Source organism: Suillus bovinus (assembly GCF_016758785.1).
Source record: "Suillus bovinus strain UH-Sbo-P2 chromosome Unknown EDB93scaffold_9, whole genome shotgun sequence".
NCBI lineage: Eukaryota > Fungi > Basidiomycota > Agaricomycetes > Boletales > Suillaceae > Suillus > Suillus bovinus.
In genome coordinates this window covers 1-244,776 of record NW_024542065.1, presented here as the reverse complement: position 1 = coordinate 244,776, position 244,776 = coordinate 1, and the positions used below count along the sequence as shown (strand labels likewise).

The 244,776-nt window shown below is 47.3% G+C and overlaps 85 protein-coding genes and 2 non-coding genes across 87 annotated transcripts; 39 read left to right on the top strand and 48 right to left on the bottom strand.

The window, feature by feature from the left end:
• Window positions 1–1,397: 1,397 nt before the first annotated feature.
• EDB93DRAFT_1326271 (WD40-repeat-containing domain protein) lies at window positions 1,398–3,408 on the bottom strand. The gene is made up of 3 exons (XM_041455056.1): window positions 3,206–3,408; window positions 2,872–3,088; window positions 1,398–2,809 (listed from the first exon to the last, which is right to left on the bottom strand). The coding sequence occupies exons 1-3, from the start codon at window positions 3,372–3,374 to the stop codon at window positions 1,675–1,677; spliced, it is 1,521 nt and encodes a 506-aa protein (XP_041310863.1). The 5' UTR covers window positions 3,375–3,408; the 3' UTR covers window positions 1,398–1,674.
• Window positions 3,409–3,472: 64 nt separating this feature from the next.
• EDB93DRAFT_1310425 (putative stress-induced protein STI1) lies at window positions 3,473–5,018 on the top strand (the record flags this gene model as incomplete). Its single annotated transcript, XM_041454811.1, has 6 exons — window positions 3,473–3,581; window positions 3,649–4,060; window positions 4,114–4,208; window positions 4,244–4,509; window positions 4,562–4,635; window positions 4,692–5,018. The coding sequence occupies 6 exons, from the start codon at window positions 3,473–3,475 to the stop codon at window positions 4,717–4,719; spliced, it is 984 nt and encodes a 327-aa protein (XP_041310862.1). The 3' UTR covers window positions 4,720–5,018.
• A 142-nt stretch (window positions 5,019–5,160) lies between these two features.
• EDB93DRAFT_1079460 (uncharacterized protein) lies at window positions 5,161–8,025 on the bottom strand (the record flags this gene model as incomplete). Its single annotated transcript, XM_041445460.1, has 8 exons — window positions 5,161–5,340; window positions 5,394–5,586; window positions 5,637–5,668; window positions 5,707–5,911; window positions 5,968–6,141; window positions 6,751–7,461; window positions 7,522–7,826; window positions 7,876–8,025. The coding sequence occupies 8 exons, from the start codon at window positions 8,023–8,025 to the stop codon at window positions 5,161–5,163; spliced, it is 1,950 nt and encodes a 649-aa protein (XP_041310861.1).
• A 123-nt stretch (window positions 8,026–8,148) lies between these two features.
• EDB93DRAFT_1127192 (pre-mRNA splicing factor) lies at window positions 8,149–10,455 on the top strand. The gene is made up of 7 exons (XM_041448777.1): window positions 8,149–8,390; window positions 8,447–9,235; window positions 9,294–9,557; window positions 9,608–9,818; window positions 9,867–10,135; window positions 10,185–10,229; window positions 10,285–10,455. The coding sequence occupies exons 1-7, from the start codon at window positions 8,256–8,258 to the stop codon at window positions 10,288–10,290; spliced, it is 1,719 nt and encodes a 572-aa protein (XP_041310860.1). The 5' UTR covers window positions 8,149–8,255; the 3' UTR covers window positions 10,291–10,455.
• A 923-nt stretch (window positions 10,456–11,378) lies between these two features.
• Window positions 11,379–14,176, top strand: EDB93DRAFT_1238843 (MCM2/3/5 family-domain-containing protein; the record flags this gene model as incomplete). Its single annotated transcript, XM_041451572.1, has 4 exons — window positions 11,379–12,154; window positions 12,210–12,822; window positions 12,882–13,376; window positions 13,433–14,176. 4 exons carry the CDS (start codon window positions 11,379–11,381, stop codon window positions 14,174–14,176), a joined length of 2,628 nt encoding a protein of 875 aa, XP_041310859.1.
• Window positions 14,177–14,202: 26 nt separating this feature from the next.
• Window positions 14,203–17,523, bottom strand: EDB93DRAFT_1310405 (RINT-1 family protein; the record flags this gene model as incomplete). Its single annotated transcript, XM_041454810.1, has 12 exons — window positions 14,203–15,005; window positions 15,060–15,307; window positions 15,364–15,650; window positions 15,699–15,857; window positions 15,916–16,186; window positions 16,228–16,341; window positions 16,390–16,522; window positions 16,571–16,693; window positions 16,750–16,965; window positions 17,026–17,111; window positions 17,164–17,304; window positions 17,356–17,523. The coding sequence occupies 12 exons, from the start codon at window positions 17,521–17,523 to the stop codon at window positions 14,480–14,482; spliced, it is 2,472 nt and encodes an 823-aa protein (XP_041310858.1). The 3' UTR covers window positions 14,203–14,479.
• Window positions 17,524–17,698: 175 nt separating this feature from the next.
• Window positions 17,699–18,373, top strand: EDB93DRAFT_1247225 (carbonic anhydrase; the record flags this gene model as incomplete). Its single annotated transcript, XM_041452562.1, has 4 exons — window positions 17,699–17,798; window positions 17,848–17,872; window positions 17,929–17,994; window positions 18,055–18,373. 4 exons carry the CDS (start codon window positions 17,699–17,701, stop codon window positions 18,371–18,373), a joined length of 510 nt encoding a protein of 169 aa, XP_041310857.1.
• A 20-nt stretch (window positions 18,374–18,393) lies between these two features.
• On the bottom strand, window positions 18,394–19,711 carry EDB93DRAFT_917213 (uncharacterized protein). Its single transcript, XM_041457937.1, has 5 exons — window positions 19,418–19,711; window positions 19,311–19,358; window positions 19,243–19,259; window positions 18,484–19,180; window positions 18,394–18,422 (listed from the first exon to the last, which is right to left on the bottom strand). The coding sequence occupies exons 1-4, from the start codon at window positions 19,593–19,595 to the stop codon at window positions 18,503–18,505; spliced, it is 921 nt and encodes a 306-aa protein (XP_041310856.1). The 5' UTR covers window positions 19,596–19,711; the 3' UTR covers window positions 18,394–18,422; window positions 18,484–18,502.
• A 42-nt stretch (window positions 19,712–19,753) lies between these two features.
• On the top strand, window positions 19,754–22,858 carry EDB93DRAFT_1127177 (adrenoleukodystrophy protein). The gene is made up of 17 exons (XM_041448776.1): window positions 19,754–20,080; window positions 20,132–20,283; window positions 20,339–20,559; window positions 20,613–20,646; window positions 20,696–20,865; window positions 20,915–21,171; window positions 21,220–21,295; window positions 21,344–21,382; window positions 21,431–21,589; window positions 21,640–21,758; window positions 21,814–21,841; window positions 21,891–21,944; window positions 21,998–22,120; window positions 22,171–22,337; window positions 22,391–22,560; window positions 22,615–22,689; window positions 22,744–22,858. Exons 1-17 carry the CDS (start codon window positions 19,862–19,864, stop codon window positions 22,805–22,807), a joined length of 2,127 nt encoding a protein of 708 aa, XP_041310855.1. The 5' UTR covers window positions 19,754–19,861; the 3' UTR covers window positions 22,808–22,858.
• A 185-nt stretch (window positions 22,859–23,043) lies between these two features.
• EDB93DRAFT_1079699 (MSF1-domain-containing protein) lies at window positions 23,044–23,699 on the top strand (the record flags this gene model as incomplete). The annotated part of the gene is made up of 3 exons (XM_041445478.1): window positions 23,044–23,075; window positions 23,131–23,302; window positions 23,364–23,699. 3 exons carry the CDS (start codon window positions 23,044–23,046, stop codon window positions 23,697–23,699), a joined length of 540 nt encoding a protein of 179 aa, XP_041310854.1.
• Window positions 23,693–26,223, bottom strand: EDB93DRAFT_916874 (BRF1-domain-containing protein). The gene is made up of 7 exons (XM_041457936.1): window positions 26,119–26,223; window positions 25,891–26,068; window positions 25,765–25,836; window positions 25,507–25,715; window positions 24,459–25,458; window positions 24,365–24,408; window positions 23,693–24,283 (listed from the first exon to the last, which is right to left on the bottom strand). Exons 1-7 carry the CDS (start codon window positions 26,119–26,121, stop codon window positions 23,903–23,905), a joined length of 1,887 nt encoding a protein of 628 aa, XP_041310853.1. The 5' UTR covers window positions 26,122–26,223; the 3' UTR covers window positions 23,693–23,902.
• A 692-nt stretch (window positions 26,224–26,915) lies between these two features.
• EDB93DRAFT_1247221 (uncharacterized protein) lies at window positions 26,916–29,351 on the top strand (the record flags this gene model as incomplete). The annotated part of the gene is made up of 10 exons (XM_041452561.1): window positions 26,916–26,975; window positions 27,095–27,649; window positions 27,697–27,842; window positions 27,892–27,967; window positions 28,019–28,044; window positions 28,095–28,326; window positions 28,383–28,595; window positions 28,652–28,675; window positions 28,726–28,960; window positions 29,014–29,351. The coding sequence occupies 10 exons, from the start codon at window positions 26,916–26,918 to the stop codon at window positions 29,349–29,351; spliced, it is 1,905 nt and encodes a 634-aa protein (XP_041310852.1).
• A 9-nt stretch (window positions 29,352–29,360) lies between these two features.
• Window positions 29,361–30,478, bottom strand: EDB93DRAFT_1127164 (uncharacterized protein). The gene is made up of 6 exons (XM_041448775.1): window positions 30,458–30,478; window positions 30,343–30,416; window positions 30,106–30,268; window positions 29,969–30,039; window positions 29,771–29,917; window positions 29,361–29,715 (listed from the first exon to the last, which is right to left on the bottom strand). Exons 4-6 carry the CDS (start codon window positions 29,991–29,993, stop codon window positions 29,534–29,536), a joined length of 354 nt encoding a protein of 117 aa, XP_041310851.1. The 5' UTR covers window positions 29,994–30,039; window positions 30,106–30,268; window positions 30,343–30,416; window positions 30,458–30,478; the 3' UTR covers window positions 29,361–29,533.
• A 765-nt stretch (window positions 30,479–31,243) lies between these two features.
• On the bottom strand, window positions 31,244–35,664 carry EDB93DRAFT_1238837 (uncharacterized protein; the record flags this gene model as incomplete). The annotated part of the gene is made up of 6 exons (XM_041451571.1): window positions 31,244–31,616; window positions 31,673–31,979; window positions 32,028–33,712; window positions 33,773–34,006; window positions 34,057–34,142; window positions 34,171–35,664. 6 exons carry the CDS (start codon window positions 35,662–35,664, stop codon window positions 31,244–31,246), a joined length of 4,179 nt encoding a protein of 1,392 aa, XP_041310850.1.
• Window positions 35,665–35,933: 269 nt separating this feature from the next.
• On the top strand, window positions 35,934–38,092 carry EDB93DRAFT_1238836 (developmentally regulated GTP-binding protein; the record flags this gene model as incomplete). Its single annotated transcript, XM_041451570.1, has 16 exons — window positions 35,934–35,951; window positions 36,016–36,031; window positions 36,239–36,393; window positions 36,443–36,511; window positions 36,571–36,652; window positions 36,776–36,927; window positions 37,034–37,097; window positions 37,146–37,183; window positions 37,234–37,267; window positions 37,324–37,350; window positions 37,403–37,440; window positions 37,497–37,555; window positions 37,616–37,739; window positions 37,787–37,840; window positions 37,947–38,025; window positions 38,079–38,092. The coding sequence occupies 16 exons, from the start codon at window positions 35,934–35,936 to the stop codon at window positions 38,090–38,092; spliced, it is 1,023 nt and encodes a 340-aa protein (XP_041310849.1).
• A 603-nt stretch (window positions 38,093–38,695) lies between these two features.
• Window positions 38,696–40,126, top strand: EDB93DRAFT_1079418 (beta-lactamase-like protein; the record flags this gene model as incomplete). Its single annotated transcript, XM_041445455.1, has 6 exons — window positions 38,696–38,916; window positions 38,969–39,081; window positions 39,131–39,157; window positions 39,211–39,335; window positions 39,395–39,479; window positions 39,531–40,126. The coding sequence occupies 6 exons, from the start codon at window positions 38,696–38,698 to the stop codon at window positions 40,124–40,126; spliced, it is 1,167 nt and encodes a 388-aa protein (XP_041310848.1).
• Window positions 40,127–40,219: 93 nt separating this feature from the next.
• EDB93DRAFT_916070 (PRELI-like family-domain-containing protein) lies at window positions 40,220–41,321 on the top strand. Its single transcript, XM_041457935.1, has 4 exons — window positions 40,220–40,344; window positions 40,403–40,720; window positions 40,773–40,881; window positions 40,932–41,321. The coding sequence occupies exons 1-4, from the start codon at window positions 40,313–40,315 to the stop codon at window positions 41,154–41,156; spliced, it is 684 nt and encodes a 227-aa protein (XP_041310847.1). The 5' UTR covers window positions 40,220–40,312; the 3' UTR covers window positions 41,157–41,321.
• A 165-nt stretch (window positions 41,322–41,486) lies between these two features.
• On the top strand, window positions 41,487–45,359 carry EDB93DRAFT_1238833 (RIC1-domain-containing protein; the record flags this gene model as incomplete). The annotated part of the gene is made up of 17 exons (XM_041451569.1): window positions 41,487–41,639; window positions 41,698–41,805; window positions 41,858–42,042; window positions 42,095–42,276; window positions 42,326–42,419; window positions 42,526–42,763; window positions 42,847–43,040; window positions 43,090–43,126; window positions 43,175–43,230; window positions 43,384–43,507; window positions 43,557–43,790; window positions 43,844–44,108; window positions 44,158–44,243; window positions 44,295–44,523; window positions 44,580–44,674; window positions 44,722–45,057; window positions 45,111–45,359. 17 exons carry the CDS (start codon window positions 41,487–41,489, stop codon window positions 45,357–45,359), a joined length of 2,865 nt encoding a protein of 954 aa, XP_041310846.1.
• Window positions 45,360–45,444: 85 nt separating this feature from the next.
• Window positions 45,445–47,139, top strand: EDB93DRAFT_1310295 (Clavaminate synthase-like protein; the record flags this gene model as incomplete). The annotated part of the gene is made up of 9 exons (XM_041454809.1): window positions 45,445–45,659; window positions 45,711–45,795; window positions 45,855–46,020; window positions 46,075–46,096; window positions 46,161–46,182; window positions 46,240–46,341; window positions 46,393–46,507; window positions 46,549–46,738; window positions 46,798–47,139. Coding segments are annotated over exons 1-9 (1,047 nt in total), but the record flags the coding sequence as incomplete, so codon positions are not given.
• A 104-nt stretch (window positions 47,140–47,243) lies between these two features.
• Window positions 47,244–51,934, bottom strand: EDB93DRAFT_1238831 (glycosyltransferase family 1 protein; the record flags this gene model as incomplete). Its single annotated transcript, XM_041451568.1, has 16 exons — window positions 47,244–47,630; window positions 47,679–47,869; window positions 47,921–48,298; window positions 48,351–48,543; window positions 48,597–48,620; window positions 48,673–48,870; window positions 48,917–49,024; window positions 49,073–49,579; window positions 49,632–49,738; window positions 49,787–50,708; window positions 50,766–50,957; window positions 51,004–51,117; window positions 51,167–51,234; window positions 51,286–51,315; window positions 51,365–51,748; window positions 51,799–51,934. 16 exons carry the CDS (start codon window positions 51,932–51,934, stop codon window positions 47,244–47,246), a joined length of 3,939 nt encoding a protein of 1,312 aa, XP_041310844.1.
• A 719-nt stretch (window positions 51,935–52,653) lies between these two features.
• Window positions 52,654–54,090, top strand: EDB93DRAFT_1221589 (actin cortical patch SUR7/pH-response regulator pali). Its single transcript, XM_041451152.1, has 7 exons — window positions 52,654–52,819; window positions 52,872–52,905; window positions 52,962–53,006; window positions 53,064–53,089; window positions 53,139–53,489; window positions 53,541–53,792; window positions 53,851–54,090. The coding sequence occupies exons 1-7, from the start codon at window positions 52,779–52,781 to the stop codon at window positions 53,870–53,872; spliced, it is 771 nt and encodes a 256-aa protein (XP_041310843.1). The 5' UTR covers window positions 52,654–52,778; the 3' UTR covers window positions 53,873–54,090.
• Window positions 54,091–54,107: 17 nt separating this feature from the next.
• EDB93DRAFT_t32 lies at window positions 54,108–54,191 on the bottom strand. The gene has a single exon. It is a non-coding gene; the product is annotated as a tRNA-Lys (tRNA).
• A 146-nt stretch (window positions 54,192–54,337) lies between these two features.
• On the bottom strand, window positions 54,338–54,703 carry EDB93DRAFT_1127121 (uncharacterized protein). The gene is made up of 2 exons (XM_041448774.1): window positions 54,649–54,703; window positions 54,338–54,594 (listed from the first exon to the last, which is right to left on the bottom strand). The coding sequence occupies exon 2, from the start codon at window positions 54,555–54,557 to the stop codon at window positions 54,345–54,347; it is 213 nt and encodes a 70-aa protein (XP_041310842.1). The 5' UTR covers window positions 54,558–54,594; window positions 54,649–54,703; the 3' UTR covers window positions 54,338–54,344.
• A 100-nt stretch (window positions 54,704–54,803) lies between these two features.
• EDB93DRAFT_1310261 (uncharacterized protein) lies at window positions 54,804–56,377 on the top strand (the record flags this gene model as incomplete). Its single annotated transcript, XM_041454808.1, has 2 exons — window positions 54,804–55,599; window positions 55,653–56,377. Coding segments are annotated over 2 exons (1,080 nt in total), but the record flags the coding sequence as incomplete, so codon positions are not given.
• A 113-nt stretch (window positions 56,378–56,490) lies between these two features.
• EDB93DRAFT_1127115 (catalase-like domain-containing protein) lies at window positions 56,491–59,361 on the top strand. The gene is made up of 7 exons (XM_041448773.1): window positions 56,491–56,888; window positions 56,944–57,211; window positions 57,271–57,487; window positions 57,540–58,081; window positions 58,134–58,282; window positions 58,330–58,985; window positions 59,043–59,361. The coding sequence occupies exons 1-7, from the start codon at window positions 56,737–56,739 to the stop codon at window positions 59,294–59,296; spliced, it is 2,238 nt and encodes a 745-aa protein (XP_041310840.1). The 5' UTR covers window positions 56,491–56,736; the 3' UTR covers window positions 59,297–59,361.
• EDB93DRAFT_1127102 (natural resistance-associated macrophage protein-domain-containing protein) lies at window positions 59,362–62,051 on the bottom strand. Its single transcript, XM_041448772.1, has 10 exons — window positions 61,986–62,051; window positions 61,568–61,923; window positions 61,467–61,535; window positions 61,310–61,413; window positions 60,877–61,166; window positions 60,700–60,826; window positions 60,326–60,650; window positions 60,176–60,276; window positions 60,013–60,125; window positions 59,362–59,956 (listed from the first exon to the last, which is right to left on the bottom strand). The coding sequence occupies exons 2-10, from the start codon at window positions 61,642–61,644 to the stop codon at window positions 59,456–59,458; spliced, it is 1,707 nt and encodes a 568-aa protein (XP_041310839.1). The 5' UTR covers window positions 61,645–61,923; window positions 61,986–62,051; the 3' UTR covers window positions 59,362–59,455.
• Window positions 62,052–62,225: 174 nt separating this feature from the next.
• EDB93DRAFT_1079639 (MED6-domain-containing protein) lies at window positions 62,226–63,356 on the top strand (the record flags this gene model as incomplete). Its single annotated transcript, XM_041445473.1, has 5 exons — window positions 62,226–62,297; window positions 62,354–62,496; window positions 62,553–62,644; window positions 62,693–62,775; window positions 62,835–63,356. 5 exons carry the CDS (start codon window positions 62,226–62,228, stop codon window positions 63,354–63,356), a joined length of 912 nt encoding a protein of 303 aa, XP_041310838.1.
• A 287-nt stretch (window positions 63,357–63,643) lies between these two features.
• Window positions 63,644–64,477, bottom strand: EDB93DRAFT_1079706 (clathrin adaptor complex small chain-domain-containing protein; the record flags this gene model as incomplete). Its single annotated transcript, XM_041445479.1, has 5 exons — window positions 63,644–63,792; window positions 63,869–63,944; window positions 64,006–64,077; window positions 64,128–64,399; window positions 64,456–64,477. 5 exons carry the CDS (start codon window positions 64,475–64,477, stop codon window positions 63,644–63,646), a joined length of 591 nt encoding a protein of 196 aa, XP_041310837.1.
• Window positions 64,478–64,576: 99 nt separating this feature from the next.
• Window positions 64,577–68,045, bottom strand: EDB93DRAFT_1127082 (SGT1-domain-containing protein). Its single transcript, XM_041448771.1, is given in 12 exon segments — window positions 64,577–65,360; window positions 65,412–65,983; window positions 66,035–66,346; window positions 66,399–66,562; window positions 66,616–66,699; window positions 66,758–66,867; window positions 66,887–66,938; window positions 66,988–67,129; window positions 67,184–67,194; window positions 67,217–67,426; window positions 67,499–67,586; window positions 67,639–68,045. The coding sequence occupies 12 exon segments, from the start codon at window positions 67,965–67,967 to the stop codon at window positions 64,813–64,815; spliced, it is 2,622 nt and encodes an 873-aa protein (XP_041310836.1). The 5' UTR covers window positions 67,968–68,045; the 3' UTR covers window positions 64,577–64,812.
• A 61-nt stretch (window positions 68,046–68,106) lies between these two features.
• On the top strand, window positions 68,107–68,688 carry EDB93DRAFT_1079510 (ATPase, V1 complex, subunit F; the record flags this gene model as incomplete). Its single annotated transcript, XM_041445465.1, has 5 exons — window positions 68,107–68,163; window positions 68,217–68,298; window positions 68,350–68,432; window positions 68,491–68,578; window positions 68,636–68,688. 5 exons carry the CDS (start codon window positions 68,107–68,109, stop codon window positions 68,686–68,688), a joined length of 363 nt encoding a protein of 120 aa, XP_041310835.1.
• Window positions 68,689–68,846: 158 nt separating this feature from the next.
• EDB93DRAFT_1238822 (TIM21-domain-containing protein) lies at window positions 68,847–70,103 on the bottom strand (the record flags this gene model as incomplete). Its single annotated transcript, XM_041451567.1, has 6 exons — window positions 68,847–68,938; window positions 68,995–69,043; window positions 69,091–69,600; window positions 69,653–69,813; window positions 69,885–70,046; window positions 70,067–70,103. 6 exons carry the CDS (start codon window positions 70,101–70,103, stop codon window positions 68,847–68,849), a joined length of 1,011 nt encoding a protein of 336 aa, XP_041310834.1.
• Window positions 70,104–70,380: 277 nt separating this feature from the next.
• On the bottom strand, window positions 70,381–71,120 carry EDB93DRAFT_1127077 (histone H3). The gene is made up of 4 exons (XM_041448770.1): window positions 71,020–71,120; window positions 70,911–70,963; window positions 70,701–70,850; window positions 70,381–70,649 (listed from the first exon to the last, which is right to left on the bottom strand). The coding sequence occupies exons 1-4, from the start codon at window positions 71,057–71,059 to the stop codon at window positions 70,479–70,481; spliced, it is 414 nt and encodes a 137-aa protein (XP_041310833.1). The 5' UTR covers window positions 71,060–71,120; the 3' UTR covers window positions 70,381–70,478.
• A 564-nt stretch (window positions 71,121–71,684) lies between these two features.
• EDB93DRAFT_1201022 (nucleotide cyclase) lies at window positions 71,685–73,365 on the top strand. The gene is made up of 2 exons (XM_041450944.1): window positions 71,685–71,967; window positions 72,019–73,365. Exons 1-2 carry the CDS (start codon window positions 71,906–71,908, stop codon window positions 73,208–73,210), a joined length of 1,254 nt encoding a protein of 417 aa, XP_041310832.1. The 5' UTR covers window positions 71,685–71,905; the 3' UTR covers window positions 73,211–73,365.
• A 111-nt stretch (window positions 73,366–73,476) lies between these two features.
• EDB93DRAFT_1127071 (chalcone-flavanone isomerase-domain-containing protein) lies at window positions 73,477–74,825 on the bottom strand. The gene is made up of 6 exons (XM_041448769.1): window positions 74,786–74,825; window positions 74,479–74,725; window positions 74,260–74,426; window positions 74,134–74,206; window positions 73,749–74,074; window positions 73,477–73,696 (listed from the first exon to the last, which is right to left on the bottom strand). Exons 2-6 carry the CDS (start codon window positions 74,681–74,683, stop codon window positions 73,652–73,654), a joined length of 816 nt encoding a protein of 271 aa, XP_041310831.1. The 5' UTR covers window positions 74,684–74,725; window positions 74,786–74,825; the 3' UTR covers window positions 73,477–73,651.
• Window positions 73,487–73,559, bottom strand: EDB93DRAFT_t31. Its single transcript has one exon. It is a non-coding gene; the product is annotated as a tRNA-Thr (tRNA).
• On the top strand, window positions 74,746–83,278 carry EDB93DRAFT_1127069 (armadillo-type protein). The gene is made up of 40 exons (XM_041448768.1): window positions 74,746–74,829; window positions 74,981–75,289; window positions 75,338–75,589; window positions 75,644–75,761; window positions 75,811–76,085; window positions 76,221–76,294; window positions 76,348–76,547; window positions 76,596–76,679; window positions 76,728–77,060; window positions 77,116–77,362; window positions 77,411–77,809; window positions 77,861–77,904; window positions 77,963–78,137; window positions 78,186–78,257; window positions 78,316–78,448; window positions 78,499–78,873; window positions 78,920–79,105; window positions 79,156–79,189; window positions 79,238–79,352; window positions 79,406–79,423; window positions 79,470–79,528; window positions 79,580–79,810; window positions 79,861–79,902; window positions 79,950–80,086; window positions 80,148–80,309; window positions 80,361–80,608; window positions 80,662–80,781; window positions 80,835–80,956; window positions 81,010–81,106; window positions 81,155–81,273; window positions 81,327–81,448; window positions 81,505–81,605; window positions 81,714–81,795; window positions 81,842–81,995; window positions 82,047–82,218; window positions 82,269–82,273; window positions 82,309–82,471; window positions 82,563–82,636; window positions 82,694–82,842; window positions 82,897–83,278. The coding sequence occupies exons 2-39, from the start codon at window positions 75,036–75,038 to the stop codon at window positions 82,790–82,792; spliced, it is 5,697 nt and encodes a 1,898-aa protein (XP_041310830.1). The 5' UTR covers window positions 74,746–74,829; window positions 74,981–75,035; the 3' UTR covers window positions 82,793–82,842; window positions 82,897–83,278.
• A 2,058-nt stretch (window positions 83,279–85,336) lies between these two features.
• EDB93DRAFT_1247201 (uncharacterized protein) lies at window positions 85,337–88,037 on the top strand (the record flags this gene model as incomplete). The annotated part of the gene is made up of 5 exons (XM_041452560.1): window positions 85,337–85,471; window positions 85,523–87,070; window positions 87,124–87,144; window positions 87,197–87,655; window positions 87,708–88,037. The coding sequence occupies 5 exons, from the start codon at window positions 85,337–85,339 to the stop codon at window positions 88,035–88,037; spliced, it is 2,493 nt and encodes an 830-aa protein (XP_041310829.1).
• Window positions 88,038–89,612: 1,575 nt separating this feature from the next.
• Window positions 89,613–91,138, bottom strand: EDB93DRAFT_1326243 (choline kinase cytoplasm; the record flags this gene model as incomplete). The annotated part of the gene is made up of 3 exons (XM_041455055.1): window positions 89,613–90,110; window positions 90,164–90,896; window positions 90,948–91,138. The coding sequence occupies 3 exons, from the start codon at window positions 91,136–91,138 to the stop codon at window positions 89,688–89,690; spliced, it is 1,347 nt and encodes a 448-aa protein (XP_041310828.1). The 3' UTR covers window positions 89,613–89,687.
• A 2,100-nt stretch (window positions 91,139–93,238) lies between these two features.
• EDB93DRAFT_1079402 (major facilitator superfamily domain-containing protein) lies at window positions 93,239–95,556 on the bottom strand (the record flags this gene model as incomplete). Its single annotated transcript, XM_041445452.1, has 13 exons — window positions 93,239–93,313; window positions 93,364–93,522; window positions 93,572–93,765; window positions 93,817–93,997; window positions 94,055–94,131; window positions 94,186–94,314; window positions 94,363–94,427; window positions 94,477–94,666; window positions 94,735–94,930; window positions 94,983–95,045; window positions 95,106–95,252; window positions 95,304–95,340; window positions 95,399–95,556. 13 exons carry the CDS (start codon window positions 95,554–95,556, stop codon window positions 93,239–93,241), a joined length of 1,671 nt encoding a protein of 556 aa, XP_041310827.1.
• A 973-nt stretch (window positions 95,557–96,529) lies between these two features.
• On the bottom strand, window positions 96,530–98,308 carry EDB93DRAFT_1079463 (uncharacterized protein; the record flags this gene model as incomplete). The annotated part of the gene is made up of 6 exons (XM_041445461.1): window positions 96,530–96,788; window positions 96,839–97,178; window positions 97,228–97,795; window positions 97,858–97,938; window positions 97,990–98,100; window positions 98,156–98,308. The coding sequence occupies 6 exons, from the start codon at window positions 98,306–98,308 to the stop codon at window positions 96,530–96,532; spliced, it is 1,512 nt and encodes a 503-aa protein (XP_041310826.1).
• Window positions 98,309–98,521: 213 nt separating this feature from the next.
• Window positions 98,522–99,562, bottom strand: EDB93DRAFT_1127031 (SET domain protein). The gene has a single exon (XM_041448767.1). It carries the CDS (start codon window positions 99,480–99,482, stop codon window positions 98,895–98,897), a length of 588 nt encoding a protein of 195 aa, XP_041310825.1. The 5' UTR covers window positions 99,483–99,562; the 3' UTR covers window positions 98,522–98,894.
• A 149-nt stretch (window positions 99,563–99,711) lies between these two features.
• EDB93DRAFT_1247197 (Pkinase-domain-containing protein) lies at window positions 99,712–101,126 on the top strand (the record flags this gene model as incomplete). Its single annotated transcript, XM_041452559.1, has 8 exons — window positions 99,712–99,793; window positions 99,848–99,924; window positions 99,976–100,245; window positions 100,294–100,377; window positions 100,431–100,595; window positions 100,653–100,801; window positions 100,850–100,998; window positions 101,053–101,126. 8 exons carry the CDS (start codon window positions 99,712–99,714, stop codon window positions 101,124–101,126), a joined length of 1,050 nt encoding a protein of 349 aa, XP_041310824.1.
• Window positions 101,127–103,195: 2,069 nt separating this feature from the next.
• On the bottom strand, window positions 103,196–104,566 carry EDB93DRAFT_1335385 (ribonuclease H-like domain-containing protein; the record flags this gene model as incomplete). The annotated part of the gene is made up of 4 exons (XM_041455308.1): window positions 104,114–104,566; window positions 104,004–104,072; window positions 103,726–103,947; window positions 103,196–103,668 (listed from the first exon to the last, which is right to left on the bottom strand). Exons 1-4 carry the CDS (start codon window positions 104,415–104,417, stop codon window positions 103,196–103,198), a joined length of 1,068 nt encoding a protein of 355 aa, XP_041310823.1. The 5' UTR covers window positions 104,418–104,566.
• A 697-nt stretch (window positions 104,567–105,263) lies between these two features.
• Window positions 105,264–105,500, top strand: EDB93DRAFT_1079490 (uncharacterized protein; the record flags this gene model as incomplete). Its single annotated transcript, XM_041445463.1, has 1 exon — window positions 105,264–105,500. A coding segment is annotated over one exon (237 nt), but the record flags the coding sequence as incomplete, so codon positions are not given.
• Window positions 105,501–114,550: 9,050 nt separating this feature from the next.
• On the bottom strand, window positions 114,551–115,227 carry EDB93DRAFT_1247194 (uncharacterized protein; the record flags this gene model as incomplete). Its single annotated transcript, XM_041452558.1, has 2 exons — window positions 114,551–115,144; window positions 115,219–115,227. 2 exons carry the CDS (start codon window positions 115,225–115,227, stop codon window positions 114,551–114,553), a joined length of 603 nt encoding a protein of 200 aa, XP_041310821.1.
• A 9,145-nt stretch (window positions 115,228–124,372) lies between these two features.
• On the bottom strand, window positions 124,373–125,944 carry EDB93DRAFT_1127023 (uncharacterized protein). Its single transcript, XM_041448766.1, has 4 exons — window positions 125,488–125,944; window positions 125,330–125,437; window positions 124,795–125,280; window positions 124,373–124,721 (listed from the first exon to the last, which is right to left on the bottom strand). Exons 1-3 carry the CDS (start codon window positions 125,596–125,598, stop codon window positions 124,819–124,821), a joined length of 681 nt encoding a protein of 226 aa, XP_041310820.1. The 5' UTR covers window positions 125,599–125,944; the 3' UTR covers window positions 124,373–124,721; window positions 124,795–124,818.
• Window positions 125,945–126,288: 344 nt separating this feature from the next.
• On the top strand, window positions 126,289–127,929 carry EDB93DRAFT_1310181 (uncharacterized protein; the record flags this gene model as incomplete). Its single annotated transcript, XM_041454807.1, has 7 exons — window positions 126,289–126,571; window positions 126,627–126,725; window positions 126,877–127,024; window positions 127,080–127,094; window positions 127,152–127,227; window positions 127,278–127,453; window positions 127,513–127,929. 7 exons carry the CDS (start codon window positions 126,289–126,291, stop codon window positions 127,694–127,696), a joined length of 981 nt encoding a protein of 326 aa, XP_041310819.1. The 3' UTR covers window positions 127,697–127,929.
• A 1,949-nt stretch (window positions 127,930–129,878) lies between these two features.
• Window positions 129,879–130,185, bottom strand: EDB93DRAFT_1079591 (uncharacterized protein; the record flags this gene model as incomplete). Its single annotated transcript, XM_041445470.1, has 2 exons — window positions 129,879–130,045; window positions 130,101–130,185. Coding segments are annotated over 2 exons (252 nt in total), but the record flags the coding sequence as incomplete, so codon positions are not given.
• A 7,966-nt stretch (window positions 130,186–138,151) lies between these two features.
• On the bottom strand, window positions 138,152–138,854 carry EDB93DRAFT_1050737 (Translin; the record flags this gene model as incomplete). The annotated part of the gene is made up of 4 exons (XM_041444677.1): window positions 138,152–138,298; window positions 138,364–138,463; window positions 138,520–138,740; window positions 138,795–138,854. Coding segments are annotated over 4 exons (528 nt in total), but the record flags the coding sequence as incomplete, so codon positions are not given.
• Window positions 138,855–139,108: 254 nt separating this feature from the next.
• On the top strand, window positions 139,109–140,250 carry EDB93DRAFT_1126986 (uncharacterized protein). Its single transcript, XM_041448765.1, has 4 exons — window positions 139,109–139,368; window positions 139,430–139,457; window positions 139,508–139,818; window positions 139,875–140,250. The coding sequence occupies exons 1-4, from the start codon at window positions 139,163–139,165 to the stop codon at window positions 140,101–140,103; spliced, it is 774 nt and encodes a 257-aa protein (XP_041310816.1). The 5' UTR covers window positions 139,109–139,162; the 3' UTR covers window positions 140,104–140,250.
• Window positions 140,251–140,281: 31 nt separating this feature from the next.
• EDB93DRAFT_1079366 (uncharacterized protein) lies at window positions 140,282–148,787 on the bottom strand (the record flags this gene model as incomplete). Its single annotated transcript, XM_041445450.1, has 43 exons — window positions 140,282–140,491; window positions 140,544–140,735; window positions 140,787–140,841; window positions 140,888–140,943; window positions 140,992–141,050; window positions 141,101–141,140; window positions 141,188–141,315; window positions 141,366–141,390; window positions 141,444–141,531; window positions 141,580–141,773; window positions 141,828–141,875; window positions 141,935–142,156; window positions 142,208–142,332; window positions 142,378–142,497; window positions 142,545–142,818; window positions 142,871–143,041; window positions 143,161–143,322; window positions 143,375–143,559; window positions 143,608–143,647; window positions 143,696–143,754; window positions 143,874–143,988; window positions 144,184–144,313; window positions 144,373–144,474; window positions 144,525–144,574; window positions 144,623–144,812; window positions 144,865–144,969; window positions 145,101–145,210; window positions 145,260–145,318; window positions 145,363–145,537; window positions 145,645–145,679; window positions 145,738–146,040; window positions 146,092–146,389; window positions 146,439–146,456; window positions 146,509–146,640; window positions 146,688–146,888; window positions 146,941–146,981; window positions 147,040–147,082; window positions 147,162–147,439; window positions 147,488–147,589; window positions 147,654–148,005; window positions 148,056–148,182; window positions 148,230–148,466; window positions 148,522–148,787. 43 exons carry the CDS (start codon window positions 148,785–148,787, stop codon window positions 140,282–140,284), a joined length of 5,922 nt encoding a protein of 1,973 aa, XP_041310815.1.
• A 284-nt stretch (window positions 148,788–149,071) lies between these two features.
• EDB93DRAFT_1238808 (uncharacterized protein) lies at window positions 149,072–150,073 on the bottom strand (the record flags this gene model as incomplete). The annotated part of the gene is made up of 4 exons (XM_041451566.1): window positions 149,072–149,272; window positions 149,307–149,762; window positions 149,807–149,987; window positions 150,036–150,073. 4 exons carry the CDS (start codon window positions 150,071–150,073, stop codon window positions 149,072–149,074), a joined length of 876 nt encoding a protein of 291 aa, XP_041310814.1.
• A 395-nt stretch (window positions 150,074–150,468) lies between these two features.
• On the bottom strand, window positions 150,469–152,186 carry EDB93DRAFT_913942 (biotin synthase). The gene is made up of 9 exons (XM_041457934.1): window positions 151,862–152,186; window positions 151,785–151,805; window positions 151,457–151,727; window positions 151,349–151,403; window positions 151,156–151,298; window positions 151,020–151,095; window positions 150,796–150,970; window positions 150,730–150,746; window positions 150,469–150,672 (listed from the first exon to the last, which is right to left on the bottom strand). Exons 1-9 carry the CDS (start codon window positions 152,091–152,093, stop codon window positions 150,550–150,552), a joined length of 1,113 nt encoding a protein of 370 aa, XP_041310813.1. The 5' UTR covers window positions 152,094–152,186; the 3' UTR covers window positions 150,469–150,549.
• Window positions 152,187–152,477: 291 nt separating this feature from the next.
• Window positions 152,478–154,649, bottom strand: EDB93DRAFT_1238806 (uncharacterized protein; the record flags this gene model as incomplete). Its single annotated transcript, XM_041451565.1, has 4 exons — window positions 152,478–152,533; window positions 152,585–152,611; window positions 153,417–154,213; window positions 154,642–154,649. The coding sequence occupies 4 exons, from the start codon at window positions 154,647–154,649 to the stop codon at window positions 152,478–152,480; spliced, it is 888 nt and encodes a 295-aa protein (XP_041310812.1).
• A 266-nt stretch (window positions 154,650–154,915) lies between these two features.
• Window positions 154,916–155,487, top strand: EDB93DRAFT_1238805 (ribosomal protein S27-domain-containing protein; the record flags this gene model as incomplete). Its single annotated transcript, XM_041451564.1, has 4 exons — window positions 154,916–154,955; window positions 155,123–155,245; window positions 155,301–155,411; window positions 155,462–155,487. 4 exons carry the CDS (start codon window positions 154,916–154,918, stop codon window positions 155,485–155,487), a joined length of 300 nt encoding a protein of 99 aa, XP_041310811.1.
• An 817-nt stretch (window positions 155,488–156,304) lies between these two features.
• On the top strand, window positions 156,305–158,039 carry EDB93DRAFT_913028 (uncharacterized protein). Its single transcript, XM_041457931.1, has 12 exons — window positions 156,305–156,707; window positions 156,772–156,804; window positions 156,868–156,887; window positions 156,945–156,959; window positions 157,008–157,046; window positions 157,106–157,134; window positions 157,192–157,205; window positions 157,258–157,293; window positions 157,461–157,520; window positions 157,580–157,626; window positions 157,674–157,714; window positions 157,772–158,039. Exons 1-11 carry the CDS (start codon window positions 156,431–156,433, stop codon window positions 157,704–157,706), a joined length of 603 nt encoding a protein of 200 aa, XP_041310810.1. The 5' UTR covers window positions 156,305–156,430; the 3' UTR covers window positions 157,707–157,714; window positions 157,772–158,039.
• Window positions 158,040–158,596: 557 nt separating this feature from the next.
• Window positions 158,597–161,626, bottom strand: EDB93DRAFT_1079586 (uncharacterized protein; the record flags this gene model as incomplete). The annotated part of the gene is made up of 12 exons (XM_041445469.1): window positions 158,597–158,695; window positions 158,751–158,798; window positions 158,856–158,892; window positions 159,148–159,179; window positions 159,230–159,358; window positions 159,411–159,707; window positions 159,828–160,033; window positions 160,509–160,841; window positions 160,887–160,905; window positions 160,955–161,115; window positions 161,169–161,456; window positions 161,527–161,626. 12 exons carry the CDS (start codon window positions 161,624–161,626, stop codon window positions 158,597–158,599), a joined length of 1,749 nt encoding a protein of 582 aa, XP_041310809.1.
• EDB93DRAFT_1126939 (histone deacetylase complex, catalytic component RPD3) lies at window positions 161,527–164,289 on the bottom strand. The gene is made up of 14 exons (XM_041448764.1): window positions 164,150–164,289; window positions 164,036–164,088; window positions 163,901–163,976; window positions 163,726–163,843; window positions 163,591–163,665; window positions 163,434–163,541; window positions 163,350–163,380; window positions 163,148–163,289; window positions 163,007–163,099; window positions 162,849–162,957; window positions 162,662–162,802; window positions 162,444–162,611; window positions 161,775–162,387; window positions 161,527–161,720 (listed from the first exon to the last, which is right to left on the bottom strand). Exons 1-13 carry the CDS (start codon window positions 164,198–164,200, stop codon window positions 161,897–161,899), a joined length of 1,656 nt encoding a protein of 551 aa, XP_041310808.1. The 5' UTR covers window positions 164,201–164,289; the 3' UTR covers window positions 161,527–161,720; window positions 161,775–161,896.
• Window positions 164,290–164,389: 100 nt separating this feature from the next.
• Window positions 164,390–165,213, bottom strand: EDB93DRAFT_1079602 (uncharacterized protein; the record flags this gene model as incomplete). Its single annotated transcript, XM_041445472.1, has 5 exons — window positions 164,390–164,479; window positions 164,529–164,552; window positions 164,609–164,650; window positions 164,705–164,964; window positions 165,027–165,213. The coding sequence occupies 5 exons, from the start codon at window positions 165,211–165,213 to the stop codon at window positions 164,390–164,392; spliced, it is 603 nt and encodes a 200-aa protein (XP_041310807.1).
• Window positions 165,214–165,263: 50 nt separating this feature from the next.
• On the top strand, window positions 165,264–167,425 carry EDB93DRAFT_913020 (succinyl-CoA synthetase beta chain SSC-beta). The gene is made up of 9 exons (XM_041457930.1): window positions 165,264–165,697; window positions 165,748–165,819; window positions 165,882–165,954; window positions 166,012–166,111; window positions 166,167–166,257; window positions 166,306–166,652; window positions 166,701–166,940; window positions 166,992–167,195; window positions 167,257–167,425. The coding sequence occupies exons 1-9, from the start codon at window positions 165,659–165,661 to the stop codon at window positions 167,339–167,341; spliced, it is 1,251 nt and encodes a 416-aa protein (XP_041310806.1). The 5' UTR covers window positions 165,264–165,658; the 3' UTR covers window positions 167,342–167,425.
• EDB93DRAFT_913624 (uncharacterized protein) lies at window positions 167,298–173,011 on the bottom strand. The gene is made up of 7 exons (XM_041457932.1): window positions 172,845–173,011; window positions 172,354–172,743; window positions 171,891–172,301; window positions 171,708–171,838; window positions 170,537–171,661; window positions 168,590–170,485; window positions 167,298–168,534 (listed from the first exon to the last, which is right to left on the bottom strand). The coding sequence occupies exons 2-7, from the start codon at window positions 172,703–172,705 to the stop codon at window positions 167,509–167,511; spliced, it is 4,941 nt and encodes a 1,646-aa protein (XP_041310805.1). The 5' UTR covers window positions 172,706–172,743; window positions 172,845–173,011; the 3' UTR covers window positions 167,298–167,508.
• On the bottom strand, window positions 172,923–173,834 carry EDB93DRAFT_1326225 (breast carcinoma amplified sequence 2). The gene is made up of 4 exons (XM_041455054.1): window positions 173,607–173,834; window positions 173,386–173,558; window positions 173,182–173,335; window positions 172,923–173,131 (listed from the first exon to the last, which is right to left on the bottom strand). Exons 1-4 carry the CDS (start codon window positions 173,787–173,789, stop codon window positions 172,985–172,987), a joined length of 657 nt encoding a protein of 218 aa, XP_041310804.1. The 5' UTR covers window positions 173,790–173,834; the 3' UTR covers window positions 172,923–172,984.
• On the top strand, window positions 173,834–175,019 carry EDB93DRAFT_1200961 (NADH or F420H2 dehydrogenase). Its single transcript, XM_041450943.1, has 6 exons — window positions 173,834–174,005; window positions 174,056–174,506; window positions 174,560–174,582; window positions 174,633–174,673; window positions 174,728–174,804; window positions 174,862–175,019. Exons 1-6 carry the CDS (start codon window positions 173,888–173,890, stop codon window positions 174,974–174,976), a joined length of 825 nt encoding a protein of 274 aa, XP_041310803.1. The 5' UTR covers window positions 173,834–173,887; the 3' UTR covers window positions 174,977–175,019.
• A 1-nt stretch (window position 175,020) lies between these two features.
• On the bottom strand, window positions 175,021–176,595 carry EDB93DRAFT_1126927 (maintenance of telomere capping protein 1). The gene is made up of 4 exons (XM_041448763.1): window positions 175,964–176,595; window positions 175,753–175,910; window positions 175,568–175,702; window positions 175,021–175,515 (listed from the first exon to the last, which is right to left on the bottom strand). Exons 1-4 carry the CDS (start codon window positions 176,493–176,495, stop codon window positions 175,087–175,089), a joined length of 1,254 nt encoding a protein of 417 aa, XP_041310802.1. The 5' UTR covers window positions 176,496–176,595; the 3' UTR covers window positions 175,021–175,086.
• A 24-nt stretch (window positions 176,596–176,619) lies between these two features.
• EDB93DRAFT_1079686 (uncharacterized protein) lies at window positions 176,620–177,263 on the top strand (the record flags this gene model as incomplete). Its single annotated transcript, XM_041445477.1, has 6 exons — window positions 176,620–176,662; window positions 176,713–176,753; window positions 176,809–176,823; window positions 176,869–176,897; window positions 176,954–177,078; window positions 177,130–177,263. 6 exons carry the CDS (start codon window positions 176,620–176,622, stop codon window positions 177,261–177,263), a joined length of 387 nt encoding a protein of 128 aa, XP_041310801.1.
• A 1,107-nt stretch (window positions 177,264–178,370) lies between these two features.
• EDB93DRAFT_913740 (uncharacterized protein) lies at window positions 178,371–180,479 on the top strand. The gene is made up of 6 exons (XM_041457933.1): window positions 178,371–178,485; window positions 178,538–178,624; window positions 178,674–178,977; window positions 179,025–179,652; window positions 179,702–179,876; window positions 179,925–180,479. Exons 1-6 carry the CDS (start codon window positions 178,463–178,465, stop codon window positions 180,379–180,381), a joined length of 1,674 nt encoding a protein of 557 aa, XP_041310800.1. The 5' UTR covers window positions 178,371–178,462; the 3' UTR covers window positions 180,382–180,479.
• Window positions 180,480–180,541: 62 nt separating this feature from the next.
• EDB93DRAFT_1079721 (Tim17/Tim22/Tim23/Pmp24 family-domain-containing protein) lies at window positions 180,542–181,294 on the top strand (the record flags this gene model as incomplete). Its single annotated transcript, XM_041445481.1, has 3 exons — window positions 180,542–180,687; window positions 180,744–180,945; window positions 181,010–181,294. The coding sequence occupies 3 exons, from the start codon at window positions 180,542–180,544 to the stop codon at window positions 181,292–181,294; spliced, it is 633 nt and encodes a 210-aa protein (XP_041310799.1).
• A 31-nt stretch (window positions 181,295–181,325) lies between these two features.
• On the bottom strand, window positions 181,326–182,684 carry EDB93DRAFT_912814 (uncharacterized protein). Its single transcript, XM_041457929.1, has 4 exons — window positions 182,298–182,684; window positions 181,627–182,247; window positions 181,480–181,577; window positions 181,326–181,422 (listed from the first exon to the last, which is right to left on the bottom strand). Exons 1-4 carry the CDS (start codon window positions 182,431–182,433, stop codon window positions 181,357–181,359), a joined length of 921 nt encoding a protein of 306 aa, XP_041310798.1. The 5' UTR covers window positions 182,434–182,684; the 3' UTR covers window positions 181,326–181,356.
• A 139-nt stretch (window positions 182,685–182,823) lies between these two features.
• Window positions 182,824–183,693, bottom strand: EDB93DRAFT_1238796 (small GTPase superfamily; the record flags this gene model as incomplete). Its single annotated transcript, XM_041451563.1, has 5 exons — window positions 182,824–183,196; window positions 183,253–183,286; window positions 183,335–183,428; window positions 183,557–183,574; window positions 183,628–183,693. The coding sequence occupies 5 exons, from the start codon at window positions 183,691–183,693 to the stop codon at window positions 182,824–182,826; spliced, it is 585 nt and encodes a 194-aa protein (XP_041310797.1).
• Window positions 183,694–188,265: 4,572 nt separating this feature from the next.
• On the bottom strand, window positions 188,266–188,834 carry EDB93DRAFT_1247168 (uncharacterized protein; the record flags this gene model as incomplete). The annotated part of the gene is made up of 3 exons (XM_041452557.1): window positions 188,266–188,558; window positions 188,613–188,706; window positions 188,775–188,834. The coding sequence occupies 3 exons, from the start codon at window positions 188,832–188,834 to the stop codon at window positions 188,266–188,268; spliced, it is 447 nt and encodes a 148-aa protein (XP_041310796.1).
• Window positions 188,835–190,240: 1,406 nt separating this feature from the next.
• On the bottom strand, window positions 190,241–190,754 carry EDB93DRAFT_1079278 (Yippee/Mis18; the record flags this gene model as incomplete). The annotated part of the gene is made up of 4 exons (XM_041445446.1): window positions 190,241–190,321; window positions 190,387–190,495; window positions 190,552–190,595; window positions 190,656–190,754. 4 exons carry the CDS (start codon window positions 190,752–190,754, stop codon window positions 190,241–190,243), a joined length of 333 nt encoding a protein of 110 aa, XP_041310795.1.
• A 562-nt stretch (window positions 190,755–191,316) lies between these two features.
• On the top strand, window positions 191,317–193,228 carry EDB93DRAFT_912159 (uncharacterized protein). Its single transcript, XM_041457927.1, has 6 exons — window positions 191,317–191,422; window positions 191,475–191,564; window positions 191,620–191,937; window positions 191,993–192,785; window positions 192,836–192,913; window positions 192,966–193,228. The coding sequence occupies exons 1-6, from the start codon at window positions 191,413–191,415 to the stop codon at window positions 193,096–193,098; spliced, it is 1,422 nt and encodes a 473-aa protein (XP_041310794.1). The 5' UTR covers window positions 191,317–191,412; the 3' UTR covers window positions 193,099–193,228.
• EDB93DRAFT_912386 (NPL4 family-domain-containing protein) lies at window positions 193,080–196,069 on the bottom strand. The gene is made up of 8 exons (XM_041457928.1): window positions 195,817–196,069; window positions 195,659–195,766; window positions 195,530–195,610; window positions 195,357–195,475; window positions 194,122–195,307; window positions 193,805–194,056; window positions 193,627–193,753; window positions 193,080–193,572 (listed from the first exon to the last, which is right to left on the bottom strand). Exons 2-8 carry the CDS (start codon window positions 195,659–195,661, stop codon window positions 193,358–193,360), a joined length of 1,983 nt encoding a protein of 660 aa, XP_041310793.1. The 5' UTR covers window positions 195,662–195,766; window positions 195,817–196,069; the 3' UTR covers window positions 193,080–193,357.
• Window positions 196,070–196,097: 28 nt separating this feature from the next.
• EDB93DRAFT_1247164 (uncharacterized protein) lies at window positions 196,098–197,103 on the top strand (the record flags this gene model as incomplete). The annotated part of the gene is made up of 3 exons (XM_041452556.1): window positions 196,098–196,298; window positions 196,348–196,759; window positions 196,817–197,103. 3 exons carry the CDS (start codon window positions 196,098–196,100, stop codon window positions 197,101–197,103), a joined length of 900 nt encoding a protein of 299 aa, XP_041310792.1.
• A 1,079-nt stretch (window positions 197,104–198,182) lies between these two features.
• Window positions 198,183–199,379, top strand: EDB93DRAFT_1247163 (uncharacterized protein; the record flags this gene model as incomplete). The annotated part of the gene is made up of 5 exons (XM_041452555.1): window positions 198,183–198,423; window positions 198,559–198,686; window positions 198,909–199,078; window positions 199,129–199,275; window positions 199,328–199,379. The coding sequence occupies 5 exons, from the start codon at window positions 198,183–198,185 to the stop codon at window positions 199,377–199,379; spliced, it is 738 nt and encodes a 245-aa protein (XP_041310791.1).
• Window positions 199,380–207,149: 7,770 nt separating this feature from the next.
• EDB93DRAFT_1079435 (uncharacterized protein) lies at window positions 207,150–207,564 on the bottom strand (the record flags this gene model as incomplete). The annotated part of the gene is made up of 2 exons (XM_041445458.1): window positions 207,150–207,428; window positions 207,481–207,564. Coding segments are annotated over 2 exons (363 nt in total), but the record flags the coding sequence as incomplete, so codon positions are not given.
• A 1,118-nt stretch (window positions 207,565–208,682) lies between these two features.
• On the bottom strand, window positions 208,683–211,999 carry EDB93DRAFT_1247160 (uncharacterized protein; the record flags this gene model as incomplete). The annotated part of the gene is made up of 9 exons (XM_041452554.1): window positions 208,683–208,868; window positions 208,915–209,193; window positions 209,246–209,281; window positions 210,470–210,564; window positions 210,623–210,754; window positions 210,861–211,107; window positions 211,169–211,668; window positions 211,728–211,856; window positions 211,915–211,999. The coding sequence occupies 9 exons, from the start codon at window positions 211,997–211,999 to the stop codon at window positions 208,683–208,685; spliced, it is 1,689 nt and encodes a 562-aa protein (XP_041310789.1).
• A 1,032-nt stretch (window positions 212,000–213,031) lies between these two features.
• Window positions 213,032–213,694, bottom strand: EDB93DRAFT_1310003 (FAD dependent oxidoreductase; the record flags this gene model as incomplete). Its single annotated transcript, XM_041454806.1, has 2 exons — window positions 213,032–213,603; window positions 213,664–213,694. Coding segments are annotated over 2 exons (603 nt in total), but the record flags the coding sequence as incomplete, so codon positions are not given.
• Window positions 213,695–215,797: 2,103 nt separating this feature from the next.
• On the bottom strand, window positions 215,798–217,470 carry EDB93DRAFT_1079417 (uncharacterized protein; the record flags this gene model as incomplete). The annotated part of the gene is made up of 4 exons (XM_041445454.1): window positions 215,798–216,074; window positions 216,126–216,778; window positions 216,828–217,082; window positions 217,141–217,470. Coding segments are annotated over 4 exons (1,515 nt in total), but the record flags the coding sequence as incomplete, so codon positions are not given.
• An 835-nt stretch (window positions 217,471–218,305) lies between these two features.
• On the bottom strand, window positions 218,306–219,595 carry EDB93DRAFT_1079519 (uncharacterized protein; the record flags this gene model as incomplete). The annotated part of the gene is made up of 2 exons (XM_041445467.1): window positions 218,306–218,539; window positions 218,597–219,595. Coding segments are annotated over 2 exons (1,233 nt in total), but the record flags the coding sequence as incomplete, so codon positions are not given.
• Window positions 219,596–220,129, bottom strand: EDB93DRAFT_1247157 (uncharacterized protein; the record flags this gene model as incomplete). Its single annotated transcript, XM_041452553.1, has 2 exons — window positions 219,596–219,682; window positions 219,749–220,129. 2 exons carry the CDS (start codon window positions 220,127–220,129, stop codon window positions 219,596–219,598), a joined length of 468 nt encoding a protein of 155 aa, XP_041310785.1.
• A 415-nt stretch (window positions 220,130–220,544) lies between these two features.
• On the top strand, window positions 220,545–221,467 carry EDB93DRAFT_1247156 (uncharacterized protein; the record flags this gene model as incomplete). The annotated part of the gene is made up of 6 exons (XM_041452552.1): window positions 220,545–220,678; window positions 220,733–220,944; window positions 221,003–221,062; window positions 221,122–221,169; window positions 221,228–221,347; window positions 221,394–221,467. The coding sequence occupies 6 exons, from the start codon at window positions 220,545–220,547 to the stop codon at window positions 221,465–221,467; spliced, it is 648 nt and encodes a 215-aa protein (XP_041310784.1).
• A 197-nt stretch (window positions 221,468–221,664) lies between these two features.
• On the bottom strand, window positions 221,665–222,171 carry EDB93DRAFT_1247155 (uncharacterized protein; the record flags this gene model as incomplete). The annotated part of the gene is made up of 2 exons (XM_041452551.1): window positions 221,665–221,985; window positions 222,040–222,171. The coding sequence occupies 2 exons, from the start codon at window positions 222,169–222,171 to the stop codon at window positions 221,665–221,667; spliced, it is 453 nt and encodes a 150-aa protein (XP_041310783.1).
• A 1,331-nt stretch (window positions 222,172–223,502) lies between these two features.
• EDB93DRAFT_1247154 (uncharacterized protein) lies at window positions 223,503–226,784 on the top strand (the record flags this gene model as incomplete). The annotated part of the gene is made up of 11 exons (XM_041452550.1): window positions 223,503–223,598; window positions 223,662–223,772; window positions 223,832–223,858; window positions 223,919–224,002; window positions 224,055–224,532; window positions 224,583–224,650; window positions 224,699–224,902; window positions 224,952–225,104; window positions 225,158–225,348; window positions 226,381–226,474; window positions 226,536–226,784. 11 exons carry the CDS (start codon window positions 223,503–223,505, stop codon window positions 226,782–226,784), a joined length of 1,755 nt encoding a protein of 584 aa, XP_041310782.1.
• A 7,685-nt stretch (window positions 226,785–234,469) lies between these two features.
• Window positions 234,470–235,929, top strand: EDB93DRAFT_1238791 (uncharacterized protein; the record flags this gene model as incomplete). Its single annotated transcript, XM_041451562.1, has 8 exons — window positions 234,470–234,540; window positions 234,605–234,748; window positions 234,823–234,922; window positions 234,983–235,176; window positions 235,230–235,362; window positions 235,469–235,546; window positions 235,598–235,743; window positions 235,797–235,929. The coding sequence occupies 8 exons, from the start codon at window positions 234,470–234,472 to the stop codon at window positions 235,927–235,929; spliced, it is 999 nt and encodes a 332-aa protein (XP_041310781.1).
• Window positions 235,930–239,157: 3,228 nt separating this feature from the next.
• Window positions 239,158–244,111, top strand: EDB93DRAFT_1309996 (TPR-like protein; the record flags this gene model as incomplete). Its single annotated transcript, XM_041454805.1, has 6 exons — window positions 239,158–239,740; window positions 239,793–239,943; window positions 239,999–240,138; window positions 240,192–240,310; window positions 240,364–243,282; window positions 243,326–244,111. The coding sequence occupies exons 1-6, from the start codon at window positions 239,644–239,646 to the stop codon at window positions 244,109–244,111; spliced, it is 4,212 nt and encodes a 1,403-aa protein (XP_041310780.1). The 5' UTR covers window positions 239,158–239,643.
• On the top strand, window positions 243,887–244,723 carry EDB93DRAFT_1126857 (uncharacterized protein). Its single transcript, XM_041448762.1, has 4 exons — window positions 243,887–244,097; window positions 244,149–244,284; window positions 244,348–244,470; window positions 244,527–244,723. Exons 2-3 carry the CDS (start codon window positions 244,165–244,167, stop codon window positions 244,468–244,470), a joined length of 243 nt encoding a protein of 80 aa, XP_041310779.1. The 5' UTR covers window positions 243,887–244,097; window positions 244,149–244,164; the 3' UTR covers window positions 244,527–244,723.
• The last annotated feature ends 53 nt before the right edge of the window (window positions 244,724–244,776 follow it).

Sequence of the window (244,776 nt, the reverse complement as noted above, 5' to 3'; positions counted from 1 at the left end):
GCATCTTTGGCATTGTCTGCAGCATTGAGTGCATCTTCCCCCCAGCAAGATTTTACATGTTTGCGCATGTTCCCCATCAATCACGCATCCTTTTTGTCCAGGAATCGTCGGATCGTCGCCTTGCATCCTTTTGCACAGCACTTGAATTCATGTGCACGTCGACCACCAACTTCAGTGATGCGGGGAGTTGGGTCAAAGAATGCATAAACAGGTGATACCCATTCTTTCATGAGCCTCGCTGTTGCTAATTAGTGGTGCTATGTTTGTATAGCAGGAACATACTTCGCTCGTCCTCAGCACTTTCTGGACCTGAAGCCTCGCTACCAGCCTCGTCTCCACTTTTCTCACTCATGTCATCAATGACAATGGCATTGTTATACAATGCTTCTTCCTCTTCCTCGGTGCGAACAATGACACGGTGAATCTTACGAGGCTCTGCTGCTGTTCTCACATCAGATGGAGGTGGAGAGGCCTCGGCTACCGGTCTATCTTTGGATATATCTGCAGGAGGATTTTGTTTTGCCTTCTTTGACTTGTTGGAGACTGCACTTGCACCATTTGCATCAATCATGCGCTTCTTTGACGGTCTGGAAGCTTCAAGTCTCTCTTCAAGTGCCGCTTTAGCCTTGTCCGTGAGTTTTGTGACTCGTTTTGCAGCTGCAGTAAATATGTTTGGTTGCATGGCTGGATGTGAGGTAGCAGTCTAGGACAGGTATGCTTAGGATGACAGGACCAAAAGATTTTTTCAACAGTTGTGGCTTCTTTAAAGTTTGGTTTGGTTTGACGTAGGTACTATATCTTGATTAGGTAGCAATATATTGTGTTTCGATGGTCTAACCCGTGTGCGGGTATGGGTATAGGTACGGGTGCCATAAAAGGCAACCCCCACCCATACCCCAGGTGTACCCCTACCCATGACCTGTATGGGTTACCCATACCCACGCAGTTGCCTAATATGCTTTGTCCGAGAAAGGGTCTGGCCAGATGTACTGGCTTTGCTGGAGTGAAAGGTAGAGAGCGAACAGGAATGTGAGGATGACAAGGATGACAAGAACAAGGTTGAGGTAAGGATGTGACAAGAGGGCTGAGATGAGTAAGATGAGGAGAAAAATGGTAGGGGCCCAAGCATGTAGATGTTCTTGTAACAGGATTGGCTATTCAAGGAATCGAGAGGTGGTTGACAATACTCTTGTTGATGGTCCATAATGTCCTGCTAGTACTGTGCAGCACTTAGTCGAGGCATTCTACAAAAACTTTTGCAGGGATGGCACAATGGATTCTCGAGGAGTGGCCCGAGCGCTGCACCAAGCGGTCCAGTCATTGGCTTGTGATGCGGACATACCCTTGGACCAGCGCATTAGTAGGCATATGATCAATTCCATGCATCCTCCCACCTCATTGATTAAAGCATTCTCTAATGATTTTGCATGTAGCATTCAGTCATGGCCACACCCAACCTGTTTCCAAGCACCATAATATTCTAGACTTTGAAGCTGCTTCCTATGCCGAAGGCACAACGAGTGTGCGCTAGATGAATATAAAAGCACACTTCGACCACAAGAGAAATATTGCACTGAAGATTGCAGACAGTCACGGACAGTATGAAAAGCCAACACAACGGCACAATGGAACACAGCACGAATAATATTGATGAGAACAAGAAAAGTCATACATTTAAGCAGGTAAACCCCAGATCCTGACTTCCCTTCCGCTCGTAGCCCAGATCTCCTTGCCCTGCTCTCCAAACATCATATCGGACACATCTCCCGCCTCCTCGAAACGTACAAGCTCATCCCACGACTTATGAGCAAACACACAGATGCCTTCGCTGCCTGCGACTCCTAGGTACTGTGCGCTGTAGTCGTACAATACCTTGTTGACCTTGAACCCTTCCCCGAGCGGAATGGTGTGTGCAGTTTTCATCTTCCTCAGGTCCCAGATGGCGACGGAAGAGGGGCTGTCGGGAGCGAGGAGATGGTAACCATTCTCTGAGAATGAGAGTGAATTGACGGTGAAAGGCGAGGCATCTGGTGGTGTGATAGATGCAGCTATGTTACCGGAGCGGACGTCAGATATTTGGATCTTGGATGAGGGAGTACCCAGTGCAAGGAGAGCGCCGTCAGGATGGATTGCAAGTGATGTGAAAGCATCTTCTCCGGGGGCTGACCGGTACACCTGGGTAAAGTTGGAGAGTTCATGGAGCGAATATGTTTTGTCGAGGGAAGACAATGCAAAGATAGAGTTCGTAGGATGCACGACGAGGCCAGTGAGTTCTCCCTTGTGCGTCCGAATGGTTGCTTTTGGTATGTACTCGCTAGAGGCGCTATCATGCGCCCAGATTTTGGCGATTTTGTCTGCACCGGCAGACAAAATCAAAGTCGGTTCACCCTCGTGCTCGCGGAAAGCGACGTGGTTGACTTTCTTCGTGTGACCTTTGAGGGAGGCCAATACCTTGTCTGTACTTCTATCGTACAGCTGGACAATCTTGTCGTTACCACCCGTAAGGAACTGCGACGGGTTAAGACGAGATACGGCAAGAGAAGTCATTCCAGCAGGAGAGGCTGAGTGTAACGACGGGACGGTATGTGTTGCAACGAATGTCTTCACTTCTGCAGTACTTGTGTAACCGGCTGGAGCTTTGCGCTTTTTGCGGGTAGCAGAAAGATTTTGCTGAGTCTCGTCAATCTGGTCGACGATCTCTTTGGGGAGAGCACCCTCTTGAGTACCATTTTCCTCAGCCATTTCTACGTCTTCAGCCGCACCGCTTGCTGGAGCGATTCCCATAGTCGCCTGGACATTAGCCAGAGCTCTGAAATAAGGACAGAACGCGTCAGCGTGATGTAATTAAGAGCATGCTTAGAAAGCGCGTACTCTCTGGCAGCATCGCGTTCTCTTATGAGACGCGCGATGACGCGACTGGCAGCATCCTGTGCATATAGAGCATAACTTAGCTCCTGGCGAGTGGAGTTATACTGTTGCTTCAAGGCAAACATCTCCAATACCAAAGCGTCCCACTCATTTTGAAGCATATGCAATAGAGCAGGGGTAGAAGTTGCGGCAGGAGGTCGTGGTGGCGCTGTTTTGGGGTCTGGTAGACATGGATTAGCAAGTTTGAATTGAATCTTCAGATTGTAACATTAAAGAAAAAAAAAAGAACGGTACATGCTGCTAGGAGAAAAAGCGAAAAATGAGAAAAAAAACTCACTGGCTTTGATGGTCAACAAGTCGGATTCCTCGAGTTTCTCCCCCGTCAACGGATCGGTGCCATTGTCATTGATGTATTTCAGAATCAACCGACGTTCGTAGACTTGGCCAGATTTTGTAGAAATGACCGGGTCCTGAGGAGGTTCGCCAGAGATACTACAAAAAAACATGGCTGCCTATATCAACGAAGACCTAAGTAAGTCTTCATGAGTTGCAAGCATTTGTTGATCCTTATTTGCGACATACTAGATCTTCGGATACCACTAACATGGCGGACAAGAAGCAGCAGCTCGTCCTGTCCATAATCGACTTTTTGAACCAATCCATAGATGATGGCACTGTTAAGCAAGACGACAGGGAAGGTCTTGAAGTCGCCAGTACGTTCTATGTCTTTGTTCATCTCTTTTACGTGCCGTGGCTCATCGAGTACGCGTATTCACGCAGTTCAATGCATCGGCGAGGCATTTGGTGTCGATCCGCTGGACGACAAGCAGCGGCAACGCCTGGACATTAAACCAGCGAAGCTACAGACCATATTCGATGTATTCTTGAAAACAAGAGATAAAATAACATCTTCGCCAGCATCTGCATCTACACCCTCTGCCCCTTCAGCAGAAGCAAAGGCCAAGGCTGAGAAACATAAGCAAACGGGGAATACCCATATGTCAAGTAAGAAGTATGACGAAGCCATTGACGCGTACACCAAAGCTATCGCGCTCGACTCTGCCAATCCCGTCTACTACTCTAACAGAGCAGCCGCATACGCTAGCAAAGGCGATCATGCATCCGCAATCCTCGATTCTGAAAAAGCCATCGAAGTCGATCCTAAATTCGTCAAGGCTTACTCTCGTTTAGGGTGTGTATCTACTATTGATTTCCACGTCATTCGATCTCATTCCACTCCGCTAGGCACGCGCAATACACTTTGGGAGACTACAAAGCTGCCGCTGCCGCATTCAAGAAGGGAGTCGAGCTCGACCCCACAAACGCCAACCTGAAATCTGGTTACAAAATGCTCTGGACCACATTCCTTCTGAAGAAGAAGATGATGACGATGGCCCCCCACCACTCGTACCTGAAGGAGATATTCCATCAGATGCGCCTGCTGGTTTTGGTGCGGGTGGTGCAGGCGGACTGGGTGGTATGGCAAACATGTTCCGCAACATGGGAGGAATGGGTGGGGCAGGCGGCATGCCCGATCTTGCTAGCCTCATGAACAACCCCATGATGATGCAAATGGCACAACAAATGATGGCCAACGGCGGAATGGAAAGGCTTATGTCGAATCCAAATGTTGCTAACATGGTAGGCGTTTTTCCCTCTCTTGTATACACCATTCCGACCTTTTTTTTATTAGATGAATCGTATGCAATCTGGCGGGGCCGCGCCGTCTATGGAAGAACTTATGGCAGATCCAGAGTTGAGGAATCTGTAAGTCGATCTCTACCCGTTCGTCATGTAAATTTGATCTTACCTGTATACTACAGCGCTGGCCAATTTGGAGCTGGAAGGTGATTAAACGGGGTTTTGAGATAGCGAGCTTATGCTGAACATTAATGTACGGATAATCGCTACTGAATGGATTCATGCCTTTGTTACACTCTCGCAAATGTACATGTTGCCAGCTCGAACTGTGTATAGATACAATTAGGGACGATGGGATCACCATCAAATATTACATATAGCCATTATACAAGTACGCGGTAAATATCTGCGATGCAAACGAATGGCGGGCTGATAGGAAAAAAGCCATAAAAAACCGAGCGATGTGAGGAAGAGCACAGACGAAAAGCAACTGAAAGCAATAAAGATACACCTAATAATTCAACAAGGCGAAAGATAATACCAAATCGATCAACAGGGCCAACGTATGTTGGGGGTCAGGTGGCAATTACGAGACCAGTAAAATATCGACGCGATTCAGGTCCACACTGATTTTAGTCAGGGACCCACGCATTATGCGGATTCATGTCCAGGAGAGCAGCTCTGCGAGGGGGTGGAAGCCGGAAGAGGTTTGTGCGCATGTGTTTCAGGGGGTTGTGAGCCAGTGCCATCTTTCCGCATCTTCTCAGCCAATTTGCGACTCAGGGCAGGAGGTACCAAATCCAGCTGAACCGGAAGATCCGTAGGGTGGCCCTGACATATTTAGTTAGACTTAGGTTCAGGATATTGCATAAAGTCAACCTTACATGGGTTAGATGATAACGGAGTCCACTGAGCTGCTTGTACCGATTCGGGCAGCCTTGATGCGGACAAGAATATTGCTTTTTAGTTTTACCATCACTTTCGCCAGTAGATGCCTCCACATGAGGCACAGTGAGGCCATCAATGTAAGAGGTGACGAAAGTTGACACAATAGCGTGTTGGAAATGAGCCTTTGATCTGGGTCATGGTTAGTATTTTCGGCGATGAGAGCATGCATAAGTTCGTACATTTGTAAATGGTACTGTAACCCATTAATACTCTGCCGAACAAAGCCATATTAGAACAAGCTCCCAGCACTTCGGAACCGAAATGACGTGCCTTCCAAGTTTTTCCGCAACCGTCTAAGCCACATCTATACGGTCTCTCCCCGCCAGAGTCTTCTGGATGAGAACTCTTGTTATGGTCTGAAAGACCTCGCGAAGTAGTGTAACAAGCAAGGGAACTCGGTGCGGTCACCGGCCAGCAGCTTTCATGACCGCACGCATATGGCTTTATAGAGGGGCTAAGAAATGACATCGCGTTAGTCAATTGCGTCACTTCCATGAGAAGATGACCTACTCATTTGTGGCGGGCAAGTCGGAGGATAGCCTCAGAGGAGCATTAATGTCAGCACGCTTCCGTACAAATGACTGCCGTGGCCGTGCAGTCGGGCGAGGATTTGGGTCGTCAGGGTTGGGTGACAAAGTATCCTGGGGAGGGCCGCGTTTGGCACCCAATCCGATGGTCTTAGGACTGGTAGTATTTAGATGCGCGTACGCGGATGGGTTGATAGATGCTGAAGGCAGGGCGGATGGTGCAGGATGGAAGTTGGGTGAGATGGTGGTTGGTGAACCTGTATTAGCAACAGGCATAGGAGCCCGATGCCCGTTGAGCTCGAGTTCGTTTGATAATGAATGAAATTGAGGCTGCAATTGTCCTTTGAGTTGTGGCTGATAATAGTCTCCACGAGCTTCAGGTGCTGTTGTCGTGGGTCGCGAAATTGAGCTGATGTCTTGGTGTCCAGGCACCACGTGTTCAGAGGATGGATAGTACTGGTTGCAGGGCGTCAGGTGTAATGCACTATCGATAGGTGAAACGGGGGAACAATTGTCTGATGAGGATGAAGACGAGAAATACTCGTGGGGAACGCTGCAGACGGAGGATGAATCGGGTGATGGCATCACAACATGCTCAAGCTGTTGGCGATGATGAGCCACGTAGTAGCTGTCAGTTGCCTCGTGGGTTAGGCCTAGCGCCGTAGGGACTAATGCAGCGGAAGGACCCTGAGAAGTAGTCGGATAACACGAATCTTGAGACAATTGTGGAGAAGTTTCTCCATCACGGATCAATTGATGGTGGCACTCGTTATGACGAGGCACGGGCGAATAGTATTCCGAAGCACGTTGTGGGGGAACGGGTGTATGAGATGGCACAGGTGTGGGAGCGAGGCTTCGTTGGATCTCATTATATTGATGTTTAGCAACGTGGTCCTCATACACAGGGCGATGTCCAACAGCATAGTCCGTGACTCGAGTGGCGTTGACAAGAGATGGATCGAGGACTACCCCATAGTCAAAAACCGCGGTCGCATTATCGGCCGGCGGAACGGAGGTAATAGGGTGTGGGACGGCGTGAGTTTCCCCCATTTGGTAAGAGCCGCTAGGGGCCGCGGTACTTTTATCATACCTCATTGCAAGAGTGTGCGGAGAAGACAAGGCCGAACTTAATGATGAAGACGAATAATGAAATGGGGGCGGAAGATTGTCAACGTGCTGTATCGACTGTGGATGGGAAACTGAGGTTTCTACACTGCCCAACAATCCCACGTCATTGTGAGACCTTACGTGGCTATGTTGCTGTCCAGATGCTAGGGATGGGCCTCCGTCAAACTGAGATAGATTTTCACCCCAATATTGCCTGGGATTGAGCATGGGTGGTGGTGGCCAAGGTGTGGGATCGGGGTACGTTAATATAGGGCTTGATAGGTCTGAAGACATAGTCGATGACAATTTTGAAACTGCGACACCCTGAGGCTCGGTTAAGTTGTGTCTTTTTCGCTCCAGAAGCCTCCACCTAAGGAAAAGCGGACGTGAGTTACGTGAGGGCTATCTATACGTGCGGAAGAAACAGCACCTGTTACGGCAGGCTAATCCGCTGCGCTGTAACTCCTGGCCGACTTGGCCCCATCGTCCAGCCAAACGTGAGTACGCGTCAAAGAGTTTGTCGTCCTCTTCCTTGGACCATTCGTCGCGTCTGAGGGAGGGGTCGAGTGCCTCACGATAACGTTTTGAACAAGCGTCGTCAGTGCGACCAGGAATATGCCTCGCAATCACAGACCACTTTGTTGAATGAACTTCGTAGAGTTCCAAAAGTAGATGGTCTTCCTCTGGCGTCCAGGCAGATTTCTTCACATTCGGTGATAGGGAATGGAGCCATCGCTGTTTTTGAACGTATTGGGAGAACTGAATTGGGATTTATGAGATCAACACTTGCCTTCCTGCAGGCCTTATTGGTCCTTTCCGGGACACAGTGGGCGACGGCCTTCCAGTTGTCTGACTCTCCATGAATGGCAACGGCATTGGCGAGAAGACGGTCCTCTTCAGCAGTCCATGGCCGACCGACGATGCGCTCGGTCATGATAAAGCTTAAGTAAGATAATAGGAAGAAGTTTAGAAAAAAATGAGGGGTTTAGTGCTAGGCCTCGAGGAAAGAAGGCTGCAACCCATCATCAATTAGAAAACAAATGAAAATCTCCCATCACACGGAATTACATAAAGGTTTCACTTTCGTTTTGGAAATTATTTACCACGCCTTCCTTTGCTAACTGGCACCAACTACTGACCAAGACTGTCGGTAAACGTTCAATCATGTCTGCTGCTTATTCTTCAGACGAGGACAATTTAAATGATGCATTTGGCCTGTCAAAACTTCCTATCGGCAAAAAACCGCGTACGGGCCAGGACAAACTTGGGTCTCAGGCCGCTCCACATGTCCTCGCTGAAGTGAGTCTTTAGAACTTCACTTCATTCATGCACCATGTCACTCACTATGCTTTTAGGATCCTCTGAATCAAACCTCACTAGTGACCCGGCCGACAGACACGCAGATGAATGTCAACATTCCCTACAATGAGATGATGCTGCCGCTGCAGGGTCCCGATAATCCATTTGGTGATTCAAATCGGTTTGTCAACCAGAATGCACTTGCTGGCCATGTGGAAGAACAGTCCATGTCAGACCACGCGTTCAAGGCCCAGCATTTAACACATTCCATTCTTGGCTACTCGGTCAATCCGTCGATCGATCCAAATGCACCGTCTATTCTCGGCTCACTCGAAAAGGCCCAAGAAAATGGCTTTGCGACAATCGATACTTTACGAGCTACCAGCTCTCAAAAAAAGGAATTGAAAAGAAAGAGAAAAAATAAAGGAGATCTTGATGTCGTTGAGGGTGAAGGCGCGTATGTCGGACCTTGGGCTGCATGGGATGGAGAAGAGGAGATTGGATTCTTGGATGGTGTTGAAGACACTGGTGATGAGCCGCAGGAAGAAGAGGAGCCCGAGCCCGTAATTCCGAAGAAGAAAGCGAAACCAAAGCCTGGCGCCTATGGCCAAGAAACTTCCGTCTTCCATGGAAAATCGATGACCGACTACCAAGGCCGAACATATATGCATCCGCCATTGGCGGAAGCGCCTCATCTTGTGAGTGAGGCAGGCTCGCAAGAAACGTTTATTCCAAAGACGTGCATCCATACTTGGACGGGTCATACGCAAGGTGTTTCGGTAATCCGATTATTCCCTGAAACTGGGCACCTTCTTCTTAGCGGATCTATGGACACCAAAATCAAGGTACGTTAATTGTTTTAACCTATTCGGATCTAAACCGACTCATTACCATTACCGTCAGCTGTGGGACGTGTATACTCATGGCAACTGTCTCAGGACTTTTCATGGCCACGTGCAAGCCGTTAAGGACGTCACGTTCTCTAATGATGGCCGGAAGTTCCTGTCATGTGGATACGACCGCCAGATGAAACTATGGGATACAGAGACTGGGCAGTGTCTAAAGCGGTTCAGTAACGGCAAGACTCCCTACGTTGTGCGCTTCCATCCGGATGAAGACAAACAACACATATTCCTCGCTGGTATGTCGGACAAGAAAATTATTCAGGTACGTTCTGGTGCGATGCTCGTCTCGGGCTAGATTGACCGATGATATAGTATGACATGAATTCTGGGGAGATAACTCAAGAGTATGACCAACACTTGGGTCCTGTGAATACTATTACATTCGTGGACGAGAACCGACGGTTTGTGACGACGTCTGACGACAAGACGATCCGTGCTTGGGATTACGATATCCCAGTTGTGATAAAATACATTGCAGAGCCTCACATGCACTCTATGCCGGCGGTTACGCTTCACCCATCCAGTGCGTATTTAATTTTTTATAGATATGGTTTGCTTACTGTGTTTGTAGAGAAATACTTTGCCGCACAATCATTAGACAATCAAATTCTCATCTACAGTACGGATAATTTCCGGCAGAACCGGAAGAAGAGGTTCGCGGGACATTCTGTGGCTGGGTATGCTTGCCAGGTTGGGTTTTCTCCGGATGGGAAGTGGATAAGTAGCGGGGACGGGGAGGGGAATGTTGTATTCTGGGACTGGAAAACGGGGCGAATTAAATCGAGGCTCCAGGCTCATTCTAAAGTTGTGATTGCACATGAGTGGCTACCACACGAGTCGGTAAGTTGAGTATGATTATTTTTGAATTGACTGATGAGTATGTGTACAGTCGAAAGTTGTTACGGCGTCGTGGGATGGGTTGATAAAGTTATGGGTAAGTCCTTTGTGTTTTTTTTATTCTTGTGATTGTATTGTGATGCTTGATATAGGATTGAATTGGAAGATTTGTTGGTTAAGATTTTGTAGTTAACGGGCATTAGCATTTGCAATAAGATGGAATCTCAGATTCTGTTCGCCTTAGAATTTTTGTTCCTGGTCTAAATGGGTTCGGCGGCCATAGAAGGGTCGGTTCCTGGTACCGGAAGAATCTTGACCGCGTGGATCATACACATAAAAGCAAACTCGTCACTCCTTTAAACAAATCTATACCCTCACATCATGTTCCCCTCAAAGTCTTACATCGCTATCATTCTCACTTGTCTCCTACATCTCTCTCAAGCCCTACCAGTCAGTCTTCCACTCATTCTTCTTTTTAGCGCCCGAACTGACAACAACTCGACAGATGGCTAGAAATCCTGAAGCTGTGAGAAAAATCCCATATAACGCTTAACCTGCTATAATAACCTCCACACACAGGCTGTCGCTCCAGTTCCAGATCAATTCGGTGGTGGTGGAGGCGGTGATGGTGCTGACTGGTGAACAAAGACTCTCCTGTAAGTTCCTATATCACTCTCCCTCACCGGTTTTAAATATTATTCTTCAGCATCCACGACTAACGTTTTATGTGATTAAAAGTGGGGCGTCCCATCAATCTACCGCGTAACATTACCATCTCCCGTCTGAGTTTACTCCTTCCCTACTTCTTTTTTTTGCGTTTTACACCAGTGTCCCCATTATAATCTCACACTCCTTTTATACCTAACTTGCATACTTTGATCAATAGGTGAGCGACATCATCACGCACGCCTGCCTTGTATTCAAACATGTACTCCATCTGTTTTCCTTTTTACCCTTAGTCTGTTTTAGGCTACCTACTCCACTTTGCTGATTTCTCTCTTGATTCAATGGGTTTTTCTTTCTCTTTCAATGTACACAACAAGCTTGTGTACGGACGAACATCATACGACTCTGATGAATGAACGTTCTTTGCTTGACCCTAAGCCTCTTGTGTACTCTAAGCCGATCATCATCAATGGACTCATTGTAGCCTCAAGGTACATGACCACGTGAAGGTTAAGGGCAGGCCTAGTCGCGTCAATATTCACCGTCACGCGTCAACTTTTACTTCGAATCTTTGCCTACCATGTCAATGCTCGACGAGCCCGTTCCTCAAGATGATCTTATGCGCGACAGAACCCGTAAATTCGAGGAATTCCTCATTTCAGATTCCCCAATTTATAATTACAGAGATGACATCGCTCGCATGCTTCGTACAGATCAGACCCGTCTAATAGTAAACATCGATGATCTCCGCGACTATAACAGAGAGTACGCAGATGGCTTGCTCAAGCAACCTATCGATTTCCTTCCTGCCTTTGACGATGCTCTCCTCGGTGTCGTCACTCAAGTCCATGACACAGACAAACACGAGCTCGAGGGAAAGAACTATCGCGTCGGCTTCAGTGGCTCCTTTGGTGATCATCATGTCAGCCCACGTACCCTCAAATCAGAACATCTTGGAAAGATGATCTCTCTAGAGGGCATCATCACCCGTTGCTCACTCGTCCGCCCCAAAATGCTCAAATCCGTTCACTATTGCCCCGACACCAAACTCTTTCACGCTCGCGAATACCGCGACGCGACTACGTCAACATCAAATTTACCACCGACCACCACCGTCACACCTCAGCAAGATGACGATGGTCATCCCCTCCAGATGGAATATGGTCGCTGTGTCTTCCGAGATCACCAGCGTATCAGCATCCAGGAAATGCCCGAACGCGCTCCCGCTGGACAGCTACCCCGTAGTACAGATATTATCCTTGATGATGACCTAGTAGATAAATGCAAACCCGGTGATCGTGTTCAACTGGTTGGCTTCTATCGAAGTGTGGGAGGTGGCTCGAGTGGTGCCTTCAAGTTTGTTTTTGTTTTCCCCTTGAAAACTATTACTCATCCCTCGATTGCCTTACAGATCACTCATTCTCGCAAACAACATCAATCTCCTTTCCTCCAAGATCGGAGGCGGTATTGCACAGACACCGTTAACTGATACCGATATTCGGCAAATCAACCAGCTTTCTAGACGACGCGACATCTTTAGCCTTCTTTCACAGTCTCTTGCTCCATCTATTTATGGTCATGATAAAATCAAGGAAGCTATCCTTTTACTTCTGCTAGGTGGTGGAGAAAAGAACCTACCTAATGGCACCCATATCCGTGGTGACATCAACATGCTTATGGTTGGCGACCCGTCAACCGCGAAGTCCCAACTACTTCGCTTCGTGTTGGGCACTGCCCCGCTCGCTATTGCTACCACCGGACGGGGAAGTTCTGGTGTCGGTTTAACAGCGGCTGTTACCACGGATCGCGATACCGGCGAGCGAAGGCTCGAGGCAGGTGCTATGGTTCTTGCCGATCGTGGTGTTGTTTGCATCGATGAATTTGACAAGATGTCAGATATCGATCGCGTGGCGATCCACGAAGTCATGGAACAACAGACGGTCACCATTGCCAAAGCTGGTATCCATACCAGTCTGAATGCCCGTTGCAGTGTCGTTGCCGCTGCCAACCCAATTTATGGCCAAGTGCGTGAATCTACATGCATTGTTATTAGATTTTGTAGTCTGACTACGTTATTTGCTAGTATGATATCCATAAAGATCCTCATAAGAATATTGCACTACCCGATTCCCTTCTTTCGCGTTTTGATCTTCTCTTCATTGTTACCGATGATGTCGATGAAGAACGAGACCGCAGAATTGCAGATCACGTACTGCGTATGCACCGTTATATGCCACCCGGAGTTGAAGATGGTACTCCCGTGCATGACAACCTGTCACAGCCCCTTGCCATCGACGGACCGGGCGTACAATCAGCGGAGGTAGATGGTGGGATAGAGTCCAGCCCCTTCGAGAAATACGATCCCCTGCTCCATGTCGGCTTAACGGCCGCAAAATCACGAACACGGAGAGGCAAGCAGGTGAAAACAGAAGTGTTAAGCATCGCCTTCGTCAAAAAATATATTCAGTACTCAAAGAGCAAACCTGCTCCAGTCCTTACGAAAGGCGCGGCTAACCATATTGTGAATGTTTACGCCAACCTTCGCAATGAGGACGAGGGTCAAACCAATCGGAAGAAGGTAATTGTCTTCCCGGCATCTTGATCTATGCTCCATTTTTGATGGATCATATCCAGACAGCTCCTCTAACAGCACGTACACTAGAAACTCTCATCCGTCTGTCTACCGCCCACGCTAAGGCACGTCTCTCTGTAAAAGTGGAGTCTGAGGATGCTCGTGCAGCAGAGGAGATCATGCGGTATGCACTTTACAAGGAAGTTGCCAAGCGGCAAAAAAAGAAGAAACGCAAGCTTAACCGCGTGGGAGCAGCTGGCGGGATGGATGAAGATGACTCTCAAGATAGTTCCGATGAAGACGAAAATGTTCAGGGCGAGGATGATCAACCTGAACGCATGAGTATGCCTCCTCAAGCGCCGGCCGATAAACAGCCTGCGAATGATCAAAGTAGTCAAGACACGTTGTGGAATGACAGCAGCCAAGATCTCGCGATGGAATACGTTACCAACGGCTGCCACAGGATCATCACAGGAGGGCAGTGTGCCTCCGGAAAGGTTAGCGTCTCTTCCTCACCATTTTCTCACGCCTCCGGTGCATTACTGGAGGCCTTGAAGAATGTAATTCTAACTCCCACGTGTTTTTGGTTTCATAGGTTACAACTTTTCCGTGCACGGCTAGCGAATCTTTTCTCTACACGCCTCCAAGACGAGGAACAGGTGTTCTTGGCGGAACTTGTGGAAATGGTAAATGAAGGTCTACCCACGAGTGCATTATTTGGGACTGCGGAGGCTACCGCAGCGTGTCAGGTCATGTCAGACGCTGATGAGCTCATGATTAGTGAAGGGATCGTCTACAAGGTCTAATACCCCTGATCGTGGGTTGTGTTTTCGCTTGCTTATCGTCTTATTGTTGTATTACATTCCCTCCTAGTTGTAATAATAACTCTAAAATCGGGATATATCTTTGATTAGAATGATCTCTACATACCCATCACCGGTTATGACTTGAAGTCGAAACACGTGGTGATCATAAGGTCTGAAACTGATGATCAACGTTGGAATGATATTATTATCCCGGCAAAGCAATGATCCGAACGCTAAATTCCACATGCTCCTCACCATATCTCCTCTCACGAGCGCTCGGCCCTGCAGTCGGCAACTAAACCTTTACAGATCATCTCGCAGCCGGAGTACTGTCTTTACCTCCTCTTTCCCTAACCCCCCTGATCCGAGGCTCGTTGCGGCATCTAAAGTATCCTCCCAGCCATCTCCTTGACCTCCAAGGACTTCCTTCACGGCCCTATCCACGTCCTGTCTGCCAGCGCCGAGAAGCCTGCCTGCGACTAGTAATCGTGCCCAAGGACCCTCAGCCCTGGCCCGCGAAGTTCTCAAGGCGACCTGACAAGTTTCCGCCCACAATTCGCTCTCCGCGTGAACAGAACGCGCCTGTTCCCGTGAAAGACCCGTCCGGAATTGTCCCCGGGTTAGCCCTGGCCGATAAAGGACTTCGCGCTGGAGAATGTGCTCTGAGATACGTGTTGCTATCCGCCTATATACGTGCGTCGTCACTGCAGTCGGAAGCGTATTGCGGAGGAAGGTGAGGTGAGAAGACAAGAGTGCAATAGATGGGAGAAGACTTGGGGGAACGGCGATACCATCATCTGCATTGTGGGCGCCACTTTCATCCTTGGGACTATGTGATAGTAGTCATTACGATGGACGGCTGAGTAGAAAACGAGCGACTTACGATGTGATAGCCACGAAATGTGGTTTCAAGGCAGTTTCAGTTTCACCACAAATTTGACTCACGAGCATGTCCTCCGCCCTTGACGCGAGCTTCGTGTACTGTGTAATTAGTTCCTCAAAGATAGTGCAGTCAGGGGCATCGCTCTTGCTCGACTGGTGATCTGCAGAGTGCGGCAGCGAGGGATGCATTTCCGCCCGAGAACGTAGGGCTGCCCGATGGTTAATTTCTGTCCACAGCTCCAAAAAGAACTGTCCATAACAAGTTGATTAGCTTCAATGAGGTCACGAAACACCAGCTGCCTCACCTCTTCCTCTCCCCATCGTTGCATTGCAAACTCCACATACCGCGCACTGAGCAACGCCTTGCACAACCGTTGACTGCCCTCAACACCTCCGGTCAACTTACGTGAGTCTGTCTTTGCCCCTTCAACACCTAGTGCGCCAGGGACCGCCCGCACCAGGGCAGATGAAAGTGTCTCGAAAGCATCCAAGGAAGAAGACACACGAGAATAATACTGCTCGAGAATAGGAAGCTGAACATGAATGAGGAAACGGGTGCGATGGGCGAAAGAGGGAAGGGGAAAGTAGCGATCTGTTTCACCTTCAATAAGGAACACAGCAAGGGAAATTCATAATGTACCAGTAACTTGTTCAACAAGAGCCTTTATTCGACGAGCTGAGTTCGTAGCCTTCAATTCGGAGCGGGATAACTTGTGTTCTTCAGTGTCGTTTGAATCATCGTCAACAATAATCCATGCATCTGGAGAACTGATGATTTCATGGTACTGGTCTTCAGCAACTGTTGATCAACCGGCTTAGTCTTCCTGACAGACGGACGAATGTAAAAATCAACCTACATTTTTTCTCGCCTTCTAACCATGCATCAAACCACTCCTTCTGGCCAAGGATGACAGAGCTGACGCCTCCTTTCTCCTCAGTCTTCTTTGCCTCTGTGTTAACCACAAATTCATAACCTAATTCACGCATATTGGAATCGAAAATTAATGTTTGATAAACTGTATGCGCCAACAGGGCAGGGTGAGAGAGCAAAGTCGGGACGGTGCGCCGCAGCTTGCGCTCCAGGATTGGGACAAGGAGAGTGATGTAATTTTGCTGATATATGGTCTGCTATCAGGTTGAAAAGGTTGTGTTTAAAAGTATCAGCTTACCCATGCATTAACAGATTGGTATTTTGTGCCCAAAAGTAAACGTTGTATGACGTTGTCCATGAAGGGTCGATGGTCAAGAACCACGTTCATTATATGTGAGAGATACCATTCTGGCTGTCACGAGTAATCAATACAGGTAGTTGAATACGACGAGAACCACACCTTGTCGAGGCGATTAGTGTCTCGTTCAGTTTCGAAATGGTATTTGAAACGAAGGGATATTGCATGCGCGAGTGTTTCTAGTGGGTATAAGCCCTGGGAACCTTGTTTTGTTGAACTCTCGATATCCTCGCCGCTGTGTGATTTCAGTATGGCCAGTAATGCATAATTCAGCTTCACTGACATTTCTTGCAGCAATATTAGGTCTTTGAATGCAGATTCGAAGGATTTGCGGTCATGCACGCTCGCAGCAGGGTAATCCACAGCCATTGGCCATTGGAGATTTTCCAGCGCGTCATTCAGTTTGCTTAATGAAAAGACGGTAAATTATCAGACTGTTCCAGGGTATAAATCCAGACTTACGTAGAAAACAACCCTTTTATATCTGACCATGTTTTGTCACGAATACGCCGTACAAATGTAACAAGATGCAGAGACTGCTCGGCACTCCCGATATCTTGCACACTGTCGCATTTCCGACTAACATCACTAACGAAGGCACTTAGCCTGCTGTATTCTGACGTCGTCGATTTGGAAAGTGGGGATGGTGTACCGCGCAACTGCGTCAATGCTCCTTCGCTGGAAAGAATTGTTTGTATCCATCGACAAGGGCAAATAAAATTGATAGATGGTGCACACCTCAAAGTCAATGTGCGTTCTATGACTGCTACATACACACGCACACTTTCAAGTTCCTTCAGTATGCGATGCATGGTCTCAATGTCCTCAAGGAGAGTAGGATTTGCTTTCAGATTTTGACGGAGAAAGAGATGAGACAAGCTCGTGTGAGAGGTAAGTCATCTCGTTTTCTATCGACTCTCTGTCCTCCGCTAGCCCACGAGCAGTGTCAAGGTAATCAAGTGCCGCCACGCGAGTCTTCGCTACGAGTAAGTCAATTGATTGTTGAGATGCAGAGAGCTAGCTGACAACGAATAAACTACCATGAATCATTCAAATTGAGCGACCCACCTGACGCTGGAGTTCTGAACTCCGTGTTTTTGTTTCTGAAAGAACTTTGTCAATCCCATCGAGGTCGTCGATGTGAGCAAAGTTGGAGTTAAAGAACTCTAGTGCAAAACGATGCGCAGAGGATACGTCAGGCGGTTCAAGCAGGCGCTGTATCTTTTGCGAGGACATTGCGAGGGTTTGAGCTAAACTGAATCGTAGTCACCACGAGGCGGACCACTTGAATTTCAAATTTGGATTATACCCACGTGGTTATCTAATCTAACTTGAATTCTTCCCGTAGTAAAGACACTAGGAGATTCACACTGTGAGCCTATTCAACCCGAAACTTTGTTCTTGAACTCCCATGGCCGAAGTTGACTTTAAGCAAGCAAACGAGAACTACGCTGCCAGCTTTGGTGACAATGGTAAATTAAGCATTCCACCATCCAAGCACCTTGCTGTCGGTAAGTACTTGCCAGTATATCTGTGAGAGCTCAGCTGACTCGCTGGTAGTGACGTGTATGGATGCTCGCCTTAAGTGAGTTGCAATTTATAAGGGGGCATGTCTACAAATAATATTTGATTGTCCGACAGTCCTGAGCAATTCCTCGGCTTGAACCTAGGGGAAGCCCACGTTATTCGTAATGCTGGGGGCCTTGCGTACGTCTCAAGTGTCCTGTAATTCCTATGTTATGTTGAACGAGTTCCCGCTATGTTTAGCAAAGAATCTCTTCGCTCCATCATCATTTCACAAAGACTCCTTGGAACTAGAGATGTGATCGTCATTCACCATTCCGATTGTGGAATGCTCACTTTTTCCGACGAGCAACTTCGATCCAAGATCATCAACGCACATCCAGGAGATTCCGATGTGTCCGAGGCAGTAAATGACCTGCAGTTTGGACCATTCCCTGATTTAGATAAGAGTGTGAAAGATGATGTCGCATTCTTGAAGAATCACCCGCTTGTTTTGAAAGAAGGAAAAATCACCGGATGGGTGTACGAGGTTGAGACGGGAAAGATCAGACAAGTCGCGTGATAAGACGGTGGTACAAAGATTGACATATATGTAATCTAGTACTTCATGCCTGAAAAACGAGTAGGACCTCTATCAGCGGCAGCCGATCTTAAAAATGGATGAATACCCACTGAGCTAGTGTTCATGAAGCTACAAACGGCTGCCCTTCAATTCCGTGACATATCGCACGACTTCACTCCAGTCTCTAGCCCGGCGCACCGAAAGATGTGTGTTCGCTTGCTCCAGTATTTCGTCCCCTCGCTTCGCATCCTCTTCTAAAAACTTTCCCCCTTCTCTTTTCAGACGAACTTCATAGACCATATCGTTGCACTCATCAGAAGCCGTTGATAGCCGCTTGTTCCACTCATATGAGCCGAAAAGGAGCACCGGGGGAGGCTTTGTTACTCCATCTAACGGGATATGATAGGCGCAAGCCAACGCATTTTCCATCGAGTCGTCGATTAGTAATTTAGCTCCGATGTCAATACAGACCTCTGCTTTGCTCAACTTCGTCACGAGCTCATGGTCCTTTCTTGCACCCGTCGAGGTGTCTCCACCATCTGTCGCATCCTTTCCAACATTCGCAAACTGGCCAGTGCATATCATGCTATCAAAGCATCCAGGGAACCAACGTTCGACCCAAGCCCAGCTGTCAGCGTGGGAATCTTTGCCTCTAGCCGTGACGATGATCAAGCGATAGCCCAGCGCACACAAGGCCTCTACGCCCTCGCGTGCACCAGGTACAGGATGTGCCTGCGCCATCCGACCGCTGGAATAGAATTCTCTGACCTTCGTGCGCGTGATGTAAGGCGTTCCCCAAAATGGGTTCTGGAGGAACGGGCAAATTCGGCATGAACAAACATTGCATTAGTAAAATACGCCTTTCTTGCCTTCCAGTAGTAGTAGTCTGCAGAACGTGACTATGATGGACCGAGGGAGATGTCAATTCATGACTTACAGTAAAAATCATCGGTGGTCATCTGGGTACCGTAAGTCTCATTGTGCCCTTGACATAAATGAGCTTGCACGCAGTGATTCTCATGCAGATGGGTGAAATACACGTACATTGCGCTACGATAGCATTGGTACAGCTCAACACGTCATCAAGATCAATCGCGATGATAGGTGCAGAGGAAGGGGGTATAGATTCCTTGAGCTCTGCAATTTGCTCGGCAGTAGTTTCTGCAGTGAGCTCTGGCTCATGCTCTGGGCTGGATGCTCGGTAGGTATCGTTCGCAGACATTGCGGTATCGATGGTTGCTCTAGTGATATCTAGTCAGAGAAGACGAAATTGAAGAGTCAGAGTTATTTCAATTCGCTGTCCATGGTCATGAAATTAGCCGAATAAACTCGTTATAGAAAGAACTGTTTTAGCAGGAGGCAAAAGTATATTAATACAATATCACATGCCACGGTGTAATACCCTCACTTCTTTGTAGGCGCGCTTGAAGCTTTTTATCATTGTCATTTAATTCGCAGGGTGCTAATCGCCTGCTAACTCAAAGGTTTATGGTGACCTCGAAGCTTCGCCCGTTGGATCAGCGAGTAAAACAACTCGCGCAGGTGTATGCCTCGCACCGGCCTCTGGTACAACGAGGGCTCACAGTTGGTTTCGTTCTGTACGTGCTAGTGGCTGCATATCATGGTCTTGCTGCCCGCCCGACAACAAGGATTGACAAGGAGAAGGACGCGGCAGATCGAAAGAACGGAAAGCCAGCCCGTGTTGCCGTACGCTTCTTTTGCCTTTCCCCAGACCATTCACTCATAGTAGCCCACAAGGTTGATGCCATATTTTATCAAAGGTTGGGCATCATCTTGCGTATCGTCATACCAAACATACGCTCCAAAGAGGCCCTGTTACTTTTCATGCATTCAAGTCTCCTTATTTTTCGCACTGCCATCTCGTTGTATGTTGCTACTCTAGACGGAAAGTACGTTCTCCAGACAAATTAGCATGTTTTGAAGCATCATGCATGATCCTCATAGAATTGTTGCATCTCTCGTGCGCGGACAGTCTCTCAAGTTTCTCCTCAACATAATACGATGGTTGCTGGTTGCAATTCCGGCTACTTGGACGAATAGTTGGCTTAGCTATGTCCAGAATAAGCTCGCTCTCGCATATCGTACTCGATTGACCAAGGAAGTGCTCAAGATGTATCTTGGCGATGAGGCAGATGGCCCAGAGGGCAAAGTTTATTATAAACTTTGTTAGTTTTGTCTATTCTCTCGGTGGAACATCTCACTGACCCTTGTCATCCAGGTAATCTTGACGACAGGATAAAGAACGCCGACCAGTAAGCGAACTACCGGATCAAATAATACATCGATCTCAGTTCCCAACAGGATGATAACTCACGATATACAACGGTTCTCCACCCACCTTGCCGTAATTTACGCGAACCTCGCGAAGCCAATCCTTGACGTGATACTTTACAACTACCAATTGTCACGGAATGTAGGGGCGGAGGGTCTTGTGCTTCTCACTGTTTTAGTTCAGGCATCTGCTGCGCTACGTAAGTTCAATTTCTATCGAGCGCATACAATTTGCTAACATAAATGCAGTACGTGCTCTAACTCCCTCCTTTGGGACATACACAGCTCGATCAGCTGCGTTGGCCGGCTCACTTCGGCATACACATTCTCGTCTCTCCGAGTTCGCAGAGGAGATTGCCTTTTTTGGTGGCGAAGAGACGGAGAAGCAGTTAATTGAACGTGAATATGCCGCGCTCGTTCAACATGAACAAGGAGTAATGAGTAAGAGATGGTGGTACGGGTGCGCGGAGGAAGGTATCGTCAAATGGCTGTGGGGCAGCTTTGGGGTATGTGTTCTTCAAGCATGAATTGTAACAACGTGACATTTGTTTTAGCTTGTCGTCTGTGCAATTCCTGTTTTCTTCAAGCTGCCTGGAATATCAAATCTTGACCTAGGTAGTCGCACAGAAGGTGAGTTTTAACAGTTGTCCCAATATCAAGTCGCTCGACGTTCTACAGGTTTCGTGACAAACCGAAGACTACTTCTTTCTTCATCAGGTGAAATCATTCCATACTTGATATTTTACTGCTAACATGCATTCATAGATGCCATAGGTCGCGTAATGTACTCGTATAAAGACCTGGCAGAACTTGCAGGCTACACCTCACGAGTGTCCCTTTTGCTCGACACTATGTCAGACATGCGAAAGGGTAAGTTCGAGAAGAGTCTTGTAAGTGGTGCAACTGAGGGAGAGAATGGAGAGAGTACGTGACTAGTTCACCCGTAACGCAAGTACTGACTGCAACACCCTTAGTTTTGCGGAGTCGCGGACAAGTTCTCCTTTCGGACGATATTCAATTTGAGAGTGTCCCAATCGTTACGCCAAACGGTGACATTCTTTTGAGAAGTTTAACCTTTCATGTAAAACCTGGGGTAAGATTATCTGCAACGCACATGTATGGTATTTTATACTAAATAAAATTTGAAGGAACACCTGTTGATTGTTGGTCCAAATGGTAGGCATAACTGTTTTCATGATTAATGTCACCTCACTATAGCATGTAGGTTCTGGCAAGTCTTCGTTATTCCGAATCCTGGGCGGACTTTGGCCTGTTTATGGTGAGCCCGATATACTCGGCTCAGGGAATGCATTAGTTTCATCATGACTCTAGGCGGCATTGTTCGGAAGCCCCCCGCGTCAGATTTCATGCTCATTCCCCAACGGCCCTATCTTTCGCTCGGAACCCTCCGGGACCAAGTTATTTATCCACACTCGCAACAAGATATGGAGGCCCGTGGGTGAATGGTATCGCGTTTGTAAATTTAATTTTAAGACATGTTCTAGGTGGAGTGACAGACGCGGACCTCCTTGCGGTACTTGAAAGGGTACAGATGGGGAGCATCGTTGAGCGAGAAGGGGGTTGGGATGTTACGCACGAGTGGAGAGACGCGCTTAGCGGAGGCGACAAGCAGAAGATTGCTTGGGCACGACTCTTCTATCACAGACCCAAGGTAATATTCACGCACCTCATTCTAATCACTGAATATTAATCAGCTGGCTGCAGTATGCCATTCTTGATGAAGCAACTTCACTCGTCCCTCCTGACATGGAGGGCACGATGATGGAGCAGGCAACTGCCCTCGGAATTACTCTACTCACTGTATCTCATCGTCCATCACTATGGAAGTATCACTCGACGATCTTACAACTGGATGGTCAGGGCGGATATATATTGTGTGTCTCGTTGTTCATCTCTTACCGTAAATACCCATTTGACCGTCGTCGTAGCACGCAACTGGATGCAGATAAACGTTTGGCCATTCAAGAAGAGAAGCAGGATCTGGAGACGAAATTGCTTGAAATGTGAGTGCCCTGCTTAGCCGCCAGGCTGAAAATTCTTTTGACATCCTGTCGTAGACCGAGGATGAAACTACGTCTCGCTGAACTGCGGCTTATCGTGGATGCAAATAGAATTATGTAGTAATTTTGACTGTAGAATATTATTATTATGATAAGTCCGTGCACGTGCCTATCTAATCAGTCCCTGGGAATGGACCAGATAGAGATTTTGTTCGGACGCGGAGAAGGGTGCCGAGATGCCGCGGCGTGCCGGAACCAATCGCAAATTTATCACACTAGGCTAGTGGAGGTGCACTGCCGGCAATATTGTCCTGTTTCTTCCGCACGACCACTCGACCACCCACTTCTTACCCCGTCATGCACATCTTCTCCCAGTCTTTCAAGTATGAGTGAGTATATTCCTCGTCGTCATTTTCTACAGTGTGTTCACAATATAATTTCCAGTCACTCATGGTCTCACGTCGTCATCGGAATGTGGCACAAATACCCGAATCCACATTGTACTCACGTCGTCAACGTCGATGTCCTCGATCGTACGATTGATCCAATGACTGGAATAATACGAACGGAGCGTGTTCTTGGGTGCAAGCAGAAGGCGCCCTCATGGATAGTCAAGGTCAGCCGCTCTCACATCGGCACACGACATGAGACTTATTCTTATATTCGATCGTTTTTAGCTTTTTGGAGGTTCAGAGGATGCCTTTGTTCGCGAAATATCCTTCATAGATCCCGCAACGCAAACCGCAACAATAACATCCGTCAACCTCTCGCTGTCCCAATTCGCTACTTGCTATGAGCGAATACAGTATAGACCGATATCCTCCACCCAGACATCATTCGTGCAGACAGCAGAGATACAGACGCGGATGGCCATGTGGAGGAGTATGACAGACAAGTTCGAGGGTTGGTTAGTTCAGCGCTTCGAGCAGAACGCTATTTCAGGTAAAGCTGGATTCTCGGACGTGCTCAGAACAATGTGGGAGGCCAAGGAACAGCAGACTGCACCATCATAGAGCAGTAGGATATCTGGTCCGTTTCTTCTTTTTGCGTCACTTGGAGCATGTTAGATGCGTTCCATGGAACCTCCCTAGATCACATTCAAAACGTCTGCTACTTAGACGACTTACGTTTATTTTACAATACAGAGGCACATGCATTATTCGGATTCTTGCTCGCATCTACGAACATCCAGATCCTTGACACCAGGTGAAGGATATTAGACTTCTTGTTCGTACACTTCTTCCCATCCCACATCGGTGACATGATCGTCGCCCTTTTCACTCTCATCATCCTCTCCTTCCTCACCTTGCTCTTCCCGATGTAGCCGGGGCGCTGGTCGTTGACTTCCGATGCCTCCTCCGTCTTCCTCAAGAACTATCATGCCTTCTCCGTCACTCTTATCATCCATAGTATACAAATTGTCTTTCTCATCAAAGGATGGAGTGTGTGGTCCATCAACAAAAAGGTCCTTGAGCGCATCGTAATTGATCCGTTTACTGTACTTGTAATTTTTCTTGATGAGATTCCGCACTGACTCAGCTGCTGTATTTCCAGACGGAATTGAGTCGTCGCGCGGTTTAGTGCTTGTTTTGCGACGCTGAATAATATGGAACGCATCAGCATTGAGATATAAATGGAAAGCTCACGAGAAAAACATCGAGTATGGCGTGATACGAACCTTGCGACTCTTAGGTTGATTGACATCCGCTTGTTCGCCCTTGGCTACAAACAAAGGGATCAGACATAGGGAACAAATGATCAAGAGACCATACCAGCTAATGCCTCCAAATAATCCCGATTTATCTCCACCCAGATGCGTTCCTTGATTTTTACCTCTTCTTCACTGAGAAGAAATCTGTCAAGTTCGTCTTCATCCAATCCTAGCAATTCGTCGACTTCAGCAAACTGGGCTTGTCGGCGCTGCTCAGCTTCGTCCAGGGCTTCAAGAAGAAGTGAGCCCTGAGTATTTTGCAAGAAACTAGCAACTTCATCAGCGAGGGCCTGATCAACGGTTTCATCGATGGCGGCCGCTGTTGATAAATCAAGTTCAGGGGATATCATATTTGAGGCCGGTCGTAGAGCAGGATCAATATTGGCATAAACTTCCTCGTTTTCGTCCGGGTAAAACAGCGGCGCCGGCTCAGACGTGCCAGAAAGGATACCCTGATTGAACAGAGCTGGGTCGATTATGGGTATCCGAGGTGGAATCTCCTGTGAAGGTGGTGCGAATTCCACCTGTTCCCCTTCAGATTCGCTACCTCTCCTTTTTCGTTTGCCTTTCCGTTTCTGTGTCTTGGGTTTGACTTTCGGCCGACCGAGAGCCTCTTGTCGTTCTTTCTCTTCTTTCTCCTTTCCTTTTGTGAAGGCAGGAGGGTCCATCTCTTCATCTAGCCACACCGACCTGAAGTCAGCAAGCGTGAGGCCCCCACTAGGAGTTTTCTTGAATTCATCTAATCGTTTCTTCACTGTGGTATCAGCGATCTTCACCACTTGTACAATTTCCTCGACTGAACGCCGGAAGTTATTCATGCGTGCGGCAAGGAGGAGGGCTGCACCACAGATTCCTGCTGGGCGGCGACCCCGAGTAACCCAATCACGGTCAAAACGTTGTACAAGTCGAACGGCATCGGTCGCAACCTTATGAGTTTCATCGCCAAACTCGAGCAACGCAGCAAAGCGGGAGATGTAATGAGAAGGGTCAACGAGAGGGAGTTTCAAATTTAAAGTTTGAACAAGTTGGAGGTATATGTGACCCAGCTCGAAGACATTGACCTAGAAAGAGGAGTCAGATCTAGTATCGAGAAATACACAGTTCCTTACCTGTAAAAGATCTGAGAAGTCTATGAGCATATAATTACGCGTCTCTTTTTGTCGACAGGCAACATATAGACAGACAGCCGCGACATTGTTGCTTCTGCGACCCTTGGTAAACTTGTGTTCGACGGCAAGGGTGTAAAGACGTGTTGCTGCGAGGCAAACAACTTCAGATAGATGCAAAGCGCCGGCAAAGTTCTGAATCTTTCTGCTAGCTAGAGAACCATAAGGTCTGTTGTGACTATGGTAAAAACGACGACTGACCATTTGCGATAGTTTGCTCGCGGGATTCGTTATTTCCTCTGTTACCGAATGGACCTGACATGCGAGCATGCGCTAGCAGAGGTAGACTGAGGCTTTGTCGGCAGAATATATATGACAGAGACTTACTTGAACCCTGACCGACGTATGATCCCTGGACCATCGCCGCGCCAGCAGAGGTTTCTCCAAAAGTGACCTCTGAAACTATGGTGTTCTCCTCTACCACTGTTCCGCATTTGACACAAAAGCCATTGCCGGCAGCGGCATCATACTCGATGACGGTGCCTCCGCAATCCGTGCATACAGTCTAAGTGGGGATTGATGTCAAACATCAAATATAGTGATGCGAGAACCTACCATGATGTGAATACAATGCGATATGTTATTATGAACTTCAAATTTAGGGCGGTCGAGTCTTGCTCTAGGTCAATCAAGAGTTGAAAATGTTGTCCGGATCTTAATAAAAAATGATAATGATAAGGGAATTGTCCAGCTGGCAGATTTAATGTACCATGATGCGGTTGAACGGAGGATTGAGGTAAACCGCAAGTCCGTGACCGGACTTTCAAATCAACTCTAAACTGAAATTGCTCAGAGACATACTTAAGATGTAAAACCCTGGGACTCCTTTCTTCTCCCGCACCGCAGCTTGCATCACAGGAGAGGCGTCAACGCAGACCGTTTGTGAGCACGCCAGCTAGCCCACTCTGGACAGCCTTTACTCACCCCCCCCCCCCCCCCCCCCAAGATTTCCTATGCATGCTATATTTGTCCAAGTCATAGTGTTGTCAAGGTCCTACTAATGACATCCATGAGAGCTATCATTGGCGCTTTGAGTCGTAGAAATGCTGTGTGACGGTTGTCCAACTTGGATGTCCTGCCTCTTGGCAGTGGGTCACAAAGTACTTCAAGTACCGGTTGTGAGAATATCTCTCTTTCTGACTTTCATTCTTCTTGACTCTTTGCGCCCCGGCAGGACCGTTGTAGCAGCTCGGTCAACCTTCTCTTGATTTTCTATCTTTTGCTTGTTGAACAGTTCTTCCTAATCATAACGTCCAAGTAACATCGTCGTTCATTTATCCGTGATTTCGGTATGCATTATCCAGGTTGGGAACAAAGTATCTGAAAGCAGTTTAGTTCTACAGTTGGTTGTCATGATGCGCATTAAGCAGCTATGGAAGATTATCCCTATCCCATCCAAAATAAAATTGCTGGTGAGTTGTTGTAGTGACTTCATGGTCTAAATTATCAGAGGCAGCCTGCCACTGCATGATGTGTTTTGAAGCACTATGCAAATGCTGTCTATACAACTAAACTGACTTTTCGAAAACAGTGGGATCGAATAACTCTTTCACGCACAACCACTTTTTACTTCGTATTTTCCATCCTTCATTGTGTTCTCCAGATCATCTTTCAAGGGCAGGCCTTTCGGATCAATGTTGAAGCTGCTAAATTCTTGGCTTCGATTACCACACAAGGAGACACCATCGATCCGGACGCATTCTATGTTTTGGGGAGTGACCTTCGTCTTTGCGACAGTATCCCAGCAGACTTCAGCACTAGCTCTTGCCAAGTAATCTGGAATGGTACGACAGTTGGGGACAATTCAATGATATCCGCAGATGCATTGGCTCCCGTGACTATTACTTCATATTCAACGGGAACGCCAAGTTCCACGATCTCGACCCTTGTCGCGTCCTCGGGGTCGAAGGTGCCCACTACTTCAACGAGCTCGAGCTACTCTGCGACGTCAAACTTTATCACATCTACCACAACTGTCAGTTTAACAGCAATTACGAGCCTTGTGTCTTCATCGCATACCACTACCTCATCGGCGGTGGCTTCAAGCACCACTGTTAAGCAACGTAGAGAGAGTGTTACTGAAACGGTCAGCAATCCATTCAGGGTCGAAGTCAGCTAACACGCCATTAACAGCCAAATCGATGCAACCTCGTTCGAGATATCCAAGCCGTCGCGGTCAATGGCACCGTGCAAGTCATTGTGAACGGATTTGGCTGGAACAATCAAGCAGCTGTTTTAGACCGGCAGTGCCTTTGGGCTCTGAATTATCCAGTTCAAATGTATGAAGCGTTTCTCCATAATCTTTCGCTGTATGTAACGTCATCGAAGCCTTCAGCAGACCGAGCGAGAGGATTTGACCTTCATTGCTTTTCAAATATGGGTTCTCGGAATGTCCATCGTCGCTGTAAGCAAAATATTGTTCGTTCGTCATCCATTTGTCACATCATTATACTAGGTCCTGAACGAATCTGTCCCTCACACGTGAGTGCTGCACTTTTTCTCCGTCGTGAGAGGTACTCAGAGGACCATAGCATCGCAACTCTTTTGACACATATGCTGGCTACTGGATGGGCAGGTTATCAGATATTCAACACTGCTCAATTTCATGGTGACTTTTCGAGGCTGTCCACGAATGGAGCTTGCAATCCGATCAATCTTTTACCATCATATTGGCAAAGTCGCTTTGTTGCCGAAATCGCAAGTTTGGTGCTGAATGGTGTTGCGCTGTTGGTTTCTTCTTTTTTGTCGTGGAGGCTTGCCAAGGTGATGCAGTCTCAATCTTTGTTTGCAAGTTCACAGCACTCATGTGTTCTACCTAGCTCTTTGGTTGGCAGACTTTCAAGCGCGTCGGGGCTTCAATCGTTATCAGTCGTGTCTACAAACTTGTGCTCGTGCTCTCGATCACTATCCAGTTATCGCTCTTTTTCATGGTAGTCGCTATCTCACTTTGGCTTGATCAACTTTTCAATGGCAACATCGGGCGTCTTAACTCCTCATCTGTATATAAACCATTGCTGATCATCACTCTCATCGTGAGTGAAAAAATTACGTGCCGTCAGAACTATTCACCGACTACGTTCTTGTGTAGCTCTTACTTCCGTGGTTGACTGCGGTCAGATCTCACTTTGTAATTACTTGTACAGTAACTTACACCTCTCGCAGGGTTGGCACGGTGTGCGCCGAGAACTCAAAATACCTACGCTCGTATTTCTTGCGCTCAGTGCCGGATACCTTGCAGGCTGGGCAGCAATGTTCAATTCCACTGCATTCCAGTGGACGTACATGACCTGGACATTCTTCGGAGTGATGACCTCTACTTCCGTCTTCCTGACTCTCGTCGCGTTCATTTTGGGTATCATATGTCGTATTAACTTTGGCAAGGGGCTTATACGCTATCGTGAGTCCTTACCATCTGTTGTTTTCGCCTGTGAGCTTATGCATTTGGTACAGTCAATGCAGAAGAGCCAATCCCAGATGACTTTGAACCTGTGAACTACGGAAATGACCTAGAGAAGATCGCGTTCCAAACGGATGGTAAGAGAATGTCCACTTTCTCAGGCTCCGCCACGTTCGGCGCGGGACAAGAGGTTCATCCCTCCCAAATGCTTGCACCTCCTGTATGGGAGAAGTTCTCCGTACCTGAAGCATTCTCGGCCCCGGGAACCACTCACAACGCCGTTGAGCGGCAAGTGTCCAACAGTAGCACCTATAGTTCAAGGAGTACTACTTCAAGCCGCCTCGGGAGTGACTCTGCAGCTGGACATTCTAAACGCTGGATCATCGAGTAAATGTCACTAGCGATTTGCACAGGCTCCCGGTGTATTCGATTTGTAATTGTAGAGTATTTTGGTCGCAATTCATACGGACATTCACTCTACTTTCGGCGAAAGCCACCCCAAGCACCTTCAAGCGCAACGGAGTGTCTTGGAATTGGTCGTCAATGCTCCTACGGTCTCACCAACATATCAAATCACGTCAAAAGGCCAGCGATGGGTGTCATGTTGGAAAACCAATCAAACAAAGCCCGCGCTGATGGACACACCAATGAAAACAAGAAGGAAGAAAGCGGGGGAGAAGAGGACAGCAACGTAAAGCAACCTATCGTATGTGATTTGAAGGAAGAACTTGGAAGCATTTCCTGAGGCTGCAAATCTATTTACGAATTACGTTAATTTCGAGGGGTAGGCTGACAGATAAGTATACGCACAAATCACACGAGAGGCGGTGTGTAGGGAACGAGATGATGCGAACCATGCTGATGTTAATAAACACTGGCAAGCATTGATGATTTGTTTTCGATAGCAATAAAAGATCACGTCTCGATAGCAATTCCGAATGGAGACTGGCGGTTCCACTGTCCAATGGGTTGTTAGATGGCGCAAGCAGACAAGTATATACAGCATACATGCCAGTTCTCCCGAACTGATCATAATGCAATAGGAACTTTAGTCATTGCATAGTTTGCCCCGCCATGCACTGGTTCATGATTGATCAAAGTTACACCGTACACGGCCATAGCAAGGCCCAGTTCGCTTTCCGCACCATCGACACAAATAATTCAAGAGTCGCGTGATTTCGGTAGACAACCCGCCATCTCTCGTCCGAGTCACCCTTTTGGATCCGACGAGAATTGCCGTGCCAGCTCCTCCGTTGCATCTATAAAGTTGCACAGTCCAGCAAGGGGGAATGATACAGCGGAAAATATCTGAGAAGATGAGTGATTGATATAGATGGGTGAATAACGATTCTGTAGTCGTGCCCCCGGGTATGATGACCTACTATTATAGGTCCTTGTGGAGCCCTCGACCAACACCTTGAAAATGTCTACGCAATCAACAGAAGCCTTGCATGACCTAAATGTTAAGTTGATATTCTGATGGATCAGCAGCCCTACTCAATAACAGTGTATTTCGCCAGTCTATTTTTGAGCGCTCAGGGCGAAAAGAAAACTGACAACTTTGTGTGTTGTGCTAGGCTGCTAGCACGGAGATTGAAACGTGAGTAGCCGAACGATTTGCCAACACTTTGGAGTAAAGGAACACCCACTGATACACTCATCATGGCGCGTGATAACTCAGTGCATCGACAACATCAACGCCGACGGAGCAGCAAGAGAGAATTCACAGCGAACCTCTTGCAGCTGTACCCCTCGCCGAGCCAAAAGACTCTGGGGATTAGCTCATATGTTATTTTATTCGTATTGGTGGCCTTGGAACGATGACGACGAGACGGACGCAGTGGTAGGTACGGTAGAAAATAACCTGAGGATTTCTTGGTAGAATGAGAGCTTCTGCTGTCTGATGATCTTCGTTCGGTTCAAATTTCAAAACAAAGAATGAAATAATTGAAGGAGTCATGTGATCACGTTCTTTCAGCAGGTTTACCAGTCCTTCTCATCAGTTACTATGGCTCGATTCTTTATTGAGTCCATTTCTGGATCTTGCGGTTGCCATTCATACTACATAGTATTCGGAATGGTCATTCTATTATAGTGAAACTGGCATCGAAGGTCAGAAGAAACTGCGGGAAACACTAATAGTTCGTGTGTGCATGTGGCTAGCTAGACAAATTACGAAAACAATTTGAATGAAGATGTACAAGTATGGGTAAGGCTACATTGCTAAGTGTGAATTGGAACGTTGCAGAGATTAAATGAATCACCAGCATGCGTGAGTTATCGTCATTCATATTCATATTCAGCTTCGGGTGTGGGCGTTCCTGTTGACGACAGGGTAGGCGAAGGTATCTGGATGGCCTCGACTTCTTTCTCCTGGATGATTGCAGCCTGCCTTGCGACTGTAGCCATCTCATAGTTTTCTTCTGTCGGCAGCTCTACAGGCGGACTAGTCACCAACTCAGTCTCCTCATATCCGAGGAGCGTCTCGCCGAATTGGAGCATCCAGGGGTGGTCCAGTAGTTCGACAGCCGTCGGCCTTCTCATGGCATCAATGATGAGACACTGCTTGATGAAGTTGATGCCTAGATCGCTCAGCTGTCCGGGTTCCGGTAGGGGTGGATGCTGCGTAGCTACTCCAATGTGGAACATGACAGCCCTGTTGCCCCATTCCTATCAGATCAATCTTTACATCAGAGACGAAGATGGCAGTACCATTCATTATCCAAATTACTCCATGGTTTCTTGCCAGTAGCAAACTCTAGAACCACGCATCCGAGCGACCAGACATCCATTGCCCCGTGACGACCTCTCTTATCATTCTTGATAACTTCTGGTGACATATACATGGGTGTTCCGGTCAGGCTGTTCATGCCTAAGCCTCCACCAAAGCCACCAGCTTTCGCAGGATTCCCGCCGAAGTCTCCTCTACGTGTACGTTGCATGGTGCGGTTCTTCACGAGGATTTTGGATGCTCCAAAATCGACATATTTGATGACACCACGATGATCAAGGAGAATGTCTGTTGAACGATTCAAATGATGTATAAACGCAGAATACTCAGACTTACTGTCAGGTTTGATATCTCGATGGACTATTCCTTTCGAATGCAGATATGCAAGTCCCTCCAGCATTTGCATGGTATAGAGCTGTATGATACTCTCGTCCTCGATTCGCCCATGTTCTAGAAGAGAAGCCAGGCTTCCGCCTTGGCAATACTCTTCAAAAATGTATACCTTGTCGCGGTGCACTTCGATCCCGTAATATTCTACGACGTTGGGATGATGAAGCATTTCCATGACGCTTAGCTCGTCCCTGATTTGCGAGTAGAGGTTCGGAAGCCCGGAAAGCTCTTGAAATTTGATTTCCTTGACAGCCATGAGGGAACCGGAGTCGAGGTTGACTGCGAGATAAACTGAACCGAATGCCCCAGCCCCAATGAACCTCCTTTGCTGCCATCGAATGGAGATATTGGAACTTGAAGATGCAAGGAAAACGAGAGACCGATCTTCGGGTTTCTCGTTGTCAAGAACCCGACCTACAACCCTTTGGTCTGTACCAGTCTGTGCTCGACTGCTTTCAAGTGCATGTAACGCCCTTGCCGTCTTTTCCCAATACAGACGCACGTTAGCATCTGTGTATGAGTACGTGTTCATGTTGAGGAGGTCATCATTAGAAGGCGATGAAGACCTTGGGAATCCAGGCTCTTCATCGTCAATTATCGAAGCTTGCTCGCGTAAAAGTCCCTCTTGTCTTTCCTTCTCCTTCCGTGCTTCCAAAGTGGAACGGGCACCAAGAATGTCGAAATGGCTGATGAGGAGTGTCATGCAGCTGGCAACTTTCTGCCGCAGCATTTCAAATTGATCATCTGGCATCTGCAATATATTGTTCCGTCGAGTGCGATGTAGTGCGAACTCCAATGCGTTCACGGCCCATCGAAAGGTTTTACGATCTGATGGATCGCAGTCATCGCAGATGAATGACACCCAAGAGATGGCGAGGCGTATTAGCAGACGGTTAAATTTGCTGAGAGGCGAACGTTCCATGTACTTTTGAGCATGTTGCCCGTGCTCGGAAGCAAATAGATACCAATTCTCCAGGAGTTCCTGGTATCCAACTGCATTGCGCAGTGAATATCGAACGTGGTGCACAGAATCTACTATTGATTCTGCTAATTTGTTGGTCGCACGAGCTATCTTCCGCAGCTCGCGGTTGACTGTGGGTAGATGCGCTTGTTGTTCGACGATACACTGCAGGGGAGTAAGCATCGTCTCTAAAGGCTCATCTTCCTCATCCACGAAGATCTCCGAGAATTGTTCCTTGGCTAGCACAAGCCGCCGATCGGGACCATCTGCAACAAGACGCAAGCGGTTGTCCTTCATATCAAGATCCATCCTTGGAAGTTCGAGCATGAGCACCAGACCATTCCACAGAAATTGACTTAGAGGAGATAAGAGGAGAAGATATTCGGCCTCATCATCATCCTCACTATCTATCATCTCCATGTTATCAACCCCAGGGACACCTTCGTCATTCATAGACTCGTTGGCATGGAAAGACTCAAAAAGAATGCGTCGTATGGCTTCTGGACGGTCGCGCAAAGCACTGGATGCAATGACGTAGATTCCTTCTTCTTCAAACGATTGCGTGTAGACCAAAAAATGATCTGTCGCCACAAGTGCTGCAATGACCTGTTCGATGGGGACGCCCTCCAAGTTGTACTCGGCCGAATTGCAAAATCTTTGAGTCAAGACCCTAAATATGCCCAATACCATCAGTAACAATTCCGTTCCTTCGCATGAAGGTTCAACGTACCGAGCAAAACGTTGCAGCTTTCGGTAGCGCAACCGGACGTTGTCCAAGATCTTACTATACCAGTTGACCTTCTGCTCGTCAGTCATTTGACCTGACGCATTGTTCGTGATGATATCGGTGTCGAAGATATTCGCGGACCCTCGACGTTGAGGTGGCTTTTTGTCTGCAGAAGGCAGTCGGACCTGGGTATCAAAGTAATTTGCAACCCGGACCATAAGCTTGTTTGTCAATGAGCTACAAATATGCCTTTAGTAAGAGGGAACGCGGCAGGAATACAAACTGACCAGACTTGTTCAGCGACAAGCTGCGGGCCGCCAGCAACAGTCATGCTGACATCATTGAAAGTCGCCCACTGAGACTCGATAAAATCCTGTCTCTTTAAAGTAAATCCCTTTGACTCCGCTCTTGAGCTTCCAATGTATAAGTCTGAAGAATATGGAGAGCGCTTCAAGTATCGTGGAATCATAGTCATCGCTGATGCATTGGGGCAAATTCCAATTTCCACCTGGATCGGGAGCGAGGAAGGCCTCGTATTGCCGCTTGAGCGTGCAGGCAAGACCCAGACTTATCTTTACATCTTCCGCGACTTGGTCGATGATAAGGACTTCCGGATCTTTAAGTTTCTGGACATAGTCCAACCGAAGGCGGAGACATGCCTGGGCAAGTTTGGTCGGGAAGGAAATGAGTGGGACGAGTTCGTTCTCGAAAGTGGGGAGGTTCATTTCTTCAAAAAGGGAGGATAAGTTGACTTGCGCATCTCTAGCAGTACCGATGAAAGAGTGTACAGTGGTGAGGAAGCCTCTCTCGAAGGTTTTTTGGATAGAATCTTCTTTGAGAACTCGCTCTACGAAAGTGGTCCCATCAGTCATATCCGTAGGCCCGTTAGCGTAAGAGTACAGGTTGGCAAGAGGGATGTCCGCGCTCGTCTTAGTCACGTCGAGCGTCTCGCTCTCGGTCCACTGTTGTAGTAGTGCAATATGACGCTTTAACGACAAAAGCACAGTCGACCAAGTATTAAGCGTATCGCATCGAGCCTGGAAGGATGGCTCGGATGCAACGACGTTATCAGCAATGAAAGCTTTGATGGTAGGGTAAAGGGAGTGCGCTGCATTCAATCGCAACAGTACAGCGTTGACACGCTTGAGTGCAGTAATTGCATCGCGCTCGTCATCTGCAAGCTTGAAATTATTGATCTCGTCAATGACAAGATCTACCGTGCGCAATCTCCTCTCCTCGAGACGCTTGCGCTCTTCTTCAACAGAACGACCGCTGAATTTGGCACGTAGCCCAAGCCATATACTGAGATGAATGTTGTTATGTTCCTCCGACGAAGATTCGAGTGCTACAGCAATCCGAGTCTTCTCTGATTTGAGGACATCACCGTCTAAGACGGACGCTAGCATAGTCTGCCACTCCAATCGCTGTCTATCCTCCACAGTCGCTGGATGGATTTGCTCCGATTCGAGCATCAAAGCCGTGATGCGGTCTGCACCGTCACCTCCCATGAGTGAGGTGCGCCCCAGATCTTCATCATCACTATCTCCTGCGTCTACGAGCTGCCCTAAACCTCTCTGAAAGTAGTTACTGTCTGGATCATGGCGAGGATCCTCATCAAGACCTGGTTCGGACCTGTAGCGCTTCACGAATTGAGTGTAGATATCCGAGTACTTAGAGGTGTGAGACAATGTGTTGTGATTGAAATGGGAAGATGCTGAGCCCGACGAGAATGCATTCCTTGGCCTATTCTTTCCTCTGCTACGCAGAGACGCACTTGAGGAGGAGTGCATGCTGACTGATGATGCAGGGTGTCTAGATCCGATTGGGGGTTGGGGCCAATCCGCGTCCTCGGCATCGTTTGAGTCTTGCTCTTGCAGAGCAAGCAGCGATGGCATATGCTTTCTCATAACCGGAACTGGTAGTCTAAAAGAAAGAAAGCCGCTGCCGCCAGCCGAGCTGAGAGTGGTCAGGATAGAAGCCTATACTATATATAATATATTTCCGACAATATAAATGAGGTGAAATTCAATGTAGTATAAGTATATGGCATTCACGTGACCCCTTGAAAATCAAAGATGATCATCTGAACGTTGTGGAGAACTTGTCACCGTCTTCATACTGACACGAACACTTCGTAGATCATTGTCGTAAATATCAGCTAAAAATGGGTATCGTCGAAAAGGTGAGCTACAACGTAGCGCTTTCTGGACGATGCTGACAGCCTGACACGACACATCATTATCTAGATTAAGGAGATCGAGGGTGAGCAACATACTAGACTTTGATAGCCAACTGCTGGGTTTAATCTAACGTGATAATGCAGAGGAGATGGCTAGGAGTGAGTACTTCTTTGCCCTGTCTGCTGTGTTGCACCTGAACAACATGCATCAGCCCAGAAGAACAAGGTACATATCGAAAAGACAGTACACTAGCTGCGATTGGCACACGTTCATCCCAAGTAGGCTACAGAATATCATCTGGGTCTTCTGAAAGCAAAGTTAGCTCGGTATCGGGCCCAGCTTCTTGAACCTGCCTCAAAGTCTGGCCCAGCCGGTGTCGGGTTTGATGTACAGAAATCAGGAGATGCCCGAGTTGCATTGATAGGATTTCCGTCAGTAGGGAAGGTGAGTTAATCCATAACATGCACGAATATTAGCTGAAGGCAAACTTTAGTCCACCCTCCTCAGTAAATGCACTCACACCGCGTCCGAAACAGCAGCATATGAATTCACAACCCTTACTGTCAGCAACTCTCACCCAACACGCCCATCTGATGACTGACTCGTCTTGAACACATTTAGGCTATACCTGGAGTGATCGAGTACCAAGGGGCACGTATACAATTGCTCGATCTTCCTGGAATTGTCGAAGGCGCTAGCCAAGGTTTGCTTCCAGTCCTTTCAAAATAAAATATTTCATTATTCTGTAGGCCGCGGTCGAGGACGACAGGTTGTTGCCAGTAAGTACCTTAATCTGTTAAAATGAAAAATAATAAGTATGGCGCAGCGGCCAAGACGGCCGATCTCATTCTCATCATGCTCGATGCAACGAAGTCCGAAGAGCAACGACGGCTTCTTGAGATCGAACTTGATTCAGTTGGCATCCGCCTTAACAAACGCAGACCTGATGTAGTATTCAAACGGCGGACAACTGGTGGTGTGAGTAGTGAATTCATGTATCCTGTCACATTCTCATTATACTTGCAGATAACCGTACGCTGCAGCTGCATCCATGCGCCAGTCAAACCTTTAATGCATTATTCAGTTGAATACCACCGTAAAACTCACCAAGACAGACGAGAAGACTATTCGTACCATTCTGGCAGGATGTACGCGCCCTGAGTTTGGCTTACATGTACCTTGCTGACCAGACACAGATAAATTACACAACTGCGATGTGATGATCCGAGAAGATGTATGTCAATAAATCTATTATTCGGCTATCACTTACGATGTCGTTGGAAGATTACAACCGACGAGTTCATCGATGTTCTTATTGGTATGACACCTGTGTATGTTGTGACAAATTGCTCGTTTGACTCGTAAATCCTACAGGAACTCGAAAATATATACCTTGTTTATGTATGCTCTGTTTGCTTGGTATGAGGTGCTGCTTAGATCTGACTTCGGATAGATGTTTACAACAAGATTGATGCGATTAGCCTGGAGTTGGTCCGTACAAACCGACCGACTTGATGCTGACATCTTGACGGACCCATGATGATCAGGTAGATAAACTTGCAAGAACAGAGAATACAGTCGTGATCAGTTGCGAGATGGACCTCAAGTGAGTCGACTATTTCCACATAGATCCGTTCTCGAGTCGAGTCTCACGACCAATAACTAGTCTAGACTACCTTATTGAGCGGATATGGGAAAGTTTAGAGCTTGTCAAAGTCTACACCAAGAAAAGGGGTGCACGACCTGACTTGTCGGATCCTGTGTGTTTGAGAAAAGGCGCTACTATCGAAGTGTGAATTTCAATATCATTCCAAAGACTTTTTTGACATCGCTATAGGACGTCTGTTTGGGTATTCATAAGTCACTCGTTTCGAACTTCCGCAATGGGCTTGTCTGGTGAGTAAACCGTTCGCCGGTCCACACATACACTTAGCTCTCGATAGGGTATATGTCATTTCGCTTGCATAGCGGATTGTGACCACTGACTACTCGCACAGGGTCGTTCATCCAAGTTCTCGCCCCACGCACAGAAGGTCAGTTTGAACCATCAGTTACAGGATGAAGATGTTGTTTCAAGTATGTTTCCTTCTTTGACAGTATCGCTGTTGTTGACATTTTGACCTGCATAGTTTTCACGAAATAGTCGTTGGTCCGTTACGACTGGTTTGTGCTTATAGGCACACAGAAACAAGAACAATATATTTGCTCTGTCTGCTGCCCATAAGTTGTCGCTTGCCAAATATAAGTTTGACGACCCCCGTCCAAAATTTTTGCCTGCGCATACGTGGGCTAATTGCCTATAATGTAGTACAAGACGCTATCATGTGTAGCCGGCTTGGAAGAGCTTGGAAGGTATTTGTATTGTGGATCGAGGCCACCTATTCCGCGGACTTATGAGTGATTCCACGAGGTACTACCGGTACGCGTCGATGGGGCTCCCGAGGGCAAATGGCCCCATCGGCCGATTAAAAAACCTGTTTCAAGGGGCCGATGCTTAGCTGCGCTAAACTTTGAAAAGTAAAAAATCATCACCCGTAACGCTTTTGCTAGATCCGTTATGAATTGTACATTGTACTAGGTCCGCATGCGCCTTATCAGCGGTTACACGTGCCGCCGTAAAGGACGGAAATGGGCGTCCACATACTCGACGACGGCTCATCCGGATAAGCTGAAACCGTTCGGAAATTAGGTTGAAAAACAGCTTGCCTCCCCCTCCTTTCAACTTCTCACTACGGTCCTACATTTCATGGGTTCCCTTGTCTCTCCTTCTGATACTCCTCTAGTTGAGCTTTTATTTCTTGGAACAGGCACTTCCTCCTCGATCCCTCACTTGGACTGTCTGACTGCTCCGCCCAATAGAAAGCCCTGTTTGACCTGCCTCTCTACCCTAACTCCAGAGGGAAAGAAGAATATCAGGCGGAATACATCCGCGGCTCTCCGCATATCAGGCAAGGACGGCAAGACAACGTAGGTCCACATTACTTCTCTTCCTCACCCACGAATTATGGACTTGAACTAGAACCGTGGTCATCGATGTAGGCAAAAACTTTCAAGCTGCGGCGGTGGAATGGTTCCCAAAATATGGATTGAGGGAGATTGATGCTGTTATCATCACCCATGCACATGCTGATGGTTGGATTTGGCTATTTGAGATGGATGATGGTGCTGATTGTCTTGATAGCCATGAACGGTTTGGATGATCTCCGAGGTAAGGATATGAACGACTCTGACATAGCATTGCATGTTCACCATTATGGCTAGGATGGACGCTCGGAGGTGCCGTACAAACTCACATCGATATCTATGTTTCCCAGTCCACGTTTCACGAAGTCCAAAGATCTTTCCCTTATTTGGTCTCGAGAGAATTCGCATCTGGGGGAGGTGATGTGAATTTTTCTTTTGCTAACTTGGTCATCTATTTGATATGCAATGCCCCGGAAAACAGGTGCCGGATTTTGAATGGCACATCATAGAAGAAAAAGTCCCGTTTGAAATCAAGGACACGGGTGTCCAGATTACCCCATTCATAGGTTGGTGTATGCTGCGATAGAGGTCTATTCTCGATTGACTATTCTGGTTAGTTCATCATGGCAGGTTATTTACCACGAATCCTCCGCCAGCCTTTTCACCGACACCATGCGCAATTCAGCCAATAACTCCCAACTTGTCAGGAAGGTCAACCCCCGTAAGACCCTTGTCAGGTACCTGCTGCAGCAATGCGGCGCCCAAGATTAATCCGTACTTGTGCTTTGGGTTTTTGATTCAAGACAGCATCATCTACATTTCTGACGTATCTTTGATACCCGATGATACTTGGGATCTCCTAGAGTCAGCCAAACGACCGATGCCAGTGTTGGTACTCGACTGCTTGCGACTGAGGTCCCACATGTCACATATGGGTGTTCGGGAAGCAGTAGATACGGTGCGAAGGTTGAATCCCAGCCGAACCTATTTGACTGGATTCAGTCATGACATCTCTCATGATGAATATGTAACCATTGGCAAGGCTGCGGGGGAAGACGGGCCCAACTTAGATACGACTCACATGAGCGTCATGGAGCGTCGGGGAACGGAAATGATTCGAGAAGGGAAGCCTGTGTGGATTCGGCCAGCCCATGATGGATTGAGGGTATTTGTATCTAGTGATGATTTAGTCATTGACGAGACATACGACTGAAGATTCTAGGTCCATAGCGGCCGTTGACGGAATAGGATTTACTTACGTGATGAATGAATTTACTGTCCGTTGGACCTTTACCCACACATCATCCAGCCCTGCACTAAACTGTGTTGTCCGCTCTCTCGTTCTGCCCTTCTACTGTTGTGACTTGAATTGAAACTAGCCATACCGGGATCGTTGACAATGAAGTTCTTTTCGCAATCCTTCTTGTACGAGTCAGTAGTTTTTCATCACAGTCAAGTTTGCCGCTCATATGCTCAAACAAACACACAGCGATCCCTGGTCCATTGTCTCTCTTGCTTTCTTTTTACGCTATCCTAATCCATACGCTGCCCATGTCATCTCGTGCGATGTCATCGACAGGCACCAAACAGAGTCAGGCTCCTTATTGACAACCAGACTTATCTTGAAAAGGGGAGCTTTGCCAAGATGGGCTCCTCAAGGCATTATCTCAAGGGCCGAGTCGTGGGTCATCGAGGAGAGCGAAGTGGATCCATTCGGAAAGTTTGTTCGGTGCAGGACTAAAAACCTTGATCACGTCAAGGTTATGCAAATCGAGGAAACCCAACTGTTTGAGCAAAATGAAGACGGGTACGTGTCGCTCATCTTACACATACGAGCCACCCTAACAGCTATCGAGCAGCCATACTATGCAGACAACGGAGGCATATATCACTTCCAAGTTCGGCTGGGGAATGACAAAACGGATTGAGAGTCATGGACTTGCTCGTTTCAAGGCTCACGTTCAAAGAGTTGGTTTATTTTACTCTTTTTCTTCATCACTGGACTGATCTCCTTGTAGTCTCGGCAGGGTGTCTCCCTCATTCTTGACCTAATTCGCCAGGCTCGATTGCAGCCTATGGCGTTAAGCTCGTATATAACACATCACCACTCAGAACGTTCTTTTGCTTCTACGGATACTCCGACTTCATCCCACAGCTCAGACAACACTGGCCATGCGCCAGAGGAGTATTCTTCACCCACGACTGAAAACACTTGGTTGAGCAAAATATGGAGCAGTAGGTGATCAGTCTGAAGTCCTTTCCTACTTACTTGCTTCTTGACATAATTTGGTTTTACTCTTATGTGTTGCACTCATTGTATCATTAGTGACATCTAGTACCCTCACAAACGGTTTTCACGGATATGTACGTGCTGCGTAAGCATATGTGAGTTGTGTATGTGAGGCATATATATACTTAAGGGACCGACTGTTTTTCGCATCGGCGGCAATGATGTCGTTTCAGCTTTCCGCTCGCCTAAATCATTGATCCCCTCTCTGTCCGTGTACATTTATTGATATCGTCATTCACCCACTTGGGTCAAACTTTGCGTTCGGTGATACGAGTAGAAACCAATGTACTTTCCTACCTCGGCGGCAAGGCAGTTGTTGACAGTTCCTGCCCTACCTGATGTCACCCCCGAACCTGTGCTCTGCTTCGAAGCTAGCCCGCGCAAGACCCTCTTCTGCTTACTCACAAGGAGTTCTTTGACCGTTTGGCGCGTCCGAGTATGTAGGTTTCAGTGGTCATCATATTCTGCAACTCAACGCTATCCATGTCTTGTAGCCTTCTGCTCCACTGGCCCACATCTCGAGGTCAGAAACTTCTCTTACAGAACATGGTGATAATACGGCGGTGACTTGGTCGCCAGACGGGAGTAGGATTGTTGTTCAGGTCTGCTCTTATTTTCTTACTGAGCGGTCAGACATTGACCTCGTAGATATAGACTGTGATGTCGTATTTGATCCTGGTCACGGTCGATTATGTTCCAGATGCGTCGGTGTACCGGTCATCACACCTGGGTTCGAATGTGCAGCGCAACTTCCTGCCGGGTCCAGGAGAGGGTATACCACTACAATCACTAAGCCTCTCACTGGAAGGTGTGATATGTACCGAGGGGCAGGTTCTCAGGTAAGCCGCTCGAGCAATTCACATTGGTGCTTTTGACTGAGGGTTCCTTCAGTGTTTCACCACGTAAAGACTATATCATCTTTTCAACTACTTCTCCGCCTTCTGTACAACGCATACCGTGGCCAGTATACGACGACTCGGACATTGAGGAGCAGGCAGCGCGCAGGTCGCTTATGGGTCATGACACTTGGATTTTGAATGACCTTGAGTTGCCTTGGCTGTTAGATCCCGATGGCAGGTCCCTTGTTTTCTGATGTCCTTACGTTACTTACCAAAGCTGAAGTTACCGTCACGAAGATTTTTCACTCGATGTCAGGGGTGGAAGCCTGGATCACTTCTGACGGGAGAGCATATTTTGTCCGTTTGCAAGAAAGTGGGTATTCAGACAACGTTTCAGAGCCTGACGAGGAGGATACCGACAAAGTGGGTTGGTTGTCCTGATCTATCACCATTCAATTTCTTAACATAGCTGTTGCGCCAGAGTTCAACATCGAACCTACCTAACGGAACATCAGCTGACGGTTCCAGCTCGCAGTCGCACTACCATTGGGGCGGCACATGTATCCATAACTTTGACGTGCCGCGTTGGGTGCAAAAGCAACGCAGTACTGATGACGGCAGCGGTCGATCGTCATCAACCTATGTTGAACCTCGTCGGGCGGTGGCAATAGCTGTTAACTCGAGATTTTCATTCGTTGCAGTTGGCACTCAAAGGCTTGCAGTATCCCTCTTATTTGATTCTTCCAACTAATTCTTTGGATTAGTGGTTTCATCGAATTTACAAATTTTCCGACTCCGGATGAGCCTACACCCACTCCAAAAATTGTCGAGATACCAAACCCGTATAACCGTTCGAGTGGTTCTGTGACTGCGATGGAGTGGAGTTCAGATGGATATGTGCTAGCTGTTGGGTGGACACATGGCTGGGCAATATTCAGCGTGGGCGGGCGATGTCTTGCATCCAGTCTTGGTGTCGAAGATCGCATTGATGGCGACAAGTGAGTTCGTGGTTTGACGAGATGCCAGGGCACTTACGCTTTATCATAGGTTTCAAGATACCTTCATGCATGCGGTCGAGAACCTTGTCAGCATGATCCGTCATCCACTTTGCACTGATTTTAATACTCAACAGTTCTGGGCACCAGGAAACTTCGAGCTAATTGTCCTAACTCCCTCTGGAACAAGTGAGTTTGTTCTGTCTGTGATACCAAAATCTCATGCAATAATCATAGAACCGGACGGCCAAGTTTTTGTTCTGCCATTTGCTAAAAGCGCAACGACGTGTCAACATTCTCCAGTAAGTTCACATTACTACTCGAGGATACAAGGTTGATCATATAGTGAGCAGGATAACACTCGTTACGCGTTTCTGCAAATGGATGATCGAGCGCTGGTGTACCGAGGCGCTGAGCAGCCTGATATGAGCATCATCAATCCAGAGTCAGATGTGTGGCAGCACATCAAAGTCAGTATCACGACTATCACATACATCCCATTAAAATCAGGTATGACAGATACCTCAATCATACCTGGCAACGAATTGGCCCATCAGATACTCGGCACTCAGCAGCGATGGGCGACTGATCGCCATTGCCGGGAGACGAGGTCTGGTACATTACAGCTCCACCTCCGGCAGATGGAAAATATTCTCGAACGTCGCTCAAGAGCAGGTATTTACAGTGAAAGGAGGACTTCTATGGTTCCACCATGTCCTGATTGCTGCAGTGGAAATTTCCAAGTCGTATCAGGTTTGTGCAAGTGCTCGCTTCCATGTGAAATCCAACTTACTGTACCTCATCAGATACGGCTCTACTCCAGAGACATGGAACTCAGCAACCAAAATGTGCTTCACCGCGAAGTCCTAATGTCCCCAGTAATCATCTTGTCGTTGGTTGACAATTCACTATTGGTCTATACTGCCGACAACATGCTCAACCACTATTTGATTGTACCAACTGCTGATACTATTAAGCTGCATCTGTGCGGAAGTATCACATTTGACGGAATCATTGCCTCACCTAGCGCAGTGAGGGCATTGAGCTGGATGATCCCGAATACTCAAAAACGTACGTTCATAGGTTTTCAAAGCACTGCTTACTCATGTATCGCATCCAGGACTCGGCGACCCTGTGGATGACCTCGCAGTTGCCACTGTACTAATGGTGGTTGGTGGTCAGTTAGTATTATTGCGTCCCAGAACGGTGCGCTTTGTTGAGACATCAGCGCAGCAGATTATTAACTTTGCCTTCAAGTCTGGTACCGAGGAGGTGAATTACGACATGCAAATTTTCGCAGAACGCATCGAATTTTGTTGGATACATCTCCGTGGTATTGGTGCACTCGAGAACTCGCTCTGGGGTTACGATGGACAAAACATGCGAGTTTGGCTGAATGCGCTTGCCATTAAGTCGTCCGAATCTACCGATGAACCTTCAAGCGTCAAGGAAAGTGTGAGCATACCATTAGACTTCTACCCCTTGTGTGCGTGTATATTCCTCGCATTGTTGGGGTCTTGTGGGATGCTGATGGGCAAGCAGCTGTTCTTATGGACAAAGGAATCATCATCGGCGTGGAGCATGAGGCCGCAACGAGAATGAACCTCTCATTTGTAATGTTCAGACATGCCACGAGTGTGCGTTTCTTCTCTGACAACTCATGTTTATGCTTATCTGTTTCAAGTCCCATCTTTTTCTGCATCACGTCCTCCGTTATCACTTGGAATCAGGGCAAGTGAAGGAAGCAGTGACGCTTGCCAAACACTATCAGCATCTGGTCTTCTTCGCACACGCATTAGAAATACTGCTACATACAGTCGTGGAGTCTGAGTGCACCGAAGACTCAGAAGATCTTTCGACAAGCGTGTCGCCTGAGTCTGGTACACTCGCGGCAGTGATACAGTTTCTTGATCACTTCGATGCCTCCTTAGACGTCGTCGTCGGATGCGCTCGGAAAACTGAAATGACTAGATGGAAGCGTCTCTTTAGCATTGTCGGAAACCCACACGCACTCTTTGAGGTGAGATACAGTTGAGTTTCGTAGAACGGAAGCCCGCTAACTTATCGTAACAGACGTGTTTAGCGTTCAAACGGCTGAAGACAGCAGGTTCATATTTATTGGTGCTGCATAATCTCGAGCAGCTCGATGAAAATAATAAGGATGCCGTCCGCTTGCTGAACTGTGCTGTGAAAGCGCAGGATTGGCAACTATGCCGGGAACTTTTACGCTTCTTGCATTCAATCGATGACACTGGAAAGGCACTCAGGCATGCCTTGTCGGAGACATCTCTTGTGGTCCAGAAAGGCATCATGGTACCTTAGGTTGTGATTTTCAATAGTCATGTGTAGGTCGTTCCGTAGTACCCGTGTAGCGTGTACAACCGCAGACGTTTTCAGGGATCGCACTGAAGGGTCGCAATTAGGCTACACATCATATACCCTCTGCGATTGTATCAGGCGCCGGCACCATTCCTATGGTAGTCCAAGTTAATCACGGTCTAGAATGTATACATATGGTAAAAACCGCTTCGTGATCAAGCAGTTCGGCCGCCAGCCCCATAACGGTACTTTGCTGCTGACTCAAGGCTTGAAACTCAGTGAGCGTTCTGACTTCGTTCGATGGCGAGAAGGGTACTTCTTCGCTCTATGACATCCCTGACCCATGCTTTGCAGGGATCGCGTGCCATGTCCACAGATGTCGTGTCGATCTCTTACCGAACACTTGTATCTTCACCCTTGTCCTTAGAGACATCCATCGGTGAGTCATATATATCATCGTATGCCGCTATACCAATGTCGATCCTTTTCTCTTACAAGAGGAAGCGTTTGGATCGCATCCTCAGGCTCTCGGCCTTATACTGGTGAAAGATCTTCCGCCTGTCTACTCTGCCTACAGGGAAAGATTACTCAAGCTTGCATACAATTTCGCTCATCTGGATGAGGATGTAAGGGAGAGATATGTGGACCCTGGGAGCATATACAGGTAAGTCAAGTCTGCGCTCGCTCAGGTAGCAAGGATTTTGACTCCGGCCTGAAGCTACGGATGGTCGCACGGGAAAGTCAGTGTTACGAAAGCTGAAGGGTGTTAATCAATAAACTGGACTAACTGATGTCGCTTCTCAGGAAATCATGAATGGACGACCAGGTACGAATGATCATGTATACCGCCTATTTGCTGGATACCTGCTTAACTTAAAACTAGACACGCTGAAAGGGTCTTACTACGCTAACCCCGTGGTAGATGTTCCCGACGTCAGCCCCGCTGTAAAAGCTGCGTATCCACCGATCTACGGCGATAACATTTGTATGTGTCATTCTGTTTACTACGGTATATTGAACACTGAACGTTACCAAGGGCCCGACAAGAACGAAATCGGCGTAGAAGGTTTTGAAGAAGCCTTTAAGAATCTGGGAGAGTTCGTTTTCGATGTTGGGTGTCAACTTGCGGGCGCCTGCCAGCCCTTCGGTCAGTATATGCAACAAAACGCCGCTGCGAACAGTTACTGATGAGGATCCCAGTCTCCAAATATTTGACAGACGTGTCTTTATCCGTTCCAGAACTCGTCAGCACACAAACCGCTAAAGCTCGCCTTCTGCACTACTTCCCTCCTTCAGCAAATAGCCTCACTACTGAGGATGAACCCATTGATAGCTGGTGCGGCTTTCATAAAGACCATTCACTCTTGACAGGGTTGTGTTCGGTAAGTACATGCTCGAATGCATAAACATCATGTGTGAAGTTTTGAATGCCCTGCTTTAGGCTATATTCCTCCGTGAAGAAACAGGAATGGAACCTACTATTGTTCCTTCACCTTGTCCGACGTCCGGTTTGTATATCCGAACTCGAGGTGGAGATCTGACAAAGGTTTCAATTCCTCCCGACTGCCTTGCCTTCCAAACAGGCGAGACCCTGGAGCTAGTTACTGCTGGAAAGTTACGCGCGACACCTCACTGCGTCAGGGTTGGGCAAACACAAAGTGGGGCCAAGATATCACGAGAGACGTTTGCTCTCTTCATGCAGCCCGATACCCATCAACGTATTTCTGAAAGCGATACCTTTGGGTCATTTAGCAAGAAGGTGCTGGAAGAACATTATGAAGAAGCCAGATAATACGATCCATGTATCATATCTAAATATCTAACAGCCTGAGTGTACGTTATTCAATGAGACGAGTGATACAGTAAACTAGATGAATTACAATCAGCTTAAAGTTGTGGCCCTGTAGATTGGCGATGAGGGGTGAGCGCATCTGGCAGTACAGACATAACAGCAGCCGCAAGACTGCTACGTTTGAAGGTCGAGGACCGGTCAAGCTTGCAATCGCTCACTTTGCTTGAACCGGAGGCGCGCTTGTCGTCACCATCAGAAATTACACTCCAGTCCTCGCTGACCCGGCGTGAATCCACTGAACACCGGGAACCAGAACCAGAACGCTCCAGAGTAGATTGCGATGATACGATAGTCTGCTCATTGCGGACGGCGCCTTCGACATCATGCGCAGCCTCTGATTCATTGGGGGTTCGTTTGATCAATGAGCGAGCATATTCAAGATCACGGTAAATGGCCTCGATTGCGGTTAAAACACCATTCTCCTATTTCTGGGTTAAAAACGCCGGTAAGTCTTAATCAAATCGACTTACAGCCCGTATCTGTTCTCCAACTAATTTCGCCCTCTCAATTTGTTTGATATCTGTAGTCGCAGAGACAAGCGCCTCAGTCAAGTTCTCCACAGTCAACTTGCGGACACCCGTTCCTATGCCAAGGGCTTCAACACGATCAGCGGAGAAAAACTGATCTCCAAAGAAAGGTTTGACGATGGTAGGTATACCAGCTGCAGGAAATGGATCAGACTGGCAACAACAAAGTTTTATTGCGTACGAACCCCTTAAACTTGCGCCAGTGGTTCCAGCACCACCATGATGACATGCTGCATCAATGCGCTGGAACAACCAATCATGAGGGATGGAATTAATCGGATAGATTTGTTTGGGTAATGGTTCCTCAGGTTCAGATGCATCCGAAGACTTCGTTTGCAATCTATCGGACCAGCCCTTGGAGAGAATGGCATATACGCCACTCCGCAAAACAGCCTGTATCACGGAATGGGTCATTGCCACCGGGTCTGAGACAACGATGCTGCCAAAGCCAATATAAACGACTTTCTTTCCAGCTTCATGAGCAGAATCGATAAACGAAAGGAGATCGGGTGGTGGAGTCCATTTTTTGGCACCCACTTCTGCGTCGTCGAGGAACCAATATCCTAATGGGAATTTGAGATAAACAGTTGTCATACTAGATGGACTCGAGCGTACCAGTGATGCGGATCCACTCAGGCCAATCTAAAGGAGGAGGTACAAGCGTAGGACTGAAATTGTACAGAAATGGTATCTTGTGAGTCTGCATGCGATCAAGGCTAGTATTGCCTATATGCAGAGTATTACGTCGCCAACGGTTTACTTGCCCTGAGATAGCACGCCAAAATACTTGATCGAACATAACGTAAGTCTGGCATCGCTATCGTCAGTTCAAGTGATGCAACGAATACCGTTTCAACGAACCATATAGTTATACCCACCACCCATCTGGGAGGATTATCATGAGCTCCAGCCTAGTGCAGTGGCATGTCTCACCAACCTTGTGTTCTGGAACAGCGAAAGCATGTGGGTATGCCCTGGTACGGGTCCAAGTCATCGTGAAAGCTCTAAAATAGGGTATCTTGAGTGCCTCTGCAATGTGAATTCCGGCCATGGCACTGGGACTTTCAATCAAGATGTCTGTGCCTTGACATGCTTCCCATGCAGTCTTCAAAAGGTCATCGATCCACCCGCGGAACTGGAAGGATGTAAGATTAGCGAGTACCCATACGGCATAAACACACCTTTGACAAGCCTTCCTTGAGGAATGCCACAGTAAATGTACCATTCTCAACACAGATACGCATAAGTTCTGCTGGATCTCCACCGACATAGCCAAACTCGATTCCATACTGCCAGATGTGTCAATGATGTGCCACTCGAAGAGGTGGGCGACTAACGGCTTCTATCCATTCACGGAATTCACCATGTGTTGCAATTTTTACTCGATGACCATCTTCTATGAGGCCTTTCGCTAGAGCTATGTAAGGTTGTACATCTCCTCTCGAGCCGATCGTCAGGAAAGTGAAATGTAAGGATTCTTTGGGCTTGAAGGTCAGGAATGTCGACGAGGAAGAGGTGAACATAACCGCTGGGAGTGATTCAGACATGCTTTCGGGTGGAAGAGCGGGATCTGAGTCTGAGGAATTGCCAGGCTCGAACTCCTCCAATATGAGTGCATCCTTTTTCCCCTGACTGAGAATCGGGACATCTCCTGCACTCGCGCGCTTCCTGACCTCTTCCATTTGCTGTTCCAGAATACCGATGAATGCTTTCCGGCGGTCATCGAAGCCAAATTCAAAGAATAGTTCCTCGTGGCCTTTGATAACGACTGTAAGACCGTAGTGGCCGAACCGAGTACCCTTGGTCTGCTCAACGCTCAAGATATCTCGAATAGGAAGAATCATCTAGAAAAGCGTGTTGTAAGGGGTAGACCCGGAACATTCAAGAATTGCGTACCCGTGTCTTGGAAGAAAGAGGTCCAGTTGACTTGAAACAGAAATAGTTGGTGGAGACATACAGCCGGCCAGGTACTGGTAAAAGGCGGAATATGTATCCAGCAAAATCTAAAAGCTGTTTAAGAGTGAAACATGAGATCAAAACAATAAACATACAGCCCAACAAAATCTCTTTCTCGTCAAAAGCAAATGCAGTCCTGAATTTCTCAGTAGCTTCCGGATCGACAGAAGCTTCTGGTGTCTCAAGAATACTGTATCCAAGATCACCTTGGGCACTTCCCGAGCTCCGCCGAGTTGCTGATTCTGCATTTGATGGGACAGAATATACTTCGCGTATGCCGCCTCCACTGGGAGAAGCACTGAGCGAAGACGTATTCGAGGTAGAGGTGCCGAGGCGGCCACGCGGGACCTTGAACCACGAGGGTACTCCCACGTTCCATGGAACACTTGATGGGATGGACTTCGCGGATGAACTAGAAGCCAGATCACTCACAGACGTGGAAGGAGGATAAGTGTGGTCCGTAGGACTGGCAATTGTGTGTGCCTTCGAAAGGGCGTAAAGCGCCTTACTTGAGTCTTGGGAAGGTATCGAATCAGGTGAAGACGTCACGGGCACAAGCGAAGAACCTGATCTCTTAGTTATGTGAGTGTAGCCATCAGACGCGTCGGTAGGTTCGGGAGCCCCTGGTGCACAGTTCGTGCGCCCCAAAGACATGGGAAGCGAGTCATGGAATGGTCGCAGAAGAGACGATAATCTGAAAGAGGAACCAAAACGCGTGTCGGGTGTTGGGAGACTCTTAGCGCGATCCATACCATGAGTGGCGGAAGGCTGTGGCGGGCGGGTAGAGGTGGTGTCCAAGAGCGCTAGAGGCGACCTGGTAACCAATGAACGATACGAACGCACAGCATCGCGAATATGTTCCAACGCGACCGGCAAGTCCTGGAAGTAAGCGAAAAAATACGAGTCCACTGTATAATGCTCCTGGTCCTTGTCGAAAACTTTGACTTCAATAGTCTCGCTGAAGTCTATCGCTGATGACTTCTCGACCTCCAGGACAGAGGAGTAAGGGATTGCGATCTGCGAGGGGCAACATGTTAATATGCAAACAAATGGATATTATCAACCTGCCTTGACAGTGTCACCCATATTTTGTGCCTTAAAGATGACTTTCTTTATGGCCTTTACCCATTCCTCTCGACTAGGAACTGAGTCGGCTGACATGAGAATATTCTTCTGATTGGTTCGGAGACGTATCTCCTTCTCTCCGGATGGTTCACAAGATATCGCATAACGAAGGTCCACTATACCATTTACGAAATATGGGTCCTGATGAGGTATAAGATAGCGATGTCTCAGATTTTGTTTCACCCACCGAGGAAGAGTGATACCAGGAGAGAGCATCATTCTTGAGCACGAACCAGTGCTTTGTCCACCGCTTAGTATGGTTGGCCTTCTTGCTGAGTGTCCCTGATTTGAGTATTTGATCCTACAGAGATTATCAAATCAGGTCCCAAGTGTTAGGATAGATTTCCTACCTCCCGTGTAGGCATATGTGCAAAGAAGCACAAATGAGAGTTCGTGAGGTACATATATCCCTGTAACACTGTGCGCGGTGTTAAGATCACACATTGTTGTGTAAAACAAATTGCCTTACAGACAGAGCGAAGCAACCAGCAAGGCATTTCTGAGATTGGTTGAACATCGTGAGTAGCATGAATAAATGAGATACTCACCGGCTAGAACTTCTTCGACGGCATTCAACTCAAATATCTCCTTTAATTTCTCGGCTAGGCGCGCCCTCCGGCTGACTTTGACGGTCGTGATACTCCCAGTATAACTAGCCCTGCGTCTCATGTGCATCCCAGGTCGGAAGACCGTCGGCAGTTCTGGCATAGCATGTTCTAGCTTTGGTACATCTGCGGGGCGTGGGGTAGCAGCTTCAAAGTCTTCGGTATCAGCATCCTCTTCGGAGAGTCCAGTCGCGTCCAGATCTCCGTCGGATGATTCATGTTCTTCCTCTGGCGATGGTAACGCAGTGCGTGATGATAAGGATGCTTCTGTTCTCCTCGAACGCGCCACGGGACGATAAATAGCATGAATAGAAGAAGCCATGGGCACTGCTGGAACGAAGTGTCAGAGAAAGAAGTCGATGTAGGAGATCACAAACCTCCAGAATCTTCGTCACTATCCTCACCCCCATGTGACGTTATAACGTTAGTATGATCATATGCGTCCTGATCAGAGACATCTGCCCATGGAATAGCTTGTAAAGCTTGAATCAAAGTTTGAGTTCCAGCACGCATCTGAGACACGTGATTTGTCAGTTGAATTACGCGTCACAGGAGATGGTCGTACTGAGCCTGTTCCTCGGAACGCCTGTAATGAGGGCCTATGATGGAGTGGAGAGGGTGAACGAGGTCTGATAAAAGGCGAGTCTTCTTGTGCAGCATCTAACAATTGGGCTTCTGTGTCGGTGTTTCCATCGAGAAGTACTTGTTTAGGCATCTGCGAGGTACTAGATGCAACGACTACTGGGCAGCGTCTGTCAATTTCTTTACGAGGATAGGGAACACCGATTGTTACCTTCAGTTTGATCCAACTGCTCTTTGGCCTTGCCTTTGCGACTCAGACTGAACACACGCCTGTGCTCTCCGTTGGATTTAGGCGAACTTGGTGACTGAGCTATACTACTAATGCTCTTGCCAAAATCCTTGGTTCTGAGCGCCAGACGTTTCGCGCGACTTTGTGGAGATGATGGAGAGTCCTCATCTTGCTCAACCTGGTCTAGCAAACGGGGATCTTGAGGCGGAAATTCACTTTCGTGAGGACTTGGTACTGCTGCATTACGAGCAGGGGGCTTCCAAGGGGACAATTTGGACATGGTGACTGGCTCTGCTCAAAGCGAAATAGTGAAGTGAGCTGAACGTAGATATCAGCGCCAGACCTGGCGGTCATTCCCTATTCGGATAAACAGCAGTAGTGCTCAGCTGTTCGTGGGAAAATAGAATGTAGACTTCAAGATATTAAAGTCGCGTGTATTCAATGCTGCAAGCGAAACCTGGTTCAGTGAGCCCGTCTTCGAAGTTTTACGCCCTGTTATACCTTATTTCATTCATCTCTATATAAAAGCTATTGGAACATTGAAAAATGAGAGGAGAATATTGCATTGGAGGTGCATCCTTCCTTTCGTGAGCATATTATTTCCTTCCGTTTCCGTCTTCCGACTTACCTTCAAAACAGGTTCGTTGCACTATTGCTACTAATCTTTGTTCATGCGAGTATATCTAAATCGTCGTCCTTTTCCATTTTAATCTTGCCACCTTCCGTCAGGTTGGGCAAATAAACACCTCACTTGTTCCACATGGAATTGCAATGGTGATTAATTCGCGGTCATAACTGTGGGTTCGACACCTTTCTGATCAGACCGTCCAGGCAAAAGTCAACACTTCAGGGTTCGGGTTAGCGCCCCAAATAATTTATTTGGCCAACATACTAATAAGACCACAGCCAGGCGTTTAGTAATACCACTCACGATCCGGATCAAGGCCTATACACCACCAATTATACCTCACCGCTCGGCCAGCGGAATGGCCTGAGGCAAATCTACGAGTTCGGCCTCTATTCCTATTGCGCATACGTTAACGGCTCTGCTGGAACATGCACCAATCACACTATTGCCGACAAGTTTGAGCCTTATATTGCACTAACGTCCGATATGCTTTCAAACTATTCAGGATATTGTGATGCATTGTTTGCTAACACGACGTTCATCAACTCATCCTACCTGGGTTACAATTCTCGCGTTGCATACTATTTCATGCTCATTGGGACAATACTTGCAACTGTGGCATTGTTCACGTAAGGTCCACTTTAATTCTCATATGCACCACACTGAAGGCCTGCCTACAGTGGTGTAATAAGAAACGCGCTGTTCTTCTTCATTTCAACGGCTTCATCGATAGTTGCTGCGCTGTGCATTCTCATCGGTGCTGCCATCTGGACATCGATCGTCAAAAAGTGCGAAGGTATCAATACCCTGGAACTCACTCCCCTCAATGGCGGCGTTATATCAGGGATGATTGTGTCCTACGGGAATGGAATATACCTTGCGTGGGCGGCCTTTGCCTGTTTGGCCGCAGCTGCAGTGCCGTACATGGTTAGGTATGGTTTTATTGTGCAACTGATTCGTTCAAAATGGCGTAACTCATCACTCGACCAGCTGTTGCACGTTCCGAGGATGAGTATTTGATGCTGGCCATCGCTCGCAGACGATTTTCATGATAAGCGATAATCTATCACGATCAGCGATGTGACTCCCTCGTGAGACTCATCAATGAGGACATTTAGACTACGAGTATGTATTACTATTCGATTTATGATGAAATGAAAGTGCCGAAGTTGTTCATACTCCTTTGCCTCGAGTAATGTCAATTGTAAAAGCAAATCACCTTGACGGGGCATACTGACAAAAACATTAGCCCACCGCGAGGGTCGAACTCGCAGCCTTCAGATCGCCTAGTCATAAGAGTCTGACGCTCTATCCGATTGAGCTAGGCGGGCGGTGTTATCTTTTACAAACCCATCGCCTTGAGCAGCATGCGAGCTATGCCGACGGAGGGGACAAAGATGACCACCGGGCAGCCGACAGCAACGGACTAGAGGTAAGCTGCTGTCAGGGGCAACTCAAGCTGTGCACACTGACTCGACCCGGCGTCAACTCCCACATACCTTCGGAACTTTTCGGTAGTAAACTGTGAGCCTTGAACATACCATACAACCTCCTAAAGCTTTAAAGACGCAAGTGTCCGCTTCTTCTATGAAGCAAGCGAAGGGATTCACGTAAATATAGGCTGTGCGTCCCGACGTGGCTGCGATCGTTGGTTGCATTGTCTGCACGGAGATCAAGATGCGGGCGCAAGCGCACATACTAGTGGTACTAGTCACGGTTGCGCTCCGACGGCTTGTGAGACAATTGTTTGTCATTCCTGATAGAAATTTCCTCAAATGGGCTGTGAAGGGTGAGAATGAGGCTGATGTAATGATGGGTTATAAGCCGTCGTGCTTGCGTGGTCCGCAGCAAGAATTTGCCCCCTCTTGTTTAACCTGACTCGATTGCAACTCTCGACGACTTCGCAATAAAATATTTGCGCAGTATTAGATTCTCAAATGGCAGCAGACTCACAAGCCGACGATTTCTATTCTTCCTTTGAGCCCTATGGTTCTGAATTCACAAAGCAAGGTGGTGGCCTTGACTTCGCTTCATTTCACTCGCCTTCAGACATCCTCGCACCCCATCCCGATCTATTCGAATTAGAACTTGATTCAAGCCTTGCGGCTTTCAACGAAGTCCAGCTGCAGCTCCTCACCGTAGATTCCAACGACGCTTACTCCTTTTTGAGATCCGATACTCCAACGTGTGGTCCTCCTTCCACGATCACCGTTTCCTCCGAGTCTGCATACGACACTCTCTCCACTCACTCAGAATCCCTCTATAACTACCCGGACTCTCCTTCCTTTTCTGCCAATTGCTCCTTTCCTTTAGACCTAGAGATGGATTTCCAGCGCGTTCGTGTCGGTGGTAGCGCTTGCTCAGACTATGGTATTAATTCCGCTGCGCAGTCCAACAATAATTCTCTTCCCATGACTGTCGACCCCAGCACTTTTGGGGCCTTGCCCCTTAGCCCCCGCAGTCCTTCTGTGACTGCGCCTGCCGTAGACAATTCCTATAAGCGTACAAGCTTCTCAGACTACGGTGGTGCAACTCGCATTCCTGCGGTACCAAAGTCCTCGACCGCAGAATATTTCCTCAGCTATATTTCCAACGCTGACTCCGCTGTCGCGCCATCTAACATGTCGCAATTATCCGCATCCTCCTCTCCCCCACCTCTTGCACGGTCACTCAGGGGTGTCGACGATCAATCCAAAGACGATCCCCGTAAGAGATACCAATGTCCTTCATGCCCCCGAGGTTGGTACCATATGTGCTGTCCCGGCATATTGCTGATCACTGTTATCCTCTAGCATTTGCACGGGCTTACAACTTGAAGACGCACATGGCAACCCATGACCCAAACCGTCTCAAACCCCATGTATGCCCTCACCGCTCGTGCGGGCGGTCTTTTAGCCGCAAACATGATCTTGGCCGTCATTTGGTCAGTATTCATCGTGATGAATCCGTGGCTTCCACGCCATCTGCGGCAGTGAAGTCTATAGGTGTCGACAGCGGTCACAGGAGTTGGTGTGAGAGTTGCGGGAAAGGAACTGTCGGTGCCTCGTCCCAGTGCTTGTGCGCCGACATCAAATAGTCGCAGATTCTGTTGTCCTGTTTAACACTATGCGTACGTATTGTTTCGGATTACGTTTCCATGTACTGATGCATACGCCGTTCACAGCATGGGCGAGTATTTTTCGCCACTCGCTTCGTCATAGTCGATGGTCGATTCGTCCACTGCGCGCTTCTGAAGACGTATCATTCCGCTATCTACGCTATTTCTGTTCCCGACGTGTTGCGTATCGTACCGTTCAGCCATAGTTGCTGAGCCCAGTGATGAACGTGATCTCGGGCTACCTCATTTATGCCTACCTTTGTCCACGATGGACTGGTAATATTCTATCTCATTCGGATATTTTATTTGTGTTAACTCCTATACGACGCTGTTCTGGTTCTTCTGTAACGTAAACAAACTTATATGTTGAATGACGCGTTGGCGTTGTTCAGTCACCTTCGTTATTTATGTGCCCAGTGCAGCGGAAATACTATCATATATGCATTTGTGAGCGTCTCGCTCATCATTTTCTCTAGTTCGAGAATTTATTCCGGGGCCCAGCAGTTCTCGCCCACCACAATCTTCAACCGCAACGAATGAACGTGAACTGTTACTCTGACGCTAGTGCAACTCCATACGACAAGATCAATGACCACCAAATAACTGTTAAGCGAGCTCAAGGCTTGTTTTGAAATTCAAATGGACGCGCGGTCACGTGAACCGATCGTCTTTTCGTCACCGGTGATCTCATTCAGTCTTGCCATCCGCGTCGGCGGGAAAGACTCAGGAGTATAAAAGATGGGATGGAACGTCCGACTCCTCTCTTTCCATAATCCGCCATGTCGTCTATCGCGAAATCGGTCGAAAAAGCTTTCACTACTACTATGTCCTCTAAGAAAGTCGTGGACTTGCAGCGAGACATTCAGGAACCGCAAGCCAACCAGCCTTTGACAACGGATCATGGTGTCAAGGTGGCTGACACGGACAATTGGTGAGCACGAGTGTGTGTATCTAGCAGGCGGTGTTGATCTTTAATTTCTCGTTAGGCTCAAGATCATCGGCTCCGACGAGTCAAAGAAGAATGGTCCTTCGCTCCTTGAGGATCAAATTGGGCGAGAGAAGATACACCGCTTTGACCACGAACGGATCCCAGAACGTGTAGTGCATGCCCGCGGTACCGGTGCTCATGGCCATTTCAAAGTATTTGACGATCGCGCTTCGAAATACACATTCGCCCCTGTCCTGACGGATTCCTCGAGGACGACTCCTGTCTTCGTCCGTTTCAGCACTGTTCAGGGTTCGCGTGGCAGCGCTGTACGTATATGCTTCTTTTTTCGCGCGTATAATCGGTTAAAATCTCCCGTCGCGTGCAGGACACCGTTCGCGATGTCAGAGGGTTTGCAGTCAAGTTTTATACTGAAGAAGGCAACTGGGACATCGTCGGAAATGACATTCCCGTTTTCTTCATTCAGGATGCCATTAAATTCCCTGACTTCGTCCACGCCGTGAAGCCAGAGCCACACAATGATGTGCCTCAAGGCCAAAGTGCCCATAACAACTTTTGGGACTTTGTAGGCCTGCAACCTGAGTGTTCGTCAAATTGGGCGTTCCGGGATACTTTTTGACTTTTTTTTTTTTGCAGCTGCGCATATGGTAATGTGGGTCATGTCTGATCGCGGCGTTCCACGGTCCTTCCGCATGATGCAAGGATTCGGGGTGAACACCTTCACGCTGATGAACGCAAAAGGTGAACGCCACTTTGTGAAGTTTCACTTCATCCCAGAGTTGGGGGTCCACAGCCTTCTTTGGGACGAAGCCCTCAAGATCAACGGTCAAGATCCCGATTTTCACCGTAAGGACTTGAGCGAGGCCATCGAAAGCGGTGCATACCCAAAGTGGAAGTTTGCCATTCAGACAATCCCTGAGTCCCAAGAGCACCAATTCGATTTTGACATCTTGGACGCCACCAAGCTCTGGCCGCAGGAACTTGTACCTCTTGAGGAGATTGGCGAACTAGTTCTCGACCGCGTCGTCGACGAGTTCTTCCCAGAAACTGAGCAAGTCGCATTTTGCACCAGCCATGTCGTTCCAGGAATAGGATTTAGCGATGATCCTCTTTTGCAAGGTCGAAACTTCTCGTACTTTGATACCCAGATTTCTCGTTTGGGTGTCAACTGGGAGGAGGTGAATTTTATCCGTTTTCTAAGTCTGTTGCTGCTCATTGTTACGACCGTAGCTTCCAATTAATAGACCTGTATGTCCTGTGCTCAGCCACAATCGTGACGGAAAGAGCAGGCATCGCATTGTTAAAAGCGAAGTCAACTATTGGCCGAACCGCAAGCAGATTGGATGCCCAGTTCCCGGGAAGGATGGTGGATACGTCGAGTAGGTCTACTTCATATATTTTCGCCTTCTCAGTCTCAGTGTCATAGATATGCAGAGCGTCTTGAAGGTATCAAACAGAGGGCGCGCGGGCCGAAGTTCCAGGAGCACTTCGACCAGGCTCGACTTTTCTATAACTCGCTTGCCGCGTATGAAAGAGCCCACCTCATCAGCGCTATTGGCTTCGAACTTAGTCATTGCGAGGACCCGGTCGTGTACGAGTCCTATATCGACGTTCTGAACAACATTGATTTCGAGCTGGCAAAGGCGGTCGCCATTAAGGTAAATGACAAGGTGCCGACCAAGCCCGGTTGTACCAATGATGGGAAGAAGAGCACGGGTCTTTCACAAGTCGATTTCTTGCCCAAGGAGCCTACCATCCTCTCAAGGCGCATTGCCATCCTGATCTCGGATGGTTTCAACGCCGTTGAGATGCAAGCTGTGCGGGCTGCTCTCACGAGCGCAAAGGCTATTTGCTACCTTATCGGTCCTCGTCGTAACCACATTCGTCCAATGGCCGGTCAGGATTTCGGCCTAGGAGTATTCGCCGATCACCACTTTGACAGCCAGCGTTCAACGTTATTTGATGCGCTCTATATCCCTTCCGGCGAGGAGCATGTAAAGACCCTTGCAAATAACGGTCGTGTAGTTCACTGGGTAAGGGAGGCATTTGGTCACTGCAAAGCTATCGCTGCCGTTGGTGAAGGTGTGTCCATGAGGCTGATAAGTTATCACATGACCCTTGACACATGAGATTTTTTAGGTGTTGATTTCCTCCGTGACGTTGTTAGACTCCCTGGTATTGATTTATTCACCCCCGGTCAAGGCAGCGATGAAGTTGTCACATCTTATGGCGTCGTGACTACAGGGAAGTACAGCATCTCTTCGGCTGTCACAGACACGTTCAACATCGTGCCTGACACTAGAGGCTTTGCTTCTAACTTCGCATTCCAAATTAGCCAGCACAGGTGTTATGAGCGAGAACTGGAAGGGTTGACTCATCAGGTGGCGTTCTGAGATTTGATGGGATTTCTTATCGCGTACGTAATGACACCTGTCAACGTGTATGTATCATCTCCGTAGGCCCGTTTTCAAACGAAGCTAAGATTTGGAAATAAAACACCACAATGTACAAAGTCCACAATAAAAACTACAACATATACTATTCAAACATTCTTACGTTTGTCCCATTCCAAGCATGACCACAGCATAGACGTTGGCAAGCAATATCACAACCCAGATGGCCCATGCAAGAGTTGTTACAATATATCCATTACTGAAGTCGATAATGCTGTATTCCTGTGTTTCGCATGCCTGTGTTGACGAATGCTTGATCGAACCATCATGACTTTCAATGTCTCGCTCAGCAACAGTGATGATAGTGGCTAAAGGTGAGGGGGGCCGGTGTGCGTCAGAAACAGGGGATACCGTATGTGTGGAAGGTGTCGGCGGGGTCTTGATGAGTTTTTCCTGAATCACGTTCGGCGTTCTGACAGACATCACCTTTTTTGACGACGTGAGGTAGATGAGGGGAAATGCGACGAAGGGGAGGACAACGGACAGGGCAACTTGTGATGCAATGAGGAGAGTGTTAATTCCTGCCCCCCCAGATGAAATAGCCACGATCATAGAGGGTATTAGACTGATCAGGCGTGTGAGAAGACGGCGGATAAACGGCTGTGAATAACGGGCGTTAAGGCGAACATGAACCTATCGAAATGAAATATGCGTACAGAAATGTTCCACAATATGAATCCTTCGGAGACAATCTGGCCTGCAAGCGTTGCCGTAATGCTGGCAGTTTGGCCTGAGCAGACGAGGGCGAGTGCAAAGATTAATGCCGCGGCTATTTAATAATGAGTCTAGTATTGTCGTAACATGAGCATCTCTGCTTACCTGACCCAAGGCTTTGTGATATCAAGGTATGCATAGTTTCCAGTCCGATTGAGTCGTTGTTATCGGACGAGTAGAACATAGCAGCAGCCAAAATCAATATCCTGGACCTTCTACGTCAAGTAATGAAAGCAGCAGTGTAGAAGGACGTACGCCGAATTGATTGGCACCGCAAGTCCCAATAAACTAAATACGAGATCGACAGTTCCGTGACCAAGATGAGCGCGAATAAATTCTATCGAGTTGTTCTGACGAAACTCGTGTCGAGTGGCATAGTCTTTCCCGTCATCATGTTCTGATCGTGAAAAGAACAAAATTTTCCTCCAAAACCGTTTAAATCTTTCGAAAAATGACAGTCGCCTTGCATCCGCAGGTGTGGGAAGTGGCTTGGGCGGTTGTGAAACACGATCCTGGGCTGCAAGATTCGAACCCAGAAACAGCGCATGGGGCATGACTGTAGCACCAATAATTCCAATAGCTATACTATTTTGTTCGTCATCTGGGCTACCGTTAAATATGGGTCATACCTGCATAGACTGCGTTAGGCTGTGTCTGGAGAAGACCCGCAGATGGCACAAAGCCTAAGAACACCTGTGGCCAGTCCGGGTGGACTTTGACTAGCAGCAAGATGAAACATATGAAGACCATTGCAACCTAAAATTTGAATCAGCAACTGATTGATTTCTGTTAGTATCAACACAAACCAATATTATAATCACAAGTTCAAAAAATCGCACTCGACGTCCTGTCCGCGAGGGGTCGCCTATGATGAGGAAGATGAAAACGTCGACACCGGTAAGGAGCACGGCAGACCACAAGGGGAGTTTTGGAAAAAGCAGGCAAATACCGATTGCCGAACCAAGTAATTCTGCAAGGTCCGTACTGATGATGGCTATTTCGCATAGTGCATAGAGAGGATACAGGACAAGTCGCCGGACCAACCGTGGATGCCTTGGATGGTCATGAAGAAGTAGTCTACAGTGATGAGCCAAATCTAGCAACATCGTATAAGAAGACACAGCGGCGAGATGTAAGATATTTCACCTAGACCAGTTACGCAGCCGAGTCTAGCTGCCAATACCTGTGGTGTGGTGGTGTCAGAGGTTGTACAAATGATATCAGATATACATGAACGACGTGCCTGCAAAATGATTGCAATGATTCCGGCGAGCAAAATGACGAATAGCATAGGTCGATACCCAAAGCTGACACCTGCTTGAATGTCGACGCTCCAATTACCGCTGATTAAAATCAAATATATAAGGTATACATCAAAAGCAATCATATGGCGTACGGATCGAAATAGCCCACTGCGCATATGATACCGACACCTACGTGTTTTTTGAAGTGGTGCAGTATGGTCCTTGAACGCAGAACTGACTGTAGACATCTTACTTTGCTGACCTCTGTTGCGAAGTCTGTGTAGAGGAATCATTATGCAATGACGGTGATGAGGAGGAGTTTGAATCCATCCCAGAGCTTACTTGGGACTTGGGAATTGGCTGGGAGAAACCGGCTGGTACTTATAGTATGATCTTGACGCGATATAGAGGATCACTGATAGGTCAAAGATTTCTGGTGTTGTTTTTCGGCTCGCCCATCAAATTCGATGGACAATATCTAGAAAGATATTTTTGATTTTGATTTAGTACTCCTAACATAGAGTGGGGTGCTATTGGATGAATAAGATCCGATACGAGCAGAGGTACCTCGGCGTCCCCTGGTGGCCAAGGAGTCCCACACTGTCAGGCCTGGCGTGCAGCATCAAGCGTAAGTATCATCTCGTCGTTCAATATTGACAATGGACACGTACTCTCAAGCACTCCAAGAAGATTGGCCCATCACTAAGGTTAAAGTTCGTCAAACAAATGGTTGCAAGTAGTGTGAGTCGGACTACTCCGAATCGGCTGCCGAGAGACAACGTTTCTCACGGTTCCTAAACTTGGATTAACCCTTATAGTAACTCCGTCAAGGTCACCGTGTTTCGGGTAATGTTCACCGCTGATTGAATTTATCAGAAGACCTCACTCAGCTATCAGGTCTTCAGGTTTTGATGGACTTCAACGATCTTCATCCCTCAGATGATTACAGTCACAGGTTTTTTATCTGGCACGAATGGATCCAGGTATTCAACTCGAACGCCACAAAGGTGTCAGCATGCTCACAATTAAACACTGTCAGGCGAACGGTCCTCTCACTTCGGAGAACGTATTTGATTATTTCGCTACGTCAATGTTCTATGACAAGCAGAGCAATAATCAAGTTTTGCGCATGCAGACCATGCACACGGGCGTACCCATAGCAAATGAATCCGAAGAACTCAAGTGAGTTCTATTGAAATTCAGGGCTCCTTTTGCATATTTTGTCTTGTAATCTATAGACGTTTTACGGGCATTGAATTTGCTCTTGTGCATGCTCAGCCACCTTCGCTATTCATTATTCACAAAAGAGAGCGATTATCCCCTCAGGAAGGTGCGTTGGGATTTTCCCGGTAACTCCTAAATTTGAGCATCGGACTAGTTCGCCCTCTTGCTGCTTATTTTATCATGAACAACCGAATCTATCGGTCGCCAGACGTCTACGAGGTTCTCTCCAACCGTTTGGTATATTCCCACAGATTCCCACTCCTACTTCCTACTCATTTTGGCTTATCTTCTTTTAGCTTACTTCCCTATACGCTTTGCAGTCCTCTCTAGATATACTGCGTATCAACCGACCTGACTATACCCCTCGCACGGGATTTATCTGGCCAATCACGGAACAGGCCATTTCTGACGATACTAGCAAAAAATGGGGCGCAGAGGATTCTGCAACTGCTGCAGGCGAGACGGAGATCTCTCAGACGTCACAGTCGGAGAGTCAAAAACCCACTTCAAACGCCAGTGGACCAAAAAAGCAACAGAACAATATGTTGATGTATAACGCAATGAGGTCTACTGCGTTTCACTCAAAAATTTCCTTTTCTTCCTCTGCTTCTGTCAGAGATAGGGAGAGTGTTCCCCCCGAGTCCCTGGGAATACGCTCCTCAGCTACACCTGCACCTACGGCGACCAGGGCCGCGACCCCAGCCAGCGGTCCCGTACCACAAGATACACTTCCACCGAAAGGTGCGCCTGGTGCGGGTAAAAAGAAGAAAAAACGTACGTGTCAATCGAGATCGATGTTGTTCCTCGCGCGTTTATAAACGGATGTGGTGTGATAAACTAGGTACCTTGTTAGCTGCCGGAGCAAGTTAATGGCTTCTACAAACCAGCCGCAGTCCCTGTGCCACATCTCCATGCAGGCGACAGGCTTCATTACTACTAGGTGTCATGTTGTGCCATCGTACCATGTATCTTTTAGCAAGAATAGGACTTATTAGCGCCACCATCGACGTTGGAGTTGGATTGGGAGTCGTGAAATCCTACTATCTTTATGTAACACTGTAAACCTAACATCACCCTACTACATGCGAAACCTGTTCCCAGCAGCTTATCGAGTGGCAACACCTGCCAGCCTATCAGTCAACCATCCTAGTGGAGTCTGTAGAGATCCGCTTCTCGGACCCCCGGCTCCGCCGCCTAGAGATAAAGGGTTTGAGGATGCAAATGAATTCCTTCTGGCCTTCGAAGCTAGCTTCACTATCGAGTATTCATTGTGTCAGAAAATCAGGCCATCCTTGCATATGACCGTTCCAAATGGAAAAATTATACAGACCTGAGTTGCTAATTTCATCTCCATTGGTCTCCAAGACAAGACCGCCTTGTATGATTTCCGCAAGAATATGATGGGCCTGCGCATCCGCAACCATCGGTCATCGGAGGGCATCCGTGTAAAAAGTCCACGTAACTCACTTCGTCGAAATGAAACACCAAGTCCAGCTCACAGACATTCTCAAAGTGCCGATCGAGCCCTTCCACAAAAACCTATAATAGTTCGTCAAAAACGTGGGTATGACTACAGAAGCGACGTTCACCTGTATCAAGTCTAGTATGCCCAGTTCGCTTTCTGCACCATCGACGACGAAGACAAAGTACAGAGTGGCGTAGTTTCGGTAGACGACACGCCATCTCTCGTCCGAGCCATCTTTGGGGCCAAGGAACGCCTCGAGCTCTGGTGCATCTAGAAAGTTGCAGAGTCCTGCAGGTCGAATGGATATGAGAGAGAATATTTTCTGTATCAATGTCTGAGAAGATTGGTGGAGGGGCGTGTAAAACTTTGTCAGCCTTGGAATTCCAGATGTGTTGACTGCAAAAGCAGGGTATGTCAGTGCAGAACGACACGAGACTAGAGGTCTCACGGACAGATGAGCACAGCATGGATCATGGTCACTGTTGAGTGGTCCTCTTAGTACTCGGCGTATAGCAGAAAAGCAGCCGCCGGGCCACAACAACTTGAACTTTCGGGAAGTGGCTTGGTCACTACTAGGGGTTCAGTTTTACATAGATAAGATTAGATTGGTAATAATAACTGTGGCACATGTACGAGCAGTTCAGCTACACACAACTAAATAGTACACAGTAGTGACAGTACGGGTTTCTCACAAGGTACGAAGAATAGACAGCTCAGTCGCCGTTACAACTGCTGGAAAATGCCATTGACACTTCCATAGATTTCCCTATCTCAGTTCCCAACAGTCTGCATGTAGGCGGTGCAATAAATTATGAATCATCCCTTGGAAATGTCCATCCTGGCTGCAACCGGCCAGCAAGATTTCCCACAGGTCCAGAAAGACCCCCTTGACTCTTGAAACTTTCCAAGAAATTCTTGATAAGGTTGTAGTCCATCGGCACCTCCTCCTCGCCAGAGTCAGGTTCCTCCATATCTACGCCTCCGTATTCGAGCATGGCCTTGAGCTCAGCCTCCATTTGAGCTTCGACATCTAGATCCTCCTCACCGTCTTCATCCATTAGATTCGATTTGGAGATGCCTTTTTTGCCGGGGATTTCAGGGTCGCCTGTAGGGAGGGTTGGAACCCTCTCCTTCCCTTTCTTCTTTTTCAGGGCTGTCTGGCGAGACTGATTCAATTCAGCATCCATAACTTGCATAACAGCTTCAAAGGAATCCAGATTTGGATTCACATTCGGCCTCGGGCCAGGGACGGGTTGCCGTCCCTGTGCTGGTGGCGCGAAGGAATCAGATTCATTGTTCGATGATCTTGTTGAGGTAGACATTGTGTTTTCCACCATGATGCTAGCGGGAACAAAAGCTGTGATAGTGCTCATTAGCAAGATCTTTCGGCAGATCAATTAGTAATTACCTCCTCGTCCTTTCCTATCCTTGATGATGTCTCCCCACTGTTGGTCAGATATACCCAAAGCTTGCCTTGAAAACTCCAGGAACTCCGCTTCTTCCTCATCCATGTCAACTTCGATATCGCCGACGACCTGCGGGCGGTCCTCCTCTGACTCCACATCTTCCTCATCTCCACCAGCAAGTGGATCAGAGCTAGATGATTCATCATCAGAATCTACACCCTCATACTTGTCGCGGGGCAGAATGGGTGGTCGTATAAACCGAGTGCGAGCTGGCGATGCGATTTCTAAAGCGGGTTCGCAGGCCGGAATTTGTGTTATAGCTGAATTGTCCTCGACTGTTTCAGTCTCGATAGTAACTTTGGAAACACGCTGAGTGTTGAATGAAGCGGGCATCTGTCCATACTCGGCTTCTGAAAGGGCAGGCACGAGCTTTGCCATCGCTTCTTGACGTGCAGCTTCGTCAGCAACTGGCTCATCTTCATCGTCCGAGTCTGAAAATTTCTCGTCACTGAAATTCTGTTCGTCTTCTTCGTCTGCACTACCTCCATCGTCTTCGTCGTCTGAGAAAGCCTCACTAGAAACAGAAGGATTAGTCTCTGAAAGGCTCTGGTGCATGGAAGCTTACTCTTCAAACCTAGCACCCTCTACATCACCCTCTCCTTCAACAAACTTCTGCACCTTGGTTGCAAGGTCCTGCAGTTTGTTTGCCTGTTCCTTAGCTATCCTTTCCTGTACCTCATCGCACGTGGAATCGACATCCATCTCTTGAGACTGCGGTTGGGAACGTGTCCGCTCCAGCATGTCATCAAAGTTGGCTGCATCTACGTTCATCCAGTCATCCGAGTCTTCAGTCTCGTCAGGCATCTCAGTGAGGTATTCCGGGGCGATGGACAATGCTGAGTTAAACAGTGCTGCGAATGAAGGACGAGTAGCGTCGCTGGTATGACATCAATCAGTATGGAGGCCAAAAGTGAAATTGAATAACCTACTCTTCTTGCCGAACCTGAATGAACGCATCAGCGGCTTTATTTTCCAGTTCATTCCAAAGCTGCGAGTCTTCGACTTCACCCCGGAAGTAGCCGCTTGAGAGTAGATTTGTGATATAGGCCTTATAGTCGGATGATCGGCGAAGTGCTTCTTTGCGTGCTTCTGCCTAAAGCCACGCGATTAGTATGGAAACGGGGGACTAAGTCAGGGCATACATACCGATGACTCGAGCACCTCACTGGTCTTACTTGTGATGTTAGCACGACTCTTCGATTCTTGGTAGATCATTTCGAAACCGCAAGCCTGTCACAGGATCTTTATCAATAGACATATTCCGGAATGATGAAAATTTTCAACTTGCCAGCTTCATACCTATGTCTCTCCAACGCCAGACATCGCTGCCCTCACGTTCCTTAAATTGACCGAATATCTTTGGAGGATAAAATTTTTGTCCAACAAGTTGTGCATATGCTGGTCTTGTCAACTTGACCTGTGGTGAGTACGGCAGAGTGAGGAGGGAACCGCATCATGCGATGAGCAGCCTGCAGAATAATCATCAGAACGATGTCGCGAATGGTCAATTATACTGACTCGTAGTTGGACGGCATCACGTGTGTAGAATGTCTCCACAGGCTTTTGTACCAAGGAAGGGTCTACGGATAAAGCGCGAGCGATGTCGAGCGGAATGTACGCTTTGGTGATATGCACATGACTTTTGGCAGCTGCAGGATACCTTTCCCGAAGATCATGAATTATTCCCTCGCGCACAACCAAAAGATTTGCTTACCTCGAAGTACGCTGCCATACCAGTATTCTCAACTGTGCGGGGTGCACGAGTTTCGAGAGTTGCATCGCGGACCAACTTCAGTGCGTCATCGATGGCCAAATATTCCTCGAGGTCATCACCAACAATGTCATCTTCATCATCACAGTCTTTTGACCCAGGGAATATGCGTCTTCTTTTCGGTTTACTTGGAGCAGATATGTGTTGGAGAGGTATGAGGTGCAAAATTCCACTATATATCCAGACCTATAATGTAAGAGCATCAAGCAGAAATTCAGTAAACTGTCTTACCATCTAAAGTACGGGGAGAGGGCGCACCCTATTCTCGGAGTTGGAAGGTTTGACCCATGAGGGCAGGGCTTCGGCTGCCTCAATGAGGAGAAACTCCCCGTCAGAATCTATCACACTAATACGCGCTGTTAGCCTCGAGATAAATGGCGGCGAGATCGAAATCTGACCTGATAGCAAAATCCCACTTCTTGCTGATCTCCCGTAGGATCCAGACGACGCACCACTCGTCATCGACGGAGTCCCCGACGCGCATACGCCCTTCAAGCATCCACTTGTTGTCCCTAGCTGGAGCAGAATTCACGTCCTTCACAACTTTTACCTCGAAAGGGTCTCTGTGCCAGATAAAATCTGGCAAAAGCTCGGAGACATATGCTTGTACGCATGCTGCGAGTGTCGTCACAGATGACTTTTCGCCCAATGCCGGAGGGGGATAAAGGGTGTACTGAATTGTGTCCTCTGAGATCGAAGGTGGGCGATTGAAAATATCCATCGCCATAGATAAACCCTTGTTTAAGATCGTCGTTTATTTTATGGAACCACTGACTAGGGGAGACTGAAGATTGTCAGGACTGTGTTTGTCAGCGAAAGTCGCGAACCCCGACTCATATCCTTTCTTGGTTCGCCGGAGAACACCAATGGCGTCAACCACGGCCTTCAAGGACAGAAACCTCATTGCTGTCATAGGAGATGAGGTGTGTTTGCTTCTCCTAGTTAACGTTGCTCAAAACCGGATTTGCGTCGGCAGGACTCGATAACAGGACTGCTTCTTGCAGGCATTGGTCACATTAATGAACACCAGAGGAAGAACTTCCTCGTCGTAGACTCTAGTAAGGTCTTTGGCATAATCCACATAATCTCACACTTACAAATGAGTTCAGAAACACAAATATCGGGGATTGAAGCTGCATTCCAGGAGTTCACCCAACGGAAGGACATTGCAATCATACTCATCAACCAGCATGTGAGTTCAAATATCCTATTGATAATATATTTGGCCTGAATATGACCTGTACCCTTAGATAGCAGAGAAGATACGACCGACAGTGGACCGCTATCAAGAAGCATTCCCTACGTTGCTCGAGATACCCTCCAAGGACCATCCATATGGTGAGCACCGGACACGGACACCGTCTCCATGTACGATGTACTAACATGTGAATGCAGACCCGTCGAAAGATTCGGTATTGAAGCGCGTTCAGAAGCTTTTCGGCGAATAGAGAGCGTATGCATTGCTACATCATCACTCGCATTGCTAGGGGTTGAATGTCCCTATGTACCATATAGTACAGATGTACATGACAAACAAAGTTTACTATGCCTAGAAAATGGATGATCTTCACCCCTACCTTCGAATGAGGTATTAGGGTGCAGCAATTTATGCAGAAGTGAACCGCATGATGGGCTCATTCTCCCGGACACCTGGTGCTCGTTCGACGAACACCCTCACTGGATTCCGGGCTTCTGAATCTAAAGTTGAAACATTGGCGTTAGTGGGAAATAATGGGAATCAAGAAATGGCATACGTGGTATGTCGATCAGGAGGTACCGAAAGACGAAGTAGCCGTCGTCGTTCTGTGTTTCATGAGCAGTTGCGAAATATTCTTTGAAGAATTACATACCCGGACAAGATCAGCATGTACTTCCCCCTCTGTCCACGAAACGCCTGAGTCTCCTGCACTCTCAGCTACGCCTTTCCGCCCCTTCAAACCTGAGAACAGTCCAGCAACGCTCCATATGCCCTTCTCCTGTTTTCTTTCATTCTCCCGGCTATCATTAGTCGACAGTTGCGGATGAGGTGCGGGCAATGGAGCGGCATCGCCACTCAAGTATCTAAATGCACGTTTTGCAGATTGCCTAATCGATTGCGATTTCTCCGTCGCAAGCGCTATGGTTTCATCTAGAGTCAGGGAGCTCAGGGATTCGATGTATGAAGGGCCCGCTTCTTCATCGGCTTGCTGAGCTGATTTAGCGGAGGACGACCCTTGTACGTAGAAGTTGAGAAGCATGTGTTCTCGCCCTGAAGAATCTACCGCAATCTGTGATGAAACGTGCCTATGTCTGTGCCTCGGTCGTGTAGAGGAGGGCGGGTTGTTGTGGAATATTAGAGGTGCTCGCAGGTATTTTGCAACCTGTGTATAGCAAAATCAAATATCATTTTAAACCCAAACTTGTAGGACATACCCGAGGAGATGCATTAATGCGGTCGCAGGCATCATTAAAAAGGACGGTAGGCGAGTTCCTTGAGAACAACTCTGATGTAAGGGCATATATGAGCACGGCGGAAAGCCCGGCACCCAAAAAAATAACGACAAGGTTTGAAGTGCGCTGTGTTGTTCGAATCACTATGAATAAACAAGATCAATCACAGTCTATCATTATGAATCTGCAAGAAAATATGAGAATTCATGCGCACCCTTCCCACCGGTGCTCAGCTCGGACCACTGTTTTACTTTCTTTCCTTTGAGGGATTCTTGGGATATTCCAAGTGTAAACGGGCCTACTGAGTCTTCCCGGTTAAGACGTGTCCCGCGCTGTTTCTGGTCTAGCGCGGAAGAAAGTAATGAAGACGAAGCATCTTGATGAGTCACAAGTGACCTGCGACATAATCCAAATGCATGGATTTGATGACCATGCGAGAATAAGATGTCGGTCGATGGCCGCGAACGAGTACAAAGCATATTAACTTGACGTGCAAGCCTCGCCATGGAGGTCATGGAAAGGTTAACGTTCTTGACTGCATCCGAAAGCGCATTACCCAAAATAGCCAGCGATCGGTCACCTGACATCACCTTATTTTGGCTCAAGGCTGAGCAAACTGCTCAAATTCTTGTGGACATCCGACATGCATGCTGATACCTGTCTGCATCCGCTGTATGTTTCTCACAGACGTCTGAGGTTAACAGATGTAGTCTTGGGCAGAAGAAAGATGGTATCATTCATACAGAAGCTCGCAGAACCCGATTACAAGACAAATACAACACTTTAAAATTATTACTCAGTCACTAACTTATGATCGCTCTCCACGCAGGCGTCTAGCAAGCGCAAGGTCTTTAGGTTGAATGGTGACACGCTTGGCGTGAATAGCTGCGAGATTGGTATCTTCGAACAGCGAGACGAGGTAAGCCTCAGCGGCTTCCTGGAGTGCCATGACAGCAGAGGATTGGAAACGGAGATCGGTCTGAATTGCTCGGTTAATATATGGATAAACATTCAAGAAGACGGTACTGACCTTGAAATCCTGTGCGATCTCACGCACAAGACGTTGGAATGGGAGCTTGCGGATGAGGAGCTCCGTGGATTTCTGATAACGACGAATTTCACGGAGAGCAACGGTACCAGGACGGAAGCGATGAGGTTTCTTGACACCTCCGGCGGGAACCTGTCAAGGAATCGAATTAGCGAGTCAGACATGGTAGAAAGCATGGAAGGGTTGACTAACAGCAGCGGTCTTGCGAGCTGCCTTGGATGCGAGTTGTTTACGTGGAGCTTTGCCTGTTCAACACAATTAGGAAAAGGTTTGGAAGTTGAATAGGAGAAAATATTATTACCTCCAGTCGACTTGCGGGCGGTCTGCTTGGTACGGGCCATTGGAAAATTCGGAAGGTATGCGAGGCTTAAACTTGAGGTAAGTTGATAATGGAGATGGACGTTGTCTACAAGCCACAAACTGAACAGAATTCCTTCTTATATATCTGTCCATTGCGGCACGTGCACTTACCAGTGGATCAATCAACAATGATGATGAGGTTATATTTAGCCACAAGCGCGTCGCGCATACCCACGTGATCTCTGTGGACACGATCAACGTTTACTATTTAGGACCAGAGACCCGTGGTGTAAAGTCGCCCTTTCAAAGAACTAACGATCCTGTTCAACCCTTCCTTCATGACACAATATTTTATGTTTCACTTGCCCTTGCACTCAGGCTACTCTTGTAGTGAATGCATGGCTGTTTCTTTTTCTTGTTTGCTGAGCCATCGTTAGGTTCACACCTGAGGTGCCTTTCATGAATCATCTTGGGAGTAAGCATATAGCACAGAGTCACAGACGTCCTTTACACCTATTGAAATCATATATTAACAAGCTGGATCGTGGGCTGCCAAACAGTGCATCACATCGTATGTGCGTGGCTTGACACGTTCAGCGACAATTTGCATCCCATTCTGACTGTTCGATGCGAGACGCTACGATTGGGATGCACTCCTATGTGATTAATCAAGTGAAGGACACAAGCTAAGAAAAGTCATGTGATCTACATGTACATGATTGACGTATTGTCTTGGTCAGCAGCTTTAAATACCTGGCTCGTTCTGAAACATCCGTCATCGTCACATCCGAGAATGCCGCCACACCTACATAATAGCGGGCTTGAGTCTATCATGCCTCCTGATCAAATATTATCCAATATTCTTCCAAACCACCATCGAAATCACCATGCATTCCACTGCAAGCCTCTGCTCGTCAAGGTACGCCCAACGTTGGGGGTTCGCAAATAGGTATGTTTGACTTTTAGAACATATACGTATATTTTTTCATGGCAGCCCCAGCAATTTCAACTGTAACTTGAACTCCCTCCACATTTTCGGAAACCAAAATTTGGATTTCTTGCGGAACAACTGTGAAATACGCGAAGGGAATGAAGGCGGCAGGGTGCTTTCCAACCTTTCTTGGCTGTCTCATCATACTGCTCCTGATTCGACGACCCCTTCTACCCATAATGACCCAGAAAAGACAGCCCAACATCATGTTCGTGCTTCCCGGATAGACGTGAATGGAATGTCGGATGGCATCACCGACACTACTGGGAAGAATGGATCCCTGGCTACACTCATGCCTGATGTTAGAGCTCGCCAAAAGGACAAGGCGCCGTCTGCCATATCTGGGCAAGAGAAGGTTTCTCTGGTCGAGACTATTGCTCGCTTGGAAAGGGAGGTGCCACCACCCACAGGACGTGTGTGTTTAGTATTCACGGACATACGGAATTCGACCAAACTCTGGGACAAAAATCCTGCCATGTCTACGGCGATACATTTGCACAACAATCTCCTTTTGCAACATCTTCTATATTGCGGTGGTTATATTGTCAAGACGGAAGGCGATGCATTTATATGCGCCTTTCCAACAACCATTGCCGCAGTATGGTGGAGCGTCACTGCCCAGATCCAACTTCTTCACGTACCCTGGCCTCAAGAAATACTGGATTGTGAAGAAGGCAAAGAGGTCTACGATGAACAGGGGAACCTTCTTGCACGCGGCCTTTCCGTCCGCATGGGCATCCACTCTGGAACCCCAGCGTGCGAACTAGATCCTATCACTCTCCGCATGGATTATTTCGGGTCTATGGTTAACCGATGCGCCCGTATCAGTGCCAGTGCGTTAGGTGGACAAATTATGTGCAGCGCCGATGTTGTTCGCGAAGTCAATGCGATTTTGTCCGATTCCGGTCCACCCTCGAAACCTCAGATAGCGCGGGCTATCGAGGAGATTCGGCAACTGCAGACGGTTTTCCTCCCTGTCGGTGAAATCAAATTGAAGGGACTGGAGGTTCCGGAGATAGCTTCCCTTGTCTACCCTGCAGCGCTCTTAGGACGCCAGCGCTTACTTGTGCCTGGGTCGAATCTGAGCACATTCCCGTCTTTATCCACCTCCGGGTCACAAGTATATCCTTCTGCTCATGGCACTGCTGCCCCAGTCAGCTCGGACCAAACTCCATCCGATGACGCCTGTCTAGAGACATGAACTTTGCGTCTTCCTACCTACTAGACCTGTCTATTTCCATAGCTTTGATAATCGTATTTGTGCCCTTTTGTCAGGAGCAGGATTGTATATTGCGTCGTGTCAGCGCCCGGCAAACGTTTCATATAATAAACAATCATTAAATACGATTTTCAGACGAACATAAAAAATGATGAAGCAGTTAGTAAATCATATCTCAAGAAATTTCTTTCTGAAGGCTGAAAGAGCATTGCGGGCCCTCCATCACATAGGGGCTTTAAAAATGACCCCTTACTAATTTTCCCATTAGCCGACTTGAACGACTGACCTCGTCATTACTAGTGACGCGCTCTACCAACTGAGCTAAACGGGATGCATTTTCGGGCTAATAGCAAGTGACGTTAATGTTGTCATCATTGCATTTGGTCGAAGGTATGTCTTTAATGAACTAGTATCACATACATGCTACTTCCCGAACGTTTGCATGCGCTCCGTGACAGCTTTCTTCAACTGTACAAGAAGTTGACAACCAGATCATAGAATCCAAAAAAAATAAACTTACTGGAGGGCTAATTCCGTCACCTTCGAAATATGCCAGGACAAATTCCTCTGCTACCCAATCATTTTCCACCGAACCCATATCTTTGAGTACCAGAGTACGTGGATGAGATGGGCCGCGTGATGGCGCGAGGAGTACTATGTCAAATGGTTTGCCCTTTGACATTGATGTATTTGGGAAAAGCGATTTCAATATCCTCAAAGAAGACTGGGCTGCAGGTTCCTCTGCCGGAGTGATTGTAGCACGTGTATGTGCGAGCTGCATACGCGCAGTGAGGGCACGCATGAAGCCATCACGGAGATGTGAGTAAGATGTGCCGCGAGTGGGTACTGAGTAGAAGTGAAGTTCAAAGCAACAGCGGCGTGTGCTCAATACAGTAGGGACTTGCCTATTCGGATGGCGCAAGCGGTGTTGCGGACAATGTGCTCAATTTTCTCGTCAGGAGTTGCAGTCATGGGAATCTATTGAACGTCTATCAGGAATAAGGATACGAGAGGGAAAGGAGCGATGTTACACTCAGATTTGGATTGGCCAGGTCCGCGTAAAAACCGACAGAGTACACCTTTATGCCGAGGAATGACACGGTTCTCACCCCAACGCCAACGAGTGAGAACTGAGGCAAAGAGAACTTTGATGGTATACGAAGGGTCTTAGGAAAAGCAATTGATGTTGCGGGATCAACTATACGAGGTTTTGAGTTCTCGGACTAGCTCAGTCAGGCTGCAAAACATACTCTCGAATTCAGAGTCGGGCAGAGATGGCTCGGCATCGAGATGGATGGCTGTGTTCTGAACTGCATATGCAGCTGCAAAGATGGAAACAGTAGCACCCCATAGTAATGGTTTTACGAGTGACCTAGACTGTTTGGAAGTTCTTGTTATGCATGAACGAGACCATGATGAGCTGAAAATCGCCAGTGGTCGTAAGAATTGAGACATGAAACCACGTGGGAGTATTATTATGACGCGTCAGGCGTTTAGGTACGTACCTGTTCTCATTCCGGGGACAAACGCAATCCTCCTAAACAAGTCAATCCGCAGATAGACGACGCGTCAGCTGGAAATTCATTCCAATATAAAAACACGTACGTTTTCAATCAAATCCGTTTCTTTCAGCACTTCTATCCTTCAGATATCGCTCTACCGCGGAAACTGATTGATTCTCATCATCTTTAAATTCTCTCATAACTGCTTTCTATCATAATCAGCGTCTTACTTCATGTCACTTGATATCAGTAGTCTCATTAGCGAGTTTGCAGAAGAGTATTCTTCAGGTGGTCTTTCTGTTTACATGGACGAAGAAGATACATCCGTGGACGTCCTCGAGTCACCCTCCGATGACATTGCTGCGGAACTTGTCTCTGATCGCTCAGCATACGAGAAACAAAAGGCTACTCTCCAGACCTATCTTGATTCCCTTCCTTACGAATGCGAGTCCATCGATGTCATGCAAGCTAAGCTTGAGTACATAGTCAGCAAGTTGATAGTCTGCGCTAAATCCAAGAATTGGTTGGTCCTCACCACCTGGGATGCCATCCTGCAATGGTATGTCATTGTCCTACACAATCCAAAATTACTCACCCCCGCTTCCAGCTGGCTGCAGATGCGCTATCCCATGACGACCTCCACCCGTGCTACATTGGTCCGTTTCTATTACGAACTATGCCTTCTGCCTGGCATAGAAGTGAGGGTCATCCGTAGCTGGGCAGATATGCTGTACCGCCTCTTAGGAACCAAGACCGTTAAGCGCAAACTTGAGGCCACTGACCTCCAACTCCCCTGGAAACCCCTATGGGATGCATTGTACAAAGAGTTGTTCCCCAAGAGCCGCCTCGCAGAATTTCAGTAAGTGCACCACAACCATGTCTATATGCCAGTGTCTTGATTCAATGTGGACAGTGGAAATCGTAACTTAAACAATCTATTACTGTATGTTGCGGAGAGCTGTAAGCGCTATTTCCCTGCGACTGATATTCCCGATATGCTCGAGACGTTCTTGCCTATCCTCACACCTGATGTAAGTCCTAGATCTCTTGGGATTAATTACTTGGGTTAATGCTACCCAGACTACATTGACAATGATTCCCGTTCTGACATCGTTCCTTCCGCCGACCCACACACACATCTACCTTCCTGTGATATTCAGGATTTGGGAAGCTTTCAATTCGCATATCATGGACGATAGGTTTCTCGAATTTGCTGGTATCCTCGCGGAGGAACATGTCGCTGGTAAGGAAGGACTTGCGGGAGAGGAAGGAGGTGCCGCATGGAAAGATATTGGTATCTGGACGCAAGAAGAGTGGTTGATGCTTATCAGTAAAGGAATTGAGTCGTTGTGTAGGTTTTTTTTGTACCCTTGGTCAAAGACCTACTGACTTCTTGTTACAATAGATGTTCCCGTGGGCACTTCGAACGTGAGACATTTCTTTTTCTATCTTTGTACAGCGAATCCAATTAAATTATAGCAGAATATTAGTGCTACGGCTGTTCAGGCAGACGCTTCAGCGGCACGCCAAGGATCCAAAGTCAAGAAAACAATTAGTAGGATTAGTAAGTGTCTCCGGATCTTCTGCGCCAAACTCGAGTAATCCTGATTTCTGTAGGTTTCCTGGCTAAGTTGTTTGTATACTCGATGGCCATCGACGGTTCAATACGTGGAGAGTCTGCATCCACTCCTGGGTCTCCCAATAACCAGCCGATAGGATACTTGGCTGGTTCGAAGGCGCTCGACTCGTTGGACAAACTGATTACAAGCACAGAATCCTTCTTTCATCCATCAAACTCGGGTCACTGGACGTTTACGGTACATATTGCGCTGAAATAGGCGGACTACTGCTGATATTTCCTCTAGCTCACGAATTTGCTGCAACGTCTTACCGTCGAATTTGCCGACAGATGGCTTGAAGAGCAGCAGCCATCGTGCAAAACTCCCGTTGTACGTATGACACTAGAGCTCGTTGCAGTAAACTCATATGCACAATAGGCACATCGTCTCACTCCTTCTCTTCGGCGAGCGTTCGTTGATGTTTTACGCACGCCTGCGCTCCTTGCCATGTTTTCCAAAGATTCCTTCTCTATTAGCATGGCACAAGGTGCACTGCGCACTATGGCATTGCTTGAGCCGACGCTCATCATGCCTGAGCTCCTCGAGCGTGCCTATGGTGGTCTGGAAGTGGTAAACGAGACCCACCGCACCACCGCAGTGTTGAAGATGCTGTCAGGCATATCACTTCCGCTTGTCTCAGAGATGATATGGAGGCCGGGACAAAAGCACCTGCTTCCTCTTCTTGAACTCTGCCTTCCTGGCATTGATCTGGTAAGATACTTTACATCCTCCTAGCATGTGCTGTTATTCATCATGCGATGTTTAGAACGACCCCAATAAGACTATCTGTGCTACTTTATTCATTGTCAGCGCCATGCAGCACGTGAAGGTTGGAGATCTCTCGATGCACCACTCTGGTTTCGCGTTGTCTGGAGATGCGCCAGGCGAAGAGCTGATGGAGGTTGATACCGAGGACACCTATATCCCTGAAGGTGTCGAAATGAGCCCATTCGTTTCGCTAGGCAGGCGAGAAGAGAGGACTCTTGTCCGAGAGAGCACGGCAGGCTTCGCAGGTGTGATTGTTCCCTTTCAGTAAAGGAAAGTGACTCACTCCCCAGTAGATTGGGTGACGTCCCTCTTTCGCAGAGTTTTAGCTTTATACGAGAATCTCCCTGAGGAGGGTGGGAAGAAGAAGACTACCGGCGGGAAAACGGAAGAGACCGTTTTGAAATCGATAAAGAGCATGCTTGACGTGGTCACCCTGCACCTCTCAGATCAACTATTTGATCTCGTGTTGAATCTCGTTTTCGACTACGCTGCAACAAACGCGAAGTCTAACGCCATCCGAGCGTTCGGGCAGCTCGTAGCATGCCTTGCACGCGCACAACCTCAGAAGACGTTGGATAAGTTTTTGCCGTCTTGTATCTCACGCATACAAGAAGAACTCAGGTACGGAGCTTCAAGCATTAGGACAACATCAGCACACGATCTTGTTCCGTCTGACACAACGCTACATTGGAGTGAGTTGCTAGCCTATCATTTGTCGGGCATGTAAACGATTGTCTTAACAGACATGTCGATATTACGTGGGTGTCTTGCATACGGCGCACATGCTGTGAGTGCTATCTCATTCCGTAGCATTTTTGGATTTCCGAATGTGTCATCAACTCTAGCTCCTCAAGCACAAGGAAGACATCATCAACCTTCTATTGTTACTGTTGGATAAGACGAAGAATGAGCGTGGGTACACGGGTACTGCCGCGATTGTCACCAGAGTGATGCATGCGCTGTCTGGTGTCTACCCATCTGACAACCGTTTCGTGAATGAAGACGTATGGAATCAGCCTGGTCGGTCGCATCGACGTTACTCCGCTTCTGTATCTGATTATGATTTAGAGTTTGCCGAGTCACACAACACTCAATGGGGTCACCTGTACGAAGCAAAGGATGTGAAGGTGAAATGGCACGGTGAATATGATATTGATATTGATATGTCTGACGCAATTGCTGACCATGGAACATGAAGTTCCAAGCACCGAGGAAGTGCAATTCATTCTGGACATCTTGGATCGTGTAGCAGCTCCTGCGCTCGATAAGATAGAGACCTTGGCGCGGTCGACTCGGCATTGGGATGAAGTCGTCAGGAATGATTTCTGCAGGCAAGTTGCAACGCGGCGATGATGGGACTCCATTAACATAGTTTTCACAGGTACCTCTTGTTCGTGAGGTCTGTCTGGAGCGGCCTACCGTCATTCCTGAAGGAAGGACCCAAAGACGCAGTGCACCCATGCCTCGATCTAGAAACAGAACTGGAAGGACTTATTGTTGATCATCTTGACGTCACAGCTGGATTTATTCTCACTGATCTCAACGATCCCCGTTACCAACAAGCCTTGCAGCATCGCATCCGTTTTGGCTGTGTCACGCACTTGGCCGCAATTGCCTTGCGCCAAATTCAAGGAGGTGAAGATCATTTGGATGCTGTCGTCGCCGTCGTGAAGGCCATCGACACTTACTTCTTGGATTACGGGATGAGTCGGGCAGACTTTATCACATTGCAAAAGAATTTTGCACAGTCGAGAGAGTGAGTTGTCTAGATGCAAGGGTTTTCCTCGTCTAATGCAAACCAGGGTGAACCGAGTGTCGGCAAGGCAAAAAGAGAACTCGCGAATTGCGTGGGTAAAAAGAGCACACGTCTACCACTGTGGCCGGCTCTATATCCACGCTTTGTATCGCCGAAGATCGTCCCTGGACGACACGTTACTGAAGGAAGACCTTGCGGAGCTCTGTTTGTCACCATACACGCGAGTGCGACGGTGAGTTCCCTGATGATATTATTCGTTCTTTGTCATAACCAATCTTTCAGCCTCGCTCAGAATGTGCTGCACAGCGCATGTGGTGTGAGTACAAATATATTCTGGTTTGACTGCATGGTGACCTCGGTTCAGTCGTATGTCCGCGCGACAAGATACATCCTGCCATCTATTTTCAACGCGCTGTCGAAAGGCAATGATCCTGATAGGATCAAGGGCGCTTTGTACGTCCTTGGTAATAAAGGCACAGGTATGTGGTTTTACTGTATCTTTCAGCATGATCTGATTTGAGATCCGCAAAAGCCGCGTTGACTATGTCTGGTATGTTTCAGCAGTAGTAAGTATAACTGATTTTAATCCCGCGCAGAGCCGCCGCTACGACGACAATACCTGGTTGCTTTGTTAGAATGCCAGCACGAAGAGAAAGTGAGTCAAGTCGCAATCTGTGGCTCTGAAACCTGTCTAATTCCACAATAGCCCTCGATACAGAAGCTTGTCACCACTTTCTCCACGGAGTGTTTGATACACCTCGGTGAAGAAGTCATAAGGACTTCTTCGTACACAGCCCCTACTCCTGGGGTTGAATCTGCTATTCGCACTCTTGAAGAAGTGTTCTCGCCTGCCGTCGTTGATAGCAAGCTAACAAAGGCGGCGGTAGAATGTGTTGCTAAGCGTGCACAGCGATGCCTGGAGGAGACCGACAAGACTGTGCGTATTACGCTATCGATGTGTAGGCTGATATTGATATTTTGTGGTAGGTCCGCTCTATTCTCGAGATTGCCTCTCGGCCTACCACACATGTACGTCATTTTTCATTGTCGTCCAACAAATCTGAGCAAGACTTTAGTGGAGATATGTACACATGGCCATGAAGTTTTTGACGGGCTTCCTCAGACGCGACGCAGTAGCTCCTCCGGAGTTGGTTCGCTTCTTCATGGAACAAACTCTTAGCCCACAACCAGGGATAAGGACTAGTGCTGAGCAGTACGTGCTTTTAGTAAAACATGTACCACGTCAATCCATTTACTTATTTGTTTCTTTACAGGGCAATCGTGAAGACCGCCGTTCTCATGAAGATACGAGCATACGCCAAGACTGATGATGAGCTCTGGCTCTGCAAATGGCAAAGTCCCTTTGCGAGGACTATTTCCATCGACGACCCGCCTGCTTTCCTTGCACAACTATACCAACCCGTTAATGAAGCCGAGTAAGTTGAGTTATCTATCGTGCAGAATTTGTTGCTCATACGCTCTATTAGCGGCTTTTACGTCGACCTGCTAGACACTGGCTTTTTGGCTTGGACGAAGACCATCAAATGCTATCCTGTGAATCTGACCAACTCAGTGTCATGGGACTCGGCGTCAAGGCAGTGCTTGCAGGCCATGCGTAGCTGTATCGGAAAAGGATACTTCACTCAGCTCGCAACATTATGGAGCCAAGAGTCCAGCAAGGCATCTGGCTCGCCACATCTTCACGCAGAGAACGTGATTTTTATGATTACTCTAGGTCTTCGTCGTCCACTTTTCCATCCATGAACCCGCTTGCTGACCCTGCCGTAGCGAAGTTGTTCAACGGCGAACACATGCATCTAATCCTTTCAATTGTCGAGCCATTGATGACCGATGCGGACAAGTTCAAGCAGGCGGCTGCGGCTGAGATGTTGACTGGACTGTTGCGCGGTATTCTTCCTGTTTCATACCGTTGTTTTCACATCTGATGTGCTTCATCATAGGGTCCAAACACTGGCCCAAGCAAACACGAGAAGAACTTTGGTCCTGGCTCACGCCACGTTTCGACCTTATTTTCGCTCAGGCGAAGCCGGATACTGTTTCATACTGGACTTCGTTCCTAGAGGTACATCGTTCCGCGGTTGTATCGAGAAACGTCACTTATTGACGGCCCCAAAGCATACACTACTGAACCTTGACCCACGTCGCTTCCAGCCCTTAGTCAATTGGATATTATCGCTCCATCTTGACTTCCAGGGCGACTCTGCATTTTCCAGCAAGTTTCTTTCTTGTCATCAACCCTGTTGTGCTCATTATCTTGCAGTGACGAAGGCTCTTAACGTTATCGTTGTGTTCATTGATTCTGTCGGCGTCCGGTTTAATGCAGTATCTGAGAAATATGCCTCGATTTTCTTCGACAACGCGGACTCCAACTATGCAGAGGTATTTGCTTGATACGGACATGCGGTATCAGTGTATCTCATCTTTTGATGTAGATAAGGACTTCGATATCCAATGCCCTGTGTCTGATAGCTAAGTATCAATGGAGACCAGCGTATCCCTCTGTGGATGCCCTTCTCGTGGCATGCGCAGAGAGTCCAGATCCACTCCGAATCAGGTATTTCCCCTCAAGTAGTTCTTCGGATATGGCACTCAGTTTCTATTCCTTTTCAGACAAGGGTTTTTCTCTCATCATGTACAATCGATTATCGGTAATCTGCCTAATTGGAAGGATGAACGTTTTTCTCCACCTAGAGTTTCACAGTCCCGGGTGGGTAATGATACATTTACCGGAATTCTCTTTCTTACGTTCATCTTCAGTATGACAAGGTCGGCTTGACCAGTAGGCTTCGCAATTCTTTTCATCTGAAGTCTTAACTGAGACCTGACAGTGCTACTCTGGTTATGGGTATCTCTTTATAGCCCTGAAGCTTGTCTTGTTCGTCCTCATGCCATGGCTCTGTTGTCTGTGACCCATTCATTTTACTGTATTTTGCTAAAATATTTTTAGACCTGAACTCTTGAGCATGTCAGAATTGAGCGACAATCCGGAACTCCAAAAGTACAGCAGCGCTGTGCTTCGTGTGTTTTCCTCGGTTCATCTGCCGCCTTCGCTTACGCACGTCGTCCTGGAGAACCTAGTCTCGGCCATTCAGTCATCTGAGGTATATTTGTTTTACCTAAATAAATAAAGTATTTATCTGAAATTTTTCTAGTCGTGGCGAATTCGATTGCATGCATTGCCTGCCCTGGTCACTTTCTTCTATCGAAACCTCTTGACGATTTCATCTAACGGCGTGCTCAAAATCATGGATGTATTACTCGATTGTTTATCAGATGAGAACGTCGAAGTTCGAGAAATGTCGTCCAAGACCCTGCTCTGGAGTTGTAAGATGTTCACAGCGGCAGAACATAATCCCATTGAAGGTATGTGATAGCCTCCGTAAATTTCCACTAATTAAGCTCCGTTCAATTCAGAATCGCTTCATATCATTGGCGCGCAACGTAAAGCTCCCTTCACGTACACACCATGATTATGGAGAGTCACTTCGGAAGTTACATTCTGCTATCCTTGGTCTATGTGCCCTTATTGAGAGTTTCCCGTACTCTGTCGAGCCCTGGATGCCGTCCCTCACAGAAGGTCAGTGTGGATGTTGTGAACTTTCTTGTCTGAAACTCATGTCCGCTCGCTATAACTCTCTTACTATTTTGGATCATCTTCGTCAATACAGTCCTGGCGAGACACGCAACAGATCCACCGCCGATCTCGACGACGATTCGTCACTGTGCTTCTGAGTTCAAGAAAGTAAGATCTTTTCCTATTGTATACTGATATGACCTCACGAGTATGATTTCTATCTAGACTCACCAGGTAAATTGCTTCCGCGATCAATGGCAATCTTCGTTGCGCCTTATCGTCGATTTTACAGGATACGTGGCACAAGGATCAACTAGCTTTTGACGAAGATCAATTACAGAGCCTCTCTACGATGCTTGTTGGTACTTCATATTGTGGGTTGACTGTGTTTGTTATTAGGGCTTTGGCTGATCAAGGGCCATATCTAGACGCCTAGATAATGTTTCATAAATTGGCATCGATCCGCGCCTCCGTCAGGACTCAGCATCAGCAGGACGTTTGTATTACATCGCCGTGTCAACTATGTATAAATTAGGGCACATACTTGATGTATCAGGTCTTCTTCCAAGAATATGTGTTATCGATGATTAATTCCGCCTATATCTGCGACGGTTTGGGCTGTTCAATATTGGTATTGTCCCTACTCCCGCTCGGATGCTCCTGCCGAACAGGAGCAAGGTTTGTGTACCATTAAATGTAGCTTTATCATTGTGGCTCATTGAAAAAAAAAAGAAGTTCCAAGGGATGTTGGCTTGCAATTCATCGGCTCGGAACCACATGATGGGCTAGTATATGTGACTCCTGGAGACGACCCATCAGCGCGTGTGTTGCACGTGTTCCGGTCATTTGAATTGGTGCCTTGAAATATATATCAAGTCGGCCGACGATATAATCGATGACCGAGCCCATAGTATAATCATTGAAGCCGTCAGAGATGCGCGTGCTTTGTTCATATAGCATTATACGTTTCACGACTCTGACCTGAGGGTCTTCAAACGCGACGCATAAATTATGCGGTCATAGGAAGGAGCAGCCTAGAAAGCGCTTCCCGTAACTTCTAAATATTAGCGGCATTATGTTCATATCGTGATGGAGTTATCTCTGAGCCTGGTCATCATCGATGAAAACTGATTTGAAAAGATAAATCGATAATGGTTCGACTTGACACATACTGTGCGCTTCGTGCGCACGTCTTCTAAGGCGCCACGGTGATTATCTAGCCGGATTATAGCGCTGTCAACGAGTCAGAGGAAGGTTCTGATGGGCACGGTAGGAAGTGCGTCTGATTCATTGTTGAAAGTTCTCGTGACTCGTGCCCCAGAATCTGGAGCTGATAGTATGCGAAGAGTTCGAGTGTTAGCCCCTAATAGTGAATACTACGCCTGCCTTTTTGGTGCTAAAGCTTCCGGCAGTTCCGTTGCATGCAGGTCTTGCTTTCTGACTCCAGTTCTCCAGATTTTATGTGTCGGAACGGTGGTTGTTGGGGCAGTTTAAGTGGATTTAACGGAAAACAAATAGCACCCGGTATATCGACTCACTGTCTCTGACTCGGACGCCGACACGAGAAATGGAAGTTTGAGCCCAATTCAAAGAAACACCGAGTGATATTGTGGATGGGCGCAAAGACGCAAAGGATGCAGCGATCACGGACGGTGCTTGCTTGCTGTTCGGTGAGTGCTAAAGGCGGTCCTTGGGACTATTTCACAGAGCGGCGAACCATGGAGGTGCTGCGGCTGCATGGCACGCTCGTGGGACGGCATCAACACGTGTTGGGTAAAGTGTGTTACTTTGGGGTTAGTAACCCTTGATATTTTTTACGCAAAGATTGATTTTTGGAAGGTGTTCCGAGTAATGGGTTTGCTTCGATAGAGTCTTGTCGTCGTAGGAGACGATCTGCAGCTTGATCATCGTATGATTTTCGGGTCATCAATCACGATGCACGTGTACTAGTACCCAAGATTAAATTTGAAATTTGGAGTCAAAGACTCGCCTTGAGGAACGATTTAGCGCCTTATGAGGAGCAGAGAGGAGCACAGGGATGTTGTTGTAGCTGTACTAGTAGTAGTACGGCCGCGTTGTTAGGCTTAAGCCGATAGTTACGACATCAACGATATAAACCAGTGCTTTGTGAATTATAGGCCCTTGGTCTAGTGTTCGCTTCCACCTTTTTTGCTTTTGACCACGACCGTCCACGATCCAGGTTGTTGTCTTCCACAAAGACTTACTGTTACTAACTAAATTTTGACTTATACAGTATCTAATAGTTCTCGTTTTTGAGAAAAGGGAGCGCCCAGTCACATCTCCAAACCTCATTGCACAGGGCTCATTATAATTATTGGCAATCGCCGCCGCAAGAAGGGCACGTTGCGATCAAAACCCCTTCGCAAGGTCTGTCAGGGCTCCTCCCCTTTGCCTCATTTCATTACCATAACCTCCAAGAAGATCTAAAACCCTCGACCTCCACCCACTTTGCCTCTTCAAACTCTTGACCTGGGTCCTGATCTTCAACACGCGACCCCGGTCCTCACGACCTCCTCACGCCTCGTTTTATTTCATCTCACTTTTTATACCTATCTTGTGCTTTCTCTTTAGATCTTTACTGCTTGTCTTCTTGCATCCTATCCAGCAAAACGTCGACGGCGGTCTCTATCTATCAACTCACTTAGCAAATCGTGCTCTCAACATCGCATCACCTATATCCTATACTCCATCGCATCTTTGATTATTCTCTCATACCGCAACGCACGACAAATTTTTTATCCAAGCAATCATCGGTCGCTCATCAGCTTGTTAATTAACTGGTGAGTAAATTCCCTTGCAGCGTGTTCTTGCTTCGCTGACAATTCCCATTATTTAAATCAGATTTAAATGCAAAAGGTGGTCACCGCTACTACTGCACCCACACACAATTTGTACCTTGCACGCGAATCAGGCTCAAGAAAACCCATTCCAGCTCGAAGTCCTCTTGAACATCACAACTTGAACTCAGACTTCACAGCCGAAGTAAGCCATGCGCCATCTCTCGCTAGACAGCCTTCTTACGTGTTTTCGTAGACTTGGAACGTTTCATCTGCGCAAGGCTCACCACCGTCTCTTTCATCGTACATCCCACGTCCAGCTTTGGTTCAAAAACCTTTAGCGATGCCTGTTCGTACAAACCTCGTAGACATGTCAAAGACCGAACCATCTGGTCATCCGTCTGAGCGTATCCCAAACAACGCTCAACGATGGCGGCTAAATGGTTCAGGACAGCTTATCGATCCAGACGCATCGCTCGACTGGGATCTTGCCCAGGATATTGCCAGGCTGAAGCTCGGCGTTGTAGGCGACATTGGGGACGACATACAAGGTCGACTGGGGACTTCTCCTCAGTCCAAGCTAGGTGCTGCGAACGTAGCACCATTCAACGAAGCAAGTCCGCTGGAAACGGCTTCTGACGTCAGTCTCGACTCCTCCCCCAATACCTCTGATCATCAAATTTCGCCATCCCATTCTCGCGTGTCGTCCACTGATACACTGGAATCTCACGAATCTGCCAATTCTTCGGCTAGTCATACCATGCGCGGGCACCCCCAGCTGAAGATAGCAACGGGGAATGAGGGGAAGGAGCGCCCTCACTCCTTCAGCGGTGGACTATCGACTGCTGATTTGCGTCGCCTAAAGCAAGCAGGGGAGGAGCATTTACATGCAATGCCTACTCACCCTTGGTCGTCTGCTACTTACCGGGACCGCGTTGGTGGCGGAGAAAAGCCTTTTTCGCCTGAGCAGCCCCAGTACCCATCGCTGACCAACGCATCATTTGGTCGCGGACAACAGCAATATGACTACCGTTCCGCACAAGGTAATGGGGACTTGCAGGGCGAATATGGCGCTCAGCGCGGCTATTTCCCGCAACCTTCTGCCCCTAGTGCCGCCGCACCACCTCACTTTCTTCAAGGTCGCCCAGCGAATGGGGTTCAATCTACCTATCGCCAGCCTCAGCGAGGTTACCCACAACCGTTGGTCCCAAGCCCAACGGGACTTGCTTATGGTCCAGCACACGTTCCTCACTTGTCGCTCGGTAACACTCAACAACTCTATGACATGGTTCTCCCTACTGGAGACAGCCATCACCCGGCCGTTAGTCGTGTGCAGCAACAACACAACGCGTTCCGTGGTGCTCATCAGCACTCCGCCTCGGACCCCTCTGCTCTGCGAGATGTTGCTACGCTAGCGCTCCTCAGCAACCAAGCAGTTTTCGCACAGGCGGCTCATGGAATGTATCCCCCCATCCACCCTGGCCTCTACAATCAATTTTACGGTACTCCAGAATCATACCCCTCGGATCTAGCTGTCGCGGCCATGGCCAGCCGTCTGCAAACCCATTTCACTAGTCCGTATGGAGCGTTACCAGCTCAAGGCCTGGGAGTGGACCATTCCAATTCAGGATCTGATAGTCCTTCGCAAAACACCGGTGGACCAAGTGCTAACAACCGCAAGCTCGGCTTGTACAAGACCGAGTTGTGCAGGTCATGGGAAGAGAAGGGCTCATGTCGATACGGAGCGAAGTGCCAGTTTGCCCATGGAGAAGATGAACTTCGGAATGTTGCTCGTCACCCCAAGGTAAGCACTCATCGATGCTTGCAATACAGAGTATTGATATCATCGCATCTCAGTACAAAACGGAAATCTGCAGGGTAAATTTCTTTGGGTTTTCTTTGAGAGTTTTTTTCTGATCATGGTGAATAGACGTTCTGGGTGTCAGGTGCATGTCCATACGGGAAACGTTGTTGCTTCATCCATACCGAGCTGCCTGTCTCGGGCATCGCACCGGGAGCCGAGGGTATTCCTCCGCCTTCGGTAACTGCAAGCAACCGTGAGCGCTCGAATAGCGACCCCAACGAATCATCGATATCCCTTCTTCAGCGCATCCAGCGTAAGGGTGATGCAACACCAGTGGATGCATCCCCTCCTTCGGGTAACTTCTTTAATTCTCGACCTCCTACCGGCTCGCTTCGCGTCGACACCTCTGCTCTCAATAATATTACGAAGCAGAACAAGTCAGCATACCCTACCTTTGCCAGCAATGCGTTGATGCTTTCAAGCTCCGAGCAGACGCCTATGAAGTCTCCGGTTGTTCCTCTTACAGCGGGTCCTGATTTGGGGCGGCACAACAACGCACGCCTGGATATCGTAGGATACAGCCAGGTGAGTATGTCGTGGCTGTGTAGAACCTATTTTAATTCAAGGACACTGTTAGCAACGTCTTAACAGGACGAGCGCTACGACGCCTAACGCCAGACACTCTTTCAATGGAACGGATGTAGACCTAGATTTTTCCTCGCCGTCCACACCTTCTGCTGCAACTCCCACGACGTCCTTTGCACTTACGCAAGCCGATAGGGTATCGAACAATAATGCTGTTCCACGTGCGCACGTTAGATCTGGGAGTGCTGGAAACTGGGGCAATGTTACTCGTAGTAGCAACCTAGCTGGTGCGCCCTCATACCCACAGGCCTCCGGGGCCGGGGAATCTAATTCTCCGTGGACATCAGGTAACCTCACCAGACTCGGAGATAATTGGATGTAAATGCATTGGGTGTCGTGTTCGAGAACTTCGCCGCTTGGTCGGACGCTCTTATGTGATGTTTGTCTTCATTCCCTCCCGTAGCCACAGTGGAGTTTACGAGACATTTCCTCATCTTCTACCTTACTTTGTACAAAAAGCTTTTGTATACCTCATCTTACGTCTTGTTTTCATGTGCCCCTTGTCACGCTTCTGATGATGATATGTTTCATGACTATCTCCGTGCGAACGTACACCCTCTCCATCTCCTCTGCTCATCAAATCTGCCTTTGGCTTCTCTTGCAGCGCATCGTCGATTGGTGAACTCTGCTGTCGTCTGAAAGAATTACGTGCTGAGCTAGAAGTCATCTTGCGCACGAACTAGAAGTCACATCGTCCACCAAATGGCAAAGGCAAGCTCGAAGGCACGTTGATTATGATAAGCCTAACTCCGTTGCGATCAAGCCGCATATCAGGCAGGACAACAATTGCAACACCTGAACCGTCCAACTCAGAACTTTGTAGTCAATTCAAATTCACCAAGCTTCCCCTGACACTGCAGCACTTTTCCTTATTACTTCATAAAGTTCCCCAGTCGTTGCGAAGATACCCATTTGGACGGGGAACTTCTCATCGGAATTGTATAGCAGACATGTCTTCTCTCGACCGATTCACGGTGTTCTTGTAATCGTACCCGATAGCGCGGTGTCAACATCTCTTCACGGGAATGTGAAAGTGCATCGATGCTATCCAAATATTTTTGAGAGGGTTACTTTGGTATGGTTTTTGTTGCAGAGAAATCGGTTCGTGCTCTTGCTCATCTGTTCGGCCTAGGGTCACGCGCCCATTCGGCACGTGCTTCCGAGTCCGCCGTAACTATTCTTGACCAGCTCACATCCACCCTCGACAACTTGAACGTCTGCGCCGGATCTCGATGTGACCAGTCTCTTCCTTTTAATCTATCTAGGAGGAGACTGCTCAGGCATACCACTCTACCAGCATGATGACGTGAGGACCGTCAGGGTCACAGAATCAAACGATAGCTGAATTTATTGACACGCACTTAGTCTTTCGGATTGAAATAACACCCATGGAACGGATCATACGTCTTCCAACTATTCCTGCCTACAAACCGTAAGGATATACCTTCGATCCTCAAAAGGCATGCACTAAATTTCAACGCCTAACTGTGAATAACCTAGATGCTCAGGTTCGTGAACCAAGTGAATATCACCGTCATATCGTCTAACCGTTGACCCTGTTCAGAGTCAGCGATTGAGCACAAAAAATTACAAGAAGATCCCCAAGACAAAAGATCAAACCTTGGTGAACAGAATTTCCACCGACGCGATATCGTAAACCCGGGGATGGCGCTCGCGTGAATTTTGAAGCTGGTCCCAGGCTCATGATTCTCCCAACAAGATCAGACCATTTTTGCGAGAAAGGCTCAGAAAGCTCTCTCGAAAGGTTGACGGTCACAAACATTCAGAAGGCTGTTAAAAATAAATATTCCGAGGGCCTGCAGGGGTCCTTGAAAATGGATGTGCGACTCGGAGGAATGTTGTACAAATAGCGTCTGAATAAAGACTTGATTAGCGCAGGGGTCTCGTGATCAGTGCAAAATTTCTCGAATAACAGGTGCTATGATATAGGTGCCAACAAGGGACTAAAGCCCTAGAGGACACCAAGTTCCGTCAACTCTCTAATAAATCCTTCCATGCGACATGTCGCGTAAGCTAAGTAGTCAAACTCTGGTTTCAATTCTCCTCTTTCCAGACTGTCCTGCGCTTGTACGATACCCCACACAGTCCACATCCCGTGTGATGCAGGACTCCAAATACGAACTTGACGTTCTAGCTGGAAAACTTCTGCTTCAGAGCGCGATGTCGGAAGCGAGGAAGCGCATGTGTCAATGGGACGCGAGTGTGCAATATACGCCCGATAAAAATTTCGACGTTCTTCCATTGTCGGATATCGGATTGGATCCAGAAGATGCGGCGTTGATGAATGATAGTCAGCTGTCCACTCGTGGAAGTGATTAGCAATGTCGAATGCAACTGGATTAGGCGATGCGTATTCAAAATCAACTACGACAATCTACGTCTCAAGTTTGGTAAGGTCCTCTGTGCCCCAGAATGATTGTTGCTCACCTGGTGGTGCTCGGGAGCATCGTGACGAAGTGGGCTAGTTAACCTCAGTATATTGCCACACTGCGTATCATTGTGCGCGAAAACACGTCGGCAACCCCCTTCTACCTTCTCGACATGAGAAACCCAGCGTAAGTAACGCATCCAAAGTTCATAAAAGCGGTCCATGTTAAGTGCTTGACGAGTGGCCTCAGATACACAGGGAAGACCTAAAACCTCTCGTGCAGCTGGCATCCATGCCTTAACATTTTTCTTGACCCCGATCTCCCAACTCTTCCCCTCAAGAGCACTGACGGTAAGTGGACCCTCTACAACACTAACGTCCACAGAATGGAGTTCAGCCATTCGCGAAGCTATCCATTGGCTGGTCTTCCTGTCACGAAGGTCTGATGAAACTAGCGTGACAGACTCGAAGTACTCTTCAATACGACCGTTTGTAAATGTACCATACACACGAGGACCAAAATGGCATCGAGACGATAGAATGTGAAGCATGCGCAGCTCGCGAGAGCGAGAGACGAGAGAACCGGATGATGGACCATAGATGCGCAACAAGAGGGTAGGAACGAGAGCAACGGTAGGGCAAGAGACAAAAAAGATGGCATTGGTGAGCGCACCAGAGACCCTGCGAATGGATAGTAACTCGGGGGTTACCTGCGTCTTGTGCCAACCAGGGACCCGCAAAGCCACCAAAATAGCAAGAAGGTCTCTTGCGAAATCGATGGACTTGTAAGATCTATATGAAAAAAACGGGACGTAAGCTCAAAATGCAATTTGAATAACAAACCCTGCCAAAAGGATAATAAAGAAGCCTGCAGAAAAGAGACAACTAGTATACCTGGCATGTAATTTGGCCTTAGCGTGTGTCAAACCGTCGACAAACTCAACACCAATAGCGACCTTTGGTTGAGATAAGGACACATTTGGAGTTTTCGACGGACTGAGAACTAATCCGCGCAAAGACGAGGATGACGACATGTGTGAAGAAGGAGAAACGGCAACGCTGTCTGCAATCATGCCAGTTGTTTCACATGTAATAGTGTAGTATGATTGTTTGACTGTTCGTCTAGGTCTAGAGAAACGTTAAGTACCGGTAGACGGAGGCCACGGTTACAAGCACACGACCGTTAATTTATGTTTGTGGTCGGACCCCGAACTCCTTCGGAGATTAATTACTAACACATTTATTTAATTATGAAAATGAAAATTTACATACCCCACAAAGATTCAACACTTGAAGCACACGGTTGATCATTAGCAGGCGACTTTGTTGACCTTTGCTCTAGATGTCAACTCTGTTCTTCAGCAAAAGTCAGATCAAGTACCGCAATGCTTTCATAAATTCAACTCCGAGTCGAAGCCTGCAAGGCCGCAAGACTCCTACCATTCAAGACATCAATTCGAATGTCCGGTTTGAGTTCTACTAACTTCTCACTTCCAAAGTGACTTTCTATCAACAGTTGTGGGTCCACCCTGCAAATAAATCCGCGGGGGGAATGCCCGGATCATGATGACGCTGAGTTGCACGAACACTATGTATCAGGCTCAATACCCCTATAATCGCATTCTGCATTGCGGCCTGGAGACTACGCGGTATCGTGTTTAAACAAACCTAACATCTTGATTTTTGCGTTATGTATATGACCTCATTCTGGGTATCATATATGGCGAGAAAAATCATCGATTCACTGAGGAACAAAATGTATGTGTCTGAAATATTTGCATCGTTTTCTTGCTTGTCCGCTCAATTCGGTCACCGCTCAGTTCCCTGAGGGGGACCCTGGAAGCTGTGGGTATTAATGCTCTTTTTGAGTGAATCATCTTTTAAGGTTGGTTGGTCGTGCTTTATCAGACGCTCATAGTTCTGATTTTCCTTAGTGAACAAGTCATGTGTGCTGTGATTCCGCGGGTCGACACTGTCGAGGAAGCGTTTCATTACTAGCTCATCGACATGCAATCAAGTCAGCTAACGCTAGATCACTGCGTCGGCAACGGTCTGAAACTCACCCGACGCTATCCCCCTTTCACACCAGCAGACGACCCTGGATTGTTTGCGCGAGCAAGGCCCGTTAATCCTGGGCTAACTAATCAACTCTAACTAACCTCGGTTGAGGCAGTGGCGAGAGCTAACTAGCTAACATTCGTATCGACACCTTATCCATTAAGTTCTGATCATATGAATACGATAGGCAATCCGAAACTTTGTTTTGAAGTCTACGAATCACGCCCAAACATCTCTTGTGTCGTAAACATTGTCGCGGCCCGCTTGTTAGGACTCGCATCCTTGTAGCCGCGGGTTTACGCGCAGCCAACATATCGCAGTTAGGCTTGTTGGGGAACATGCGTTAGTCTCATAGTAAGCCACGAGGTGCACTGATGTCTTCTGCGCGACCCCACTATATCTCGTCTACATCATGTTGTAGACGAGAGAAGTTGCCGGCATGATCGTTCAGGTCCGGACGTTCTTGCAACTTTTGTAATTCCATTTCTAAGCTGTACAATGTTACCGTCTGAATTCTTTTTCCAGATCAAGTGCTACCCGTGCCAGGCCGTCTAAACCACTTTAACTAACATGGAGGAATACTTAATCATGTGCATGCCGCATTGTATCCATTTGTTAGACGGCATACTCGGCATTGAAAGGTTATGAAGACTGTACCCCAAACCTGATCTCGACTACGTATCGGCCTATCTGCAGCATGGTAGGTTTGCATGCCATAAAGCGTTCAAACACATGCTTCTAATGTACTACGTGACATCAGAACCCCTGATAAAGCCGCTAGATGTGCACACTAAGATGTACACTACTGACTCCTGGCTAGCATCTTTACTCATGTGTGCAAGGAATATTATAACACATAAAACCCTTTAATTTGTAAGAACAACAGAATACTCGTCTAGCAAGTCTATCTATGTACAATAAGAATAGCAATGTTGATCCTCTAAACTTTATTAGGCGGTGAGCTGATACATGACTTTTGGTGTGAAGCTTTTTCGTGGATAGCGTCATGTTGGTTCGCAGTTTCTACCGAAAAGCACTTCACAAACAGCGAGATCTGATTATGCAGATTGGTAAAATCATAGCATCACTTGTAGGAAATCACATACCACCATGGCCAGGCCTAGCAGAGGGGCAGAAACGATCCAGATGTTCTATGATATCATTAGTCGAGAACGGGTAGAACGGAATGACCTAAACTCACCTGAATGGCCAGAGTCACAGCACCCAGGACCTCATTTCTCAATGAGAGCGGCTCAATGAGACTCAGTAATCTCCAATTAATGGAAGATGATCCCTGGATTTGGTAACCAACAGGTAATGCGTGAGATAATCGTCTATCAAAGACCATCCCAGCAACCGCCTTGAAGACATTTAACTTAATGATGCGCAAACGAGGCAGACGGACTTACTAGGCCAATAGTAGCTCCTGTAAATCTTACCAGAAAGAACGCGCTAGTCCCTGTAGCGAGTTCCGAAGGATGCAATGCCTTCACAAAGACCTGATAAGGTGCGTGGAAAAGGAACCCGATTCCAATACCGGCGATAAGGGGGAAAGAAATTTGCGCGAAGTGCGAGGAGGCATCCTTGAGTGTTATCAAGAGACCTGTTACACAACATCAGTGACCGCCCTCAGTATATGTATGTCCGACCTCACTGAAACCCAATGTGGAGATGAGTAATCCACTGACAATCGTCCATTTTTGTCCGCTGGTGTCATTTTTATGCCTCTGGCAGAATCCAATAAACCAGGCAGCTGGCATCGAAGCCAATGATGACCCGAGTGAATATGGCAGCATCTGCACACCTGCTTGCAGTGGGGTCATGCCATTCACAGCCTATGCGAATCATGGAGTCAGAATCAGGTCCACAGACAAGGCACGGGTCGACCTTACTTGGAAGTAGAGTGCAAGGTAAAATGTGCCTGAAGTGAATGCGAAGTTGTGAAGGAATGTGACAGTTAGAATGATCACTACATGATTCATATGAGATATCGAAGAGCCTTCCACGCGATGAATCTTCTTACCAACAGTGAGACTTTTGAATACGGCAGGCGGGAACAATGCCTCGCGTGTGGTGTGCACTTCATAAAACCCACCACAGGCTAGTATCACAGGGCCTAGAGTAACTAGCAAGAGCGTTGAGGGCGATGTCCCTGCATAATGGTGAGTAGAATGTTTGCGTTGAATATGACAGAACCTACATCCATTACTCATAGCAAAACTGAAACCAATGACCAAACAGCAGGTACCCAGCATGAAAAGAAGACTGTATAATAATATGAGCATGACACAAGAAAGCAAAAAACATATCGTACAGTCCGATAAAATCAAACTTCTCGGTGAAGTTTTTCCAGGACGCGTGCTTAGCTTGTCCGAGCGTAACATTCCGCAATGACAATGACAGCAACAAGAATGCGAAAAGGCATACAGGCAAATTCATGTAAACTAGTGACCCGCAATTTGAGATTGGAGCACAGAAAGGAGGCAAATGACATACAAGCCCATCTCCAGTTGATTGTCGTGGAGAAGCCAGCTGCGGGAGTGAAATGAGATTTGGATCTAAGATTCGTTACAGCACTTACTGCTGAATAAGCCTCCGAGTATTGGGCCCGCGATCGCAGAACAGCTCCAAGTGATACTAAGAGCCTGAGACCACTTTGCTCTGTGTTGTGGTTCGACGATTTCTGATGTGATAACCCAAACGGAACTGACAATACCACCGCCACCGAGACCAGCCAATCCACGGAAGACTATCAGTAATATGATGCTCTAGAGATAAAAATCAGGAAATCAAATGCAGAATAATACAAATTCAAACAACCTTTGCGGCCCCGCACAGCAAGGATCCGAGGGCGAAAATCATCATGCTGACATATAAAACGTTCTAGTAATATGGCAAGATGTAAATCCACTCAGCCTACTCCAAGTTTGAAAAAGAACAAACCTTCCGTCCTACCAAATCGGATAGTCTTCCATACAGGGGTTGCCCGGCCGTCTGGGTCAGCATATATGCAACCCCGACCCAGGTATATTGACTCTGGGAGGCCCCGAGTTCGCTAACGATTGTCGGCAGAGAGGTTGATACAATAGTCTATATGCTGGCTTAATGCTTGGCACTCGAAGTTAAAAAGAGGATACGCACAGAATCTGTTGTGGCGAGAAACAGTGTCATCGCGGCCCTGAAATTCGATCACATACTGATAAGCTAACAGCCATTCGAGCAGCGTGAAAGATTACCCGATGTGTACGAAAAGCAGTCGGGACATCGAATGATTCGGGACTTTCTGGATCTCGTCACGAGAATCAAGAGAGGCACAATCGCTGGCGTGTGCTCTGTCCGATGACGCGGACGCATCATCCGAGCACGACGAGCATGAAGGAGGATGAGTAGGCATAGGATGAGCTGCATTGTCTAAAGACATTTGGAACTTGCAATAAGAGAGAGCACAGTAAGAAAGGCTGCTCGAGGTGTAACGTTCTCCTTGTCTTCGTTGCCATTTTATACATACAAGGACCCTTTGGCTAGGTGGTGGCTTCGATGAGATCTGGCATAACCAGACTTCGATAAAAGGACTTCTTTGACCTTGGGACTATCACCCTTTGACTTGCGGTCCGCAGACAGAGCGGTCAATATGCGCTGGCATTAGGCTTTACCAATGATGATATTAAAATTGACCGCATTGTGAAGTCTTTGTAGTAAGAGTCCAGCCCGCATAAAGAAGAGAAGGGGTCTTTGACAGCATGCATTACTGCAGTCAATAGGGTTGAATTTGGAAAAAGATGATGAACCCGGTGTGGGGGAGTCAGTTGGCAAGCACGCTCGAGCCGCCTCGTTGCGCATGCCTTGATGGCATCTATACTTCAGAACTCCCTTGCAAGAAGATCGCTGCGAGATCGCCGTGCGCTAGGTTAATTCTCTTCAGATTCGAAGAGACGAATCGAGAAGTTACCATTAAGTACTTACATTAACTTGAAAGCTCGATTAATGTTAAGTGTTGGCACCGCGGCACCTGCCTACTACAGCCACAAACACGTTTAGACAAAATTACCATTAGGTACAAAGTTACGGCCTCCATGCATTCTCAGGGCAAACACTAAGTTACTCTCTGTTAAGTTCACAGGGCTTGTTCCACGCAAACATCGTATGGTAGTTGCAGGGGAAATTATCCCATTAAAGTGTGTAGTTCACTATGCTTCTATGGATCTTCTCTAAGCCGTAGCCCTCCTCCTGTGCTCACCCTCCGCGTTCTCCGATAGCCCACTACTTTTTGCCATATCCCCAGCATTCAGTTCGTCTGCTGATTGAATTGAGAAGCGACAGGTGGTAGATAACGAAATGTCGTCAGGACGGACCAAAATATGGATAAATCAAGACCCAGTAAGCCCTCGTATCCTGTTCCATATCCGAGACACCCAGCCACCCACGGAAGCCGGTGACGGATGAGAAAATGAAGTCGTACCATTGTTATCACCCGTTAGACTGGTATCCTTCGCATCTCGTGTACTTGACTGAGCACCAGCTGAGGTGCCGGTAGGCGGAACTGGGTCATGTCTTGGACTGTTATGCCGACCCTCGACGTCGTCCGCATATTGCTGCAAAATCTCGCGTTGTCGTTTCGTTAAAGATCTATGGAAAAGTAGATTACGTAGGTGCTAATGAACATCAATTTCGCTCACCTTGGAAGTTGCACGGAGAAAGAAACATAAAGATCCCCTTTATCACCACCGAAAACTGACGGGACACCATGGCTTCTTAGCACCATCTCCTCGCCATGTTGAGTACCATTGGGAACACGAACGTCCACATTCCCATCGAGTGTCGGCACACGAACACGGCCGCCCAAGAGTGCAGTATGCAAAGGTATCCGCACTTCGTGGTGAAGGTTTGCACCTTGCCTACGGAAAACTTTGGAAGGAGCGACATTGACCCTGACAAGCAGGTCGCCGTGACTGCCCTTGCCTGATAATGGCGCATCGCCTGCATTCGGGATGCGGATAGTCATTCCGTCTTCCACCCCTGTACAATATATTAGTTACCGGAGCGAAATCGATGTCCAACTCCTGACCTGGTGGGATATCAACCTTGATTTTTTCCTTCGTTCGCACATGACCCTGGCCACCGCAATCTACACATTGACTTCCACGGGGAATGGTGGAACCAGAGCCAAGGCATGTTCCACAAGTACTTGCCATCTGGAATCCACTATCTATCACAAAAGTTTTTGTACCAGTGCCGTTGCATGACCCGCAAGGTGCACGCTTGGCTCCATGTCTCAAGCCTGTACCAGCACATGTTGAACATGTTGACAGAGCGTTGACATTTACACTTAAAGTGGTTCCTTTGCAGGCATCCAAAAACGAGACGTTGACGCGTGCCTCAATGTCTGCTCCTCTAGTACTTTGGCTGAACCCGGAGCGAGCTCGGCCCCCGAAGGCACCGCCAAACAACTGCGAGAATAGATCGCCTTGACCTGAACTTCCGCCAAATGCCTCGCTGAAATCTTTAAAACCACCATACCCGCTTGCACCTCCTGCAAATGGGTTTCGAGCAAAAGCATTAGGGTCAAAGCCTGGTTGTTGTGACGCAGCGCCATATTGGTCGTATGCAGCCTTCTTTTTCTCGTCTTTCAAAATCTTGCGTTACAATGTAAGACACCAGTACGTATAAATCAATGAAAAGGTAGTAAATGACGTACGTCGTATGCTTCTTGTATCTCCACAAACTTTTCCTGCGCTCCTTTATCAGGATTTGTATCTGGATGATATTTTCGGGCGAGCTGCAGAGAGTTTCGTGATTAGAGCATCAATTGAATAGTTCGGATGCGCACAGAAAAGTACGTTTTCTTGATTTCTGCTGGAGATGCATCTTTCTTGACACCTAAAACCTGATAAGGGTCCTTGGGAGGAGCAGGCAGCGATGCAGACGCATGAAAGGCGCGCTAAAAGATAACAGTCAGTATGACGTGATGACTATAGATCAGACCTTGTGGCAACATAGTGACGAACCCTCTGGTTTCGTGCACAGTGGCCATTGCGGCCAGCTCGGTAAGTTGAGAATGTCCGGGTATTCGGCCTACTTTGTTGTCCAGCACAACCGTAAAAAGAAATGAACGACGAAGCTCCAAGCGACCGCAAGTAAGGGATCATTTACAATTGTGCCTTTCGACCCAAATAGCAGCGAAGCAACACGAGTAAGTTGAAGAGAACACAATATTGTGTTTGCGCCCAATAGAAACGTGACGAATTTTGAATGTACGACTATTTGCCCTGCTGACTAAGATCACTCTGGATGAATGTCTTACTTCCGAACACCGTAGAACAATCGTAGAATCCATATTTGATTCTACTAGTATTATGACAGTCGGAATTTACGCGTCAAGTGAGAGATCGAGGGTCAGAATTTATGAGGCTAGCACGTTGAGGAGAAGCGCGCATACCGAATCAGTATGTGTACACGGGTAGCCTATTCCTGCTTAGAGCTAAAAAATAGCTTAGCAGTCCGATTCACGATTTATAGGTCCAACCTGTTGATCAAATTACAGAAGCACACGTAAATCGCTTGCAAGGAAGGTCATTTCTAACCGTGCTCGGATCCTCTATCAAATCTACCGTTCAAGCTTAGACCATCCAACAATCTGGGCTCCTCTGGACGTATTACCGTTGTTTAGTATCAGTATTCGACCGGAAACAAGGATACGGATGATACGGACCGTGGTTAGCCTGATGTTTTTGATCAAGCGAAATCGGGTAACGCGTCCGTTTGGGTTATTCGGGAGCGCCACCAACTTTTTCCATAGGACACCAAGATCTCATCGCCCTTTTGTATTAGATCTTTGGAACTCCAAATGCTCATCCGTAGTTCGCCTTGCGACGTACGGCGCTCCACAAAAAGAGCATTGGGTTTGCTTCGAATACCACGGTAATCGTTGACAAACCTAGCCTCATTGCCCATAACACTGGCATCCACACCTACATTATCTCCATCCGCTGACCGAAAAAGTGAAAGATCGTAGTCGGAGCTAGCTCTATCCTGGCAATGGACTTCTCCAATATAGTCAATGATATGTGACCCAGGAGGTATCTTTCGAACAGCAAAAAGGCCGTGCTGTCCTCGTGCAGGGTGAGAAGGTTCTGTGATGCACCTCACGCGAACTAGAGATGTCGAAGGAAATTTAATCGGTGTTTGCTGGGGGGCGGGATTAGTGCCACTGATCAGAAGAGAACGCACGGGGCCTGGCACAGAAGAATGATAACGCGGGGCGTTGATGTACTGGATATGAGAGGGCCATGATGGAGGCTGACGCCGAGAGCTGGAAGACATGATATTTTGTTGATGAGGAGTGTCGAATATTTAAGTACTTCAAGCTTCACTGAGGTCTTGTGTCCACTATCAGATCTTAGGCAGAGGGAATAAAGTCATATTCCTTATGGGTCAGCGTCTAAGGAAAACAACACCGTGGGTAAACACGAAAGACTCGCGCCAAACACTGGTGCCAGCCCTCACAAGGGCTTTCAATCATCCATTGGACTGCTGATTCTATTCTCATTCCATGGTGCGACCTCCAACAAAATCTGTGGCACGCATCTATCGCGATGTCAATGCTACCTTTGGTCCTGCATGGCATGAATACGGTCAAAGACCTCAAATCACTTGGCCTTTGTAATGTACTGACGATTTCTGCTCAGACAACCTTCAAGTGCAGTGGGGAACACAAGATCATTACGAGATAGTGCGCAAAGTTGGCAGAGGGAAATATTCAGAAGTAAGATGGTCGTCCTTAGATCGATATAGAAAGTTTGATCACTCCATACAGGTTTTTGAAGGTGTCAATGTAGTTAATGATGAGAAGTGCATCATCAAAGTGCTCAAGCCTGTGAAAAAGAAGAAAATTAAGAGAGAGATCAAGATCCTGCAAAACCTTGCAGGTGGTCCGAACGTCGTGGCCCTCCTCGATGTCGTCCGAGATCCCGCGTCGAAGATCCCCAGCCTAATAACGGAATACGTTGACAACGTCGACTTCAAGGTTTTATATCCTCGTTTCACTGATTACGATGTCCGCTTTTATATGTTCGAGCTTCTCAAGGTATGTGTAAACTGATTTCGAGTAAAATTTTCTACCATAGTCTTTTAGGCATTGGACTTCTGCCACTCAAGAGGAATAATGCATAGAGATGTCAAACCTCATAATGTCATGATTGATCATGAACAGCGCAAAGTATGCATCCTTATCAACCCGCGTAATGGACTGAGCTGGACTTCATAGTGCAGTTGCGGCTGATAGACTGGGGCTTGGCTGAATTCTACCACCCGAAGGTTGAATACAACGTCCGTGTGGCTTCGCGTTACTTTAAAGGACCGGAGCTGTTGGTGGACTTTCAAGAATACGACTACAGCTTGGATATGTGGAGTTATGGTTGTATGTTTGCATCTATGGTATGATTTCTTAGTTTTCCATGGATCATGATTCGACTTGACGCAATCTGCTACAAGATTTTCCGCAAAGAACCGTTTTTTCATGGTCACGACAACTACGACCAGCTGGTCAAAATAGCGAAAGTCCTTGGCACGGACGAGCTCTATACATATATCGACAAGTATGGCATACGGCTGGATCCCCAGTATGATGAACTCCTTGGAAGGTGAGCCTTTCAAATGCGACCGCTGATCATCCAGTAACTCGCTATTAGGTACCCTCGGAAGCCTTGGACTCGGTTCATCACATCCGAAAACCAGCGTTATATATCAAATGAAGCGATCGATTTCTTAGATAAGCTATTGCGATATGATCACCAAGAGAGATTGACTGCTCGTGAAGCCCAAGCACACCCCTACTTCGGTTTGTGAAACTCTTTCTCGGCCACTTGTCAATATTTACCTACCTCACTTACAGAACCCGTCCGCAACCCCGTATCTGGCACTTCTGCTGACGGTGAAAGCGAGGACTCGGGAACATCATCGGCCTGATCTATATCTCACTTCTTTTCATCTCTGACTGCGAAAGTTTTGTACTACTTCCTTTGCATATGATCCTGCCAAAACAACCTTTCCAACCCGATAAGCGTGTCCTCTGGTGCAAAGAAACTGTGTGTCTTCAAGAAATATAGCTTTGCTGAACTCAAACCATTACCAACATTATCGATGCCATGTCTTGACATGTGACAGGTTCGCTTTGCTTTCTCGATCACTCGTGAGTGCGGCAATCGGTCCTTTTCAGGCGCCTCATAGTACCCATCACCCCTTAGTTCCATGATCGACGGTCGCGGCTTTGACGGCATCTGTTCCATTTTATCAGTATATCTTATACTTAAGCTTCATCTGTCACAGGCGACATTAGACGACGTTCTGCCATGGAACCACACGTGCGTAGCGGAACAAGGGTCAGTCATCGGAAATGGAGATCTATGAGTGAGCCAGACAGGTCCGCACTCCGATGTACGTCAAAAAAAAACAAATGTAGTTTTAATCTCAAGAATCACTTTAGGTCGAGATTTACATCGGTATGCCAGCTTCCAGTACAGCCGCGGGATCGGTGACCGTCGCTAATCTGAGTGGCGCTATTGCCGTGCATATGTTTCAAAGCTTCCTATTATTTGGTGGTGTGATGATGCATCTCAAGCATAAGGTGAAGTCGATCCAGACTTCGTCTGGTGCCCCTCTGGCCAAGTTCAAGTAATGACCGTATTCACTTGGCGCATGAGGACACTACCGCCACTGGGTTCACATAATTTCCTATGCTCTGGACCTGACCGGATAAAGTTACCTCTCGGTATCTTATGAGGGTATCTATGTGATATCAGAAGCATCTCTCCAAATACTGACTGCTTGTTAAGGTTGAGCATTGGACAAATTCTGCCCCTAGCAGTGCAAGCCCCCTAGCGGTGCAAGCAATAATGGTAAAGCGAAGTAAATTTAACGCTTGCTACAGTAATGGTATTTGACACGATTGATCTGCAACCCTTTCACTTCAGGGGAGAGTACTGCGCCAATCAGCAATTAATCTTTCGTGCAGTACCCGTTTCCAGCACTACTGCCACCGTGTTCGGTAACCTACAGCGTATTGGCTGCTTGACAAAGCTAGCGTACGCCAAGGACGATCAGCGAGAACGCAGGATGCGCTATACTTACGAGGCCAGGGATGTATGATAGTCCTCTAGCAGTCATCTCTGCACTGCCGTACGGACGGAGGATAAGAATTCAGAAGGCAGGCACGCCCACTGCACGTGTAAAACTTTGTGCAATGCTTCTTGCACTGCAGAGGGTCCTTCGGCACCTGGGCTAATGATGTCCCATGCACAACGTTAACGACTCTCGCAGCTCCGTATGATCACGATCGGGCACGTTGTTCGTCATGCGGTGTGTAAGGTTCGTTTGCCGTGCCTTGGATATATTGTAAATGTTTAACTCGTTATGATATTCTCTTAAGTTGGGGCACAAACCAATATTAAATGCACGGGAAGAAATGTTAATGAGTGTAAGTCGACTATGGGCGCTATCAATACGTTTTCCAAAGTCATCTATGATAGGGTCCGATGTTGCCCGTGATTAAGAAGGGACAATCTATCTTCCTTCCTTCTAATTAGTTCTAGCTGTGAAAGACTATGTACTGCCAACGGGCAGACATCGTCACTTGATAAGTATTTAAAATTTCAGGGTGAGGCATTTCATTCTTCGGGACGCCGTATTCATATAAGTAACATTTGAGAATTTGAAACACAGTATATACATCTAGCATGCCAGAAGGGCAAGTATACCCCAGCTTACTCAACTGTAATGGAAGTAGATAAATGTTTTGTGACATGACCATTCGAGAAGTGAATCTGTTACGGTTATGAAACCAGATATTTCACGAGGATCGCCATTATCACATGTGGGACCAAAAGAACCAACAGCTCACGCCCTAGCCAGACTGAGCAACAGCCCGTACTATTTTGCAACGTTCGCAAAAACCGTAATCCGAAGACCATGATGGGAAGAATAGTTCCTTTCCTGGCATTCTGGTGTGAACCATGTCGTGCTCCTGCCTGGTGCCCATGTTACTGGATGCGCATAGTAACAGAATATTGTGCAGGGTCATAACCACGATTCTTAGGCCGTTGGGTGGAAGTAGGGCGATTACGAGGAGTCCGATGGAAAGCTTCTGCTCGTGAGTTCACGGCAGGTGTAACGGGGACACCGGAAAGTAGAGGACCCTGTGAGTCATTTCTCATACCGATTCTGTCCTGCAAAGAGGATCCAGAAGAGGTTGTGGCTTGACTGACGACACTTGACGTCGGTGCTCTGGGTGTTTTATTTTTCTCTTTTTCCTTCGGTTCCTTGGGAGGAGGCGGTGGACCTGGATCGTAATAAGGGTTGTGGGGAATCCACTGAGAACTGCCGAGGTGATCTAGCACCAAGCCATTCACAACACTGAAGGAGTAGTAATATGGGTCTGTATTGGGCATATCTCGAGCCAATGCAATCAGCCGAGTATAGATAGCATACCCAGCATGCGCATCGTTGGCTGCATCTGCATATTTAAGGGAAGATTTGAGAAAGCACGACATTTGACCACGTTAGCACTCACATTCTTGCTGGACCAAAGAAAGACGGAGCTCCCAATTGCTGCGTTGCACCTTCCCCTTCGCCAAAGAGAAACCCACGTAGGTCTCAAGAAGGCGAGATAATCCAAGTGGGCTGGTGTACTTTCCCTTCCATCGGGCATTATCGACCGAACGGGCAAGAAGGGCTAGCTCTACGCAGTTGTGTGTTGAAACGCCCCAATCCTCATATAACTTCTTGCAATCCCCTGAATACATAATTATAAGATAAGCTGTGGGTTTCCGGACCTTCCATTTGACGCACGTTGGATGCTAACGCCAGTCTTGACTCGCAATGGATCCAAAAGCACTTCCCTCAGTTTCAACGGAAATTCTACGAGTAGAGATATTCTGAATTAAGTTATGGAAGCTCACTGTTCTTTGAAGTCTTGCTCATACCTGACATAGCGCTTATTTGTAGGAGCAATATGGTGTCGAAACCAGCGAGCTGAACAAGTGCTACGGGGTTCTCTCTCCCACCCTTCCTGTAGTTGGGGCGCCATTCTAGGTCAAAACCAAGAGGTCCTATGGCCAAACGAGATAATTCGAAGTCTGCTTCCAGGTGATTTGTGATGTATCGAATGCGTGTGTGAGCAGGGCTTTGGTCTCGCCAAAAGTAGCGCGGTAGCTCTGGGCGTGAGACTGCGGGTTTGACAAAGCCTTCTGCAGTGCCAGACATTATAGTTTATGATATATTGTGAGGTGCTGCAGGGATGAAGTTCGGTGTACGAAAACGCTTTCTTTGACTCGGATAAAACCTTGCGAACATGGACGCTACCCTATACTATATTTGGCCTCAGAATTTGCAATTGTTCCGGATAATACAACTACACAATATTAAAGAAGTAGGATTTAGTACAGACTACTGCCATGTACAACAAATATTGAAATCTGTCAAGGCTACGTTGCCAGAGAAAAGCCAGTGTAACACCAGGCTCCTACCGAGGGCATCGGTAGAATATCGAGTCATCACGTGGTACAAGAAATTTTCAAACCCAGCACAACTTTATCGAGATATTTGAGTTAGACACGGGGTAACACGTCGTCTGCAACGACACCTGCAATCATGCGACCCATTAGCTTAGTGTAAATAAAATTAAACCCCATTAATAGGTTTAAACAAGTTGAATCAACAGTCATGCATTGGCTCAGGTAGGCTTGGCTTAGGGATTAGCATGGGTATATGAAACCCACATAGGTTGTGGGTGTGGGTATGTTGTGGGTGTGGGTTTAGTAAGCAGATATATATTTTACCAACTCCAAAGCTCCAAAGACATACAAATAGTATTGCAAACTCTAACTCTAAACTCTAAATCACGAACACATCCTACTGTCATGCAGCCAAACCCCTTCCATTCTGCCGCTAAACAGATTACCAAACTAACTGGGAAAGCCAAGGCTGCACTTGATGAGAAGCTCGAGGCCAAATCAAAAAAGAGAAAGAATGATGACAGTGCCAGTGTGGACAGCACACGGCCAAAGAAGGTAAAAGCAACCTACTCGTTTCGAATGATTTCTAACATTGATCACAGCTACTTCAGTGGATGTTGAACGGCTCTTCAGCCGTGGCCGCCTCGTCCTGTCGCATGTCCATTCTCGCTTAAATGTGCAGTCCACTCGCGCCCTCTTGTGCTTGAGTTACTGGAGCCAGCTGGGTCTAGTGAAGAACGAAGACATTTTAGCTGTTAGCAACCTCACGGATGTTGTAGGTGACGAGGAGCTGGAACTTGAGGAAGGATGGGACCAAATACAGTTAGGGTAGCTACAATTGCTGTTTTCGTAGTACTAATTCAATGACACCCCCAGGTATACCCTCCATGGGTACGGATATGGGTGTCTATCTTTGGTATCCACGTGAAAACCCACACCCCTGGTATGGGTGTAGGTATATTGGTGGGTGTGGGTGCAGGTGTCAATGCATATACCCCGGGGTATACCCATGCTAATCCCTAGCTACAGTACAAATCCATGTCAAAAATGATTGCAGACAGCCTAATGAAGGCACTGCCTTGCCCCGCAGGAATACAGCATCGAGAGGAGATGGGCTTGTGCTGCCAGAGTATGCTGGGTACTCTGACGAGTGGAAGTGTTGAGAGTTGATCCGTCAGAGCACCCAAGCTAGTATCAGTCTAATATCACATCTGTCATTGCACGTCACTTACCTAGTTATGATTATTTTCCTTTCCCCTCACTTCCCTCGATATTTAAGGCTGATAGATGCCTTCAGCACACCTCAGTCTCTTTCACCATAGACTGAGGTGTGTATGTTCTCATTATTCCTATTACTACCATACTCATTAGCATGTTCTTAGGCTTGCACTATCTTAGGTTTGTACATAGGAATATTTAGTCTCTTTCACCATAGACTAAGGCTTGCACTATCTTAGCTCTCACCTTTGACAAGCCCTAGATCATGCTTTTACAGAAGTTCATAACTATTTTGCCAAAAAAAACAAAAATTAAGCCCTACTACTATCACCTATTGTACTAGTGTTTTATTTTTATCAAGTTTAGGAGGCACAGCTCAAGCTCTACAGAAATGAAAGAACCTCTTTAGATTTGTGGATCTTCCAGTCACTCCAGAGCAAGCAATACATACCAATTTCAAATTGTTTTAGTGAGTTCTCATGATACAAATCATTGACTGTTTCTAAGTATGCAAATATTAAAACTAGATTCATTGTTCATGCCAAATACCATTTTTAGTTGTAGAGAACTCACATCAAGCTCTATAACATTATGTACTCTCATATTCAATTAAAATAGTGAAGTTGCACATGTTCAAATTGAGGACATTGTGTGTCTCAAGGAATGCAAAAGCCTTACATACTTGCTTAATAGGTGGGAGAATAAAATCAGACAAAACTTATATGGTTCTTTGGCTACTAAAGTCAAAAAACCTCTAGATGTCCTGAATCTTGAGGATATGACTGGATACTGAGGTTCTGTAAATAAACTTCTCAAAGTCTCAGTGAGAGCTTTAGAGAGAATGGAGATTGTAAATAAACATAACATAATTGCTGCAATAACTGAAAATCCCATGGTGATATAAGCATTCTGAAGAAGTTTCAAAAGAAATTTTACTAGGTTTTTATAAGATCTGTCACTCATTTAGTCCATGCTTTGTCTATCATGCTTCTATGTGTGTTATGCTGATGTTTGCTAGTTTTCTCTGAGCTTTTATCTGGTGCTTCTTCTTATACTCCTTGTTTTTCTTTTCTGCAGCTTAACATATCATATCCAAAATATGGTCTGGTAGTTTGGGTACATTATTTAAGATTTGTGACCATGTTAGCTTTTTGATATTTGTCCTGAATGTATTTCCAGGAACTAGATTGAGCAGTTCTGCCTTTATCAAATTACTAATAAATTCGGTGTTATTGTGATTGTTAAGAACTGGAAAGGTTCTCTTATATAGACAGATCCAAAAGGGCTTGGCTTCAGCTCGTACACTGTGCTCCTTTCCCGAGTATGGGCCCTAGATTTTGGAATGGAATATCCAATGGAAATCCAGACACCAGGTACAGTCCAGTTCTTGGAAGATGTGTCTGATGGAAATTGAACAGAGTGTGTCTATGCTAATTAGCCTACTACTATGCAAACATTATTCAGAGTAGGTACGGACTGGAAGGGAGAACTACTCGGATGGAGTCCGATGTGGGGTACAACAAGGGGGATGGCTCAGACAATGTCCAAAGTGAAAGTGGGGATGAGGTAGACTACTTGGATGATGTCTGAAGTAGAAAGGAAAAGAGTAAGGCTATCCGGATGATGTCTGAGATAGAAGGAAGATGGTGCGGGGACTAAGTACAGAGTATCTGGAAATAGGGGTAGGAGTGGAGATGGATTAGTCCTTTGGAGACGGAACTCCTAAGGAACTTAGATTTGTGACAAGAGAGTCTATGAAGAAGGGAAACTTAGATGTTGAGTAGCAATTGATAATCTAACTAAAGTACTACAAGTATTTTACAGGTTTATAAGTACTTCAGAAAGTGCTGTACTACTGGTAAGCAGAGTGTAGAACTATGTTCTGGTAGTAGTAAAACATTAGTACAGATGTCACAGAACTTGGGAAATGAGGACAAAGTACAAGTACTAGTGTATAGGGGTTGGACAGCATTCTCAGACAGATATACATAGGTAAACGGAATAAGTGAGACAGAGATATTAGAAATATCGCACATAGCTGATACAAGTTTTAAGTACATATGCAAAGTGGATCTGGAGGTTCAGAAACTAATAGATGAGAGTCAGATGATGGATTTGAACAGGTCCAGAGGTAACAGATAAGGGCGGAAAAGTGTTCCAGACCAGGTTCAGAATACAGTATATGACATTGATGCTCTATGGCACTACAGCAAAAATGTTTTCAAAAACAAAAATCTTTATCTATCATGTCTCTAGCTCCCTTACTCTAGGCCAGATCTTTGTCTTGCTGACCTCCATCAATGACAAGTAATATTTTACATCTCTATTCCAAGTTATGAAGTTTCATATTAGCCTTTTTCTACTTGTGACTTCTGATTCCCTATAAGACTGTCACATGATGGCCTTTAATAATACATAAGTAACTAAACCTTTTACATTAATTCATAATAAATACCAATTATCATAAATAAAATCATCACATTCTCTAATAGCATATTTTTCAGGATCAGATATGAAAATTGAATCATATTGAGGTGCTTGAATGGATCCGAGTGTCCTCACTGATGCTTGGAGTCATCTGCCTGATCCTTTTCAGGAGCAGGAGAGATTCAATCGTTTCCATAAGATATACAACAAAGCTGGAATCCAAATCCAAAGATTTATCTTTCCCCTTTGATTTTTCTACTTTAACAAAATCTATTATACCAAAACTCATATCTGTATCTATATTATGTGCCCTATAGGTTGAAGATTTAGTATCATAGAGCTAAAAATAATTAGAATATAAATTTAAGCATGATAAATGTTAGATACTTACAGAATACTGTGGAGGAGTTGTTATACCTAGGCCTGAAGCTGTGACAGTGGATGTAAATAGCTAACTAAGCTGCTGAAAGAAATCTTGAATTACTAAAGACCATATCAGTAGGAACTTTGAGTTAGAAAATTATTATACATATATGCAAGTAGCCCTTTATCTAAAAAGACAAACTAAGCTAGTACCAGTGCATACATTCTCAGTTGTGCCTCATTGCATCTATAAGCTATGATGACCCAAAATATTATACCTACTAGTATTATTACTAAGATATAGCCAATAATTATGACTGGTCTTAGAATATTAAGTAGAGGCAAGACTGAATTAATCTAGGTTATAATAGTCCACTTTACATCAGAGTTAATTTACCACACTTACCTAAATACAAATCAATCATGTAATAGTAGGAAAGTTTTAGTTGACATTGACAGAGGAAGAGAAACATTGACATACTAAAGACTGTATCCGAATGTGGTAGCACTGTCGATGTTGCGGTCGAACCACAGGCAGTGATTGAGGGAGAAGATAAATAGGAGCCACTTGATATGTTCAACAGCTGGCCCATGATTTGGGGAGGGGTTGAAGTAGTACTTGATATGTCTTCTACTGAGCAATAAGATAAGTGTCGAATTGTCCTCCGGGTAATGAATCAATTGCAACTGTGACACAGCTGTTTCAAACTATTGGAGTAGATTATATCAATACAATGTAAATCACATAAGGATGCCCCAATTCAAGCAGGACATCTGCAACCAATGATTGGATTCATTGGAATCAGAATCACGCAATGGATGGAATTGGTCATGGCAAGGGGTGAAACAGTCCCCTTGCCATGATGAAGCTGCCAACTGGTTTGCCTACTTTGGTCCAATTTTAGGTAAAATCCAATTAAGGAAACATTATTAAGTCGTGTCCCTGGTAGTACTAACTACTAGCCATACGGTACTTGAAAGCTTGATCATCATTGTTGTTGTTATTAAACATATTCTTGACTACCATCATTTATGTACGATGGAACAAGTGAATTTTTTCAAAGCTCCTGTTGAACTCATCATGAGTCAATCAACGAAGATTCCTGTAAATTACTTACTTGATATTAGCTGGGCACTCAACCATCCACGAGTCTACCAGGGCCACTGACCATGTGTGATTCGGCGATCATATGTATACTATTTAAATCACACCATGATACTAACGAATTCTAGACAATCTGGAATGTTGCATCAACGACAGCCCAAGATTGGCTCTAGAACTTTTGTTCGCTGTTGCCACCCAACCCTATCCAGACTACTATGGAGAAAAGATGTTGGTTAATGCTGATGGCACTCCAGAAGGAGCATGAACTTCAAGATTGCTTCAGGAACAACACTAGTATCATAAAATGACCATGAGCTAGGTAGAATGACCATGGACTATGTAGAGTGACCATGACCATGACATTGGAGAACTAAATACAAGATGAAAATGAATCTCGGACTGGGTGCTTACAAGTACACAGAATAAGCAGGAACATAGTGGTGCATAAGACAGATCTAGAGTACCAAGAGATAGGAGAAAAGCTGCAGAAGACATAAGACAGACCCAGAATAGATTCAGTGGATAACAGAAAGGGACAGATTAGATTCTAAAATGAAGGTGGGATAGAGTTAGATAGGACAGAAATGGAATACCAGATTGAATCTGACATGCAGTATATGACAAAATCCAGAGGGTTCAGATAGGAGATATATCATATAACAGTTCTTTAATCAATCCAAATGACACTTCCCTATCTGCTGACTAAAAAGAGTTATATAACTACACCTCTTTGAGTGGAAAAACTTGGTGTGCTTTGTATATATCACTTCTTAGCTCTTTTCTCAGAAGGTATCAGTCAGAGACAAGTTATCACTCTTCCAGCCAAAGCTTACAAGTGTGAGTCTAACCTGAACACAATCTCTAAATTCTCACAGTCATAGAGCGATGGTGAAACTATCCACAGATGAGATGGTTCCACTAAACTCTAGTAGTATGGGCACTTTCTTTGAGCACTTATTGGTTGTTTCAACTGGAGACCACCCTACAAGTCTTTACTGGTAATTGGCTATAGCCCTTTTTCTCAATCATGAGGACTCACCATGGAAGGATGTAGACCTCAATGACCTTGCAGAAACTGTTAAGGACTGTATGACAAATTACTATGTATTTTACTTCAATTTAATGTTGTATTATTGAAAGCTTAAAATTATGTATAGTGGACTACACAAGGCATTCATAAAGCACTGTGATTCAATGTCACAAATTGGTCAGGGATTAATTGATGCTGATCATAAGGATGAGATAACCTTTGGCAGCAAGATTTTTAATGCATGGGATATGATTCAACAAGTGTCTGTGATGTGAGCTCACACCTTTTTCTTATACAGACCAAGTCAAAAATAAGTTTCTATGGTACAAACAGATGAATGCCTTGTATTGCGAGAGTCCTGCTGTGGATCACTCTGCCATGTCTAACAGTGTGTCTCAGCTTGATCTAACTATCCTCAACTGCTCTCAGATGTGTAGTATTATGTTATTCCTTCGAGTATACTTTAGATAATTTCACGATGTTTTGACAGACCATAGATGGTGATGATGAGATACTGATTGAGTGGCCTCACTCACCATCTCCCGAGTATACCTAAGGATGATGACAAATCAAGCACTGTCTTCACTCCTCTCTCGTCACCCTCCAACGAGCCTATGACACCTGCTCCACATGTTAAGTCTGAGTCATCTTCTGTCCGTTGTGCAAGTGACCAGAAGCGAAAGTCAATGCACAGCCATATTGAGGACTTTACCACCTCCCTTGGTGAGTGAAGGATGAAAGTTGCTCAAGTGCAGGAGCGAGAGCATACTCTGTGGATTCAAGTAGAGCAAGATCAAAAAAAGGCTGAGTTTGATTCTCGCCTCCAGTTTAAGGCTGCCAAAGCTGAACGACAATGTACACATGAGCTTGCTGTTGTTACAAGAACATCTAGACGCTTGGACCCCTACCATTTTTCTCCTTATCCTCCTCATCTCAGCCCTTGCATCATACCCTCACCCCGACCTTGCTCTTGTTATCCTCGCCATCCTCAGATTCCCCTTCGCTCTCTACCTGTTGCTCCAGCAGAGCCAGTACATCTGGCTAAACCATTTCTTGGATGAAGCATACCCATACTCCATTTTACCCTGATGACTGATCCTGTGGACAGTCCCCTTAACCCTTACCGTCTGGACAGGTACCCTATGATACAATGCACATTGCATCCCCCTTGCCCTGTTTCTCTTTCTCGTTCTATGACTCAGTGCACAGTCGCACGTTGTACTTATACTTAGATCCACAGTTGCACGATTGTGCCCCTGCCTGTTTCACTTCCTGTTTTTGTTCTGTGACTCACTTCTTATCTGCACATTCCTGGTTCACCTATGACTCACCTCAAACATGCCTTCCTTTTATAGTCTTATCCTTTGACTGTTTCTTCTTCCAGTAGTACAAGTTATCATCCACTAATACGCTTCCTCTCCTCTATATAAACTTGCTACCATGTAACTAGATCCTTAACTTGAATCTACTTGGTTCTTGACCTCCTACTCCTAACAAGAGTGATTCCTTCAGCCTAGCCAGCTGTCTATCTTCTACTCTCTTATCTGCTTATTGCGAATAAGTCTTTAGTCTCGATTTTTACTCATTGACTCTGTTGACGAGCAAAGCCCCTGTTACTAGTCGGACTTCTGTCCTTCTATTAACGCAGATCTTATGATTAACCTTTGGGTGTCATAAGCCTTGGCAGATACACTTATTGTCAAGTGGAGCTTGACATAAGCTACCCGATTTGGACATAGGCATTAAACCTTGCTTGCCGAAGCCTCGCCAAGCAAGACTCCTAACTTTGGGCTAGCCCAGAGACATCCTCGACCATTAACAACATACACTCTGTTTGAGCATCGCCAACAGACACTATCCAAGTCCGTAACAGCCATGCTTGAATAGCAAATTGAACTCAAGCATCTATGAGCTCAATCTAACATTGCTGGTCCCTCACATCAGAGTGGCCCTTCTCATTCTGGACCATCTATTCCATGGGCTATTGATCTATCTCTTAACTAGCTTATCTTCTACTCACATCTCTACCATCCTTTCCTTTTGAGTTCCACTCCTTTCTAAGTATCCAGCCATTTAAGTAATTCCTCTTTCAGAATCACCCATTTAATCTTTGCTTCCAACAGCAGAACTTCACTACTTTCATTCCATACCCTTTCAATATTAGCTGTCATCTCCCTTTGCTTTTATTGCCACTCTCATTCTAATTCTCATTGATCCTTGATGTATTTGACTCCGCTTCTGAAAATTTGATCATTTGTGATATTGCCCTTATCCTTGTGTTGAATTGCAAAGTTGTACAAGTGAATGCAGGCAGTGATCTAGAGTTCAGCATACTGAATCCCCTTTTGACCATCAATATGAACCTGCAAGCCTTTCAACAATGGCCATCAACCTTTGAGAAATCCAACATAATGCTCCAAACATATGCAGACCTTTAAAATATGATAGTTGAATGTGGTGTTCTGTGGTGTGTCTTTCTCAGGCCTAATAATCAACATAATATGTCCTTAACTCTCAAGTACAGAGTCATGTTACTCACTTCTTATATGGTGACTGGCACCGTGTTTGCAGAGGATAAGCTGAATCAGCCCAAACCTATTCACCTTGATTGAGAAGCACATGATGTTCCTGAGGCAAGTATGTCTGCTTCCAAGCTATTGCATCATGCTGACTACCAGGAGACCAACTCCATAGTCAATGATTGATATGTCAAGTGTAGATATAAGCTAATAGGACAATGTCAAATAAACTTCTCAAAGAATAAGAGAACATACTTGAACGTTCATTGAGTAATTAGATTTGCGGTCAAAGAAAACATTACCAAAGAATCCAGGCTGATGTTGTAAAGAGTAAATCTCTACTGGGCTCAGCAGAAATGGTACTACCTAGACAACAATATTTAGGTAGATCTTTTGCACAACCTAGTCTGCTATACTTGCAGAGCAAGTGTGTTCGATCCTAAAGGGATTGCTATATGGTATTAGTAGTATAAATGCATCAGTAATGCAAATAACAAATGTCCGAAGCTATGAAATGATGTCCAATGGTAATCCGATGTTGTCTGAGGGTACTTATCTGATGTCTGAAGCCAAAGTGTGATGTCTGAGATTTCGTACTTTTGGACTTCATGATAATAGGTCAGGAAACTGTATAACAAGTGTTGGATTGCGAGTGGTATGCATGAGTATAATGAGTGACAGAGTATGATAGTGAGTGAACAGTAATATTTTACAATGCAACTAAGAACTACAAAAATATTCTGGGTTATCCGCAGAGTCAGGAAATGGCTCCTAACTACTGGATGATAATTACTATGGGTCACCACAGAGTATTTAAGTAAGTACATAGAAATCCAGAATACTATAGATAGGCAAAGATAGTAGTGATATTTCGGATCTGAGAATCTAGGTAATAAACACAAGGTGCTGCAGACATGTAATAATGTGGTCCGAATGTCAGAAAATGTGCATGAAAGTAACTACACACCTAGAGGGGCTAGTGCAGAAGGACAGGACATGGGATGGACAAGTGCAAGTGAAGTGCGATCGGCCGATGCGATGTCCGAAGGTCCAATGTGCCAGATCTGATGCGGAGTGGCTCACATATGTGCGCATATGTTTCCAGTATTGACATGAGTATGAAAAACTGTAGTTCTGAGCCCAGCACCACAACCATCATTACATTGTACATGCAAGTCAAGGGCCCACACAGGATCAAGCTGGTTTGTGATTCATGGTGCCTATGAAGGCTTGCTAAGACTTGCGGGAGGTATACTGTGCATATGCTGAGACACTGGAGTAGGATTGTCAGACAGCTGAGAAGGGACAAGAGCAAGTGACTTGGATGGGGTAGGGCCAGGAACAGATTTCAAAAGCTTGTGGATTGAAGAAAGGCCTGGAGGTGGAATTAATGGTACTTCAAGACCTTGTTCAGCGAGCAAGACCTGGAGAGCTTGTCGGAGCTCCTCATATCCAAAACCCTTGTTGTCAACAGGGAGCTCATAGTCAGTCCAAGGATATTCAGGCTTGGGTTGCTCTTCCTCATCTGTGGGCTCACAGTTATTGCTCTTCGCCTGGTGGAAGGTACATCCACCTAAAATTTCCACACAGTGCTTGAGACACATCCCACAGATGCAGCACAAAGCATGAGGTTTGCAATAGAATGAACCAAGACATGCTGAACCTTTCTTGCACAACTTCTTTTTGTTCAAAGCAGGTGGCCATGTCAACAAGCCAGGATCCACAAGGAGAGCAGAGGATGAGGGGGTTGGTGACTGGCTGGATGAGGGAATGGTTGCAAGGACATCAGGAAATTTTAGGGGCTCAGGGAAGAACTTAAAAATCAACAGTGCATGTGCTTGAAATGAAATTAGTTCAAGGCAGAGATGAAGCAGTGACTGGCACTTACCAGAGCCATAGGTTTGCCTGCATTTCCATTCTGGTCACTCTGGCATATTGTGAGTGCTACAGCACTACCACAATTTGTGCAATCAACAACTAGGCCAATGGCTGTCATGCGCAATATCATGCCAGGGATGTGAGGCAGTAGGCAGATGAGGACAATGAAGTGCCTGACATGGTGTCCATAGCTTGTGAAGAGCCAGCAGGCAACAAGAGAACTGATGGTAGGTGATAACAACAATGACAGGCAGTAACAGAGATAACAGACTCGATGGCAGGTAATAACAGAGATGGCGGGCACAATAGCAGGATAGGGTGATGAGCGGATGATATAAGATGGCAGGCAGACAGACCTTGGGTGCTGACTGAAAAACTCTTACAAGACTCTGTGGAAACTCCTGACACAGATGTCTGCATCAACTCCACCAGACCTCACACAGGCTGGCCAATTCCCAGACTTTCTGCTAGCATTATTCTCTTCAATATCCTACTATCACTTGCATTGCAAAGGATTACCTTGCTATTCAGGGCTTTGCCATTGCCTTGGAATGAGCTTTTTTGAGTGGGGGCATCACTGGGACTTCACACCATTGTAGAGACTTGCATCTCCACAGACACTTCCCTCTGAATTCTCCCACTTTCCCTACAAACTCCAGCTCTAATCCACAGGATACATCTAGCGCATTAGCACACTGGTTTTATTTCACAGATTTCACATGCGGCCTCTCATGTTTGCGTGCTTTGTGCATCCACACTCGCATTGTCCACATACCCATCTGTCCATCCATCCCACATCCTTAGAAGTTCATTGGTGCATTTTTCCCATCATATTTTCATTTTGCTTAATTGTTTTCCATCACTAATACTCAGCTCTGTGCTTTGCATGTAACTGAGGCCCTGTTACATACTTCACGTACTATTTATAGCCTGTTCAGGCTCGTCACTTTGGACCTGCGCGCCTAGCGGCACTTAGCTATTTTACTTATACCCCTCTATTACTTATGTTCTGGGTTGATTTTCCACCCACTTTCTCTGTGTCCTTAGATACAAGGGAATTTTACTTGTTGATTGCAGTGACTATCTAAGTCTCTCGTATTTGTTGTCAGTCCTTCGCCTTAGCATCAGCCAACCTTAGTTGGGGTGTTAACAGTAGTCTCGCTTTGTCTCTCCTTCATCTCTCTTGCTCATTTGTATTTTGCCTTCGCTTGCACGCACTACCTTTGCATCGTGCATCTCACCCTTCATCTTTCGCACTCGCGCATCCACATATCATTCATTGCATCACTCTCACCTTGTGCTTCACACTTTCCTTAGTCCTATTACCCTATTATTAGTTTGGTGTCCCTCTTTTTATAAGAGAGTGTTGAGTACAACTTCGTCATCTTTGTCATTACCTCATCACTACTCATCATCGCCCATAGAACTTTTCCTTTTTCATATGACATTCCAGACTCTATACTATATCATATATAATATGTCGTGTTCTGTCATTCATACCTCAGCAGTTCTTATCACAACACTGAGGTATGTATCTTATTGTCTGCACGCTGTTCGTTTCTCACCATGTCTTCGTCCATAGACTTGTCATTTAGATTCCATCTCCACAGGTTATGAGCCCCGGCTTTTAGCTAAGCCATCAAACGGAATCTCAACGACAAACTCCACTCACGTCAACTCGCTGCTCGCACATTTCATCACATCACGTTCTTCCCCCCACAGCAGTATCGCCATGGGCAAGTACGATCATATCCCTGAGTTATTAGGATCAGAAAATTATGTCAGCTGGTCAATCAAAATGCAATACGCACTGGCATGTGAGGATCTTTGGTGCCATGTCAACACAACTCCTGACCCTACTGATATTCTCGCAACACTCTCTGTCATACCTGTTGCAGTTGATCTGAATAACATCACACCCGCCGAGCTGACTGCAATGCGCAAATGGTTACTGAATGATGTCAAAGCAAAAGACCTCATTACTCGTCGCCTTAGCCCATCGGTCGGATCATTAGTACCACGTTCTCACACAGTCACTGCTCATAAAGTGTGGCAGATCCTTACAGAACATTCAATCGTATAGACACTAGTGCCCAATATCAGCTGTGCCAGCGACTCAATGCCCTTCGGATGAAGGATTCGGCTGATGCAACTAACTATGTCGGGCAGCATGCCATACTGCATGAACAACTTCATGATTCTGGAGCTTTCTTGCGAGACGCTGATGCTGTCTATAGCCTGCTCATTGGGTTTCCACATACACCCATCTGGCAACAATTCAAGTCAATGTTAGAGCAACACATGCATGATGAGATCATGCTTGCGACTCCCACTTGACCCTCCACCTTCACCATTGAAAGTTGCATGTCTCGCATCACCGCAGAAGCCACCCGACATGTCCACACTCAATCCATTCACTCTGCTCACCCTGGCTCTGAATATGCCAATGCGACCTCTTCTAATTCGAGCGCCAGTAATGTAAATCCTATCACTAGCCTCCGCAAACACAAATACAATCCAGAAGGGATTTTCTGCACTATGCCTGGTTGCCACAAAGGCGACCATGATCACACCCACTGTTACGGGAAGGGCGGTGGAATGGAGGGGCAAGCGCCCTGGATGCGCAATAAGAGGAAGGATGACAAAGCAGCAGTTGCTGCAGCTGTGGTATCTGTGCCCTCTGCGCCTCCTGTAACACCTGTCATTGCTGCTGTTGCCACTGATCTCACCAGTCTTATGCAAGACCTATCATTTGCATCAATTGTGGAGATTCCAGATGAGATCACCTGTGCCAACCTGCCCTTCACGACCATCCTAGACTCTGGCACGACTGTCACACTTGTCAAGGACCAAAGGTTCTTTCATACCTACTCTACTGAGGAACCTGTGTCCATCCTCACCACCAATCATGGAGTCCTCCAAACAACTGGACGGGGCACTTGCATGGTGTGGCTTACCATCAGTCAGCGGCAGCTCCGCATTCACCTGAGCAACTGCCTCCATGCTCCTGGCGCACTATTGAATCTCTTGTCAGTGAGTTGCATGAATGCTAAGGGGTGGGATGTGAATTTTCAGGTGAACATGACCTGCAAACTTGCCTACAAAGGTTCCCTGCTATGTTTCATCCCAGCAACCGGCAAGCTCTATGCCCCACACCTCAAATTTGTACCTTCTGAGGTTCCTCTCCCTGTCTTATCTCACACGCCTGAGCTATCCGCTTTTGCAGAAGTTCCTCTATCCCTAGACCTGTGGCACGTGCACATCAGGCATATCGGCAGAGATGCTGTCATGCGCCTTAATCGGATAGCCAATGGAGTCACCGTCCAGTTGTCCTCTCCATTGTCCCACTGCGAGTCCTGCATCCTCACCAAACATCCACATCAACCCTTCCACTGCTCTGAGACTGAACGCACATCAGCGCCTAGACCTCATACATAGTGATGTCTGTGGACCTATCCCCACCATCACTCCACACAGGAAGCGGTACTTCATCATTTTTCTCAATGACCATATGCATGCCCTCGACCTTCAGCTCATGGCCTCAAAAGATCAGGCTCTCGATGCATGGCGCATACTTCGTGCATGCTGGGAAAATCTCTCTGGGTCACATGTCAAGGTTTTCCGATTGGACAATGGGGGAGAATTCCTCAATGATGCCTTCACTGCAAACCTTGAGGACAGTGGAATAGAGTGCCAGTGTTCCGCCCCCTATGCACATCAACAGAACGGGAAGGCAGAGAGAGTCATGCGCACCATTGAAGGTCGGATGTATGCCATGTTAGACTATGCTCACTTACCACCTAGTCCCTGGGGCGAAGCGGCACTCACGGCCTGCTACTTATTCAATTGCATGGAGTCTCATGCTCTTCCCGCAGGTAAAACACCGTATGAGATGCTTCATGGCATCAAACCTAACCTGTCTCACCTCCGTGTCTTCGGTGCACAGTGCTTTGCATGCATTCCCCCTGAATTACAGCAGAAACTCAGCCCTCGCTCACATGAAGCACTATTCATGGGGTACCCACCTGGTGTGAAGGCATGGTGTTGCCGTGATGTCGCAACTGGCGCGTTCTTTAACTCTCGTGATGTCATCTTCAACAAGACTCTCTCTAATCACCCCTTTCCTGATAGTGACGACAACAACAATGATGCTATGACTGCACCACCAACTCCATCACTCCCAGCACCTCCTACTGCCGCCACACCTCCTCATGCATCCATCATCCATCGTTCTGGTCGCATTCCTGTCCCCACAGAGAAGGGTCAGTTATTTAAGAGCCATCTTACCGCTGACAAGGCTCGTTTAGCCTGTCAATGAGAGCTCCAAACCGCATGCATTAACGGGGTCCCTCCTCCCACTACTGATGTCGACATGCCTGACATACCCATTGCAGATGCACCTGTTCAGATGCTGGATCCTCCTGCTTGCCCTGTGAATGATCCAGAGACGATTCAGGTCAACAATGAGGAGATAGGGTTCCCTCAAGTGCTTGCTAATCTAATTGCAGTTGAAGTTGCCTGCCTCTCTGTTCGGAGCGACACATGGCAGAACCCACTAACACCAGGCTATGACCTCCGCATTCCACCTGCAACTTTCGATGAAGCAATGCAACGAACTGACCATGACCACTGGTTAGCAGCAATGCAGAAGGAGATGAACTTGATGTCCGAAATGAATGTTTACGAGCTGGTACCCCTGCCTTTGGACTGTCGTGCTATAGGCTGCTGCTGGGTGCTTGAATTCAAGCAGGATCTTAAAGGAGGACCTGTTTTCAAAGCCAGACTGGTGGCACAAGGCTTTTCTCAGATTCCAGGTGTTGATTTTGGACGGACCTTCGCACCTGTTGCTAAATCAGCCTCCATTCGAATTATCTCCACCTATTCAGCCACCCACGATTGGGAACTCAATTGCTTCGATGTGAAGCATGCTTTCCTTTGGGGAAAACTACAGGAGAATGTCTATATGCGACAACCTCCCGGCTTCGAATGCACTGGTCCCAACAGCTCTCATCTTGTGGCCCATCTACTCTCCTCTCTTTACGGCCTTAAGCAGGCAGCATACGATTGGTACGAGCTCCTATGAGAAGTTCTTGCATGTCTCGGGTTCCTCCACTGCGAAGCTGACTATGCCGTATTTGTTTTTAATTGTGTCAACAACAAGGGGGTGAGGATAATATGCATTATTGCATGGCACATAGACAATGGACTCGTGGGATCAAACAACTGCCCATTCCTCGATCGCACAAAGGCACAGATCACTGAATGATTCAGGATTACTGACCTTGGGCCAGTGACAAAGTACCTGGGGATCCAGTTCGTCCACAATCATAAGACCTGTGAGTTCTGGATGCATCAGGAAGACTACATCGCATACCTACTAGAGGAGCACGGGATGACCAACTGCAACTCTGTCTCTCTTCCTCTGGACCCATCTTTCCCCTTCAGTCATCCAACCGACATCTTTCCCCAAATCGACAATCTTCAGAGTGAATACCGGAAATTGGTTGGTGAGCTCTTATACCTCGCAATGTACACCTGTCCAGACATCACGCTCACTGTTATGCATCTGGCACAGTACAATGTGTGCGCAGAACTCAAGCATTACTCTGCCGCCAAGCATGTTCTGCAGTACCTGGCCAGCACAATCAATCTTCGCACACATTACAGGGGCAACGGTACCAATCCAAACCTTCATGATTTCTCCAACTCTGACTGGGTGTCTTGTCCCAAAGATTGAATCTCCATCTCTGGCTATGTCTGGTTTTTCAGTGGTGGCCCAATTTCCCATTTGGCAAAGAAACAAACCACACAGGCTCTGTCCTCAACTGAGGCGGAGTACATGGCACTCACCGCCGCCATCCAGGATGGGCTCTGGCTTCAATCTTTCTTCTCCTGCCTCGACATTCCTCTACCCCTTCCCATGCAGCTCTTTGCCAACAATGCAGGTGCCATTGCCCTCTCCAAGGAAGCTGCAAACCACATTCGCACAAAACACATCGACCTTCACTTCCACTTTATCAGACGCCACATTGAATCCAAAATATTCCTACCAGTCTGGGTCTCCACCCACAAAAACACCGCCGATATTTTTACTAAAATCTTGCCTCATCCTGCATTTCTTCATCATCGTTCTGGATTGTCTCTCGTGTCCTGTTGAAAGCATTGCCTCGTTGAGGGAGTGTGTTGAGTACTGTTACAAGAACATCTAGACGCTTGGGCCCCTATCATTTTTCTCCTAATCCTCCTCGTATCAGCCCTTGCATCATACCCTTACCCCGACCTTACCCTGGTCATCCTTGTCATCCTCGCATTCCCCTTCACTCTCTATCTGTTGCTTCAGCAGAGCCAGTACATCTGGCCAGATTCTTTCACTGACGAAGCATACCCATGCTCTGTTCCACCACCTGACTAATCCTGTGGACAGTCTCTTTGCCCTTACCGTCCGGACGGTAACCTATGATATGATGCACGATGCATCCCCTTTGCCCTTTCCCCTTTCTCGATCTTTGACTCAGTGCGCAGTCGCACATGTTACTTATACTTAGCTCCGCAGCTGCACGATCGTGCTCCTGCACGTTTCACTTCTTATTTTGACCTTTGACTCACTTTCTTATCAAGCACGTTCTGGTTCACCCGTGTCTCACCCCGAACGTGCCTTCCTTTTATGGTTATGCCCTTTACCGTTTACTTCACTTGGTAGTATGAGTTATCACCCACTAATACGCCTCCTGTCCTCTATATAAACTCGCTACCATGTACCATATTCCCTAACTTGAATCTACTTGGTTCTTGACCTCCTACTCCCACCAGAGTGATCCCTTCTGCCTAGCCAGCAGTCTATATTCTATCTTCTTATCTGCTCTTCGCGGATAAGCCTATAGTCTCGATCTTTACTCATCGACTTCGTCAACGAGCAAAGCCCCTGTTAAACTAGTCGGACTTCTGTCCTTCTAATTAACGACGATCTTACAATTAACCTTCGGGTGTCGTAAGCCTTGGCAGATACAGCTCATCGTCTAGCACCCGCTTGACGTAAGCTACCCGATTTGGACATAGGCGTCAAATCTTACTTGCCGAAGCCTCACCAAGTAAGACCCCTAACCTTGGGCTAGCCCAAAGACGTCCACGACCGTTGACGACATATGCTCTGTTTGAGCGTCGCCAACAGATACCATCCAAGTCGTAACAAGTACAACTTCGTCATCTTTGTCATCGCCTTGTCACTACTCGTCATTGCCCATAGAACTTTTCCTTTTTCATATGACATTCTGGACTCTATACTATATCATATATAATATGTCATGTTCTGTCATTCATACCTCAGCAGTTCTTATCACAACACTGAGGTATGTATCTTATTGTCTGCACGCTGTTCGTTTCTCACCATGTCTTCGTCCATAGACTTGTCATTTAGGTACTACCAATACTAGCAGTTCTTATCACGATGCTGAGACTTGTCATTTAGATTCCATCTCCACAGAGAGGTTTCCCTTTACCCAGACAGCTGCCCTTGGGTCGATGTTTTCACTCGCACCTGGGTCTATCTGTGTTTGCTTAGCTTAGCACCAACTTTCCCTACAGTTTAGATTCCTCATCTTCACCATAATTGCTTGTTGTCATTAACTTTTGAGGCCCTTCAGCTATTGAAGAGTGGGTATCATCAGGGTCATATTTGTAGAATCTAACAGACAGACATGCTCAGTGTCTGGGAGAGAACAACTAATATTAATATACTGTAGAGATACGCACTTAGCTTCGACATCATCTGGGTGTGACCAACTGAACCTTAGCTTCAAAAATTCGAAGATGGGTGTGACCTGTGACATGTCAAAAATAGCTTCGAATCAGCACCACTACCAGCTGCTGTCAGCAAGAGCTCACAGCTGATGGTGATGAAGAAAATTTTGGTCATGTAAAGCGAGGTGCATGGCAAATAATCAGTACAAGAATTTTTGAGAACATTTTTGCATTTTTTTTCATGTTTTACCGTGTGTCACAATTTACCTTCGATGACTTCAATCTTGTGTGACAGTCACACAAAATAGCTTTGATTCGTCGGACGTGTGATGCTGTGACAAAGCTAAGTGCGTATCTCTACAGTAATACCTAACAGACGGACACGCTGAATAATCTATGATGAGACACAGCGAGATAATGAAAGAGTAGAAAACATACCTCAGTGTCTGGGAGAGAACAACTGAGGTATGAAAGGACAGAACGGAGACAATATATGAACTAACACACGTGACAAAACAGAAAAGGAAATATACATGAGAAGACGATGTCATAACGAGAGTCAACAATATTTCCATGACAGCTCAAGCTGAGTTTGCCGCACCTCATGAATGCTATGTCGTGGATATGGTGTAGTTATTAGTTACTCATCAATTTTTTGAAATTTATATGTTGCATTCAGATGTTCAAACATGTTCTGAACTCAAACTGAACACTTGCAAATGTGTCCATAAGGGTCTGGTCCAGCATTCACTCTCCTTGCCTGAACCAGACCCAAGGTTTGGTTCTAGGTTCAACAAAACACCCTTGAGAACCAGACTGAACCAGACCACAGCAGCACTGGGCCAAAGCCCTGTGTGAGCCATGAATTTTGCCTGGCTTATGGTCCATAGCCAGGCACTAGCCAAAATTTTGGCCAACCTGCATAGGAAAATTAATTTTGAGACCAGTTGCAGACATATTTCACTCCCTGTCAGAAGCTATTCCCAAGTAATGCAGAAATAAATTTGTTTGTCCACAATGTCATGGAAATTAGAATGTCACAAACATTTGGTGCAGATCTTGAGGCTTGATTCTCTTTTTTTTTCTTTTTCAGATAAGATGTAATGTCTATAATTATATTTTTGTCACTGTACATGTGTCAGTTTTGACGTCGAATGTTTAGTCGATCAAGGTTGTTCCGGCAAGCGCCACCAACCGGTGCTAAATAAGGATTAGTCAGAGTACGTCAGCGTCGGCCGTACCTGCATTTGCACAGCAACGACATGGCACCGCCTCCGAGAAAATATTTTAATGTTAGTGTTGGGTAATATTGTAACTAATTATAATGTTCATATATTAGGTGACTCACGGGTGTCACAAGTCACTGACGTGCGACACCAGGGAGCCAAGCTCGAAAGGGTTTACCGTACATTCTTCTCTATCCGATAGCACAGACACATGTTGTAATTCCACGGACCTTACTTAGTACGAATGCAGTACAAGTTGTTTCATCATCCTGGCGCCTTAGGACCAGGCAACAAATTGTCTCACCCAGGTGTCCAACGTGCGTGCGGTGCGAGTAGTTATTTTCGCTTTGCACTGATCAATACCTTTGATTCAAACTCAAAAGCAAAAGGGTCGCACTCCAAAGATAACTGGGCATAAATAAAAATAAAAACAAGTTCTTGGCGTCCCATTATCTTGGTCATTAGTTCCGGCCATATCATCGGACGTGTCATTTCACTGCCATTTGCTGGTACCAATCATAACAGCGGGTCCCACAAGGGGCAGGGAGAGGTGAGAGATTACGAGAGCTTAATCTGACAAACAGTAATGCTAACTAACCATACAACGCAATGAAAACAATAAGTAATGAAACAGACTTGTACAAGCACTACAGTGAAACTCCAGAGGACGTGTGTTGGGTGCCCTCTGAATGATTTTGGGAATCCTCCGGAGCATCTCTGCTAGGACCGGTGGAGAGTAATGACCCTATGGCCATTGATGCTCTGGACCGCGGCGAGTACTCCTCGGAATCGCTCCGAGACGAATAGGGAGAAGGTGGCAAGTCGCGAGAGGATGTGTGAGATGTGCGTAATTCGTAATGTGATGAAGGGGAGTGAGAAGATCGTTGGCGTTTTCGAGGTGGTTGAGAAAGTTGAGGTGGTTCCCTGACCACGGGTAATATTTGAGGGGAGACACGTCCAGTGGTCATGTCAGTTGAATATAGTCCATGTTTTGAGTGAGGTACTGCGGGTGGTGAGGAACGGGAGGGAGGTGGAGGGCTTGGATGCCGAACATCTGCTGCAGACATTTCAAGGAGGGTTCTGTGCAATGAAGCGACAGACGCAAGTCGCTATAAAGGGGTCAACGACAGACAACCGAAGATATACGAGGAGGCCTACCTGGTCTTCGGCGCTCTTTGCATTCAACATGGCAATAAGCATATCTCTGTCACCGTCACCCTTGGATTTGTATGCCCCAAGAATTTCTCTGAGGCTAGGAGGTGGTGCCTGAGTTATTGTGAGCATCTAAGGAATATTATACTTGAGAGTACGCTGACCTGTTCTAGTATTTGTGAACTGGACATGATGAGTCTCCTATAGTCTGCCTCGATTGAATGGTAGGGCAAACGAGAGTAGTCCTGAGTTGGGTAAGGAGGGCCAGAATTCATTTAGGTGGGTTGTTAAGCGTCCTGCAGCGAATGGGTTAGAACGGCGCCAACCGCAGAGTTTTTGTAGGTGAGCCAAGTCCAAAATTCTATCTTTGAACCTGGTATATTTAGAATGCCAAGCCAAGGTGAGGCTCGGATACCCGAAGGGTCCTATATCTGAGCGGGAATTTGACGACGTGGTTGAACATGCAGAAAACACTTGTTTCGTTTCTCAAAAATATTATCTGGCCACATAATTCAACAGGAAAATGCTGAAGGATGAGGACGAGCTCCATTGTACAGCTGTGTGGACACGTGGTGACGAAATAAACGGAGGTACTAATTTTGACAATGGCAGGGTCTTGGCAATATCTATTTATATCAATCTAATTCCGTATATCCCTTCCAGGAGGCAACCGGAAGGCGATAATTTCGTCTAGACTCTAAAAAAACACGTTGTTCACATCCCCATACCTGGGAGCATCTAAAATATTTATATATATTTCTGGTCTAATTTCTCCGCTTGCGAGAAAAAAAAAAAAGAAAAAAAAAACTTTGATGCAGATGCAGCCAGCGCGGCAGCCCTGGGTGAAAAGGGAATAACTATGTTAAACTATCTATGGTTGCCAACAAGGCGATCGGGTGCACGTGATCACATCACGTGCGGTTCTGCTCGAGCTCGAGCCCATCCAAGGTCCTTTGATTTCACCAATGCCACAACAACCTGCAGATAGCGATGATGAATTTCCAGATGACATCGGACAACTGGACTTGAGCAACGTTCCAGGTCTTCAGGAGATTCCGCTCACAGCTTCGGTCAGGCCTCAATTGTACGATCCTCCTCCCAACGTGATCGTACCAGCGCCGCCATTGCAATCATCTACATCACCCCTAATTTCCGAGTACGACTGCGACGATGAAATAGATGAGTCAACCATCGCCGCTCTAGATGCTCTAGAAGCACAGTTCGCACATGGTCAACCTCGACCCGGGGGTAAGTCAAACCTTCACTAATGGTACAACCCCTATGTTCAACTCGACGCATACAGCTTCTCTTTTCACTGCTCAGTCGTCGATTGCTAGTGGGTTCCACACATTCTTCAACCTTTGCATATTTAAAGATGATATTGACTCAACAGCCCGCGCTGGTACGTTTCGTTGAAAGCCGACCATGGTCTAACCTCTTATGTATCCATTGCGCCATCTACACGGTGTCTGAAACCCACTATCATTCATATTGTGAGTATGATAGAGTTTGATAGTACAACGTGAGCCAACACAGCTCGTACGCATGAACAGCTATTCCCGGTTTAGATGACCGCAAGCGCGGACTGTCGTCACCGCAAACATCGCCCGCCAGCAAAAAAGGCAAGACAAGTGCCGAAGACAGTTGTGACACAGCAAACAAAATACTAGAGGGTCTCGAGAACGAGATCATGTGTCCAATGTGCGTACTCATACCTGGTGTACTCGCCTGCGAAATGATATCTCAATACCTGTAGATGCTTTGATATCATGTGAGTGTTTCATACTGCATCGCACTATTTTATAACAAAAACCTTGTTCTTCTTTAGGGTCGCAGCACACCTATGCAATCCTTGCGGCCACAGCTGCTGCGGAGAATGCGCTCAAGGCTGGATATCCCAGAATGTAAGATATTCTATTTCAGGACAAGTTAGGGTTCATGAGCCCCACTGCAGAAAACGTCTCCAGCATGTGCAGTGTGTCGCGCTGCGTTGTCTACGACCAAACCACTTCTTCTCAATTATTCCCTGGATGCCGTAATTCAGCAATATATCCGCGCTCTTGCCATCAGCGGACGATTAGAATGGCAGGAGAAGGGAGACAGGTTAGCGGAGTGGAGGAAGCGTCATGAGTAAGCTCTCAAGTCCATTCAGTTAATTGCATCGACTCATTTGCGTAATTTTATTACAGCAAATGGACGAAAATCGCCCAAGCGAATGCGGTAAAGGCAAAAGAAACTGCATATCGTAGAAGGCGCTATCAAGACCTTGTCGTTTCCTACCAGCCACCAGTTTATGAAGCTCTCGGATCGTATGACGATGAAGACGATGAGGTTGTGCAGATTTTACCTCGCCGAAGAATAGGGAGACGGTAATCAATGTTTGTTCCATAGCCTATATTCTTCAACGGACCTCTCATTCAATATTTCCTATCGTAATTGTTACTTTAGTATCGTAATCGCAGTTCACGTTCAGCCAATAGATTCTTGCAGCCAATATACACGTACCACTTTCGAGACGAATCGCGGCTTATCTGCTTATCTTACACGTCACATCAACGTCTAACACGTAAATTGACCTGCAGTGATAATTGATGGCATCAGAACGACACACTCACTGCAGCTCGGTCGCTCATAATTCACAAAGGCCGCCGTCTTTCAGAGCTCCCAGGGTACCACGCACGAGGCTTTCCCCAATACAGAATTTGAACAAATTTCAAGCTTCAAAACGGAACAATATATTATTCGGGCGACTTTTAAGTGGCCGAAAAGAAATTTCAGGAATCCACAGTACGGATGGGCCCCAGGCATTCAACTTGATGGTAATCGCAACCCACGAGGTCTGGGAGGATAACGACTAGCCCTGCGCTGACTGTGCACAAAGCTGTTTTCTCTGTGCATCCAATCATCACCACTGCTAATGCGGTGTCTCATACTCAGACAATCGCAATGCGTCCTCAAACAGTGAAAGTGAGTTTCAAGCTAAAATTACTTTCAGGCTCTAGGTGAAATCCATGCTGCCCACGTGTCACATAATTATTTTTAAAGTGGGCGACTTATGGTATCATGTGGCTAACTTAGGTTCAGTTGCTAGAGCTGCGCCAGGCTGCTGGTGGGTGTACATGTGTATACTACTCATTTCGTTTCGCCCCCACCAGGCATTCGACTGTTGCATCAATTTCGAAGTTGTGGTGAAAACTCTCATTAAACGCCTTTTCAACTGATTTTGATGTCCTACTACTAGGTCTCATTGACCCGGGGGGAAGATCATGGGGATATGCCCGATGCTTGTTCGATCTCCCATTTATCAACGTTCTAGTAATCGCTATCAGTCTATGAAAGACTTTTTCTAACCACTCTTGTGGATTCATTCGCTCCGCAAGTGCAAGTACACTCAGACCGAGAGCACTCGGTTCAGTAGATCCGAACCTTCAGTGCTTACCGCCATATCAAGCGGCATCATGTAAGGCTAGCCTTCGCTATTCTCAGGTAATTTACTCACTGGCACTGCCTTGACTTTGATTACATTTTGCAGGGCTCGATGTATTTGGAGCGATCGATTGTATCGAACCACTCCTTGCACAGGCACTGCTTCTGATAATAACACAAGGTCTACTTTTAATACGGACCTGGGCTCTGTTGGGGCGCGTTCTAGCGTGTCTCATCTGGCTTGCTTGCTGCAGTATATTCTAACGTTCTCTCCAATTCCCATTCTCATGAATATTGCCCAGGCGTGCACAGCCGGGAGTGGCGTTGTGGGTGCCACAGTCTTGCGATCAATGAAATGTCCGTTCGCTCGATTGTTTCGTCCGCCGCATATATTCACTGATCGGTTAATCTCATGGTCGCGCCACCCCCCTATCAACTACGGGACGCTACGAAGCGCTTCGCCTTACGTATGGGATTATGTTATTCTGGTGTATGAGGATGACTGAGCACCCATAATAATTCCGAACGCGTGTGGACTCATTGCAAGCTCATTGCACGCCACGGTCGGGACATCCATGAAGTCGTCATGCTTCCAACCGATTAACAAGCGAATCACGCACAGAACATTGTTCGGTCTGTATCTTGCCATCTATGCAATGTGTACATTAGGCAAGATCATTTCGCACATCAGATCTATCTGCCGTTGTTGATCGCAGAAAACAATGTAGCTATTTCCTCGTTGAACGTCCCAGTACTCGATGTGGAATGGTGCTTGCGCACGATTTCACATTTCAGGGGGTTTCTGACTCTTGGATCTGAGAGTATTCTGGAAAATTTGATACCTGTCGTTGGTCACGAGATCTTACCACAAACGCCACGCCGCGAAGAACAAAAGCTGTTGCATATGGCAATATTGTATCTTCACAGCTGCTATTCAACATAGGAAATGCCATAGACAAACGGAATGACGTTAGTGTGTTGACCCGGGGATGAGATCGGGCCAAACTACGGTGTTTGACATTTCTTGTGTAGTACATATATAGGGGGAAATCTGAGTGCAATTGGCATATAAATTTGTAGACTGCCCAAGTTCGTATTAGTATTGTGACTGCCAAACAAAATTCCTATATTAAATCTCATCCTCATAATCATCTCCGCTCCGAACGTCTCTTTGACCAGGTCTGGATTTCGCATTGGTAGTAGAACTGAAAGTCGAGATCGACTGTGCAATGAGGTCATCCAGCATATCAGGGGGGATGTCGTATTCAGATCCTCGGACCACGATGGCATACACCGCTGGGATAGTTTTCAGTACTCGTTCACGAATGCCAGGTGATAGGGAAAACGCTACCGTCCTCAATCTTTTCCAGAGATTGTGAGGTTACAGCCTGTTTCTTGGATAACTCCCTCACGTACGGAGTAAAGCGTTCGAAATCTACTTATCCGCAATCACACCTTGGCATTGTAAGGATTCCATATCCTCTACACCCCGACTAAGGCTTCATAATAAGATTCAAGGACTTACGTCTCGACATCCGCGTGACTCACTGATGCGAAGAAGCATCACGCTTCGCGTCCGAGTCACGCGGACACATTCTCTTTCCTTACCCTCATCTTCTCGTTATTCTCAACGACCAGCTCGGTCCTTCACCCTCATTCATACTATACCCTGGACTCATCACCTAACTCTCTCTCGTCATTCTTTTAGTTTCACTCCTTTCGTCCCAAAAAGCAGTCAAAAACCTAACAGCTCTCGTCATTCCTGTGCACGGCGAGCTCCCTATTACTACCTTCATTCAAAAACTAACATACTTTAACTCATTTCCGTTACTCCTACCCTGTCAGGCTCAACGCCACCACTCTCCGTCTCATCAAACTCTCCCTTTCGTAATAACCAAGACCCTTACCTTTTCATAGATAAAATACGGCCTTGTAGACTCGTTTTGAACGTTGGTTGATTTCCCCGCTACAAGCTCGCGTCCGATCCTAAGAACAATCCTATCGCTTTGAGTTACGCCATTCCCTTATCGAACTCAATAGCAGCACTACACATTGGAGCCCACCGCGAGGGGAATTGTCTTAACACCCCTTCGCACTTCGAGTCGGATTCGCTGATCTTCACTGATCTTCTAGTCTGACTCGTCCCATACCCGGTCTCTGGACCACGCTTATCATAATTATTTCAAAGTATTATCACCCTAACGCGCAAATTCGCCTCGAGAAGCAGCCAACTGCGCTGGCTCCCAAGAAGAACAGATCCCGCGCAAACACCATTGACTCTCCTTCCGCCCCATCCTTAGCACAACCGACGATTCTCACCCTTCCCCAGACCCCAGTTCGCCACAGATCCGTTCATACAAACGCAGATACTTCGGAAGGACCAACTGAATCTTCACTATCGGACGACGATACTGTGGGACGACTCCTCCAAACAAATTCCCCATTCCCCGCCATCCCTCAGCCGACTTTCACCTTAAGACCAGCCGTATTCGAAGCAGAAACGCCCACTGCCCCTTCCCCGAACGAAGGCGCACCCCCAGCGAAATCCCTCCCTCCTATTCCCAGACCTGACTTCCTTCGCGCTCCAGTACCTCCGCCAAACACTCCCATCGCCAAAACCACCACGCTCCCTAGCGTCCAAAACACAGTCCCTACCGCAGCACCTCCCGCCTTACCGAATCCCTTTGCACATCCCGTTCCTAGCACCATTACCCTTCCTATCACCCAGGTCATAGCCCCTGCTGCACTCGTACCATCGCAACCATCACACATCACCATCTCCGCAGCACCTCCCACCTTATCGCACCCTTTTGCGCATCGTTTTCCCGCTACCTCGGTACTATCAAGCATGTCTAACCCGTCCAAAGGCATTAATGCCATGCCAGGGGCCAATTCTAGCAAAGCCCCCTCATTCAATGGTGAAACGTCAGAATTGTTGGAGTTCTTCGAGCTCTTCGAGGACTTAGCGGATGCTTGTGCACTTACTCCCGCAGAGAAGTGCAAAACTATCGTGCGATACGTCGACATTCCAACAAAACGATTCTGGGTGACACTGACAGGCTACGAGAGCAAAGACTTCGACGTTTTCAAGACCAGTATCTTAGCACAGTATTCGGGTGCTGCAAAGGGCCAACGCTACACTATACGCGATTTAGAGCGAATAGTGATCAGTAATGTCGACAATGATATTTCAACCGAGACGGAACTCCTACAATACTATAGGCAGTTCCGTCCCATAGCTCACTGGCTCGTCGTCAACGGGAAGATCTCAACACGGGAACGAGATCGATACTTTTGGCAAGGACTCCCTATGGTCACTCGGCGAGCTATCGACCGACGACTTGAGCTCAAGGACCCCAATTACTCGAGGACGGAGGCCACAGATTTTGAAGAAGTTCTCAAAGCAGGGCGTTTCGTATTCTCAGATGACGCTTTTGACGCAGACCTCAATGAGCCTATAGCGACCAGAATACGAACAATACGAGAAGGACGCACCGTACGAGCCAAGCCCTCGGCACTATGGGACTCAGACGAAGAAGAAGAGAGGAAGGAGATACGGAAGGAAGTACAGACGAAGCGAGTAGCATTCACGTCTCCTCCGAATCCTCCTGCCCCTGCTAAAACCACGATTGACGAAGTAGAAGCGCTAGCACGGAAGATGCACGGTCTCGACATCGGAGATGTTGCCTATTCAGGGTGTTACACCCGTCTCGTATGTCTAGCTCCCGCAGCAGCGCAGGCATGGGCCCCTCCCAAGTCACGACAGAACCTTGCCAACACGTCCGCACAACCTGCCTTATCGTACCTTCCGCTCCCACCCCTTCATTCGTCCTCAGGAAATTCGTCAACTCCAACGTGTTTTTTTTGCGGAGGACCGCACGTTATGCGCACTTGCTCGATAGCAGGAGAATATTTACGGGCAGGAAGAATCATCCGCGACGGACCATACTTTGCGTACCCAGATCGCTCGCGCATACGACGCTTCGGAAACGAGACTTTCAAACAAGTAATCGACTCTAGGTATGCTTCAGCACGCTCTCCTACTCCTGCGACAGGATCCAACTCCATTCCCCTTGAAACTCCTCACCAAGACCCCAAACCTCAAATCACTCCGTCAGAAATTCCTAGCTCAGCCTTCATCACTGAGTCGTATTTCTTGCAGTGTCACCCAGTGGTCGAGAACCATGCTGTGATAGTAACGGTCGAAGAAGAAACGGATGAGCAAGCAGCGGAAACACTTGCCATAACAAGGTCCAAGTCCAAAGCAGCAATCAACCCAGAAACTCAATCTATCACACCCCCTTCGTCATCGCACTCTGCTTCGATTCCGGCCTCCGCACAATCTACCAACCCTTCGTCCTCATCACGCGTCGCACCAATGGAAACTGTCAAAACCGCTACTAGTGAGACAAAGAAAGAACCGGCATTCAAGTACGAATCAAAGGCCGCTTCACCGGATGCAGCCAAACGTCTCTATGAAGCGATCCTCAATATGCCTGTCCAACACTTAACGGTATCCGATCTTCTGTCGATTAGTCCAGATCTGAGGAAGGAGGCAGTCGAGTACTCACGCACCCAACGAGTGCCAACGCCCGCGGCCGCGCGCCCTGAAAACGTGGTCACAACTAGTCTAACCAGCCCCCCACCCCTCCAAATCGAGCACGCAACACCCTTACGAGAAATTCGCGTCACGTTGAACGGGACACACTCTGAGTTAGGGTTGCTGGACGAAGGGTCAGAGATTGTCGTCATTCGAGAGGATGTCTGGAGGAAAACGAACGCGCCTATCAATCAAGACGTTCGCATGCACATGCAAACGGCAAATGGAGGATCTCAGGAGATGGCTGGATGCTTAGAGATGTTGGAAATAGACGTCGAGGGAATTAAGACATGGGCCCACGCGTATGTAGTACCAGACACTCCTTATCGATTACTCTTGGGACGACCATGGCAACGATTAGTCCGCCTCTCAAAAGCCGAGGACACTAATAATGTTCATGTCTCGGTGCACGATCCTATGGACCCGAATATCACCAGGACCGTCAAAACCACCCCTCGTCCTTGGCCTCATCCCTCCCTTGCCTTAACAGCGGCAGCACTTCTTTCCATACCCCCCCACTCATCCTCATCGGCCCTGCCTACCTCTTACTCCCCTCTAACCAGCTCGACGAACATTTACCATGCCATCAAATCGTTTGGTGACGTTATCGCTGGTTTCCCAACACAGCGTGGCCGAGAGAACAAGATCGAGAGAGCCAATGACCAGTATTGTGCGAATCTCGGCATGAAGATCAATGCCAAACTTGGAGGCGTTAATTCACTGCCAAATCCGAAGCTGGCTATCCTGCCGACCAATTCGACGGACATTTACCATGCTATCCCCGAATCTCGTCTCACCTTCTCCTCCTTCGCCGAATTCCTCCTCCAAGCGCATTTCGATATAGATCCCCTTCGCCGCTCCTTTGCCTATAAGAAAGTCGCTAACAAGGTCAGACCCGTCCCTACCACCATGCCAGCGCATGCGCGCATCATCCGTACCTTTCCAGAAGACCCTCTCTTGTCCCTTCCTCCCCTCACCCCCACACCCTCAGCATTCACTCCTGGCAAACGCCTCACGAAAGAACGTATGGACGACCTTGGCGTATTCTCAAACGAGTTCTTGTGGCCGGAAGAACGAAACCTCGCCGCGCAAGTCCTATCCAACAACGAGGTAGCTCTCGCTTGGGACGAAACGGAGAAAGGACGTTTCCGTGACGACTACTTCCCACCTGTCATTATTCCAACCATCGAACACACTCCCTGGGTTCATCGACAACCACCCATTCCCCCCGGCATTCGCGAAGAGGTCGTCAAACTCATTCAGTCGAAGATAGCGTCGGGAGTTTACGAAGCATCCAATAGCTCATATCAGTCGAGGTGGTTCTGCGTCGCAAAGAAAAATGGATCCGTACGTATTGTGCATGATCTTCAGCCCTTGAACGCAGTGACTGTCAAGGATGCCGCAACCATGCCCTATGTAGAATTATTCGCAGAGCAATGTGCAGGGCGCGCTATATATTCGATGATGGATCTCTTCGTTGGCTTCGACCACCGCGCGCTCGCCGAAGAATCGCGCGACATCACCACTTTCCAGACCCCCCTCGGCACCTTTCGTCTTACAGTGCTCCCTCAAGGTTGGACCGACTCTCCCGCTGTATTCCAAAACGACGTAGCATTTATTCTACAGGATGAGATAGAGATCGCCCCCAACTTTCAAGACGACGTGAACGTCTTAGGTCCTCGAACTCGATACGAAATGCCTGATGGATCCTACGAAGTCCTCCCACAGAACCCAGGTATCCGCAGATTCGTCTGGGAACATTGCCTTGACGCCAACAGAGTCCTCCATCGTCTCAAACATGCCGGCGCGACTGTCTCAGCAAAGAAACTATTCCTTTGCGTCCCACAAGTACTCGTTGTGGGGCAACTCTGTTCTTACAAAGGTCGCACCCCAGATACTGCGAAGATCGCCAAAATTCAACATTGGCCGCCTTGCAAAACCCGCACAGAAGTTCGAGCATTCCTGGGCACAGCGGGAACCATTCGCACCTGGATTAGAGACTACGCACGTATTACCCATCCCCTAACCAACCTCACTCGCGCAAACGTCCCTTTTGCATGGACTCCCGAGACGCAAGAGGCCATGGACGAGCTCAAATCAGCCATAATTGCTTCCCCCGCTATCCAACCTCTCGATTATCACTCTCCTAACGAAGTCATACTTGCGGTTGATTCCTCACACATCGCATGCGGTTGGATATTGTTGCAACTCGACAATGAAGGCCGTCGTCGTCCTGCTCGTTTCGGTTCAGTCACCTGGAACGAGCGAGAAAGCCGTTATTCACAGGCGAAAGTTGAGCTATATGGCCTATTTCGCGCCTTGCGTGCGGCCAAAGTATGGCTGATCGGACTCAGAACGTTCACAGTGGAAGTCGACGCCAAATATATTAAGGGTATGTTGAGTAACCCGGATGTTCACCCCAACGCCGCAATCAACAGGTGGATCGCGGGAATCTCCCTCTTCGATTTCAAACTCCGTCATGTTCCTGGAAAACGACATGCTGGTCCAGACGGTCTGTCTCGACGACCACGAGCAGATGAAGACCCCGACGAGGAAGCTTCGGAGGAGATAGATGAGAGCATCGATGAGACTCTGGACAGTGGGATATGGGTGGCAAAGGGAGTTGAGGAAGGAATTGTAGAGACGATAAAGAAAACGCTAGCCTTCACGACTCTAGTTCCCCCATCTATCGACACCAGGATCCCTTCAGACGACACCTCTCTACAGCGTGATAAAGATCTTCGCATCATCCTCTCATTCCTCGAGAATCTCTCGTTCCCCTCTACCTTATCAAATTCCGAACGCTCTCGACTCACCAAGCGTGCGCACCAGTTTTTCGCGCAAGGACATCGACTATGGCGGAAAGAATCTAATGGACGTCATCAGCTTGTGCTGTTTGACTCCGACCGTTTACGCATCCTCCACGACACTCACGATACACTCGGACACAAGGGTTTCTATTCTACTCGACGGACGATAGCAGACCGTTTTTGGTGGCCCTCTCTCGATACCGATCTCGCCTGGTATCTGAAAACTTGCCATCAATGTCAAATTCGGTCAAACGAGAAGGTCGTGCTCCCTCCTACTGTGTCAATCCCCGCTCCTCTCTTTCGCAAAGTTTTCACCGACTCTATGCACATGCCACCATCTCACGGCTATTCGTATGTCGTCCAAGCACGCTGTTCATTGACGAATTGGCCAGAGTTCCGGATGTTGAGGAAAGAGACGGGACGCACCTTGGGTGCATTCATCTTTGAAGAGATCTTATGCAGATGGGGAGGACTCGAGGAGATAGTAACTGATAACGGGACGCCCTTTGTCGCCGCGCTCGACTGGCTCGCTCAAAAGTACCATATCCGGCACATTCGGATTTCGGCATACAATTCAAAGGCCAACGGCGTTGTTGAACGGTCGCATCGTACCATACGCGATTCACTTGTCAAGGCCTGTAACGGTGACATTACTGAATGGCCCACTCTAGCTCACCACGTTTTTTGGGCTGATCGAGTCACCACGCGAAAATCCACAGGTCACAGCCCGTTTTTTATGGCACACGGCATCGAGCCTCTCCTTCCTTTCGATATCACCGAAGCTACTTTTCTCCTCCCCGATATCACATCTCAACTCTCCTCGGCAGATCTGATAGCCATACGCGGCCGTCAACTGGCCAAACGAGATAAAGATTTAGCCGTCATGCATGCTCGAGTACTCAAAAGTCGCATCGCATCTATCCGAAACTTCGAGCGTCGCTTTGCAAACACTATCCATGACTACGCATTCAAGCGTGGTGATCTCGTACTTATCCTCAACAAGAAGATCGAAGCGGCGTCGAACGCCAAGTGCAAACCACGGTACTTTGGACCAATGGTCGTCGTCTCGCGCTCCCAAGGAAGCTCGTACCAGCTTGCAGAGCTCGACGGCAGCATATCCAAACTCAAGTTCGCCGCCTTTCGTCTCATCCCATATCACCCTCGCTCCCCCTCATCCATTGAAGTCACGCAGTTCATCGACCCTCAAGCCCTCGCAGGAGTCAATGACGAGCAGTCTTAGATGCGTTCTTTCTATTTTTCTGCTCCCTCTCTCATTTTTTCTCTCTCCTTGAACCGTTCTATCTTATTACACATATTTTAGTTTTATTGTTGGAAGATCGACCGAGGGCGGTCGATATTCAAAGTAAGGAGGGGATGTAAGGATTCCATATCCTCTACACCCCGACTAAGGCTTCATAATAAGATTCAAGGACTTACGTCTCGACATCCGCGTGACTCACTGATGCGAAGAAGCATCACGCTTCGCGTCCGAGTCACGCGGACACATTCTCTTTCCTTACCCTCATCTTCTCGTTATTCTCAACGACCAGCTCGGTCCTTCACCCTCATTCATACTATACCCTGGACTCATCACCTAACTCTCTCTCGTCATTCTTTTAGTTTCACTCCTTTCGTCCCAAAAAGCAGTCAAAAACCTAACAGCTCTCGTCATTCCTGTGCACGGCGAGCTCCCTATTACTACCTTCATTCAAAAACTAACATACTTTAACTCATTTCCGTTACTCCTACCCTGTCAGGCTCAACGCCACCACTCTCCGTCTCATCAAACTCTCCCTTTCGTAATAACCAAGACCCTTACCTTTTCATAGATAAAATACGGCCTTGTAGACTCGTTTTGAACGTTGGTTGATTTCCCCGCTACAAGCTCGCGTCCGATCCTAAGAACAATCCTATCGCTTTGAGTTACGCCATTCCCTTATCGAACTCAATAGCAGCACTACAGCATGCTATTGTTAAGCTGATTGACTTGCCTGCTTTACATTGCCGGACGAATGCACACACTTCCCTGGCTCTGACGCGACCGCCCTTCTGAGCTATGCCAGATATTGCAAACCGCATGAGTTCGCCAGTGACATCAGACAAGCCCAGCAAGTAATCTTCCTTTGGAAGTGTAAAATACTAGGGTCATACCGTAGGGTGCAAATTTCAGCCATCCGGATATCATTCAGGTGTAGCATACGCACAGGTATGCCGTTCTCGTCAGAAAGGGAAAGTTGAACTTCCTCGTATGACACCAGAGTGCCATGCTCGAGGTAGTGAGCAAAACCCAGTGCTTCGATATACCTGAAGTCAAAGGCGTTCAACATATATGTCAACCAGTTTGTCATTTTAGAGCCCACTCTTGGAGGCCAGGTGATACTGCTCTTTGGTAGTGCCAGAACCGCTCGGCTTGTACCTCGAGCCTTATTTGCGCATATAACGCTTGCACTTCCTGAAGCTTTTCACGACCACGACGGACTACTCGTAGAGAGGGATTAGAATCATCATTAAATTCTTCTGTCATTGCTCGGTGGAGCAGGAAGATGACTTTCTTCGAAAGGTTTGTTGCATCTCGGCTGATCTACTGGAGTGGTCAGAATATTCAGCGAGACAGTTGATTCTTAAAGCCTAGAACCTTGATAAGTCGTTCTCTCCGGTCATGATGCTCATCTATCTCTTGTCGGAACTCATCAAACGCTTCAACGACACTTTCTCGATGGGTTCCCATTTAGAAAGTGTGACAATAAGGTGGGGAGGGCGGTCGAGCTCGAAGAATAAGGTTTAGCACATGATCGTAAAATAGGCAATTTGTGGTTGCAATGAGGTATTCTTAAACCGAATTTATATTGGCAACGTTGTCTGCCGTACCTAGGAACCACTGGCACAAATCTTGAGAAATAAATAAATATTTAATAATAATTCCAAGGCTCGGAGCTTGAATAAGTACGACCTTGCCAATGCATAATTAGTCATTGTTCATTGGCGCTCTTATCTTCGTACTTGATGGCTTTTGTACCAAAGCCTGGATGTCCTATGTGTGGGATCGTGGCCACTGCATTGGTGCATGCCCCCGGACAGTCCCCACGTTCACCCACTTCTCCAGACGCCCCAGCAGAGCCAGAAATACTCTGGAGAGACGAAAATTTCACAGCATACCGGGAGAAAGCTCATCCAGTATCTTCCACCGGTCATATAATCATAGCGTTTAAGTAAGTCTTCTATCTTCTATATCAGATGCCTCAAGCATTTTACCCTGATGGAATACCCCAGTCTTCACGTTCCATCGATATACACTCTGGTACGTAAATCTTTACTCCCCCGCGGCGAAGAGTCTGACCTGTTGGTTAGTCTTCCAGTGACTTGCCCCTTCTTGTCAATGTTAGAAACCTTGGCAGGAGGCTTTTGAGCATGTCGTCGCCGCCCTCTTCCCCTTTCTCACCGGTCAATAATTCCGCACCCTCGGCACCTCTACAACATGCTGAATCCCAATTTCGGATCGGCTTCATCACTCCACCTTTCAAGGACAACAAGATTCCTATCATAGATCATCTTCATGCACATGCCTATCTAGCCCCTGCCGATCTGCTTGGCTGGTGGAGAGGTGTTGCGTACGGTCCTCTCGCTTGGTATGCTATCGATGATTTGATTGCTGAAATTCGGTTGGATTTCTTTTTACGTATCGTGCCTCTTTCAAACTGATTATTTGCATTATTAGGGAGTCGGTCTCGAACAATCGCGTGAAATCTGGTTACGATAATCGGATAAATGCCCCGATAGACACGGTTCCCGAGGCAGGTGCGCGAACTGGTGCAGCCAATGGCGACGAATATGCCCCTTCGAGTCTGGCTATCCCTGACCTTGAGGATGGCCTCACGTCCCCAAATTCTTCTAATACATCCTTTCCCTTTAGTTCCAGCGGTCATATACCCCATTTGCCCGTATGATAGATCCTGAAGTGCTGGATACATAGCAAGTCCTCGGACTATAGTCACCCATCACAAACAATTGAACTTTTTGTATATCAAGTATTGTCATTGCTTTCTTTAGCCTACTTCTATACAACTCAATGTGTAAATATTCAATATCAACAGAGTGGCATGATCTGCAAAATAAATTTGGATTTCAAAGATCAAGCATCTGACAAGACATCATGATTGATGGAAATGCACGGATGAACAATAATCTGCACTTACAATACGATGATCCAGTCAGTAATGTCGACAGAGCTGCCAGCTGATCATCGGTAAATCGCCGGGAGTCTTCGTGCCAAGTGTCTTGATGGGTTTTCCTAAAATTGCTCGCGCACCTGTGGATAGTTGTCGAAATTGGAATCTGGAACGCTGAAGATCAACATATGCAGTCAAGCAAGTGAAGATTTGCTCACAGGATCATGTGTATGTTCCAGCATCACTGTCGTCAAGAGCCCTGGCATCCATTTCTCAATGGTGTACGGGAAACTGTCAATGAGGGCACATATGCCAATGATAGCGGCGTGCCGCTGACGAACAGCAGCATTGTAAACTAGCGATGTGCGATCGGGGAGTTGAACCTTTCCCGCCAGTTTGACGAATCGGTCCTAGACCAAAGAGTAGATAAAAATCGAAAGATGATGTGACTGCTGACCAACCTTCAAGGTCACAACACTGCGCCTCGGAGACAGTCGAAGTATTCCCGACAAGGTGCTGAACAAGAGTTAGAAGCGCTTTAAAGACAGGTTCTGAGACTCACGTCCCAACCATCTCTCGCACCTCCACGACTTCGTCGTCCAAGCATTGACACAATACCTGCAATTAGTTAGTGCAGGCGGGAGATAGATCAATAGAACTACTTACGTCCAGAATGTCATTGACTTCGCTTTCACTAATCAGAGGAAGTTGTCGAAAGTACAGAACTGGGTAATGTGATATCGTCAAGCACCAGACCAAAGTAGCAGCAACTCACCCTGTAGAATTGGTAGGGCCTTCAAGCGAACCTTCCACGACTACAAGAGTAAGTCTAGCACAGTTACGGCGTTGGTAGATGTCTTACTGGTGACGTCTGAATGGCGGAGAATATAGCACTCAATAAGGAGCCGATCATTGATCTTGGAGGGGCGACTCCGCACATGCGAACAAGGAGGACATTAGCGTGCCTTACTAGCTCCTCGTTATCATGCACTAAGGGGATGTTTTTAACATCGACTGGCATGTATCATCTACAACCGTACCTTCAGTGAAACGGAAAAGTTCAGGCTGAAAGAACCATAAATCATGACTTCCTCAGCAGCTGGTGATAGACTACGCACCATAAGAGGCAAAATATAGTCGAATGCAGATATAGCATCAGTACTGTGTACTGACAGGAATAACCATCGGCAAACGACGATCCCAACTCTGAGAATATTCAGCGGTCGCTTTGAAGAAGTGCACAACATCCCTTACCTGTCATAGGTTGACTGATAGGCTCTCACACCTGGTAGCCGCTCTTCTCTCCATACTCTGAAGTTGTCCACGAGTTCGAGAACTCTGCTTGTGTGATAGGTGCCACGTATGCCCATGATGTCTGCATCATCAGTCATTTCTCGACATGCCCGTACGAAAGCTTCGACATCGAGAGACGCTGGTTTGGGTTGCCACTATCCATCAAAGTCAGTGACCTATATATATAGCGGGATGTAGAAATCGCCAACCTTGATACCGTTGCAGAATGCCATCATCTCAGCAACATGAGATCTTACCTATTAGTACCCATTAGAATGCGTCAGTGAATCACAAATTAGAATGTGAAAGCACTGACATCATCGTGTTCACTGTGCACCTCGCGCCAAAATCGTTCCATGGTGCTGTCCGACCAAGATATGAATTTCCACTCTAATTCAGTGTAGAATGCCCGAAATAATGCTAGAACTTTGACGGATTCCAGGGATGATGGTCCGCTGTAGTCCATGCTCCTGAATTGTTCAACGATATGCTCAACAAGTGGTTGGAGTCGCCGCGGGTCTTTGTGATGGAACATGTACTAAAAGTCATTTAAATAGATGCACAAAGTTATAACCTCTCGGTCACACACCCCAATAAAGGAAGTCCAGATGGGTACAGTCTCTGTCTTCATGCTTTGACCTAGTGTCTTCTTGATGTAGGGAGTGAACCATTGCCAGATTCGATCTTGGGCCTCTTGTGGCCAGTGTTTAGAACCTGCAACAGTCAGCATACAAAAATTTACATCGGTAAGCTGCTCACCGTTCAAAACACCAGCCGCAAGTTCTGCCGCAGCCCTTTGCTTGTTCTTATCTTCGTCAGCTAGTAACATTTCTAGTTTGGGCTTCAACAGGTCCCAGGGCTCGTCACCCAATACTTGGACTATCTCGAAATTATGGAGGTTGATTGTGGACTAAGATCGGACTTACATATTGACTTGACACATGATATATGGTCTTGTACCACAGTGCTCTCATGGTTCTCTTCGGCGAAGTGTCCGGAAAGTTTCTTCCAGAAATCTGCATCAACTGTGATTTCACGTAGGCAAGATAAAGCCTCTGCGCTCGATGACTCCCATTCGAAGGTGCTTTCCGACTTATGAGGTGCTTTGTATGCTGCCAGTGTACCACTCCAGGAGAGCCACCCTTGGTGTAGTGTATCGCAATATATACTTCGATGGGGTGAGTACTTTTTAGCGCAACTCTACAAGGACCCACCTGTCGAGATCAAGAGTCTCCGAAGATCTAATAGGGACCCGTGACCTGAAATTGTTGAGTATCTCAGCGGTCGTCAGATATGACCCTTCAATAGGAATATTGCATCGTAGTGGGTTGATTGGGGAGAATAAAGCCAAAGCCGCCGGATTTCGACAGTACGATCGAAGCTTGATGTATCTGAGTGCTTTCATGATACCTCTTTGCGCATACTGGTACGTAGAGCAAGTCAGTTCGTGACTAATTCGATGTCAGTCATGGTCTCACATAACGCTAATATTCACAAAATGTCAGCGTCCTTACAAGGTCCTGGTAAACCACAGAAACGCACCATAGTAGGATTACTGTCACATACTTTCTCCAGGAAAAGACGAAGGTGACCAGGCGAAGTTGGGGTATCCCGGCGCAGCAGAGTGCGGAGGACCCTAACTGCCACTATCGCATAGCGCCAATGTGTGGTGGTGTCATCGGCAGTTTCGAGAACCGTTTGAGTCTGCTCAAGGCTTGGTGGTGAGACATATCGATAGGGATAGTATGTTACCTACCGCGAGATTATATCCTTGGTTCATCAAATGCACACGCTCGATGCGCTTCTCATGGGCCCGGACAGTGATGGAATCCTCTGACTTGCCAAACGACAAGCAGGCCTTCAAAGCAAATAAGGCTTCATCGAGGGCGTTATTCTTAACGTCATAGATGAGATTGCAAGGCTCCGAGAAACTAGCCAGACCTCGAAGTAGCTTAGAAAGATAACAAGAAGAGAAAGTGGTTTTCTTACATGTATCTGTTACAGTAGACACACAATTTTGGATAGAAGGCTACAAGAAGCTGTCACCCAGTTTGAAGAAGATCAAGAGGAAAAGTACCTTTTCATTATGATGGCACCCGAGGAGCTGCTGGATAAATTCTGGCACTAACGTCGGTTCTGAGACAGAATGGGTCTAGGTACTTCAAAAAAGACGTCCATATTACTCACCCGATATCGCAAATCGCCCTGAGAAGATGATTAGATGAAATTTATCACTGTCAAGAGGCATGGCTCACCAAATGATGATATATTCAATGTCCACAACGCTCCTTTCATGCGATCGTCATCAGTACCAGGCTGTAGGGCTTTGTACAATGCCGGAAGAGCTCGAAGACGAAGACCATCGTACACCTGCACACGTGACAATTATACGCCCGTGGTACCATTGAAATATATAGACACCTACTGAAGTTAAAGATTCAAGAAGGGACTGGCTTGATCTTAAACAAAAGGCTGAATCTTCATCAAGAGAAATGAACTAGAGTTCACTCACTGCCGCACTGTAGGTATGTGAGATTAATCAGAAGTATTCATGAAACATGAAACCAAGAACGATTGATTACCTGATGGATAATGCCACATTGACCATTCAACGACATCGTCCAGCAAGGAGTTCTCAAGCGGACCTCTAGCTCGCTCAATGGAGTTCCAGAATAGTCGAGAGGAATGATAAAATCTAGCACATATGCAGAATTAGGAAATCGAAGCAAGAAAGAAAAGTGAATAGAAGTTTACCGAGCTCTTCGAACAAACACTGCGCGCGGCCAAACCTTCTGTCCTGAATATTGACGAGCTACATCGATCTCCGAGTTGTATTGGTCGGAGTTTACATAGTAGCTGTGTGAAATGTTTGATAACGTCCACACAAGTAAAGTCACATTACAAACCTGTCCTTGCTGTCGCCGTACTCAAGCAAGTAAGTGCGAATTGAGCTGATCTTTAGAAGTGTGAAAAGTAAGTCATGAGATATTATAAGAGTACGTACAAGCATCTGTACAGCATCAACTGTGTTCTCCTCGCCTTGTCTTTGCAAAGACAGGGACGCTGTGTGCAAAAACTCCCCGAATCGACGCCGGAGTTTAGTAATGTACTTATACCGTGCATCTTGCGGGTCTGTGAGGCAGAAGCCAGAAGCCAGAGGCTCGACTGATGCAATCATTTCGGGAATTTCATTACTGCAGACAGGTTAGATAAACACAACATGCCACGGGTGCTAACATGACGTACATAATGTCACTTGAGGCGAGCATGGATTGCAACACGTCTGGTGATATAAACTCCTTAAAGAGCGTTGGAATTCCGGAGAACGCTTCTCGGACAAAACTGAGATAACTACTCGAGGGTATCAGTTTGTGGTTGATCGATTAGTCGCTGTAAACGCACCGACAAAAGTCATTCCTCCAAATGGCATCTCGAGACGCTTTGCTGCTTTTCAGTATAAGTTTAAAAGATGCTGCACAAACCCACAGGTTTCAAGCAACGAATCAAGCCGAGTCATCGCAGGTTCCACCAACTCGCGGAATAGTTGAAGCGAAAAGTCGATCTCTTCGGCACTTGGGACATGCCATGTGATCTACAGTGCTGAGTATATCATACCCTTCCAATTGTCAAATGTTGCGCACCTTGATCTCACCGGGCTCAAATAACTTCCCCCAGTATAAGTGATGGTTTCTCTGAAATTCTGCAGGTACTCAGCCAACGCATCTTGAAGAACAAGATGCGAACCTTCATCATTCCACTGTTCGGGGTTGACAAACTTGTTTTCGATCGGGTAAGTGTGAGTGAGTGTGATTAATGCGCTGGAGAGTAGCTTCCCACTCCAATTATACCCCCGTTTCGAGAAAGTTTTGTCGCGTAGCAAAGTTAACAATGACAAGAGTTCGCTCTTGTACGCGAGCAGCTAAAGTGACGTTAACTCACACCCGAGTAGCCGGTTTAGGATCACTAACTGCTGAACCGTCACTGTTCAGGTGTTTGTTAGCGCATACAAAGTACCTAGGAGAGAACACACTTATACACACAACCGCGCAGAATAGCGAGATCTATAATGTAACAATGATATTAGCGCTCGACACTGCTACAGTCAGAATGAAATCCTACTCCAGTGCAGAGTCGCATCCGATGGAAGCGGCAATGACGGAGATGTCGTCCTCACTGAGCTTGCACCATGTTCTATTTCTGTGCGGATGTTTGCCACACAGAATGGCAAGAACTTGGCCAAAGTCTTTTCGGGGTGGGCATTCGCAATGCATTCGACTAACTGGTGTATCGCACGGACAGCATTAGAACGAACATTTGTGCTTGCGTAATCGAAAATCATGTTGAGGACGAGGTCGAAAAGTGGATCGGATAAATGAACACAGATTTGACTGCATGCGCCAGTCACAGCGTCAACCACTTGTACTGAACAAACCTGGTCAGCTAATAGAAACATTTCATGGGAAATCAAGATACCTTCTGTAGTACCTCCGGCTGAACCATTCGGTCCTTCTTCCGGGAGATTCTCAAGTAGTTGGATAACGCGACGTATGAAGCTGGCTACCCAGCTCGCAAAACTGCCAGTGCTGTCTCTGAGAAGCGCATCCTCAGCTTCGTTAGATAACTTCAGTTCGATAGTATCCTCCACGCCATCATCTAGAGTAATTTGACCAGGGGAAATATCCATGTCAGAAGCATCTGAACCCTCCAAGGATGTTACGTCCCCAAACATGATATACTGTGACACTTCCGATAGAAATGTCGTCGTGCAAAGCTTATACATAAGGCATTAGACAGGGGAAGCATTTAGAGGGTTTAAATACCGTTTTAGTTGGGTCGTTCTGCATTTGACGAGAGTGAAAAAGTAGCGTTCAGATGAGACTAGGTACTTACGAGATCGATACCAGGTATAAGCAACTGCAAAATGGTGATCAAATGCTTAGCACCTGGATAATAAATATCTCGAGAAACGATTGCAGGAACAATAGAGCTCAGTGCTTTAATCACTGACAAGGTACGCTGGGTCTAAGGAACTGTGAGAAAGAAACAATCGATGACGGGAGCAGCGGTACCTCAACGAGAGCCTCTAGCGAAGGGATAGCTCGTTCCAGAATTGGCTGGAATACTAGGTCAGGCTCCATGCACGACATGGACTTCAGAGCGCTCTGGACATTTGAAACAGTGGAACTGTCCTGGGAGAAGACGGCAAGTAACACAACTGTCCGGAGGCACTTGACCAGTTCTCTTTTCATCTCTCGCGTGAGCCGGCGAGTCTGATCGGTAACCTAAATTTCTTCACTGATTAAAGAAATACAAATTACGTACCAGAGGTACCTTGCAGTCGGACAGTTGTTCTTCGTGCCAACCTTGCAACTTGTATGTTAGCATCACACTAATGAGCACTTGAACCTAAAAGGGACTCACGTTTGTTGAACTCGTACACAATGTACTTGACGAAGGCAGTGAGCTATATGACATGGTCAACAATTGCGGTGTCAACCAATAACTTAGCGGAAATTCAAGCCCGATGTGAATGAACGACGAACATCGGATGTCCAACTTCCAGAGTTGGTGGGGTGGAAAAAGTGCTCCGTAGAGGCAATGAGACGTGCAAGCGAATCCAGAGCTTTAGAACCACCTAAATATAGCTTCGATGGCTCCCACTTATGGAGCGGCACTGTGAGATATTCGCCTACAGGACCGCTGACATGGGGCGTGCTAACACCTGAAGTCACTGGTGTACACCACGGCGTAGACGCAGTAGAAGGAGGTGCAGAAGGACCATCAGGAGCCATAGAGTACACGATAAGTTTGGCAAGAGATGCTAAATGAGATGTCAGCGGAGCTGTTTCTGCTAGGGAAACCTTCTTACGGATACGCCAGTTTGCTTTGGGCAGCCTTCCAATTTCAAAACTGGAAGAAGTGTCGGCTGTAGGTCCCGTGGTGAGCGACCCAGCATCCTTCAGTGGAATTGCTACAAAAGGCACCGATAGTCAGTCAGCCTTGATTGAAGACGTAAATTATCAATAGCTGCCCACCCATCGAGGCAAGGCATTTGCACATAATAAGATGCCATTCGTGCTCAGTGAATATTCCAACTTCCTTATAGAGGCCAGACCACGTCTGTCCTGCATGGTAATCATCTTGTTTCCACTTCGGTCTGCCCTCATCTTCAGACTTTTCATCATCGAGAATATTATAAATGTGAGCAGGATCACTGATAGTTGGGTCCACATGCATTTCTGCGAGGCGTGACAGGAATTGCAACATCCTTTCATCGTACATGTAGGAGTTGATAGACTCCCACAAACGACATAACATAGGGAGATACGATTGAGGATGTGTCAATGGTAAGAAGGTCAGAAGATAGTACTGTGACGAAAGAACGCTCTGCAGGAAAGCTAAGGAACGTGTAGCTGTTTCTGTTGAAAAGTACTCACGTCTAGATTGGTCCCATTAAACCCTGGCAGGAAAGTGCTCAGCATCTCTTCAATGGCCGCGGGGTGGAAGAACCTCCTCGATATATCAGCGATGTAGCCCATACACCACGAGAGTTGGCTACGTTGACTGTTAGATAACACAAACATCGAAGAGTAAGCGTGACCTGCCTGTACTCGAATTGACGCCGAGTTAAAAACAAGTCTTCCCGAAGGATATCATAGATGGGCTTCCATGGAAGTCTCATGTCGTCAATGCTCAATTTATTTTTCGAATGAGTCAAATGTGCCAACCCATCCGCGCAGATGGCCATGACTTGCGTGGGCATACCAGGGGTCGTTGCAACATGAAAATACAGCTTCGCAAGACGAATGCGCTTCTCCTTCGGAAATGGATACTTGAGCATTTTCCAACTGCAATACCCGTAAGAAAATTTGTATTCCTGGGTTGATGATTACTGGCGCTCACTAAGTGATCATGCTGTCCCACTGGACAAGACCCGGTTCGAAGTCCTTTGCCTCTACGCATTGCGTTATACGCCTCAGGATAAAATCCAACATGTCCTGCATCCGAGCATTTGATTCAATTGCATATGGGAGGGAAGTCGCATAAAGCTTGAGCTTCTGCATATACCGGTCAGTTGCATGATTAATGTCGTCTGGAATTTCTGTCTGGCATATCTCAGGACCTGGATCATCCAAGGCCAGGCGAGAGATGTCTGGAATGATAGTCATAGTGTTCTGTTAACAATGTCAATGAAAGTAAATCGGAAGAGAAATAGTTGCCCGTTCAGAGAATGGAGAAATAAGAATTAGTCAGGGTTTGATCCATAACCGACGGTGTGCCAGTCCGCCGGATGTGCGACATTATCGCACCTTTCTCTGAACAGCACAAAATGTTTGATTGGTTTTAAGTGCGGGATAGGATAGCGGTAACGATGGATGTTATTATTACTGATGCTCAGGGCACATCTCTGATACAATAGAACTGCGACCGCTCGTCGTGATGTCGATCAGCATCAGTCCACAGCGACGCTAAAGGCCGCATCCTGAAATTCCTTCACAGCCTTTTCCCGCACCATCTCCCAGATGATATTCCGTTGTGCTCGAGTATCTCCAAGACCCTCCCTAATTTCCTGAAGACGCTCGACATACTCCCTCCCATCGTCTTGTAGCTCCCGCAAAGTTGCTAGAGACTTTTCTAGACTATCCTGCTGCATCTCCGGGGAAGCGAAATTGTGACGGATCAATCACAGGTGGACCATTGTCGGCATACGAAACCAGGAAAAGTTTATGAGCTGTTGGGGTAAGATCTGGAGCGCGTGCCACCCTACGTTCCTGCTCGTCTTCTTCGTCTTCGATATCTTCCTGCTCTTCCTGTTTCGGAATCACACGCTCCTCATCCAATTGTTTGTCCGGGTCTTCGCTGATAACTTGCCAGAGCCGCCCAAGAGCACGTCTCATGACCGCTTCTCCTTCAATAAGACTATTGGTAGCATATTCCAGTTCATCCAACAAACTTGACCGGAACGAATGCGTCACAGACTTATCCATGACAAATGAGGCGAAACTGAAATGCTGACTGATAGGCGGTGGATAGGGAGCAAGAAATGGTGGTGAAGGCGACCGCATATGGGGAAGGCAAGGTGGGGAGGGCGATCTTCTTTCGGGTAACAGACATTTAATGCGTTTACGGGCACGATCCTCAGCCTGTTTAGAGGTTAAGAGTGTCTAGAGTAAATAGCTTAGCTCACCTCCCAGTCGTCCATGCCAGGGCCCCACGCAGCCATTTTTCCTTTGCGAACCCATCTACTGTTTTTCCTCATCTTGTTTCCCCAGTTTCCGCCCACTATGCTGACTGTCAGGTCTTCATCATCTGAACTTACGCCTTGCGAGGGGTAATACCACGCGTTGTGATCATTGAGGACCAGCAGACTAAACAGGTCGTGAGAGCTCTAAAATGCACGCGTATTCGGGGCTAACCTCATTTCTTCATGAGCTCTTTTCGGTGCGCTTTGCATAGTATCTGCCGAACGTTGTGATAATAAACCAATATCATAAAATACTCTGGAGATTCGACAACAGCTTCGTCACGTGCAAGACGTGACTTGTCACGCTCAGTGTCACAGCTTCGGAAAGCTCCTCTGAATCTCTGATCATGAAGTCCGACGGCCCGCCTTGGCTTCATACGTAAAAAACTGTATAGTCCCTGGTCTTGAGGAGGGCTTCCGACTTCTGCGACAGGGAATGCAGATGCAGCACACTCCCCAAGGAATGAGAAGGACTATGTTATAACAACGGCTGTACCTGAGTGATATTCGCGCGAACGGTTTCATTTGGGAATCATCGCTGCTGAGTGTGCGCCGTGGTCACAAAATATGTAGATGTACATACATACATACACACACTACCAGCCTATCAACAAAGCGAAATCATGTCTCTTGCTTGTATCTCGTAATGAATGGAAAATTTGCCTGGGATTGTAGGATGACTCCGCTTACGACTCTGAGATTGTTCTCGTGCTTTGCGATCCTAGCGCAGCACCTTCCTTCCTTGCGACGCTTGCTTGCTCGAAGCTTTGCATTCCCTCTAGACCCCACCTAGACATCATTGCCTTGTCCTGCAGCAAGGTTGGCTGTCGTCAGCTACATGCAAACCTGAAAAATCAGAGATTTACCTCATCCCATGGAGAACCTTTGTCAATCATCAGCTAGCTGTTTGCACGTGAATTAAAGACACGTACATGGAGTGGTCAACATCTGTTCTCCCGTGAACACAGCATTAGCGCCAGCCATGAAACACATGGCCTGCTCAGATTCACTAAGCGTGTTTCTTCCCGCTGCAAGTCTGATTATTGTTCCTGGGAGAACAATACGCGCGGTGGCGATCGTCCGCAGTAAAGTATGATGAGCAACCCGCTTTAAAAATACGTCAGATGAAACATAGACACAAATGAAAGAAGCGCACTTCATTTCCTTCGAGTGGAGTGCCTGGTATTGGTACGAGTGCATTTACAGGAAAGGATTCTGGGTGTTCTGGCATACTTGTAGAAAAAAATCAAAAAGGTTATGAGTGACGGTCGAGGGGTCGAGCACGAACATACTTGGCAACTTCCTGAATCAAGCCGATGCGATCCGCATCCGACTCTCCAAGACCTAATATACCGCCGGAGCAGACACTTATTCCAGCATCTCGAACTGCACTAATCGTGCCCAGGCGCTCATCGTATGACCGCGTCGTGATGACCTAAGAAAGATGAAGGCAACAACTCCAAAAGATAATATTATGCACCAAACCTGCGGATAAAATTCACGCGACGTATCAAGATTATGATTGTATGCAGTGAGGCCGCTAGTCCATACAAATGTGAGATGAGTTGAACCTGAGAGATAGCAAATACATACGCCTCTTTCAACTGTTTTGCTTGCTCTGCAGTAAGCATGCCAAGAGTCGTGCAGACTTCCATCCCCATGCCCCGGACCTCTCGGACCATTTGAAGAATTCTTTCAAATCCTCTCTTGCGTCCTGCGAGGTCCCTCCATGCTGCACCCATACAAAACCTTGTGCTTCCATTCTCTTTGGCCTTTCGTGCTGCTTCGATGACAGGTTCGATATCAAGCAAACGTGAAGCCTTCGTCGGAGTGGAATATCTGGATGACTGAGAACAGTACGAGCCTGAGTAAATAGGTTAGACGAATGCAGCTTTATTATTCGATATCATAAGCTCCCTACAGTCCTCAGAACATCCACCAGCTATAATCTGACATTCAGTACACTGATAAAGGTGATAGAGCGGGAACAAAGCGCACTCTTGATATTCATAAGTGTGCATAGCTGGATCTTGCTAGGGTCATGATTCTGACGGTGGATGCTGCTCGCGCGGAAGACAAGGTCTAACAGAGGACTGTCGTAAATCTTTTGGATTTCTTGTCGCGTCCAGTCATGTCTTTGTGGTGCCGAACGGGATGTATGGGATACAGTTGCAAGCGATCTGCTGAATCTGGGAGCAGATAGCCGAAGAAATCCAGCACTGAAGTTCATGATGGATCGAAGGCAATTCGAGGGCAGGCCTAACTCGGAGGCGATGTATGTAGATTATCACGCGTATCGGTCTAGAGTTTGTTATCACCGAGACTCCACTATATGGGGAACTAGCATTCACCATTACATACTTTCAAGACACAGGACGATAATGACGTGTTAATATTGTTACAAGTTCGTGGCATAACGGACATGAGTGCCAGTGCGATACAAGTGATGCAGATTTTATAAAATATAAAGATATTTGGCTAGGTATCAGGGAGAAACATGTGTGAAGCTTGTGCAAAGCTGATTATTTGGAGATGGGGGTTGAAACGTTGAAACCTGCTTGGTTTCAGATACCATCGCGGTATCACTGACGTCGAGCTCACCAGAAGAGTCAAATTAGTATGTGGGGTTGACTCGGACGAGCTTCCAAGTTCCAGCGGAGGATTTCTGAACTTTTAAACGCCTCTGAGTCTTCACGGTCGTGCTTTATTTCACTGGCAGACTCTCCGTCTGATGGTCAGGAGCTCTAACTGATGAAGTAGTACGCCTAGTGTCCTTCTGTGCGATTAAAGGTCCAGGGGAAGCCAACAAAATGGCCTGCGTAGCATCGGCCAAGCACGCATCCAAATTTTGCGCATCAATTGTTTTCCGTACCGCAGTCCGCTGCCGGAGTGTGTACGCCGCTAATTCACGGGAGTAGAGTGATTTCTTTTGTTCCAAGGATTGGGTCGGCATGCCTGAAAGAATTGATGGGACTATATAGAATGACAAAGACTAGGCCCGGGAGTGAGATTTTGAGAAATGAAAGGTAGCCAGGAGATCAGCCTTATATAGCTCGTGACCGAGAAATCCGTGTTGACTGTGACTTTGCAGGTTCATCGGGGTCAGCATGACGTTTTTGGAGTTGCGCATCGGTGTCAACCCGACACTAGTACTGGTATTTGATTTGACTCAAGAAAGGCTCCGCTGAAGGCCCAAGTAGGTCATACGAAACTCAGAATGCTACACGCTTAGCGCTATACAATTATAATACAGCTATAGTACCGAGAATGTAACACGACAGGAAATCGATGGTCAATGAAAGTGCAAAAAGAAGAGCGAGAATGCTACACACTCAATCTAAATCAAAGCTACGAAAACAAAGTAATAAAAGCAATGCAAATGGTATGATAGACGTTAAACGGTGTGGTATGGTAGAGCATTGTCCGGATTATCGTTCGTGGTTGTTTGGGCATGAATAGGCGTACAGAGAAACGGTGCGATCTCGTTTAAAACATCATCAGCGGCGAGTGATTGAGGCAGACTGGTAGCCACTCTTGCCCTTGGGAGGTGCACCAAGCATCACACCACCGGTGAGAACCGTAGTCTTGCCACCGTCGTAAGGTGTGACTTCAGTCTTGGAAGTGTCAATGAAGACACGAGCCTGCCTGGCTTTCTCGCGACGGGAGAGTATGGATGAATGACTGTCGCTTTGAGAGGACAATGTAGAGGCGGTCGTCACAGAGAAACAGGAGTCCGAGTCGGACGAGCGATAGCTGGAGGATGAATCGGTAGATATAGCAGACAACGGTGATTCAGAACGCGAAGGAACAGGGAAACGGTCGGTGACAGGGGTCATCCAAGTGGGCGCACTGACTTCGTCAGCGATCAAGGCGAAAAGTTCATCGTCATCTGTGCAGTCATTCTCCAAGAGTTGCTGGGCAAATGTCTTAGATTTGGATGGCAGGTGACTGAAATGCGTATGAGGTGGCACGAAAATGGTCTGAGCCATCAGCTCCTCTGACCAGATTGTGATGAGCTTAGCGCCCTTGCCGAAACGCACAGAAATGCATCCTGGATCGACAAAGAAGTCGAACTCACGTCCACCCATGACTGCAATCCAGTCGAACCATTGGACACTGGATGCAAGGCACGCAGCATAGACGGCACGTGGAGGGAGGCAAGTAGGGGAGAGGGTGAGGCAACGGCGGCCAGAGCCACGAAGGGGTTCCCTGGGATCCCAAGAAGGGGCAAATAGCGCAGTTAAGTTTGCCTCGAGGGCGAGCTGAAGCCTGATGATTGTTGCAGCAGGGTGCGTAAGAATAAGAGGACGAGTGAGGTAGGCAATGGCCTGGGCGAGAGTGACGGAAAGGCTGGATGCAGTAGTCATGATTGTAAACAATAAAGTGATTGGAAAGATTGAATGGGTGGTAATAACAGAAATCGCCCTGCGATGATAGATGCGGGAGTGAAGCACGCTGAAAAGATACTTGAGAGTGTGATACAGTCTTCAAGTAGTACTGAGTTTTGATTCAGACGGAGAGATCGAACGTCTGAAATGATATTAATTGGGATCTTCTGAAGCAAAACTAAAGAGCTGGCTCACCTAACAGACTAGAGGAAGAGGCCATAGAGCGGTTAGTTGAAAACGAAACGACATTCGAAGAAGTGCATAACGAACCTGGCTGCAAGGATAGAAAGTTATGATGACTGGATTATCAAAACCCGGATGGAGAGTATGGGAGGTATGGGGCTAAGCTTTATATGTATGAAATGCCAAGAACGAGCGCCTGGCGTAAACAAAGACATGCTGCTGGCAGAGCGCCCCTCCATAATGGTCGCGAAGTGAGAACAAAAGGACCATGAATAATTTCCTTTTCTGACAACAATAGTGGGCACACGTGCTGCCGCTACCGCTAGCGATCTCGACAAAAACAAGTTTACGCCCGACCTTTACGTCTCGTAATAGGTCGAGGATGCTATTGTTTTCTCTGGGAGGAAGCGTATCTTTGCATCATTTCCTTGGTCGTCGTTAGCAACACCGTTGATGATCTTTGAATTGAAAGCGCAGGAAGATGTCCCAGACGAGGTCGAGCGGGCGGTTCCGCAAGCTTAGTCATATTGACTCTACCATATCGCCGTCGAGCTTTCTCTCATCTTCGATCAACAGCGTATCGCTTGACCTGCCGCCTCAAATTTAACCACGAAATCACCCTGAAATCTTGTCAAAAATGGTATGTATGGCATCTGCGTATCCGTTTATTTGTGCGGGATACTCACAGAATCCGATCAGCCTTTGGCTGTCGATCTATTGAACCCCTCTGCAGAACATGAGCGCAAGCAGCACAAACTCAAGCGTCTCGTGCAATCCCCCGACTCTTATTTTATGGATGTAAAATGCCCAGGTGTGTCCTGTCCCGTCAGATCTGATAACATTAATCTCACATCATTGTTTGCTAGGATGCTTTGCCATTACTACTGTATTCTCACATGCACAATCAGTCGTGCTTTGCGGCTCGTGTGCGAGTGTCCTCTGCCAACCTACGGGTGGTAAGGCAAGACTGACTGAGGGTATGTTATTGAATTGCGATGTTCGTCTGCCACTAACGTCACTTTTATAGGCAGTTCTTTCCGTCGGAAGAATTAGATACTACAATCTTTCACACTCACGTCACGCTTCGCACCCATCTTCCCAAAAAGTCATATGATGTGGTACTGGTTTTGAATTGTTACACCTTCTCTCGCAAAATCTGAGATCTAACTTGTCGTTCGTGTACTTTCTCATCGGAAGGCGCACACAATACATACCATTCTTCAGCCCTACAATTACCTCAATAGCATGTCATGCGCAGGCGAGTGATCGCCGTCATGGCTGTACACGTTCTGCCAGCGGGGCTAGAACTGACGCTCGGCTACCTTATTACCCATCGACTAGAAATGTCTTTGTTGAAGCAAGCCTAGTGATAAATACTCGCTGCGTCCAATACAACTGCCCAGCACTCTCGAAGGTCTTTGCATATCACGCACTACTTTTTATTTCAAGCCCAAACATAGCAGTTAGCTGACAGGATAGCTTACCTTCCGCTTAGTATTATACAGGCACACCATGGTATCTTACGTCCACTACTAGTAAGTACATCAACTTGAAGTGTTGGCGCTGCGCGGTCGTAAGGGTTGATTGTGTTAGGGCAGGTTTAGCGATACAGTACATGCCACATGGTACCAGCTGGTGCTCGGATCCTGGGCGGTATTGAGCATAGCCCTCGGTGATCGATGATAGGTCGCCATTTACCAGTGCATGTCGTTCATTACAACTTTCTTGGCAGAACTAAACCTTATTAAGACGTCCTCGATGATGATCACGGTCAACTTCCGTGAGCCGTGTCAAACGACCCAGGGCAAACCCAGGGTACTGCCAGGCTAATATTCACGCAGATACAGCCAATGTCGATTCGCACTGAAAATCAAGATTTACTCATAGGTGTGAAAGACCATTGAAATTTTAGACGTGCGGTTGACTCGGAAGGGTCGCCTTGTGTCCGAAACTCAATGGTCTGCTAACGGCAGCACGTTTACCTTTTGATGGTCGCATGGTCCGTCACGCCTTACAACAGTTAGCCTTGGTGATGGTATTTCAACTTATCTCCCCTCAACTCCACACTTCATGTGACAATGTTTGCTTCTCCGAATCGACTAAAGCAGAATTCAGGAACCAAACGCTGGACTATATCTACCACAAACGCTTTAACCTTTCATCATCTGTCCTCCAAGCTTACCGCTCGCCCTCTAACAAAATGCCTATAGTCTCAGATGATCCCTCTTGGTGGCCGACCATTAATGCAAGCATGATTTCTAGCTATTTTATAGGTTCGTGGAGTCTGTCAGTTGATGCCCCAGTGATATTCCAGTAACTTTGGCTGCGGATTTACAGTGGCTGCCTCTGTTGGAGTGGGGTACGATTGGGGTGAGCGGGATGGTGTTTAAGACCTGCTGAAATCCTTAATAATAATAATAATAATATCTCCAGCACTGACGTTAGCACAAGAGGTAAGTTGATGCCATTTTTGAGGCAATCATCTCTCTAAGAATAAAATGACTTTACAGGTCGAATTGATCTGGGTGAGTGAAGTCCCATGTCAGGAGAGCACAACCATTGATTTATGACAGAGGCAACGTTGGTCCCTGATGACTGCTTTGTATCTATGTGTATGTACCTTGGATTATAATTGTGGTCGGCAGTTCGCGCTTACTTGAAAATCTTTCAGCTGCGCTATATTGGACTAGCATTTGCCGTGTATGTTCAAAAGGTTCAACATTGTCACCGTGCTAATGTACCAATTCTTACGATCAGCGTCAGCATATTGTGTATGTCTCCTCGCATGCGCTATGTTTATTTCTTCTGACCGGCAGCATACAGCTCAAGTCCCGACAATTTCGTTGACAGATACAGTGAGTATTTTGCACTGATGCCTGCCATTCCCGTGTATTCATTCAACTGCACCCTCATGTAGGGGTGAGTGAGCTTGTTGACCAGCTTGTTGCCTCAATGTAATGATTGCCACAGCTGTAAGTTGATTGAGAATGTATGATCCTCAAGGCTGGTCACTAACTGGATTTTAGGCCATATTTACTTTATCGCAATAAATTGGATGACTTTTGTTTTGACTGGAATGCTAAGTGGTGAGCCTTACGACTGCGACGCGTTGATCAGTGACACTGACTTGACTGAACAATCCAAGTCATCATGATCGTTCGATTATATGCCATGTATCAGCGATCTAGAAAAGTGCTGATACCTCTCGTCGTCATCTTCCTGGTTCTTAACATCATCAGTGTGACGATTGCCGGAAAAGTAACCAAAAATAGTTCAGCGGGCAAGTATTCATTATGGATAAAAAATGGATTCTTTCACGCTCATTGGGAAACACCAGTGGTACTCGTTCTCTCTGGCAACTACTATGTGTGCTCCCCGAGTTTTGACGGAATTGGCGTACTTCTAGTTGACATCACTTGGATAATCAGTATTGCATGGGAAGTCCTCGCACTGTGTCTTGCAATCTTGGTTGCTGTAAAACACATCCGTGAACTGCGACAATCATCAGCAGGACGGATTGTCGAGGACTGTTTCACAGTGCTGATAAAAACTCACGTGGCTTACTTTACGAGGTGAGTTCATGATGTTTATGCGGTTCTCTTTTTTGTTCGCTAAAGTTTTGAACCTGCTAGCTTTCTTGCTGTGTCTTGCTTCGAGATCGGTTATTTGTCTCCGATGCTGTCAGCGGTATGTCGATCCAACATTCATGTCTCTATGCAAGCAAGATTCATCGTCTTTATAGAACCCATATTCCTTGGAGACTCAGATATATCTTGGCTTTTCCCAGATTTTCCTACTCGTACAGATGGCCGTGATGGGACCCCGCCTGATCCTTGGTGTTCGAGAATTTAATGCTGCCCTCTCGGCCGACTCCGATGCAGAAACCGCTATGACTACGATCGCTTTCCAGGAGCGCGTGCATGTAACAACTGGCAGTGGTGTGTAGCCGAGAAATGTTCAACGTGATTAAAACTTGTCGGATACTCGGCAAGGGGCGGGACAATTTACTTTTTGTTTTCAAGTTTCGTTGTGGTACTTACTAACTATGGACATTAGCTACATTTGTCGCTGTCGCGTTCAATAAGTCTTGAAGACGCCGTCGTAATTCAACATTTAAATACCAAATTCCGTTTGTATCTTCAAGTGTCAAATAGATAACACTCTACAGCTTTGCCTTGTTTTCGGTAGGACCTCGTATGTTAGCCCGCACCACGCCCTCTTGACATGTGACCGCAACCAGGTTGCCAGCTCGCGAGTACAACTTAGATAGCGTCAGAAATTCTGAAAAGGCTGTGACAAATATAAACATCACACACCCTGCCATGAACCACTGCTCGACCGGATGCAGCTCGAGGACAGATTACCTACATAAGGAAATATATCAACAGGAATGACTTTTCTTATAATGATACGACACCTACCACGTAGAGTAAACCATCTTCACAACAAAAATTGTCGCTAGCAGCAGTTGAGAACATAACAGGTCAAGGAATGGAGAAGAAACATACTCATAGTACCATATGGAATGATCTAGTGAAGACTGGGTAAAGTCTGTAAGCAGGTTCGAAGGTACAAAACGCCACCGTACTCACAGTCAGAGAATGACCGTCAGGACCATTTGAAAAATTCTTGAGTTTAAGAGCATCAGCCGCAGCGCCGATGCTAGACATAGCGGAACATAAGAATATCACCCGTCAGTCGAAGGCTGCTTACAAGTTGAGGTCCGAAAGGTATGCTAGAATACACTGATGATGTGGATTAGACGGGAATCAACTAACCATGGACTAAATCCTACCTTCTGGTAAGGTGCTCCATAATGTGATGCTTGACCTGTTCGAGCTTGCATCCAATACATGAATGTTTGTGTATCATTCTCGACAGTGAATCCAGCCCTTCTAACTGAAATCGGACCATTTTCTTTTTCCTAAAGCTAAGGTAAGCTGGATTGCGGACTTGAGCAGTAGAGCAGACATTACAATTGCATGGGACAAGAACAGGTCCCGAACTTTCGGAGGAAGGTCCTCCGTCGTAGCCCGACGTCTGAACCGCACCTCCTCAAGCTCGCACTCCTCAAGTGGGGGCACCTCGGGCATGGCCCATTGGTATGTAGGCTGCCATGGTTCTGGCTTGTGGTAGGAACACATTAGCTGGAATATCACCTTTCCATTCTGGACTGCTTTGACGCTCCGGGTAGTGTATGACCGCCCTTCGCGTAGCCGCTCGACGAAATATATGATAGGGATGGCAGGAGATGCACTTAGAAGAAAGTAACACTAGATGCAATTGAGTTTTGTCGCTCAAGAAGTTATACACGTGCGGCTCACATGCAAAGACTAGTGGGTGACAGCGTTCCATTAACTTTCGGCACTGGATATGAAGAAGTGTGCCCTTACATGCAACCCAAACACAGGATCGACACAATTAGTAGCGGCGACTATTGCTTGTGAGATGACCTGCCCTCCGAAAACTCCTCGAGCCCTCGTCGGTTTGAATAAAGTCTTTGACCGAAAGAGATTTACTTCGATCTGCTCAATCTCCAAAGAGGTGGAAATTTTGGAGCTTTCGGCTTGGTTTGGATCATCCATAGTAAATGCCTGGGCTGCGGCAAAATAGTGTGGCCTGGGAGACTACTGCGGTCTTCGAGAAGTCTCAGGCTAATAGTGGTACTTCAAATAGATCCGCCGTAACCAGTGAGGTGTTCTGGAGTGAGTACCAGTAATTCCAAATAAGCTGTCAATGTTAGTATGAGACTGAAAGCAGATGAATTGCACCGACTGGATCACCCGCTGGATGGGAATGGATGGGGCGACGACAACTCAGCTTAGTACCCATCAATAACCGGTTGAGTTCACCCATGAGCATGTGAACGGGACGGTGATCGGAACCTTTTGACCCGGCTATATAGCCCAAGTAAAAATCCCAGGCTCGGGCGCTGCGTATACTGGCAAATTCAAAATGTGCAAAGCGAGTATATGATATTTATGGTTGGATACAATTCTAAGTCCTGGATTAAGTTATGCGAATTCACAGGTGAGTAAGTGCTTAAAAGACCTCGACGTCGATGGTGAATCCACATTCATGGCAAACTTGCCGACCCATGCCATCCCCAAGGTCTTCTGTTACTCCGAAAGCATGTTTATGCTCCTGGTCTTTTCGTCTTTGCCACACGCCTTCTCTAGTCCGTCTGCGCAAGTCTCGAAGTCCTTCCTCGAACTTCTTGTTTTTCTTTTTCTTCTTCTCCTCCGTTCGACGCTCCCATTCAGCATCTAGAGCTTCTGCTGAACCCCATTTCTTCCACGCAAAATCTTCGACTTGACATCGCAAAAAGAGCATCATATTCGCAAACGTTGACTTATGAGGATTAGCTTTCAGTAGATGTGGTAACAGCTCTCGATCCCGAAGTTCGGCTGGACCCCATCAGTATATGCACTACGACCAAGTCAACAACTCACGGTCGGTTAAGAGGTAATCCTGATAATCTGTTAGAGAGGACAAAAGTGTAGGAGAATCGAGGACATACTTCTTTGCATTCGGTCTTTGTCAACAAACTGTATTTTTCTGGGTATTCATCCTTGCATTTGTTACATACCAGGCATCCAAATATCTTCTTGTACGTGTAATCAATGTCGATAGATTGGCATTCTCTGCACTTTGGATTCAGGCTCGGATCCAAGTACATTGCTGTGAAACCACTATCATTAGGACCTCAAAAGAGAGGACAAAATAAGGCTCACGTGGTTCCAAGTTCTGCTTGGCTCGTTGTCTTTCTCGTTCTCGCTCCTTCGCCCTTGAATCTTCGTCCACCTCCTTCCCATCCTCAACCAAAAATCCACCTTTTGAGTTGACCATCTTAGACAGGTCATACTCAAAGTACTTGCCGAGGCGTGAATCACGCTTCAGTGGCTTAGGAGCCGTCGGTGAAGTGGACACTGCTGGGATCACTTCGAGAGGGCGTTTTTGATTCGGATTTGGCGCAGATGACGGGCCTGCCTCTTGTTCTCGTTGTCTTTGCCTTGCTTTTGCTGTGGTAGAACTGCGTTTAGCTGAAATATGAACTGGAAGGTGGGCACCCCCGTGACATTACCCATGTACCTTTGAGGCGGTTCAGCTCAATGCGCTTGACTTGCTCAGGGGTCAGAAGCGACTTCTCGGCAGTTGAAGGTAAAGGATGAGTATCCCGTCCTTCCGACATCATTAATGTTCGACCTTGAGTTATTGGCAACTAGACTAGGAAGGGTTGGAGACGGTTGTTTCAAGTTCCTTTGCATATGACAAAGACTTCACTTGTACGGATTAGGAAGTTGGGTATCTTTGCCACTGATGAATGAGCGACTGAACAGAGCCGCTGAGCAACCGCTGGCACACACTATCTGCCAGCTCTTTCCTGGTGTTCGATTAATATATCGGTAGCATAATGACAGCAATGATAGCAAGATACAAAGTGATCAGTTGAAGCAAGCTATCAACTTTCTACACTTGTTGTCGTAGTGTCGTTCGGTTTTGGCGACTTATCGCCTGAAGCATGATCTGTCGTGCCATTAGCAACGACTGGTTCGATAGGTGTAGGCCCGCTTTCTGTGGTCGTTGGAGTGTCGACTTCCATCGGCAAATGCCCACTCAACACGGGGCGAACCATCGTGGTGTGTCCACTGGGACCAGCACCATGTGTCGAGCCTGCAGCACCCGAACTCAATATGCCTACACCGATACCAAACCTCCTTCCACCAGCAATGTCAGCCTCGCTCGAGCGGCTTCTCGGTTCGCTGTCACGATCCTGATGCTGTGCATGATCTCTACGCCCCCCCTCTCCCTCATCATCCGAGTCAGACAATTCTCCGTCTGCTTGGATGCGAGAGTCCAATAGCCGTCGATGTCTCCTGGTATCAGGTGGAATCAAGTCTTCGTCCTGATCAAGGTCATCCATGTCGTCGTCTATCGGCATTTTTGGGAGATCTAGTAGTTTGATGAACATTCCAGCACCACCTTTCAAATACCTTTGGAATCCATACCTGACATCTGAATACTGGGGGGCCCTCCCAAATGTCGCAGATTGTCGAGTACGATATTCTTGACACGTTCCAAGTACTCCGGTGTATTCATATCTTCTGTATTTGAGGACCTTACGTCTAATTCGTAGTCAGGTCCAAAATACTCGTAGTATTCATTCACGGGTATTTCTACATCATGTCAGTACAATGTGAGAGAACTGTACTGAAAGAAGGCCAACCTGGTGCCAGTTCAACGCCAGCTGCAAGACCGGTTTCATATGCCCATGCCCGACTGACATTGCGCATCGTATAACCCCCGCCTCCAAGCAATAGTAGAGGCTTGTTGAAGGACTTTACAAATTTGACACAATTGGCATGCCCTGGATAGAAGTTCAGATAAATTAAGGGTAACAATTTTGGTCATACCTCGCATAGACAAGTTGAGGCAGCCGAGTTTATCCCCCGACAACGAGTCTGTTCCACACTGAAGAACAATGGCTGATGGGTCATACGATTCCATAACCTCACGGATCACCTGTATTGCAAACTCGTAGACGCTAGCTGGAAAAGAAAACTCCACTCACAGGTTCGAACACCGATTTATAGTTTTCGTCCGAGATTCCGTCACGCAATGGGAAGTTGAGAGAGTAATATTTTCCTTTGCCTATTCCTATGTCCTGGTAGGTGTCAACAATATTCCACCAACAAGACAAAGCGACACCTACCCGTAATTCTCCAGTTCCTGGAAAGTACTCGCCATATTTGTGGAAACTGACCGTCATGACCCGATCTGTAGTGTAGAACGCTTCTTCTACCCCGTCGCCGTGATGTACATCGATATCAATGTAAAGGACTCTGGTATGATACCTGATGGGTTTCGATCGTCAGGACCATGTCAGAATTAGACTGTAATCTAAAAGCGCTCACCGGAGCAACTCGAGAATACCCAGCACGATGTCTGCAATACGTAATTAGTGTGGAGACAGCTGTTGCAGAAAGAGTTTGTATGACCATTGACATAGCAAAAGCCGCTTGCTTCACTTTTCTTTGCGTGGTGAAGACCGCCGGCCCAGTTTACGGCAATATCACATTTGTCTCGACTAAGACGGGCAGCACCCTCTGCAGGACGCATGAGCGTTGACATATCATACCAGTGGAACAGTGTTACCCATGGAGCCCCCGGCTGAGATAGAACAGTAGTCAAACAGCCCATCGAAAACGGGACAATCATCACCAACGTTATCTGCAAGAGAAAACCAGGATAGTTAGACAACAGGGAAAGATAAGAGGCAAAACCACTAGCATTTATGTTGTTCTTTTATGTATGAATTCATATTGCTGGGGGTGATGCGACTGAGGAACTCGACGTATTCGTCAGAGTGAAACTGCGTCATTTCGCGTTTTGTTGCAGGTTTAGCACGCTGCAGGAAGTAAATTTTGGGTCAAGAAAACGTTCATGCATTCGCAGGTGCACTCACAAATATCTCCATCTTTTTGTACAGACCATAGTTCATGACCAAAGAATGACACATTCGTATACGAGTTGGTTTCATCCTGTTCAGAGTTAATAATCATGCTGCAACCCTCAGGCCTGACAGAGAACCATAACTCACGGATGCCCCGGACCATAGTGGAAACCCCCGATGTCCGAGTCGAAGAAGTAACACTGACGAGGAGGTAAGCATGATCTGATCAAGAGATTTCGGGCTGCAAAGAAAATGACTTACCACTCTCTTCTTCTGACCTTCGCCATCAAGGGGTATCATGTTTTGTGACATGTTTGTAGAATGAGTAAAATAGTGAAGGACTATTACCGGCAAGCAGCCTTTGATCAGATGCACTTTTGTACTAGCTTAAGCCTGCCAAGGCACCCTGAACACGTGATCCGACAACAGTTGGATTTAACAAAGCAGTACGAGGTACTATTAAACTAAGTTGTGAGGTATGCTATACAACACATTCGAACTTCAAATTTTTGCCTTTCCTAACAGTGCTTCACTACCCTTGTAGACGAGAGTGGAAGGAGCGAAACCAAAATCATCGTTAAGTTTGATGTCCTGTGCAAGGATTAATGAACCTCCGTGTGGGAGATGAAAACCCACTGACCAGCTCTCCTGCTATGACCCGGACCTACGAATTTAAGCATATAAGCACCTCATTTGCATCATGAAACACTATGGACAGACCATGGACCAATGATGAACTGCATGTAATCCTGCAAACCAGAGCTGAATGGAAAACAGGGGTGAGACGATCATCCATCGCCGTACTCAAAATCTTACCTCTCGGCCAAATGTTGTCTCAAAGGTTTGCATGAAAGGCGTCACAGCGTTCAGGGTTAGTGGGAGGTCGAGGTTTGCTGTGGGTACTACTTCATTAACACACGAGATAGCTTGCTTGAGGGCCTGTCGAGCTTCTGAGAGATTGCTCTCCATTGGTGTATTACGGCTGCGGGTGTCATATGAAAAGATATGTGGGCCGGACCCTGATACACATTCGATGAGGAGGATAAAGTGATCCCGCGCGTGCCGCAAATGTTTTCCTGCGGGCAGTCTCTCAGTAACATGCACAACGTCGTATTGATCACATGAAGTGTAGTATCACCAATAGTTGACCCTGGAAGGAATTTGGATTGAGCAGTAAGCTGGTCGTCGGAAGTCAGGACATTCTCCACAAGATCTAGGGCCTGTTGAAGAACAGTAGTTGACACAAATTGAAGCTGGATGAGGGGAGAAAGGCTAGCAATATCACTACCGTTCGAATGAGACGAGTCTACGACTGAGTCAACCATGGTGGAAACTGACATGAGGGGTAACGCGATGCTTTCAGGTGTCGAAAGAAAATTTTAACTGCTTATATTTGCAACGCCTCGAGGATAATGCATGACCGAGGCTATAAGACATCGGACAGATAGACGATCAGTAGTACTAGGTACGTGCCAATGGCAATATGTTCCTGCGGCCAAATTTCGAACAGCCCACGGTTTAAAGATAGGTGGTCCGAACTCAAGGCGAGGTCACGATATTCCATCTGCCAGAGCTATTCCAAGCTAAGAAAAAGTGGATCAGAGACTGGAAGATTCTTGTGATGATCAATCCACCGTCGTCGTCACTCTGGCTGAAGAACACAAACATGTGTTTCCATGCCTTTTCATCGACACTCCGCTGATATAAGCAGCCGCGCCCCCGCTTTTCCCGAAGGGTTGGGAATTATCGCTCAATCACATCTCTTCCTCAATGCTTGCGTCCTTCAGAACAACAGGCTCGCTGGCCCGAGTAAGTGTCATTTCATTCACGTTTTTTTTTGCATCTGATTGGTGTCATAGCGAGCAGCATCTGCGGGTCAAAGGCGCTTCCTTTCTATTCACGAATACCAGTCGGTGAATCTACTAAACTCGGTGAGATTGCTTAGAGTTCGTCAGCGTTTTCATAGCGTGACGACTTCCGCTTTGATCCCTAGTATGGTATACCAACACCAAAGAGCATCGTTGCAAAGTCTCCGGAAGAGGCCTACAAAGTTGCTCAGAATTTTGGTGAGCATTCGGAATCTTCATGACACGTGTTTCTCTCGTTAAGACTCGGATCCTTAGGCACAGATAAACTTGTGATCAAGGCACAAGTGCTTGCCGGTGGTCGGGGCAAAGGAAAATTCGACAATGGCTTCCAGGGTGGTGTGCATACCGTCGACAAGTACGTAACAGCTTATATAGATATGTCCCTACTTCACAACTCATGTGGTCCAAAGCCCACAGCAGGCACAGGAATATGCTGGCAAAATGATTGGTTCAAAGCTCATCACGAAACAAACTGGTGCCGGTGGTAGAATCTGCAATGCTGTTTGTACATCCTTCACGTGCTGTTTCTCGTCTCTGACTACAAGTCAGGTTATGCTTGCTGAGCGTCGTGATCCTTCCCACGAATACTATGTCGCTGTACTTAACGACCGTGTTACTCAAGGTGTTGTTCTTGTCGCTTCCAACCAGGGAGGCATGAACATCGAAGAAGTTGCTGCGACAAACCCTGGTGCTATCATCACGACCCCCATCGATTTCGAGAAGGGCCTAAGCAAGTCAACGGCCCTTGAGCTTGCCAGAACTCTTGGTATCAAGGAAGGTGGTCAAGACGAAGCAGCAAACATTTTCATCAACCTGTACAAGATATTCAAGGATAAGGATGCCACCCAAATCGAAATCAACCCGATGTCAGAGACTGTTGATGGCCATGTACTTTGGTGAGCAGAAATCTCACATCCTACGTTACCCCCCTCAATTTGTGTTAGCATGGATGCCAAATTCGGATTCGATGACAATGCTGAGTTCCGCCACGAGGATATCTTCGCGCTCCGCGATATCTCGCAGGAGGAGCCATCAGAGGTTGAAGCTCAGAAGGCTGGTTTGAACTTCATTAAGCTCGATGGCAGCATTGGCTGTCTAGTCAACGGTGCGGGGTTGGCCATGGCCACGATGGACGTTCTGGCTCTACATGGTGGCAATCCTGCCAACTTCTTGGATGTCGGGGGGTACGTAAAGCCTGATACTGGTGTGTTCTGTACCTGATTACTTATCGTCAGAGGTGCTACCCCCGAGACGGTCAAAAAAGCCTTCGAGATTCTTCTCGCCGACCCCAAGGTCAAGAGTATTTTTATTAACATCTTCGGTGGTATCATGCGCTGCGATTACATTGCCGAGGGCGTCATCAAAGCAACCAAAGAGCTTGGTCTCACCATTCCATTAGTTGTCAGATTGAAGGGAACAATGGAAGCGGAAGCGAAGGAGTAGGTTTTCGTTTTCTTTTTCGACTCTTGCCAAAGCACAGTCTGACTCTTAATCATATAGGATGATCAAGGCGTCTGGTTTGAAGATAGTCGCATTGGATAGCCTTGACGAAGCTGCTGAGACTGCTGTGCAGCTGGCAGTTTAGAGGTAGACTTAGATTATTTACCTTGCTTATAAATTATTGCGATCGGCTTCGGACCTCGTACTCGTGAATCGCTAGCAAATATGCATTGAGAGGGTAGGAAAATAACGAAACAACATATAATAACATGTCGAGAAACATCAATATATCGTCAGGTAGCATGACACGTATCACCACGACGGTCGTCCATATGGTAGAGGTTGTGCAGGACTATACATAGTAGCGTGCGAAGGTTGAGGAGCAGAGTGTGATTGCTGCATGGGAGGCATACCATCAGGACGCCCTTGTCCACGACCAGCAACAGTCATGTACGGCTGTGGGCCGTGAGTCATTATGGGAAGTGCGTGCATCATCACAGGACTCCCAGCATACATTGAATGATTCGCATGCGAAGGAGTCGCTGAATGCAATACAGGACTCATCACCGGCATATTGCGAGGGTGGGGTTGGGCGGTTCCGTTGATCTGTGGCGGTGACTGCGAGCCATGTGGCATAGGTGGAGGCCCATACATCGACGGAACCCCATTTGGTGAGGGATATGCCATCAACTGCGTAGGGTATGGCGAAGTTACCGGCCTTACTGCACCAGAGTGACTTTGGGATGGAAGAGGCACCCATATTGGTTGGCCGCCACCAAACATGGGTGAATGCCCATTGGGTCCGCGTGGGGCAGGGCTTGGTGGTGGATACACGAGTGGTGTGGGACTAGGTGGGTGGGCCATCATCGGCGAGTAGGGAAAAGGGGGCCGCACACTCATGCCTGGAGGGTGGACAGGACTATATGTATAATTGGAAGGACGGCTGATGGGTCCGGCTGCAGATGAAGATGGTAACGTACTACTGCTCCTCGTAGTGGCATTTGATGACGTAGGTACTTGCTGGAATGCACGTGTGACATCATGGAGTGACATCTTGGATGGAACATTTGCTGCTGAAGTAGGAGGGGGAGTTTCTCCATCTTCAGACTTGACATCTTGCAATGTGAACGGTAGAGCAGTAAGATCATCCGCGATACCTTCGAGGGAGTTTACTGCATGTACTGGAGCCTTGTCAGAGGGCTGTGACCATACAGCTTTTAGATGCTCGGGATCTGGTGCTCTCGCCGGAGATTCCTTTGCAGATGAAAAGCTCAAAGGGGATTTCGTCCATGGTGTGCTGTATGACGTGGATCCAGGGGTGATGAGATTTTTGTCAACCTATATGCACGTGAGCCATAAAAGAAGATGCAAAAAGATACAGTGGAACACCAACCGGTTCATCCGAGTTCTTAGAGTCCAGCTGTGTTGAAACAATAAGCCTTGGGGAGCTCGTGTCCTTTCCAAGACCATTCACAACGCGACTCATTGTGGCCGTCTCCTTGGTATAGAAACTTTTGTCAGATTCAGAAGAGTCTACGGCCGAAGAGAATAGAGCGCTTGGCGGATCACTTTGTGGAGATGACGGTATCTCGTCCAGCTCGCTAAAGACGGTGAAGGATACTGTGTGCTTCTTTAACTCTTGATTGGCTGTGTCGGATGGGATATCACGATAAAATGCTACCGCGGAACCCACTGGCATCTTTGGTTGAGCTCTAGGACGTTGCGTAACGGCTTCCACTTTGTTGGTGCATGGTAATACGCTTTGGGCAGCGGGGGCAAGTTCTGGTGGGTTAGGAGGAGGCGAGCAACTGATCGTGTCAAGAGCGCCTGCGCTGGCGCTGTCTGGACTGACTTCCGGAATAGGTGGACAGACAGCAACCCTCCTCCAGGACGGAAGGTCATCGACCTTCGACCGCCCATATGACGAATTCGGCTTTGTTGATCCAACTGGAAGATTGACCTTGGGTCCTAACGGAATGGTGAAAGACAAATGATTATGCCGTGCTCGGGGAAGGAGTACGCGAAACCTGGGTTTACCCCTGGGAGACGAATAACTCTTGTGGAGTACATCATTCATCGAGAAGTCTTTCCTGGTCATACCATCGACCGGTGGATCCCAGGACATTATATCCCATCGAACCTGCGAGCGCACATTCTTCAAAAAATGAACCTGCCGTTTAGGAATAGGATCCAAAGGACGTGATTGGCTGGGGAGGCGGACCACAGCAGTCAGTTGAGGCGAACGTGGTGGTTCGCAGCCAGTGACGTCGAAAACTTCGTGTTCTTCCCCAAATTCGACGCGACGCGGCCTCAGTGCAGGAGGAAGCCATTTAGGCCCACCTGAATAACCCCGACCATTAGCATTGCCCTGAGATGGAATGATATCTGGTTCGGGCAGTGCATCTGCAGTCTCCTTGATGGCCTGCTTTGCAGATTCCGTCTCTTTCATGTCATCCAAAGCTCCCTTGATGCGAGACATCACATCAACGAGAGCAGACATTGGCACCTCGCGGCGAGTCGGGCGAGTTAAGCGTTGTGGAGAGGTGGGCAACGTTGTGTGGTTAGACGAATATGTCGCTAAGCCATCCGCAATACTCTTCGAAGGCGATATACGCGTCATTGCCTCCCGTAGCGATTCCGGACTCGGAATGCTCACCGGAGCATCCCGTAACGGGTTTTCCGCGGTCTCCTTTACATTTTCTTGGTTGGTCGACGAGGATGGAGCTAAAACTTCGCCAACAAGCTCAATAGGGTTTTTGCGACGCCACTCATTCGGAGACTTCGGGCGAGGAGGGAGTGTCTGAGGTTCCGAATCTTCAAAGAAGTCACTTGCGACAGGCCTAGGGGGGCGGGGTAGCCTTTCATTGCCTTTATGTTGTGCCTCGGTTTGCGGGGCCGCTGGAGCACCAACAAATTTACCCATATCAGAGAAGTCCACCACCTCAAGATCCTCATCTGCAGAAACAGTAATAAACTCTTCTACTCTAAGCAGCGGCGCAGGAGCACGAGGCTGTGCAGGCATTTCTTGAGGCGCTGGCGGTGATAATGGAGGTGGAGCTTTGCTTCTCCAGGAATCCGTTTTCGAGGAGTCATGAGATTGCTCTGCATTACAGGGCACAGTCGGCCTCGGAATCATCGGCGGTCTGAGAGATGCTCTGAAAGATGGTGGTTGCCCTGTTGGCTTAACAGGCATTGAACGTTGTACTGTGGCATCGAGCTGCAGCACCTGCTGGGAAGGAGATTTAGCTGCTTCCGCAACCTCCTGTATCAGTTTGACGGCTTCCGCTTCCTGTAGATGAAATGAGCCATGTGAGATGTTAGCCACATCATAGATACCCACTTGATTTTCCTTCTCTTCGTTTGCCTTGAGTTTCTCCTCCAATGCAGCTGCCTTCTGTCGGGCACGTTCTTTCTCTTTCTCCCGCTCCTCCTCTTCAACCTGTCGTCGTTGTTTTGCACGCTCAGCTGAAATATGCATGGCTGTCTTGTGGACGTCTTCGATGCTCAGCGTAGGAGTCATGAATGGGGCGGCAGTTTCGGAGGTCACCGAGATAGTGGACAATAGAGGTGACTGACCAACGACGCTACCCCCATGAGTTGTAGTAGGCGAATCGAAATGTTGTTGAGAAGCAGACAGAGGTTGATGTGGATCTCTTGCAAAAAGCTTTCCAGGTGGAGCAGTTGAAATATGGGGTGGACGCTGCCGAGTGCCATCACGCTTCAATGACGATGGTAATGGCGGAGGGCCCATGTTTGACAAACGACGACCTCTGTTATCAAACATGATTTCGTGCTTCTCAATAGGAGAAACGGACGGAAGTCCGTCCCAGTTTGGAGGCCCATTCATTGAGGGAGAGGGTAAACCATCACGAGTCCTGCCGAAAGGAACATGAGGCCCAGGACCGTTTCTCGACGAGCGAGATGAGCGATCATAGCCACCCGCAGGTTTTTGAAGTAATTGCACTGGTTGTACGGGCGACCGCATTGGCCCATCTCGTCCATTACGCAGGTCCACTAGAGGTGGAACATGCTCTATATGAGAGCCTCTCCTAGACATCGGAGCCCCAGAGAAATGACGGGTATTTGGATGAGAACTGTATGGCTCGAGTCTGTTTGAGCGTTCATTGAAAAGAACTCTTGAACCTTCCGAAGGCGAGTAGCTAGGATGCGAAGACGCAGGAGACATTGACGGGTGTCGAGGAGCACGTGGGAGATCCTTGTGCACAAAAGATGGAGAGGGCCTTGATCGTGGCCATCTCCGGTCAAAGTCGTCCGCAAAACGATCCTCTTTACTAACAGGTACTTTGCCGCCGTCAACGATCTCTGGATGGGGCTCGACGATATCCATAGCTGTGTCGGGTGATGGTACATTCTGCGCACTGGCTTCAGCTGGTGATATCTTGTACTGTCTTCCGTCGCCAAATTCGATAACTCCGTCCAGAAATTGGTCATCGTCTTCTTCCATCTGCGAAATGTGAGAAAAATGAATTAAAAAGTGAATTGAAGCGGACCTCATCCCAGTGGTGGGCGTTTGGATCAAGGTGAACACCTCGAAATGCATCAGCTTCTTCTAGTGTCACACTTTTTGAATGAGGAGCATCAGGAGGCTTCTGTGATTCAGTAACCTTGGGTGATGGTCGGCCTAAAGAAGGTAGATCAATTCACGAACTGCACCTACAAAATTTGCAACGTACCATGAGCAACTTCGGCAGCTGTAGGAAAGTCTGAGGGACCTGCACTGTCCGGCAACAGGACTGGTGCCACGACTTTCGGATGCCCCCAAGCTGGTTTAGACGGAGTGTCCTTCTTCCCTGTGGTGGACGAAGTCGATACGATAGCTCGTGGTTGTGGCTGAATGACTTTGCCAGCGACGGGGAGCTGCGGGGCAGCTGGAATGGAAACGGGCGCTGGTGCAGCGGTATGCGGAAGGGGTTGCGGAGGAGGTCCATTGGATGAAGTTGACGGTGTTGAAGAGACTGGAGGTGCCGCGGATGGTGGACGCGACCAACCTGGACCGGTTGTGGTTGATAAAACAGGCGCCGCTGTGAGCTTGGTGGTCACGAGCCGTGAATGCGTGCTTATTGGTGGAGCTACAGGTCGGACGGCTACAGGATGTTATATTGTAACTATTATTATAAAACACAATATTGAACTTACGAGCTGGACTGCCAGACTTGACGACAGGTACGTGGTTCGATGACGTGGTAGCAGACCCTGAGGAGCACGAGTTCTTCAGTAGGAACTTCTTGTTGATGTTGACAGAAGTGAATTTCTTTGGATGTGGGGCAGCTAATGATGAATCTGAAGCAGGAAGAGCCAGTTGAGTGCGAGATTGAGTTGATGAGTTCGTGGGTGAGATCAATGGAGGTGAATTTGAAGTCTTGAGAGCGCAAGCTGCGACTACTGAATGTTCTTCAGATACATTGGATGAACTCAACAGCACATTAATAGGTTCCTCTTCTGCATGATTTTCAGTTAGCCCCGTGTTTGAGTTGTCGATATTAGCCATATACGCGTCCCAAGACGCCGATAGTCAGTTTTCTGTGCCTAGGGAGATTATAGCAAGAGCCGAGAAGGAAATCAAATAAAAAATACACGACAATGAGTTAAACGTTGAAAATAACACGGTTAAATTCTTATTGACTTGCCTACAAGCTTTATAGAGTAGACAAACGAGATTTTCGTTGTCGTCGACGAGCAGAAATATCCGAGTCAAACGAGGGCAGAGTGCAACGTTGAGCGGCGGTTAGCCTATTTCGGTTAACTACTAATAAGCTACAAGATGTAATTACATGCTAGCGAGCTCAGCCTCTTTTTTATTCAGTCGGTCGACTTCTGCATCAAGAGCTACATTTGCCATCTCAATCTGAAGGATGCTCGATATCAACTCTGTCCATTTGTTCTCCAACGATGTCAACTGGTTTCCAATTCGTGTCTTCAAACAAGTATGAATACAACTACTCTCCTGATCAAGACGAAACATACCTGAGAGTTCTTGCGTTCTCGGTTAATGTCTGTGGTGCGCTGCTTCAATTCCTCGAGCGCTGTCTCTGCTTGCTTGGCTGTCGCTTCTAACAAGTAATTGTGAATTCTCCAAGCATTGGGTCCATATGTCTGTAGCAGCGCGAGATTTGTGTGCCTTTGAGAGACCGTTAACTCAAGGTATTCAAAGGACAATCGAAAACCTACCGAATGCGCTGGTGTTCTAGTTGAGACTGTGCATTCTTCAACGCTTGCTGCCACTCCTCATCTGTGCCTGGGGTAGACGTCGGTGCTGGAAGTTGATATCTTATGGTATCCAAAGGTGCTAAAGGTTGATGAGCCTCGACGCGTGCAAGCTCAGCAGCAAGTCCAGGTTTGTCCTACACCATATCAGGTCTATGAACAATTAAAAGGTAGCTTTAATATACCTTGAAGAGTTCTATTGGAGGGGAAACGCGAGGATGCAGAGTCTGCAGTGGTTTTGGCTCGCGTGCTAGTTCGCGCTCGACTTTTTCCCTCAATATTGGATTTTTCTCGAGATCATTGTCATAGTAAGGTAATGAATCGAATATTTCTGTTCTGTGAGCGTCGTTGTCGATGAGTGAAGCCATGGTCTACTTGACGTCGGTGCCGGTCACGATTCGGATCGGAGTGTGAATTTACCGTTGCTCTAACTCGTCTGGACTCACTGAACCGGTAGCCAGCAAACATGTCGTTCCGCACGGGTCTGCGGGTCACAAATCTACTTAAAAGTTCGTCGAAGAGACCAACGAGGACCGTTGGCGTCGCTTTGACGCGAAAAATCCAGTCATCATCGTCGTCTAGAGGTAAGCCATGCCTGTCCTCATCGCCGATGACTGTCTTGACAACTTTCTAGCCTCCGTTTCGCCATTCACCGAGCCTACGTCTCCAAATCCTACAGCTACCAAGTATGCTGAGACAACCGAGTCATTACACACATATGGATCATACCTCATGCAATGTCTCCCCAAATTTGTCCAGCAGTTCTCCGTGTTAAAGGATGAGCTCACTTTGCACATCTCCCCATCTGGCGTCATCCCTGTTTTGACTTTCCTTCGAGATCACTCGCAGTGTCAGTTCAAAAGTGTCGTGGATATCACCGCTGTTGATTTCCCAGAACGAGAGAAACGCTTTGAGGTGGTTTACAACTTGTTGAGCATCAAGCATGCGGCGAGGATTCGCGTCAAGACCTATGCTGGTGAAGCAGACCCTGTACCTAGCAGTGTTTCTGTCTTCAGTGGAGCAGACTGGTATGAACGGGAGACGTGGGACATGTTTGGTGTCTTCTTTACTGGTCACCCTGACCTGTATGTCGTGTTCTATATCCCTATGGACCGGTGTATTGACCTTCTATTTACAGGCGTCGCATACTGACAGACTATGGTAAGTTTTCTTAGAAGCCATAACTCGCACTTGTCATAGATTTTGTCTAGGCTTCGAGGGTCATCCCCTCCGAAAGGATTTCCCATTGTCGGTGCGTAGTTGCCACTACAAACCGCTAGTTGTAATGATTTAATTATCATTTTAGGGCTACACCGAAGTCCGTTACGACGAAGAGAGGAAACGCGTCGTCTATGAACCTCTGCAATTGACACAGGCTTTCCGGTCAGTCAAAAATGCATCTCTCGATTCCTGCGTTTTACTAATTACCTGATCATATAGCAACTTTGAGTCTTTGTCACCCTGGGAACAAGTTGGGCAAGGGACAGAGCCCATCAGGCCCACAGAACTTAAGCCTGTTCCTCCACCTCAACCTGAACAGCCTACAAATAAGTAGATGCTACTACGTTATTGATTGATATACATGCACAAACATTCCTATCCTTTGAGTGCAGTCGTCGTAAGGTAAGACATAAGTGGGCAACAACATGTGAGTGGAGAAGCACATCAAGGGGGTGATTCAGAGGGCATTTCTTGAGTTGTAGTGAGCTCAGCTGCCTTCTTGCCCCATCCCATCCGTGCGACAATGTAGTCCTGCCCAATCACTTCAATGCCCACCCGGAGAGATTCAGCTACAAGATCTTCCACCCAGTCGTAATCATCCCAGATCTGCAACCAATTACCAGGTACAGCCTGTGTTATAGTCGTGTGCACCAACTTATGCCCGGGATCAGACAGATGCAACAGGAACTGGAGGTTAGACTGCTCGGACGCTTCTGCAGACTCCTCTGAAGTATCAACGGGCTGAGGAAGGGTGAAGAATGTGAGGAATGGCTGGATGCGAAGGTAGACAGAGGAGTATGTAACAGGATTCTGAATGGATGACTCTTTGGGTGGTGCTTTGGAATTGGTCTTGATGAATTCATCTATATTTGCCTTGGCGGAAAAGTGAATCTTACGTGCACATTTCTTGGCATTGGCCCCTTACCTGCGCGAGCTTTATAGCAGCATCGTACCCATCTACTGAATTGAAATCTCGAGGAGTCCCCGCTGCAGATTCCTTTGGTTTTGATTCGACACCTCGGTTGATAATCAAATCGCCACCCTCAACCTGTTCCATGACCTATGCAACAACGTCAGCTCGGTGGACACCCGTAATGTCTTGGTGCTTACCCTAGCGAGTGACCGATATACAAGCGATTCGACGCCATCATATCCTTTCATATCATGACTGAGCCATACTTGAATAACCTCGTGCTCAGATATCGGAGGAGCAACTACATTCAGAATGTCTGTCAATGTAGACAGTCCGACTTTCTTGAAATCTTGACCTAGAGGGTACAAATTAACTGGCTTTGAATCAGCTGGTCACACGCAGACGAACCGAGTTTGTCAAGCTGCGCAGTCTTTGCGTACTCCAGGACTCCCTCTCCCAACTTACTGATGTGTTCATTCTTGGGCAGGTTCTTGACCTGCTCGTCTACTACCGTCCTTGCTTGTTGGTAAACAGTATTTGCACTGGTCCATACGCTGCCCCATCCCCACCGACTTGGGGAGGCCGATGCAGCTTCAGCTTCAGCCTTGGCAGCAGGAGCTGATGATGGTTCTGGCTTTGCTACGAGAGAAGAGGTTGAAGAGGACGGATGAGCACCGACTTTGACTCGTTCAGTGCTCTTCCTCAGTGATGGGGTTCCCGGACGCGAAGCATGTCGTTCTATGTGTGATGTCGTGGAGCGAGTTGGCTCTGAGCTCTTCTGAGTTATCTCATCAATGAATGCGAGAACATCCGCTGGGTCTCCTGCGCCGTCCGTATTAGCAGCAGGTCCACGCGTCGTTGGTGCAACTGGATTAAGGGAATCAAGATCATCGAGAAATTGAAGAGCCTCTTCTTGCTTTGACTTTGATTTAGAGGCCATCGTACGTCGTAGTGCGATTCAAGCAAGTGGGAAGGACCCCAAACTTGGAAAGCGGAGTCTAAGAGCGCGCTTAAGTCGAATGTATCAAATAAACTTGTCTACATTCGTCCACTATTCCCTTTGTATGGGTCGTAAGAAGAAAGTCGAGCAGGAGGTATACCACGTCGGTGCGAGCTCAGTTCTTCATCGCTATCACTATTCACATGCTTGCTGGTAGAGGTCATCACCAAAGCTCGCGTCAGTGAGGAAGGAGACTGGGTAAGCGTATATCATTGCGCTTCGAACAAAGATCTGACCGCTCCGGATCGTCTAGGAATATCATGTCAAAGTGAGTTCTTATCCGCGTTTGATTGCGTCCCCTAATGATTCATAGTGGGCAGGCTATGACTCTGATGCAGACACGTCAGATCTATCTCCCTTTCATTGCTCACAAACTCATTCTCCAATGTGATATGCAGTTGGGAGCCAGCACCAAACTTGAGCAAATGCGAACGGCTCTTGTGCAGCTTTTGGGACCATATTGGTATCGACGACAATGATTATTCCGTGGGATACGAGATTACGGCGAATGATGATTGGATAAGTGAGACTGGGCTGACCTTTTGCTTGGTGGCTCAACTGACTTTGTATGAAGAGAAAGAGAAAGAGTTCTTCGCGACGCAGTTCTCAGAAGAAGCAAAGGATACAAAGAAACAACCTATCAAGCAGGTGAGTTTACCCGATGATACTCATTATACTGTCTTACACATTTTATATAAAAGACAGTGAAGACCTCAGAGCCAAAGCAAGTCGAGAACGATACTGACATGCTGAACGAGTCCGATCCGGTCGCGAAGCTGTTGGCCCCGCGAGCGAGAAAGCGTAACAATACACTCATTAGTTCAGATGTTTGCCATTTTTTTTGCTTATCATCGTGCTGCGAAGCTTAGACAACAGTAGTCAGACTCTGATTCATCGGAGGATCGTCCATTGAAACAGAGGCGGAAACTTACTCACTCGAAGTCCCGGAGCACTACAGCAGACAAGGTTCCGTGATATTTGCCGTCTCTTTTCATTCTAACGTCAGTGTTTTCCACAGGAACGCTCATCAGCAGCCTCGGCCTCTAGTACATTCGCCGAACATCCATCTCGTCCCCTTCCACCACCACCAAGGCCATCGACGTCTTCTGCCACACCATCACTGAACGTACCTCGCCCACCCAAAATACAGCCCGTTCGGACTCACCAAGATCAAAGGACCAACCCTCTCGTCAAGGCTATGGATCTTCCCTCGAAGGCGGTTCAATCTGGGAGTACTCTGTCAACGAAGCAACGTATAGCAGCGGGATCAGGTCCTTCTGTAGCACCCAAACCAAAGCCACTGCAGACAGTTCCGAAACTACTGACCGGTTTGTCGTTCAAAAAGAAACCCCTTGAAACAAAAGATCCTTCGTCCGCAACTAGTTCGTCCTTCCAGAAACCTTTCGAGAATGAGCCTTTATCAGCGAGTGGCATGCAACCATCTGGTCCATCCACTAAAGAGCCTTCATCCACAACTGGTTCCTCCAAGAGGCATTTCGAGAAAGAACCTTTTTCGGCGGCTGACGTGGAACCATCTGGTCCGTCCATAACGAGTATGGAGGCTGGTCCTTCCATCACAACACCTGTTGGGGTTGGCCCGTCTTCAGCCACGACGCAGATGATAGAAGAGCCCTCTGCCATTGTTTCCAGCTGGGAATATAATACAGAGGTATTTGAGGCTGCAGATGATAACCCTCCCCCTCCCTCACCTGCACCTCTGTAAGTGCGCTCGAGCGTCATCAGACATTCATTTGATGGCCTTTTAGTATTCAGCATCAACTCGCAAATCCAGCTCTCCCTAAGCGAGCCTCTGAAAAGGCTGCAGACGAGTTTCTTCAAAGTCTTAGCCTTAATATGCCAGGGTATGTATCTTAGGTTGCTCATATTTGTTTGCGCTCACGACATGCATGCCAAGTCTCAGTAGCCCTTTGTGAGTCTTGTTTCACTGATTTCAGTCACTCAATGCTCATGACAACGTCCAGGGAACCTTCAGTGAGCGATGGTGCCCATGATGTCAATTCCTTCCGACCAAAGGCTTTAACAACGATGAAGCCTTCTGCGATGTCAAAGTTTGTGGTATTCACTCGTGAATATGAAAGTGTTTTAATCTTCGAATAGGATTCCCAAAAAGTGGAAATGGGAGGGTGATCTATTTGTCGACTTTGCTAAGAACCAAGCCGAGAAAGTTTGTGAAGTGACGATCAAGGACGCGACTGATTCACGCGATAACGGTGCTCGCATGAGCTTCATGATGGCGCAAACCGATTCCATCCGTATCCAAAAACTTTACAATGTTACAGATCTTACACCGGTCTTTCGCGCCTGTGGAGAGGCTCAGCAATTCGCCAAACTTGAAGCCTTGGAAAATCAAGATAGTCAAGCACTGCACGGACTGTTTCGTTACATGTCAGTTCAGCGACATGTGAGTCTTATTTTTCTGTTGATGGTCTATGCTGACAGAAGATAAAGGTTGCTGTTCTCCCGCTGTCGTTGGATGGCGCAGAACTCGCTCTTCTCTTCATTTTCAGCCCGTCATTGGATGCCCTTTGTAGGTTTTTGCGTGTACCAGAGCACCTACGACAAAATTCGCAGAACACCCATTTGTTGGTAGCCCTGTTGCCATGGCTTGTCTCGTCTGCCAAATACATCAAAGGAACGACGCGTAACCAGGTCGATAAAACCATACATCAGCTATCGACTCCGAGTGGTCAATCGAAAGACAGCCGTCGTCGCATATTGAGAGAGGCTGCCATGGCTATCGATCTGCTTTCAATTCCACGGGAGCTCTTGGATTTCATGCAGTATTCGAACAGGAAATATTGCATCTGGTCCTTCCCGGCCGATGGAGCAGCCTTGAATCCTGGCCTTGAGACTCGACAACTTAAATACGTACTAGACAAGACCAAAGCTGTGTCAGTTAGCCTTGATGCGGAAGCTCGAGTAATATTCATACATGTCGGAGCCCTCAAGACTTTTTACGAGCTTTCTGCTGTGGTCACTAAGCGGCGCGACGCTCCTGAAGTTCGCTTTTTCACCTACGGCACACATGAGTCTGTTCCATCCAGCAGGTGGGGCATGCGCGAGATTTTCCCTTTGGGTGAGTATTTGCAAAGCAGGACGATTGGTGTCACTGACAATCTTCAAAGGTGGTATTGTCACCTTCACGCCTCTGGCTATCGCCGAAGATCCTGTTGGATGTCACAGTTTGATGCGTAACCTCGCGCAGCATCCACTTTGGGATTGTTACCTGATACCTTCGATCGTGGGTCTGAGCCATGCCCTGGCGTGCGGCAAGGATAAACCAGTTCCAGGAACTATGAGGTCAGTGATGCTCCAGTACAATGGTCCTTGAACTCAGACGTATACAAGTATGGACTCGTGTCTTCTTCCCATTCTGGACCTGGTAGACGCAGGCAGCATCTCTGTCATGAAAGCGCCTACCAAACATAATGATGACGCCTGGATTGCTGACACCTTTGAACAGCAACTGTTGGAAGTAGAAGATGTGCTGCGAGAGTGCGTCAAAAGCTCGGTGGAACGCTTCGCTTACTGCAGCGAGTCCGACATCCTGATTGAAGCGGACCGGGAGATCTCTCAGGATCTCGTCAATATGGAACTGCAGCCTACGTTCATGGACAATTACCGACGATTTGTGGTTATCAGAGCTGCATCCGAGGAGATTCGCAGCCTCCCTGAAGGCGGATCGGGGGTATGTAGTGTGGTTTATCCATCAGTGGTGTCTGCTGACTTGACTTGTAGCTCGAGTGGTCTTCGGTATCAACTTTTGTATTTAAAGATGATTACTTCCTTGGATCATAGATTTTAGTCGTGTCGTTATGTACCATAGTATAGTCATGTAGTCAGTTTCTTCCAAGTTCAATTGTATAGTGCGAATCTCAGTTTACATGTGATTGCACCGCCCGGTCCGCACTAGGCGTTTCACCCAAGTGGAATGAATCCTTGCCGATGCCTCTAGCTGGCACACCATGTCCAGCATTACCCAGTGGCTGTCAGACCCCCGCATGCACGACTACCTTGCCATCGTAAAAGGAGCACGTAATGGCTTTGTGTACGGAGTCAAAGTCAGATTCCCTCACGCGTTGATCATGGCCATTCTTTTTGGTCGAGGAGAGTACGTCTATTCTCTGCATCCAGAGTCGTTTTCATCGCTGAACCACTATCCTGTAGCTGGAAATCTCGCCTTCTTGTTATATACAAAGCAACCAAGCAGCACGCCTTCAATCTAGCAAAGTTCGTTTCACTCTACAAGACACTGTTGCTACTTCAACGAAAGGCAAACGGAGGGAAACAACGCGGCGGAGATACATTCATAGCTGGCTTGTTGGGAGGGTACGTAGTCTTCGGCGATCGATCGGCCGTTAACGAACAGGTACTTTCAATGAGCTCTTGTCAGTGCTAGTCCTGTTTAACTTATCAGTGGTTTTCCATTTTAGATAGTCCTTTACGTGGTATCCCGAGTCATTGCTTCGTTCATGCCACGGGCGGGTAATCCGTATTCGAAAGCGCCTGGAGGTGCTTCTGGATCTGTAGTGAAACCTATCCCGCCAGACCCGCGGTATTTCTCCGTCTTCGCGGCTCTATCATGGGGTGCCGTCATGTGGTTGTTCCAGCACCGCGGAGAAGCTATCCAACCTGGCATGTTCAACTCGATGACATACCTTTACCGTGACTCGGAAGTATGGACTGATCTTAGAACATTGTTATGGCATAATACATAGAGAGGGTAATAGATTTTAACGGTGAGTGCACTCGTTTACGCATGCGCGTACTATCTTATGTGTCATCCATTAGATTGTATAGAGCCAGGGACATAATCTACGGTTCTTGGCACTCTCCGACATTTGTACTGCGCAGCATTCTTAAAAGTTAGAGTTGTCCGATGTGAGAAGCTTTTGATTCGTACCTGAAGCATATCTACAGCAGCTGTCAAAGCTTTGTGACACAGGGGACAAGAGGGAAGCTGGGCAGCCAAGTCATGCATCTCCTCAGCTATATCAGTAGCTGTATTTCATCGGTCAGTAAGTGGGATTGGGAGCACATGATTGCACACCTGCTTCGATTCGGGTGGCCAGGTACACCCGCTTCTGTTCCCAGAGCTGAGTGGCCCACTGCTTGTGCACAGGGCAAGTGCCATATCCGTGCGGAAATATATCCTCATTTAGCAGGATATCTCGTAGTTTATATTTCCGGTATTCATGGAGCCTCAGAAGCTCATGGTATGCGGTGACAGTGGGAATAATTTGTATGTCCTCTTTGGTGTACGACGATAATGGGGGATGGAGGAGGTGAGCGCTTGCCTCTGCTGCAATTTCCGGCAAGTTATGTGTTGTGGCATATGCATAAACGGGGAGCGGATTAATTGAAGCATTGGCTTGGACGTGCAAGTGCAGTGAACTTATTATTGTTTCTGGGAGTCCATACTTATCAGCCAGATGAAGCATGGAAGGAAGAACCGGAAACGGGATGATTGAGCCTGCGTCCAATTTGAAACGAGGTCTCGTTCCATCTGAGTTCTCCATTGGGGGAGGGGAAGGGGGTTGTTGAATGAGGCGGAATAAAGTTGCTAAAGCATGCTCCGTTTCATCCAAGTCGAGAACTGCTTCCTGGGGCCCAGGCTCGTCCTTATCACCCACTAGTTCGAAACCGTGGTCGCAGCATGCAAACATATTCCCTTTACATATATATTAACTCGAATACGGTTTGAGATGGACTTGGACATACGGAACACTTCACATGTTTCAATAGCATGGCGACTTACTTGAAACTCTGTGCCATCAGGCAGTGACCGCACGTGGAACTTTGGGCCACTAGTACTGGAATCGGCATAGCTTGTACTGGAAATGTTTTCGCTAGTCATATCAAGGAATAGCAGATGCTCTCCACTTGTGTCCTTTATAGACGTATCAACGTGCAACGTTTTCGCAATCGTGTCCGTTGACGTACCAACACGCGCATGAGATATGCGGCAGTGGGAACACAGCAATTCCGTAGTCCAGGAACGAATCCGACATGCATCAAACCCGCCAACCTGTACCAGAAAATTGCCAGTGCATTGAAAAATACATCGCGGACTAGATCGCGTAAGTCACAGCGTGAGGAGTGGGACTGTGATATTGTAGCTAGAAGGAAACCCATGATAGCCCGAAAGCGAGCGAAAAGAACAAAGCAGAAGAATCGTGGAGGTATCATCGAATAGAGGTAAAGGGAGTATGAAATCTAAGTCGCCAATAACCCGAGAAGATGTCCTTCACATAACCACGCATTTGGGTTTCTTGCTGCCGCCGTCCTTCGGTTGCTTGTCGCTCTGTTTTCCCCCTGATCCACCAGTTTCCAATCGTTTCGTCTGCCGTAGGGCACGTACTAGGTTGGTGAAAAGGAGTTCGACGTTATATGCTGTTCTTGCTGACGTTTCCATGAATTCACAGCCAAATGACCGAGCGAGCGCGATACCCTCCTCACGTGAGACTTCACGCTCGTATGTCTTGTCGCACTTATTGCCCACCAGCATGAAGATAGGTTTTTGGCGCTTAACTTTGAGCATCGACTGTCTGAAAACGTCCAGCCGTTCAAATGTTGACCGAGATGCGATGGAATAGACCAGAATAAATCCCTGGCCTTCCCTAAATGTATGACATAGTGAGACATGCCAAAACAAGAGGGCGCAGTCATTACGTACCGAACCCATTGGTCACGTAGTGTAGCGTACTCCTCTGCACGAATATCAGAGAGATGGCAAAGTTGTAATGAATGATGCTCACCCTGCCCAGCAGTGTCGATGACTTCGACGAAACACATCTTGTTATCCACAATTAACTGCTTCCTATAAGCGTCTTCTATTGTCGGGTCGTAAGTCTGCGAGTGACCATGAGCCAATTGATACTAGGGTGAGCAAGAACACATACCTCTGCATGACATTATGCGAAGAAGAATCGAGGTTATTAGATTGGAATAGACAGTTTACGGTGGTTGGGCCTACCAACGAAGCAATTGAGAGTGAACTAGTAGCGAACATGAGGCATAGATAGGTGACAATATGATCATAAGAACTGACCTGGACGGCCAAAGCAGTTTTACCGACACCACCATCGCCAAGCACAGCAACCCTCCAGCTATCCATAGCTGTTAATGATAGATTAGGAATAATAGCGAGATGGAAGCAAGCGAAGAAGGATTACCTTGAGTATGATCGAAAGAAATGGAACAGGAATTCTGTTGTCAAAAGTGAATTATAGTTGTCAGAGAGGGTACAGGGGATGTGTGTACCTTGAGAAGCCGAAAATGGAGTTTGGAGCCGGAGAAAGTGCCAAGTATATAGGGATACCTTAAGAGATGAGGTTTGGGAGAAGGAAGAATATTCAGAAGTCGTGCAGATCGTATATGGTCGTAAAGAAAGGCGCGGAGATGGACTTTGAGACTTAGAGAGAGAAAGGAGTAGGAAGCGGAGAGAAGAGAAACTTGCGTTGATGTAACTTGGCTTGTCCTTCCAAGTACTCCATAAATTTACATCAAAATACTTATCATTATAATATAATTTTAGAGTTTTACTTTCTATTTTATATTTATTTACATCACCGCCTACGGATATCTCCATCCACCCTTTCAAAGCATTAATGTTCTTAAATCGAATGTCCCCCTTAAAAGCAGTGTTAAGAGGTAGATGAACAATTGCGGTACACCTAATTAATTGCCGTCAGACAACCATACATGGCATGATCAAGCTCGACCGACACTACCATGAAACTGACAGGAAAACCCCACACGGGCCCGACATTCTATCCATCGGCCTCCGAGAGCGACCCTCATATGACACCGCAGCCTCCCGTTTTGGTAAAATTATGAAGGGATGACCTTGCGCTCCTCTCAAAGGAAGGCGCCCATCTGGAACTATGAATGGGGTTGTGGACTGTTCCATTGGGAGATCAAAGAAAATCGTGTTGGGGCCACAAAATTCAGGGCAATCTTTGACTGCGGGCCACTCGAATGGTTTACGAGGCTCTTCGGGGTAAGGAACGCCATCAGATAAGTCTGGGCATCCCCCTGTAACTTCCCGCGACGATCAACAAACCATCGTCATGGTCTTTCTCTTATTGTCAGGTCAGGTCGGAAAAAGTGACTTTTAACCGAACTGCCGAACTGCTGCATTTGGAAGGTATATGTTCATTAGGCGCTCGTCAAAACTTTCATCGTGACTTGTTAATCCAGATCGAACCATGCTCACTGACCCAGACCACAATTCCTGCAATCAAACTGGATGTTGATGCTCAAACTTAAAGCTCTGGTTTAGTATATATTCATTGAATGGCACGTTTTGATACTACTCAGGCTGGAACTAGTCGTCTGCTCACGGCCAAAGTCGCGGCTTGTATTGATGCCGTTGGACTTTACGAGCAACTGGCGATACGATTGCGCCACCGCCACCATAGTAGGATGTTACGTATCAACATTCCCTCGACGCGGTGTGTGGAAGCCTCGCCAAGGTATTTGTCTCCAAGTGTGGCTCATCGAGTACGCGGTAAAAGCGCACTTATCGTCATCGATGTGACAATCACCCACCCCGTGTTCTTTCTGACGCAGAACAGGCCCCCGACAAAACTTTCTCATCCGAGTTTCAGCCACGTAACTCGGATGTGATGTTCATCTCGTCACGATACGATGTTCCCGGGTCTAACTTATTCGTGATGACATGCGGCGACGAATGTATCGCGTATGGGGCTCCCAACCAGTTAATTGAATGTGTGAAAACTTGTATAAACTTTGTAAACACCTTTCGGCACCCAAAATGAATGTTTATCGTAAGAACACCCACTTACTCGGGCCACCTAAAAGGATAGAAACAAAGTAGGTTTTATCGACTCGTCTGATGAACTTCAAGTACTTACTGTCACGGTCATCAGGCTGACTCATCGGCTAATATACGGAGAGATCATGCCTGGTATGCGGTAGTCGATCTCACCCGACGGAGTCTCATCCCCGTCCAGTCCGAGTCATCCCCAGCGATTCTCACCAGATCCGGGGAGCAATCGCGGTCGAGTTGCGCTTCTGACACGTGTACTACTTGCGGTAGACGGTGAGCAAGCGAGTCCAATTGATACCGGTGTGCTGCACATTCAACGTTGACGCGTAGACCCGAAATTAGCATGGCGGCACTGGTCCGGCCTGGGGTTATTTCACGTAGCTTCCCGCAACAGTCCCCGACTCGAAGGACCGACGGCTGACTTGAATGACATAAAGCGACAGCATAGAATGCGAGTAAACCAATAGTAATCATGAAATTGTAGCGGCACTTATTGATACCTCCGACCCATCGTAATTATGCTTGCAAATTGGGTCTGTCCGCATTGCTGTTACATCAGGCTAAATATCTTAATCGGAACGCCGATGTTGATCCCGGCGGTATGGGGCTATAAGTCAGGACTCAGGAGTCAGCGCTAATTGGCTCAAGGGATCGTGAAGTTTCACTTGTCTGTCCCCTTGCCCCACGAGCTGCCAGTGCTCAGCACCAAGACCTGTGCCTCAGCCAATAATCAGGAGTCGACCTTTTCTAGTGGCCAAACTTTCTATAATTGAAATTTGCCACCCTCAGATTCATTTAAGAGTGGGAAGTAAGAATAACAATGCTACCCTGCTCCCCAGTTGGCTCTCCCTCTTCCGAAATGTCCACTGTTTTGTAAAGTTAAGTTTCAGTTTTTTTTTTGTCGCTGTCTGTAGTATTCAAGGGTGAGAATTATTCTGAATGGAAGAAAAGAAGGTAATGATTGGCGCACAAACACATCCAGTTTAGTTCAAAACCACAATTGAAGAAACCACAGTTTGCTTCGGGAGTCTTTTTCCCATTACTTCTTTAGAAGGAAGGAATTGTAACGACACGCCTTCTGTGTGTGTCCATGGAGTACGCTCTGAATCGAGCTCCGAAAACGTAATGGTTGGTTGGTCCAGACAAGCCGTTTTCATTCCTTCCAACACTCGTTCAGACGTTCACTATTTGGGAACGTTGTGCCTTGCTCGAGCGTCTGGTATATATAGTTGTTCCTCGAGCGGCAACTGATTATAGATAAAATCTTTTCAAATCTCGACATGATAAGATGTTCATACCCTTACCTGCATAAATGAAGAACGTAATGAAAGATCCAGGCTCGGACGCAGCTACTGGCGCGCCCATTCATTCCAGTGTTACCATCTGATAAAAAGATTGCATAACTGACAAGGTTCAAAGAGAGTCTGTACAACTTGCCTTCCAGGTATTCCCCATTCATTACGTCTGCAACGAACGGCCATCTCGGAACGATTGAATACTATGAGTCATGTGAATTCCGATTGCGGAGTACAGTCAGAATTGGGTAAGGAGAACCACTGAATGACGATTCAGTCCATGTTTGCGAATTCGCCTCCTCTTCGGTAGGGTGTATGGGCGGCGATAATATTTTCCTGGAAAAGCAAGAACAATAAGTCAGAACGGGTGGGGCGGGCGATCATGAAACCTAGTACATTCTTGCCGCGCTGTCTATCAGATTTTGATGGATACTAAATATAGTGTCAGCAGTGCAAGCTATGATTGCCAAGTGACTTTGTACTTGTGGTTCACTGGGAAGTAGTAGGGGCAGTTGAATTTTCCCAGGTCCCGCAGCACGCCACTAAGGAAGGAATCCTAATTCGCTCTTGCCGCCAGCCGCGTCAGACTGATTCAAGTTTGATCGGCGATGCGTAATTAAGAGGGTCAGAGGTGGACAGTATGTTATAGTCAGCGTTCTGATGATCATGCCAATGTCACTTAGCAAGGCCTACATAAATATTGCCGACTACTTACCGTTGCCATCTTTCCAGAACAGCCACGTGGTATGTCGTCCAGGCCAAGCAATTGTACTTGTTTTATCAAGTAACGTTCAAATATCATTGGAGCTGGCTGTTCAAGGGCAGTTATTTCATTCTCGACAGTCCCTGTCTGAACAAGGGGGGGTTATGATAGTATCTGATTATTGTCATGATATAGAAATGAGCTCTATTTCCGCACATACGTTGGATTTCATAGGAAATTCCACGCATCCCTCGGAGTGATAGTGTTCTTTAGATAGATAATGCGCGATGGTTCCTCCGAGGATTAAGGGTCAGCTCACATGGGACGTGCTGCAAGAGGGAAAAGTTACTCACTGCTATCAAAATAAACTCGCTGAAGCGCTGTGAGCAATTAAGCCAAGCTTGTCCAAGAGTCAGCCGTGGTAAAGCAGGTGACAATTATACTTAAGCACAGATTTATTATGATCAGGAAGGACAGGTGTGCCTTCTTGAAAAGTTACCGTAGTTCGACCCATGTGACTTGGCAAAGAGGCTGGGCTGAGATACTTTTGCCCTCGAAAGATAAGACAAACAACAAACTTCCCATTGTGATAAGATATGTGTAGTTGGAACAGGCGGGAGTATGTGTGGAACATGGAATGGCAGGCATCGTGATAAAGGCGAGTGGCAGAATGAAGACATTGCGTGTAAGGAACCTATTGTATGCTGTAGTGTGCGGTGCTGCACATCGGAATGAGTTGTATACCGAGATAATAAAAAAACTTCAAATAAAAAGAAGCCACCAATCATACAACGTGGTAGAAAAGGGTTTGGAGTAATGGGTCAAACGGCGGTTGATCTATGACTGTAGGGCACTCTCGTTAGTCTAGTGCGAGAGTACCACGTGTATCCTGCGAGTTCAATCCTGTCTGCTCAGCTCTCCCTGGGTCAAGTCAAGTACGAAGACTGTCTTGGAGTTCTTTGGTGGCTCTATGAACTTGACGGGTTTTTTTGATGAGCGCGAGGAAGTACTTTGTGATATTGAAACAAATGGTCGCAAAGGGCGAGAGTGAGGGAACGACGGTCGCATAGGCAATGCTCTCGACGAGCCTGGCGGGGCATTCAATGACGATGCAGCAAGGGGCGAAGAAACGTATGGCATCGGAGATGATGCTCTAAGGGCAGGGTGTACTGCAGACATGGTCATGGCAGCTGTGAAAAACATCAGTTCACAGCTATGTATAGCAGTCAAAGGGTTGAACATACGCATTACGTTGAATAGAGCAGGCGAAAATTTATGAAAACCGTGAGGTAGACGGTTGCGGATAGTTTGACGAGTAGTTGACAGCGAAAGGTGTTTCTGGATGGTGAAGGATTGTGAAAACGTCGCGTCGCAGACGTGGCGGTCGTTTAGTGGTATTTATATACTTTGTTCCAATCCTGTGGGGATGGAATGCAGAGAACTCCAATGCATATTATTGGCGACATGTTGGGGATTGCCTAAATTCGTTAGATTACCAAATCTCCTTCCACGTGTGAAAACCCCAACTTGAGCTTGGTAGCGCTATTCATGCTGCTCAGCTGTTGAGTTGAATGTCGACTTCCATGGTCAGGCGATTCTATCATTCAGTGTAAAATTTAGCTGACCACTTGGGTGCATTAGCCTGGGACACCATCAACGTTTATCTACCCCCATGTGCATAAACGGCTTGCACTTAGTATGCCGCCTCCTTGGCAAGTGGCTAAAAACTTTGATAGAATGAGCGACTGTCTTTCTTACAATATTGGTCCAACTGCCCACAGTGATAAAAGATTAGCTCAAAACGTCCACTGCCAGCATATGAGGAATCTCGATGGCGTCCCCCCACGTCCGTGAGATGGCTAAAGTTCTGGTACGTATCTTCAGAGGTTCACCGAGCCACCGAACCCTAAGGCCTACACCCTTGCCCTATAATTGATATAGGGCAAGGCCACAGTCGGAAAAGAGACTCGCCTTTAGTGAGCTACTTGCCACTCAGTTCTTGTGTACTGACTCCGCATCACATAATTATTTCATGACACCGCGTTTACCAAACACTAGATTCCCCGTTCCCGAATGTTTCATACTACTTAGAACAGAATAGTCCAAGTTCCTCCGATCACTGCTCCCAGTTCGTGGAAACATATTAGCATGCCCAAGGCTGGCCCGGTAGAACGCCGCTGGTACTAGAGGAAACTTGCAACGCGGTTCGGAGCACACAAAAAACGGGTGCAGTTTTATCACTGCCTGCCAGATGACGATCTACGTATTGATATTAGTGTGAGATATAATGTGGAACATTTCCATATGCGACTCTTGATAACGAGCGATACGGAATTGAAATGATTGAGGACAGGATATGCTATGCTTCTAAATAAGCACATTGGAAAAAAAATTAAGGGTGAGACTAAATGAGGATGCAATGAGATAGTAAGTACACAATAAGTTTCGGAGGAGGGAGACAAAGGGGAACAAAATACATTTCTTGGATTCGTGGGACTGCGGAGATCATAAGGAGATCATAGTGGCACGATGCAAGATGGCGCGATAGGAGGCCCACAGCGCATGAGCTGCGTGGTTCGTGCCTCATGCAGAAGATTCGAACGGCGATGGCTGATGGTGCGAATGCCTCCGCCAACCCTTCTACATCTGCCATCTGCATCTGTAAGTCTTCTTCCTACGTATATTAACGGGTTAAGCAACAAATCGACAGTCCTGGATGAGTTTCGAAGACGGAAATGATGTTACAATGGTGGGGCCAGGACTTTCGGCCAGTGGTCGACAAATATGATGTGCCGTTGGGTCATTGTAATCGAGCGTCATGTTCTTGGAGTTGTGTAGTAGCCAGGTAGATGGGGGACCAAGGCACTTCAAGCTACTGGACATCGACGAGAAGATTTCGTTCGAGTATATATTTTCCCTCCTTGTATTGCTGCGATTGTTCGTAGGCACGGTCCTTGAATGACAAAAGAAAGAAATGAGGTGGACCATGCAATGAAATGAGCGGGTGTTATGACGTACATATTTCCAGCCAAGGACAGTAGCACATTTGACGCAATAAATATCCCGGACAGTGTGGTTGCCTGTGGTCATTTGACGGTCATTTGGTTCGCCTTCTATGACATTAACTCTGGAATTGGAACGGTAAGATGAGCCTATCGATGTTAATAGGAACTCAGAACTCACACGCCATCAAAGAGATATGCGCGGCCATGCTGGCCGTTGAAAGCCTGACAATGCCCGCATCAACACACTAAACCTGGAGACGAAGGATGAGAGTGGTGACGCACTCGTGAGATCATAGAGTGGATCGTTGCAAGATGCGTCTTGCACTTGGAGCAGCCATAGATGCGCTCGCCAGCCAGATAACGACGGTACTTCATCCCCATTTTGTCTGGTGTTCTAGCTTAGGAGCGAAAAAGCGATTATTAAGTAGAAGAGGCGAAGATCGCTTGGATAGTGGAAACTTATAGGAAACAAAATCCTTTATACTAAAGACGTGTGAATGTAAGTAACAAGTAGGTTCAGGAAAGAGTCGGAAGTGACCAGTGATGAGTCGACATTGACTATTAGTACTACGCCCCAGTCACACACCTTAGTAATTAAGCTGTTACGTTTTCCCACCTTTCTCCATGATTCCGGCTGAACCTCATATGTTGGCCTACACGGCTCTGGTCCATTCTCGGTTAATGCTCTGCCAAGGTCATCGATCTGTGATATCGGGACTATTCTATACACCTGAACCAGTGTACGATTTGATTATGGCTAAAGTCAAGGTCTCTAATTACGCATTAACGCCCAGTTTATTATGTCCAACACCAGGCCGCCGCATCCTTGTGACATGGTCTCCATGATAGAGGATTATTATTGCCTAGTCTTTACCTTCTGGAACGTGGAATTTTCTGAGCTTGGTGCAGGCGCTGGGAGCAGGGTGCCAGATGTCTCGGTATATGGAGTGACGGATGTCCTTTTTCGGCACAAGTACTTTCAAGTGCTGCAATTCTTTTCGATAGTACCTACTACGACTTGTAAAAGTATTGTAAAGAAATGGCACAGGGTATGGGTTTGCGGTTAAATAATCCCTATTACTTACACCCAATTTATCCCAGAAAAACAGGACTCAGTGGTGCGTTTGCTGTCGTGTGCCCTTCACCGAATCCGCACAACGCCTCCCCGAGTAATCGCTTCGCCAGCAACTCGTGAGTCATGCCATCTTTGTCTTGGAAATTTATCTTCTGACTTGTTATTCCACAGAGCCTCGTCGGGCCGCTGTCGCCATCATTATCCGTGTCGTACCTCCCCCCAACACCGTACCTGTGCCGGTTGGCGCCCCTCTACCCACCTTGAATCAATTCTTCGAGTTAGATTGGGTCAAGGACCCTCTCGCTTGCCCAGAATTTCTCCTTCTGAGACGCGACGGTGCGGGCCCTTCTGATGCAGTTCCAGGGCGTACATCTGCATTTCAGAACTTCACTGGCGATGGGGCTTGGAAAGGCAGCAGCAAGGCTGGAGCTCACGTTGCTTTCCCCGGCGGACGTACTGAAGAGGGTGATGAAGGAGGTCTTTATACAGGTACATCCATTCTCTCCATTTTCTTGATTTTATCTCACTTCCCACCTCATGGCAGCCATGCGTCAAACATGGGAGGAGATTGGATTGGATCTCGCAGAGCGTGACTTTCTATGTATAGGTCAACTCGATGACAGAGAGATCACTACATCGATGGGCAAGCGACTCCTCATGATCCTGTCTCCTTTCGTCTTCCTGCAGCTCACTCCAAATCCTCTCCCTGCCGATCCAACGGACGGGACCACCATCCACTGGGTACCGCTTGCCACTCTTGCTAGCGCAGTTTTGCCAGGACATCTAGGTGACAAGATGAACGCAAGAAGCAGATGGTCCAGTGTGACTGTAGATGCTGCGTCCAGGCTTACACCTCGACGTGCTGCTATCTTGAAAATATTAGTTAGAGTTCTCATAGGCACCATGCAGTTCCCTGCCATATTACTCGATCTTCCAGAACCCGACACGATATCAGGCTCATCCGCAGGTAGCCCTGGGGTACCCCAAAAGAACGGGTCGTACCCCACACTGACGCAGGACAAGCTTGAGAAGGGATTTACCGCTACAAAGCCTTCTTCGGGAAGGGACCGAAATAAAACGCGCCACCAACTCAAGTTATGGGGTCTTTCCCTTGGCATGACGCTCGACTTGATGGCGACTATGATACCGTCCACGCCGGTTCCGTCCTCTGCCTGTCTCAAGCCCGCATCTCAAGATCTGCACAAAGTTTCCTTGCCTAGTCTGCACCTGCCCTTCCACCCCGTAGGAGGCGAAGGAATGCGTATTGATGCCGTCGCACCCAGTCTAGCGAGTGTCTTCCCCCGTTTCTCTTATCCGGATGTCAACTTCTGGATCTGGTACGTCTACTTTTAATATTGGTTATGGGTGTCTGATGAGATTCCATCAGGGTCTTTGGAAAGCGTTATCGCGAAGTTGTACGTGGGTGGGAAGCCAGTGTACGCGATGGAGGCTCCAATGTCCGACGGTACTTGGCTTTTCCATTGGAATCTGGTGTATTTTAATGAAACAATTTTTAGAGTCAACTGGTCAGGCACGGCACTGAATACATTCTATGCTGCGGTTCGCAAGGCTTTACTCGTAGTCTTGGTTCTTCGTGCGATTGGTGTACTCATTGGTCTCGTGTTCGCTGGATGGTGGGTTTTTGCATGAAGAACTTCTTCTGGACCCTTACTATCGTGGATTTTGGTACCTTCGTGGAATACTATATCTTTTCATTATGATATTTCACTAATGCGGATCGGCATCTCACTCATCGTTTTCACGACTTTTTCGGATTACAAAAGCATGAAAGACACTGCAAAATCAACTTTTCTCCATCACTCCTGTTCATTATTTCCAATGTTACACTTGTGCAATCTAGTTACGTATGACTTCTCTCTTCTTTCTTCGCGTAGTTTCGTTCCGACCATTAGCCCAAAGGCAATCCACACACCTCGCAATCTGTTTCTCCCTGGGGGTTTTCAAACGTGCAATGTGGACAAATCTTGACACCCGAGCCTACTCCGCTAGGACCTTCTCTTCGCGCCGCTTCTTCGGCAGCGATTTGATCGAACACGTCTTGAGGAATGTCTTCGTCGATATGTGACGATGATGGACCAGGTGCAGATGTAGATGGCAATGATGCTGGTGAAAGGTACACATAAGAAACAGCATTCAGTGATCGACAATTATCCTTACGAGCACTCTCCCGGGTAAATGTCATGAGTGTCTGCCAGCTTTCAGTCTTGAAAAGTGCGTTCAGTGCCGAAGGATTCTCCAATAATGATGGTGAAGTCATTGTGCTGACAAGAACTTTCATGTCGACCTGCAAGGGGTCAGGAAATTTCTTGGCGGACTAATACAAATCATATCATACCTTCGACACAAGTTGCGTGGTCTCAAGGAATGCAAGTAAATGCCAATCGCTAAGCCATTGGGCGAGCTCCAGATGTTTAGAGGCATCGCTCGTTGACGTAAGGGGACTATCTGACAATTGAGGAGCACGAAGCCTGGCCAACGTCCTGAGAACATCTTCCACGTGTTGGTCTTCAAGTCCTGGGCGGTTCTCGATGGCGAACTGGTTCGAGCGGAACAGCGGTGATGGACTCTGAGGGAAACCATGTGTGACCTATGTGAAGTAAACCATACCTCAGTCATATAAATAGCTCATCCATTCGCTAAGCTAAGCCTCACATTTACGAGGAGGTATTCAACCGGGAAGCAGGGTTTGGCAGTCTTCTTGACTTCGAGGTTGTATTCATTTTTATACCTGAAAAATACATCGGGCACGTAACGTGCCGCATCCTGACTGCGGTCTTCCTCTTTGATGCGGACAATTCCAGGTTCCACGCTGGCTTCGATCATGTCAGCGTCTACCATTGCACACGCTTGCTCGGAGACTTGATATGCGGATATGTCCACTTTTCCGTCTTCTGTAGCAGTAAGAATAGCGGTGACCATCCGTGATCCAAATGCCCCACTAGAAGATGATCGCGAAGAAGTAGGGTTTGACTTCTGTATAGTGGCAGCAAAGATGGCCTCCAGGGAGGACACAAAGAAGGAATGAGGGTGGCGTTTATATATGCTTTTAGTCCTATCTTCTGGATCTGGGTCCAAGTCCGTGAAAATATAACCAACGATGGACAATGGAGCTGAAGCCATCTTGGCTAACTCTCGAATGCGAGGCTCATCCTCCCATGGAATACCGAGGGTCAATCCGTCGAGTTCACCTTCTTGAGGCGGCTCATATAGGGCCTCAACCACAGCTTTGATGCCCATGGGCACCTTCTCATACGGCTCATAACGTCCAATGAGCCAGCCAAACCTTTGCAATCCTGTAGATCTCCATGCTTGGAGGAAGCGTTCTATAATATCCGGTGAAGCGATCTCGAGATGATCGACCATACGGAAAGACTGAGACTGGAGCGTGATAGCAGAAGGTTGACAGCCCGTACATATTCCGGCTGGCCAAGGCAGGTGCCCGCCACTGGGACACGGATTCTTAACCTTGTACGATAATGGAGATAGGGGAGGAATAGCAGTGGCGGCAGCGGATGACGTTTTTGGTGATATCTTATGAAGATACGCATGATACGAAAGATGCTTTATGCTGTGTTCAGCTTGATACGCGGCATCGTACGGCTCAAGTGGCATGCAATAGTCACACATCCCGTTGAGGCCATGTTTGCAGAAACGCGCGTCACGACCTCGTGGAATTTTTCCGTCTTTCGAGCGCCAATATATGTCGACCGCGTCTTCTTGCACAGTTTCCCATATATTTGACTGCGGTCGCGTCGAGCTCGGCACATCAATGGACATTGGTGTTGCGGGAGTTTGTGAGACTTTGATAGCATATCCCACATATATCATGTCCCCATGCCTGTCCTATTTAAGTCCCCAAGATACAGAAAATATAGGCGTCTACTTACTTCAGCCCAAGGGTCTGCAGATTTCGCCCTTTCAGAGTGGACACTAGCGTTTCATTGCCCCTGGGTTGATTCGAGACCGTAAGAGATGCAGGATCGGCATCCACAGTTGTCTCTAAGATCTGAAATTCGAAGGTGTCAGGTGTGTAAGCTCAAGAGTGGTTGACATCGCTGACCTTGTTCACGAGCACTGAAATATCAGCGGTTGGGGGAAGTTCGAAACGGAAATTTCCATCCTTCGACCTGACTCGCAACAACTACACGAGTAGTAAGATCCTGCGATACACGGAGAACTTGATACTGACCATATCACTTTTCAGATTCAAGCGAGATCTGAGGATGTCTTGTTGGAGGAACGCGTAATCCAGTACCAGCACTTTAACATCGTCATCTAATTAATTATCCATCGCTGACTAAGCTCCACGTAAGTATGTCCTTTCCTCAACACAAGCACTTCACTTACTTGACTGGTGTGCAGCTCACTACTGCAGCTGTAGGCCAGCATCATACTAATCAAGCCTCAGGTCTGTTTTTTTTTCATTGGTAGACTGATATCGGTCTTATCTAGAGCATTTATAAGACTTTCATATTTTTCCTTCCTTACGTAATAATATGCTTGGTTCCCTAGTAGCAGTGTCGCAATAATGAGAAGGGATTGCGAATTACACCGCGAGGCTCGCTCGGTAGTGGATTTGGGTCCAGAATCAACGGGTACTTATCATATAATTGGCCTTTCTTCCCGCCATGCCACTTTCTCAAGACAATTCTATCACCTACGAACAAATTAATTCACTCAGGTTCGAATCCATACAAGCAGAGCTCGCCAATTGGGAACATATCGTGTTTCAAGGTGACATGGGTGACTCGCACAGACAAAGGGAAGCATCTTCAAGCAGCGGCAATCATACATCCAAGCCAGTCAACAATTCCGCTGACAATACAGGGGTACTTTGTGTAAGAGTTCTCAACCGAGTTGGACTGACAATTTTACAAGACAGGACATCAATTTCACGGTGGTGCACCACCTCACGTTCCTGCTGAGGCATATAACTACCTTATACATGCATTGCTTTCGATGCAAGGAGCTATACCACCCAAAACAGCACATAACCAATCGTTGCCATACCCTCAAGGACAATTCCCGGCGGGCCCTTCTACATCCTCAGTTTTTTCCGGTGTGCCACACCAAGCCATGCACTCTAATCTACCCCCTGTGATGTCGCCTACAGGACCCATTCCACATTTCCCCTCCACTATGATGACCACACATTCAGGCTTCCACAGCACGGTCAATGAGCCTACAGCGTTTGCGTCATCAAGTACGGCTTCTCCAGATGCAAGTGATAACGCAGACGAAGCTGCTGCTATTGCTGAAGATAAGCGCAGACGAAATACTTCTGCTTCAGGTTCGTGGTTCTCCGACTGCGGACACACGTGAGTCTGAATATGGATCCTCCATTTAGCCAGATTCCGGATCAAAAAGAAGCAGAAGACGCTCAACCTCGAGCGAACTGTTACCGATTTAACTGGCAGGACCGAGGAATTGGAGCGAGAGGCATCAGAGCTGCGACGAGAGAATAGTTGGTTGAAGGAAATCGTGCTATTAAAAAGCAGAAGAAGGGGCGCATTTGGTGGCTTACAATCCACGGACTCCCACCAAGCAGGTACTTCATCCGCACAGGGAGACGGTCATGATGATGATCCTAGCAGCGACGGGGAAGAAGGTCACGAGACACGCGGAAGGAAATAATACAACGCGTGATCGAGGTTGGAACATCTTGCTGATGTGTATGAGAGGCTTATTTTCAAGATCATAGATGTCACGGAGATGCTTTTCCTTCTGGGTGTGTTCATCAGCCCCATCTCTTACAGGTTCAGCGTAACCGGATTTTGTAGCAGCCAGGACTTTGTAGCACATTCGCACGTACCTTGTAACGGGTCGCGATTTTAAACGTGGCTAGAAACCACATTACTAAATTTTTACGTTCATTCTTGGTTCATTCATACTAAGGTAGGCCTCATCCGGTTCCAGCACCCCTTAAGTAAGCAAGGTTGAGCTGTTCAATATCTTCGAATAGCATCCATATGAAACCAATCTGCGCCAAATATGATTGCTGGAAAGGTGTCTCATCAAGGTCTTCTTGAAGGCCCAGGAGGAGTTTTAATTTTTGGATCAGAACTCATGGAGAAATAAGTCAAGAACATCAAGAGTGTAAAATGACTTGGAATATCATTTCCATGTGCTGGAACAGCGAAAAAAAATAATGAGAAATCCTCCTTGAAGTATTTGGCTGCTGTAAAGAGTAGATCGGGGCTGGGCTCTACAGAATGTGGTCCCTAGTCCTGAGTAGTGCTGCTGCAGTCCGGTCCAGAACCACGGTTTGAACCGGACTTTTGGTCCGGTTCTCCGTGGTTCGGTCCACGGTTCTCGCATCAGCCAGAACCGGACCGGAAGGTGGCTCTTGGTTCTACATATTCCCGAACCGTTCTGAACCATTGACAACTTTGACTGCGATCGATCGACTTCGACTTCAACAACATTGGCCTCAATGTCAGACTGTCGTCTTTGGGATTTGCACTCTAGGTTAATCAGGCAATCTTTAGCATTTTTGAAGGTAAGTACTAACTAATCAAATTATCAATATTCTTGCCTACTGACATATGTTTGACTATGTTACAGATATATGTTAATTCAAGTCTGCACACTTCCTAGACAGTCATGACCCTCCACCGGCTCTCAAGTCTTTGTTCTGGGGCGCATGGGTGTTGGCTCCCTGCTCCATGTACAAAACGAGGTACTGACGACAAAATTGTGAGTTATCTCTGACAATGTCTCAAGACGCCTGTGCGCTTAACGCTGACGGCTCCCTCAAGGATGCCTCCGATATCACTTTCTTCAATGACCCTGACGATGATGTACCACTTCCCAAAGTCCCACCTTCCACCCAGCCATCGACATCAACTGCATCTACAAGAGATGCCTACTCCGTTCTACTCAAGGCTGGACATACCCCAGCAACAGTTGCAGCCGGTTCTCGGCGGTCTGGCCATCCCTTAAAGCCCTCAGCTTGTATGTGTGATGCTGACAATGCCTGTGGGCTGTCTTCAAGTTCAGGCATGAGGAAATGTGCACTGTCAAGTGCTACAGACCATCCGGCACCGAAGAAAGTTGCTATGTGATTTTTCTTGCCTCTTGACTCTGAAGACGAAGATGAAGACGAGGACGTCCATCCAGGAGAATCATCTGCCGATGAGCTGGTCCCTCAACCTGATGTCAAAGACTTAGACGACACCAATGATGCCAAGTCCGAGAATGGGGTTGCCACTCAGACGGTATGTATCTGTCACTAGCAGTAACCCTGTGGCTTTGCCACGGCTGTCTGAGTAAAGTTCGCGCTTTTATAATTCAGCAGAAGAAAGCACGCAAGAAATGGTCCAAAGAAGAAAACCAAATGCTCGTATACATGTATGAGTTAGTAGTGCAGTAAATACAAAAACTGTTCGAAAGATAGCAACTGTGATCGCACTTGCATTCAGCTCTGAAATCACTGGCAGGTGCGACTACGTTTTGATGGTGTACCATCCTCCGAGTTATCATCAGGTAAAGAGCGCTTATTCAATGGCGTGCAGTCTGAGAAGCTGAATTTCAACTTCGAATGGCCTGGAGTTGGGGTTGTAGAAGTAGCACCTTTCCATGTAAAGTTAGATTTAGATGGCAAGGAGATGTAAATTTGATACTCACCATGCAAACTTGAACCAGTTGACGCTACAACAGGACGGCCAAGAAATGTAATACTATCCACTTCGATACGGAAGCGCTCTGTCTCATTTTTGTCGCCGGCTTTGAAAGTCTTGCGGCCAATGATGAATCCCCCAATACTAACATATCTATTGGGTTGGACAATAAATTTTTTCCCCGATAGTGATTTCTTCCATCTAGCAGTGTCAGGGAAGGTACACTCAACCGGCATTAGTGACCTAAAGTTGATGCTCGATGGTTCTGGTTTAAGCGCAGTGACATACTGATGAGCATCAATGCAGAATGACCGTGCAAGGTCATCAACAGTGCTGACTGTGCCACAGATTTCGACATATGGGGTGAATGTGGGATCAATGCCTTGACCGGCAGGAATCAACTAAAAAGATCAACATCATCGAGTAAGTACTAACAATCACAAACTTTGAAATGAAGGAAGACGTGCCCTGATGATATCTCCAACAATATCATAGTCCATTTCCTCCATACCCGGAAGAAGCCCGAGGCGCGCGCCAGATTCCATTTTCGCCACCTTAAGAATGGATTCAGTATTCTGGTATTGCTATCAGTAACCGTTGTCTTAATAACCGAGGGTCTTATATAAAGTCGTGTAAATGTAATGACACCACAATTACACTTTGGATAAGACTGCTTGCCAGTCCTCGATTAACACGGTCTACGACTTTTCCTATTTCGTGGTAGATAACGTGTGAGTTCTTGGGAGGCTCGCTAAACTAATCTTTGTCAAGATCAACCTAGCCGGAGCTTTACTTTTCTTTATTGAAACTCAAATCTCTTGTCTAGGAATAAGCTTCTAGACACGTAATTCGGTTTCTGGAATGTATTTGCCTAGGAAATCTCCTTCTAGGCTCTGGACTTGGATACTGGAACTAGTGAGACGTGGTCTCAAATATACGAAATGTGACCAAGATCGCTTGGTCTATGGACACCTGACTGTGAGACAATGGTCTCAAATATACAATATATGTTCAAGATCGCTTGAACAAAGGGGACTATAACTTGACCAAGATCGCTTGGTCTATGGGACAACTAGTGAGACGTGGTCTCAACAATATGATAGATGACTAAGATCGCTTAGTCAAAGGGCACAGAGCAATGAGACAAAGGGGTCTCAAAGACAATATATGTGACCAAGAACGCTTGGTCTATGGCACTAATAAGTTTCTAAGGTAAGAAACTTATAATCTCAAGGGAATTCTTTTCCCTGCACTTGTCTCACTTCAAAGGGACTAACTTTGCAAGTGAAATATCTGAGAGGCAGATTGCTACAAATGGGAGATCATATCTTTTTGGGGGGAGAATGGGCTCTCCTTATATACATTTTGTGTGGGAAAGTAACCTAGGTTCACAAACAATAAAAAATAAGGAGGACCAATCAAAATATTGGGTCAAACCCAATAAAAGAATAAAATACAAGTGAAAGATGGAGCTATGACATCATTGTGGAGCAGAACATTCTGGAATGTGGAGTAATGACATCATAATGACATCAAGAGTGACATCATTGTGGAGCAAAAGATTCCAGAACCTTCCATGAGTGAGTCAGAGTGAGTCATTGTGGAGCAGAATATTCTAGAAGGAAATGACATCATGAATGATGTCATTGTAGAGTAGAATAATCTAGAGCTTGATGACATAATATCTTTCAACAGAATACCTGCAGGAGTATCTGTGGAGTCTTATGACATCATAATGACATCATACCTTATGGATACAATTTTATGAAGTGTCAGGTGAGTCAAAGCATCCTAATGAAAAAGTAAAGTAAAGAAACACTAGAGAAAAGTAGGTAGCAAAAATAAGACAGTTGGCAGGAATTGAAACACGGTCTTTTTGGATAGGTTTTTTTATTGGCTTTGTACTTTTCTCTATGGTTTTCTCTAGCCAAAGTGAATAAGCCAAAGGCAAGGCTATACCTTAACCTTCATTTCCCTTCTCACATCAACTAGGTCTAAATGTGATTCCCATCTCACATTAGACTTTTTCCGTCAAAACATATTCAGATCATGAAACTTGGGGAAAACTAGAAATATGGACCATGGTTTGAAACCAAGGTATGGATTGACTAGTCTGAGGACTAAGCTAGCAGACTTTATCTTTTGAGGGTCACCTAGTATTCATGTCCATGCATGATTCCCACATCATGCAGGACAACGTGCCCTCCTCACTCCATACCTGGCATTGCCGTCTGTGTCACGCTGGATTCTCAACTATTGTGAAGGCTATTGGGCATGTCAGTGGTATGAATGTCGACACAATGTTGCTGAACGGCGACTCAGATGGCGCAGACTCCATTCACTGCATTTCCTGTGTCATGGGCAAGCATAGGCGCCTTCCTTTCCCCAGCGTTGCATGCCGCGCGCAGGCTACTGCAGAGCTCATCCACTCTGACGTGTGGGGGCCTGTCAACACCGTTTCCTCCACTGGGGACTACTACTTTGTGGTCTTCACTGACGACTTTACAAGGTACTCCGTGGTATATCTTATGCGTGCTAAGTCCGAAGTATTTACCCACTTCAAACACTTCCTGCCGTGGATTGAGGCCCAGTCTGGCGGCCGTGTCCGATGCCTGCATAGTGATAATGGTGGTGAGTACGTCTCAACACCCTTCCTCCAGTATCTCGCAGAGCATGGCATCGAACATGAGACCACCATGCCCTATACACCTCAACAGAACAGTGTGGCAGAACGTGGCCACCAGACGGTTGTCACGCGTGTGCTAAGCTCCCATCACCAGAGCGGGTTCCCACGCTCATTCTGGGGTTGGGCCATCCTCAACTCGGTGCATGTCAAAAATGTCCTCCCTTCCTCCTCACTCGGTGGCCGCACTCCCTTTGAAGCCTTCTATGGTCGCAAGCCAGATGTGAGCTACCTCCATCCTTTTGGTTGCCTTGCGTATGCCCACGTCCCAGAAGATACACATCGCAAGTATGACTATGTCTCTCGGCGCTGCTTCCTCCTTGGTCATGTTCGGCATGCTGGGTACATCCTCTGGGACCCTTCTGCCAGGCGCACCATCCGCTCCCGCCATGTTCATTTTGATGAACATGTCTTCTATGCGGACCTGTCTCCGTCTCCTCTTGCCCCGCTCATTGATCCTCCCCCTGGTGTCCTTTCGTCAGTGGGAGTCCCTTCGTCAGTGGGAGTCCCTTCGTCAGTGGGAGCTGCCCTCCCACCAGCTGGTGAGCCACCAGCATCGACCCCTGCTAATGCTCCGCCCCCGCAGGTGTCAGTGGGAGAAGAGGGCAATGACCCACCAGCACCACCAGCAGACGCCATCCCAATGCCACCTCAGCCTCCTCGTCCAGCAGACCCTCCTCATCCAGCAGACCTATGCCGCAGCTCTCGCCCACGTTGTGCACCAACTGGCACCACCTCCACAGCAATACCCACCAGGAGAATACCGGTCGCTGAATGCTGGACTTACGTCCCAGATGTCCCAGAAGCAGACACACATGGTGATGCAGACGGCCAACACCACAACGCCGAAACCGAGACTGCGATGCATTCAACCGCAGAACCCCCCAAGCGCCCCAGCATAGCCATACCAAACACTATCGACAAGGCGCGTTCTTCACCAGAGTGGGAACAATGGTTAGATGCCTGCAAATCCGAACTTCAGTCAATGCAGGACCTCAAAATGCACACACTCATGCCACTCCCAGAAGGACACAAAGTGGTGGGCTCGAGATGGGTATTCACGGTAAAGACTGATGAAGAAGGCAACATCACCCGTCACAAGGCATGTTTTGTCACGCAGGGATATACTCAAGTTGAAGGGGTCAATTATACAGAAACATTTGCGGCTGTTGCCAAGTATGACACAGTCCGTATTCTTCTTGTCCTTGCGGCCAAATTCAACCTCGAACTTGACCAGATGGACATTCACACCGCCTTCCTCAACACCGACCTCAAAGAAGACATCTACCTCAAGCAACCAGCCGGTTTTGAAGACCCTGAACACCCAGACTGGGTATGGAAGCTGGAGAAAGCAATTTATGGGTTGAAGCAGGCGGGATATGAGTGGAATCAGACGTTGGATGAGTACCTGCAGAAAGAGGGGTTCAGATTCATCAGGAGTGAGGCCAACCACAGTCTATATGTCCTCCACGAGGGGGACAAGGTCATATGGTTAGTTGTCTATGTCGACGACATGCTCACAGCGTCAAACTCTCACGACTACCTGGACAAATTCAAGGCGCAGCTCAAACAATGTTTCGACTTATCAGATCTCGGCCCCGCTCGCCACTTCCTTGGCATGCATATCACGCGCGACCGGGAGAAACGACTCCTCACCATCAGCCAGAAGGCTTACCTTGAGAGGATCCTCAAGAACACCGGCATGACGATGTGCAACCCCGTCAGCACACCTATGACACCAGGTGTTGTCTTGCAGAAGGCTACACAAGCCCCAACCGAAGAGGAAGCAGCTGCCATTGCGTCCATCCCATATCGTCGAACAATCGGCGAGCTCAACTATGCCATGCGAACGACATGCCCTGACATTGCCTACTCCGTATCATGCCTCTCTCGTTATATGGAGAACCCCAGCATTGACCACCACTGCCAGCTCAAACACCTCCTTCGATACATTCATGGGACCACAGACTTAATGCTGGTCTTCGGCTCATCAAACGAGGGACTCATCGGTCATTCAGACTCGGACTACGCTGCAGATCGTGACGACAGTAAATCCACTAGTGCCTACGTCTACCAACTCTTCGGCGGGCCCATCAGCTGGAAGTCTCAGAAACAATCGGTTGTTGCCACATCTACCACGGAAGCTGAATACATTGGTCTATCGAACACTTCCTGTGAGGTGCTGTACCTCATCCAACTCCTGCATGACTTCCGACTCGACCCTGATCTATACGACCCTGCGCTGTTATACGGAGACAACCAAGCCAGCATTGCTCTCTCGAAGAATCCGAAGTTCCACGAGCGAGCGAAACATATTCGCATCCACTATCATCTTATCCGCAGCCTCGTCGACTCGAAGAAGATCGAACTGCAATACAAGTCCACATCGGAAATGATTGCTGACAGCCTGACCAAGGCATTGCCTCGCCCTGCAGGAGTACAACATCGCGAAGGGATGGGTCTGCATCGTCAGAGTATGCCGGATGCTCCGACGAGTGGGAGTGTTGGAAGGTGATCCGTCAGTTCCATGAGAGCATCCGTTCCGGTCTCATTCTTATATCACGTCTCCCCCTCTGTCATGAACTGTCACTTACTTAGTTACCCTTATTTTTCCTTTCCTTCATTTTCCTCAATACTTAAGGCCGATAGGCGCCTGCGACGCACCTCAGCCTCTTTCACCATAGACTGAGGTGTGTATGCTCTTTTACCCATGTTATTACCATACTGATTAGCACACCTATAGGCTCGTTCTACTTAGCTCTCACTCCAATAGTCAAGAATCAAATACATGCTGCTAATCGACGTAGATTCTAGCAATCCTTCCACTAGGTCACGCACCTTCAAACTCGCCATCGTGCACGAGGGAATTTGCGCTTTACTTTCCCCACTCCACGTACATGGTTACTCTATGCAGGAAGGCTCTTTTTTTTTCCCGGACTTGAATAGGACATCCAGCAATGTCACCATCACGTAGGGTTGCGAAAAGCAATCGTGGTGGGAGAGGCTATGTGGGATTCGTGGAGGTGGGATATCTGTTGGGTGAAGAAGGGCGAGCACTCCAAGCTGGAGGAACAAAAATAGATTCTCACATGTGCAGGCTACTCACGGGTTGCAACGTGCTGCTGATTGGAGACCTCCCTGTCGTTCAACCAATCGAGCTGACAATTCATCAGGTGAGCACATCGATGATCACATTGCGCAATTTGCGATGCTCTGGATCAGTACGTCAGTAGTCAACCAGCAACGACAAACTTTATGATGTGAGTGGCTGTCCTCAATGTTGATCCGTAATCCTTTTAAGCCTTCCTCACCTTCGATATACTCCATGGCTATCCAACTTGCCATGTCATCCTCGATGCTCTGGATCAGTAGTCAACTAGCAATGACAAACTTTATGATTTGAGTGGTTGTCCTCGATGTTGATCTGTAATCCTTTTAAGCCTTCCTTGCCTTCGATATGCTCCATGGCTATCCAAATTGCCGGGTCATCCTCAATCGAGCACTGCATGCCTTGTGAGTTATAAGGGTGATGGGCGTCAGGCTCTAGTACTTACAAGTGGCGAGATTTATCATGACAAGGACACCTCTTCTGTCTGTTCTTCGATGAGCAATTGTGTTTGTAGTAGCAAGTTTGAAAATACAACGTGAACAGTTTTGTCCTTTGTTCGTCTCTGTAAATAGTCAGCGTGTCGCTTTGCGTTCTCACTCTCGACAATGCTGTGTACGACCGGCGGTGTGCAACCGCAATGTATATGTCGACCGTAAAATCTGCAAATGGACACCGGTTGAGAAGTTACGAAAAATGTTGTGCACTGGATGGGATGCCTGTGCGTACTCGGAGCAATTTGATAGGGATAAGTAACCGAGCCAAAACGAAATCGACAAATGAACGGAGATTTGACACGCCAATGATACCAATGGGAGCTGTGAGGCAAGAAGCGAAGATAAACCGATAAAATGATTTAGGCGCCTGCACAGCTGCCATACGGAAAAGGCGTGTCAGGGCTGTGGGCAAGGCCGTTCTCACATTCAAGACTTTATTGCTCTCCAACGTCTCTGCTGCTAAATTCTTGGTAACGCTAGACTCTGATTTGTAGTGCGGATGAACTGACAGATGGCTTTATCAGAGGGCCTATTGTTCGTATTGTGGTCAACGATAGTTGTAGACTCGGAATACATCGATACCAGGAGCCTCACCTTTGCTCGTGCCTGACTACTTCATGGTTTCGCTCGCGGAGACATAGCCATGGCTTCTACGTCGGGATTGAATCTGAAACCATCCATAACTTTGAAGGGTCATAAACCTTCGATCAAATCTATATCCTATTTTCCAGATATCGACCAGCATCTGATCAGCGGATCTCAGGACTGAATCGCTCAGCAATGGGACCTGAAAATGGGCAAGGAAATTGAGGAAGCATGGGAGAAAGATGCATGGCCAGTGGCGGTGTCAAGGGACGGTCAATGGGTTGTGACTGGTAGTGGAGGTTGGACTGAGATTGCTGAGCTGAGAGTCTGTGAGGTTGGGACTGGGGCGGTGAAAAGATTACAAGGACACGATCGAGAAGAGATCACCTGCATCAATATCTCCGCGGACAACATATTAATGGCAAGTGGGTCAGTCAATCAAACAGCACGAATATGGAATCTGGACACCGGAGAACTCTTGCATCACGGATTTGGGGAGGACATGCTTTTTATAGATGTATTTGGCAAAGTCCAATCAAAATTTTACTGCATGATATGTCAATATATTTTACGATAATACAATACACACGCACGAGCAAAATGGCACTGATAGTCAATACACTACAAGCAAACTAAAATTCTGACGGAAATATGTAACGTTTCGCAAGTATGATTGTTCTACGACAAAGCAATACCCAAGCGTGAGCGAAAATGGCGCGAAGGGACAAGAAACTACAAGCAAACTAAAATTCTGACAGAAATATATAACTGTTTCGCAAAAATGATTGTTCTACGACAAAGCAATACCCAAGCGTAAGCAAAAATGGCGCGTAGGGACAATAAACTACAATCCTGATGGCAGGGTTGACAGAGTTAGACCAAAATTTTAGCGTGTTATTTGCGATTATGCGACAATATAAAATCTTGCACAGCCATGAGCAAGGTAGTGACAGGATAAAGACAATTCAATTCTGATATAAGTGTGTAGTACTTCCTCCATACGGTCATCATATGATAAAATAATATATAAGAAGCACTTTCAGAAGAGGATCCCTCAGACTGTTCATCAAGGTCTTCTGATATGCAAGTTAATGGGGCAACATCGTCATCCCTCGAAGGCTCCCTTGATGAAAGGTGTGACTAACAGCCGCGGAATAAGTGCGCGAGCTACCCCAAGGACCGACCTCAGGTCAGGAAGTAGGTTGAGTGCGTCTTGCAGGTGGTAAACTATTTGGTGATTGAGCGGCATCGTACCCGCTGCAACGTCCAGCAGATACTTGCTGCACGTCTCGTAGTCGGGATTGAAGTCCTTGAAGTGATGCGAGCTGCTCAGAAACACGTGTTGAGAGGGTGGTGGTGGTTGAGTCTTTGATATCGCGTAGGAGATGTTCAACACTGTTCTCCTTAGCTTCCTCAGCTTCTATTGCAGAAGGGACGTGAAGGAAAGTCTTCCACGTTTCCGTACTGTCCTGAAGTCATCAAATCAGTACGGGAATAGATTGCAAAGGAGGAAAGGCATACGTCTTTGATTTCTTCTACTGCAAAGTATGCATCCGTCGGGATTCCAACGGCCTGCGGTCGCGCATCAACGATTTCCATTACTGGTTTCGCAATGTACCGCTTTAATGAAGCTGGTGCTCGAGGGCGGATGGGTAGGCAGGGACATTGAAGGTGCTGAGGTACCTGCGGGATTGGTGCTGAAGGTTGGTACGCGTTAGTGGGGGGAAACGAGGTGCGAAGTAGCACGGACAGTAGAGAGGCTGCGAGAGTGACTGCCTGAGCGAGGACGAATGCCACGGGTGGATGGTGGAGGAGGGAGTGGGCCTTGTGGGAATGCAGCAGACCTGAGAGATGAAGGTGTGTAACGATGGTGAGATCGATGGTATGAACAAGGTGGTGGTTCTACAGTGATGCTGGGATGCTGGGATTTGTAGAGTAAGGGCCGTGGTCACGCTGGATTTGATTTGGGATTGGAGTCAATACAAGTGAGAGTAAGAGTAAGGGCTCGATACGCACAGGCACTGCAACCCGCTTCCCAGACGGCGCACTCCAGTCTCGGACAAGTAAACGCTCATCCTCCCGCAGGTTCTCCTCATCCAGCCCAACAGCCTCCCGCACCTCACCATCCTGCGTACGCGGCGGCACATTCTTGTTTGCCTGTAGACGCTCGCGCAGACGCTCATCAAATGCCATGATCAAAACGCACAGGCATCCTTCGGCTCGAATTCTTTCTCGGCGTTCAACACTAACGAAAGATCAATTGACAGGTAGCAGTGAAACACATTATCACTGACCAAGAACGGGTAGATGTCGCAAAATAACCAGTTTAAGCGGTACAAGGTTATCTGGGGTGCACCTAAGTGTCTCGTTAGCAAACATGTACCCGGTGTCGTTTGACGTACAAAAGCACTCTGTTTCCTACCTGCGCTCGAATCTCCCTGTACAGGATGTCCTCGGGTGCGAACCAGGTCGTATAACTTGGACAACTTGACGATTCCGGGGAACGCACATCGTGTTTCTATGGAGATGAACGTGAGTGAAGTCTGGACGTACGGTGAGAGGCAAGAGTGAATGCACCTTCAAAATTTTGAGAAAACCAGTAATGTTCAGCTTAGTGTACAGCGCCAAGTCGTGAACATCTGCTACGAGGGTGGCCACTTCCTCTTGAAGGCCGTGAAAGAGGTCTTCAAGCGAGGTAGCAGATTGGTTGTCATCTATATTCGTCAGTCGTCGTCGTCGTCATCGGAGCCCTCATCAGGTCCATAGTCAGAAGGGCGTGCTTGGTGTGATTCAGGGTCAGAGGGATGGACGGGAGACGGCTCAGAAGAAGATTGAGAAGGTGATTCTTGAGCGACGAGTCTTTGGACATCGTATTCAGCATCCCGTATACGACAAGATAGCTCAGCGGTCTGAAAAGCGTCAACTGGTGAACCGAATTGTGTTTTGACGCTTTACCTTTCGTTTCTGGAAACCATGAACTTTATCGAGCTCCGTTTTGAGCATAGCAGTAAAATCACAGTCTTCGGACATGGCAGTGGGTGCGCTTTCAGGTTCTTCTTCCAAGGGAGTCGTGGAGTTCTCTTCAGCAGCAAGAACAGAACGTGGAAGAAGCTGGAGCTTCTTGCGCTGTACAACGGGCTCAGGAACACCGTCATGACCATGTTCAATTAATATAGTCAGTCCTATTGGGCAGAAGTGCAGAGAATTGACAGACGTTGCCCTGATATACATCATCTGGCGCATTGAGTCAGTGATATCGATATCGGGACGAATTGAAGAAAGTTACTCCTCCGTAGCTTAGTTTTGCAGTGAGGAGGTACACCTAAAGCTTCCTAGTGAGTATGGCTCAAGCGAAAATGACCTGAAGCCAACATACCCTTGAATACCCTTAATGCTTGATTTCCGACTCGACGAACGGCTAGACTTCATGGATGCCTCGACAGCGAGTTCAGGGTTCTGGCTAAGCATGTGGGACATGTTCGAGCTTGAATTCGTCCGTGAACAGCAGCAATCGTTATAGCCGCAGCATCACGACTCATCCACATTCTGTGACGCAACTCGATGACGTCCTAAAATCACGTTGATGAACAAAAATCAAAGATATTCCAAAAAATACCACACACCTGAAGCATAAACTGCATACGAGTGCTGAGATTGTGGCTCTTTTCCAGCTCCTTCATGCGCGGGCTTTCGGCGTGTCAAGCAACTGACCAACCGTCTTCAACAGTTGGCACAAGCTCTCAATTTCCTCTTCCTTGGGGTTCTCAATGTTGCCCTCTGGCCATCATCTTTGTTGTCCCAGTCGTGAGAAGGAGAGCTGGTGCGAGACTGCGTGGATAGAGAGGATGAGGATGGGTAGGGAAGTTTTGAGAAAGAGTCACCTTCAGTTCATGCTTCAACAGGTTGTAGTTGATGTAGAAGGGTCTCCACTCATCGTAAAGGTTGGTCTGTGGTAAATATTGGCTTAGTACTCCGCTTCATCCAAACCATTCGCAAAAATGGCGCACCGTGACCTTCCTCCCAAACTTCATAATGTGCCTGACCATGACTAGGACGAGATTGGTACTTGAGAGCGTTCTACAAGTCGAGGATAAGTTCGGGCGGGGCCATCGGCATTAATCGTAGGGTGAGAGAGACTTGGGAATGTGTTTGATAGTTGGTCTGTGGTATTCGTTAGATGTGAGTCGTTATTGGCGCTGAGCGGATCGTCGTTGGCAACTTGAAGGAGCTGATCGTTGTTCAATGTTTGAACTCAGAAAAAGGCAGGACCTTACATAAATAGATTTTGCTAGAGATAATTCAACATAATTGAATCTTTCACAGCGATCGTCGAGCACGATGAGAGGAAATTCGAGTGAATCCAGAGGATGCATATACTAGTACATCAAATATACAATTTATCTAACTATCCTACCGAAAAGGGCAAGCAAACACTCTCGTTATCTTCATCGTCATCATGAGCCCACAGGATCCAGTAAGTGAAAGGAAAACTCACTGATCGCCCGCTCACCTTCTTCAGAATTATAGTCGGTTCGTTGGAAATCGCGAGAGAGTGTTGCAGGTGGTGACTGAGACCCTCGGGTGTGCCATGCAGGAAAGTGGACCCTAAGGCAGAGTATTTGAGGTACGTGGATTCTGCTAGTATCAGCGAAGTTAAACTTACCTTCCCAAGCTATGATCACAGTGCGAGGGGTTGCGTGGTGGTTGTCAATAACGTCCGTCGCAACGAGGGGACGATCGCGGGCGTCGATACGGAGAATAGAGTTGACGAGCGGGGGTAGATTAAGCAGGGGATCTCATCAGAGTAATTGTTCCAAATATCTCGTTCATATCTTCAATATATCCAAAGACGACCTGGAACGTTTACACGCCAACTTTGTTCGTGCCCTTGATGTACTCACAGGCGAGACGAGCCCACTCAAACAGGCCGTCGGATTTTTCGGTAAGTGTATTGAAGTGCGCGTCGTTGAAGTTGCGCAGTCCTGCGAGCCTCTTCGAAATGTATAATTGGATGTCATTGTGTGTGGACGCAGGCGGGATATCATCCATGGAGATATGGCGAACATGTGATGCATCTAGGGCATCGCGGATATCTTGAAGTGGACGGGAGATGATGATGATACGGGCATTTGCTGGTAGCTCAGCGGGCTGGGAGGAAGAAGTGTCTGTCTTTTGAGACAGCAAATCAAGAATGTGTTCCTGGGTATACAGCATCACCACTCTCGTCCAATGCATCAATGATTATCTGCACGGGTGCAGTGATTGCTTTCGAGGCCTCTCTCATCGGTCCTACGACTAGCTCCTGCCATTGTCTTGAGACGTCGATGGTGTGCTTCAACTCGTTGTCGTCGCGAACCGCACGCGCCAATGCTCTCCGCATGGTGATATCGCAATCAGCCAAGTCGCGTGCGATTGTGGTGAATATCTTTTCGTGGCGGCGTTCGGCTTCCCTGGTGTGGTCGAAGCAGAAACAAGCTCGCATTCCCCCACGCTCGTGAGACCAGTTGGCTATGGTATGAGCGATGGCTGATTTGCCCTTTCCTGCAGTGCCAGACAACCATAAGATGCGTGGCTCGTCTTCACCCGTGCTACGGATCCAGCACTTGATGTCAGACAGAATGTCTTCCCGAGTGCCTGGGAGACAATTCTTGGCCGTATTCCGACCAGCACCGCGCACATATTCCATGCCATTAATGTCTTGATCCTCGGCTGAATCATTGGTATCGAATTTCAGACAAGGCTCAAAGAGAACTCTAAGTTAATCGTACCGATACGGTGGACGGTTTCGGTGTTGGTAAGAGCCATTTTATCTCTGAACTGTTGTATGAGGTTGTCGAGAACCTCGTTGTGACGCTGGATCGTGGCCTCTGTTTCGTCGAAGACAGTGCTTGCGAAGTCTTCGCCCTGTAAAGAGATGCTGAGTCTTGGGGGGACACTGTCGTGGAAAAGACTCACAAAAACTCTTCATATCTGAGTAATGGACGACAACGTTGGCACACTCCAGCGTCTGCCGCGCAATCTTTTCGCATATCTCTGACATGGATGCAATTCTTGCCAAGCCCTCCCCTTCCATTAATAAAGCATAGACGTCCGAAATCTTCGAGAGCAGCTGGGACACTTCAACATCCCATGTATAGAGGGTCGCGAAGCTCGATAACACCATCGCATACATCCTGCAGGAGCATGCTCAAAGGGAAGACGATCCTGGATCCGGTGCGATGATTGGAGGCATGTTTGACAAGGTTGATGTACCGCGTGGGCCAGGGAGAGCAACTTGGGACGAGAATGGTTTGGAGCGCTTGGAGGGCCAGTGCGGGCGCGTTGGGAGTCCTTCAGTAGGCGGGCGGGAAGAAGATGTGGTCCAGAAAGGGATGCCAGAATTTAGGTCCTGGATGGTAAGACAATCTAGAAAGTGATCCCCCATGGCAAGTCCTGTGAGTCCCTGTAACACTTCCCAGAAATTCAGTACAAACGCAACTCGGTGTCTCCCAAACCAATCTTCCGCCATCCGCTCAAGTGTCGTCCTATACCAATTCGCATGCTGCTATGTCCAGCGGCAGTCAGTGCAACCTGCTTCCGGAGTCACAACAAGCTTGGCATCGGCATGCTCTTTGGGATTGTCGACAAACATTGCAGAGAACGGGGAGGAGAGAGATGCACGCGGTAAATACCTAAACACCTGGGTGTGGTATATCAGTACTCTTGCCGTCGCCATTCAAAACTTTAACACATACCCACTACTCTCTCTCTACCCACGTGTACCAGATTGCATCGCACTCCTGAGCATGGACGGGACTATATGGCAGTCGTTGGACTGGCGGGTCCAGATGAGGTCATCTAGCTGGAGGACGCTGGCAGGGCGGGTTGCAGATGCTTTTTTGGCCTTTGTGGAGGTTGCATGAGATGGCTGGACGTATGGGTGTAGGACGTGCAAATATGATGATCAGGTGCACGATTAAACGTACTCAGAAATGAATGAACGCACCTGCTCATAATTAGTGTCTGCGCTCGCATGCTCCGGCACTATGTCCTGCCAGGGAGCAAAGAACATGGGTATTCGTGATACCTCAGGTAGCAGAGAATTTGGAATGAGATTGGCGGAAAGGCCAGAAGCATTGATTAAGGTGCGAGCGAGCAGGGAATCTCCCTGCTCGGCGTTCTCGGTGACAGTCTGAACTACCCAGCCCTTTTCTGAGTCAAACTTAGAGGTCTCTTCGCTCTTGTACGGGTCTACACGGACGACCCGAGTAGAAAATACCAATTGGCCTCCTTCAGATTCTGATATATCCTTCTCCAGACTCTCCATGACAGAGTGGGAGTCGACCATGCCTGTCTCTGGACTCCATAACGCAGCAGCTATGTCCGGGGACAGGTCCGGCTCAAGTTCGCGTGCTTGCGCACCGCTTATAAGCGAGACAGGGAGCACTTGGTCTTCAGCTCCATGAGGCGGCGAGTGCTTGGGCCATGGTAGCTGTCTTGCTTTTGCGAAGAGGCTCTCAACATAGGAACACTGGTGCTCGTGTGCTACCACGAGTTTACCGGTCTTTCGGTACGGGATGTTGTATTTGTCGCACCGCTCGTACATGAGGTGCCTGTCTCGCAAACATAGCTGCGTCTTGAGTGATTCCGGAGGATAGTAAAGTCCTGAAAAGCCAACATCATCAGAAGACACGGACACAAGTGCACGTCGCAAGGGGGGCTCACCAGCATGTACAACTTCTGAGTTGCGAGAGCTACCCGGAAGCCTGAGCGATGGAAGAAGGCCAGAGAGCTGTGAAAGCATTAGCGTTATGTCAACAGTTAGTGTTTGGAGTCGATGGTTAATATTCGAAAGAAGGTGCCCCGGGACAATAACGATAAGAAGCAACAAAGAGGGTCAGGGAATTCGTCGAAGGAGAAAATTAGGGAGATTAGTTGAGATATGAAAGATTAAAATGAAATAAGAAAGGTTGGAGTGTCAAACGACTGGGGAAAGACGTGATTGGAATGAGCCGGAATTCGAATCTAGGAGTATCTGAAAAGAAAAATGAGGGCGAAAACATGAAGGGAGACAAGCGTAAAGAAATGAGCGCACGTCAATGTGGCCATTCAAAATTTCGGATAGATAGGACTGACTTTGCTTACAATTTATATCGAAGCTAGACAAACTTGAAGCTTGATGTGTGAGCATGACTGTGATGCAAGAGTCTGTCCATTCTATCGCTTTCTCAGACTCCACTGAGGAAGGTGATGCGCCTTTGGTGAGCTGATGATATGTGAGATAAGCAGAGTCGAAGACATAGTCAGAAAAGTGGACGATACTTGCCAGATCTGCAATTAAGTCAACTTCATCGTCTCCGCCTTGCATCAAGCGCTCTTCCAGGCCTGCAACAGACTTGAGGAGATCTTGAAAGACGCGATGCTCGCGCCTTTCCCTAGAAATATGATACACTGGTTAATCTGACGCCAACCAGTGGGCCCAACAGAGTCTGTGAGCCAGGCATTTAACTCGATGGTCAGTGGATCTCCACTGCTGCGGAATGTCCTGAAGAGCGCCAGTTGATGACCCTCCTCGTCGAGCAATGCTTGCGTAGAGAACTTGTTTTTGATTTGACCAGGGAAGCGGGTTCTGAGTATCATTGCCAACTGTAAAGATGAGTTTCATATTTTGAAGAGCGCAAATCATAGATGTGACGTACCATTGCGCAGATGGATGCGAGCAGGGATTCCGGGAAGGTATCATAATCATTTGGGAACAGATCCAATAACAACTCGGATTGAGCGCGGTTCACGAGGGGGTGCACAAACCATTCGTGAAGTTCTGCGGAATCGTGATCCAGCCCCGAGATTGGAGTATAGACATAGCCCATGTGGTAAGAATTGGGCTCCATGATAATAATGTTTCAAGGCAAAATAGCCTGAGGAGTGTGTCGGGGTGGGTGACGATTATTTCGATGTCCATTGAGCGTTTGATACCTGTAAGTCCCTAAGCAATTGAAGTTCAGATGAGTCGTGACTCAATTAACAAGACTTACCGTGTTATCGTTGTATGATGAGTCCATCCTGTTGGTTGTTGTTGGTCCCATTACACTTTTCCACATTTAAGATCTCCTTGATTTTGAACAAGAGAAAGCTGAAGTTTGGGTAAAAGGTCCTGTGACTCGGAATCAGTTCATGCTATCGCAACACTTTATTGCACGCACTATCACAGCAGGATCTTCCAACTTCCTCTTGACGAACAGCAGAATGCTTCCCGGGTTATTTTGAGATTTCCCGACGTGGAAATGAGCTTCAGGCGATGTTGCAACTTCTTCATTCGACAAACTGCTGTCAGTGACTGGCATAGGACTGGTTGATATTTGACGAGATCTTTACTAGGAAGTTGGAAAAGGTGGGGGTTAAGTTACTTCGTGTAGTTTTATTAGCTCAAGTAGTCCATCTTATTGGTTGTCGTTGGACCCATTACACAAAAAACTATTTTTCAAGGACACACAGATGATAGAGGCTCTTGCGTCACAGTTTCGTGCGAGGCATGAGGAGAAGGGTAGGCTCCATCTTGATCTTGGATAACGTAGTCGCGCCATGTAGTGCAGTTCAGAGAATTTGGGTTGTCGATCCTAGTGTGTGTTACAAAAGACTGCTGCTGTATGTGGAGCCCTGTTGTCGAGGATAATCAACTTGAAGGCAATGGTGATGATGATAGCAGATTGTTATCAGGGTTTCCCAGGTTGTTGACTCATCTCAATCCGAACTCTTCCGAGGGTCTTCCGAAACTCTACGGGGAGATAGCAAAACTTCCTTTTGTGGGCTGTAAAACACAAAGATACATACAATATTCAAGTTGGCGCTGGCCGACCTACTAGTTCTCGTAGTCAAGAGTATCGTACTCATCGTAGTTCAGACAAGGCTCCAAGTCCTCCGAATCATTATCTGAGTCAGACCCTGAGTCTGAGTCAGACACTTCAACATCCATGTCACAGTCTTGCAAAGAAGTTACTTCCTCTTCTTCGAAATCCTCGAAACCTTCCTCGTTCACACTGGCAGCTGTGTCAACGTTTTCTTGATTAGTACGAGTGTATATGTGCCCAACTCCTAACCCCCAGTGATACCACATGAACATATCACGGTCTATGAAACTAAGCGGCCATATCAGTGCGTGGCTATGCCAATGAAGATAATGGACACACCAATTGATATAATAAAATTTCCAGTCCAGTTTATCCTGCGAACAATTAGAAATACCCTTGCCATCTGAGTGCCGCAGGCCTTGCGAGAACTGTGGAATAAGATGGCAGCCCCGAAGAACGTCATTAGGATCGACAAAACCAAATGCATCTGGTTCTGCCATAGGAGGGAAGCAAACACGGTCCAAAGATGAGCACCTGCTCGAGCAATGGCCCATGTATTGATACCAGCGCACCCACAGGAAGTCAATTCGATATGAGCGATAGTCGATCATGCCGGGACCAATATATGTGGCATTGACATGATAGATGCCAAGCACACGAGCATAGATATATGGGTGTCTTTCGAGTTGATCGTCAGAATCGGGGTTGGTCGTGTTGCTGGCTTGGCCTAGGAGCATGACATTGCAATGCGGGGTTGATGGATTTATGACATCCTGTGCTCGGCGGACATCATACGTTGTATGGTTGAGATGCATCAGGTTGTGTCTGTACATGCAATCGGCCTTAATAAAGACATGGCCTTCCGAGTCTGAGAATGCTGGGGTGGTTCCTGGGACAGAGGTGGAACTGTTACGATCTGAAAGACTATTTTCCGCATTTAAGATCTCCTTGATTTTGAACAAGAGAAAGCGCTGAAGTTTAGGTAAAAAGTCCTGTGACTCGGAATCAGTTCATGCTATCGCAACACTTTATTGCACGCACTATCACAGCAGGATCTTCCAAGTTCCTCTGGACGAACAGCAGAATGTTTTCTGGGTTATTTTGAGATTTCCCAACGTGGAAATGAGCTTCAGGCGATGTCGCAATTTCTTCATCCAACACACTGTGTGGTGATAGCTCGTCGCGAATGTGGTGTATACGGGCCTGACGTCGTTCAATGCGGGTAATTTGTTCCACATATTCTTTTCGGTCTGTTCGATGATATCTTGCTTTTGAGGTACGATGCTCTAGCTCTCCCTACAATCCGCAAGGAATCAAGTGGATGAATGATAAGTACTAGGACATGTTTACTCACCGGTTCAGTACTATATGAGTCAGTTGTGCCAAAGTTGCGTATGCATGTTGAATAATCCCCGAGGGCATGTAACTTGTACGTTTGTAGATTAAAAGTCTTCGGTCGCCGAGTTGTTTGATGAGTTGATGTTGTTGCTACTGCCTCACCAACATGGCTTCGTGATTTCTGGCGCTGGCGACGCTCTGCTTCTCGCCTTAACTCTTGAGTGTTGAAGGCTGTACAGGTGCCCTTCTGGAATTGACGAAGCTCTTTTCCAAGTTTCACAGTGACGGTGTCAAGTAAAATAAGGGTTTCGTCTGTGTGCATGCGCAGCTTAGCAAGAGCGTGCCAATGGGTGCAGGTATAAAGCAAAGTCAAGATGTTTTTATTGTATGGCTCTGGGAGGAGGTCCTCAAATGCAGGAATGGCGCACTGATATAGCAGATATGAATCATGAAACGAGTACGAAGAATATGAAGCATTACCTGAAGAAGGTCTTCAAAGTCACGAGCCGCCGTATTCTTCATTTCAGAAGCATTTGAGCTGAATTTTCGAATAGTATCACGGCCAAAGGTCGGAGTGAGCCTGTAGCTTGAGTATTACAACAGTCAAACGATCTATATCACGATTATTTAATGAAACATACCGACGATCGAGTTCATGCACCAATGCGTCACCTGTGTGAGCAGCGCTGAGGATGCGTATCAGGTGGGTGAATAGCGCTTTCCAGACACCAAGTTCGAATTCATGCATGAGGTCTACGACCAGCATGATGAATAGATTGAAACCGAGGCATGCAAGTCTCTCCGAAAACAGCATTCTGAAAGATCATCATGATGGTCAATATGTGTGAGAAGCAAGGTAGATAGATGTATTACAGAGGTTGGCACCAATGAGTGCTCTTTCAATAGGTTTTCAACAACGTTGCTACGGACACCATACCCCTGATCATAGATATGTGAACGGGAGATGCCGACTTTCTGTTGCCGCGCGTCATCATCTACACGTGCAAGCGACTGGCGTTGTTTCATGTCGAGTGTCATGCCTAGATTCTGGACTCTGGATTTTGGAATAAGGCACCGAGGGCATGGACATCCGCCCATAGTTCGTATCGTGGCTAGCAATGCCCTGGTCATGGGGCAGGGAGGACAGATAATCAATTGAATGTTTTAAATTAAATTTTGACTCACTTTTCCGGGTAGTCAGCAGAATAGGTGAAAACCCGGGGGTAGAAGCGATGTTCAATCCCATCACAGCAATGTATCACGATTCCGTGTTTACATGCTTCTACAAATTCGTCATCCAGCAGAACCTTCCATTGTTCGTGAAATAATTCTCTGTGGCAATGTGCCATAAAGTCAGTGCCAGGGCCTTTGCCACCGAAGTGCTCTGTGGCGAAATCCTTGAAGCTATCTGGAAGCTTCAAGGCAATGTGTGTATGAGTATCACGAAGACTGGAAAGTATGTGGGTACATACATGGTTGAAGTAGGCGACGTGATTGCATAGACGACAAGAAGGCTTACACCTTCGATACTTCGACTCATTCCCGAAAAACATATAACAGGGCCAGAGTTTTGAATTACCGAAGGAGGTTAGGTGAGTTGAGTCCGACCAAAACATGAGAGCAACAATGACCCGCTCTAGCTCGCATCCAGGCTCAGGTTGGGACTCTTGAAGTTCGCGGTGCGCTTGAATGAAGGCCTCGGAGTTATATAGTTCCCCGTGAACGCGGATGGGTTTCTTCGTTGGTCCTCCATTCCAAAGCAATTCATATGGCTGATAATGAAATAGTTCGTCGTGTTTTTGATTCTTGATTTTTTCACGAATAACGGATACAAGTGATCGGTGAAAGAAATTTGCGGTCAGGTAGTCGCGAATGCCAGGGTTGTCCGTACGCTTATGAATGGGTACCTTGATATTGATCGCAGCGTTCTTCCACCCAGCACCTTCGAATGGCATAGTATGCACTCCTGTGTCTTCGGAACTAGATCCAAGTTTATGATTAATTAAGTTCCACCGCGTAGCAGATATATCTTCTGGCCGAAACTGAGCATCACCGATAATCTGCAATAATTCCCTGAAGATTTTTTGGGACTTCTGGAGACCGCCGTTCCAATACCACTTGCCCAGGAGAAATGATGATTGATTTGGATATGGATAGAAAGGGTTGGCACCAGCGTGCTGCATTGCATGAGCAGAGGTGTCGAGATCCCGACTGACTTGGTCCAACGGTGTGAGAGTGAGGTTCTCCAAAGTTATGACCTCTTCGGGGTCATGGGTCGGTAGTTTATTGCCATAATATCGACGTGAAAGTCCAAAAGTATTGGGAAGTGTGAGAAAGAATTGGAGGGTGCGTGACAGCAGTGATCCTGTATCCGAAGTGGGTGATAGATCTGGGGTGGACAACAGAGCAGCTGACTCGGCCATGTTTGGGAGCGGTGGCTGAGGAAGAATGTCTCGAAACCGTGCAGGAAGTCAGCGATTGAGGCGTCGTGGACGATGCTGAGCAAGTGACTCTTGATCGTCAACCGCGTGCGAAGGTTCCGAGGGACCACACCCGCCCTAAATGACGGTGGGGTATTCAAGTCAACCACAAGGAAGATTTTCAACATTCGATATGACACTCACGTTGCGATCAACTTCGACACCTGCCACACCTGCAACTGCAAGGTCTGATCCCAACCCTGAATTAAGTTCCGTTCCATCAATAAAAGCCTGTTCAGAACCGATGGACAGAGCCTGACTTGGAGTTGCGGTATCCAAGTCATACCAGGTTGGAGGGTGACTGTGGGCTGGCTCATCACGCTCATCTTCTTTACACGGCCTTTTCCTCGCAGTCCACACCTCCTTTGCCTTCGCTAGCGCATTCGAAAGGTATTTCTTCCTCTTTTTACACGTGCGTTGATGATTTGCATATGCATTTAGCTGAGCGAAGCTTCTTCCGCACTTGCAAATGGTCGAATATCCTGCTTGGGTCGCAAAGGAGGAGGATTCCGACGATTCGTCCATTTTCAGGTCTGAATTAACGGAAACACTTGACTCAATGGACGGTAGTCTGTTTGAATGAGTTGGATGCTTACTAGTAAATGTTGATCTGACATAGTCAGTCCACGGAACCTGCACAGAGTTTTTAATCAAAAAAATTAAATGGTGCACATGCAAAAATAGTGTTGAAAACATCATATCGGGTTCCATGAGAACTTGGATAACCCTGACGCGACGGGGTGTCACTGACTCGAGTCGCACGACTAGTGAGTGGAACCCGCTTAGAAGCTTTGATTGGGAAATATGATGGCGCACATATGTAACTGCCAAAATGATGCCCCACCATTATTTTAGCACGTTAAAAAGTATAAAAGCTCACCAGCATAAGGACGGTTTGACAGTAACCCACAAGTTTGACACAATCCGCTCACCTGATCATATGCAGTCTAGCATTGCAGCCGACAGACTTCGTGAGCGTCAGCGAGAAAATCTTGCCGCTCGAGTCAGCAACAGTACAAATGTTGTGCTCGAACTAGACAATGTGAATGGAAAAACGCTGGCTGTATGGTCTTGGTGCGTCAGCCAAATGGTCATGGCTGTTATGTAATATCTCACACATTCTTTCAGGCCAGTCAATGACGACGGAGCACGTGTCGTGCCTTCCGACCTCGTAGCATATCGAAAATCTCATCGATTCCGAGGACCGCACTGTCTATGTGCATTCATGGACGACCACAACCCAAGCGACCACCATGAGGCAGCAATAGTGATGTTAAAACGAGGACCACGTACAGGAGAGTACGTAGCCTGCTGTGCCTCGAGCAAATGTGGATATGTCGGTGAGTTCAACTTGAAGTTGCTGAAGTTGATTGAACAATTACCATCACTTCCGAATAGCTTTCATCGAACAAACATTCAGTTCACGCGAGTTGCCTGTGAAGCGTTACTCAAGACGAAGTAAGTCGCATATCCATCTTTATGGTAGCTGTTGACCATACTAACATTTCTCATAACAGACCCTGACGAGGCCAGGCCACATGATATTATGTTTCTTGATGGAGAAGGTACGGCCATGGGGCAACTTGCACGGTAGATATCAGATACTGACCTGTCCATCTATAGATATCAAACTAGAATTCATTCAGGAACATCAGCGTCAACGGAATAAAACTCAAGACGCATTCAACAGGCTTCTGAAATTAGACTCTTTCACTCAGCCGGGTCTCACAGAAGCTGAATTCCGTCAGTTTCTTACACGATGCAATGATTGTCGGCTTATCATGACAAGGAGAACATTTGAGCGTCACCATTGCACAGGAGAGGCTGGGCGAAGAGATCACAGAACAGAGGTCATTGATCTGACTCTAGCAGATGGTTAGTTAGTATAGTAATAGGTATAGCCCAACAATTGGAAAATTCTTTCACTTGCAATTCTCTCCATCTCGCAGACAACAATGAGCGCAGGTCAATAAGAATAAGAGTAACAAGAACACTAGTGCGACATACATACATTGCATATCGTATCGATTGAATCAAAAAAATACATGTAATATAGAGTCTCAAGACGAATCCGCCTCATCGTGCATTATACTGGACACATCACTATCGACGTCATCGAATATCTTCCCTGCAGGCGTCAGCCCAGACGCACGAAATACACCACGTGAAACACCAACACTGGTGTCGGCTTTTCGAAGTCTGTGACTGGTATGTTGCTCCATATGACTATAGAGTTCTTGTTCGATCAATACCCGCTTCAAGCGTCTTCGAATAAGTCTACTCTCAGCACGACGCTCCGAACGTTGGGCGTTTATGAGGGCAATAGTGAGATTACTATCACGACTTGTCTCCCAAAATGGAGGAAGACATAAAATGTCCATCTTTTTAAATTTCGTTAGTCACATCACACAAAAAAATATTATTCAAGGACATACAGATGATAGAGGCTCTTGCATCACAGTTTCGTGCGAGGCAGGAGGAGAAGGGTATATAGCATTTGGATCGTAAATAATATGGTCGCGCCATGTAGTGCAGTTCAGGGAATTTGTGTTGTCAATGACTGGCATAGTCAAGGTTGATATTTGACGAGATCTTTACTAGGTTGGAGGAGGTGGGGGTTAAGTTACTTCGTGTAGTTTTATTAGCTCAAGTAGTTGGTGACTCGGATTGTTCCGAGACTTGCCATTACCCAAACAACAAGTGAATCGCGTAGCCTACGTCCCTGTGTTCGTCAAATCACTTCCAGCACGGTTGTCAGTTAGAGCATCAAAACAGCCACCTTTTGATCCCAAGTTGTTGAGAAAGCGCACATTTGGGTTTAGTATTTGAGTCTATGAAGGTGCACCATTCGGCGCACAAATGTGCCATCAGTGATTGATGTGTCAGCGTGCAAACCCCACTAGGTTTAGGAAAGAACTCAGAAAAATAAATGAAGGATGACTGGACCATATCTCAGGGCCTCCCCCCTATGCTTGGGAACCGATCAACTACTTCGCAACTGCATTCTGAATTGAATGAAGGAATCATCGAGCCTAAAGTACACGAATTGGACACCAGGTCTGTGACTTCAGGCGCACAAATTGGATCTCAGGGCGTGAATCAGGCGCACAAATTAGATCCCCAGGGCATGAATCAGGCGCACAAATTTCATCAAGGCTTTCGTAGTTGCCGATCAATATTGATCCAGGCCAGCTGGGTGTACGAATCAGTAGATACCAGCATGCAAGAACTGGATCTATCTTACATAAATTTAATCCGCGAATAAGCCTAAGAATAATAGAGGCGTGGAAATTGAGTCCACTGCTGAATTCGAAGAGGTCACTGGATGAATCGCTGGCGTGGAAATTAGTCAAGGACTTTATCTTACATAAAATTGATTTGCAAGCAGCGTGGAAATTGAGTCCAGCTTTTATCAAATCATTTGAGACCAGCGTGCGAATCAGTTCTATGAATTTATTTACTTAATGCTTCTTGTCGGCGCGCTCAGTGGTTCATTCAATGAGGGTTCCGAGTCTATGGATTTATTTACTCAACGTTTCTCGTCAGCATGCTTAGCGGTCAATTCAATACGGATTCACGTATCTGTGCTCGTGGTCTAGGCTTACACCACCACGACCATGAGGCCAGAATTTTACTCAACTGATTGAATCTTATCACGATGAGTCCCTAATACTCCACAGCCATTATCTGAACAGAACGTCATAGAAATTATTATCGCGCGTGCGTCTTGTACATCATACAACGACAACACGGTAAGTCTTGTTAATTGAGTCACGACTCATCTGAACTTCAATTACTTAGGGACAGTTATAGGTATTAAAAGCTCAATGGACATCGAAATAATTGTCACCCACCCCGACACACTCCTCAGGCTATTTTGCCTTGAAACGTTACTATCATGGAGCCCAATGCTTACCATATAGGCTATGTCTATACTCCAACCTCTAGGCTGAATCGCGATTCCGCAGAACTTCACGAATGGTTCGGCGACACAGTATGTAATTTTGGCATTATTTGTGCTGACTGGCGGCTGACTTGACATGGTCTAATCTACTAGGTTCTCGAGTTTTCCGACATCGATAACACATACGTCAAAATTGCGTATGTGCGAGACGAGCACGATGCCATGCAGAACCCCAATTTGATGACCAGATATCCCGTCTACGTGGTATGTCAGCATCTGAATTGAGGTTGCTAACTTATTGCTCAATTTTTGGGCTGGTACAGAATGCAGATCAATATCCGACTGTCTCAGTAAGGTTTACGCCCGCTGAACGTGTAGTTTTTGCTGACTCACGCTTAATTTCATTCCAGCCAATGTCTTTGGTTGTGCCTAACGGATGGAAACAGGTGGCTGTCTACACAGACGTTGACCTTGTTGCTCGGAAGGTGCTCCAGGTATGTATTGTATGCAACATTCAAGACAATGAGCTCACATTCTAGCCAAAAGGTTGATCCAGTGAGAGGGCCTTTCTCATCACGGCAAAGCTCTATATTTGGAGAAAGCGAGCATTTTATGTCCACCTTGAGTTCTCCCAGCGAAGTACATTGGATGGCTGACACAAATTCCTTGATGCTTGGCGCTGGAGCGCCCTCTGAATCTGATGATCCAGCACCCAACGTCCGATTCACCTTTCTCCAGACAGACCCTATTGTTGTTCCAATGAACAATCCTTTGCCTACTAATCAGGAACCACTCTACGTGACTTGCTGTCCGCAAATCTTTGCACAGGGTATCAAATATGACAATGAATTCCTGAAAACTCACTTTCCGTTGGCCTACGTCTCGATCTCCGATGCCAAAATTATGGCTAGAAATCATCTTAATATCCGCCCTCACGATGTTGGCCCCTTCAGGACGTACTGTGCGCAAGCCATCACCGAGATGATGACCGTCGCCGCTAGCACCGGTCATGTGGCGGAATCAGGTAGGCATTAACTGAGTAATGTTTACCTCCATATACTTATGTTATTGCAGGGCTTCGTTGTAGCGTAACCGGCTTCACCAAACAACTGAACCTTCAATGTTCGGATGCCGTCAATCTTGTACATTTCAAATCAGGTCCATGTTGCCTCTGACTAACACTCGCGCAGGTAGCTGCTGAGCGAAAATATTTCATGAGGTCTTTGAAGAGCTATGCGATCGCCTTCGTCGACAGCCCCCAAAAAGAGCCTTTGGGGGGCTATAACATTGAGGAAATCGGCATGACGATACCTGAATACATCAAGATGCTCACCAACTTGACAAACGCGAACGACGCTGTGACTTCAATCCGGTTTACATGTGACAATCAAGGGGTAATATTTCATCTTTGAAAATGACTGATTACTGACTTTGTTCAATCAGAGGCCATATCGTCGGGTGGCTATCCTTGTATTACTTGCGCACCGTTTGTTGCGCCCCCTCGTGAACCGCGCTCAATCCGAGTCGTTATTGGATCTGTTCCCAAATGATTATGATACCTTCCCGGAATACCTGCTCGCATCCATTTGCGCAATGGTACGTCACATCTATGATTTGCGCTCTTCAAAATATGAAACTCATCTTTACAGTTGGCGATGATAATCAGAACCCGCTTCCCTGGTCAAATCCGAGACAGGTTTACTACGCAAGCATTGCTCGATGAGGAGGGTCATCAACTGGTGCTCTTCAGGACATTCCGCAACAGTGGAGATCCACTGGCCATCGAGTTAAATGCCTGGCTCACAGACTCTGTTGGGCCCACTGGCTGGCGTCATGATGTGTGAGTTTTTGTCTACCTAGTTCATCCAAGTCTGACTCTATGATATGCACAGCCAACACGCGCTCGTCTTAGCAAACAGCCTTCGAGGCCCAGGCGCAAGCTCAGGCTGACCTCACGTATACGAGTCATGCTATGTATATCAAAGTGTACTAGTACAATGCTTTGATGTGTAGATACATGTTACAAGAACATCTAGACGCTTGGGCCCCTACTATTTTTCTCCTGATCCTCCTAGTATCAGCCCTCGCGTCATACCCTTACCCCGACCTTACCCTTGTCATCCTTGCCATCCTCGCATTCCCTTTTGCTCTCTACCTGTCGCTTCAGCAGAGCCAGTACATCTGGCCGGATCCTTTCGCTGACGAAGCATACCCATGCTCCGTTTCACCACCTGACTGATCCTGTGGACAGGTCCCCTTGCCCTTACCGTCTGGACGGTAACCTATGATATGATGCATGATGCATCCCCTTTACCCTGATTACCTTTCTTGATCTCTGACTCGATGCGCAGTCGCACATGCGACTTATACTTAGATCCGCAGCCTGCACGATCGTGCCCCTGCATGTTTCACTTCTTATTTCGATCTTTGACTCACTTTCTTATCTAGCACGTTCTACCTAGACCGAACGTGCCTTCCTGTTATGGCTTATCCCTTTACGATTGCCTCTCCCGGTAGTACGAGTATCATCCACTAATACGTCTCCTGTCCTCTATATAAACTCGCTACCATGTACTATATTCCCTTAACTTGAATCTACTTGGTTCTTGACCTCCTACTCTCACCAGAGTGATCCTTCTGCCTCGCCAGCAGTCTATATTCTATCTTCTTATCTGCTCTTCGCGGATAAGCCTATAGTCTCGACCTTTACTCATCGACTTCGTCGACGAGCAAAGCCCCTGTTAACTAGTCGGACTTCTGTCCTTCTAATTAACGACGATCCTTACGATTAACCTTCGGGTGTCGTAAGCCTAGGCCGATATAGCTTATCGTCTCGCACCCGCGTGACATAAGCTACCCGATTTGGACATAGGCGTCAAATCGTACTTGCCGAAGACCCGCCAAGTACGACCCCTAACCTTGGGCTAGCCCAAGGACGTCCACAGACCGTTGACGACACAAGCTCTGTTTGAGCGTCGCCAACAGATACCATCCAAGTCGTAACAAAAGATTCAAGTTACCTTCTAGCCCTCGACACCTATCGAGGACAGAAACAGATACAAGACGACCACTCCCTGGACACGCAAGTTCTCTTGGGAGCGCGACCCGAATCAGGAAGATCCTGACGAAGAAGAGGTAGACGGACAGTTTAGCTCTCCCACCTCACCGACAGAGCAGTACCACTCAGACGAGGGACTGAACGACGAAGAAGATCTAGGAAACACTCCGACTTCTGAAGAGGACTTTCCAGACGAAGTACCTCCCCGAAAACACTAGCGCCAATCCGAAGACAAGAATGTCTAACCCATCACCTCCTCCACCGCCGTCGTAGTTCGTGCCCCTGAACTCAAAGCAGGGTCACCAACGGACTACGATGGGAACACCGACGACGCACAACGATGGCTCTACAGCTTAAAGACGTACTTCCTCATCAACCCCACCGTCTATTGCAGCGAGCAGATCATGGTCTCAGTCGCCCTGTCATTAATGACAAAGAACAGCGCTAAAGCATGGGCTGATAACTTCTATCGCGAAGCTTTCAGCACCAACCCTCCGAAATTCGGAACGTTCGCAGAATTCGAGAAAGGATTCAACCTTGCATTTCAACCCGTTGATAAGCAGGTGAATGCCCTCACCGAAATCGCCGAACTCAGAATGGGAAACAACGTTACGGACTACATCTCGAAGTTCAAAACTGTTGGCTACCATCGCCAATATCAAGGAAGGCGTGACACTCTCACACTTCTTTGAGAAAGGCCTGAACCCAAGCCTTCGCGAAGCAATCTACAGGAAGGAGACACTTCCTGACACTATCGAAAAGTGGTACACTTCTGCGGTACAGCTCGACGCTAACTACCGCAGGAGCAAGGCCGTCTCTGCCAACTCCCGCAACCAACACACCCGATACGCCCCTCGCGGTTCCAAGTACTACCCCAAGCCTAATGTCTCATCGTCCAGAGACCCTAACGCTATGGACGTAGACCGCACCCTCTCTCAGGCAGAGAAAGACGAATGCTACAAGAAGGGCCTTTGCTTCTCATGCAAAGAGCATGGCCACAGAGCCAACGATCCCAGATTCCACCCGAAGATACGACGTGGAGAGAAGAAAGATACCAAAGGAAAGACTCCGGTAACGACTGGTAGAGACCAGCGTGATGACGAAACCTCCGAAGACGACATGGAAACCAACAGGCTCCAAGGAGAAGAGGATTTTTAGAGCGGAGGACCGCAAAAGCAACGTGCGTCCCCTCCTTAGATATCCTGTGTACTCATACTGTAGGAAAAGAAAATGAATTCCGTGTCCCGGTGACACTTTTCTCTTCCACGAGTACGAAAACCGTTGCAACAACAGCCATCATCGACTCAGGGGCTGGGGGAACATTTATTTGTGACACCTTCGTAAAGAAGCACAATATCAAAACCCACCTCCTGAAGAAACCCTTCCGCATCACTACAGTAGATGGAAGCCAATCCACTGCTGGGAAGGTCACCCGATACTGCATACTCTTCGTCCGACTCGACGGACGAACTATGTGGGGAAAGTTTAACGTCACCAGACTTTCCGAACGAGACGATATCTTGCTAGGGAAACCCTGGCTATCCGCCATGAAACCGGATATCGATTGGGGACGCAACGAAATCACAATGCTCCCCACACCCAGATCCAGATACGTTGAGAATCTACTCAACAAGATTCGAAAAGGAACGGGGTAACCCCCTACCGATTCGAAGGTCTCCGACCAATGATCGAGGACGAGGAAGAGGCACCTTTCAAACCTCTCAAGTCACTCCCCCTGAGTACGGAACACGTACTCGAAAGAAATTCGACGCAAGAAGAAGAAAAAGAAGACGAAGAAGGCAAAACCTGCCAAGGAGGTACCCGCCGAAGAAAAGCATTTCGAAATGCCTCAAGAAACTGACGTCATGGAAGACGTCTGGGTAGGGAAGATCGAACCCCTACCCGAAGTCAAGGAAGTCGCGACTTACCCCTTGACTGATGACAAGATTCTTATAGAATACTCGGCCGATGGTTCTTCGGTCAGATTGATCGAGAACCTTACCTTCGACACTCCCCTAACTAGGGATGGAACCTCCAAGACGGAGACCACGAAGACAAAGAAGACTCCCCTTCGCAACATTTGGATCCTTGCTACGGCTAAGGAGGAGTACACGAAAACCAGTAACAAGGCGCAGGAATTCGCCAAGGACAAAGCTCAAGAAACGAAGAAGAAACCATTCGAAGAGCTTGTCCCCGAATACCTTCACTGACTTCGCAGATATATTCGCGAAAGATGGGCTTAACAAGCTCCCCCCATCGAGACCAGGTGTAGACCACCAGATCGAAACGAAGGAAGGTTTTATTCCAAAATCTTCCCGAGCTTACCCTGCTCTCTCCAAAAGAGACAGAAGCGGTTAAAGCGTTTCTGGATGAACATATCCAGAAAGATTTTATCCAACCATCGAAGTCGCCTCAAGCCTCTGGCTTCTTCTTTGTAGGAAAGAAGGACGGCTCCCTTCGCCCCTGTCAGGACTACCGGTACATTAACGAATGGACTATCAAGAACGCATATCCACTTCCCCTCATTCCGCCTCTCATCGCCAAACTCAAAGACGCGAAATACTTCACCAAAGTGGATGTACGTTCAGGATACAACAATATTTTGATCCACCCCGACGACAGATGGAAGGCAGCCTTCTCGACAACTTTTGGACTCTTCGAGCCAAAAGTGATGTTCTTTGGCCTCTGTAACTCGCCAGCGACGTTCCAGGCCTACATGAACCAGACGTTCAGCAAGGAGATAGATGAAGGATGGCTCATCGTCTATATGGACGACATCCTAATATTCTCTTCTGACCTTGCAGAACACCAGATGCGCACCCGTAGGGTTTTAGAGAAGCTCCGTCAGGAGCAACTCTTCCTCAAACCCGAAAAGTGCACTTTCGACTCCCAAGAGGTAGAGTACCTTGGGATGATCATCCGACCCGGACAGGTTGCCATGGACCCGGCAAAACTCAAGGGGATCAGCGAATGGCAGACTCCATCGACGGTAAAAGAAGTCAGATCCTTCCTAGGATTCTGCAATTTCTACCGTCACTTCATCTCCCATTATTCCGACCTCGCTCGCCCCCTCCTCGACCTCACAAAGAAAGACACCGTGTTTTCTTGGTCCACAGACTGCGAAGCTTCATTCCTGAAGCTAAAGCAATGTTTTACCACCGAACCTGTACTCCGGAACCCCGACCCCTCTCGCCAGTTTGCACTGGCCACAGACGCATCAGCTATTTGCGACAGGAGCAGTCCTCCTACAAACCGACTGACAACGGGTCCTACCACCCATGTGGATATCTTTCGCAGTCCCTTAACGCTGCGGAACGGAATTATCAGATCTACGACCGAGAGCTTCTTGCGGTTATCCATGCCCTGAAGGCATGGAGACACTTCCTTGAAGGCAATCCCCATCCGGTGATCGTCTTCACTGACCACAAGAACCTCCTGTATTTCCGATCCTCGCAGACGCTGACACGCTGGCAAGCCCGCTGGCAGCTCACTCTCTGCGAGTACGATCTTCAATTCCACCATGTCCCGGGCAGCAAGCTTGCTGCACCCGATGCTCTCTCCCGACGACCGGATCATGACAATTCGGATCGAGATAATGAGGACGTTGTCCTCCTCCCAGATTCACTCTTTGTTAAACTTATTGACACTGCCCTAGCGTCAAAGTTCAAAGCAGCGAACGAAGACCCTGCTGATCTCACTATAAAGACAGCAGCTGACGCCTTAAATGGCCTTTGCGCCCCCCCTATGAAGTCTGCCTTGTCAGACTGGCGCATGGACGAAGGCATCCTTTATTTCAAGGACCGAGCCTACGTTCCCCCTGACCTCCGGAAGCGTATTCTGGAGCTCCACCATGATCACCCGACTGCCGGGCACCCCGGACGTTCCAATACAGAATGGAACGTCAAGAAAAGCTATTGGTGGCCCGGCATGGGCACCTTCATCCAACAATACGTTGATGGCTGCACTATGTGCCAGCAGATGAAATCCGACACTCATCCTACCACACCTCCCCTTATGCCCATTCCCTCCACCTGTACTCGACCGTTCTCCCAAGTTTCAGTCGATCTTATCACTGATCTTCCGGAGAGCGCCGGCTATGATTCCATTATGGTCGTGGTCGACCATGGGCTTACGAAGGGGGTAATTTTCTCGCCTTGCAAGAAAACCATCACTGCAGAGGGCGTTGCTGAATTATTTTACAAAAAGGTGTTTATGCAATTTGGACTATACGACAAGATCATCTCCGATCGAGGCCCACAATTCGCCTCGAAGCTAGCAAAAGAACTCGGATGGCTCCTGGACTACCAGGTAGCCCTCTCCACTGCCTATCATCCTCAGACGGATGGGCAGACAGAACGAATGAACCAGGAGCTGGAGACATACCTTCGGATCTATTGTAGGACGACTCCTAACGATTGGGCCAAACACCTTCCCATGGCCGAATTCGTCCACAATTCCAGACGACACTCCGCTCGGAACGCATCCCCGTTCTACCTCATGATGGGTTATGAACCCAAAGGCATACCTTACGCCTTCCCTGACTCAGCTCTGCCAGCAGCAGAAGATCGAGTCAAGAAACTCGCGAAGATCCGTGAAGAAGCCCTCGCATGCCATAGCCTCGCGCAGCAACGCATGGCAGAACGCACATTCGGGCGAAAGTACCAGCCTTGGAAGGTTGGGGACAAAGTGTGGCTGTCTGCTGCGCATTTGATCACTCACTTCCCTTCAAAGAAACTCGCGCCGAAACGATACGGACCCTTTACCGTTAAACAGGTCCTTTCCCCTATCACGTTCACCCTCGAACTCCCCGCCACCTGGCGCGTCCATCCCATGTTCCATGCATCAGAATTGTCCTCCTATCAGGAGACGGACGTGCATGGCCCAAACTATACTGAACCGCCACCGGACCTGATCGATGGGGAAGAACATTACAAAATAGAAGCGATCCTCCAACACAGGGGTACTGGAACGAAACGCCGATACCTGGTCTCCTGGGTTGGTTATCCACCCTCTGAACGAACGTGGATCCCAGAGAAGGACTTGAAGTCCGCAGCGGAGATGCTCAAGGACTATAAGAAGAGACTCAAGCTGACAACAAAGCTCCTCAGTTGTTAACCAGCTACCATCATCTCCATGTCTACCACTTCGTCCAATGCCTCCTCCATCTCTCTCGGCTCCACGCCCTCCATCGTCGAACTCATCCACGAGTTCACCGTTCCTTTCACGCAGACCCCGGACTCTCAGAAGGCATTATGGGAGGCCATTATTCTCGACGCGCAGTACGCGCTTAGACTCGACAGCTTTATTGACCGTACCAAAGACACAGTTCTCTTGGAGCTTGTCAACGCGTTTCGGGCAGTTGACACTGTCGCTTTCACAACCGGACCATATGGCATCCTTCCCCATAGTCCGATCACTCGATACTCCGTCACGAAGGCCAAGAGGGCCCTCTTGAACCTTCTCGCATCCAGGAATTTCGGCGACGTAGTCGTCAAGATAGAAGAAGAGATCGCATACAACCAACCGCCTGTACAGGCAACCGTTGTCGAGCGTACTGCCAAGTGCAGTGCTCCAACTCCCCCTCCTGAACGATCCAACCTTATCCCCACCAACCTCACATCCGAAGAAATCGACAAACTGTTCGCAGAACACAAAGAAGAGCAGTACAGGATGATGACTAGCGACAAGCTCGAAGAACTCCGAGCCGCCATCATCAACGACGAGGTCGTAGCCAACGACCCATTACCTGCTCCCTATAAAGGGAAGAAGAAGCACGAAGAAGAAAAGTCGAGTAAGGAAACTTGCACACCACCTTGGAGAAAGACGAACGAAGAAGACAAACCGAGCTTGGAAGCTCGTCTTACCACTCCCCCTCCAGGGTTCACCTCTACCGATGACATACCAATATTATCTATCGGGTCACCCATCATCAGGGACGATACCCCTATCCCTGTTCCTCCACCTACACGTACCCCTCGACGAAGTCGCCGACTGAATACTGAGCGCATTCTTGCACTCGGACTACCTACCACCCGACATGTACCGGGCCAGGATCCCACCAGGCAACAGATACTTAACAACACGCACATTAGGACGACCCCACAACCCTACCAGTGCAACTTTAAGTGCAGGGTCTGCCACCAGTACGGCCACAAACAGAAACAATGCGAGCGATACTTCTGCCGCATTTGTGGACTAGACATCTCACCCCCTTCTGCCCTCGCCTTCACGGCAAGAAGATCCTTCGTCGAGGAATATCCTCAGAAACGTTCTACACTGACATGCGTCAGTTAGAGGCAGCATATGATCATGATGCTGCACGACTCGAACAAGATAGAGAAGAGAATGCTTTGGAAGCCATGGACATACTCCGTGACCTCGACTGCGACCCCTCCTGGTATGACAACATGGATAACTGAACTCGTTGATTTCAGTCCTAGAAACCGGGGTAATGTTACAAGAACATCTAGATGCTTGGGCCCCTACTATTTTTCTCCTAATCCTCCTCGTATCAGCCCTCGCATCATACCCTTACCCTGACCTTACCCTTGTCATCCTCGTCATCCTCGCATTCCCTTTCGCCCTCTACCTGTTGCTTCAGCAAAGCCAGTACATTTGGCCGGATCCTTTCGCTGATGAAGCATACCCATGCTCCATTTCACCACCTGACTGATCCTGCGGACAGTCCCCTTGCCCTTACCGTCCGGACGGTAACCAATGTTATGATGCACGACGCATCCCCTTTGCCCTGTTCCCTTTTATGATCTCTGACTCGGTGCGCAGTCGCACATGCGACTTATACTTAGATCCGCAGCTGCACGATCGTGCCCCTGCGCGTTTCACTTCTTATTTCGATCTTTGACTCACCTTCTTATCTAGCACGTTCTACCTAGACTGAACATGCCTTCCTGTTATGGCTTTATCCTTTGTCGATTGCCTCTCCCGGTAGTACGAGTATCATCCACTAATACGTCTCTTGTCCTCTATATAAACTCACTACCATGTACTATATTCCTTAACTTGAATCTACTTGGTTCTTGACCTCCTACTCTCACCAGAGTGATCCTTCTGCCTCGCCAGCAGTCTATATTCTATCTTCTTATCTGCTCTTCGCGGATAAGCCTATAGTCTTGACCTTTACTCATCGACTTCGTCGACGAGCAAAGCCCCTGTTAACTAGTTGGACTTCTGTCCTTCTAATTAACGACGATCCTTACGATTAACCTTCGGGTGTTGTAAGCCTAGGCCGATATAGCTTATCGTCTCGCACCCGCATGACATAAGTTACCCGATTTGGACATAGGCGTCAAATCGTACTTGCCAAAGATACGCCAAGTACGACCCCTAACCTTGGGCTAGCCCAAGGACGTCCACAGACCGTTGACGATACAAGCTCTGTTTGAGCATCACCAACAGATACCATCCAAGTCGTAACAATACATGCCAATACTGTTAGTGATGTTCTTCCCCTCGACTTGGAGTCCATGGAATGAAATTTGATATCGCAATCATGTGACTATTCAGACCCTGGCAAATTCCCAAACAGCACTAGTTTCAGTCAACGATCTCACTGGATTCCACCCTCTTCGAGTCCCCACTAACGTTGGTATCAGGGACCAGTGCTTGGCCGGCGTTCAACGAAAGCTTTTTTCCACACCGTGACTTCGTGGGAGTCGGGGAATATCAGGAGGGAGTGGCGCTGCGACTCGCTAACCTACAACGTAAAGACTCGCCAACCTACAACCCACGCTGCCAAGAGTCGAGCCCGAGCCCCTCGCTCCAAGCCCCTCGCTCAAAACTGCACCAAACACCGCAACCGAAGGATTTAAGTTGAGTGGTTGTCATTGCGGACTCAGACTCTACTGATTCACATCCTGTCTTGAAACCGCCTGCATCTAGAACCATGTCTGAGGATCAGCCTGACAAACGACGCAAACAAGTTGATGCCCTTCAATTAGGCCCAAGGAAAAGACCGTGAGTACCTTTAGATTTGCAGGGATAATTCGCCACTGATTCAGATTGCAATTACAATCATCAGGAGCGTGACTGATCCATTGGTACACTACGGACGTCATTTTGGACGAACGGTCCATGCTCTTTGCAATTTCCAAGCCCTCCTTACGAACGGGATTTTGCGGATGGGAGAATTGGCTGATACTCCAGAAGAAAACTTTACTGCTGAGTGTGTTCAATACCCTACTGCAGTCTTATGTCGAACATGTTTAACCAGTGTATCATATTCCTAGGGAAAGGCAGCGAGCATCGCGTCTTTCAAGAACTCCTCAAGTCTGTTGCAGGCCTGGAAGAGCGCTTGATGCAAGGCGAAGATGACGAAGTTGACTTAGTTGCAGATCTGGCAAGTATCGTCCACTTTTCTGACCATGTCTTCGACTCTGCTTATCTCACATATCATCAGCTCACCAAAGGCGCATCTGGAGCAAGGGGTGATGATACCAAAAGCCTCAAAGGTAGTGTACTCGACTGGATCACTCCAAAGGGACAGAATCTAGTCCCCCCTCTCGCTCGCAACGTGAAAATCGACCGCGGCTTTCATCATGAACGGACAGGCACTCTGCTTTGTCCTGCTGGCATTGACTGGTCAAACCCAGAGTTCGTATATCTTGATCATATCTTTCCTTGATGCAAATACTGATGGAGTGCAGGACAAAAACTAAGCTACGAAGTGGCGAGATCATCGTCACTGGAGACCAGTGGCCATTGTTTTTGTATGCCGATTACCATTACAATCCTGAAGACCCATGGAATGGTTTATTTCAAAGTGCCTTGCTGGTTTGTGTACGTATAAGCACCATCATCTCGCTTCCAAATGTCTTAACTAGTAGGATTACAGGCCTGAAAACACGTCTTTACGTCACCCAGTTCGGTGGACAGAGAACCAAAGGCGACTCGTTCAGGTAATGCTCGGATTCACGGAATGACCCAAGTTACTTTGCCCTCGGTCGCATACATCGCAATGCAGGTGCGCTAGTACTTCCATGTTATGTTCCTACTGAATGACCATCCCCACCAGGTCCGATTTGCCCTCACATCGTCACCTGTGTTTTCACACACAGACACAGTTACAGACTCGGAAAGGTTCTACAACTCTATTTTAGATGTTTTCGAAGATCCAGACGAGAAACAAGAGGTAGATGCCCTCGTCGTATGGTGGAACAGGTAATTGATAGTCTGAAAGTCATTTCTATTCTGCTGATCCTACCATTATCCAGGCAAGTCTTCCCTTCTTACTCGACTGCGCAACGCCCTCTTGCCAAGAACAGTGCGCTAGCGAGGATTCGGGAGAAGCGAGCGCGAATGAAAGAGTCTGTTCTAGTCCCTGAACGTAGTAGTGACATTGTGTAGCACATTACAATTGATTTACATGTAACTACTATAGAATTCATATCATAGCTGGGAGTATCTGTGCAACATCACCAAAGTTATGCCCAACAGTCACCGAGGTTATGCCCAGCATCAGACTGAAATGTAATAATCAATCCGATTTATTGTTATATATTTTTACCGATATGCTGCAACCAAGGTAGTCATGATGTTATGTAGCATCTTGGTCAACTATGATATCTGACTTATACCATAGATTTAGTCCAGTAGTCTCGCTCTAAATTCATCATGTTTTATTTTGCTGATAACAAGTGCAACAAGTGTGTTTTTTGGACAATACTTGTAAGAATGATATTGATTGGACACGCCATAAAAGCAGGCATCCATTAAATACATAGATAATAGAGTTTGTGATGCCCGGAATTATAAGACTTGACCTGTTTTGCCATGCAGACACCCCCTTGCAATCACTGTCATCATGGTAATGTTTGTAGGTTCTGTCAAGGCAAGTGTCCCTTGTAATACAAGATACTTTAATTCTCAATTTTGTCACAATTGCAAGGCTTGATACCACACGATCGGAATTATAAGACTTGACCCTTTTTACCATGCAGACACCCCCTTGCAATCACTATCATTGTGGTAATGTTTGTAGGTTCTGTCAAGGCAAGCGTCCCTTGTAATATAAGATATTTTAATCCTCAATTTCGTCACAATTTTAAGGCTTGATACCACATGATCATATAATATACCTTTGTAGAGCCTTTGTCAATGAAGCTCATCCCGGCATATTTGATGAGTTCTATCATCTCTGTCCTACTATATAAAACTTCACAATATGATTTATCAGTATTGCACTTAATGTAGGCATTTTACTCGTTGTAATTCTTTATATACCTATACAATTCCATTGTTGAATGTCTGATGGTCTAGTATCAACAGCCTCTGCTATAACTGTGACTGGAGAGGATTGGAAGCGCTAATCGCAACAGAGCCTGCTATTTTTGTTAGACTTGTTAAGATGCTATATTTGCGATAACTGTTCGTTCAGCCACATGAATTTTGCAAAGCGAGATATTTGCTACCACTCCAGCATAGTCAGCGTTAGAACGAGCCTGAGTATATCTGTAGGCCAGAAGCAGCACTCAATCTGTCCTGAAGGGCGTCGGAAATCTAATGCAAGAATTTGGTCGACAATGTATCAATGGGCAACGACGAAATGATGTACTGTAAAGATACTGGTGTACATTTCACCCAGTGCGATATTTATAGTCCTATCAATACATAAGTTCAAATTGAGAGTGTGAAAAATCGTCACATACCAGGTAAGAGTAGTGACTGGATGCAATTTGAGCTCGGTAGTTGTGAAGCACAACATGTCTTGGAGAGAAAGTCAGAGACCTAAGCATTGCCTCCTTTTCTGGGTGCCTCTCACTTCCCAAGAGCTGTTTATACACCTTGGAGTACGTTGGTAATCCAAAGATCATCATTCGGTCCTTTGATTCTTTGTCGATTCTATGCCTAGCATCGAGCCTCGATTTACAGTTGTTCGTCTGAATGATCTAATGAAAAGTAGACTGGATGAGACTCGAATCTTGTTGTTGATTCGTGGGAACACGTACCGAGACTGATGTGCATTAGCGATGTGGTTGCGCCCTTACAAGATGTCGAGCAGGTTGGCGCCTCAGTGTTGCTGTTTCGAGACGTCATCACTATGATGGTTACTTTCAAACCTGAACTTTTCATGACAGTCTTTCATTCGAGGTGTAGATGGTTTAGCGGGTACAACCTCTCGTGTATGGAGATGTGTGAGAACGAGTCAATCACCGTGTACACATCATGTATAAAAAGCAATTGACTCGTTCTCACTTCTGAAATTTGATAGGACCGCAGCAGTAGAGGAACTCGGATCCGGCGTGCTGCATAGGTTGTATCATGATAGACTGAAGATGCCTTCGCGATGACGCTTTACCTATTCCGCCAGGCTGGCACGACAAAAAAGATGTGGGTTGCTGTTAACTCGAAGTTCTGGTTGTTCCTGCAGGTCATCGTTCACAGGCGGGTCTACAAGGAGGTTAAGAATAAATTCGCCTCCCTTAAATGTGCCACGGTTTCCATTGTTTATTCTGAATTTCTGGTATACCTGTCAATAGTCGTCAGGTATATCCTTGACGAGATTAAGACAGTGCAGCACATATCAGAGAGGATGGACTCAGGAGATCAAATTAAGAGCTAGCCAAGTTTCATCCATGTAAGTCTCCAGACGTGCCAATCGGCGGATTGCTGAGTATAACTTTTACTGTTCCTATGGCGAGCATAAAAAAGTCAAGGAGCACGAGAAGACAGCAAATACTTCTTGTTTGTCAAAGTGTTACTCTCTAGTGATGATGAATTGAACTTGAAACTTGATGTCGCTTTCGCAGTTTACTCAAAAACGCAGAAGGAATTGTGTCCACCAGGAGCTGGCATCGTATTTCATAGAATGATCGTGGAGAAGTCGTAGGCTTGTTGATGCGTCATTCATTTGGACAGGATGCTGAAGAGGAGCTGATAAATGTTCGAGATCAACAATTTGATAAGGAATCATGGGAGTGCGTGCATAAGGCTGGACGATACGTTCAACAACTTGATGAAGGCTCTGATTTGTGGCTGCGGCAAAGAGGTATCGAGACGAAGGTAGGCTTTGATTTGTCCTTGATCGAGCAGGTGAAGTAGACAAATATTTATTGCCAATGGTGCGTATTGTAGTGAGTATACACAAAGCAAGGCTGAATCTGCAAGGTTTCGGGGTGGTCGGACTCTGTGTGCATCCGCTGCGAAGAGAGTGTTGTCCTGCTGATGGAAAACGACAAAATGATGAGCTGTCAGGTGTTTCTATTATTCAAATTGAACAGATGCCCGAGGAACCTTAACTTCGGGTTTATCCGACCGTAACTTGTAACCTTGCTTGTCACTAAATATTGGCCATGGCCAGTGATGCGACTCCTTGCAGGAAATATGTTGAACATAACATCTTGTCAGTCCCATGTCTTTTTGCGCAACATAATAGTACATTAATGACCTGTCAGGATAGGGCGTTGACATCGAGGCAGTGCTGCGCAGTAGGCTATGCAAATTCTTGCTGGAAAACCTTGCTTCTCTTTAGTTCCACAGCCTTAGCTTGTTATGGCTAAATATCGCACCCTACAACGTGCCTCTGCTGTACAAATCTGATGCCTTGGCTCGATATCACTATGCAAGTCACTTCTGTCCCGTTGACTCATCAGTGCTGCATGATATAGATGATATGTGCATGCTGTGGTTCCCCCCTTTATTATAATCCATCAGGACTTCACAGGTACTGCAGTATTTCGTGGCCTCCAGCATACGTCTTACCCTCAAGCGTCAGTTTGAATCCATTCCTCAGCCATCCATATGGCCAGTCCTCGACGTGCCACCTTCGAGTCTTCAAACTCACCAGAATCAGACTCTGATTCAGAATTTTCTTCAGTGTCATCACATAAAACTTCTTCAGCTCCAATGGAGAAATCTACTCCCGGTACCGAGCCCTTGAAAGGGATAAAATATGAGCATCAGTCGTCAGGCAACAATGATGACAACACGACAAAGAGTTTAGAATGTCTACAATCATAAGTCGTGGTGTTATATAATACATGTATGGACTTTAATTTCGCGTTTTCAGGCAAATAAAGGGAAAGTAAGTATCTGAAGCACTGATCATCTAAATGCTTGACAATGTACGTATTGTTTAGCGAGGAGTCAAACTACCCAGAACGCACCCAACACCTGGGAGAGATACACTTCGGTAGAGTACAACAAGTCATCATTACTGGTATGTGATATCGATCTCCGTTCAGCACATAATGATGATTTTCCTCATGAAGCTATTCGGGCAACTTATATCACTCTTGGTCTCCGATGGATCCCCGCTGGCTTCCATGCAGTGGTCAAGACCGACGGTGCAGAATACCAGACAAGCAATAAATCTGTGCACGTAGACCAGGCTATTGTCGAATGGCATGAGCGCATTCTTCTGTAAGTTGATCGATCTTAACCCTGTCTGTCCTGCAGGTATTGAGAAAGACTCTAGACCAGGGGAGCCATCCTCTAAAATTCGAGTCAGCATATTTGCATCATTTGAATTGGGTCCCATGCTCTGTCACGGCGAACTCCTCCGCACATTCGAGATCTCTGTTGGAGAATTATTGGATCGTAGTGAATCGTCGCACCGTCAGTGTTGTGTATCACACATAATGCCTAACAGATGCTAACGAGTATCATAGCAATAATCTTCCAGCCAAAGCAGGAGGAAGTCGTATCTGCTTGTGATTCACTGTCCATGATAGTGGAGCGGCAACTTTCTGATCAAACTGATGCCGCAGTTCTTTGCCCTCTTACTACCGTAAGTGATCGATCCTGTCTGACATTCTGATGCTGAGCGCTTGTAATGTGTAGCTTACATCTCGCAATATGGATGTGTTAGCACTAAGGACGGATGCCGGGCATCGTCTTCTCGCACGATACCACAGGACGCAGAACAGTAGAGATCTCAACCAATCCATAAAGCACTTCGAACGCGCCTTGAATCTCTGCCCCATGGACCATCCCTGCCATCCTGCAGCACTGTTCATTTTAGCCACCACAAAGTTTATTAGTTGCCAAGCTAACGGAACATACGTCGACCTCGACGTACTTATCCCTCTTTTTCAAGAAGCACTTGATTTACGTCCCATGGGTCATCCTGACCAACCTATCACCCAACTTCATTTTGCCATCTCTCTGTTGTCGCGCTTCGCAAAACGAGGATTTCAAACTGATGCCGACATGGCTGAAGAGTTACTGTGCGAAATCCTCGATGTCTGCCATGCCGACAGCCACATTTACAGAGCAGCTTTGATTGCAATCGAAACATTCGCTCTGCATTCTGCTGGAAGCATTGTTGTGAATGATCTTGAGCAGGAGCGGCCCGCCACATCCATGCTTCTGTTAGCGCCGGATCAACTTGCTGATCGAGCAAAGCGGTGTATGCAGAGAGATGTTGAACCCCATGAATTAGATGAAGTAATATCTTCTCATTATAATGCTGTGGGATACTATAACACCGGGCATGCTTGCCGATGGCAATTGCTGTGTAATCTTGCTGCCATGCTGCACGCTCGCTTCAAGCGTCGTGGCGGTGACAAGGACTTGGATCAGGCTATCGCACTTTACAAGGAAGTGCTGGCTATGTGCCCAGTCGGTCACACAGATCGGACCGTGCCATTAAACAACCTTGCAAATGGACTTTCCACGCGCTTTGAGCACCGAGGCAACGACAAAGACCTAGATCAGGCTATCACGCTTCATAGAGAAGCACTGGCTTTGCACCCAGTCGGTCACCCATATCGGTTTGCGTCATTGAACAACCTCGCGAATCGACTTTCCATCCGCTTTGAGCACCGAGGCAATGTCGAAGACTTGGATAAGGCTATCGCACTTCACAAGGAAGCGCTGGCTTTGTGCGCTGGGGTTTTCACAGATCGGTCAATGTCATTAAATAACCTTGCGAATAAACTGTCCACCCGCTTTGAGCACCAAGGCAATGCCGAAGACTTGGATCAAGCTATCGCACTTCACAGGGAATCGCTGGCTTTGCGCCCGGTCGGTCACACAGATCGGTCCATATCATTAAACAACCTTGCAAAGCAACTCTTCATCCGCTTTGAGCATAGAGGCAACGACGAAGACGTAGATCAAGCTATCGCACTTTGCAGGGAAGCGCTAGCTCTGTGTCCGGTCGGTCACACATATCGGTTCATGTCATTAAACACCCTCGCAACTCAACTCTCCACTCGCTTTAAGCACCAAGGCAACGACGAAGACTTAGATCAAGCTATCGCCATTAACAGGGAAGCACTGGCTCTCTGCCCGGTCGCTCACACAGGTCGCTCCCTGTCATTGAACAACCTCGCGACTGTGCTCTCTATCCGCTTTAAGCGCCGAGGCAGCGGCGAAGACTTGGATCAAGCTATCACACTTCATAGGGAATCGCTAGCTTTGCGCCCTGTCGGTCATATAGATCGGTCTATGTCATTGAATAACCTTGCAAATCAACTCTCCACCCGCTTTGAGCAGCAAGGCAACGACGAAGATTTGGATCAGGCGATCACACTTCATAGTGAAGCACTGGCTTTGCGCCCAGTTGGTCACGCAGATCGGTCGATGCCATTAAATGACCTCGCAAATCAACTTTCCACGCGCTTTGAGCGCCGAGGGAATGAGGAAGACTTGGATCAGGCTATTGCACTTCATAGAGAAGCGCTGGCTTTACGGCCAGTCGGTCACACAGATCGCTCCAAGTCATTAAATAATCTTGCGTCTGGACTCGTCACCCGCTTTGCGCACAAACGCAATAGAGAAGACCTCGACGAGTCACGAGAGCATCTATGCTGCGCATTGACTCTGTTGACGCAACATGATCCTCTTCAATTATTGGTTCATCAGTCGCTAGCTGCGGTTCATCTATCATTCCTTCAATCAGGGCTTGATGGCACTGGCGTGGGCGAAGATATGAACAACCTGAATGCTGCCATGTATCATTTCAAAGCAGCAGCAAATGTTGTCTCTGGAGGCTTACTGCATCGCCTGCAAGCAAGTCTGAGCTGGGCTCGTTATGCTGATAATTATTCACATGATACTCGACTGGAGGCTTATGCAACTTCTATGCAACTTCTGGACGCGCACACGTCTGTGACAGCTTCGGTATCATCTCGTCGTGATGCCATAAAGGGATCCCCATGTACCGTAATCGGTGTGCTTGCTGCATCATGTGCTCTTCACAGTGGTGACGTGCATCGTGCTGTTGAATTTTTGGAACAAGGCAGAACCGTCATCTGGACTCAGATGATACGCCTTCGCACGCCTCTTGACAGGCTCCAGACTTGCGACGATCATGCAGCGACTCTGATGAAGAGATTCAGAGACCTCAGCTCTATCCTTGATAAACCTCCTGCGAACCATTCAAAAGAGACCTCAAGAGCCGATGTAGAAGCAGAAGAAATCCGGTATAGATGTCTAGTGGGGGACTGGAATGGAACTGTAGAAGAGATCCGGAAGATCGACGGCTTCTCTCACTTCCTACTCCCCCCTATGTTCTCTGATCTTCAAGATGCAGCTCATGATGGGCCTATCATCATGCTCATCGCAGGCGCACCGTCTTGCAATGCCATTATTATCCCGCACAAGCAACCTCCGATTAACATTCAACTCCATACCGATTTATCAAAACTCACCAAATTGGTATTCGCATTCCAAAATGCAGTTGAAAAAGAGGCCGGTCCCAAAGGGAGCCAAACAGCGCTGATAAAAGCTTTGAGGGAGTTGTGGGCTGACGTCGTCTGCCCGGTGGTCGAGAATCTGGGTAGATTTGTACGACCAGGTTCCCGAATATGGTGGTGTCCGACGTGTTTTTTTCAATTTCATGCCGTTGCACGCTGCTGGCGAGTACAGGGCAGATGGAAAGTCCCTTTCGCAGCAGTATATCTCTTTATACACGCCATCTCTCACTGCGCTGATCAACGCTCGCAGAAGTCATGACAGACCCCCGTCGGCCCCCTTTGTTGCCATTGGTCAGAATCGCCCAGCCGGTGCCTTGTTCACTTTGGATGCTGTAGAGCCTGAGCTGGAATTGGTGCGGAGACTTTTGCCCCCTCCCCCAACAGTTTCCTTCTCTAAGTTAACCAGTGTTGATGCCACGAAATCGAGAGCACTGTGCGCATTACAAGACAATACTTGGCTTCATTTCGCGTGTCATGGGAAACAGAATCACGAACCCTTCGAATCGGCGTTTCTCATGCGCGACCAGCCGCTTTCGCTCCTCGACATCACTCAAATGGATCTTTCTCAGCATCAATTTGCATTTCTTTCTGCCTGTGAAACCGCAGTCGGTTCCCAGAGTACGCCCGACGAAGTGATACACCTAGCGGCAGGCCTGCAATTTGCCGGGGTTAGGAGTGTCATTGGGACATTATGGAAGGTCAACGACAGTACTGTGCAGCGCTTAGTTGAAGCATTCTACCAAAACTTTTGTGGGGATGGAAAAATGAATCCCAAACGAGCTGCCTGGGCGCTGCACCAGGCAGTCCATTCGTTGGCTTGTGACAAAGAAATACCATTGGACCAGCGCATAGTGTTCATGCATATCGGCATATGTGCGTACTTTTAGCTTGTTGATTAATTTGTTGATCTGACGAAGCATTCAGCCATGGTTACTATATAATGTACATTTCATCTTTCAGACTTCGGGACTGCGTACCACCTGCCCTGTGCACCCAATGCAGACTTCTATTTATATTCGCAATCTGTTGCCTCAAAGCTAGATGTGACCGTTTTATGCTCGTGAGTCACTGCCGTCTGCACTACTGAAGTCAACGTTTTGAAATTCTAATATCTTTAAAATAGTGCTACCAGTGTTATTATCAACATCTAGGTCTGGAAGAGGACAACGACTTCCACTCTGGTGGGAAAGGGATCGCGGAGATATCTTGTTTCCTGCTCTTGCGCTATCGTGAAGTGCAACAGTAAGTGCGTTAGATTTTGTGTCAATTATAACCTGCGCTTGAGAGTTGACTGACTCGCAGCGACTCGACTCATTCTGACATCCAAATGTATATTGCAGAGCCATTGATCATTCTTTGCGAGATATTTTGTTGTAGTGGACGCAGACGCAGGTGATTCTGAGATGGAAGATAAGATGGTTCATAATTTACAGTTTGGCCACTGGTAGTAATTCTGAGCGCGTTTATTGTGTCAATGCGAGCTCTTGATTTTACGAAGTTGATTACTTGGAGAACAGTATCATCTAGGGTGGGTACTATCATGAGCCCATAA

Coding starts and splice junctions, on each gene's coding strand:
- EDB93DRAFT_1326271 (XM_041455056.1), bottom strand. CDS start 3,374: ATGTTTTTTTGTAGTATCTCTGGCGAACCTCCTCAGGACCCGGTCATT. Junction 3,089..3,205: donor CTTGTTGACCATCAAAGCCA/GTGAGTTTTTTT, acceptor CATGTCTACCAG/ACCCCAAAACAGCGCCACCA. Junction 2,810..2,871: donor GAACGCGATGCTGCCAGAGA/GTACGCGCTTTC, acceptor TCCTTATTTCAG/AGCTCTGGCTAATGTCCAGG.
- EDB93DRAFT_1127192 (XM_041448777.1), top strand. CDS start 8,256: ATGTCTGCTGCTTATTCTTCAGACGAGGACAATTTAAATGATGCATTT. Junction 8,391..8,446: donor CTCCACATGTCCTCGCTGAA/GTGAGTCTTTAG, acceptor CTATGCTTTTAG/GATCCTCTGAATCAAACCTC. Junction 10,136..10,184: donor AGTGGCTACCACACGAGTCG/GTAAGTTGAGTA, acceptor GTATGTGTACAG/TCGAAAGTTGTTACGGCGTC.
- EDB93DRAFT_917213 (XM_041457937.1), bottom strand. CDS start 19,595: ATGTCTGCGAACGATACCTACCGAGCATCCAGCCCAGAGCATGAGCCA. Junction 19,359..19,417: donor CAATGCTATCGTAGCGCAAT/GTACGTGTATTT, acceptor ATTTATGTCAAG/GGCACAATGAGACTTACGGT.
- EDB93DRAFT_1127177 (XM_041448776.1), top strand. CDS start 19,862: ATGGTGACCTCGAAGCTTCGCCCGTTGGATCAGCGAGTAAAACAACTC. Junction 20,560..20,612: donor CAAAGTTTATTATAAACTTT/GTTAGTTTTGTC, acceptor CTTGTCATCCAG/GTAATCTTGACGACAGGATA. Junction 21,296..21,343: donor CCTAGGTAGTCGCACAGAAG/GTGAGTTTTAAC, acceptor GACGTTCTACAG/GTTTCGTGACAAACCGAAGA.
- EDB93DRAFT_916874 (XM_041457936.1), bottom strand. Junction 25,459..25,506: donor ACTTCTCAGATCTTTTACAG/GTAAGGAACTGT, acceptor TCCTCTTTCTAG/GTCAATGTCTTCGAGCTGGG. Junction 24,409..24,458: donor TTATTTGGAGGCATTAGCTG/GTATGGTCTCTT, acceptor CTTTGTTTGTAG/CCAAGGGCGAACAAGCGGAT.
- EDB93DRAFT_1127164 (XM_041448775.1), bottom strand. CDS start 29,993: ATGATCAGTTCGGGAGAACTGGCAT. Junction 29,918..29,968: donor CAGTTCGGGAGAACTGGCAT/GTATGCTGTATA, acceptor CCCATTGGACAG/TGGAACCGCCAGTCTCCATT. Junction 29,716..29,770: donor CACCGCCTCTCGTGTGATTT/GTGCGTATACTT, acceptor ATTCGTAAATAG/ATTTGCAGCCTCAGGAAATG.
- EDB93DRAFT_916070 (XM_041457935.1), top strand. CDS start 40,313: ATGAAGTTCTTTTCGCAATCCTTCTTGTACGA. Junction 40,345..40,402: donor TCGCAATCCTTCTTGTACGA/GTCAGTAGTTTT, acceptor ACAAACACACAG/CGATCCCTGGTCCATTGTCT. Junction 40,882..40,931: donor TCAAGGCTCACGTTCAAAGA/GTTGGTTTATTT, acceptor ATCTCCTTGTAG/TCTCGGCAGGGTGTCTCCCT.
- EDB93DRAFT_1221589 (XM_041451152.1), top strand. CDS start 52,779: ATGAGAGGAGAATATTGCATTGGAGGTGCATCCTTCCTTTC. Junction 53,007..53,063: donor TTCCACATGGAATTGCAATG/GTGATTAATTCG, acceptor CAGACCGTCCAG/GCAAAAGTCAACACTTCAGG. Junction 53,090..53,138: donor GTCAACACTTCAGGGTTCGG/GTTAGCGCCCCA, acceptor ATAAGACCACAG/CCAGGCGTTTAGTAATACCA.
- EDB93DRAFT_1127121 (XM_041448774.1), bottom strand. CDS start 54,557: ATGTGCGCTTGCGCCCGCATCTTGATCTCCGTGCAGACAATGCAACCA.
- EDB93DRAFT_1127115 (XM_041448773.1), top strand. CDS start 56,737: ATGTCGTCTATCGCGAAATCGGTCGAAAAAGCTTTCACTACTACTATG. Junction 58,082..58,133: donor TGGGTGTCAACTGGGAGGAG/GTGAATTTTATC, acceptor TTACGACCGTAG/CTTCCAATTAATAGACCTGT. Junction 58,283..58,329: donor AAGGATGGTGGATACGTCGA/GTAGGTCTACTT, acceptor TCAGTGTCATAG/ATATGCAGAGCGTCTTGAAG.
- EDB93DRAFT_1127102 (XM_041448772.1), bottom strand. CDS start 61,644: ATGGATTCAAACTCCTCCTCATCACCGTCATTGCATAATGATTCCTCT. Junction 60,651..60,699: donor GCCTAACGCAGTCTATGCAG/GTATGACCCATA, acceptor AAAATAGTATAG/CTATTGGAATTATTGGTGCT. Junction 59,957..60,012: donor TCATATTGTGGAACATTTCT/GTACGCATATTT, acceptor CGTTATTCACAG/CCGTTTATCCGCCGTCTTCT.
- EDB93DRAFT_1127082 (XM_041448771.1), bottom strand. CDS start 67,967: ATGGCGATGGATATTTTCAATCGCCCACCTTCGATCTCAGAGGACACA. Junction 67,427..67,498: donor CTTCCAACTCCGAGAATAGG/GTGCGCCCTCTC, acceptor CTTACATTATAG/GTCTGGATATATAGTGGAAT. Junction 66,563..66,615: donor GTGAGGTGCTCGAGTCATCG/GTATGTATGCCC, acceptor GCGTGGCTTTAG/GCAGAAGCACGCAAAGAAGC.
- EDB93DRAFT_1127077 (XM_041448770.1), bottom strand. CDS start 71,059: ATGGCCCGTACCAAGCAGACCGCCCGCAAGTCGACTGGAG. Junction 70,964..71,019: donor CGCCCGCAAGTCGACTGGAG/GTAATAATATTT, acceptor TGTGTTGAACAG/GCAAAGCTCCACGTAAACAA. Junction 70,650..70,700: donor AGATCGCACAGGATTTCAAG/GTCAGTACCGTC, acceptor CGAGCAATTCAG/ACCGATCTCCGTTTCCAATC.
- EDB93DRAFT_1201022 (XM_041450944.1), top strand. CDS start 71,906: ATGCATTCCACTGCAAGCCTCTGCTCGTCAAGGTACGCCCAACGTTGG. Junction 71,968..72,018: donor CGTTGGGGGTTCGCAAATAG/GTATGTTTGACT, acceptor TGGCAGCCCCAG/CAATTTCAACTGTAACTTGA.
- EDB93DRAFT_1127071 (XM_041448769.1), bottom strand. CDS start 74,683: ATGTCTCAATTCTTACGACCACTGGCGATTTTCAGCTCATCATGGTCT. Junction 74,427..74,478: donor GCCCGACTCTGAATTCGAGA/GTATGTTTTGCA, acceptor AACCTCGTATAG/TTGATCCCGCAACATCAATT. Junction 74,207..74,259: donor TGGCCAATCCAAATCTGAGT/GTAACATCGCTC, acceptor GACGTTCAATAG/ATTCCCATGACTGCAACTCC.
- EDB93DRAFT_1127069 (XM_041448768.1), top strand. CDS start 75,036: ATGGACGAAGAAGATACATCCGTGGACGTCCTCGAGTCACCCTCCGAT. Junction 75,762..75,810: donor TGCCTATCCTCACACCTGAT/GTAAGTCCTAGA, acceptor AATGCTACCCAG/ACTACATTGACAATGATTCC. Junction 81,274..81,326: donor CGGACTCCAACTATGCAGAG/GTATTTGCTTGA, acceptor CTTTTGATGTAG/ATAAGGACTTCGATATCCAA.
- EDB93DRAFT_1127031 (XM_041448767.1), bottom strand. CDS start 99,482: ATGTCTTCCAGCTCTCGGCGTCAGCCTCCATCATGGCCCTCTCATATC.
- EDB93DRAFT_1127023 (XM_041448766.1), bottom strand. CDS start 125,598: ATGAATTCTGGCCCTCCTTACCCAACTCAGGACTACTCTCGTTTGCCC. Junction 125,438..125,487: donor GTTCACAAATACTAGAACAG/GTCAGCGTACTC, acceptor ACAATAACTCAG/GCACCACCTCCTAGCCTCAG. Junction 125,281..125,329: donor CAAAGAGCGCCGAAGACCAG/GTAGGCCTCCTC, acceptor ACCCCTTTATAG/CGACTTGCGTCTGTCGCTTC.
- EDB93DRAFT_1126986 (XM_041448765.1), top strand. CDS start 139,163: ATGGCTTTTGTACCAAAGCCTGGATGTCCTATGTGTGGGATCGTGGCC. Junction 139,369..139,429: donor CATATAATCATAGCGTTTAA/GTAAGTCTTCTA, acceptor GGAATACCCCAG/TCTTCACGTTCCATCGATAT. Junction 139,458..139,507: donor TTCCATCGATATACACTCTG/GTACGTAAATCT, acceptor CCTGTTGGTTAG/TCTTCCAGTGACTTGCCCCT.
- EDB93DRAFT_913942 (XM_041457934.1), bottom strand. CDS start 152,093: ATGAACTTCAGTGCTGGATTTCTTCGGCTATCTGCTCCCAGATTCAGC. Junction 151,404..151,456: donor GCAAAACAGTTGAAAGAGGC/GTATGTATTTGC, acceptor TGTATGGACTAG/CGGCCTCACTGCATACAATC. Junction 151,299..151,348: donor CGCGTGAATTTTATCCGCAG/GTTTGGTGCATA, acceptor CATCTTTCTTAG/GTCATCACGACGCGGTCATA.
- EDB93DRAFT_913028 (XM_041457931.1), top strand. CDS start 156,431: ATGGTCCGTCACGCCTTACAACAGTTAGCCTTGGTGATGGTATTTCAA. Junction 157,294..157,460: donor TTCGTTGACAGATACAGTGA/GTATTTTGCACT, acceptor ACTGGATTTTAG/GCCATATTTACTTTATCGCA. Junction 157,521..157,579: donor TTTGACTGGAATGCTAAGTG/GTGAGCCTTACG, acceptor GAACAATCCAAG/TCATCATGATCGTTCGATTA.
- EDB93DRAFT_1126939 (XM_041448764.1), bottom strand. CDS start 164,200: ATGTCACAAAACATGATACCCCTTGATGGCGAAGGTCAGAAGAAGAGA. Junction 163,290..163,349: donor GGTATTCTCGAGTTGCTCCG/GTGAGCGCTTTT, acceptor GAAACCCATCAG/GTATCATACCAGAGTCCTTT. Junction 163,100..163,147: donor CAGGAACTGGAGAATTACGG/GTAGGTGTCGCT, acceptor GACACCTACCAG/GACATAGGAATAGGCAAAGG.
- EDB93DRAFT_913020 (XM_041457930.1), top strand. CDS start 165,659: ATGCTTGCGTCCTTCAGAACAACAGGCTCGCTGGCCCGA. Junction 165,955..166,011: donor CAAAGTTGCTCAGAATTTTG/GTGAGCATTCGG, acceptor TCGGATCCTTAG/GCACAGATAAACTTGTGATC. Junction 166,112..166,166: donor GGTGTGCATACCGTCGACAA/GTACGTAACAGC, acceptor TGTGGTCCAAAG/CCCACAGCAGGCACAGGAAT.
- EDB93DRAFT_913624 (XM_041457932.1), bottom strand. CDS start 172,705: ATGGCTAATATCGACAACTCAAACACGGGGCTAACTGAAAATCATGCA. Junction 172,302..172,353: donor CAAGTCTGGCAGTCCAGCTC/GTAAGTTCAATA, acceptor AACATCCTGTAG/CCGTCCGACCTGTAGCTCCA. Junction 168,535..168,589: donor CTAAGAACTCGGATGAACCG/GTTGGTGTTCCA, acceptor ACGTGCATATAG/GTTGACAAAAATCTCATCAC.
- EDB93DRAFT_1326225 (XM_041455054.1), bottom strand. CDS start 173,789: ATGGCTTCACTCATCGACAACGACGCTCACAGAACAGAAATATTCGAT. Junction 173,559..173,606: donor CTCCAATAGAACTCTTCAAG/GTATATTAAAGC, acceptor GATATGGTGTAG/GACAAACCTGGACTTGCTGC. Junction 173,132..173,181: donor GAGAACGCAAGAACTCTCAG/GTATGTTTCGTC, acceptor ACTTGTTTGAAG/ACACGAATTGGAAACCAGTT.
- EDB93DRAFT_1200961 (XM_041450943.1), top strand. CDS start 173,888: ATGTCGTTCCGCACGGGTCTGCGGGTCACAAATCTACTTAAAAGTTCG. Junction 174,006..174,055: donor GTCATCATCGTCGTCTAGAG/GTAAGCCATGCC, acceptor ACAACTTTCTAG/CCTCCGTTTCGCCATTCACC. Junction 174,583..174,632: donor TCGCATACTGACAGACTATG/GTAAGTTTTCTT, acceptor GATTTTGTCTAG/GCTTCGAGGGTCATCCCCTC.
- EDB93DRAFT_1126927 (XM_041448763.1), bottom strand. CDS start 176,495: ATGGCCTCTAAATCAAAGTCAAAGCAAGAAGAGGCTCTTCAATTTCTC. Junction 175,911..175,963: donor TGCGCAGCTTGACAAACTCG/GTTCGTCTGCGT, acceptor TGTACCCTCTAG/GTCAAGATTTCAAGAAAGTC. Junction 175,516..175,567: donor CTGCTATAAAGCTCGCGCAG/GTAAGGGGCCAA, acceptor TTTTCCGCCAAG/GCAAATATAGATGAATTCAT.
- EDB93DRAFT_913740 (XM_041457933.1), top strand. CDS start 178,463: ATGCCAAGTCTCAGTAGCCCTTT. Junction 178,486..178,537: donor CCAAGTCTCAGTAGCCCTTT/GTGAGTCTTGTT, acceptor GACAACGTCCAG/GGAACCTTCAGTGAGCGATG. Junction 178,625..178,673: donor AAGCCTTCTGCGATGTCAAA/GTTTGTGGTATT, acceptor ATCTTCGAATAG/GATTCCCAAAAAGTGGAAAT.
- EDB93DRAFT_912814 (XM_041457929.1), bottom strand. CDS start 182,433: ATGACTAGCGAAAACATTTCCAGTACAAGCTATGCCGATTCCAGTACT. Junction 182,248..182,297: donor TGAAACATGTGAAGTGTTCC/GTATGTCCAAGT, acceptor ATATATGTAAAG/GGAATATGTTTGCATGCTGC. Junction 181,578..181,626: donor GGCCACCCGAATCGAAGCAG/GTGTGCAATCAT, acceptor GATGAAATACAG/CTACTGATATAGCTGAGGAG.
- EDB93DRAFT_912159 (XM_041457927.1), top strand. Junction 192,786..192,835: donor GATGTCAACTTCTGGATCTG/GTACGTCTACTT, acceptor AGATTCCATCAG/GGTCTTTGGAAAGCGTTATC. Junction 192,914..192,965: donor GGAGGCTCCAATGTCCGACG/GTACTTGGCTTT, acceptor AACAATTTTTAG/AGTCAACTGGTCAGGCACGG.
- EDB93DRAFT_912386 (XM_041457928.1), bottom strand. Junction 195,308..195,356: donor CTGCAGACCCTTGGGCTGAA/GTAAGTAGACGC, acceptor TAAATAGGACAG/GCATGGGGACATGATATATG. Junction 193,754..193,804: donor CCACGCAACTTGTGTCGAAG/GTATGATATGAT, acceptor GACCCCTTGCAG/GTCGACATGAAAGTTCTTGT.
- EDB93DRAFT_1126857 (XM_041448762.1), top strand. CDS start 244,165: ATGTACATTTCATCTTTCAGACTTCGGGACTGCGTACCACCTGCCCTG. Junction 244,285..244,347: donor GATGTGACCGTTTTATGCTC/GTGAGTCACTGC, acceptor TCTTTAAAATAG/TGCTACCAGTGTTATTATCA.